General features: G+C 39.4%; 9 protein-coding genes across 18 annotated transcripts in view; 6 read left to right on the forward strand and 3 right to left on the reverse strand.

Annotated features, from left to right (window-relative positions):
* Positions 1-2,708, forward strand: part of osbpl3b (oxysterol binding protein-like 3b) — an 18,134-nt gene extending 15,426 nt beyond the window's left edge. Inside the window, 4 exon segments of the mRNA XM_074684292.1 lie at positions 555-699; positions 793-919; positions 1,148-1,270; positions 1,435-2,708. Coding sequence (XP_074540393.1) covers positions 555-699; positions 793-919; positions 1,148-1,270; positions 1,435-1,531 — 492 coding nt within the window. The 3' untranslated portion in view covers positions 1,532-2,708.
* Positions 2,709-11,955: 9,247 nt separating this feature from the next.
* Positions 11,956-57,553, forward strand: sntb1 (syntrophin, basic 1). The gene is made up of 8 exons (XM_074684182.1): positions 11,956-12,794; positions 25,189-25,444; positions 33,609-33,726; positions 33,896-33,985; positions 36,909-37,045; positions 39,093-39,289; positions 51,598-51,827; positions 55,225-57,553. The coding sequence occupies exons 1-8, from the start codon at positions 12,248-12,250 to the stop codon at positions 55,315-55,317; spliced, it is 1,668 nt and encodes a 555-aa protein (XP_074540283.1). The 5' UTR covers positions 11,956-12,247; the 3' UTR covers positions 55,318-57,553.
* An 11,439-nt stretch (positions 57,554-68,992) lies between these two features.
* Positions 68,993-78,488, forward strand: LOC141800600 (homeodomain-interacting protein kinase 2-like). The gene is made up of 11 exons (XM_074683262.1): positions 68,993-69,154; positions 69,758-69,939; positions 70,063-70,186; positions 70,446-70,556; positions 70,689-70,769; positions 70,868-71,031; positions 71,195-71,266; positions 71,455-71,535; positions 71,651-71,880; positions 76,885-76,904; positions 78,363-78,488. The coding sequence occupies exons 1-11, from the start codon at positions 68,993-68,995 to the stop codon at positions 78,486-78,488; spliced, it is 1,353 nt and encodes a 450-aa protein (XP_074539363.1).
* Positions 78,489-85,473: 6,985 nt separating this feature from the next.
* mtbp (MDM2 binding protein) lies at positions 85,474-121,907 on the reverse strand. Its single transcript, XM_074683541.1, has 23 exons — positions 121,675-121,907; positions 121,174-121,257; positions 120,809-120,882; positions 120,175-120,311; positions 118,734-118,792; positions 117,378-117,522; positions 116,714-116,828; positions 113,015-113,131; positions 104,147-104,241; positions 103,820-103,886; positions 103,492-103,609; positions 102,997-103,191; positions 99,311-99,424; positions 94,224-94,388; positions 92,107-92,200; positions 91,675-91,833; positions 91,123-91,218; positions 90,749-91,012; positions 90,471-90,631; positions 89,883-89,998; positions 88,510-88,623; positions 85,966-86,031; positions 85,474-85,882 (listed from the first exon to the last, which is right to left on the reverse strand). The coding sequence occupies exons 1-23, from the start codon at positions 121,739-121,741 to the stop codon at positions 85,844-85,846; spliced, it is 2,661 nt and encodes an 886-aa protein (XP_074539642.1). The 5' UTR covers positions 121,742-121,907; the 3' UTR covers positions 85,474-85,843.
* A 517-nt stretch (positions 121,908-122,424) lies between these two features.
* zfat (zinc finger and AT hook domain containing) lies at positions 122,425-133,117 on the reverse strand. Of its 3 annotated transcripts, XM_074684159.1 has the most exons (24): positions 132,781-132,885; positions 132,045-132,203; positions 131,731-131,901; positions 131,496-131,627; positions 131,262-131,369; positions 130,972-131,094; positions 130,795-130,868; positions 130,473-130,561; positions 130,092-130,172; positions 129,728-129,876; positions 129,428-129,519; positions 129,065-129,213; positions 128,095-128,971; positions 127,433-127,559; positions 127,065-127,297; positions 126,817-126,898; positions 126,589-126,708; positions 125,532-125,705; positions 125,289-125,377; positions 124,668-124,806; positions 124,301-124,407; positions 123,097-123,184; positions 122,886-122,983; positions 122,425-122,816 (listed from the first exon to the last, which is right to left on the reverse strand). In XM_074684159.1, the coding sequence occupies exons 1-24, from the start codon at positions 132,803-132,805 to the stop codon at positions 122,616-122,618; spliced, it is 3,687 nt and encodes a 1,228-aa protein (XP_074540260.1). In that variant the 5' UTR covers positions 132,806-132,885; the 3' UTR covers positions 122,425-122,615. The 3 variants fall into 3 exon arrangements, with proteins under 3 accessions (XP_074540260.1, XP_074540259.1, XP_074540258.1); XM_074684158.1 differs by lacking the exon at positions 132,781-132,885 and adding an exon at positions 132,942-133,117 and having other exon boundaries at positions 126,589-126,898; XM_074684157.1 differs by having other exon boundaries at positions 126,589-126,898.
* Positions 133,118-134,445: 1,328 nt separating this feature from the next.
* On the reverse strand, positions 134,446-143,017 carry LOC141800791 (protein tyrosine phosphatase type IVA 3). Of its 3 annotated transcripts, none has more exons than XM_074683578.1 (7): positions 142,481-143,017; positions 139,598-140,091; positions 137,492-137,631; positions 137,296-137,388; positions 137,079-137,209; positions 136,809-136,883; positions 134,447-136,181 (listed from the first exon to the last, which is right to left on the reverse strand). In XM_074683578.1, the coding sequence occupies exons 3-7, from the start codon at positions 137,585-137,587 to the stop codon at positions 136,064-136,066; spliced, it is 513 nt and encodes a 170-aa protein (XP_074539679.1). In that variant the 5' UTR covers positions 137,588-137,631; positions 139,598-140,091; positions 142,481-143,017; the 3' UTR covers positions 134,447-136,063. The 3 variants fall into 3 exon arrangements, with proteins under 3 accessions (XP_074539682.1, XP_074539679.1, XP_074539680.1); XM_074683579.1 differs by lacking the exon at positions 142,481-143,017 and adding an exon at positions 142,149-142,221; XM_074683581.1 differs by lacking the exons at positions 139,598-140,091; positions 142,481-143,017 and having other exon boundaries at positions 134,446-136,181; positions 137,492-137,630.
* Positions 143,018-153,364: 10,347 nt separating this feature from the next.
* Positions 153,365-157,024, forward strand: LOC141800698 (protein NDRG1-like). The gene is made up of 12 exons (XM_074683407.1): positions 153,365-153,528; positions 153,771-153,876; positions 154,075-154,195; positions 154,316-154,378; positions 154,498-154,558; positions 154,936-155,022; positions 155,136-155,192; positions 155,350-155,516; positions 155,842-155,941; positions 156,102-156,137; positions 156,252-156,303; positions 156,421-157,024. Exons 1-12 carry the CDS (start codon positions 153,481-153,483, stop codon positions 156,648-156,650), a joined length of 1,128 nt encoding a protein of 375 aa, XP_074539508.1. The 5' UTR covers positions 153,365-153,480; the 3' UTR covers positions 156,651-157,024.
* A 2,996-nt stretch (positions 157,025-160,020) lies between these two features.
* On the forward strand, positions 160,021-233,930 carry LOC141800843 (focal adhesion kinase 1-like). 6 transcript variants are annotated; one of them, XM_074683665.1, is made up of 35 exons: positions 160,021-160,303; positions 168,794-168,820; positions 185,373-185,659; positions 185,746-185,912; positions 188,003-188,090; positions 188,353-188,432; positions 188,540-188,602; positions 188,714-188,768; positions 189,091-189,231; positions 194,780-194,857; positions 195,544-195,651; positions 196,745-196,862; positions 197,217-197,247; positions 197,686-197,756; positions 198,153-198,170; positions 198,792-198,848; positions 200,531-200,551; positions 202,029-202,126; positions 208,293-208,377; positions 208,505-208,605; positions 208,918-209,033; positions 209,206-209,306; positions 209,450-209,539; positions 209,740-209,944; positions 216,991-217,102; positions 222,608-222,685; positions 222,853-223,041; positions 223,363-223,488; positions 226,317-226,379; positions 228,388-228,427; positions 229,036-229,139; positions 230,688-230,843; positions 231,324-231,404; positions 231,541-231,626; positions 232,325-233,930. In XM_074683665.1, exons 3-35 carry the CDS (start codon positions 185,417-185,419, stop codon positions 232,449-232,451), a joined length of 3,297 nt encoding a protein of 1,098 aa, XP_074539766.1. In that variant the 5' UTR covers positions 160,021-160,303; positions 168,794-168,820; positions 185,373-185,416; the 3' UTR covers positions 232,452-233,930. The 6 variants fall into 6 exon arrangements, with proteins under 6 accessions (XP_074539766.1, XP_074539762.1, XP_074539764.1 ...); XM_074683661.1 differs by lacking the exons at positions 160,021-160,303; positions 168,794-168,820 and adding an exon at positions 172,410-174,280; XM_074683663.1 differs by lacking the exons at positions 160,021-160,303; positions 168,794-168,820; positions 200,531-200,551 and adding an exon at positions 172,410-174,280.
* On the forward strand, positions 217,159-222,601 carry LOC141800845 (uncharacterized). Its single transcript, XM_074683667.1, has one exon. It carries the CDS (start codon positions 218,117-218,119, stop codon positions 219,272-219,274), a length of 1,158 nt encoding a protein of 385 aa, XP_074539768.1. The 5' UTR covers positions 217,159-218,116; the 3' UTR covers positions 219,275-222,601.
* Positions 233,931-246,566: the final 12,636 nt, after the last annotated feature.

The raw sequence follows: 246,566 nt of genomic DNA on the forward strand, positions 1-246,566 counted from the left end.
GGTGAGCTGGTTAGACTGGTGTATAGGACAGAGTCCATTTTCTGGATGGAACAAAAGTGTCAATAGTGGGGTCTTTACGCTCAGTATTACAGTATTTGTTTGTGTGAGTTGAGCTCACTCTGAGCCCCCAGAGTTTGACTTTTCACGCTCCATAATGGAGTCAGAGGTAACCATGTAGTACCTTTGTTAGCACTTAAACCTAGGGCAGATGATGCCTCAGGTTTGCCAACAAGTACTCCTCAGTGCTTTAAATGTTTGATGAATAGAAACCTTAAATAGGAGGAGAAGCATAATTGCTTTAGTGTGTTCCCATTTGTAAGACCTCCTGAGGCTGTGTTGGATGGCGTGTCCTGACATGTCAGAGGCCATTATACAGCCTTTCCTTTCATTAAAGACAACAAGCCAGCAAACCTGCCTCATAGTTTATGGAACAGCTACACCTGCTGGCCACTGGAGGGAACTAAAACGATCTCTGCATATAATGGTGTACTGTACTGTGTCTCACCTTTAATTTTTCATTTCTTTGTATTCTCATCATATTATTCTTTACTCAGGCCAGATATTGGAATTCAAGTGTGAATGAGGTGGAGGGAACAATAACCAATAATAAAGGGAAGGTCATTCGTCGACTCTTTGGAAAATGGCATGAAGCAGTTTTCTGTGGAGACCCACCCTCGGCCACATGCATTTGGAGAGCAAGTATGTCAAGTTTCTTTCATATAAATGCAATGATACTGGCATACATTGCACAGAAATATCTTAGATTTTGGATGTTACTTTTATGTCGTCTAGATGCAATGCCAGTCCACCATGAACAGTACTTTGGTTTCACCAAGTTTGCTATCGAATTGAACGAGCTTCAACCAGCCCTGAAACACCTGCTCCCACCCACAGACACCAGGATGCGTGTGGACCAAAGGTGAGAGAAAAATCAGACAAAATACAAATGCACTGAAGTTGTTATGGATGGTATTTGACGATTTTTTCAAGAATAAGTAACAAGTTAAAAAAAGACTTGGAGAAAACCTGATTGACTGACTGCCAACATGTCAGGATCTATAACAAAAGAAGGATAGGATCATGTCTTAAAATGAAGAGGAACGTAAATGTTTTGTTTACATTAAAGTGTGCTTGTGTACGGCTGTAGACTGCTGGAGGAGGGGGACCTGGAGGCTGCAGAGGAGCAGAAACAGAGGATTGAACAGCTGCAAAGAGAGAGACAAAGAGTCCTGGAGGAGAGCAACACTGCACATCAACCTTTGTTCTTCAGGTAGCTACAACATCCAGATTTACCAGTGCTTCTTACAGAGAGACAACCATCTATGAAGAATGTCTGCTTCTATGAGTACTGACATTTTAAGACTAACCTTTGTCCAACACATCCTGCCATTTTTCCTCTAATGACTGATTCTTTATTTTTCTTCTCCCCCACAGGAAGTCAAAGGATGACACCTGGGTGAGCAACAACACATACTGGGAGTTGAGGAAGGACTCTAACTTCAGCCATATAGCTTTTCCTATACTGTGGTGACTCCTGAACTTCCGATCATACACATAATTACACCCGCACAGCCTTTACTGTGATCAAGGCCAGTTCTGGAAAAATCTGTATCCTGGTCTTACCATTTACATTCAGTCCTGGTCTTTTTTATTGCAACTAAAAAAAACTTTGCCTTAATAGTAAGTGCTTATATAAATTGTGTAAACATGTTTATGCAACCATATTATGGGAATGTTGATGCATTTTTTGGCATTTTGCTCATGTTTTCACTTGATCACACTAAAACTGAGAAGAGAAACTACATGGTTTGAAGGATAACAAATCTTTATCATAACTGGCATTCACTGGCTTCAAATGTAAAGCGCAACTTGTCACTTTAGCTGCCATTTATCATGGACATTTTCTACCTCCTGGGATCAATTAGCCTTGATATGCCATGGATTAAGTGTACACATCCAATCATTCAGTATTTAGTCTGCATCTGCCTAATGCCTTACTCGTTGTTCTCCCATCTCTGGTGTTGTTATAAATTGTGTTTTGCAAGGACTCATCATTGAAATCAATGGTTTATTTTGCAAAGACTGTGAGTGATTGTGAAACTATGAGCAGCAGTAGCAGATATGAAATCAGACATTTTTTTCACTCTGTCCATCGCTCCATTGTGTGCATGGACCCTGGGCTTTGGGACCAAATATGTCCACACATGTTACAACAGCTGAAATAAAATCTGATGCTTTTTTTGTGGCGACTTGTTCATTTTTTTCCACTTTGAGCAGCTTGGACTTTGATCATTTTCCTTGTAAATGTATGTTCAAAGGTACAAACATGATGGCACCAGTTTGACTCCGCGGTTACAATTCACATCCCATGTACAGAGGATATAATCCCCCTTACAACTGCCTTGACATTTTGTTACAGGTTGTAAAGAAATGTTTCTTGTTGTGCTCCATCTCTCCAGATGTGTTGAAAAACATTCCTCCTCTCAAATGCCCTCATAATTATATAAAAATTTTTGCACAGCCTGCCCCTGAATTTCTCAGGTGTCAAAACCTTGATGAAAACACCAAATGTTGGTGATTAACAGCCTGTCAAATTTATAGACCTTTCCTTTTTTTAAAAACAGGCACAGTGGCTTCATCTCAGACTTCCCGGACAAATCCTTCACCTAGTGTTGCTTTCTTCTAATAATACAGGTGATTAATTTTAAAGAGGTTGCCCAACATTATTTAGAGGTCATGAATGACTGCATGAATTAGCTAGTGTTTTCTGTGCTGAGAGTGAATCATATTGAGGCTGAGGTATTCATAGTCACTCTGTATCAACAAAGTAAGATTTGTTTTAGGAACGTGAAATAGATGTGACTTATCAGTAGATGAAGTTTTATATTTTTGATTTCTTTCATATTTAGGTAGCTGAAATACCATGCTTCAGGAAAATGACATTTTACAGTTAGAAATATGATGTAATTGCTTTATACCATAATATAACAATCAGAAGACAAATCTCACAAAAGATAAAAAACATGGGCAATAGTGACCAAGACAGTTATCCCCAGTGCTTCATATTGAAATGTGTTCTCACCAAGGTTATAATAGTTTTGGATTTGTCATTATAGTTTAGTATTAATTAGTTTTGACATTTTTTTCCCATTACAGTTTAGTTTTAATTAGTTTTAGAGCAGACATTCTAGTTTTTATTTAGTTTTGATTTTTGCAACAAGGCTTAGTTTTAGTTTAGTTTCAGTTTAGTTTTCGTTTTTTCATACCTTATTAACCAGGTGCAGGATTGAAAAAGGTCAGAGTAAATATTTTGTAATCCTGTTTATTTTCAGGTCCAACATAGTGCTCACTGCTCAGTCAATGCTGATACCGAAATGTTGGCTGCTGCCTTAAACACAAAAAATAATATAAAATTGATATAAAAATATAAACATAAATTATATAAAACAACATAATATGAGCTTTAATAATTAGAAACTTGGACTCTGTAACAATAAAGTCAAACTCATGAAATTAAACTATTACAGATGCTCTGATTCATTGCTCCACTATGTTTTGTCGCAGCACAGCGCACAGCCAGTCAGTGCAGTAAACAAGCACATCCCAGTACGTCACTGTGATGGTGCCGTATGGCGCTGACAACTGCCGAAAACTGTTGTGAAGTTGGTTGGGAAAATGTGTCGGATTAGTTTAAATCCTAAAGGCTATTAATATTGTCAGAAACGATAACTAAGGACATTTTGTCTACAGTTTTGGTTAGTTTCAGTGAGTTTTGTGAACACAAGATACAGTTTTAGTTTACTTTTGATTTTTGTTTTCTTTTCTAGTTTTTATTAGTTTGAGTTAACTGCGATGTATTTTAAATTTTAGTTTTCCTTTTTAGTTCCGTTTTAGTTAACTATTATAACCTTGGTTCTCACTGAATGAGTATTTTTACTATCAGTGAAAACTTAATGAGGTTGTACGGTGCAACCACAGTCTGCATCAACTCCATGTTGAATCCAGTCACTTATCAGTGCAGAGGTAAGGATTGTTTACAACTTGTGAATATTTCAGTCAGCCAAGGAGAGTGTGAGTTCAAGTTCACCACTAATGTGATGAAAAAGGTATCGATTGCTGTCATTGCCTATGATATAAAGTGATTGATTTTTGGAAAGAAAAATAAACCCTACTTTTATACAAGTATATAATGCAAAAAGTTGTTCACAAAGTATTTTAAAGCCAGCTGGTTCAGATTAACAAACCAAGCACATCATGTTTTTTTTTTCTTAAGACTAACAAACAACAGAATCTACGTTTAAGATACACCAAGCAACCCAAAACCTTGAGCCAGCAATCTGAAATAATCCCAATAAATCTGTGCTTTCACAAGAAGGATGAGCACTCGGTGGAAAAACCAATCCCATTACGCCCTCTACTGATAAGGTTTTTTAGCCTCCCACAAGGCTCTTTATGTCCCCCACAGCTTGAGATAGATAGAGTGGATGGCCAGCTACAGCCATTACATCACCGGGTTATCAGGCAGGTACACACTTTCTGTGACGTCAAGTTAGTCAGCAGTGAAACAAGTTAGCTGTGGCCACCCCCTCAATTAAAGCTCCCAATGACCATATCCACCGGCAACATCGCTCTAGATTTCAACACAGCCTGTTCAGCATGAACATGTTCAACAGGACCCCCACTTCCCCCCCAAACACTCAGAACACAACAAAGAAAGCAGAGTCTGTGGAGAAATGACTGAAAGAAGGCAGAGCTCATCCCCACTGGGTTAGACTGCACTCTGCCAGATGGACGCTGAATTGTTTTAAAGATCATTCCTTCATTTACAAATGTATACAAAATTAAAAGCTTTAATACTTTGTTCTTCAGGTAGCTACAACATCCATGCATTAAAACTGCACTTATGTATCTTTTTAATATGTAGTTTCATCCAAACATACAGTCACAATACAATCAATCACTTTTGCATGCGTTTCCCACCAAAATGAACTGTTTTGGGTATAATGAACCCAGAACATCCCTGATAGCCAGGCTTGTACAAACAACCCAACAGCATGTTTACAGTTCACCAAACCGCTCTGAATGATGACCCAACATGATGTATCTTCACAAACAGTTAAGCAGTATTCTGAGGGCCTTCTTTCTCATTAACTGTATAATTACTCATTCAGCGATCTGGGTTATCTAAATCACATATTTCCAACATAACATAAAATCACAACACTAAATGACACTGTTATGCCAAAACCAGAAGAACCAGAAGGGAATGACTGAGAGCAGAGGTTGACCCAGAAATAGCCCAAAAATATCATAAGTCAGCTCTATATTTTTGTGAAAATACCAACATGGAAAGAAAGTTCCCCAAGATAATTTACACATCTATCAACCTGCTCTGCTGTTTTGAAACCCTGTTTATGGAAATCTAAACTAGCTGTTATAGGAGAACCACAACAATGTGGAATAGTTGGGTCAGAGCTCAGCTTTTATCACTAAACCAAAAAAAAAAAAAAAGCGTCAGTCAACCAAAATTGCTGATACTCACTGTGAATGGAGACTGGAAGTCAAAGTGGCCCAGGTTTTAACAACAGGTTAAATACTTCCCGGTCAAACCATGTTCTAAAAGCAGGGGTAAAGTTTAACAGACTGTGGCACCGTTACAGCGAAATACGCAACACTGATTATGTCAAGATTTGCATTCAGGCTATAAAAGTAAAATAACTCAAAAACAGTCTTTCAGCTAAGGTTTCTTTTCATACAACAGGTAGAAAACAAACTACAAAGAAGACCTCACCACCCCTCTCAAAGTGCCCTTTGGTGCAGTCCACACAAAAAAACCCTATGAGTGAGGTGCACGCAAGAGCAGCTGATTACAGTTTTTGGCGGTTGCTCGATTTTGCGCGATTTTGAAAAACAGGGCTCGGAATTTCAAAACACTACACACACAATTAGCACAACCACACACACAATATGCAGAATACCTCAGATTCTGTGCAAAATGAAAAACTTTTGTAAAAACTATATACATATTTATAAAAATCAAATTATGTTACCATATAAGACACACACATTTCATAAGGCTTACTTTTAGCGATTTTTTCTCTCAGTGATTAGATTGTGTGGGCGAAGTACACAGAGAAAGTGCAAATATACAGCATGGTAAATTCACCAAACACAACACAAGATCAATGCTGCAGACTATTGAAAATATGTTTTATTTCTTTTCATATAACCAAAATCAGTCAATATAGACAATCATACTCTCACACTCATATTCTCCTCCTGTTTCAGATCTTCTTTTACCTCTAGCTCCTGCTCATCCTTCACGGATTCCCACTCACCCTCACTCTTCTTCCTCTGACTCCTTCTATTTTTTTTGAAAGCAGGTGAACTCACCTGCTGCATCTTTATGATGCTCAAACCTGATTGGTGTGTCTACAATCAAGCAATTATGTGTTTACTCATCTGATGCATGTGTTCAATCAACTGGATCATGGGTGTGCTGATTTGTCAATAAGTGCTTTGGAATTACAAGGATGTGACGACACAATATACTTCTATGTCTGATGTATACAAGTGTGTTTAGTGTTTCGCAAATCACTATGTGTATTGTTCTGCAAAAAGTGTGAGGCTGACCTTGTGTTTATAGAGTTGGAAATCTGGTCTCGTGTTTTTCTCCTTGAGTGTAAGGTGCTGATAATTTTTTAATTCTTTTGTTTTTCGTGTTTATGCAATCATTAAAACTGGATCAGACCACTGTTCCTTGATCAAGAATTGGACTCCATTACACATATAAATGAAAGCCAAAATATGTATATAAAGAAAATAAAACAGCATATACTTAATGAGGAAAGTCATTCAAGTCAACACATCTTGATTTTAAAAGACAATCAGAAGTTCAGTTGACCAAATCAGCAAAACTCACTATCCTTCCCTTCTTGAAGACCTCTGATAACTGCTTTAACTCCTGCTACTGATTCTGCATAGAGAAGAAAACTGAAATGGGGGTGAATGCTTTTTTCTTGATTTTATTTCTCAAGTTGCTTATGATTTCACATTTTTAATTTATGTGTTTGTCAAGCATTGCGACATTCAGTTTTTGTCTGCGTGTGTGTGTGTGTGTGTGTGTGTGTGTGTGTGTGTGTGTGTGTGTGTGTGTGTAATAGAGAGACATAAATAAGTCAACAACATTGCCTCATACCTGATACACAGAAAAAGATCAGGATTTGCGTAAGTGCTATGCACTGTGCTCAACTGACAGCAGGGATAGATACCAAAGAACAGAGAAGTAACACTCAATTCCATATTCATAAAATACAGCAGAAAAGGGTTTAAAAAGAACTGTTTAATGGCCCATTGTTTTCAACCACCATGATTTTTTATCTTTGTAATCTTAACACTTAGAGCTGACATTTTTGTACCAGATATAAATTTACAAGCCTTCATTACAATGATCAAATTCCAATGAATAGAAAAAAAGGAACTTTATTGTCATTGTAACAAGTACAACGAAACTGAAGTAACAGCAGCAATCAAGAAAACAAAAGTAAGAAAGTGTGCAGAAAGTGCAAAAAGGTCCATGAGAAAATAGATGATGACAGCTTGTTCATCATTGTCCAGTTCAGCCAGCCTCCACCTCCACAGGGTCCAGGACTGAGCTTCTTCAGTCATGCTCCATCTCTGTCTCCTGGATCCTGTCTGCTCACAGCAGGTAAAGCTCTTGTAATGTGGTGTTGGTGTCTGATGTTAGCTCCATTAGCCATGTTTATGAATAGCATGATGCTACTCTGCCCTCTGGTATTCCCTCTGTTGCTGGGTTAGCACAGCTAGCTCGTCCATCTTACTGGAGATGGATCTTATGTTCCCAATAACGATGGATGGAAGGACAGATCCATGTCGTCACTTCTTAGCTCACACCTGAGAACCAGCTCGTTGTCCTCACCTCCTTCTCCTCACCTTGTGGGAAGACATCAGGCCTTACACCAGTTAGCATTGACATGCTACAGGCTGCTAACAGCTGAGTTCACATGTTAACAATGCAGCCATGGTTACATGTAGGATCTCCAGACAAACACAGGAGAAAAAGTAGTAAAAATATCACTGAAGCCACAAAAAATTTGGTGTCCATGACCAACAAACGAGCCATACAAAGTAATGATCCACTCCAAATACAAAGATTATGAAAAGGAGACAAAAAAATTATCAGAAACGGACAAAGAAGAGAGAGCTGCTGCAAAAGGCAGCCATAGCCAACAGGGCAGAGCCTAGCACCTCTGTGACCACCTCTGTTTGTGTGCGCAATATTTGGGTATTTAGGTTATTGAGGGGAACTCCTGCACATGTGTCGCCAAAATGTGCAAACTGTTTCAGCTGAGGGTGTGTCAACATGGAAAGCTATGTTGAAAAAAAAAAGTTTTCAAGAAGTCCAGTGGGTGGTGCCAAGCCTCTCTAGACAGAGTGTCAGTCTAAGAAAGAAGAAACGAACCATGTGGACCAGAGAGAAGTGGAATGAGAGGAGTGGACAGAAAAAATTTAGTGAATACAGGTAAAGTTGAGATGATTTTTTTGTCGCTACAAACAGATGTGATCATTATTTACCTATTACTGTTCATTCAGCCTGGAAAAGATATGAGTACATTCAACTGACATTTAACCAATTTCATCAGAAATGATCATTATGCACCTATGCTCCATCAGAACTTTACCACAGTTTGAGTTTTTTATACACTCTGACCTTCTAAACTAATTAATTTAGCCTTTTTGACTTCCTGCAAATGTCTTTTGTCTGAATCCCTCTGACATTTTAAAAAGCCGTCACTAATATTATGTAACCAATTGTGCTGCTTTAGGGTAATGTCTTTATAAATGACTTTATGTTAGAGCATGTGCACATGGATAGCATGGATGTACAGGAGCACAAGTGATGCTACATTTCCTGCCTTTACAGGCTTTTCTTCACATTTAGGTCAAATTTCTACAACTTTTCTACATTTAAAGCCCAAGTGTCCTTTGAGCGTCAGAGTAACAATGCTTTTAAACATGGTAGGTCACCTTTTCATAGTGTGATACTGAACTTGTTCATCAATCTATGAAATTATCTCTTGTTGTGCGTGTGTGTAAACAATTAATTTAATCTCTTTAATCCCCAGTGCTGGTTTGAAGTCAACGTGCTACAACTAGTAGATAACATCACCTTTAATATGATACAGTCAGGGTTGTTTGTTTGTTTGTTTGAAGGTCATTACCACCACAAAGAATGTACATTTCATTGGATAGCTCATTTCCATATAAAAGTAAAAATCAATTGCAGCTCCTACACCTCATTAAGCCAAAATATTCTCAGTGTTTCTCTTTCAGTCTCATTCTCAAAATAAATAGCGAATCCACTCTCTGTGGCGCAGTTCAGTTGGAATGTAGGTTAGAGGGCGGGCTAGCACAGCATGCATGGACTATTTACCTATGTATGTACACACACACACACACACGCACACACACACACACACACACACACACACACACACACACACACACACACACACACACACACACACACACACACATGCTAGATTAATTATGGAAAAATGCTATAATAAAATTAATAATAATAATAATAATAATAATAATAATAATAATAATAATAATAATAATAATAATAATAATAAAATGAAGTTGTTTTGCGAATATTTATTCCGAAAGAGCAGAAGCAACATAATTTTGTTTTTTATCAATTCTGGTTCAAGTTATGATTTCTTTTCTTGTTTTTTTCCCCTCTTTTCTAAAGAACTGAATGAAAGAAAAGATTTGTTGCAAAGCAGTGATTAAATGTTTCTGCTACAGCAAAGCCCTGCAGGAAGCACACTTAAACATCTGTTTCCATCAGTAAAATTAGTCCTGACACTTTATAAAGGTTTTTTTTTTTTAATCCTGCATTTTAGGGTTAAAAAAAGCTCAAGAGGACATTGTCTGTTTTAAATCACCTTAATAATTAATCAGTCCTTCATAATATATGGCATAAAATCACTAGATAAAATGTGTATATTGTCAAGGGAAATAATAAGCCCTGAACTTTGGACAATGGACACTGGACAAAACTGGAAGATCCTGCTAATAACTGCTTAAAATATCAGCAACAAGCCTTTATCTCCAGTTTTCTAGAAGCAAAGCAAAATAAAGCAGTGAAATGTGCTGTCATACTTCACTGGTGACAGATTTTAGGGCCAAGACTTGTTGGGAAACAGTTGTTTTCTTGTCTGTGGAAGGTGCGATGGCTCTTGTGTTTGTGAATGTACAAAAAAAATCTGACTGTACCTTCTCTTTTCAGAGCACTGCAGGATTACATGTTTGACAGGGTTGTTCGTTTTTGAAGTCACATTCTCTCTTTCTAACATCAAAAACTCAGAAATAGTAAACATCTAAAAATATGAACCCATGTAATAATAATAAAAAAAATCAGCATGATAAGAACATAATGGCTTGTAGTTTGACCAGTAATCTATCTGTTTGTGGGTGCTGTATGAAATGGCAAACCTGATCATCTCTATCTTAAAATAGTTCCATTAATTTCAGGGACATTTTCTCATCAGACACTGAAAGTTGTTTGTAGAATAGAGCAGATTTTATTGTACACAAGGGTTAGGAGTTTGTCTATCACAAAAAGGAAGTACCCACATATGTAAAAGCACATTTTAATGTAAATGTCATTCATTTTTTTTTCAATATGCTCAATATGTCGTGTGACTCTCTCATTGTGAAGGTTTTCCCCTGTTTTACTACTATGAATCCTGATTCACATTAGTCTGCGTTATTTAACACGGTGAGGCTGCATTCCAGTTTTCTGCCCTTAAAATCTGGAACAGTCTTCCAGACAGGCCTGGATTCTGACAATGTTCAAATCATGGCTGGAAAGAGTTGTGTTTAGCTTAGCATACAACACCTGAAAGTATTTTATCTGCACTCCTCTCTTTTAGTTCAGCCATTTTATTGCTATGTGGTATGTTTTTATGCAATGATTTTATTTTGCCTGTGGTGATTTTATTTTATTTTTAGCTGTAAAACACTTTGAATTGCCTTGTGTGTGTATTGTGCTTTTCAAATAAACTTGCCTTACCTAATTATCACCAGTAGATGTCGCTGCTTCATCAATAATGTATCTGTGTGAGACAAGCTTCCATCCAGGCATTGGTTGCTGCATGAATGATGCTCTGCCTCGCTGAGACCACTGGCAGTTTTAGCCGCTCCAGTCTTCAAAGTGGTGACACTGGTTGCACCCTCACAGTCATGGCGGTCAAGTGTTTGAACCCGGATGAGCCTGTAGGACTGGCAGAGCGTGAGGATGTCTCTCAGGGAAATAATAATAGGGGCGCAAAGTAAAGCGTCGAAGTGGGGTCTCTCTGTGTCAGAGCCTCTCAGACACACACACACACACACACACACACACACACACACACACACACACACACACACACACACACACACACTTTCTCTTTCCCTTGCTCTTTCTTTCTCTTTGAAACATGAAAACAGGCACAGGCACATTCTTACACGCGCGTAACCGACCTCACGTCTGCCACGAGAGCGCGGCGTCAGCTATCGCAATGTTAGTTACTGAATATACGGAGAGTGGAATCACATTAAATTTGTGTAATAATAAATGAATAAGTTTTTTAAATAATCTTTATTTAAATACTACGTTTTAAAATGGATTTTGTTACAAAAAAAAAGTCTGCGTTTCTGTTTTTATCTGCTCCATGTGTCCAGAAAACGGACAAACTCCAGTTTATTCAGGAAATATACGTCAAGTAGATCCTAAAGCCAAAATGCACATCGCTGTCATTTATCTATTTTTTGATAACTGCGTTGATTTCATAACGTCAATGGTCAGTGGATGGACAAATGGATACTTGCATGAATTTTTTGCTGTTACACTCTGCTCTGGCTGTCACGCCTCAAATGTTCCGGGGTAATGATGAACACGTTCTGTGCAGGATACGATCTGGAGATGGGATCTGCTGACGGCGGGGCGAGCAAACTCCACCCAGCTGATAGGATCTGAGGCAGGCGTGGCGGAGGGCAGCGTGCTCCTGGAAGGCTGAGGCTGGCTGGATAAATGGTTGGGACGGCTTTACAAGTCCCACTGAAAACTTCAGAGGGGCAAAGTCCAGCCTGAGTGAGAGGCAGGCAGATTGGAAGTTCATATGCGGGAGCGTGCTGGGACCAAAATCACATGGCATTTTAAAGACATGCTCCAAAGATGGCGGTGGTATTAGCGACGGGAGTTTCAGGTGCCCCCGGAGTACAAAAAAGTGGATTTGTGGAGGTTTTGGTGCGGGAACGGTGGCACAAAGTTTTAGTCAACTTAAACGAGGAAGCGCTGACGCTGAGCTGCGAGGAGAGCAGCCTTACCGACAGCTTGAGCGACAATGTCAACTCCAACGGGGTTACCAACGGATCTTACCTTGATAACAACAACGCCAACTCCAACAACGGTCCCCAAACTGTGCGCACCGCGTTCACGGACCTCCCGGAGCGAGTGCCCGAGGCGATCGCTAACAGAAAGCGGTGCGTCAAGGTGACCAAGCAGGAGATAGGGGGACTTGGGATCAGCATCAAAGGAGGGAAGGAGAACAAAATGCCCATACTCATCAGTAAGATTTTCAAGGGGCTCGCAGCGGATCAGACCCAGGCTCTGTACGTGGGGGACGCTATCCTGTCCGTGAACGGCATGAACCTGCGGGACGCGACCCACGACGAGGCAGTGCAAGCGCTTAAACGGGCCGGGAAAGAGGTGACACTGGAAGGTAGGCAAGCAGGGAAGAAGATGGGTCACAACTTCCCATGTCTCTACTTTTGGAGACGGATTCCACAGCATTCCTGAGGATTTATCAGATTAGAAACAGCCAATCCCATCAAGAAATATACATGTTTCTTAATTTCATCCTAACTTACAATGAGACTTCATGCAAACTTAGTCTATGATTCATGAGAGATGATGTTGTGGTCTGGACATGCCATGCATGCGAATCTCCTCCTCCAGGGAAGGAAACACACGCAGGGCTCGTTGTTGGTCATGAAATCCTGCTTGGGTTTTCTTCTGGTCACAAAGTTCTGCTCTTTGTCTTCTCTGCAGGTTGATTTCAGTCACTTAGCATTCCAGGTGTACACCCCCTCTGATTAGACAGAGTAAAAAGCAGCAGGGCTTTAAGTGAAGAAAACCTCTGATGTAGTTTGTGATTTATTTTCTATTACAGGAAAGAGGTGCTGGTTCGAGCTGGGAGATTGTATTTTTAATGCAGCTGCCTATATTTTATTCATATCTCAGTTCATCAAATCTTTTATTATGAAGTCGGAATCTGTTGTCATCAGACAGCGTCTCTAGAGAGAGGCAAACATTTCTTTGATGTAAATTAAGTAAATTTACTGCAGCAGAGGAAAAGATGATTGAGCGTGTGTGTGGAGCAACTTTGTCACTGTTGGAGACTTGTGAAAAGGTGACTGACTGGCAGCACAAAAGACCAGTTCATACATTTGTAGAAAACAGTTATGCAACCAGAGGGGCCATGGGAGAATCATTTGAGGGTCAAACTCATCTCGTATCACTTTCCCTCATGTTCCTCTCTGAGCAGAATTGCTCCAAGTCCAGCTCTACTTTCCTGAAGCTTCTCAGACACACCAACATACCAACATATGGGCTCAAAAGAGAAAGCACACACACTTTCTTTCAATTTATTCCCACAAAGAGTGCAGCCAAGTTTGTGTTCTGCATATTTTAGCCAAAGGTGAAGCTAGAAAATTCATTTAATGGCTGGAAAATTCCTCTCTGATCATTTCACTTTCTTAACAGGCACACACACACATGTACACACACGTGCATGCACAGAGGGGCAAACACGTCTGCATTCACACACCGGAAAATGTTGCACACTAGTGCCCACTTTTGGGGTTTTGTATTCTTGTTCCTGTGAGGACTCTTGGACCCATGACAGTAAGAACAAAGTGCCTCTCCCTCTGTCTGTCTTTTGTACACTCTTACACACACACACACACACACACACACACACACACACACACACACACACACACACACACACACACACACACACACACACACACACACACACTCTTTTTATACACACTTTCAAACATAGAGATGATGATCCTCCCCGTGGGGACACAGAGGCTACATTGAAGAGGAAAAAGCAAGTCCCAGCTGAGGACTGTCTGAGATAAGAAATAGGGAGTGAGAGGAAGAAGAGGAGGGGGAGAGATGAGAGGGGTGAAGCAGAAATGAGTATTTAATGGGGGGAAAGCACTGCGAGGTAGAAAGATAGAAAGTGTGTGTGTGAACAGAAGGAGAGCTAACAGGAGAGGCTGATTTAAAGATGACAGCCAGGGTTAACTTTGGGTTAACAGAAAGACAGAAGCTCGCCACTACTGAACCAAGCTTTTCAGTGAAATGCTGTAAAAAGCAAAGCACATTTACTTTGAGTTTGTAGATCAGTGAGGGTTTAAAAGATGCTTAAGCACATAACCACATTTAAACGTTGGTTTCAAATTATAGGACCCGTGCTGTGATATTTCAAGCCTACACCAGTGATACATTTCCTTTTATTATTCTTGAGTGTAAGCCGTCTTTTTAGATGTGAGAGACTGTGAAGTGTGAGGAGAGACATCAAGAGGAAACATCTGATTCAACTAATAGGAGAGATGGAACATGTCTCATGGGGGTACCGTGTGCATCACTCTGTGTGTGTGTGTGTACATGTTCACAGTGCTGGATTTAGTGTGTGAGCGTATGTAAGTGGGCTTGCATGTTTGTAGTTTGTGTATTTTGCTGCCTAATAGAGAAGCTTTCATGGAAACTCATTAGCAGGCTGGAGAATAAAATTGAGCAAAGATAGGCAGCGATCACTCACTCCTGCGAGATTCAAGCTGTGAGTGATTGATGTGTTCAAAAACAAGGGGACCACAGTTCAAGTCCCGTCATGTCAGAGGGCATCTGCTTTGTTTAGGTGTCCTCTGAGCAAGATGATGAGTCTGTGATGGTTGGTTATATGGCTCAGCATGCAGTCTGACAAGCCTAAATAATCCCTGTATTGGGATCAATCCAAGCCCTTCAGATGTGTCACAGAGCTCCTAGCAACTAAAGGGAGTATTGCTGTGGAGTGCAGCTAAAGAACTGATCATTCACAAATCCTGAGTCCATGTATCAAACTTTGAATGAAAGAAGCATGCTTTACCAATTTTTTTCCCTGTGCTGCCTTAATATTCATACAAATCCAACAGTTTATATGGATTTCCATCTGACGTAGCTGCCATCACTGTAATGGCAACTCAGTGTCTGCTGCAGAGGAAGCTGTTACTTTATAAATGAGTTAGGGCAAAATCTTGATTATGTGTGAGGAAATAGAGAAAGAAACAACCATGTCAGTCACATTATTGTGATGAGGTTCCATGTAATGTAATACTACTCTGTATACCAGGGGTGGCCAACCAGTCAGAGACCAAGAGCCACAAAAACTACTGTGGTACTACGGAGAGCCACATCACACACGGGGTCTTACAAACGCACTTCCTCTCACATATAAACAAAATGACATAAAATGAAAATCAATACATTTCCAACTTTCAAAGCGTGGTTTATTGTGTTTGTGTGTTTAAATTCGTACTAGAGAAGAGAAACTGAAACTTAAGTATCAATCTCAATTGATCCCAATGTAGGCATCCATCTATCTATCTATCTATCTATCTATCTATCTATCTATCTATCTATCTATCTATCTATCTATCTATCTATCTATCTATATATATATATATATATATATATATATATATATATATATATATATATATATATATATATATATATATATATATATATATATATATATATAGATAGATAGATACATAGATAGATAGATAGATAGATAGATTGGTCACCCCTGCTGTATACTGTTCATTTAATCACCACAAACTGTTGGCTTCAGCTACTAATGATGTAATTTTTGGTTGTTTGTTGGATCTGTGGAAACAGAATTTTTTAAGTTTAAGTGAGCCCTTTAATATTTGGCCTCATATAATAGAAATGATTATTTCCTGTACTAATGAGAGCCTCCTGTCCCTGATCGTGTCACCATTAATTATCCACCTACAGCAGGTCAAAGGGATAAAAAGTGTTTGACAGTATGCTGATAGACAAAAGCTCTGCGGTAATTAGTGCAGTTATTAAGCTGTGAGGAATCATATAGTTTCAGAGTTTCATTTGCTGTGCATGCTGGCTTACTGGCAAGCTTGAATTTAATAGAAACTGTGCTTTAGGTGGGCTGAAACACTCCAGCAATCAGCATTGCCACCTCTGAACTGAACCCTATGTTATAGCAGTGTTCAGGGACATCTTAGTCATCATTTTATGCATTACATTATTCCTACTTGTTGACTTTTTTACTAAAGAATCTCGTCCAATTAACACAACCACAAGAGGCTCTGGAGTGAGACATAAAGGGATACAGAAATCTTGACCTGGCCCCAAACTTCACAATACATGTGCCAACCATAGACTGTAAAAAAAAATGGACGTCATCATGCTCGGCTCGAAACAAGGTCGCCACAAAAACTGCTCCCCCTGGTGACTGGCTGCAGTATAGATCAAAAATCCAACTCTCCAGCCATTCCAGATGGGCTGTGGTCAAACTTTAGAAAATTAATACACCTCGTAGAAATGTTTCTCACATCTGATTGTTGTGGTGATTTGAATATATCATTTGGTTGTTTTGTATTCAAGTCCTCCTTTTTTCTGAAAAGTTTCATTTCATTAGTTATCCAAGGTTAAAAACAACGTTTAACGATGATTGGCAGCTGCCGTTCTTGTGTATTTTTTTCGGGGATTGTAAAATATATCAGGAGGTAGAGTCAAGAAGTGATTAGACTCTCAAAAGAAAAAAAAATATATTATTTTTGTCACCCAGCTCCACTCAGATTCTCCCAGAATTCTTCATCGTCTCTACTGCGCAGGCTCTGGCTGCACAATGGCTACACTGGCTGCGCCTGTGACGGGGGTATTTTGGCTTCAAAACCGTACAGTGATAAATGGCGGAGCCATGCTGTCCACTCTATATACAGTCTATGATGCCAACATGAGAATATGGGGAGTGCTGGTGCTTATTTTTCTCCTTAAAACACTGAACAGATCCTTCGGTAATGTTATGCTTTTCTACTCCAGTAAGTCCAAATGTCTTTAGTGAAAACGCCCACAGGCCAGGTGTGTGGAGGAGAGAAAGTATGCAAGCCTCATACTGCTCAACTTTTTTTTTTTTTTTACTCCAAAAACAACTACCTGTTTCTGTTTCCTTTTGAGTTCAGCTGAGTTTGCACACCACAAATCCCCCAAAGCACACTTTCTAACTGTGTGTCTTGTTACTCTAAGATTCAGGTCAAAAAGTTAGATATCCTTTTACTACCTTTCTCTCCTGATGATGACACCTCAAGAAGTCTGTGCCATCGAACTGGGTTAACTGCTCTTTATATTCACAGCTGTCCCAGTTAAGTATCCTGTTACACTGTTTAGTTTTCCTCCCATTGTTTACACTACTGTATTGTACTTGGCTTCAATGATGACTGAAAAATTAGCTCAAGGATGGGCATACTGTTTTTTTAAGCACAGTTATTAGAAAATTCATGTGGAAAACTCTGGCTTCTGTTCTCCGTCTTTAAGAGAGAAAACCTGAAACTCTTTTAGTGAAATTGTTCTGCTGGCAGAAAAAAAAACTAAATGCAGTGCTCACAAGGTGTGATCAGATCATTGATTAGCCTCAGGTTCATGCTTATTGTACCCATGAGTTTGTCAAATTAAGTGTTGGCTGGGCAAAGCAACCCCAAGGTTTACTTTATGCTACCAGTTACATGAAAGCAGAACAGTCTGTCTTGTTACAAGAGCTGATAGAAATACTGATCTGTGTAGACCTTTTACTCATGTGACGATAGAAAGTGAGAATCGGAGTACTGAGTTTTATAAATTCACATTGTCGTGCAGCGATTCAAAGAATCCGTCTTTGATTGAACAAACAGGTGGATACAAATTCATTCCCAGTTTCCAACTTTTAGCACAAATTACAACTTTTTCTCAAGATCTAGCTAGCAGGCATCTCGTTATACAAAATTTTGCATCATTATTGCTTTATGTAACCAAAGTTACAATATCAACCACAGTTTTGTTGCCGTTTTGCAATGTCCTATATGTTTTTGTTGTGAGTCTTTGACAGAATACTTCAGGCTTGATCCAAAAAAAGGCAACTGAACTTGAGATCAAACTCAGAACTACCATGACCAGAATGACTGGGAACCTTTAGGCTCTTTGGCAAATAGCATTGTGCTAATACTTGTAAATATTTTGAATAAAAACTAAAAAGAAATGCAGTATGAGAATTTTATGTCACTTTCAAATATTTATTGTTCTTGAGAGGCTAAAAAAAAGATAATCTTCTTCTATTCTATAAATGCTGACTTTTACCCTGACTGCAAGCAGAAACACATCTCAAATAAAGAAATCCAAAGGTACAGTTGGTAAGCTATTATTAGACAGTCTCAGATCTGCTGAGAGAAAACAGTCTGGGTTAAAACAGGCAGCAGTTACAATCTTAAGGGAAACACACAAGGTTCATATCAGTACACACACACACACACACACACACAGACGGAAATAGCTTCATTAATTTGTAAGCATGAAGATAAGTCCAAAAGATCTAAAAATACAACAGAGGAACCTCTGAACTAAAAGTTTGAAACAGTAGAGAACATCTGTCACACTCCAGCAGACAGGAAGTGAGTCAGTGTCCTTTATGCGCTCCCGCTGATCCCTTAACAAGCAAAACCTGTCATCACCTGACATCTGGATGAGTTTGTGCATGACTGTGTGGATGTGCTGCTGTCAGCATAGTGATGAAGAGAAAGAGGGATGGTGTGTGTGTGTGTCTGAGTGGATTGACTGTGGGTTAGGACATTCACAGTGTATGCACGGGTGTAATCCAGTTTAGTCATCATTACTGTAGTCTAGACAGAGAGCGTGTGAGTGGGGGAGTGAAAGATTAAAAAGAGTGAGAGCCAATGTGTCTACCAGCTGACTGTCGATGTCATTGCAGGATCCATCATCCATCAGAGCAGATGATGATGATGATGATGATGATGATGATGATGATGATGATAATAGTAACACCTGAGCAGTTGCAGAGGTGATTGTTGTGGCAAAGATAAAAGGTTCATTCAGTCCCTCCACTGTGAATAAAAACCAAAACAAGCAGAGACAGTGAGGCAAAGCTCCTAAAGTTCTGCAGGTGTGACCAACAATTTTTTTTTGCATATTTATGGTTGATTAATCCCAACGCCTCTGACCCCTTAGAGCTGTTCCACTTTGAGTAAAGAAACCACCTTAACTCTAAGATTAGGAATTTAAAAAAGGGTTTGTGTCACTGACTAAGAACAGCCCATATTGAACGTTGTCAGACTAATATGCTGCTTTACAGACTTCTGCTGAAAGTGTGTCTCCAAAGATGAACTGCCATCTGTTCACTCTTCTCATGGTTGTGGTTTTTAAACAGTTTGTGTTGCTGTTTATGCAAACTAGGATACATATGCAGTCTGGTAGCAAAAAAAAAAGTCTGGCTATAAAAGGCTGATGTGTCATGTTTTTACATTATCCTGTTGTGTTTTTACATTATGTGAAAGCATTGAAGAAATACACGGATTGTAAAGATATGACTCTGAGGAACAGAAGACTACTTGTAAAACTTGAAAGTGGGGATGATGTGCTCAAAATGTGACAACATAGTCAGAGTTGATGTTGACTGCACAAGCTTACAGCTAACTTAACCCTGACCTCTTGGTCATTTTTGTTGTGCAGATAGAATAGAATAGAATAGAATAGAATAGAATAGAATAGAATAGAATAGAACTTTATTGTCATTGTAACGAGTACAACAAAATTGAAGTCACAGCAGCAATCAAGAAAACAAAAGTAAGAAAGAGTATAAAAAGTGCAAAAAGATCCATAAGAAAATAGATGATGACAGCTTGTCCATCATTCTCCAGTTCAGCCATCCTCCACCTCCACAGGGTCCAGGACTGAGCTTCTTCAGTCATGCTCCAGCTCTGTCTCCTAGATCCTGTCTGCTCACAGCAGGTGAAGTTCTTCTAATGTGACGTTGGTGTCTGATGTTAGCTCTGTTAGCCATGTCTGTGAATAGTAATGCTACTCTGCCCTCTGGTATTCCCTCTGTTGCTGGGTTAGCACAGCTAGCTCGTCCATCTTATTGGAGATAGATCTTGTGTTCCCAATAACGATGGATGGAAGTACAAGTCGATGTCATCACTTCTTAGCTCACACCTGAGAACCAGCTCGTTGTCCTCACCTCCTTCTCCTCACCTTGTGGGAAGACATCAGGCCTTACGCCAGTTAGCATTGACATGCTACAGGCTGCTAACAGCTAAGTTCACATGTTAACAATGCAGCCATGGTTACATGTAGGATCTCCAGACAAACACAGGCGAAAAAGTAGTAAAAATATCACTGAAGCCACAAAAAGTTTGGTGTCCATGACCAATAAATGAGCCATACAGAGTAATGATCCACTCCAAATACAAAGATTATGAAAAAGAGACGAAAAAAATTACAAGAATCAGACAAAGAAGAGAGAGCTGCTGCAAAAGGCAGCCATAGCCAACAGGGCGGTGCCTAGCAACAATGAGCAGATATCTGCTACTGAGAATAATCTAAATTTTTTTGTTTAAATGTGGACGTACAAAGGACTTTTATAAAAAAAAGTTTTTATTTTACAATTTAGGAGCACATGAATAAAATTGCATTTTGTAGTAATAGTATTAACAGCAAACCAATATGAGCACAGACTTGTTTACAAAGTCATTTGTAGTGTAATGCATATCCCCAGTTAACTTATTCAGCTATTTGCCTCCTGAGCCTTGCAAGTATCACTGGGTTATCACAGCCCTGTTTCCAACACATTCAACACATTATAAAGTTTCAGTCTTTAGATGTTTAACTCCTCATTTTTGTAGTATGACACAGAAAAGAAACACATTGTAGGTATAAATGATCCAGATTGTCTTGTTATATTCATCAAATAAGCTTCTGCTGTTTCTTAAGCTTATTTTACTTGTTTTCTTCACTTGAAGTTACAGGCTTGATGAACTCTGGTAGCTATGTGATCCGAAGTCAAAGTATTTGATTGACAAGTTATTTTAACCTTGTACGATTAGATTCAATACTAAAAAGACCCCTGTAGTATACTTTTCATTGTTCTGTGAAGGAAATAGTTTAGCTCTCAGAGATACTTATCCAAACTGTACAAGAAGATGCCCTGAGGCCAGATTTGTAAAGGCCTTTTGTGCTGCTGAAGTATCCAGCTACCTGCTCTTTGCTTACAAGGAGTAAAAGGCTTCATTCTGCAATCAAAGGAGCCTTTTATTCCTCTTTTATTACCTTTTTATCTTGGTCTTTTCTCTCCCCTCTACTTCTTATCCCAGAGGTTTCATGAGAGGAGTGTTCTCTTCTCCTATGGTTCATTTTCTCACCAAATAAAAATTTCCCCATTTCCGACATATAGTAGGAAGCCTGATGACTTAAGAGCTCATTAAGTGCTGCTAAGGACCATTGAGTGAAAAAGACACAGCGAGACGGCAGTAGTAATTACAGCTTATGTTATGGAGTGGAGAGTATGAGTGTGTGAAAGGGGGTCGGCTCTGCGGAAGTACATATGCTCAGAAATGCTACTGAACAAGTGAGTGTGTCTGTGTGTGTTGTCATTGTGATTGACTGGGTACACAAGTGAAATTTGTGGACTGTTTACTTCTCTGTCAACTCAACAAGCTCTAACACTTAGAATAGATAAAGTGTTCATGGAGGAACATGTGAGTAAATGGGCGTATAACAGTTTAAAATAACATCAATGGACGTGAATGGCTTTGTCACTGTGAGCCGAACAGCTGGTCCTTGGTGATACAAAGTCATCCAGACATCTGCATCATGACTAATGTTACCGTTTCTCCATTAAATTAAGTGAATGAGGCGCAATAAAAAAAGTGTGTTCACTCACTTTGTCCAAAGCAGGAGGCAGAAGATTGGAAAATATAACTGGATAGACGGGGGAGGGAATCTCCTCATTTTGATCATTTGGTTGAGTTATATAACCAGCTGCTTTCCAATGAATCTTCAAGAAGTAATAGTGCAATCCTCTCCAAGTTCTTGTTCTGTTATTGAGGTTATTGTGCAAAGTTGGCTGTGCAACAGAAAAAGAAAAACATGACCCTTGGGAATGTACACACATTTACACACTTTCACAGTAATGATCGCATCGACTCGACCACATTAATTTTCCTTTCTGCTGGAAACACTTACAGCTCTATTTCTGGGTGCTGTGACGCTGGTCAGTGAGTTTAGGTTTCCGCTCTTCGCACTGTCTCAGTGAATGTCAACTGCAAATAAATCACCAACTAAATGTGTGCAATAGCTGTTTTTTGATTTGCAAGGATGAATCTGGAAAATGAGCTGTTTAGTCATTTGATATCGTGTGGGGGTCATTTTTAATAGTTTAAAGTCAAAAGTGCATTTCTGCCTGACTTTGTGCACTTTAGGGCTGCAAACACAGTAAGATGAATTTCTTTTATAAAAGGATTTCAAAAACAGTGCAGGAGAAATGCAGGAGGAACAACGTTGTTTTTTCCCCTGTATGGAGGGATTAGACAACCAATCAGTTGTATAAAGTATTATAATTTAGTATTGTAGAGATATTTTTGAGTCTGTCTCTTTGATAACTGTGAACGAAGACCTGTAAGGTCCAAAGATTTATAGTTGATGCCAGAGGTCAGAGAAAGTCACAGAGAGTCATGGCAAGTAGTCTGTTTTGATTTATTGTTACATGTGCGAATTCTCTTTAGATTTCTACAGCTGCGCCTGCAACACCAGAAAGACAAATGATACAGATAAAAATGTCTTCATCATCATCTTCATCATCATTTCACACACTGAGTGTGCAGCACAGAGAAGGTGTGAAGAAGGCAGTTTTCTGGTGTGAACGGTCCGGTAGCTGCGGCTACTACTTCTTCATACTTCTTCTGTACATCGTCACTGAGATGACAACCCTGGTTTGCTTCTAGCACAAGCTTTATAAATTGTGTTCCAGTTATCTTTAAGGAACAAACAGCAATGATGCTATATTTACTCCTCTCAGTTTGATGGATCACAAGTGGCATCTACTGTGCTGGAATGTGTGTGGTTGCTTATACATACATACATATGTACATATTATATAGTGTGTTGATAGTTTTTGTTGATATCAGGAAACTTCTTCACATTTCTCCTGCTGGCATTGCCCTCCTCTCTCCAAATTTAAATACCTGAGTACATCCACCTTTGTGGCTCAGCAGTCTCATAAATGCATGTCTCCTCACAAATAGGACCAGACAAGGTTGTCACCATCCAACTGCAGCGGATTCAATCTTCTCACTCCACTGACTCCTCTTGGGTTGGACCTTGTTATGATGCCTTTTAACAAAGTCATGTTTCAGGTCTGTTAACACGATCAGAGTCTGTGCATTATTCTGCTGTGCGATTAGATTACATCATTTGAGGTCCATTGAGGACACTGTCGACCCCCCTCCCAGTCTCTACATTGTTATGTGTCAGGCTGTCAACTCTCATCCACAGGTTGGCGGTTAGGCTTGTTACCCAGTCTCACAGGAGTCTGTAGTGCTTCTCCCAAGAATAGTTCACATGCTGGATTACAAATGCCACCAGCCACATGCCAATTATACACCACTCATACTGTGGGATATGCCAATTAAATACCCAGTGTATACAGAGGATTTAGAACAATGAGGACAAAGAGAGCACACTGAGCACCCTCTTTATCTCTGCCTCTGTTTCTCTGTCAGTAACTGAAAAATGTGTCTGTCTTCTCTTCCCTCCTCCCTTTAAAACCAAAAAACATAAAGAATTTCAACCAGTAACCAAACCCCCAGTGAGTCTGGGTCTGACATTTACGAATAACTTTCATTTTAATGTTTGGGAATGGTGGTATCTGAGGAATATGTAGCTCCAGTAGGGACCGTCCTATCAGGAAGCATTGGAGGATGTGGGGATGTGTTCAGTGTTTTCAGGATGGTAACTCTCTTGATACTCTGTGCCCCTGGCAGTAGAAACAAGCTGTGAATCATTTAGAGCAGTTTACAGGATGAGCGCATACATTTAAATTGGTTGACTGGGAGATCAAATAAAAATAAAAACATCTGTGTATTCTTAAGGGGGAAAAAATGAAGGTACAACAAGGATGCTGATGTGTCAGGTCACTGTGATGGGGAGACTCAAGATGAACTTAGCGGCCTGATATCTATGTTAAGAGATCAACTGTTCACTGCAACATTTTTCTGTAACAGAAAAGAGGGTTTGATATGTAAAATGCCCAGCAACAATCATCTAATTTAACCTGAAACTAAAGGGCAAACTCAGTAATTGACAAAAATGACAATTTATCTTGGTACACATTACAGTACAAGCATCGGTCAAGCTTGTCTGTGTTGAAAATTTACTTTCAGTATCATGTCTGTTGGAAAATTACTGTATCACATTTTTGCAAATGTTTCCACTGTGTTGTGATTAGTTTCTTTTTCAGCTGTCTAACTGCGGCAGCCCCACATCCTTCCTCTGACCTGTTACTGTGAGAAGCTGCTGACAAAAGATTAAACCTGTTACCTACAGTTTTCACATCGCCCCCGAAGTTCTCCTTACATGAGCCTTTTAAGAAAAAATGGCTTATAGGCTGAACATACTGTAACTTAATTTATATTGCATTCAAGCCATCCTAATTTCAGTCGACTTCAAAATGTAATGCAGTCGACCTTGTTGCAGTTTGAATGTGACTGATTTTTGAATTTATATGCATTAAGCTAGCATACATTTTTACTGTTTATGAGCTTTATAACTTGATTACCACAAGTGTGAGTGTAAAGAGAGGAAAAAAAATCCTAGTAAATCTACTGACTGAAAGACTATAGGATGTTTGTGCCTGTTTACTTTTTGCATAGATATTAAAGATGTTAAGTTCTAAACAATTCTTGAATTAGCTAAATAAAAAGAGCTATAGCCATGTTTTTCAATTTTACTCAAAGTCTGTTTTTCTCTCTCCTGTCCAGTGAAGTACATGCGGGAGGCAACACCCTACGTCAAAAAAGGTTCCCCTGTGTCCGAGATCGGCTGGGAAACTCCGCCCCCAGAGTCTCCCCGCCTGGGTAGCCCCCCAATTACCTCCTCCTCCTCTTCCTCCTCCTCATCTGACCTCCCGGGCTCTCCCACCCAGCCCTCACTGTCACCACAGGGCGACAGGAGATGCATTCCACTAAAGATGTGTTATGTAACCCGAGCCATGACCACACCTGACCCTGAGAACAGGTATGGACTCTCCTCACACACACACACACACACACACACACACACACACACACACACACACACACACACACACACACACACACACACACACACACACACACACACACACACACACACACACACACAAAGAACACCACAAAATATGCTTTTCTCATCATTCCTCAGTTCTCAGAGAGTGCAGCTACCTTTAACTGCTCCTTAGCACTTTTTTTTATAACTGTTGAAGACCTTGTATTTAAATATCTTCATATATTTTTGTCAGCCAACTGATGTGTGATATATTCAAAAACTAAAACGTTTAGTGTAAATGTTCTTTTTCTGAGGAACAAAGATGAGATCAGGAAATTCAATCTATCAAGATGGTTAGTTTTCTGTGACTTAGAATGATTAAAGTTAAAATCTGTCAAAAACAGTGAATACTTCCTTTCTTATCCACTTAATATTCATTTTTTATTTCTTATTGTTAGAGTCATTTTTTTAATCTCACCATTGTCTTTATTTGTTTTAGTCTTTTAAAAGATTCAAACTTGAGGTTTCAAAATTGTGACTCAGATTTTATTTCATGTTGAGTTTTGATGGTCTTGTTTTAAGACAAAAGATAAGATAAGATAAAATAAGTCAAGATAAGATGCTCTTTTACATGCCCCATGACGAGGAAATTTACAGAGTTAAAGCCACAAGCGAGATAACTTTAACAAACTTCACGATGAGAATACACCAGATTTAATAATACTGTAACTGTGAACAAAGAACTTGTCATCTTTTCTTTAATACAAACCAATGATGAAACTGAGTAAAACACCAGGTGTGCAGGAACTGCCGCTGTCTGTTAGGTGTGGAAAGAAAAGTGATGTGTAACCAGGCAGACTAACTAGCCTCTCAAACTTCAGCAGACGCAGTGGGGAATCTAAAATGTTTTAAAGAATAGGTGACTGAAAGGTAGCGTAGACTATTTACAGCTTGAAGCCGGTCAGTTATGTTTCAAGTGTTTTATCATCTTTTAAGGATAGGACAGAAAGGAAGTTTGAATATCATTGTACTTCATATTTCTGTCTGCACCAAAGTGAGACTTTTAAGTTCACTGAGAGTTCAAATACGCTAGAACTGGGAAAAGGGTGCGTTATAGACGTGTTTCTCAGTTTGAAGAGTGTGCTATGTGATTGAAGTAGCAAACTTTGCTTCACTGCACAGACTTGCTTTGTTTCTGTGAATAAATGCTCCACAGTTCAACATTAAGATAACGAAAAGATGGTTAACCTAAGGTTAACAAGTTCTTCCCTGATCCTAAACTCAAGCCTGTGACGCAGACAGAAAGAGCTCCTCCACTGTCCTGATAGGATTACTCATTAGTGTTTCTACTTTTTGGGCAGTTTTGAGTTGTTCTTAAGACAAACGTTTGAAGCATAGCTCTGATAGCTTGCAGTCAGCAGGGGGTGGTCTGTTTGGATCTGCTGTCAAGTTAATTGGTTGGTAATATGACAAAAGCAAAATCAAACAGCATGGGGGCTAAAAGCGATTTAGTGTTTGGACTTTTCTGGTGTCACAGCCTGTGAGTGTGTGTTCTCTGCCCCACTTTCATTCCCTCTGTTTCTCTCTTACCAAGTCATTACCATTCCTGCTTGACTGTCATCACTCTCCTTTCCTGAAATTTTTAATCTTTCCCTATTGTTTGTGTTTTTCTGCCGCCTTTGTCATATTGACTGTGCTCTTCCTGTCTTTTCTTTGATATTCTTCTTGTGTTTGTCACTCTGTTATCTTCCTCTCCTGTCTGAGTCAATCCTCTCTTTCTATCTCCGTCTTCCGCTTATTATTGTCTCTTTTGATCTATTTTAAACTTTGAGTTTCTCTCTATCATCAATAAATGTTTCTTTCTGCTTATGTATAATATTTAAAGTGTGATATATTTGATCCTCACTAAACTTCAAAGCTTCAGACAAAGCGTAAAGTTGCTGTGAGCACTGACTTCAAAGTTCTCCCGTCTGTGTAGACTCTTTTGAACGGCTCATTGATGGGACTGTCAAATATAAATGGGAACGCTCAGAAACAATCAGTAACAACGAAAGAAAAACTAAGGTATTCATTAACTGATTGAGAAGATGGTCTTTAGTGACAGTGATGCAGATGTCCACTTTCCTTGCTGGGAATGTATGAAGCTATCGACGGTGAGTACAGAGCTGCTCCCTGCACTTTACTGTTGGCAGTATGAGCGCTAAAGTGACCCCTGAGGTTTGAGCTCAAAGCTATATATAACTTAATTCAATCCATTTTTATCTCTACAGAACATCTCATAAAACCTGTAACTCAATGTGCTTGACAGAACATAAAAATGATGCAGCAAATGATAACAAGAGTTATCTGAGGACACGTTACACTAAGAAGAGGTCCAGATGTTCGCTGTAGTCTTCAGAGAGACTCAACTTAAATCCAACAATGAGCTAGCACCTGAAACAGTAGCTGAAAAAACCTTCTTTTAACAGGCAGTAGCTTTAGCAAAACCAGACTCAACTGCCCAGACTCATCTACCTCAAAAGGCAGTGTGGTTCCCTCCACATGCCAAAAAAACTTGTTTCACGTTGAACTTTAAAACAAACAAACAGTGACAGTTAGCTTTCTGTTTGCATGTTATTGACTTGCTTTGTAGGAAAAACACTTTAACACTACACTAAGAAAGACTGCCATTGAGTGCACATGTTTGTATCTCTGTACAGGATGAGTTTTCAACATTTTTGGTGTTAAACAATAAAATGCTAACTTTTTCAGGAAGGGCAGCTGCACAAGTTTGTATCAGCTCAGCATTTGTAATAAAATTAACTTATTTTTAGTTTTCATTGTAAATTAAGGAACAGTAAGACACTAAATTCATGACATCAAATGAGGAAATGGCAAGTAAATACTTACTTGAAATAGATTTGAAACAAAGGGAGAGTTTAGACTGCTTTTCCAACTTTGGACAGTACAACAGAGGGCTAGAGAATAGACTGGTCCTGAATCCAGGCGCATTACCAACCATCCACCAACAAACCTTAGACCCTGGAAATGTGAGTATTTTAAATGCTGTGTGCTGTGGAGCAGATGTAAGAGCTTTTCCTCAGTGTCCCCCTGTCTCTGTGTTAGCTTCAGGATGCTAACTTTAGCTGCAGTCATCTTGTTGTTTTAGCCTGTAATGGTACGGTAAACGAGCTACGCTGTTTTCTAAACACTGTGCACTCAGAGCTCGTGGAAGAGCGGGGCGGTATCAGCGGTGGCTCATTTACATATGAAGGCCACGCCCACTATATCAGAGCGTTCTGAACAGAGGGGCTATGAGAGCCTGGAAACAATGCTGCTGTGCTTGATTTATTGGCTTTTTGGACCAAAACATGTTACTACCATTTCATGAAGACATCAATGATCCATATTAAACTGCAGAAAAGGAGCAGAATATGGGACCTTTAACCTTTTTTTTGTTTTTATAACCTCAATGTGAAACAAAAAGAACTATAAATTGACACTATATGTGGACTTTCTTTTGAAACTATTCAGCTGCTCTTTCACCAAACGTGGCCGAGCCTCTGAACTTTTCAAAGAGCACAAGAAGGTTGAACATTCACCTTGTTAACTGTAACTTTGACTTTATTGTGCAGCCAGTTATACACAGAACTGAAGTCAATAATTCATCCAGTGTCAAGCTGAGTTTTTGTTTCACACAGATAACACAGTGTTTTGTGGTTTGATGGAGCTGGAGGGCAGATTCACAAGCACAGATAAAGCTAAATTCACCTTGACCAGCTTGTTTTTTTATGAAGATCCTTCCTTATCCTTCGAGCCAGAGCAAATTCCCCTTTGGCTCTCGAGTAAATATTTAGTAAATGTTTAAATGAGAGGAAGCTCACATTGAATGTGCTGTACTTAATCCATGAAACTGTCCTGGGAAGTTAAATGTATCCGTTTAAAACTACAGGGTAAAACTACACCTACTTTGTTTCCATTATTATTGGCTGGAGAGTTTAAATGGTCCAATGGCTATTTGGACAGGGGAATATGTTCTTTTTTTTCTAAACTTAACAGGATTCAGTAAGTGTTATATACCCTTGAGGGTTTCTGTCTTCATTTCAGCAGATGTTGTTAAAACTGTTCAAAAGCCTGTGAGGGTAGACAGGAAGGAGGGAATAAGGAGAGGAGGGGCCCAACAGAGAAGAAGAGGAGACTTGATTTATATTTAAGTAAAATGCTCAAAGGACATTCTCCAGACCCAGCTGTACACAGTCTTTTAATGACAAATGGTGACAGATTAAATTAAACCCTTATCATGCACAGTGTAGCTCTAAAATGCTGAGAGAGGGCATGGCAGCAGGCTGAGGAGGGATATAGAAACCAGAGGAAGTGTAGAGATGAGGAAATGTAGAAACATAGAGATGTATAAACTTAAAAAAAAATGTACTCATTTAATCTTAAGTTTTACTGATGCAGCATTCATACTTAAAAATAAATCTCAGGTGTGAATGTGTGCCTCGAGGATATCCAAAGAACACAAACTTTTTGATTGTGTAAAGGCAGAGTAGACTGCATCTCTTCTACTCACGGTTTGATTGATTTTTAAAGTTCAAGAGTTTAACCATGATAAATGTATGAAAGCATGAAAGGAAATGTACTCTCTGGCACCTGTTTCTCAATTTGCACTCTCTAGCTGAGGTGCATGCCTGTAGAGGATGGCAGAATAATGCAAACCCTAGTGTTCTGAACTGGCCTCATAACTATTGATACAGTCTTGTTATTTAGTTGAGTTGGATGAAAGCTGCAAACATGCATTATTAATTTTAATCAATTTTCAATTGCAGAACAAGTTGGTAAGCTTCACCTTTACTAAACACTGTAATGTATGCCACATCTTTCATTCATTACATATATTATTCAACTTTTTGGGCAGCATTTGCAGCGTCAGCTTATTGAGAATGCAGCTGCACACCACAATATTGTCAGAAATTACTTTATAAGGTTTTCATGTATTTCATTTAAACAAAAGTGTGTTTTCATGTCTTCAGCATTGCTGTAGAGGACATCTCATCTTTAACTTAAAAACCTCAAGACCCCCTCCCACCAAAACCCACATCTAAATATCTGACAAAGCTCTGCAGATGCTTTAATTTTCACCATTTGGTGAGTTGCTTCAGGCGTTTTTACCTCTTCTGTGCATTTTTGATGTAAATGAGTATTACCAGTTTGTTTTAATGGGAATAAGTAAAAAACAAATTCCTCTCAGCAATGTTTTATGAAACATATACCCAATCAGTTTGAAGCAGGATACTGCACAGATGGACGACCAAGGGCAGGTTATCATTACCCTGTTATCAATCCCTGTCACCAAACACGCTAATACACTTGAGTCAGACCTGGAATAAAAACTGGTGGTTTTAAATATTTCCTTGATAAATCTTAAGGCCCATGAACTGACTTTGAGGTTTCAGCTCAGAACTTTAAATTTAACTTCCGGTTTGTTGTGCAAAGTCTTGAGATTTGCTTTTGTCAAATCACAAAAGCAGCTCTGGTTGAATCCTATCTGTATTTTTTGCTCAAACGTGTCTGTAATGAAGCTGTTGTTTGCTCAGGGTTAAACTATGTGATACAATGACATGAAGCACATCTGTATGCTGGGACAGACCTTCCAAAGTCGAATGTAGTTCAGTCACGTTGTTTAATCAAAACTTTATTTCAGTGGCATAACATTGTCTTTAGCGTCTAGACTCTGAATGTCATCACACCTTGCATACCAACTATGTACCCTGAAATTAAGAAGTGATGACATAATATCTTAAACCACATACAATCAATCAAACAATCCTTTTATAGCCGCAATAGACAACAAGTGTTGTTAAAGATGTTTTCCAGACTGTACTGGTCCTGTGTTAACAAAGAGCCAACATTAAGATTAGGGATGGGTACCTTTCACATTTGAAACAATACGGTACCAATGCCCGGTACCTGGGAATCGGTATCGGTACTCAACGGTACCAATTTTCTGTACTTTTTTGTGTTTATTTGGTAAAAAATATCAATTTCTTTAATAATAGAATATATTTTTTTTCCAATTAACATCTTCAATATATAACCTTGCAATGCTGTGTTCATGTCCAGCATGGAAAATCACCTACTCTTCCACTCCCTCACAGTCACAAGGATGCATTTAGGTACCTAAACATGGTAACTTTTGGTTTTGTGTGAATCGGTACCTGGTACTTTTGACAGAATTCAGTCGGTACCTATAAAAGTACCTAATTTGGTACCCATCCCTAATTACTATTGGATAAGATGCAGTCCCATCTCACGGGTTAAACTCAGTCTTAACTCATCTCAATCTACTATGAGTAGAGCACTTTGCAGAGTTTAGCAAAGCACAGTGGTGAGGAAACACTTCCAGTAGAAAACTTGAGCAGAAACAGGAGTGCAAAAAGCACATTCAGACCCAGGAATACAGTCTCAAATCTGTCAGTGGGAGTGTTGGTACTATTAGCAAGAACTTAAAATCAGTGACAGTGAAGTAGTTTCAATAATAAAGGCATTTACTGTAATGAAATTTGAATTATAGGATTAAACAAGAAAGAAGTTGTGACTTACAGGGGGATGCTGGGGAGGAGGTAGGGCTGAAAGTTTGAGTGGAGGAGGAAACCCTGCTGAATTGGGAGGATACTCTGTCAGGTGATGGTGAGACAAATGTGAAAGTAGTTCATCTAGAGTTGCCTCTCTGAACTAGCTTGCTGGCGTCACTCCATATCTGCTGTACATATATAATGTACAGCATTATTCTCATGAGAACAACTAGCCTTGGATCAAGTCAGAAACTGATCATCATTCAAGCAGGATCAGACATTGATCATTTCTTCCACGGTATCCAGGTCCTTTAAGTACTCGTCATCCCTTCCTTGTGATTTCCCTTGTAAATGCATCGTGTTACACTTGCAGCAGAAGGTTCATTATAACCCAGCCTCTCGTTATCTTTGCCCAGAAAAGGCCATACTGTTCCCCCTGTGTCAGGTATAACTTATGAGAGTCAAATAGTTAGTATTACACACATCGTCTTTGGAGCACAGACACATCTGGCCTTGTGTTCCCGAGTCCCACCTCTTTCCTCTCCCTCTAGTCTACCCTGGGCTGCCCTCAATCAACTCTACTTTTAAAGGCAGCTGTTGTATTTTTAACCCCTGACCAGCGAAACACCTGGAGCGGATCTAAATGGTCTTTCCTTCCTCTAGAGTTTTTTCAAACACATTCACCAGGGGTTTTCCAGGTCCCAGCAGTGCACTGTCTGAATAAAAGAAGCTGCAAAGAAAGCATATTTGCAATTTTTAAATCGCCCTGGATTTAGAGTAGTTTATATTTTAAATCCCTGGGAGCTCCTGGACGGGGGTGCTGTTAACAGAGGCACTAGATTGTTTCAAAGTTTGCAAATAAAGAATATATTTTTATTTGTGTCATCAGGCACTGAGCCTTGACTTCCTCAAATTTGCCTCAGTGCTTTCAAATGTTACTACTTGTGCTTTTCTTTGCATCTTTGCTCTTGAATTCTTGTTTCCTCTTTTGAAAAAGGACAACAGACAGCTTACCTTCAAGTTCTTCACCCACAGGTTTTCCTCTGAAGGGATGAACTGCTACAGCATTGATGCTACATTATGTCGCTTAGCTTTATACGCTGTAAAGGCTGCTTTGTGTACCTTTTTAAAATTCATGTTCACCGAACACACCATCAAAGAGCCGTTCAGTGAGACAGAGGAGCATCCTACAGATGCATTTCTCTGGAGACCAGAAATACTCCCATATGATGTGAGGAGATTAGTTATGGAAATTTAGTGGGAGACTAACATTGTGTCATGTGGCCCACAGAGGATGCATGAGCAATTGACCTGAATAAATACACATTTCAATGCACCTCATGTCATTGTGCGAGCGGGTACCCATTTTCAAGTGGATGAGGAAACAGAGCATCTCCTGGAGCTGAAACCTACATGGACAGAATTTGGTTTCTGAAAAAGCTCAGACCCAAACTGGGTCTGGTCTGATAACGTTAGCAACATATTTCTGATATTCAGAATTGAATTTATTCATTGAAGGTTGTGAACTGTAAAAGTTTAAGAACCTGGGCTGATAACTGAGAGGTTAAAGCTGTTTTAACTTTTCTTATCTCCTCCTCCAGACAACTGGAGCTGCACTCCCCCGACGCCAGGCACACCGTGGTGCTGCGCTGCCCAGACCAACCATCTGCCCTGTCCTGGTTCTCTGCCATGCACACCATCACATCCACTCTGGCACAGGTCTGTCTTTGCTTTTCTTGGTTTTACAGGTATTATTCATCAGTGTGACCATTAGAATGAAATATTGTAATGATCACACTCTGGAGCTGTGATTCAGCCCTTCAGAGATGCTTTGAATTTTATATTTCCTGAATGATCATCTCTCCTAAAACTTGCTCTCCCCACACAGCGGGCGCTGGCAGAGGTCATCCAGAACACCGCCAGGATGGAGGTGGCAGGCAGCAAAGAGATACGACACCTGGGATGGCTGGCAGCTAAGGTGCGTGTGTGTGGATGTGTGTGTGTGTGTATGTGCTTTTGTGTGTGTGTAGGTGCATGTAAAAGAGATAAGCGGTGTAAAATGCTTTATAAATCCCAACTGTACCAGTTTTGTGTGACTGTGAGAGTGAGAGACTGTGAGGATATGTGTGTGTGTGTGTGTGTGTGTGTGTGTGTGTGTGTGTGTGTGTGTGTGTGGGTGTGTGTGTCTGTGTGTGTGTGTGTGTGTGTGTGTGTGTGTGTGTGTGTGTGTGTGTGTGTGTGTGTAAGAGTGTGAGACCCATGCCTCCACATTTCTCACATTTTTAATGGGGTACCTTCACTGTTGTTACCTTTTTGTGACTGGTGTGTAGCTGTGTGCGTGCGTGTGTGTGTGTGCTCTGCTCTTTTTAAAAGAGCCTTTTTGAGTTTTACAAACCAAATGTGTGGGCTTTTTTCTGGAACAGGAGAAGGTTTTAGTTGGCCCTCTGATTATTGAACAGCAGTTAAAAGATTACGATTTTTTTACCTGCTGCTATTTAAGAGATGCCACCTTGTGGGACTGAAAGAGTCTGCCAGTGGACGAAGTGAAACGTCTGCTAGAATTTCTTTGCTTTTTCAAATCGAGCTTTGATTTATCATGACCCAATGTCTGGGAACCTTCACAGACATTTATATAGTGTGCATTGCTGTAAAAGTATTTAAACTAGGGTATTGGCCTGTTTTGAAGCTGTATTATAGTTGTGGTAAAGTTTTTGTGCTTCTACCGACACATCATTTGCCCATGAAGTGTCATTCCTTTGACCACTAATATTTCAGATTTTACTTTTAATTATTTCATTCTTCTCTTATAGTTGTGACTTTGTTAACTGCTTGTGCTGTCCATGCCTTCATGAAACATGTCCGACCACTGCCTTAACAGTGGTTCACAAATTTATTAGACCACCTGTCATAAATAAACCTCCTGGCATCATGAAGCGCTTTAACTCTGACTCTTTGTCTTTGAGAGATTTTCTTTCTCTACACCATTTTTATTAGGACTGAGGTGTTTTTAACTGAATTCAGGTTTTTATTTGCAAATTTGAGCCAGAAAAATGAAATTCTCTAATAAGTAATAAATTTATCTATTAAATTATAAAATATTTTTTCTGTTCAGGGGCTAAATAATGTGGCAATGAAATGCTTTACTGTTTTTCTACTTTGCTGTAAAAGAGTGCATTTGAATATAATGGATAACAACCATAATTCTGTTTTAGCATTTGAGATGTTTTGATTAAAGAGCTTGCACATTCTTGTGGATAAACCATTACAGAAACATTGAAAAATCATTTTGATAATCAGAAATAAGAAGTGAATTCAAGGCAGCACAGGTAAACGCCTTACACCAGCGGGTGGTTTAATAAGTTTGATAAACATCTGAAACTAGCTTCTTTGTTTTTAATGTGATGAACATGGTGTTTAAGACTGTTTCAGAAAGCCATTGTAGAAAGGGTGAAAAAAAATTCAATACTTTAAACAATCCAAAAGGTTCATGGTGTCAGACATGCTTCAACCTACCACAAAGTCTCTCTACATTATGTTTGGGTCATTTTATTGATGTTTGTCGTGGTTGTGACTGTTTTTCAGGTCTCACCAGTGTCAGAAAAAGGTTAAAATTAGACCATGCTGGTAAAAAGCAGCAGTCAGGGTACGGGGTAACAAATATGTGTTAATGCATATGTACCAAGTAGCTTTGTTTTGCATGAATAGATTTGTATCGTGCATATGTTAAGTGCACACCTGTGAAGTCATCTTTAAAACCCTCTCAAGGATAACACACAGAGAGACTCAGCAGCACTCTCTTGTTTACGCAGAGACAAACCTGTGCAAACACACATACGCACATTTGTACCTGTCTAATTTAGTCCTCATGAATTTTCCAGCGTTTGATCCTTCAAATGCAGTACAATGCTGTTACTTAGCAACATATTCTCATTATGTTAAAAAGCTGACCTTTGACCCTTTAAATCCTACGATGCAGTTGGCTGAGGCAGAACTTCAAAGAGCAGCTTAGGATTCCTTTGCTGGGCTGCAGATAAGCTCTCATAATGAGAATAGTTATGGAGCACTGTAGAATAAAATACCAGGATGTGTGAGCATGTGTGTGTGTGTGGGTGCATACTCTCAAAGTTAAAAGATTAAATGTGTGTTCGAAAGGTAAATCACAGAAAGTGTATCTGCACTGACACGCAAGCCACCTCAGCCATTGGATAGTCATTACTTAGTATAGAATATGTTATAGAGACCTTATAGATTTACAGGAGAGGACTAGAAGATAATATTGAAGTTGAATATGACTCAGACACAGATGAAGGCTGTACACAGTTGATAAGAGGGAAAGAAAACAGTTCAGTAGTTGGTCTTGGATTATATTGAGAGGTAGCACAGGGTTATTAATGGTATTTATGAAATCCCTGCTTTCACCTCAAAAACTGTGCACAGTTACACTCATTTTTGGCAGATATTAAAGATTGTGGTTGTAATTATTTCCACAGCATCACATTTGTCAAGAAAAGGCTTGATTTCAATTTCAAATGAGCAACCTTCTGAGCTTGATAAATTGCTTTGTTTATCTGTTAAAATAAATAAGAATCTTAATCACTATTGGAAAATTATTTTTATGGCTTTGTTTTTTTAAATTACAAGTTTCCAGCTCGATTGAAACCAGCAAAACAAAATATATTTGGCTGCTGGTCAGTCACTGTGATGGATTTAAAGTATTTATTTCCGTCTCTTTGGTAATTTGCGAGCATCATGTAACCCTGAAATAACCCTTAAAAAGTTTCTGGGTTGTGTAGATGTTTTTAATTTTAATATTGAATTACCCCTCAGCCCTGCGCAGAATGAAGGGTCATTAATAATAGAGCAAACTTTTCAGTCTCTTTGTCTCCCTGTTTGTGCTGCAGACGGAGAGCGAGAAGCAGAGCTGGAAGCCAGTGTTGGTGGTGGTGACGGAGAAAGACCTGTTGCTGTATGACAGTCTACCACGAGGCAAAGAGGCCTGGCAGAGCCCTGCACACACATATCCACTTTTAGCAACACGGTAGGTGTGCTTAAATATAAATATAAAACACTGGGATGTGTTTACACCGTGAAAATAGGACATGTTCCGTGGGAAATCTTTTTCGGTCCCAGTAAAGTGGTTCAGATTTGAAAACCAACACTAAACCTAGTCCAAGAACATCATGTCATACGATAGAAGAAACAAGCTGTACATGTCCATGCTGTTTAGACACTTGAAGCTACTTCGTCATGGTTGCTTATTTAGATGCTGAAAAGTATCTTATCCAGTTATACTGTGTTATGACCTCAAACACTGTAAACATGTGCCGCCATATTTTTTTAAAAGGTACTAAATGGTGCAATTTGGTACAGATGAGAAATCTGCATTCTCAAATACCTGTTCATGAAGTGTGCCATGCTAAAGTTAGGTTTGGAGTTTGAAACGCTTAGTCCTGCAGATATTTAGTCCAGTAGTTTTCAAAGTGGAGGCCACCAGGAGGCACCAGGGGGGCCTCAGTAAATTAGAAAAAAAAGAAAAAAAAAATAGAGCCTTTTTCTACATAATAGTTTATCCTAAATATTATATTCATGTCATTTTTGTTGGATTCTCAAGTTTCCAATCGTACCTAGCGGCACCTCGTGACAGCTGCATCTTCGGCATGACGATGTCATGATCCATGTCAGCCTGGTGGTTTGAGCCTGTTAATAAGCCATCTAAAAATCTGAACTCACTTTGAGGTTCTTCCCCTGTCTTCTGGCCACATGTAAGAAAGAAATATCCCACTCTAGCTGACAGATCCCTAAAATGCCTTCTATTCTGTGAAACAGCCTACTTCTGTAAGTCAGGCTTTTGTTTATTGATGATTTCCTATTATAAACAAATTTAATGATTATTAAAAAGTTAATAGAAGTTAAAAAATCCTAAATTAGACAATGCTTTGCATATTTTGTAGCATAGTCTGTTGGTTTCCAAAGGGGGTCCCTAGCCAGAAGCTAATACTGTTTGGGGAGGCCTTGAAATAGAAAAGCTTGGGAACCACTGATTTAGTCAACATTGAAAGGCTCCAACTGTGTGTTGTAGCTTAACCAGTCTTGAAACCTATCTGTGGCTAGTGTCAGTTATCATCAGATGATGATCCAGCTGTCAGCGTTAAATGACTTCCATGACAGAGACTTAACACTAGCTTACTCCAGCAGTTTGAGGCAGAAAAGAAACATTTTTTAACTAACTTATCTTGAGTTTACTGATAAAAACAATGTTTCAGAATAAAGAATAAAAAATAAAAAGCATTGTCAGGTCACTTCTCAAGGAAAAGGGAATAACGTCTAAAAAGCCTGTTTGTTGAATGGTGGTCAGACTGATGTCTAATTCATTTCTTGAGGTTGGAAAATCAAAGCCTGTTCAGGGACAGGAAGCTGATTGGGTTTTTTTTATAACACAGCGCCAAGCAGAGTTTATCCCTTGATTTGAGATTAAGGATCTAAAACTGCTTATTAGCTGCAATTAAATGAAAGAGCCTTATGGGACGTCACCAGGCACCCTGTTCTATGATTGGTCAATTAGACTTGAACCACAGAAGGACCAGAACACACATAAGAATGGCAGTCCCGACCCATGAATACAGATCCTGCATTTCATGTAGAACCTGAACTTAGAAAAGGAAGGGTCCATTAGGGATGGTTACCTTTGACATTTGAAAAAGTAGGGTACTGATGCCCAGTACCTGGCAATTAATAGCGGTACTCGACGGTACCAGTTTTTGATACTTTTGTGTGTATACTATCTATATGGTAATAAGTATATATATTTTTAATAATAAAATCTGAAAGTTTTTCAATTAACACATTAAATTCTCATTTAAATTTAAAATTCTGTGTTCATGTCTCGTATGGGAAACTGTGTACTCTTCCACTCTCTCACAGTCACAAGGATGCGTTCAGGTACTGAAACATGGTACCTTTGATTTTATGTGAATTCATACCTGATACTACAGACAGAATTCTGTCGGTACCTAAAAAAGTACCTAAAGCTTTGTTATGACACAACTCTTACCATCCCTATGCTCTATGTGAAAATGTCTATCTAGTTTAGTCCACTCTGGCCCTGACCGGGGTTCACCTCACTCTGGCACGGAACTTTTCTTTGCCACACGGACTGGCACCCGGCTCGGCATCGAGACTCACCTGTTCCGGGCAGAGACCACCAAGGATCTGTCCATGTGGACCAGACGTATAGTGAATGGATGTCATGCCTCAGCAGAGATGATCAAAGAGGTCACCACAAGTAAGTGCTGAGATATTGAGCACCAACATTCACATTTTACTGCAAGTTTTTAAAATTGATAAAGACGGAAAAACATACAAACCTTGACTGTATGGAACACACAAACATGCAGCTTTGGCTGGATGGAGTGAGCTTCACAGGTCACTGTGTTAGATTTTGAAATGCTGCTTCAGACCTGCTCAGGCATGCTGCAGCGAAACACATCCTGAGAGATTTAAGGGGCTGCAAGGGGAACTGCTGCCTGAGGTGTTGCAAGCCTAAAATAAAGTCTGAACCCAGTGCATGATGCAAAATGTTACACACACACACACACACACACACACACACACACACACACACACACACACACACACACACACACACACACACACACACGCACACACACTCACAGACTCCTGTTGAACTCATACGCTGAGATAGAAGAAGGTTTGTGATAATTTGACAGCCATATGGAAGATGTAGACAAAGCACTTGCTATTTATAGAAAGGAATGCTATTCTGGTGCGTGTGTGTGTATGTGTGTGCGTGTGCTTGTGTGCTGTTTGGCATTGGGTTTCGGCTGTCCAGGGAATTCCACCAGATATCCCCTCCCTCTCCTTCTCTCTCTTTCTCTTTTTCCTTCCTTTTTCTCCCAGCACAAAATGTCCTGGGAACCTCATCCATCCCCTGGGACCCCTCCTCTCTCTATCTGAGATAACACCGTGCCAAATTAAGTTTCACTTCAGACTTCACTGGTATATGAAACAGCATGTATTTAAGCTACAGATGATACACGACCCCACCAGAACATTCAGCGTCTTGGTGATGTTTTTTGCCTCATTTACCGCCTCCAAGCTCTTGTTAAAACTCATAAATGCTGCCTGCACCCACTGTTCCAGCTGTGAATGTTGTTCTATGATTAGCATTGCGAGACCTCATCTCTGTCTGCTGTGCAAATGATTTAACTGATTTGCAGTGCAAATGATTGAGCACTCAGAGATGTTTGATACATATCTGATTCTGCATATCATGGTACTTAGGAAATGTAAGTGCCAGAAGGGCATCTTATTTTATCCCAGGACAAAAGATGTCTAGACTGAAACAAGCTATTCAGTGTGCTGGAGCCTAAATGAAGCAGCAACCAAGTTAAAAGCCTTGTGCTCCCATGGTACCCACACACACTGTTTGGGTGATTAGAGATCTCTACAGCTAAGTGTGGGGGTGTCCAGACTGTGTTTGTTGAGCATCTCTTTCACTCGTGTGTTGGTTTTAGTGCTGGCTTCTCATATCATCCCTACTAGAATACTTTCCTCTGTTCACCCTCAGCCTGAGTGTGAGTCTAACTGGTGTGTGTACAGACTATAACAGCAATGCAAGGGAACAGTGCTTTTTAAATCTGTATTTACATTGATTTATCAAAGCATTTCTCTGAGCTTCATTGTGTCTGAATTTATTCTTAACTGAAAAAAACAACCATCCACAGTAGTTCTGTAAACATGATTAAACTTGCATAACATTTCTTGATTTATGCATCTATGAAACATGGAGCAACATTTGCTCAGTTATTTTCTTGAAGAGAACAGTGTTTGTGCAGAATTAGCTGCTTCACAGCTTATCTAACTCCTAATGACTTAGGGACAATGAATAGTTAGTGAATAGTTAGCAAGTAGTTCTGCTAAATGGAATCCTGACAGGGTGAGATGAGAGCAGAGGTCGTTGCTCACCACTGATTATTGATTTGAAGATGGTTTAACTGCTTAAAAGAAGATTTATTTTTCAACTACAGAAAAAGTTCCGAAGTTTTGACAAATGCTTAAAACTACTTGGTAATGGTATTCCTATCAGCCAATTTGGAATTAGAATAGAACTTTATTGTTATTGTAATAAGTACAACGAAATTGAAGTCACAGCAGCATTTAAGAAAACAAAAGTAAGAAAGTGTACAGAAAGTGCAAAAAGGTCCTTCAGAAAATAGATGATGACAGCTTCTCCATCATTGTCCAGTTCAGCCAGCCTTCAACCTTCACAGGGTCCAGGACTGAGCTTCTTCAGTCATGCTCCATCTCGGTCTCCTAGATCCTGTCTGTTCATAGCAGGTGAAGCTCTTCCAATGTGGCGTTGGTGTCTGATGTTAGCTCCGTTAGCCATGTCTGTGAATAGCATGATGCTGCTCTGCCCTCTGGTATTCCCTCTGTTGCTGGGTTAGCACAGCTAGCTCTTATTGGAGATAGATCTTACATTCCCAATAACAATGGATGGGAGGACAGGTCCATGTCATCACTTCTCAGCTCACACCTGAGAACCAGCACGTCATCCTCACCTCCTTCTCCTCACCTTGTGGGAAGACATCAGGCCTTACACCAGTTAGCATTGACATGCTACAGACTGCTAACAGCTGAGTTCACATGTAAAAAATGCAGCCGTGGTTACATGTTGGATCTCCAGAAAAACACAGGAGAAAAAGTAGTAAAAAATCACTGAAACCACAAAAAGTTTGGTGTCCATGACCAACAAATGAGCCACATAAAGTAATGATCCACTCCAAATACAAAGATTATGAAAAAGAGATGAAAAAATTACAAGAAACGGGCAAAGAAGAGAGAGCTGCTGCAAAAGGCAGCCATAGCCAACAGGGCAGCGCCTAGCAACAGACTTACAGGTGTTGACTTACAGGTGAAACTAACATGAAACTTGGCATTTTTAGTCATAAAGTTCGCATTTTTCTTGTGACATTTTAACAGATGCAGAAAATACCAACCGCACCTGTTTAAGGTCCTGTGCTGTGTAACTTTTCTGCTGGCATTTTCTTTTCACTCAGCCTTGAAACACTGCCAAAACACAAACTGTGCTGCTCATTCAGCTCCTTATGCGTTTAAACAGCTCTCTCTGTTTCTGGCTGCCTCTTGTTCTCTTGTCTTTGCTTTTGATTGGACAGCCATGAAACATCGATTGAAAAACGTGTGCTCTCACAATAAACTGAGAATACTGGTTAAAAAAAACCAGTCATATTGTCTATGTGTGCAGAAGGTAACATGTCTGTCAGATTTTCAGTGAGAAGAGATTAAATCAGAATAAAAGACAATTTGTGCCGTAACCCCTTCTTGCAGAATGACTTGATGTGAGTGAGGTGTGTGATCAGGATGTTACTCTTGCTATTCTTTCTACTCTATCAAAGGAGGTTTGACCAATCAGAATCAAGCATTGATCAAAAATGCCAATTGGTAATAAATTCTGGTCATTTCTGTTTCTAACTTAAAGTATGTTGTGTCTGTCTGGGCAGGCAGCATCCATCCATTTATATATCCATCCATCCATACGTCCATCCAAATATTCATCTATTTTATATCATTCCAAATAGCCATACATCAATCCATTGATCCTGTCATTCTTCAAAACAGCTCTGGTTCGGAAAACAGCAGTCATAGACTGAAAAATTAAATAATTAAAGGTTTGATATTTCTTTTAGCGGATTGACTTGATCTGAGCGAATCGCCTGAACTGACGGTCGTGTGTTTTGTCTGAACTCAGGTGTTGCCATTGCCTGGCTGTAGCTCTGTTTTAACTCACTACTAACAAGACGTAACAAGCACAGATAACAGATGAGATCTCATCGCGTGATGCAGTCTGAGAGTATTTTGATGGAGGACATGATGTTAATGTTGTTTTTAGGCTGTGACTGGTTAAACTGGCTAATAACCATTCCACTGAAGCGATGCATAACCAGTACAAGCATGTGGGCTGTGTGGATTGTTTTCTGTATGTTTTGCTAGCGTTAGACTTCACTTTCACTTTGGTATTTGTCGCTTGGACCAAAGTGATGGACTGACATCACCATCTGAAAATTAAGAATTAAAATTTTAAAAGAAAAGGATGCTTCATAGTCAGAGTGTTTTTGTACTGATGTCCTGGTTTAGGGCAGAGGTCAGTGAGGTCAGTGAGGAAAATGAGAATCGAATGAAATTTTAATCCCCCTTTCTTATTATGTGAAAGGAATCAAATAACTTTCCCCAAACAGATGGCTGTTCGAGCCAAGCCCTCCGTTTCTTATTTTGGACTTGGAGAAGTAATTTACACTTCCTCAAGAAGGATTGTGATACTGCATACAAAGTGCATTCAGTCATTTATCAGCAGTTGCCACTTGAGGAGTTGTTCTCTGACCTTGTCAGCTTTTCATCTGTGAAATATTCTGATAAATCATTGTGAGGTTTTATTCACTGTCAAGGCTGGTGATAAAGATTTGCAGTGAAGAGGGACCAGCTCTCAATCACTCACTGGGCAGCAGGCCATTCTGTGAGGGATTTTAAAGGGGAAAGTCATTTGTTTGGTTCTGAAATCAAATTTCACAGGCACTTGGCCTGCTGTCATTTCAGTTATTATCATGTCCAAGGTGACTTGAATGCTTTTCCAGAGGTTAGAATGATACTTGAGCAATTAGCAGAAGACACTTATTGTCATGTTGTTTTGTCAGCGGATTTAAAAACAGATCACGCCTTCCACAGATCTACTTCCACTGGACCCTTTCACTGTTCCTACTCTGTGTGTTTACAACAATGTAAATCATAGAGGTGTGATAGTTGATAAAACTGTTCCTCAACTGGCTGTCTGCGGTGGTAACAGAGCTGTAACAGAGGTGCATCGCTGATCAAAACACGTCTCAACCGTGTGTGTGTGAGGCATGCCTGCATTTTGTCCCCTTGCAATACAGTGAGGTCAAATAAAATCACACTATTGGACATTAGTATGTCATATGACTGTGAGGTCCTGTGTTACAGTACAGAGACATGGTGATGGGGAAAATGTTCTCATATGGCCCTGTGGCTACCTGTGAATGTAAAAGGGGCTTCTGTATTTTTTTCTCAATTCATGGCTAATTAAAGGTCCCATATTCTGCTCCTTTTCTGCAGTTTAATATGGATCATTGATGTCTTCATGAAATGGTATTAACATTTTTTGGTCCAAAAAGCCAATAAATCAAGCACAGCAGCATTGTTTCCAGGCTCTCATAGCCCCTCTGTTCAGAACGCTCTGATTTAGTGGGCGTGGCCTTCATATGTAAATGAGCCACCGCTGATACTGCCCCACTCTACAGCGTCACTGAGAGCGGCGCCACAAGCTCAGAATGCACAATGTTTAGAAAACAGAGAAGCTCGTTTACCGTAACATTACAGGCTAATACAATGCGCTAACCGCAGCTAAAGTTAGCATCCTGAAGCTAACACAGAGACAGGGGGAACACTGAGGAAAAGCTCTTACATCTGCTCCACAGCACACAGCATTTAAAATACTCACATTTTCAGGGTCTGAGGTTTGTTGGCGGATGGTTGGTAATGCGCCTGGATTCAGGACCAGTCTATTCACTAGTCCTCTGTTGTACTGTCCAAAGTTGGAAAAGCAGTCGGCCGTGAAGTGACTAGCACACACATGTACAGTTTTACTGTGTGTAGCTGGCATGCTGGAGAGATTTCTCTCCAGCAGCGGGGAGGGGAGTGGGTGGGGAGGGGGTTCGGGGGTATCTGCTCCGGTGGACCAATCAGGTCAGACTTGCTCCTGATTGGTCAAAAAAGGGAACTGCTGACATCGGCAAATCCCCAAAATCCAAACAGCTAGTTTTAGGTCAGGATTTTACATTCACATGCACTACTAAGTACAGGTTTTGTCATTAAATATCACATTTTGTGGGCTGGGAGGAAAGCCAAAGACCCCAAAAGACTTAATAAAGTGATTTCTGCATAATATAGGACCTTTAAAATATGTAAGGTAGAACTGTGTTTGGCTTTTTGACAATTTCAAATGCAGAAACCTGTTGTTAAAAAAAAATTCCATCGCAGGGATGTTGTTCTGAAACTGTTGATCACATACAATGTTTTTCCAACCACACATATTATGTTTTTGCTTATTTTTATTTATTTATTTATTAATACTTTAGCTACCTTGACAAAATTTTCCCTACAGACTGAAACTGAATCTTTTTCTGGGCTGTTAACTGTCCCTTTACTACCTCTGTAGTAGCTTTACATGACATACAGCCAAAAATAAATCTTAGTTTCTCTCACTCAGATGTTTCAGAAAACCCCTGCTCCTGCCTCTGTCTGAAACATTTTGTTTCTGCTACTGTCTCTTTAAGCCTTCCTGCTCCTCAAACCTCCTTCCCTCTTGTTGGCCAGCCCCCTAGAAGCCTGCCAGGGCAGAGCCATTTTTTCAACATATGTAGCATTTTGAAAAACTGTAACAGTCCGGTTTTTTTTCATTTGTACAAAAGATCAAGTGTAAAAACTGGAGCAACATTTTTCAGCAGTTAGAATACTTATTACACTTATTAAATAAAATCTGTTCTAAATTTTGTTTTCATGTTTTTTAGTCTGGGGAACAACTTAATTTTGATGATAGAAAGAGCAGCTGTGGATTCATATATTTCTTTCCATAATACCACTGTTAAAGGTTTCAGCTGCAGATTTGCACAAACCTGTCTTAGAGGTCGATTGAGTCCGTCCAAATGATTGTAAACAACTTAATGGCTTCGAAACATGAATCTACCTCCATGGTTTTAGGAATGAACTTTGTAACCTGCTGTGACACTTTAAGTTTAGTGCCGTGGGATTCATTTTAAGAAGTGAAGTGCTTCACCTGCTGGTTGTGCCATTTATTCGTCAAAAACAAGAGGAAGAAATGTCTGAGTTTGTCCCTTAATGACCCTTTGGCATTTCCACCTGTTGTGATGGTAACAGCGTCAGTGTTTCCCTCCTCCCTTATCATCGCCCCCCCTTCACTGTCCTCTCTGTCTTTCAGTTATCACTCTCCACCCCTTCTCATTCCTTTTACACACACCGTCAGGCAAAGAGAAGGGCTTTTTTGTCTGTTTGAAAAGACCCTTTCTCTGTGTCATTTGGCCTGTGTGTGTGTGTGTGTGTGTGTGTGTGTGTGTGTGTGTGTGTGTGTGTGTGTGTGTGTGTGTGTGTGTGTGTGTGTGTGTGTGTGTGTGTGTGTGTGTGTGTGTGTGTGTGTGTGTGTGTGGTGTTCTGGTGGGAAACCCTGCTTGCCCCAAAGATCAAGGCTCTCAGGTAGTAGAGTAGAGTTTCAGGTCTAATATCCTCTCCGGGACAGAAGAAAGACCCAGCACATTTGCCTCATTTACAACTGTTATTAGAGAGACGTTTGCCCTGTCAGGTTGTTTATACATCATTATAAAGATATTAAACATTATGAGACTCATTCCTCATCATAAATGGGCTGTCAGCAGGGTGCCAGATATATAACACTGTTTCTCTGACTGAGTGTGTGGGCCTCCTTTCTCCCCATAGACTCACTGTATCTTTCTTATCAACATGACTCCATAAAGGTTGATTCAAAGCACCTCCTGGTGTTTTAGTGTTTCACTGTTTATAAGCAGGGGAGACAGTTTGTCACTGCTCTGTGACTTTCATGAACAATGAGTCTAATCTTAGACTAGTCCCTAGACTTCATCTGATCAATATAATCTGAAGCCAGCCTTGTCTCACTGCTGAAAAGCATTGTATGTGTAAAAGTGGCTTCAACACAGTACTATTAACACTTTAAGAAATATAAAGAATCACCTTCACCTTTAAGAATACTGAACAAGACCTGCAAGCACATTTGTCAATCTGTGATATTCTGGTTCATCTGAGTTTGCACAGATCAGTCAGAGACACTTCAAGAAGTTGACCTTTTATATAAAACAGTTAAAGCTTAAGATTTGGTTTGAGTGGCTCTGCTGTTTGTGAGAGATCTCAGAGAAGAAAAGCAACACAATTCTACCTCTTGGCTCCAGATTAGGGTAGCTTTGTCCAGCATTACCCGTATCTCTCTGAACTGGTCTGGTCTCTGATAGGTCTTTAGGGCAACCATAATTCTGCCCATTAATAAGGAAAATGTGGAAGTGGCGCCTTACTTTAAGTGTCAGACTGGATTACGTTTCTGCCTGTTGTTTGATTTATTCCTCAGAGCCTTCGTTGTTCCAGGAAAATATTTCATTTTAAAGGCATAAGAGCATAAAGCATCCACCATAGTGTCATTCCTGCTCCAGTCTGCAGTCACCTGATAACAGTTTAGCTTTTTATTTATCTCTAAAAGACAGACATCTGCATACAGCCAACAACCTGGTCGCAGACATTATCTTTCCACTCTACCTGACTTCTCACATCTTTAGGTATTAGTCAGACCACAAACAAAGATGAGGGCACGGTTAAGGCAGACTGGCTTCATCTCTTATTTGATTCACTGCTTAAAGCCCAAAATTTGGCCATAATTCCAAGAGGGTGCTTTACAATGAGACAAGGATAAACACTTTTAGAGTCAAATTTCAGTAATAAAGCACATTATGGGGGAGGACATGATGGCAGGGAGAGGTTCAACAGCAACAACATTTCCATGCTGTATCAGAATAGACTAATACTGTGAAGTTTTTATCATAAAAGTTGCACTGTTCCCTGTGCTCTGTTATAAAAAGCAATAAGGCAAATTATTATCAAAGAGTCATTGATGCACATGCTACAGGATAAATGCTTAAGGTCACGTGATTGAAATATTAGAATAGAATAGAATAGAATAGAATAGAATAGAATAGAATAGAATAGAACTTTATTGTCATTGTAACAAGTCCAACGAAATTGAAGTCACAGCAGCAATCAAGAAAACTAAAGTAAGAAAGTGTATAGAAAGTGCAAAAAGGTCCATAAGAAAATATCTGTCCATCATTGTCCAGTCCAGCCAGCCTCCACCTCCAAGGGGGTCCAGGACTGAGCTTCTTCAGTCATGCTCCATCTCTGTCTCCTAGATCCTGTCTGCTCACAGCAGGTGAAGCTCTTCCAACATGGCGTTGGTGTCTGATGTTAGCTCCGTTAGCCATGTCAGTGAATAGCATGATGCTACTTTGCCTTCTGGTATTCCCTCTGTTGCTGGGTTAGCATGGCTAGCTCTTATTGGAGATAGATCTTACATTCCCAATAACGATGGATGGAAGGACAGGTCCATGTCATCACTTCTTGGCTCACACCTGAGAACCAACACGTTGTCCTCACCTCCTTCTCCTCACCTTGTGGGAAGACATCAGGCCTTGCACCAGTTAGCACTGACATGCTACAGGCTGCAAACAGCTGAGTTCACATTTAAACAATGCCGCCATGATTACATGTAGGATCTCCAGACAAACACAGGAGAGTAGTAAAAATATCACTGAAGACACAAAAAGTTTGGTGTCCATGACCAACAAATGAGCCATACAAAGTAATGATCCACTCCAAATACACAGATTATGAAAAGAGGACATCATGTTTGGTGAAGTGCTAAACCAAGTCAACAGCTGGCAAGTAGAAACCAAACCTGTATGTCAAAGTGAAATACTGCAGCAACAAGTCAAAGCTCCACCTACACGTCAATGTATAGGGCCTGTGAGCCGTGCTACGTGTTGGTTCATTACAGAACTACAGTATATGTGTTTGATGCAGATTGAAAGGAAAAAACACTGAACGCTTTTGCATCAAAAAGGCTCAAAGTGGATTGAAAGTGAAACAAGAATGTTATCATTCCAACACTTAAACAGAAGTAATAAAGACAAGTGAAAGGACTGTTTTGTGCTGAAAAATAATATGTATTTGAGCCTTTTTTTTTAAATCATGTGATCCTTAAAAATGTTAGCAGCTTAAAGAAAATGTAGGTCCTTTGTAGAAAATGTTCAACATCCAGCCATATTGATGATAACAGGTATCTGTGTCATGACAACAACAGGGCTGTCTGAAATAACCAGTTCTAGTGTTGTTTTGGTCTTTACTCAGGGACAAAATGTGTTTTCATACATGGCATGGTGGGCCATGCACACATTACTTTTGCATGGCTTCATTTTTTAATGACCTTGTTGCATTGCTGCACTCAAAATTCCACAGTTACTGCTCTGTGCTGGATGGATTAGACCCGAGTGATAATTTTCTGATTATGTTTTCGTCCTCTTATAAATTGTAACTCATCAACCTTAGTTTAATAACAGCTTCTAGGTAGAGAGCAGGAGGAGGAGAAGTAGATTTAGGAAAGAATAGATAAATGGAGGTTTTTGATTGACGTCACAGTATAAAAGACACAGGATAGATAGACCCCCAGAGACGTAATGATGCCATAGAAGATGAGAACATATACAAACATATATGCAAACACACATTCATGGGTATTAGAAGACATACACTCATATATGCATCCCCATGTCTCTTACATTTACACACAAATACATGCCTATTCCTCGCTAGCATGGAGGCATTTTTCATACCCTCGCTGTTTGTGTTCATGCTATACACACACTCCCACACACACAAACATACACACACCCTCCACAGGCTGTCAGCAAACAATGGAAAGATAACAACTCTCCTCCCGTTCATTGTGTCACGCAAACACACTGCTCTGCTCTGCAGATCAGCTGTCAGCATGAGAGAGGAGCTTATGCTGTAAATGAAGTTTTCAAAATGCAGCCCTCATGTCTGTGTAGGGGAGCTGGAGAGAGGAGGGGTGGGGGTTGGAGGGATCTCGTGCTGTCAAGAAACTGAAAAATAGGACTAAATGCAGTGAGATCACACTGCGTGGGGACAAGATAGGTTTGTCATTAAAGCAATGGAAAGTGATGTGTAAATTGGGGGGTAGATAAAGACAGTGTGCTAGGCTTTCAGCAAGACATGCTGAGAGGGAGACGGAGCACAGGAAGCAGGAGAAGTGATGCAGTAAAGGTAAAATACACCCAGGTTTCAGTCTTCAGGAGAGCAGAGGAGTCTTCTCTGAGTGTGGTGAATGTGAAATAGATATGGGATGCACACAGTGCAGAGTATCTGTGTGGGACTGCTGCTTGTTTTTTCTTGAATTGGCGGTGCATTTCATTTTTTGAAGATCCGTCAGGACGTTGCAGATCATCTTCCCTCCTCAGACAGCGTGCATACAGGAGTTCGAACAGATCCATACAGAGCCAGCCTCCCTTTGATAGATAACAGATGATTGGAAAATCAATCCTCTCAGCTGAAAGATGCAGCTTAACTATGCAAAACATGTCTGTAGGAGAACACAATCCATACATCCTGTTTCCCCAAATGTGTCTTGATTTTTATTTGAACCCTAAAGAAATAAATTGGACCAAATCTGACAAATTCCTCTCAGTACATCACAACAGACTTATCCAAACATGTCTAACATTTTAATCATGAAAATAAGAATTATTTATTTATTATTAGAGATTGTTTGTAGCCATCTGTTTCTGATAATCTGGAAACAGAAAGACCAAACGGCTAATGATTATCAAGAGACAAGAAGTGTAAGAAAATAATTACAGTATAACCAGAAATAAGAAGACATGTCTGTTAATTATGCCTTCTAAAATTTCTCATACGTTAGGGTAAATATCAGCTTTACCTAATGTTCAAAAAGTGTTCAGTGGCTTTTATTAAATTATTGAAAAAATAAAAATATTGTTATCAATATGATTTTTATATTGTTTTTTTACTAAAATTATTTAGTAAAAAATGAATGCTAGTGATGATATTTAATTTTGACAAATGTTTTTGATTGGACAGAGGAACAAGTCTGTTTGGTATCATTTTAATTTCCTTTTTATGATTATCAGTTGCTGTAATATGATACAAGAAGCCAACGATAAATGTCATTTTTCAGTTTTATACTTGGGGCAATAAATTTTAGAAGCTCCCTGTACAACACATCCAACACTACAAACTGGATTAATCAAACTGGATGACCATGACGATACAAGTCACACTTTGCCATTAAGTTATTAGAGAATTAAAATCATACTTAAAAAGTAAACAAAAGAGATGAGTGAACAATCAGAGGACAGATAGTTGGTTCGATTTTAAAATCCTTTTTTATTTAAAAGTTTGAAGTTTTAATAAAGTGAGCTTAGCCACTTTTTTGTATCTAGTTTTGATATCCCTGGTTTGGCACATGACTGTGTTTGTAACCATATTTGGAGGAAAGGTTGAGGTTTCCTGAGCTAACAGAGCTAAATCGTTGTTCTGCTTATGTTGAATTTATAGACTGATAAATTTGTATCATCTCCATTTTCCATACATAAGCTCCACCTCTTTTCAGATGTCTAGATTGAGTGAAGTTCGGGTTGTGTAATGGCTTACAATGTGGGACTTAGTATCATCTGGCTTTAAAAGTGCTTCATGAGAAACCAGTGGATAACGTCTCTGAGAATGTTTCCATGTTTACATTTACTCATCCACACATTGTGAATACAGGAACTCAAATGAAGTGAAAATGAGGAATTCATTATCTGTTATTGTCTAACAATCTAATGCTCAAATACCCTGTTTCTTTTGCAGGTTGTTTATACTTGGGTCAGGAGTGTCGGCTGGTGATCCACTACGAGCAGGGCTTCTCTGTGCAGGCTGACCCCACGCTGCTGGATGCAGGGAACGGAGAAGAGAGGGGAGCACACACACCGAGCAGGCACAGAGTGCTTCTCTCTTACCCCTATGAAAAACTGAAGATGTCATCAGACGATGGAGTTCGCATGCTCTTCCTGGACTTCGGAGGAAAGGAGGGAGAGATTGTGAGTGTTAGTGGTTATTTAAACCACAGAATGACGTAATACAGTGTAGATTCACCAGTGTTTAACTAGCACACAGTTAGAAATCTTTATAAGAGAAATAATTGCTCAGGACTTATAACATTTTTAAAATGAAATCTGTTCAAATCAGGATTTGAGGTAAGTTTCTTAAATTTTTGTTGACCTAAGAAGACTAAGAAGGCTAACTAAAAAAAAGGTTATAGCTCTAAACAAAACATAATTTAACAGCAGAGAAATACTGGTTGTGATTTTTAACTTTTCATTTGAAATCACACTCGTGGGTGAAAAAAACAGTATCAGTATCAAGCTCATACTTTACTGCGGTCTTGTTCAACTCAGTAAATGTACCATGTTCATACCAATCTCTGAGGATCACAGAAGGCCTTTTGGGAAATGAAACAAACACCATTGCAGGTATTGAGACAAGCAATATAAAAGTGCTACGGCCGAAAGTTAATTACAGCACTCCATCACAAAATACCACCTTAAATAAAAGCAGCCCCACACAAACACAGGTCTTACCACACAAAGCACCTGAGAGTGAGTTCTCTTTAAAAATAGCCTGTCACTTACTGTAAAGGCTTTCATCACTTTACATGACTTCATGAAAGTCCATGTGGCCTTCATTTTTAGAGGACACAACCAAGTGCGACCTCTTACTTGACTGTATGTTTGTCTGAATATTTATCTCTTGAATCATACATCATTTCAGTGGTATACACATCAGTATTGGTGCTGGGAAGATGAGCTCCAGCTCTTTTATTACCTTCCCTTGGCACATATACAAACAGTTTTTACCCCACTAAAACAGCATTGATGTTTCATCATTCATAAAGCCAGAGCACTGTGATTTACTGAATGCTGAAAATAAACTCAGAGAGAAAACTAAAACATTCACTCACCAGGCCTATGGGATTTAAAATTTAGGTATTTTAAAAGTAGAGCATGCTTCACACTGTCCATCCACATACAGCTCTGTTTAACATGGCTGTCAGATGCACCAATGTTTGTCTGCTTGGATTAAACTAGAGGCAAATAAGCAAAGACTTTGGAGCTTTGATTCAGAATCCTCTGTTGGCTACCTTAGCGAAACAGATTTTGGTGTCTCGTATTTTTGAATCCCAACACAGTGCTAGTCGAGGCTTTATAAAAATCCCAAAGGCACTTGTGGAAACGGCTAATGGCTCATTAGCTCAACATTTGAAAGTGGAATCAGCTGGGTTTGTTTTCAAAGTGTTGACTATACGGTCATTAATTGGCAAGGGCTGTGAATGTTTGATTTTGACACAGCAATTGACAGAGTATCTCCCTGTGGATAAAGTATATTATGAAAGAAGGACTAAGCCAAAAACAGTGACTGTAGCCAGAAGAACTAAATGATACACAAACGTCAGCTCTCTGCAGGGGGAAACAAAATCAACAGAGCTAGGAGTGATGCTTGCAGCTCCTGACACTGCAGCCGGGCATAATGCTTCTCGTTCAGTCATCATGGCAGCGTGCTCACATTGTCAGTAACAATTTATCTATGTTCATCCTGCACAGTGGTAAACATTTTCATATCAAATTTGTAGCATGTCTGCATGCTATTATTTACCAATTATATCAAATGTATGGTACACAGGGGCTTGTTGATATTTGCTAAATATACAACAATACAGAGATCAAAACAACTGTGGTGGACCCAAATCTAAATTTTGCAGGAAGTAAATCCCAATTTCAAAACCAGCAAATTAAAACTTGAATGTGATGTTACCCCCCCACCCCACCTTAATTGATGTCCAAATATTCTTTGTTAAAAGTCAAGTCATTAGCTACACTTGTTGTTAGTTAAGGCATCTGTTAGACATATATATATATATATATATATATATATATATATATATATATATATATATATATATATATATATATATATATATATATATATATATATATTTACACATATGTGTGTGTGTGTGTGTGTGTGTGTGTGTGTGTGAAAACCTCCTTTATTCATTTGCCTTGTGAAAAAGACTTGGGAAGTGTGTAGGCTTTCAGTATGGTGTTAAAGTTTATGTGAGGAATTTTTAATCTGTTTGGTGGAAGAAGCAGTCTTCTAGATGTTTTTATGTCCATGAAAAAAAAAATAACAAAAAAATTTTATTCTGTCTTTCTTTAAGAGACCTATGTATCAGTCTTTAAGAAAACTTACCATGGAAAATATGCAGCAAAGCTCTCTTGGGCTGTGTGTGTGTCTGTAGGTCAAACAGAAGCAACAGTAGATGTTTCAGTTTGTGTTATGATGAGCTAAAAAAAATTACAGGAATTTGAAGTCTCAGTGGTCCAGACAAGCACAGGCTGAAGTATAGCTCTTGTGCAGACCAAGGTGAATGTAATAACTCCAGTAAACAAATGTCCAGTTTCTTAACATAACTGAAACGCCTCACAGATATTCTCCACCGCGCACTTTACATCCAGAAGCTCTGCGCTGGGCTAAGGAAAACTGAATGTTGAATGAGCTTTTATCAAACAAGGTTTCAAACTTCTCTTCAGATGATTGAATCATAAGAGACAAGGTGAAATAAATTAAAACATTTTAATCCACCTTGAAAGCTTTTCCAACTTATTAAGAACCATTCTATCACAAGAGCTTGGAATTAGGAGTCAGTAATTTTGTGCAATTAGTTTTAACCACATTTCTTATAAGATTTTCGGATGTGGAATAACAATTATTATGAAGTATGAATGTATATTTACAAAAAAGATGTTAAGCTATTACATTGAGTAAAAATTTCTGCTGTGATGGTGGAGCAGGGAATAAAGTGAAGGCATACCCAAAGTCTTTAGGAATCAAACAAACTGATCAGTGGACCTGCTGAGGGACTGTCACTAAAGTCACATCACGATTAGAGCTACAAGAGCCACTCATTTCATTTTTATATTGTATTGCACTAAGTTAACAGGACATGATGCTGCCTCTAAACCTCCTCTGGACCACTTTAAGTGTGGATTTGTAGGTTAAAACCTCCCTGTGGACTTTGGAAACAGGATATGAGTCATAGTGTTGGTGAAATCGCCGTCTGTTGATTCAGAGTATGAAAAGAGCTTTCTTCTCACTGATCTGGTGTTCGTGTGCGGTGCTTGGCTGTAGCTAGCACTCTCTAATCTTTGCCTCATGTGGAACTGTGTTGACTGTGTATTTCATGTTTGGTTACATTTCATGATTTTGTGCTTGAAAAACTGATTTTCTTTTTGCTTCTTTCCCTGCCATCTTAAATATGTTTCTGACTGCTTCTCTTTATTCTTTCACCATTTTCTCTTCTCTTGTTTTCTGCCATGTTTTAAAACATTTTCGCCTTGTTCTACTTTTTAACTCAGCTGTTTTCTCTTCTTCTTTCAGCAACTGGACCTTCACTCGTGTCCGAAGCCGATCGTCTTCATCCTCCACTCCTTCCTCTCTGCCAAGATCTCCCGTCTGGGTCTGGTGGCTTGATTTTTAAAAGGAAACTTCATCTACTGAGATCAAAAATCAACCTTGTTTAGGCACCTCGCTGCAGCCTGCATGCAGTACTCCTTTGTCAAACTTTCAGATGACGACCCAAGCTGAGTGAATGTAGCCTTTATCTTGAAAATGACCTTTCCTGGGTCTTAAACTCCAAGTTAAAGAAACACTGGAGAAACCAAACTGCAGTGGTTTTACTTTGTATGACAAGGACATATTTCTTAGGGGAAATCCCTGCTTTTTAAGGCCGAAAGGACTGAACTGTTGACTGAAGAACTGCAGAAGTAAAAACAGGCTGAGCCAGAAACTGAAAGGTGGTGTATACAGGCAGAAAGTAGCCAATTGGGCATTACTGTCACGTCCGGGATTGGAAGGACTGGACTTGTGCAGCACAGTTGAGATGAATTCACTTTTAATTCAATCAGAATGAAATGGCAAACTGCCTTCCATTTACTGATTATATCATTTATCCATCATTAGTCCTGAAAACACACTCTGTCAATTTTCTTCACCAAACATTTGACACACTGTGGAAAAACTTTATGCATTTGTCTTTGTTAACGTCCCCTGAAATGTCTCGTTGGCTGCGTCAGCATTCATCATTGAAAACTGGGCGGCACAGTGGTCTGGAGAGTTTCCCGTAATGTGACAGCTGACTCCAAATCAAAATGTCATGGCTTTCTTGTTACAGATTGCATACAGTGACCATCTGGTGTTTCAGATATCTCATTTTTTGACCGGTTAGACAGTGATCTAAAGTACGTGTAACAATGTACCATTCAGTTAACATGAATCCATGGATGATATGATGACATGGTTTAATTTCTTTATTAGTTATCACTTAAAACAGAAGAATGAAAAATCTGATCCGATCCCAACAAACTGATGAGGAATTAAAACTTAATATAGGATTCAAAGTTTGGGATCAGAATTAAGTGGTTAAATGAAAAAGGTACAACATTCAAAATATAAAGATCATAGTTAAATCCACTATTGAGGATTCTCAGCAAATTTACCTTTTGCTGAGACTTAGATGAAATTCTGTGATATCTAAAACAGTAAGCAACAAGGTCACTAATTGATACTTGAGTTATTAACAAACAATACAATACAACTAATTAATCAGCTTAAAAAACATGTCAAAGTGTGACCTGCAGATTAAATAAATTAGCTTCAACATGCTAATTAGTGAGAATTCAAGGTGTTTGTAGATACAGTGACCATGCTGGAAGCTTGTTTGGAATAATTAAGCGAACCAGCCACTGGCTATGTTTGAGGATAATATAACTCAAACTTAATTTTTCCTTCACAGGTCACCTGTCAAATCTGACTTGACACAGATATAACATTCCTCATTGAAGTCATGCTTGGACACTATAAGATTTTGTTTTGAAGATGCGTAGCAAACTAAGCCTTTGTTTATCTTAAAAAACAGTAATTTATAGACTCATATTCAACCCTTAAAAGCAAACAACTGCCATGCTTGCTTCTAATCTTAAATGTTAATCTAAATTAAATTCAAAAAATACCACAACCACCAAATATTTTTTCTCTCTAATTAGCAAATCCATCTCAGGAGCGTTCAGTGTTTATTTTGACCTGCAGAAGCCAGTGCAGGATGTGATGTTTGAACATTATGCCGAAGATGACATCTGACTTCTGAGCTGTCTCTTGCATGGCTGGCTGCCAGGTCCATTCCTTGTGCCTTCAGATGACTGAGAAGAAAACGTGTACTTTGAAATAAACATGCACAAATATGACAGACTGAGCGTGGACCAACAATGTGCTTTTCATGATGGCTCTTTTTCTCTTGGTTTGGAGCACAGAAATACTCCACCAGCAGTTATTTTGTGATTGCTCTATCATGTTATGGCACTCATGTACACATTTCCAATGATCATCTGCAGTGAAAAGCGATCCACACATTTTATCCTCACCACATGATAGGAGAGCTGTCACATGTTTCGTTTTCATTCGAAGATAGTGGAAGCATTTTAACACTTTTGTTAGCCATGAATCCAGCACTTACTGCTACCCTCAAGTAGAGTGAAGCTCTTTGAGCAGAGGCTGCTTGGATGTGTAGAATACTCTGATGCCTTTGGCAGCTAATATACTGTCACTCAGAATGATGAAGTTTAGTTTTTAACTCAAATGGTGCACATAAATCATGTATTTAACAAAAGTGACGTGATGAGTTTGTCTTTTTTCGTGTTCACTTGTCATTTACTTATTACTCATCAACAGAAAAATACAAATCAGATGAGGCAGCTCTGAAAACAGCCTTGGGAGAATTTAATTTTCACTTCATTCATATTAAAATGCAAATTACTTCTTCTTCAAGTTCATTGCTAATGATGCTTGTTCTTAATTATTTTTGATATGACTTTATTAGGAGGATATTAGACTACTCTGCACTTCCACCTTAGAATGGAATGAACTCAGCCCAGCTGTAAACACACACGTTTTCCCTGCAGGCTGTATTTTATATCACAGACTGATTTAATGTCTGTCAGTGGCAGTTCAGCTTGGTTAAGAGTGTGTTTTACTGACCAGATCAGCAGAAAGGATTCATGTGTCTTTGTGCAAATAGCTTGAGATTAATTGCGTTGTAGGCAGCCTTTAACACAACCGTAACTCTTTGACATTGTTTACTTGGCTGCTGGGTAATGAGCTGGCATCCTTTGTGTCTCCCTCGCTCACACAAACAGATGGATGGACACATTAGTGTTACTGATGCTAAGGAGTTTGGCCCTCAAACAAAGTCATAACTCTTGACATCGTATACTCGTTGACATTGTTTACCCGCAGATTTTCCCACCTCTTTGTGTTTATCACCGTTCCCCTTCTGTTCAGGTCATTATTGGATAAAGTCGAACTCTCTGTGGGACACTAAACGTCTGCAGGTAGCAATTGTTGCATCCAGTGAGAGGAAAACACAAAGGATTCTCTCTAGGTCAATCCTCCCGCTGAGACAGACACAAAACCTGGGCTCATGCCACTTTTTGGACCCACAGACTCCTTCATGGACATTTGCTGAAATTTGAACCTCATGTATGCTATGCAATAACTTCAAAAATAAATATGAATTGTTTTTCATTAAAGGGAACAGACAAAAGTCAGATTAGTTAGTAATCAGACATAATCATGGGATGTATGAGTGTATGTGTGTGTGCTAATAGTTGTTAGGAGCTGTTTATCTGAAACTCTCGCTCACTAACATACAAACACATTCCTCTGTTTTTTTTTTTTTTTGTCTAAAAATGGGCTGTGAATGAAGCTTTTGTCTTGGCTCAGTCTCTTGTGGCATTCCTCAGCTGTGACAGGTTCTCACAGGTCTAGCTCAGCGTTATCTGTGTGTGTGGGTGTGTGTGTGTGTGTGTGTGCGTGCGTGCGTGCGTGCGTGCGTGTGTGTTTGGTTATAGGGACATGTCCAAAGGGGCAACCTGGGGTTGCTTAGTATCAATCAATCAATCAAACTCTATTTGTGTAGCACTTTTCATACAGGACTTTCTAATATAAAGTGCTTTACATTGGAAAAAAATAAAATGAGATAACAAGAAGTGGAATAAAATGAGATAACAAGAAGTGGAATAAAAAGCAGAACTTTGCTTAATTGCATAAAATGAAAACACAAGACCCCCACTATCCCTCTCCCCCAATCATTATACACAATCACTTACTTAAACACAAAAACATAACAAGGAAATTCTGACAGAAAACAGAATTAGAGGACTGAAGGAGAGGCTATCTTGAATTAAAATGAGGAAACACAGGAGCTAAAACTAACATAATAATTAATAAAAAACTACTCACAAATACTAGAGGACAAGATAAGAAAATGTGTAAATATATAAATAAATAAAATAATATAAAATAAAACTTGGATTTATAATATGGTACAATGAGAAAGTGTAACATTAGGTGTATAATAAAATCAGCTAAAATATGATGATAAAAAGGAAAAGCATCTAACAAAGCTGAAAATTCAAATTAAAAAATATCTGACCTGTTGAAATAAAGCAAAATAAAAGGATTAAAATGAGTTAAAATATAATAAAATAATAATAAATACAAACAGCTAAAAGCCAGGTAGGTCTGGAGCTTGAAGTATCATCCCCCACCTTAACCTTATTTGGTTAAATTTTGTGCTGACATTATGCAGTGTGTTCCTAATTTTTTCTAATTTCATAAAAGTTAAAACATCCTTAATCCATTTTGTGTGACAGGGTAGATGGGGGCTTTTCCCCCTGCATTAAAATAGCACGCCTTGCTATCAAAGAGAGAAAGGCTATAGATCAGCAAAGTGGGTAGGCAATGTCTAGTTAGACGACAGGACACCAAACAGGCCAACCAATGGTGGAAGGATGGTGACAGATGTGATGACAGACAGTGAGACAAATACGGATTTCCAATACTGAAATAATGCTGGACAGGTCCAAGACATGTGCGCAAGACTAGCTGGTCCTGTATGACATTTATTACAGTTAGGATCAATACCAGGATAAATGTGAGCTAATTGGCTTTTAGACCAATAAGCTCTATGACTTACTTTGCATTGTAAAACTCTGTGACGGGCACAATTGGAGGAAGTATGAACACATCTTTGAGCTGACTGCCAAACCTCAGTGCTTATCTCTATGTTGAGATCCTCAGACCAAGTTATTTGCAGTTTGTTGGAGACTGGTTTGCAATCAAAAAAGATATTATACAACTTAGAGTTTGTACCCTTGAGGGCAGGATTGATAGTCAAAATAGTGTCAATCAAAGTATTTGGGGGGATAGCAGGGAAACCAGGGAAGTTGTTACGTACAAAGTGTCGGGCTTGCAAATGTTTAAAGAAGAGGGTTCTTGGCAGGTTAAATATACCAGCTAACTGATCAAATGAAGCAAGGGTTCCATTAATGTAAAGATGCTTAACAGAGACAACCCCATAGTCTTCCCAAGTTGTGAACGATTGGTCCGAAAAAGAGGGAGAGAACAAAGGTAGAGATGTTGTTTGAAGGCCAAAGTGACGCCTTAGCTGAGTCCAGATCCTGAGACTGTTTTTTACTATAATGTTGTTGGTAAAGGGACAATAGTGAAGATGAACCACATGAGGATCTTTCGATCTGAAACCATGATGGGGGTTGGTTACTATCATTAGACCAGTACAGTAATGTTCGGATATTTGCAGCCCAATAATATAGTAGAAAGTTTGGCAAGGCAAAACCACCAACACCTTTGTTTAGTTGTAAAATATGTTTTTTAATTCTAGGAGTTTGTTTACTCCATATAAACTCAAATCAGGCTACCTAATGATTGAAAAAAACAAGAAAAATACTTACAATCTTTCCATCATACATTGTTCAGGAACATTGGCTTACAGGCGTGACAAAGTGTCAGCCAGAACATTATCCCTGCCACAGGTGTGTCTGATTTCTATACTGAAGGCCTGCATCAGAAAACTGAAGTTCAACAAGCGTCTGTTCTTGTTTCACATCCTATGCAGAAACATGAGAACATACATACATACATACACACAGAACATGTAGTATGAGTGGATTGAGATCTGTGTGGACAAATATAGGAGCGACAGCAGAACCAAAGTAAACCTCAAAGTGTTCCAGAGCCATAATTAGTGCCAAGGCTTCCTTTTCAATCCACGTAATTCCTGACTTTGAGACTTTACCCATGGTTCATAGCGGTCGTCGGTTATGCATTTCCAGTTGGACTCTTTGTTTACGTTTGCGTAGCTGTCATACTCACTGTTGTAACCGGCTTTTAATAGCAAGAAAACGACAAAATGAACATAAACCGTAGTTGGATTCACGGTACGGATGTTTTAAAGAGTTGTGAGGACATTTCTGTAGCAGTGCCTCATCCATCAGTTCTCACGTATGGAATTAGATTTGTGTCAAAAAGAATCAAACAAAGAAATTTAAATTGCAAAAAATATTTACAAATTTCAGAGATATAATCTAACTCAAGCAAAAAAAATGTATTAATTGCAATCAAGATATTCAAGTAATTGTGTAAATTATTAGACTTTTACTTTTCTTATCATTAGTTATTTTGTTAAAATTTCTGTCTTTTTTTTTTACTGATCAGACTTTTGTTCTCAATGTCAGCTTTTTCATTTGCGCTCCCTGACTTTTTGATTGCGATTTTTGGCACAAACCTCTCGAGAGGGTGGCCTTTGTGTGGAATGCGTTCTCCTTGGCTGGATAGTTTTTGGGTGACACCCCTTGCCTCAGATGTTGTTCTGTGCGGCGGATGAGACCCTTAGGATAGTTTGTGCGGAGGGAAAACCAACGGTTCACGATAAAGAAGTTCAGCATTCTTTGAATAAAGTGTAAGCATCTATCATATGTGATGTCTGTTCTGAATAAACGTTTTATATGACATATGTCCAACAGAAAAAGAAAACAGGGTATTCATCCAACCTCCTGCTTGGGCTAGTTAAGCCGCTAAATGCTAGATGAAATCCGCTAGGGGAACGCTACAAATAAGTTAGGACAATCCTGGTGTTGTGCCAAGGTAGCTACCCCCGCCAGGATTCCTACCCCCTCCGCGGAGACGCGCCTGCACTGGGTAACGACTGCGGCAAATACAACAATGAATTGGGACCAGTCTACGCTCACAAACCATGGTGACAGACACGTATGGAATTAATGCATTTAATGGATTTAATAGGGCTCTCCAGCACTCCCACAGAAGCGCGTCTGCACCACAAAAGTAACTTTGGAGCACGCTTACACTCACTAGCTTCGACAGACACATATAAAATAAGGATTTAATGATTTCTCACATGAATAATGGCTAGGCCTGCCATGATTTCTCCCCCCCCTCATATAAGCCCAGTCTGTGTCCTACACCCAAGTGTTTTAATCCTCAGAAACTCCACATCATGCCTAATAACTCAGGAGGAGAGTAAAATCTTTCCTCTTTTCTTTCAAGAGTTAGCTGAGGGGTAGGTTTCCTAGCAGGCTCGGCCTGCCAGAATTTCTACCCCCTTATATTAAGCCCAGTCTGTGTCCTACACCCAAGTGTTTTTCTCCTCACATACTCCATATTAATGCTATAATTCCAAACGCGTCTGTCACGTCTGCCTGTGGTTTGTGAGCATAGACGGTTCCCAATTTGTTGTATTCGCCACAGCTGTCACCCAGCGCAGGCAAGTCTCCACGAAGGGGGTAGAAATCCTGGTGGGGGTAGCTACCTTGGCACAACACCTGTTCCAGAGCTTCACTCCGGTGGATTTAATCTAGCATTCAGATTCAGTGTCATTCTGAGCAGCGCAGGCCACAAATCTCTCTGCACGGAAAGCGGTAACCTATTAGCGTATAAGCGGGACATCGGATAACATACAATAGGCATTTGTTTTCGGCTACTTGGTAACAATAGTTACTGTTGTGGCCACCCCATCTTCCTACGATGCAGTTCATCATTCCAATTGAATAGAATTAATCAAGAATTCAGAATTAAGCCACACAGAACAACATCCGAGGCAAGGGGTGTCGCTCGAAAACTATCCAGCCAATGAGAACACATTCCACACAAAGGCCACCCACTTGGGAGGTTTGTGCCAAAAATCGCAATGAAAAAGTCAGGCAGCGCAAACGAAAAAGCTGACATTGAGAACAAAAGTCTGATCAGTGAAAAAAAAAGACAGAACTGTTAACAAAATAACTAATGATAAGAAAAGTAAAAGTCCAGTTATTTACACAATTACACGAATATCTTGATTGCAATTAATACTTTTTTTTTTTTTTTGCTTGAGTTAGATTATATCTCTCAAATTTGTATATATATTTTTTGCAATTTAAATTTTTTTGTTCAAATATAATTCCATATGAGTCCACCAAACAGTCTGACAAACACAAAAGTATGTCCAAAGCTACCCAGGAGATTAGACACTGTAGACACGAACAGATAATGTACATCTGAATCACCTCCATGTATGTAAATCAGTAAAGAAAATAAACTGTTATCTCATTCTATGCCAAGGTGCATAGCATGTAGCATGTATTATGACTACAAATACAAGCTTTAATTGGTACCCTTGTATAAGGGTCAATGACGTGACAGATTTTTTTTGTGTTCCAATGGTTTTGTTAAATTCAAAAGGTTAAAATTTGAAAAATATATTCACAATTGCCTTGAACACACTTTATTCTTTCAAGATCTAGTCTAAAATTTCTGCATTCTGTCAATTCTGAGAGAATTTTCAGGTAATGTCAAAAATTTCTAAAGCCGCGTTTCCACCAAGCAGTCCGGGTCGGTTCGTCTCGGTACGGTGCGCTTTTAGCGGCGTTTCCACAGACTCATCCCAGGACGGATCCCTAAAAACCGAGACGAGCCGTCCCACTTTTTTGGGACCCTTTCATATGGGTGCCAGACTGAACCAATCCGCTCTCGGGAGGTGAAGCAACACACTGCAGACTGTTGATTGGTCAAAAGAATCGTCACTTACCCCAACAGCGGCTGCATTTCTCCTGGCGGCACACAGACTTCTCTGAAACGAAGCTTGATTGCACTTTGTAACAGAGAGTTACATTAAAATCACAGAGAGGACGAAATGCTGCATGTCTTCCATCCATGCTCTTTGTTTATTGTGTCGCGTTTTCTTCTTTGTTGGAAATAATAGCTAAAGCTATTTGAAAACACATGACACCAGCTGGAAAACATACATTTTTGCAACCCTGATGCAAACTTTTCAAACATTTTTTTCATGCTTTATTTAAATTCAGTCATGTAAACAGAAATAGTGCAAACCAATGTAAATGCACAAATAAATGGGTAAAACTTTTCAAACATTTTTTGAGCTGCTCATCGTGCAAACTCTTGTCACTGACCCATAGTTTTTCAATTTGTGACATGTATTTATGATTACGATACATACATCCATGAAAACGTTCTGTCTCAGACAGCGCTTGCATGCCCTTATCACAAAGACAGTATAGGATGTTATATGCAAATTGACACAAGGTAGAAATTTAAAATTTAATATCTAGCACCAAAACAAATACGACTCAAAAATAACAGAAATATTAATCCTGTTGCCAAACAGCTTACGCTAATCAGCAAATGCTAAAAGGAGGAAAACCAATGCATACACTAGGGAATAAATGCAATTAGAGTAAAACTTACGGGGTCCATCTTCTGCATCTCCGACAATGTTTAGGCTGCTACTGCTGGAAGTAGCCGTTTCAGTCACAGTCGCACGGAGCACCTTTGGCCTTCTCTTCTTTGGGGAAGGTCGGTCGTAGCCCATATAATAGAGTTCAGGATCAGGGTGCAGTTCCGCGGGCTTTTTATCCACGAAGTGGAAGGAGCAAACATACACTCTCTTCAGGGGATATTTCAGTCTTAAAGCTGCCAGCCACGCCAGTCTCCTTTCCTCCTGCCTCAGCATGGCGTGCAGAGCGTAGGGCACAGGGCACGGACATGTTTGGCGACTTTGTTGATGTTCAATACAATAAGTCTCAGTCTCTTGTGGCAACCAACAACTGCACATGTTGTACAGGAACTAATTTTACAAAAAATATCGCATTTATGACTAAAGGTAAGACTAGGGATGTCACGATATCACATTTTCACTTCCGATACGATACCGATACCGCAGCATTGAGTATTGGCCGATACCGATATTAATTCGATATGGTATCAGCATTAAACATGCATACTTTTATGACTTACTTTGTAGTATGTCTGTCATGTTAGAAAAGGCTTTATTAAGTGATATTATTCAAACAAAGAACAGTAGTCAGTAACAGTAGGTATGAGGAAAAATTGACCCATTTATTATTAACCATTGGGTAACAGAAATTTTAACATTAAACATAAAAAATACTAGTAATTGAATAAAATAAAGAATAAATTAGAAGACCCAGAAAATAACCTAAATAAATCAAATGAAAACAGCAGGAGCAGAGTCTGGAATGAACTACTTATATCTGAAATTTCGGATGCATTCCGATACGATACCGATAGGCCTATTTGTTTTTTGTTTTGTTTTTTGTGGGGTTTTTTTGTGTTTTTTTTTTTTTTTTTTTGCTGATATCGGACCAATATCCGATATTAATATTGGACTGGTACACCTCTAGGTAAGACGCTAGATGTTTTGAGCTATCCTGCCGGTAGTGGTCGTTCGCACATTTGCAGTGCAACCGGAAAAAGAAAACCACTGGTGGAAGTTGTCATCTTTAATGGCAACACCCGTAGGCTCCTGAGGAAAGGGGTGGATAGTTGAGTACCATTTCTGATGAACGTCAAGTTTCCTAGAAAAATAAGAAACTGGATGCTCAACGCCATCTGAACCTTCTTGGTAAATAACAGCATCGATACCAGTATTGCTTGCGTCCTCTGCCAACTTAAAGGCCTGACTAAACCGAGGTGCCACAAGATCAAAAGACTTTTTGTCTGCTTAAACGCCAGTCTTTTTCAAACTCCAGGCAGTATGTACGCAACATGGTCTTTAATGTCTGGTGAAAACACTCAAGAGCGCCCTGGTTCTCTGGATGGTATGCACTGGAATGACAGTGCTTAATGTTTAGCTGCTTCGACACCTGCGCAAACACACAACATGAAATTTAGACTGTTGTCTGCTAAACAGTGAAAAGAACTTTGTCAAAGCCTTTACAACAACGGGAGTTGTGATCTTACGGACAGGAAACACCTCCAGAAATCGAGTTGATGCACACGTCACTGTCACCAAAAACGTATTACCAGCCTTGATGCGGGTAAGTGGACCCACACAGTCAACCAAAACATGTTCAAAAGGCTCACACACTACTGGAATTGGATACAGTGGAGCAGGAGGAATGGTTTGGTTTTGCTTCCCAGCTACCTGACATATGTGACAAGACTTACATTAATTTGCCACATCCTCTTTCATTCCTGGCCAAAAGAAATCCCGTAAAATGCTGTCATATGTTTTTGTAACACCCAAATGACCAGCGAGGAGATTATCATGAGCCAGGTTCAAAATTGTCGTATGGTATAGAACAGGAACTACAATCTGAGTAACAATACTTCAATCATCTACAAGTGAAGACATCAGTGGTGTTCATTAACGCATTAGCAACGCATCCCTGGTGAAGTAACCATTTGACACAGAATCTACTCTAACCCCAGCTACCACAGCTTCGAACAAGGGAGACACAGTAGCATCCTTCTTCTGCTCAGCAATCAACTGGTCACGAGTCAAGGACAAATGCTCAACCTCAAAGAAAGGCCCTACATCCATACCCTTAAGCCTGGCTCACACTACAGGATTTTAAAAATCTTACAAGATTCTGAAATCGGGCTGTATCTCACACATAAGGAGAATCTTCACAGATCATCTTCTCTTAAATCTTAAGCACGCACTAACTACAAGATTTGAAAATACTGACCACCACACACTACAGGATTTCACCAAGATTATTCGACCAGAGAGAGTGATGGACCACATGTGCTCAGTTGTTTGATCTGGGGTTTTTAGTGTACTGGTGGGACAGGAGGAGAGAAAAAAGCGGAGCCGAAAGATTCATCTGTCAACCGCTCACACTAGAAGAAAATCTTGCCCGAACGTCAGGGATGATTTAAGTCCCCGACCAGATTTCTTCCCCAATTGTCGGGAGGACCGAATTGGAGTTAAATTGGGGCGAGAATCCTGTAGTGTGAGCCAGGCTTTACCCCAGGCTCACACTGAAAACGGTGCGGGTCCGGTGCAGCTTCCGCATGTACTCCGTATCATTAAAATCACTGTTGTAGGCTCACATTAGCCCCGCGCGGTGCGACTCCAGTTGTGGGAGCCATATGGCACAATGGAAAGAATCCGGACGCCGGAGAGGGTCTGCGTCAAGCTGAACGAAATATGACGAGCTATACAGGAAGTGAATTGCCGGATGGCATGGAGATCAGTTGTTTTTTAAAATAAAATCAGTGTACAAACAAATGTAACTTGACTCTTCTTTGACGGCACAGTCGCGCCAGTAGACAATGCAAACATAACATCAAACCCGGTGACACGAGGTCGCATTTTGACAACACGGGACTGCGAGAGACTCATCCTTGAAGAGGAAAGTCATTCCATTTTATATGACATATCCCATACTATTATAAGGATAATTCAAGAAAAGAATAAAGTAACGTTATAAAAAATAATAATCGTTAAAAGGAATAAAGCTCTTGTGCAAGTCCAGAAGAGAACGTGCTTCTACTCTCGCGAGTGTCCTTTCCGTACCCGGCACCGGAGCCAGCCGCAGCTTCTAGCTGGAGCTGATGTGAGTGGCAGTTTGCGGAAAATCTGCACGGTACCTGGACTGCAACCGTTCCTGAGCCAATGTGAGTTTTGCGTTACTCTCAATCTGTGAATTAACACCAGGATCACAAATAAAGCTGTCACTCAAATCAACTTCAACTTCATCCTTTTCAGAACAAGCTTGAGTAACAGCACAAGCTGTTACAGGAGACTGTCTGACAGGAACTGGCGTCACTTCAGGGGTAACGAGCACCTTTCCTGCAGCCAAATTATTCCCCATCAAAAAAGAAACCCCTGAGTTCCCCCTGGGAAACCAGGACACAAGCCCACATTCACTTCACCTGTAACAAGGTCAGACTCCACCCAGACCCTATGCAAAGGCACACCTAGGTCCTTCAAGCCAAAACCCATGAAGGACATAGGGGGTGGGGGGGCATGTAACAGTTATAAAATAAAAGGTCAAAGAAAAGAAAATTTATTTTAAATAAAACATGCTTCATAGTATTTGGATTTGCATGTGAATGTTTATTTTTAAATATTTAAACAGAAACTTAGAATTCCGCATCACAGTGCAGTGTTTGGCTGGGGATTCTAGAACTTACCCCTAACCCTAGCCCTCTTGTCTCTCAGTCATAGAGTTCAGTTGGAATGAACAGTTAATCTGCTCTGGACAAAGATCACATTCACAGACAGATCTACCAACAGAGATTTAAACTTGGAAATTCAAGAGTTAAAGAAAGGTAAGTGCTTTCTCTGTTTTTCTGACTTTTAAAACTATTAGGCTTCTAAAATCCACCGAAGTAGAAAGCTGAGGGGGAAAAAGCAGGGCTTTCTAAATGGATTCAATCCTTTAGATTTATCTGGTCATTTTTTTGCTTCACCAAAAAATGATGTCTTTGTCAAATATTGTTTTATAATTTTCTTGTTGATGTTGAAATTAACCTTTGATTTGGCACGAAAGAAACCTTTTTGTTTCAAATACAATTTAAATACTTGTCGTAAACACTGTACAAGATCGTAGAGGCTTCAGTGGGAAATATTTCATGGTCCTCCTTCCCAGATTTTTAAAGAAAAAGGTGTTTGTGATACAGTTAACCCAAAAATGGAGCTTTCATTTAGAAACTTGCTTATATGAAGTCTTAACAAGCGGCGAAATATATTTTTACTGAGAGTAGTCATGATTTCAGCAGTGCCTTACTGTAATATTATCTGTCTCAAAGTGTTTCTGTTTATTATTTTATTACTATTATTATTATTATATGTATTATTATTTATTTATTTTCCTTTTTCATAAGACCACAAGTCTCAGGTCTTTTAAAAGAGGATTGTGTAATTATACCATTTTCAACTGGAACAAACAGAATGACGTATTTTTTTCTTTTTGTGTCCGATTGTACTTTTAGCCAGCCATTATACTTGGTGTCTTCATTGGCTTCCAACATGGCAGACAATGAAAAAGAGCCAAAACTCCCAGAAAGGTACCTGATCTTGGAAACTCTGGGTGAAGGTGCCTTTGGAAAAGTTGTCAAGTGTTTTGACACATGCACTTCGAAGACTGTTGCTATAAAGACCAACAAAGAGAAAGACTCTTATGAAAGAGAGGTAAGCTACTGTCACTACATGAGGTCTTATGAATGAGGTGGGGTTGAATTTGTGTTAAGGCCATATGATAATGGTCCAAACAATTTTGCCCCACATCCATAAACATGTATCTGATCCAGACTGTGAAGCCTCATATCATTTACTGGAGACCCTGTTTTCTGAACAGCTATATAAAGATCTACTCATAAAAATGTCTTGATTTTGTTGCTTTAGAGTGATTGAAAATGAACTTTTCTGAAATATATGTCTTGCCTTCTTAGGTGTCAATACTGCATCTCCTTGAGAAACAGAAATCGCACAGGTACAACATTGTCAGGTTTTACGGTTCGATCTCGAAAAGTAGAAGTCTGGTATTTGAGGCACTGGACACAAGCCTCCAGGATTACCTTAGCTCTAAAGAAAGCAGGTTCTCTTTGCAGCAAGTTGCAAATATCATCCATCAGGTAGGGCATTAAACTGAGCACTGAGCATTCCATTTTACCCTCAGTGTTTCTGAATATTGCTGAAGCTCCCCCAAACTGTATTAAGAAATGTGTTTTATGTAATATATATATATATATATTTGTCATTTTATCATAATTGATATAATAACTTTTGTTCCAGGTGGCCACAGCACTGAATCATCTGAGCGCTTTCGGTGTGATCCATACTGATCTGAAACCTGACAACATCATGATCGAGGATGTGTCAGCAAATCCATTAACAGTGAAAATCATTGACTTCGGCCTGGCAGTAAAAAAAAGTGAATTAGACGAGATCAAGCCTAATCCAGTACCAATGTACAGGTAAGCAAACAGATAAGCCCTTAAATTCAAAACAGTCAACTCATCTGGTTTAAAAACAACAGTTCTCACTTTTCATCCCTTTTGTCTTACATTCGACAATTTTGTGTCATTTAATTTCTTTAGGGCTCCAGAGCTTTTCTTAGGACTTCCATATGATGAGGCCATCGATGTCTGGGCCCTAGGCTGTGTGATGGCAACCATGTTCTTTGGTTCTGTGCCCTTTCCTTCGCAATGTAAACACAGAGTTGTAAGTAACTGTGACAGGAATGTGTTGCTTTTCACTCCTGTTTTGTTTCTCTTTGCTAAACTACATATTCTTTTCAGCACTTAAGCACTAGTGTTTCACTAGTTAGTCATAAGCTGAGTTAGTGGCCAGTCAGTTCTTCAAATCTTTTGTTTTAGTTTGGCTTGATTTTTGGTGTGATTTTAACTATAGTAAAGTCAGTATGCACAAGCTGGCAATAATAAATGTTCTAACATATTGTTGTGTTTTAATGTGATTTCAGCTTAAATTAATTCAAAACCTCCTTGGACCGCCACCCAAGCATTTACTCAACAAGGGAAGGAAGTCTACAACTTACTTCACTAAAACCAACTTTGGTGGATGGATACCGAAGGTATGCATTTGTTTGTTTTCACAGCTATCACACTGAAGAGGTTACATCATTTAATATGTAAAAATTATTACGTTTCTTGCAATATGTTTAAATTACAAAACACTTTTAACCACTTTCAACTTTCTCCTTCAGACACAGGATGACAATGAATCAGATATAAGCGCCTTCACCAACAAGTTCTACAAATTTGGTTCCCTGAAGGAAGTGAGGAAAGTAAGTATTCACAGTGTCCTGAAAAAAATAATTCAAGCAATGTATGTCAATTAGGAAAAATTGTAACTGTTTTTTTCATCTTCTTTTTTTTTAAATAGATAATCAAGGCTAATTACCATAAGAAAGAAGCTACCAGGTATCTGCAAGGCATTGACTTGTTGGAGGCCATGTTAAACTGGGATCCGGATAAGAGGATAACCCCACAAAAAATCCTCAGTCATCATTTCTTTACACCTGATAACCCGAACAGACCAGAGCCTTTGTAAGTGTGTTTGTGCTTGTTTGTTCCGTTTTGTTGTTCTGTTTTTGCTTTATCATGTGTGGTGAATTTTGGATCCTTGCAGCGTTCTTTTAAATTGTGTTTGTCAGAAAACAAGAGGTCTTATTTTCAAACAATTAACGGCAATAATTTCTTTTGTTTGCAGTCAACCTTTAAAGTTTGCAGCAATCAAAGTAGAAATCAGTGAGGCTGAAAGGGCAAAAATGGGGAAAAAAGGGTAAGTAGTAACAGGCACAGTTCAAATGAAACATTGATGGGCTTTGCACACATATAACTTCAGCTTTAATGAACAGAACAGAGAAACATTTACTTAGTTTGAAAACTTTTCTCAGGTGAATACATTAAAGCAGGGCTTTAGCCTTTGCTTTATGACTATGTGTTTAATTGTTTGTGTTGTTTCAATAGCCCAATAAGGATCATGGTAAAGCCTGCAGAACCACAGAACAGACTCAGCCTGGAAAAATCAATTAGAAACTGCACAACAAGGTGAGATCATCTTTTCTTAGATTGTCTGACAAATCAGAGAAAGTCAGCAGTGATGTTTACAAAATGTCACGGTTGAGAAGTGGTAGTGTACTAACTGTGACTGACATGTCTCCAGGATTCAACAAGATGCTGTCAGGATTCGACTTGAGGCCACCAAGATTCAACAAGATCTCATTACTAATGAGCAGTTAACCAGCAGGATTCAACAGGATCTCACTAATATTCAGGAGTTTGCCAACAGGATTCAACGGGATGCAAACCACATTAAAATGGACACCGCCAAGCTTCAACAGGGCTCCATGGGGGCTCAACTAGACAGCATAGATCACCCCTCCATGGACACTAGTAAGAAAAACACCTTCTTTCTTAAATATTTAGGTTTTAATTCTTATCAGGTCCATCCCTGATTAAAGTTTGAAATTCCTATTTTTCACTTGCAGCCAAAAAAAAGAAAAAGAAAAACTGTGTGCAACGCTTATGGTCTTGGATGAAGAAGTGCTGCCGCTGCAACAAAGTGGGCGTGTTGTGATGAAGATTCAATGAGGAGCATTGAGGACACAGCTCAGGATCTTCACTTTTCTGTGAAGGATTTGCATGGTCTCTCCATGCCTGTGTGGGTTTTCTCCGAGTGCTTTGGTTTCCCAACACTTTACAAAAACAGGCCTGATAGGTTGATTGAAAGCTCTAATCTGACCCTGGATTATGTGCCATCAGATCCCATTTGTACTGTAAATAATGTCATTATGTTTATATTTGTACCATAATTAAAAAAAAATTGAAATTGAATTAATCTGCTTTTTGCAGCTGTTTTAAAGGTATTTCTATCTGTAGCTCCCTACTATTGTTTGGGTTTCGTGGTTCTTTGATTGTTGAATGGTGTTTGATGTTCACTGTAATGTTGGTGCGCTAAAGACGCACGGTTGTGTGTGCACTGGAGGGAGAGAAAAGAGAGGGAGGGACGTGGCTTTCGTTGCGGTACTGTGCCTTGTATATGTGAATTAGAACTTTACATAACAGTTATGAATCCAGTAATGAACAAGAATTTGTGCCCCTTGTTTAATTTTATCTGACGCTGACTCTGGGTTAGCACACTGCTAAGCTGCAAAGCTAATGTAACCCTGACTCGTCAGACAACAGTAACCACAACTCGACTGCCATAATTGATAACATCACAACAACAGTTCATTTTGGCAGATTAGACAATAGGATAAATGCTCAACGGCTGTTACAGTTATGTGAAGCACCATAAAGCTAGTCTTGCTTACCTGTCCAGCAGAAAGACGGCGACATCTGCGTCTATTTTCAGCTCTGTTAAATCTCTGAGTTCCCTCCACTGTCGGAAAGCCACACCAATGTTGACCCGGGTCTTCCCGGGTCTTTTGATCATAGACCTTCTTTTTCATTTGATGCTCTTCTGTCCTTTTTCTTTTGGGCTGTTTTTCGGCCATAGCTACTGTTGGTATTGCACTGCTTTCTTACGCTAACTGCACACGCTACGCAACATATTACTCCCCCTCCCCCCTCTGCCTGATCTGTGCATGAGTATGATCCCCCATTTTCAGACATTTATTTGTTAGTGCTAACAGTAATACTGAATACAGATTTTTGTTTTACTGTTAATTCATTTTCTCCCATACCTCTTCCCTCAATATAGAGGGATTATTTGTTGATCAACAACGCCAGATGCGCGCGCAAATTGGGTGCAGAAGCACTGTGGAGTGTAGTGGTTTGTCAACTGACGTGGAAGAGTTAACCACCAAAAATGCATTTTTAAGCTAATTATCATCACTTTCATGGATGGTAAACAGCTCCCAGCTTTGTGAAATAGCAGTGAGTGGACAGAAGAGATCAGCAAGTGGACAGATATTAGATAGATAGATAGATGATAGATAGATAGATAGATAGATAGATAGATAGATAGATAGATAGATAGATAGATAGATAGATACTTTATTCATTTCCATAGGGAAATTATTGTATCCAGCAGCTCTTATGAAAAACATAAAAACACATAGGAACATCACATGTTAAAAAAAAACAACAACAAAAAAAAAACATAAAAACAGACCCAACTAAATTAATAAGTGCAAGTGTGTCTGTCCATGTTAGGTGGACAGACGTTTTTTTGCGAAGAAATCCACCAGAGCAAGTTGAACAAACAACTGTCACTCAATGCTCATGACTGCTTTATCCGTAAACACTTACCAGACTGTGGCATACCAGGACTTAAACATGTGTCAATAAAATCAGAAACCCTTCCAGACCAAAAAGAGAACACAGGCTGCTGAGTCTGAGAACTGGTTCATAATAAAAGAACCAAAAAAATCACGTCCAGAGTTAATTATTTACCCGCAGACGTCGCTGGTGTTTCAGTGTAAAGTGTGACCCTGTTAACTGGTGACTCTCTGCAGTTAATCAATAATACTGTCGGCTGAGAGTCACAATTTAGCATGGTCGCTATTAACTCCAAAACACCGGTTGCTCTGTGACAGTCAAAACTTGGTCAGACGTTGCCTCTGTTGTATAGTATCGTTTCTAAAAAGTGACCACAGAACAACCGGACATTTTAATGCTGATAACAGGTTGAATTTAGTGTTTAAAAATCACCACCTCTTTATGAATAGAGTTAAGTGCTGCTTCTGTGGCCAAGATGCGTGTGCGCATTTTTATGATGACTATGTATCAATTTAAATATTTAATCCTCAATTTACACACACTCACACACTGCTACTACATCCTTATGCTTAATTAAATTAATTTACAAATTGTTGGCTATTGAAAATGAGCTTGTTTGTGTTGACATCTTATTCTGTGGTTGACATGTGGTGGTTAGCTTAATTGCTGGTTGTGCATATTCAGTAGTCACCTCTCAGATTTGTTGAAGTTGTTGAAGTCGACAGAAACTTCGCCTTGGGTTGGCATAGGAGGCATCTAACCTCATAACTTTTCCTAGTACAAAAACTAATATATTTTCTTAGGTAGGGCCATGGTGATTCCTTCAGCTGCTCCTCTTCTCCTACCTCTTCTGCCATCTCTCAGTGAACTGAAGGGGGCCAGAGTCTGCGCAGTAGAGACGATGAGGGATTCTGGAAGAATCTGGGTGGAGCTGGGTGACAAAAATAATAATTATTTTTATTGTTTTTGAAAGTCTAATCACTTCTTGACTCTACCTACAATCCCCGAAAAAAATATATGAGAACGGCAGCCGTCAATCAACTTTAAACGTTATGTAAAGCCTCGTTTTTAACCTTGTTTAACTAATGAAAACGAAACATTTCAGAAAAAAGAGAACTTGAGTAAAACACAGCCAAATGATATCTACAAATCACCACAACAATCAGAAGTGAGAAACATTTTTACGAGGAGTATTAATTTTTTAAAGTTTGACCACAGCCCATCTGGAATGGCTGGAAAGCTGGATTTTTTAACCTATACTGCAGCCAGCCACCAGGGAGAGCAGTTTTTGTGGAGACCTCACTTCTAGCCGAGCAAGGGGACGTCCATTTTTTTACAGTCTATGGTGTTTACAAAGAAGTCACAGGCAGGAATCATTGAGTGACAACATCAACAGGTCCTCCGCTTCTATTGGTCGACACAGACACAGCAGCGTGTGGAGATGACGTCACAGTCTGATCCTCCTAAGTGTGAGAAGAGACTGCAGGATAAAGCTCCGCTTCAAGCAGTTCAACATGAATCATTTTAAAATGTTTAATGTAACTTTTTGCTTCCGCACTAAATGACCAAAAAGATTAGCAAAGCCATTGAAATGTTCTTTGATTTTGTAAACAACGACGCAACCACGTCGTCACTGAAAAATGTAGTGAAACGACTAACGACGCTCTTAGTAGTGACATTAATGCCCAACACTGCAAGGCAAGGTTTTAATCAGCAGTTACATAACGCTAAAGTTTGAAATGTGACAACAAGCAAACTTTGTAAGTTTGTACCGTAGTTTGATGGTTGTCCATACTTAGCACTACTGGCAGCCTGGTGCTCTAAGGTTTCCATGTCACGTTACTGAATCCTGGTTAGCTACCATCGCAGCACCAACTTAACTTCACTCTTCATTGTATTGATAGACTTTCTAGTTTTAACAGACCCATGCAGAATAACTGCTGCATGTGGGTTGGAAAGAACATTATCACAAATAGTTAAGCCCCTGTTGTAGCCTTTAGCCTGTGCACTATTACTCTCTTGTTTAGCTCCTGTGTTCAACATTACTACAAAATTAATCCAAGAACCTATTTTGGTGCTGATAATCTCATTTTAAACTGTGGATTGAGACCAGGCATATATTTAGAAGGGGGATTTTTTTCAAGATTACTTAGAAAATCCTCACAGACCCTTTGACCTTGTACTTGTTTGCTTTGATGGTTTCAGTTTTATACCAGGCAGGTATAAACCTTCAATATTTTTACACAAAACTTTGGCCTGCCTAGCTGTGTTGAAACCTCAGAAGTGAATTAACATGTCTTTCTCAACACTCAACTTCAGGTTAGTGTAATTAAAGACAGACATTTTGCAGAGGCCAAATATGAGAAAACTGATAACTAAGTGGTGAAGATCTTTACATTTTGAGAAGAGCCAGGCTACCAGTTACCTCCTACCTCCAGTTTTATATTTGAGTAATGAGAGGCCAATGGCAGTCCATCTGTGGATCTCAGTTTTAAGTCCCCAAAATAACAACTTCAGTCAGCGACCCAAAAAATAAAAATAAAAATAATTTCATTCTTGAGGAAGCATTGTGTTTAACTCTAATTAGACAAATAATGAATTACACTGTGCAACTTCAATGATGTTTTGCTCACCGTAAACATCACAACAGTGACTTCCACTCTTAAATGTGGCCTTCTTTGAAAATCAACATCTGGATTGCTATAAAAAATTTTTTTTAGGCATTTCAAAGCTGTTGGTCAACTAATAGTTGGAGCCTCTGTGGCTACATCCATTATCTCTTTACTTGATGTGAAAAGGTACATATCTGGGATAATTATTTTCTATAGAATAAATAACAATAGTCCTATGCAAAATTTTGCTGGCCTACACTTGACAAAGTCCCAGCTTTTTAAAACAAGACTGTAGAATCAAGAGAGCTAGTAATCTAGAGGTCTTACTTTTTTTTGTCTCGTGACAAAACTAGGTTAGAAACACTACTATGCAAGAAACAGATCTGAAGTCATCAGGCACCCAACCCAGGTGAGCTAGTCGGGGTTGAACGGGACTCGACTTTTGTTCCACCAAAAAACACACAAATTGGCCCTTTTAATCCAAAGCTACCTCGTGGCTTTCTCTGCGACTTCACTCACGGATTGAATGGTCCTCTTTTTTGCCCCCTCCTGTAACATCCAGCCTACAGAGGACTTTGCATGGTGAGTGTCCTGCAAAGCCACTGCAGCCCACTTCTACTGGCTCATAGAACATACTCCAGCATCTGTCCCTACACAACAGCTCCTGGTACTTGGCGTGTTTCCTCTTGTTGGCGCACATGCTCAGTGCGCTCTTCCCAAGGCACTGTCAGTTCCAGCACGATCTGGTGTTTTGAAGCCTTAGAGGTGATGATCATGTCTGAAGGGAAGTGGTGTTGCTGCAATTTACTGTCCAAACTTCAGCTGCACTGCAAAAAACTGAAATCTTATCAAGTGTTTTTGTCTTTTTTTAAGTAAAAATCGCCTTATTATACTTGATATGAGCCACTTTCAACTTATCAATCCAGAAAAATGTCTTGTTTCAAGTTATCAGAGTACAAAAATGAGGTTTGAATTGCTTGTAACCAGTAAAAAAAATCTGCCAATGGAACAAGAAAAAAATTGCTTGAAAATTTCCTTGAGACTAGAATAATGTCTTAATACAAGTAACTTTTCTCTTGTTCCATTGGCAGAGTTTTTTTTTTTTACTGGTTACAAGCAATTCAGACCTCATTTTTGTCTTTAAATAACTTGAAAGAAGACATTTTTCTGGACTGGTCAGGTGAATGTGGCTCGTATTGAGTCTAAAAGGGAATTTTCTACTGAAAATAAGACAAAAACACTTGATAAGATTTCAGTTTTTGCAGTGTACTTACCCAGGTCAACCTGCAGTTGCCAGTCAGAGGCTGTGTGAAGCAGACCTGTTGATGTTGTTGTTGATGACTGCACCCAAGGTGTTTCTCTAGCTCTGACAAAGGTTATTTCTTCTTTGGGGTGTGGTGCTGTTTGCCGGCACTTATGGCTGAGGCTATGCTCTCAGCAACAACCTCAAGCACCCGATCATGGCACCAACAACAGCATCTAACTGCTGGAGCTTTTGAGCATCTACTAAGTATATGTTTTAAAAAGCCTCTTCTAGAGGAAAGAAGGCAGGAAGGTGTCTCTTTCTTTCCCTAGACCAGACTATGTGTCTGAGGTGAAAAGTCAAACACAATTAGTCTTGTGTTTTGTAAAGAGTTATTAATGATGAATCTGCGAGACAAGAGCACACTATGTTAATCCTGCAAGACAAAGAAAACTGGGTCATCGCCCCAGTCTGTCACTTTTGCTATGAGCTCACAGACAAGAAGAGGATGAATAACCTTTTCAGCAACATACACATACTATACACAAGCACACACAGCATCAGAGCACACATATGGGCATGTTTGTAAGGTCAAGTCGCTGCCATGACACTCCCACTTAACAATCGCTGTACTTCAAGCACTGTTACTCTCAAAAACAACCTCCCACACAACCTACACACATGTGAAACCTCAAATCATGAAACCATGTACACCCACTGACTGCACACAACCTCCTCTTTCACTGAAGAGACACTGTGTCTCCCTCTTGTTCTTTTTTCTCCTTTCTCACACACAGAAAAACAAAGTAGCAGTCTCTGGGAACCTGATGATAAAAGAGATGAGGGGTGAGGAAGGGTTTGTGTGTGAGAGACAGAAAGGCATGCTGCAGGATGCCTCTGCCAAGTCCCTACAGTACCCCTGAATGCACCCCATCGCTCTTACACACCAACACATATTGAATGAGTGCTTTTTCTGTTACGCATCCCATGAACCTGTGTACATACACACAGAGAATGACAGTAAAATAATGTTTTTAAAACAACAACAACAAAATGTGTTAGCGTGCTGTAATGAAAAGAGCACCAGAGGGAATTTGAACCGTTGAAGTTCTGTTTAGTTCAAACACCCCACACAGGAAAAATATGACAACACAACATCATTTGATGACAAAAGAGCAGGCTCGCCATCTGACCATAAAAAGATGGAGGATGATAGATTCCTACTGACAAGCAAGGACAAGGTCCATGCCAAAGGTTTGTTCAAAATCCAGGAAATTCTTAAATTCTGTGGTTTTAAACTCTCTCATGTTCTGTTTCATAGCCGAAAATTTCTGTTCTAAAGAAAAATAGAGCAATATGATACTAAAGACAAGAAACCTCAGATGAAACCTCAGAGGGACACAAACAGACGAAGAACAGGTACACATGCAGCAGAGGCAAGAGGACAAGAACACAAAGAAAATCATGTGACAGCGTGAGGATGCAGTGTGGTAATGAGCCGGAAAAAAGAGCTATAGGAGTAAACTGAAAAGTCAGATTAAAAGAGCTTTGCTTTTTCTTAATATAAAACCAGAGTTATTAATTGTAACATTAAAGTTGTACTAATCAAGATATTTACCAACACAACAGATTGAATGACTGTGTGCAAGATTAAAAAGAATTATTTGAAGTGACAAATGGCTGGAGAATTACCCTAGGTTTTCCATTTCCCTTTAACTCCACAGAGAGGTGTAGCACTAATGAGTACTTTGTGTTGGTATTTACAGCTTACAACTCTGATGTTTCGGAGTATGAGAGTGTATATACATGTAGTTTAACAGGCAGCTGTTGTCAGTGAACAAATTATGAGAGACCAGCTTTTTGATACTTCTATAAAATGTTTTTATCATAGTCAGAAAAATCTACTTCCCAGGCTAAAATGTTCAAAAACAAGCTCAAATATAGAAGTCCTAAAAGTATGAAGGAGTTTAGCAACTGACATTTCATTGTGATAAAGTCTACTATCATTTGGCGCCTGAGTGAGTGACCTACCTGACAGATTATTGTCTTAGAAATCCAGGTGGAGCTAAACTAGCGACGATCTCCTCTGTTCTTTGGACGTATGTTTGCACTTCTCACCCTGATTTGCGACACTTTTTGGTAGTTGAAAGCATCCTGTACCCAGACTGGAGTATTATGGCCAAGCTATAGTCTCTGTTGGACTTTTTTTTCTAGCTGACACTTATTATATTATTGTATTTATTTATTCTGTAATTTTTGCACGGTATTGGTGATGTGACCCTGAATTTTCCTTTGGTGATGACTAAAGCACATTCTATTCTTTTCTTTTCTTTTCTATTCTGTTTACTCTATTCTAGCTAATCTAAAATCATTCAGAAAGTCTTTTGACGTTCCCATCCTCATGATTTGTGCTGGCAGACTCTTGTTTCAAACTATTGTGGCTGTGTTTGAAATGGTGAAGCACCTGCTTTGCCAAACAGCACAAGCAGGACTCTAAAGTCCTCTGTTTGAGGGTGGGTTTGGGCAGGTGGCAACCTCCAACCATGAGAAATGAAATGTGTTTTCTCAATGTTCCTTTAAGCTTCTTTGACCCTCAACCAGACATCAGAGTTACATGTTACGTCAGAGTTGCTTCGAAAGAAGAGGAGACAAAAAGGGTTTCATGTCTGCACCCAGCTGTTTTTCGACAAGAAACAGCATAACAAATCACCTCTCAAATGAACCAGTTTTTTGTTTAATTATCTTACTCTTTATTTGGATTGAAATGACACTGAAAATTGTAATCATCAATGTCTAGAGTGCCAATCACTACTTTGAATAAAGGCAAGCTAACTCAAGTCTTTGTGTCATGACTACTCCAGTGAATAATCTTAGGGAAAATAGATCATATTGACATCAGTCATCTGATTTGGAAAGCGAAAAAAAAAATGTAAACAAATAAATAATAAAAAAAACTCTTTTTTCCGCATAAAAAGCTTGAAAAACAAGTAAGGAAAGGAAACAAACTGAGATACCTTTCAGCTGTGCATCAGAGGCTGTTGACAGTGTCTGGTCACAGTCGGGTGGGTCCAAGATCATCTCTCATAAGGAAAATATTGGCACAGATGGCATCTGACTGTGAAAGCTCGATGACAATCATGACTGTAATTTAACGTAATGCTTCCTCATTTTCATTAAGTTCTATAAAATGTTTGTTGATGTGCACTCTTTGCTCCATCATTTCTGTCACCTAAATGAGCACTGTCACACACTGACGCACTCATACTAAATAAAGCTCCCACCCATAAACACAAACTCTCACATGCTGTCGATGCTGAGCTGGATCCTATAGTCTGTGCAGCACTAATTACTGTTCTATAAAATGTACAACCACAGCAGTCTGCCCGGCCCGTTTCTCCAGGGACTTGGGAGTCTTTTAGCTTCCAGCTCATTAATGTCCCGGTAAAGGTATAGAGAATCAATCATTACAACTCCAGAAGAGTTTCTCATATATGAGGTCAGGATTCAACATGGCTTCCTAATCATGAAGCTGATCTTTCTGGTAGGAACCGTCAGCGTCTGTCCAAATCTTCTGCAGCATCTCTCAGGCAAAGTGCTGACTAATGTGATGCAGGTTTGTATTCTTCCTTTTTGAAACTAAAATGTACTCCAACAACCTACACAAACCCATAACAATGAGATGCAGCAAACATAAAGGACACAGAGGTCTCGTGCCTGGGGGTTTTAGACATTCGAGAGGGAACAGCTGATTTATAAAAGGACTGTTTTTATACAGGACTTGAATTTAAATGAAGCAATTTAGTCTCCTGTAGATTTAAAGACTGAAAATGTGGAAGAGGCTTGAACTCAACAAATCATATTTAGACGGTTTAAAGGGACCATAACTGAGCATTTCTAAAATGGTTGCATTGTTGATATGTGCAGTCTGAAAACGAGTACATTCAAATGACATGCTGTTTGGACATACATGTTGCCAGGCGCCGCCCTGTTGGCTATGGCTGCCTTTTGCAGCAGCTCTCTCTTCTTTATCTGTTTCTTGTAATTTTTTTCGTCTCTTTTTGTAATCTTTGTATTGGGAGTGGATCATTACTTTGTATGGCTCATTTGTTGGTCATGGACACCAAACTTTTTGTGGCTTCAGTGATATTTTTTCTACTTTTTCTCCTGTGTTTTTCTGGAGATCCTACATGTAACCATGGCTGCATTGTTTACATGTGAACTCAGCTGTTAGCAGCCTGTAGAATGTCAATGCTAAATGGTGAATGGCCTGATGTCTTCCCACAAGGAGAGGAGAAGGAGGTGAGGACGACGTGCTGGTTCTCAGGTGTGAGCTAAGAAGTGACGACATGGACCTGTCCTTCCATCCATCATTATTGGGAATGTAAGATCTATCTCCAATAAGACGGACAAGCTAGCCATGCTAACCCAGCAACAGAGGGAATACCAGAGGGCAGAGTAGCATCATGCTATTCACAGACATGGCTAACGGAGCTAACATCAGACACCAACGCCATGTTGGAAGAGCTTCACCTGCTGTGAGCAGACAGGATCCAGGAGACAGAGATGGAGCATGACTGAAGAAGCTCAGTCCTGGACCCTGTGGAGGTGGAGGCTGGCTGAACTGGAGAATGATGGACAAGCTGTCATCAACTATTTTCTTATGGACCTTTTTGCACTTTCTATACACTTTCTTACTTTTTTTTTCTTGATTGCTGCTGTGACTTCAATTTCGTTTGACTTGTTACAGTGTCAATAAAGTTCTATTCTATTCTACTCTATTCTATTCTATTCTATATCATCGATGTATTTAACAATCCGATCCAAGTGCTCATCAAAGTCTTGGATATATCAATAGAAGTCAGAAAGTATGAATATAAACTGATTGTGCCGAGTTGTGCCTATTTTATTCAGAGTTATGTGTTACATGTAATATTAGTTTATTCAGCAGAATGTCTCCACAGCAGTAAAACCCAAGCCACCAGATGTTTGACTGATTAGATAAATAATCCACAAGGGATATCAAAATTCAGTGTGGCAGCACACATGTTGATTGGGATGACGCAAGCCATCCGCCTTTCAAGTTTCAGCAGTGGCAGCAAGTAGAGGCTCCTACTCCTAAAAGTTATTGGGTCACTTAAAAACACCTAATAACCCAGTTAGCGAACACATGAATTAGCTTTGATTTCACTATTTGTTCCCAAAACCGAGAATACTGGATGATAATTTCCTAAATAGTGTTACTGACTCATAAAACGGTGATTGTGCATCATGTGCAGTGTGTTTGAAATCTCTCTCACCGTTCAGCCTTCGCCTTCTCTCAGTGTCATTCAGATTTGGCTCCACCTTCCTGCAAACCTTGAAGGATGAAGCAGAAAAGCTGCGAGATGGAAGAAGAAAAAAAAAGAATGCTGATTTCATGGTTAAGAGGACACATGCTAAAAAATTTTCACTGTGGGGAAATTGGTTTGGCAATACCTCGCTGTATGATTCAGCTCTTCAGTGCTTCAGCACACTGACACAGTCTTATCTTTGTACACCTGTTGTCATGAAGACAGATGTTTTCCTCGCCACACTCTCAGACTAAATTGTTTCTCTGGCTAACGGGCAGCAGAGTGGTCGAGCTTAGCTGGGAGTACTTCACACATTGAGTTTGTCTAATGAAATGTTCAGGAATAAGATGGAAGACCATCTTTTTCTCTCTGACCTTTAATTCCCTCTTTCATCTCTTTTTCCTGTGTTTATCTGCTTTAGCCTTCAGCCTATTTCCCCCTCATTCTTCTTCATCTACTTTCATCTCTCTATCAGTTAAAAAGACAGACCTCGAGTGCTGGGAACAAGAGCCTCTCTTGGCTATTATCAACAATTATTTTATACGGTTCAACAAGCAGCAGAAACAACAGATGGCTGACTCATCTCATCGTTTGCTGTGTTCACTTAACGAGCACACAGAACATGTCCGTAAATTATTTTAGGTCTTGGCTTTAGAACCAAGAAACCAAAAGTACAGCGTGAGAGTTTGGATGTTGTGGTATTTGATTGTGGATACAAAAACCCTCCAGAGCTCTAGTTGTGCTGTTTTCTTATGCAACAAAATGTTGGAAACAAAAATTCAAATAGATAGATTCCCTCTTAAGTTGACTAATGTCCTCACTTAGATCCAAGGACAAGAGATAAGAAGTGCTGTTTGGCGTCTTGTCTTCTGCACAGACAGTGCTTTCCTTTTCTGGTCATTTTCTAAAGAGTCAGTTGTTTGTTGTCTCTGTATGGAGTACAATGTAAATACTTTATCTCGTGTTGTCTGCTTTGAAACAATCAGAACATTCAGATAGTAACATTTTTTTTGTGTGGATTCACACTCCATAAATGTCAGACTGAGCAGTTTACATGGGGATAAAAGTGTCAGTGGTCACAGTTGGAGTCAGACTGTTCTAAAATGAACTCTGATGTAGCAGAAATGATGATGGGAGGACTGCACACATAGAAAGTGGAGTCTGGCAGGTCCACAGTAACAGGCTGTCAGCAGCAACCAACGGAGGAACCTACGAAACAAGGGAGCTCAGGGACTCCCAGAAAGATCTATGGTCAGTAACTTGAATGGGACAGTATAATATCAAGTTAGGAACTGACAAACAGAAGAGGCAGAAAAAATGGGTCAGCGTGGCAGTTTTTCCAGCACTCTACAGCAGTGTAAGTACGAGCTGGTCAAGGCCTGAGCCAGCTCTAACTATATGCTATATCAAAACATGAATCCTGACTAGAAGTTTCCACGGGAGAGGAGCCTGATAACTAAAGGCTCAACCTCTCATACTTCAGGAAAAATTTGAGTGCCCCTTTTTTCTTCAGCCAAAGTTCAAATAGAATTATTATTTTATGATAAAGTACTAAAAGATTGATGTTTGTCTTGTTTGTTTATTTATACCTGAAAAGAGGAAAAGGGACATCCCTTAGTTCTCTTCACCAAAGTACATGTTTTATTCCCTAAGAAATTATAGAGCTAGTATCAGGGAGATTTATAAATGTTTTTTTTAAGCAGTTTTATTAATTTTTCACAGCTAAAAAAGCAAGTTATACTAATTTTCGGAAAGAAACAGCACACAGAAAATAATAACACAGCATTTATAATTCAATAATACCATTAATACCATCAAACAGAGTATGAGAAATCCCTCAGGTGAGCACCTGTACTCATTTATTTTGTTATTATTTTAAACCGTTTCCATATCACCCGCATTCATGATCATGATTATTCAAACTATATGTAACAGTTACATTATAGTAAAGTGTTTTATAAACCAAACTATTCACCAAAATGTGAACACGTTTTTCCCATTAATTCATAATGAAGCAGAATTGTGGTCGCCTAAAACAGCAAAGAAAATTTTTGGTAATCTTGTTGATCTAGTAAACACAGTGCCAAGACAGAAAAAAAACATCCACTGCTTTGAAGTTGAAGCTTTCTTTCTGTTTAAGTTTCACTTCACAAAAAAGAAGATAGTTTGATGTTGCCTTGGCATGGGAAATGAAGTTTTTAGCCAAAAACCTGTGGCCAGCTCCTCCTGGCTGCAATGGTCGTATCTCATCAGCTCCTCATCAGTTTGTTCTGACGACAAACAACAAATCTGACTTTCAGCGATAATCAGCGACGCATAATGTGTTGCAATGCTCACAGCTTTGTTTTCACTGTCTGGATAGCAGTTCCCATCCAGACTGGGCTGTAAGCTGTCTGATATGATAATTTTAGACATTTTTCTTATAGACAGAACACACTGCTCACATTCTGTCAGATCATTTTTAACGCACACACACACTTTTCCAGCGACTCGGGCTGTAATCAGGAAGCAACAACGTGCAAGAAAAAAGGTTCAAAAACACTTTATTGTGTCACAAACAAAAACATGTGAAACACAGAGATAAAATATGTACAATTATAAAGCCATAAAATTAATATTGTATTTAGGCGCAGAACAAAGAGATTTAAAGTGTGTTTGAAGACAGCTACAAAGACAGACGAATGTAACCTTCAGTGACTGCAGACAGAGCAGTGTACTGGTGTCTGTTTTCTGAGGCCACAGTTTTGAAGTGATTTGTATGAACAGAAATTAAATAAAGTGTTATCATATGATTGCCTTGTATCCAATAAAATCAACTAAAAATATTTAGTAAATTACTAAAAGGTTTATGAAACAATTTAAAAGACATTGGCTTTAAAGAAAGAAGTATGAAAATATGACTCAAATCAATCTTTTGTTTAAAGATCCTTCCATCCATAATACAGTCTTCACTTCTTTGAGGTCTTTTCCAGCACCCAGTCAATGACCTGCAATAGAGAAAATAAATTTAAAGTGGTTCTGGTTTGGAGGAGCCAAAGCCAGTCCAGCTGTTGGTGTTTAGCAGTGTTACCTGTTTAACGTTGCTGTTTGCTGCTTTCTTCATCTCATCATGCAGACCCCGAGATGTCTTCAGATCCTGAGAAAGAGCATAAAGGTGAAATGACTTTCAAACGACAAAGAAGAAAAAGATTTACCCATTGTTTTTTCCGCACTATCCAAAAATGCTTGCAGACCAACATGACAAACATTGAACACAGTTTCTATACTTTATTCTCTGTCACCAAAAAGATTTACATCTCAATATGGCCACCCTTTGCCTTTATCATAGCCTGGAGATGACCTGGCACTGCCTGCCATGAGCGCCGCACTGTCTCTGCATCAAGTTTTGACCATGACTTCATCAGAGCTGTCTTCAAAGCAGTGACACTGCTGTGAGATACTCTTGAGACCTCCCTCTCCAGGATAGATCAGATCGCAAAGTCCATTGGATTGATGATGTTCTTGTCCCAGAAGCCAGGAAAGTGCTGCTTGCACCAGGCCTGTGTGACATTGGATGTGTGAGCTGGTTCACCGTCTTGTGTGAAGATGTACTGGTCTCCAAACACATTGGTACAATAAGGCAACACTTTTTCTTCAAGCATTTGAAGGTAGACCTGGCTGTTCACTGTCACACCCTCCTGAATGAAGACCAAAGGAGACTTTGAGCCATCAGATGCAACAGCAGCCCACACCATGACTCCAGCTGGCTTCTGACGATGAAAATGAGCTCTGCATCCTTCAGGTAGCTGCTGTGCACTATGTGCATAAACCCTGTCATTCTGGGAATTGACCACTGCCTGAACGGTGAAGATCTTCTCATCAGACCAAACCAGGACTTTGTGGCACTCTGGATCTCCTGCAGCATCATTTTCCCCCTGTCAAGTCGTTTTTTCTTGGAAGCGGCTGAAATCAGTTGTCTGTGTTGCATTTTTAGTGATTTCAGACCAATATCCTGTTTGACGATTCTTCTCAGTGAAGTTCTTGAGATGTTCACTTCCTTTGCTGTTGCCCTCATGCTCCTGTGAGGATTCCTTTTGGATTCTCTTCCTCTCCATCTCAACAACCCTTTTGGTCCGGCCTGAACGTTTTCTTCCAGGGATTGGCTTGCTGGTGGTATAGCCAGTCTCCTCGTTTTATGACATTGTAGACACTCCTATGTCAAACACTCACCTTTTTCATGATCTGCATTGTCGTCAGTCCAGCATCCTTCAAGGCCACAATCTAGTCGCACTTACACTTCCATGCCATACTCGACAATCATGAGGAGTAAACAAATGAACTCGGGTACATCAAAAGCTCTGCCTTTTAGGAGAAACTATACAAAATTTTAAGTTTCTAGGTCAAAATAGAGATATATGATGGGTAAATCTTTCTGGCCCACCCTGTAAGTCAAAGCTGAACATATTTCAACTTCAGAGCTGTAAGGTAGGTAAAAAATGTTGTGTGTACTCAACAATATAAGAATTACTTGTACAAAGTCGTTGAAATTAACAAGCTCTCCAATAAGAGAGGTTTTGATGGGACTCAGAGTTAACCATGAGCTGCTTTGAGTCATGGGAATGAAAACACTTGAAACAATCAGAGGTCAGTTACACTTAGAAAAAGCATATGAACAACAAAATAATAATAATAAAAAACTTCTCTGGTCCATTGTGGTCAAGTATAACCCTAAGGTGCCTGCAGTGTTACATAATTGTTGTAATCATAGAATTAGCAAGGGGTAATTGCAAAAAGTAAAAAACATTTCTTATTAAAGTACATCAACCGAAAACTTTCGGACCAATCATGATGAAATTGTTTCGGCTAGGACTTGATTGTGTTGATTAAGATTACGTAATTACAGAAAAAAATTGCATTAAAAACATCGCTTCATTTCAATGCCATTAATAGTTGTACTCCAGACAACAAGTTTCTCAGTGCAAAAGTTCCCAGCATCCCAGTTACAGAGATGCACAAGGTGACACCTCTTAATGTGGAAAGTGCTAGAGTGTCTTCACTGATTAAGTCATCCACCAAAATCCTGAACTAAAAAATACAGTCAAATGTTGACATGCGCTTCATGTATGATTAATTTATTACAAAGCCTCTGAAAAAAAAATTTTAATCAATCCCACCACTAAAAATTATATTACTAGCTACAAACTGAAAAGTACTAACTGTCATATGTTGACCATTCTACATGTTACAACTCTTACATCTATTCTCCAGTTTGTTCACAGCTTATTTAGCTTTTGCTGAAAAAAAAAATGGATTACTTCTCTACTAATTTCTGGCAAGCAAAGCAGTTTTCATCACTCTTTATATCCAATCAGACAAAACACCTGATCCCAATATACAGGGACGCATGAGAAATAGATGAAAAGCGGGCATTGCCAAAAAAAACCTACAAAGACAAATTATGTCTTTAAACTGTTGCTGTGATCGAGCCAATTTGTTTAGAGGATCTTGAACAAACAAACAACATATGGTTGAAACTGAAGAAGCTATCCTGGATGTACAGCAGAACACAAACAAAAAAAGTCAAAGAGAGGACAGTGCTCAATATGTGTGGGCAGTAAAAAAAATAAAACCCAACCTTGAGATAAAATTTTGAGATATCAAACAGTCTTTTGCTGCAGGCCTCAAAGCACTTGTGCTCGCCAGTGATCCCGTGGTGTTTCAGGGTTTTAGCAACAACTTCCAGCAGCATCTGAGGACACACAAGACAAGACACACAGACACAATTTCACAGCAGCACAAATATGATAACAGGGAATCCAGTTGCATTTCGCCCCTCACCGCCTGACACTAACCTGGTTCAGAGAAACTAATTTTAGCACAGCTCCCGTTAAAAAGGGAGGGATGTTGAAATGTCTTGACTTTGGGGGATGTCCTTGCACAAATTGTCTTTGCGCTCACAAATATACAAATATGTTATGAGTGGGAAACACGTTCCTGGGATGGACAGATCTGCCTTTAATCTTGTCACAGTGGCTGTTCTCAGGAAACATCGTAAATTATTGTGAGGAATCATTGCTGCCGTTCAGTCTCACAAGGAGCAAAAAGGCAGCATTTAATCTCTGTCCTAAATAAACTGCTATCATTATTTCTCAACAGGACCAACTGTTCTCTTCTATGTTGAGCATACTTGGAGGATAAGCCTGTTTGCATAGAAATGAAATCAGAGTCAAGGTCAGGATGCAGATTGTTGGAAACCATTCACTAGAGTACATGTGTGTGTGTGTGTGTGTGTGTGTGTGTGTACTCTGCATGTGTTCACATATGTTTTTATCCGTGTTGATTGTGTAAATAGCGCAGATGAAAACATGATTAAGTGTGGGTCAGTGGAGGTAGCCAGCAGGTGATCCGATTGCAAAATTCTTAAATTAGGTTATTACATTACGATGCAGTCCACACATCCTGCTGAACATTAATGATTTATCTCAGCTGGAACTGCTGGGAAGGTACAGTGATCATTCATAACACCACTATAGATGAAGTAAAAAGCCTGAATTTTCTCTTTACAGTGGCACCTTTTAGTGGGTGAGAAATGTTAGGCAGCACGTGAAAATTTGGCCCTCAAAGTTGATGTGTGGGAGGCAGGGAAAAAATGGATAAGTGTTATGATGTGAGCGACTCTGACAAGCGCCAAATTGTGATGGCTAAATGTCTAGCTCAGATCATCTCTCAAAATGAAGCTCTTTGTGGGATGTTTGGGTCTACCTGCATGTGGCTGGCATGTGTGATGTGATCAACAGAAGGGCTTGGCCTATAACTTCACCAGATGACAACTCATAAAGCTTTAAGGATCTCCTACTGATGGCTTAGAGCCCAAGACAACATCATACATTCGGAGGTTAAATGGAATGCATCTTTTGCTTGGAGGAACCAAATCGCAAAACTCAGTCTGAGTATTTTAGAATAATTTTCATTGGCTGATACAGAACGGACACACAAACACACACTCACCCTGTTGTGCTTCTGGGAGCGTGACTCTTTGGAGCTTTTGTCTTCTGCTTGTTCAGGATTTTTCTTCTGCTGCTCAGTTTTAGGTTTATCAGCTGAGGATGGAACAGCCCCCAAACCTGTGGAGCAATATGTTCATCCGTTATGGTATGTAGCATGGCCAGAGTCCCTCTAACATGAGAGGGTGAGTGGAAGTTGGATAGCTTCATTAGAATCATCTTACTGTAATCACATTCAAGATGAAATTATGGGAATCTAATTTATACAATAAATACAGGATTTCAACATGTTAATGATATAGAATATAACTGAGTATAATGTAAATGAGTCATTAAACAAATTCTGAACTGGATTTTTCAAATCATTTATGTTCTTCGCCTCACTATAGTCTAAATCAGGCCATGTTTAATGCATGGATGTAGAGAAAGTACATTTTAAACAAGGACACGCTGCAGATTTATATTCTAGCAAATGACTACCAAAATGTTATGCTCTTGGATCATTTCATTAATATGATTAGGGAAAAAATGCAATAAATGTAAAGCAGAATCATTCATCTTTTTGAGTTTGAGTCAACTGATCTTGTTTTACCTGAAGTCCATCTTGTTGCTGAGGAAGAAGAGGGACTAATTGTTGAGGAGGTGGACTGTGACCTGCCTGGTTGTTGCCGCAAAGACCTTACAGCAGGGTGTGTCCCGCTGCTGCCGCTGCTCTGAGAGCAGAGAGAGTCACTGCTTTCAGACTTTACCAGCCTGGATAAAACAGATAAACACAGTTAGCCTCCAACCAGCCTTCTGTCCAACCAGGCTTACATCTTCTTACTGCAAACTGAGAGCAATATAAACTCAGAAACACACAGACTATCATACCTCTTGCGGGGGTGACCACCGATAACGTCTGTGTCCCAGGATCTGCGTTTGAGACGAGCTACATCAGCATTCTGCAGAGTTTCTCCATCAGGAACACTTCCTGGTTCTGACATCACAGCAGGGGAGGGGGCGGGACTCAGGGCAAACGGGAGGGCACAGGGCTCTTTGGAGCAGGTGGTTTGGGTCTCGTATCGAATCAAACGGGTCTGGAGTTTCACAAAGGCCTGGTCCCGGTCTAAAGAGCGCTGGTTGTCCAGGCAGAACCTGGATAGACAGTTAGGAAGTTGATCAAACGAAACAATAAAAACCAAGGGGAGACCAATGTGAACAGGTAAATACAACCAAATGGTGTTTTTTAGTGAGTAGAAACTTACTCTATGCCATGGTAATGAGAGGCTGAAGCTCTGTTAAAGGACATCTGGCTGACTCTTCCAGGAGAAAGGTCTGGTGACAGCTGAAACACATTGATACTGAAAAAAGAGATAAAGATCAGGAGGTGGGAGTTGGGAAAAATGGAGAGGCTGTAAGAAGAAATTAACATTTAGCCAAAGAAAATTAATTTAATTGCCTCTTGATCAAACCACAACACAAATTACAGCCATTAAAAAACACAGTTTGCCTGACTGAATCATTAGTATTGATTGATGTTTTTTCTGCCCTAGAACGGTTTTTCAACTGGAATCTAATACTTTTTAGAAAGCTCAATGTGGCGAGCTAATGATTATAATCAAATCCTTATTATGGTCTTATCAACAGTTGATTCATTAAAGCCATGACAACCAAGCACAGATAGTGTTTATCTGTGAGTGCAATGTGTGTAAATTTTGTTTTGTTACATCATCATCTCTGTGTCTGATGAACACGCAGGGATCCTGCTCGAGCCACACATTAAGGTGCTTCTGAGCCGTACGGACAAAACAACTAACCCTCTATTGATTGGCAGAGGCTGGAGCTCCCCAGTGGGCAAACCGTCACATGTGAAGTGCTTTAGAAGTTCTCGAGCATCCAGTAAAGCTGAGGAGGCCTTTTGGACATCTTTAGGGCCCAGAAGACTGTCACTGGAGCCTGGACCTAAAAGACCCAATCTATGATGCACAAAACACAAACAGCTGGTTAATACAGATGAGCAGGAGTCACAGCTGCCCTCCACTGATGAACAGCCTATTGCTCTTTAATTTTTATTTTTTTGGAATAAAATGTGTATTAAATTCTTTTGTCTCATTCCTAATTCTTTTTTTTTCCATTTAAAACTCTACTTTAAAGCTTTTTAAGATTCAACAGTGAAAAATCTAAATTCATACAATTTTTTAACTGGTCTTAAAGTTTTGATCAGGTGTGTATTTCGATCACAGACTTACCTCTTCTTCTGTCGTCTCCTTTGCAGGTTCTCTATGTTGTGAAGGACGCCCCTCTCTGGCCAGTCAGCCTGCATGTGGGAGAGGACCTGAAAAACTAAAACAAAACATAGTGGCTGAATAATTCTGCTGTATTACTGATGCTACTGGTTCAGGCATCAGCGTCTCCACGTTTGTATCATATGTATACGTGGTGGATTAGCCACTGAGCCAGGCCAACTCACGGAAGATAAAGACCTGAATAGATGAAATTTCATTATCTGAAGTATCATCACTGCACTTTTCTTGTGGTTGAACAGAAGCCGTGAACGTGATCTTCAGGAGAACAGAGATGTCATCAAACTCTGAACAGCAGGTTCACTAACATGAGAGGAGAGTTACACACACGCTAACGTCCTGGGGTTATAAATGTGTTACATGAAGAAAGTGAATCATGCTGTCAGTGGTTTGACAGCCCACACAAAGTCATTCCCACCTTCAGGCAGCGCAGACACAAATACAGAAGACACTGAACATGAGATTGCAGATGCTGTTTGTTGCTGTAAATGACATCAGAGCAGAGGGTGGACAAGGACTGCAAAAACACAACATGATTTGCATCTTAGACTTTATGTCTCTGTGTGTTTACACTCATCTGTCACCTTTTACATCAGTCGTTTACATCATTTATGTGAAGTCCTGGAAAGCTTTAGTGTATGTAAATAAGGAAGAGGACATGAAAACAGGATACACCACACGCCTGTTGTAAAGCACAAGACGAGTGCTACTGTCACTACTTACGGTGTTTGTTTATAAAACTAAAACTATCATCCTATGTGCGTGTAAAATAAATACTGATGCATAACTATTTAAAAATACACAGGCATGGGGCTCTGTTAGCCTAGCAGTTCAAGGGTAAATAAAGGGATAAATATAGAGCTCAGAGCAGCAGTCACTGGTTCGAGTCTGGGCCCTACTGCATGTCTTCCCCCACCTATTAAATTAAGACAAAAATCCTCAAAAATTCAAGATAAGAGTTTCTAAAGTTCAGCTCATGTACCATGACTTAGTCTGGATAAATACATGTAACTGACAAACACCTTATTTTGAGAAAATTAACTTTATGACAGAATGTGCATGACTGGAAAACTCGAGAAATCAAGCAGACAGAGCTCTCATTAATAGAGAAGTACAGATTTCTTTTACAGCGGGATCAGGTATGAAAGCTCTTCTCTTAAAGTGGTGGTGGAGGGAGGGTGTTCTGGTGATATTTTTACCCTGCACATAATGGCCAAATGCAAAAAAAGGTTCCAAAAAGATTTTTCTGCCCTTTTTGGTTCATAAAAATCTGATTTTGTAGTTTCTAAGTAATCAAGGTCTTTGTATTCTTACAAAATGTGAACTTATTTGAACTGGTCTACGTTCCTGTCTCAGCACTAATCAGCAGGTATTGATGTTTGTGCTTACAGCACCTGTAAAAATCACAACTATTCCTTGTGAGAGTGTTCAGTGGTTGTCATCCATTGATTTATTTGTTTCTCTAGTCTTAGATTCAGAATTGCTGTTGGCTTTTTCCTGCAGAGAAGCCTCACGGCCTTCCTGCTGACCTTCATGGTGTGAAGACAGAGCCAGCTTGTGTTGTTCTCCACTAGCTCTCTTGAGCTCTGGAGTATAAAAAACACAGTTAGCTACCCCAAAAAGATATCTGGTTCTGTGAAACAAATGATGTTTAATTAGCTCATTCAGCACATAAGTTATAACATTAGCCTATCAGACTGTGTCTTCAATAGGTCTGAGCATGCAAACCCTGCTCCTCTCCAATGCCACCCTCTTCGGAGCTTGCATTAGTTTTATTTCCTGCAGCCTGAGCTAAAGTATAATAAATGCTGAATGAGCTGGCACACTGTTTGATAGTGGTGCACACTTCAGAACAACTGGTGTTATAGCTCAGTAATCAAGTGTCTTTCCAATCAAGATGTTGTGAGCTATGCTTTTAGACCAATGAAATAAGATTTAAATCAAATCACACTGGTCAGTTTTTTCAGTCACCTCACAGATCTCATATCTATAAGTATGAACTGTGTCTTTTAATCTATGTGAAAATAAAATACAGTAGCTTTGGCCTTTATACAAGTCATTACCTGGGTTCTTGCTGTCAGCACTCTCCTGCTCATCTGTCAGACAAGTGGCAACAGACGGAAGTGTGGAGTCAATCATCTTCAGATATTGTTCCCTGGCCAGACGTAGAATGACCTTTAAGTCATTGATGGGTATTAAGGTTGAGGCCATAGCTTCTTCTCTCTGTCCTGCACACAAACAGAGGCAAACATTCATGTAGGCAGCACCTGAGGTCTTTGTAAACTGGAGAAATGATTGCAGACATTAACTCCTGTTATTGTGTCCCTTAAAACTTGTACAGGAAATCAGCAACATTAATGAATACATCAAGTATCCACCCCTAGAATAAAATATCTGTTATCTGTGGTTGAAGCAGACCAGTAAAAAGTCAGTCCTATCGGTTCATTTACACCAAATGTGATCAGGTTGGCCACTTTTCCTGTCTACCCACCTGTACTCTGACTCTGCACTTACAGCACATGAGGAGAATTTTCAACAAGCTCAAACTGAAAAGCCAGAGGTACAGGCTGGTAAAAAGGTAGTTTAACACTATAAACTGTGACTACAATATACTGCCCTCCTCACCTCGATGGGTTTCTATGAACAGGTCTCGCACACTGAGAGGGGTAGATCATTTTCATTTCTATGTGGCTGTGGTTTTGACTTCTTTTATTGGACTCTGTAAAAAATCTTGCTTACTCTCGCTGGTTTTTACAAAGCTGCCTACCCCTGCTTTAATGACTGGGTTGATGGTAAAATATTCTCCTACGCAGGAGTGTTTTTCTTTTGATTAGTTTTCTCTTACGCCATGTGAGAGTGAGGGGAGAAGGGTTTCCTCTCTAGAGGAGCCCTTGAGAGGAACTCTCACTTTGAAGAACAGTTGTGTTTTCATATAAAGATTAGTAAGGCTAGCTGTTAAAGTGAAACAGCAAACTTTTCTCTTTCTCTTTCATCAGAAGCGCATGAATGGTGTGGATCAGAAGTGACCAAACAGGCAACAAAGAGAAAGTCCAATCTGGCTCCAATAAATGAAATGTCTGTATGTTCAAATTCAAGGACAAGAAATACACTTCTTTTGAGAGTTAGAACGCCTCTGATTTCTGACTGATATTAATGACTGTGTCTCTGATACTCCTTAGTAGAATTTTACCTTAACAATGACGTTGCATGACCTATCTAATATGGTTGGATTACATACCAAAAATACAGCTGACATGATTCATGTTGCTAGAGCAGTCAGCTGTAAATATTCAAATGTAAGAATGACAGCTCTTACAACTTGAACAAAAGCCTCATGTTGGCTGTTATTGGTGTGTGTAGTGATGATGAACTGAAAAAAGGAGTAAATACATGAAGCTTTTTTTTGACCATCCAAATCTAATTCATCTAACAAAATTCTGAGTAGGACACAGCTCAACATTTCAACATAATCTGCAGAGTGTCTGGGGATTTGAACAGGCATTTAAACTTCCAATAGTACTTCTAACTTCTCACCAGATTTGATGCAGACTCAGAAAATTCTGCAAATTATTTTATTAAGGTCTGTATTCTTCCAGAGGTCTTCACTTTGCTTCAGGCGTTTCACAGTACAGTCTTATTGCTTTTCCTCAAGTCGGAGGAAATTCACTCCACTTCCTGCTATCAGGCTCCTCTCCACTGGTGTTTCACTATCTTTGTTTGCCAAGGGGACATTATGTGTGTCTGTACAATAATGATATTTCAGCAGTCTCTCTATGCACTAGCCTCAGCTGAGGGCTGGAGAGAGCTGAGGGTTCAGGATGATGACAGTTCAGGAAGCTCTGAGTAAACCTGACAGTGGATATTTGTCCTCTGTACATTTGGCTTTTCAAATTCAGCTGCACATCTTTCAGACTGACACTGATCTTACAAGCACTTGTTTTCAGAATAAGCTGCAGGGACAGATTTTTCTTTTACAAGCAGGTGACTGAATGAAGAGGCCATGTACAGTATAGTCAAGTATGCTGTCTGGATGTACTTATATCAAAGACCGTGTTTTTTTTATACCTCATTCTTTAAGTTTGTTCAGGTCACAATAAAAATCAAATTTACTGGTGGTTTAGCCACTGAATGAATTTATCAACTTAATTTTCCAAAAAGTGTAACATTCATTTAATTCCCCTTTTGCTCATTGCAAAAACAAACTCATTAAATTCAATTTATGTAAAAGACAGGAAGCAGCAATTTTAACGTTTTAACTGAACCAGTAAACATCAGCTTTTCTACACAAAAGTAAGAATATGAGGATAAATGATGTTCTTATTAAAGGCCTTTGACAAATTAATAGTTCTCAAATCCATCAGGCCCTAACAACGGCATCAGATGAAACAATAAAGCTTTAAAAAAAATTGTCATGTTTTACCAATAACAAAACGGATCAGCAGAAACCAAAATGACATATTTTATAGGAGCCTAAGTGGCTGTGTCAGTCAGACAATGAAGGAGACAAGATCGAGGGAAGGACTAATTAAAGGAGGAAGTGTGCCAGCAGCCATGTTCAGGGTCAGAGAGGGTTGAGTAACAAACGACCGACACACCCTTCCTGAATAATCTCCTTCATTCTGTATGATATACCGCTGTACAGTCCACAGTGTTTGGACTGTGGTTTTAGGCTAATGAGGAGCTTTTTTATTTTTCCAGTTCTCAAACAATCTTTACCATGAAGGAAAATACAGCTTTGAGTACAGTCAGTTTTTTTGTAATCACAATCTCTATATGGCACTGTGAGTTAAGTGATACCCATCTGGCTTGTGCATGGGCATGCGGTGTGCTAGTTTGGCCAAATGACATTCCAGAGCATGGGGCGCCAAGTGACTAACATGGATGCTGGGGAACAAGCTGACGCAGAGCTGGTGGTGTCATAAAAAGAAACCCTACATCTGCTTTACTGGATTATATCAGAATATTCTGGATTCAGTTACAGTGGCTTTAAACAGAAAGAAGTGCTGTGCTAAACTTGAAGATTAAAAGTCATTTTATCTACGAGCAACATGACCACAACAGTACTGGGAAAATTATGTTGAACACATGTAAGTGGAGACCCAAGTGAAGTCAAAAAGACATCCAAAGAAGCTCAGTGAATCCAGAGCATGGCGTTTTAGGGATCATTTACACCTGGTTTCAATAAGCCTGCAGGTGAACGAAGAGTACAAGAGCTTTGCATTAAAATGTATCCCTAGTGAATTCCAAGGGAGCACATGGTTTATATTCAGAAAATCTCCCATAAATCACCTCGTTTATCGTTTACTAAAACCGAAAATGTATTGACTCAGTATGTGCAGTTGTTAAATGAAGAGATTATAGATAAACGTTCCTCGACAAGCAGCAAATGTACTCATGATTCGATTTTTTATTCTACTTATTATTAGTTCTTGTCTTTCCTTCAATAATACTTAGGGCTGACTTGAGTGTAGGCCAGGGGCGATAGTCAATAAATGAAATTAATCGTACAATAAATGAAATTAATAAAATAATTTTGCTGGCCTCAATATATCCCCATGTACATGCGTGTTTGTTTTCCTCGTCTCTCGCCTCCAAACAGGCTGGATGATAATACATTTTAATTCAAGGCGCCTTTTAAGACACCCAAGGATGCTGTACAAAACATAGTTTAAAAATTAGGGCTGAACGATTTAGGAAAATGATCTGATGATTTTATTTTATTTTTATTTTTTTACCAATATTGCAATTGCAATTTAGCATGCAATTTTTTTAATTAATTATTATTATTATTATTTTATTTTATTTTATTTATTTATTTTATTTTTTATTTTATTTTATTTTTTATTTTTTTTTGGGGGGGGGGGGGGTTATCTTCTATATCATTCTAAAAACAAGCAATAAACCATTCCATGGTATGAAAAACACAGTAAGGCATACAATTCTTTGGCCTACATGTTATGATGAAATGAGATGAATTGATGCATGAATTGATACGAATAACATATCTTTAACTATTACAATCACCTTAGAATACTGACTGTCTGATTTAACTTCAGGCCTTGTAGACTTGCAATAATATTATCATTAATTTCCTTGAATAAAATCAGAGAAAGGAAAAAAGCACTGCAGAATGACAGGCCTGGTATGACCAATAATCTGAAAAATAAATATTAATCCTCTCTTCAATGAATCTCACACTAAATAAAGTGAAGAAATGTAAATAAGAGCAAATCTCTGGCTCAACCACTGAAATATGTCAACATGTGCACTGTGTACATTGTGTGTACAGACAAATCAAATGTATAATAAAATCTTACTGATCTCTCATCAGTAACAAAACACAAACTCAGGTGCAGAAATGTAAATAAAAATAAAAATAAAAATAAAGTTTTGGCTCAACCACTGAAATATGTAAACGTGCGGATTGCACTTTTCAAATACACTTTAGTTTTTTTTTTTTTTTTATTGCAGCCTTTGCGATTTGAAATTCTGTTACATTGCAATGTCGATTTAAATTTGATTAATTGTTCAGCCCTTTAAAAAAAACACTTCAACAAAAGTTTAAAAAAGTGGATGTATAAAAGTTAAAAAGAAATTGATTTAATAGATAAGATGTATGACAGCCAGATTTAGTAGGCCAGTTGGAATAGATGGTTTTGAGGCGATATTTAAAAATAGTCAATGAGTCAATGTCACAGATGTCCAGTGGGAGGGAAATCCAGAGACGGGGAGCAGGGGGACTGAAGACTCTGGACCCCAGAGTGACTAGAGGGTTCACTTTGTGCATTGCTCTCAGCACCTGGGCGTGTTTGCTCTACTAATACTCATGAGAAATAAAATTGTATTGCATTTTAAAGGGTGTAATGCATTATTATTATATGTTATTTCATATCAGCGGTTAATGTGGTCACAAAAATATCTTCAATAATATTGTTTATCAATAATAATTGTGGGACAATATATTGTCCAGCAAGAATTTGTTATATGTAGCTGGTAGCTGTGTAACAGGCTGTATAACATATAGTGAGTGGGTTGTAATGCGCTCATTATACAATTATACTGCAGGCTCTATCTTCTTTTATTCCCAGAACCACATGTGTCTTCTCAGATACTTTTTCATTCTCAGAAGCTGTTTAGGTGGAGCACTTACTGATGTATTCTTTGAGTAAGAGCGTCTGGGCTCGGGTCACCTTCTTCTCTCTCTTCAGCAGGCAGTCTCCTTGGAGACAAGGCAGGGGGGAGAGGATGCTGCTTACAGAGCCTCCTGGTCAAAGACAGAGTAGTAGTGGATGAAAAAGAGGGTAAGACTGATCATACTGAGCTAACAGAAGGAGAGGATCTAATTAAAAACACTTGCTGCAAAACAAGAGTCCGGCTTAAACCATAACAGCCTCTAAAAAGCAGTTTTTAAATTGTCTGTTGCTTTAATTTTGACATACTTTATATCCATCCATAAGGCCAAAAATTATGCTTTTAAAACTTACAATGAATCACTCAAAGGAATTAACACCATGGTTAATAAATAAAAGTTATAACCCATATCATAGCAATAGAGGCTTGAGACCTCCTTGAAAACCTTCCACTAACTGAGCACACAAAGATGCAGTGAGTATTTTATGTTTTTGTTCGGGTGAAAAGACCCTCAGGTGAGCATTTGCAGACTTTCATTTGATTGAAAACTGAGCTGTGTTCATGCTGTGAAAACTGAGCTGTGTTCATACTGTGTCATTTCAGCTGTTCAGGCACCTTTCACAGGCTTGCTTTGCATTTAAAAGTATTTCAAAAACGTCTCCTGAAGGTTGAATAAAATGTTAACAAGAGCAGGAACTCTCAGGAGGAAGCACCACAGCCTGTCTCTTCAATTTCATGCAAAGCATAAGAACAATGAAAGACTTTTATTAAGGAGGTAGATTTTATCTGGGAGAACAAAACAAGTTTGCTTTTCTTGTCAGCAACCGGAAGCCAAGTCTTTTTGATCAATCATTTGCCCAGCCATCCCTCCAATCACCTATATATTCACACTTTTCCTTCTCATCACCTTCCCTTCCTTTTGTCTCTCTCTGTTAGCCAGTCTGTCCCTTCAATACCCTCTCACTTTCTTCTTCTTTCATTGATTTTTCTCTTTTCAGAGACAAAGACGGGGAAATCCTGAACAGAGCAGATGCAACTCTCTGGAGCTGTGAGAGTGGAGACAGAAAGGGAAGAGTTGAAGAGGCAGAAAAGAGCGGTAAAACAATGACACATAGTCCCGTTTCTGTAAAACAGAAAACAGCAGAGCCAAAAAAAACTGACAAGCACTCAGCCTGAGCAAGTGATGCTGGAAGGGCTTGAACTTCAATCAAACTGAAAAGGGGAAAAGAAAAGGGGACCTTGAAGGGTTTTTTTCTATACTAAACAAAAGAAAACAAATATCAACTCTTTGTGCCCAAACTACCACGTAGTTCAATGACTGCTCCTTTATTGTTTATTGCAGCACAGACTGTGAAGGACACTTTTCCACAGGTGAGGCAGAGGGGGGAAGAGAGATACAGAGGTGTGATGAAAGGGTTGGATCCACATTAGAGTTGGCGTAGTGTGGATCAGCAGGGGAGCTGAAGCTGTGAGTGTGACACACAGCTCATGTGGCTTATAAAGCTACTTCAAGACCTCCAAGATCAAAACTCTTTGTCCTCCCCTCTGAGAAACAGTTCAGTTCAGCACAGTGAATGAGGAGAACACACTGTCCTGAGATTACTATTTTACCTTGTGTTTAGGTAAACTGATTTCTAAAAACCTTTTGGAATTTGTGGGGAAACAAAAAATCATAAAATAAAGGAGGTGATAAGGTGGCATGGAAAAAAGTGACAGATTTTATCAGGAAAAGGCCATAACTCTAAGTTTGATAAAATTACAGTTACAGCTATAAGTTCCTTTGCGTCTGCAAAAATAGTTCAGTGTTAGTATGTATTCACCAGTTTTTGTCCTGCAAATTAGTAGAAAAACTGTGGCATGTCTTTGTAAAGTGAGTATGTAACCATCACAATACCTCTTATTACCCCTCAGTCAAAACAACCACATAAGTAGGTTGACAGTAACCAGGGGAGGTCTCTCTACGCTTTAAGGAAAGATGTGACTGTCAGAAGAGTCTTCACATCACAACAGACAGAAATGGTACGAGAGGGTAACAGCAAGGAGACATCTTCTCAAAGTGATCAAGGTATAAAAGAAAATTGGGACTGACAAAGGATCACATAGGACCCAAATGTTTAAAGAAGAGGTATTCTGTTTTTTAAGCTACTACAGGCGTACCCTCTGGACCCTCACAGAATAGAAAGGCCAGTTACAAACAGATTCAGGGATTTAGACAATTTATTAGGAATGTTTGGTACCACTTTTTTCAGACCGATAACAGTATGAGTACTCCCTCTTGAGTACTCACCGATACGGAGTACAGATACAACTAGTACTTTTATACATAAAATTTCAATTAACAGTGACAGATTATTTTGATCAAAGACAGCGCAGTCACTCTGCCATTAAGTACAAATAAAACTCAACCAACTCTCTCTGAGTTTGGATTTTTTTTTTTGATAAATATTAAAAAATATATTTAAACTGCACAATAAAACTAACAACTGTCAGAGTTTAAGTATTGTTAAAGTAGTAGTAAAGTTTAACTGTTAACTCTCCCTGGTTCTTTCATGTTGTTTGAACAGGACCTGACACACATTTGCCGTAGCATTAAACCGCAGCAATTAGCAGCAACTAGTGGCCAGGAGGACTTGCTCAACGCAAGATTTTTTTGCCTAGATTATCTGCTGCTGGTATCTGCAGCCTTCACAAGTACCGATACCTTAATAAAAGGCTGGTATCAGGTTGATATCGATACCCGGTATCAGTACTTGTGCATCCCTACAATTTATGAACATGTAGTGATTTGCATAACACTCCCTCTTTAAACATTAGTTCATCTAAAAGAGCCAATTTAAAGTTTGTATTACAGACAGCATAAAACACTGGATTCACCACAGCCACTGATGCTGAAGCCAAAACTTTCTGGTGACGTAGGTCATGAGGTCCACCTCTTCCTTTACAATACAGGAAAAAACAGGTGAAAAAAAGGGTCACACATTTTTCTCAAATTTATGCTTCTGTCATTTCAGCGCAAGTGTTTCTTTTTTAGGGTTAGTCTATTTCTAACAAGCTATTTGATGATAAAAAAGAGGGAAAGTGGTGTCATATTTGACAGCTCTGTTCAGAATGCAATGTTCTTTAGTTGGTTAGAAGAGATAGGGAGAAAGATGCAAATACAATACGCATAAGACTCATTAAACTTTCCATAACTGTGTGTCAGCTTCAAGAATTTGTTCTGCCTCGCTCTGTAACCACCTGAGGAATCTTTGACGTGTCATTGGTACGTTAAATCTGTGCTTTGAATAGTGAAAAGACTTTTTGTGGCTCTATAAGCAAGTGTTGGGGATGGAGAAGGGCAGTCCACATGTATACAGAGTTAGCAGTGTTAATAAACTGTGACTTTAATGAGAAGGGAAGTAGTTAAATGGAACACAACCAAAATGCCTCTAGAAAATATCTGTCAACACAAATAAGAACAAAAAATGAAGAAGGAGGCCATAAAAAAAATCACATCATCAAGTTATTTTAAGGTCTTTGTCCTTTCTAGCTCTCTCACGCTGAGTGTAAGGTCTGAGGCCCTACAGTTAAAGGGTTTGGAAAATTATAGTGACACTAAAGCACTCAGCAGGGGCGATGACAGACACACACACAGACACACAGACGCACACAGACGCACACAGACGCACACAGACGCTCCTCTATGAGCATGAAAACACAACATACCTGATGATGATGGTGATGATGGTGATATAGACTTCTCCCTTAGCAACCTGGAGATGGTTGCCATGGCAGCTGCTCCATTGATTTGGCTGTCTGAGTGCAACATCCTGACCCTGCAGGCTCCACTTTCGATGTCATCTGAGCCCTGAACTAACAGGAAGTAGTGAGCACTTTCACCTTTCACTTCCACATCGGGGACTGCAGAGCATGGACATGAGAAAGGAGGTTAGATTCAGTGCACATTGAAGGAGGAATTTAACTCCTCATAACTTCCGTTTTGAGAAACATTTGTAATGTTTATAGTGCAGCAAATATTTCCCTGGGATTAAGTCCCATTTTCAAGTCGAAAATCTCAAACATAAGGCTTTGTTTTCTGTGTGAGTGTACTCCCAGAAGCCGGAGGTGATACAACTCCACTCTGTTTTTACCAAACAATCATAAATTAATGATGTAATTAAAGAGAATTTAAACCAAAGATGAGAGACAAATCAGTCTTACCGGGTAAGGACTTTGGTCTCCTGGCAATAGACTCTCTCCAGCGCTGAGCGCTGAGCTGGCTGGCTGCAGGCTGGGCAATGGGGGTGATTATACAGGGGAGGCTGAACAATGCTCCAACCTGGGGACACAAACAAAGCAGAGAAAGACATAAGTTTCCCATGAATCACACAAATGAGTTTTATATTCTTCTTCTTCTTCAGTATTTTCTCTGCAAAAAGTCGAGTACACAGGAAACTAAGTCTCAGTGAATTTAATAGGCACATTAACTTCAAATTTAATCTTTTCTGAAATATTTCTACAGGCATAAGCAACAATCAGAGGTCAATACCTTTCCACGCAGTGACCTCAGCTGCTCCAACAGAAGTTTGGATTTCACCGACTTCCCGCACTGGCTCCTGTTTTTTGGCTGAGAAGGAAAAATACACATCTGCCGAGAGGAGGAGGTGTAAGCAACCAGGTGTGGAGAATAAAGGTTACGATGTGTGGCACTGACCTTTATTCAGAATCTAACAAGAATTTTACTAAGTGGCCGATATCATATCAAAAGTATAAACCTTCAAGAGTGGATCAAGAGAATCAAGACTCATTTATTACTGTGAAATTATTGTGGGACCCGTGTTCTCATGAAGCACATAAGCCTCTGAAAAAAGGATACAGTTCAAAGTGGGTAGTGGAGAATAGAAAGCTGGGCAGGTCTGACAGATCGACCAAGTGGACCAGATCCAAGACAGGTGCATAATAATGGAAGACCTGCAAATGAAAAGACAGAGGCAGGGGTGGGGGTAGGGGGAGTGGAAGACAAGGAAATTGAAAAATCAATTGAAAGAAAAGAAGAAAAATACTTTCATAATATCTTCTATTTAAAAATGGTCTGCCACAGGGTCAGATTCCCTAATGTCATATCCCAACTACTAAAGAGAGTCATAGCAGGCACAATAGCTCAGTTCATTAACAGCAAATCAGTCAAAGTAGAACGAACCAAATCTTGAAGCTCAGAATTTGACTGCTTTAGAAAATGATATGCCTGTTTTGGATCACACACCAACAAATTTCAAGTTTTCAAGTCATGAAAACAGCAGCAAAAGAATGGAAATGTTTGGGAAGGAACAAAAAGGTGAAACATCTCAAATAAGTAATCCCACAACAAGTTAGTAACATGATAGGACATAGAAAGAGCATGCCAGAGAGGCAGAGTTTTTTCGGAGTTAAAACGAGGAAAAAGAACACACCAGCAAACAGTGCAACAATCAAGAAGAAATGATTCTCAACATGACACTGAGAAGAGTCTGTGATTTCCACTGTCTACAAGATCACGGGTCGTCACTGCATGGGCTTAGTAACACTATGAAAAACATCTGTGAACACAGTTTCTCATGCATCCCAGATTCCATGCTGGAACTCTAAACTCTGAAGAATAGAAAAGTATCCTGTGGTTTAAAGGGACTATTTTACTGAAAATGTCTGTCCCATTATAAAACATAACAAAGGAGACCCCCTTCCAACTGTTGAGGAGCTGCGAAAATATAAAGCAAGTATGGACAAATATATTACTTTGAAAATTACAGCAATTATCCTTATTTATTCAAACAAAGTCTAACAAGAAGAGGAGGTGATAAGTGGTAAACATGACCAATTGTTGCTTTGTCAGATTCAAAGAGAACATATTTTTCCAAACATAATGACATTACCTGATTTGATGATTGATATGCTGTCTTTGTTGCATTTTACGGTAAATATATGGCTCCAAAGTTTTTCACATTATCACACCTCATTTATATTTTGCACTGCCTCACAACTTTTTGAGGTTGAAATGGTCTGGGCATTTTTGTTATTATGGCTGTAAAATGGTGTGCTTTGTCTGAGTGCTTTGGCCCCTTTTTCCAGTGGTACATAAACTTGTGTTTTTGAATAAAAGTGAATGATAAATGCACATGGCATGGAAGTTATATCAGTGTAAAAGAAGAAAAACACAAAAATGAAATTCATTTTTTAGGAGCTCATTGAGACAGAAATTGTCAGAAAGCACAGCTTCCCAGCTTAGAGTCTGTGCTGCAAAACCTCACGGACTTGTAGGTTTTCATGGCACTGTTGTGATATGTCCATAATTTTGCTCTGCATGGCTATGTCACATACCTGTGAAGACTGTAATGGCAAATATATCACTCGAAAGTGCAAATTACTAGGTTTCCAATCCCATTGGAATTCTTCTAATGGAACAAACTGTGACAGAGTTACGGTTATAACACTCTGGCCGAGGTAATATATCATAATAGCTAAAGCGTTCAAGGAGGCTGAAACAGACAAAAGTAAGCCCTTTTTCTGCTGAAACACATCACTAAGGCAATGAAGTTTCAGAGGCTCAAACATAAAAATAAATAAATAAATAAATAAAAGCCAGGAGAACCACAAGCTAGAGGAGCTGGAACCAGCGTGAGCGTAAATCAGCTTGAAGCTACCTCTGGTACAATGCATCTAATAGTGACATTTTCTGTTCATTACCTTACATTGCCCCCTACAAAACAAAACAAAACAAATCTTATTTAGTTTGAGCTGCTTCTTTGAGAAAAAGGGTTTAATCAGTTATCAAATAATCTTACACCATTGAACTGATTAAAACAAACCACCTAAACACACAAAATACCCAAAGGACTCTATTGCATTCTCACACTTAAATTTAGTATTTAAGTCACAATTTTAAAAAGGCCTACACTACCCCAGTCTGTAGCTGTCCTACTTACCTAATGAGCTCATTCTGCTCCGAGAAAAAATCAATAATATATTAATAAAAAGTCACATCATGGAAATAGGTCATTTGCATATACAGAAAATTACAAGAATACCAAGGAGAGCCTGAAATCTCAACCTCATGCATTATTGATCTGGAACTAAGAATGACCTACTTCTGGTAAAGTATAGATAGAGTGGCTGAAGATTTAAATGATTTGGGATGGATTTCAACAGCATTTTTGACAGCTTGGTCCTCTCCCATCCATGCCACTACTAATGCAGGGGACAGAGGAGCTGATTCACACAGACCAGGACGTTCTTCAATATTGAACCATCTTGTTGGACCCCGGTAGTTTAAATGCTGTGGTTAAAATAGGTTGGGTGTGTTTTCACAGAATGTTCAACATGTGATTAATTGTTTTTTGACATTACAACTTGTAATCCCTACTCACGTCTTACACTGGGATTGCCATAATTCGTGTGTGTTCTTCCTCTCAATGGCTACACACTGCTCAGCAAAAAGTTGCAGCACATTAGCAGCTTATTGTAATGTTACAGAGTGAAACTGTCCTGCCGTGAAAGAACTTCACGCTGTTTCAAAGTATGAATACACAAAGCTTTTTCTTCCATGGAAACATTTATTCATTTATTAATTTTTTTATCTACACACTTAAATTCCAGCCAACATGACATTAGAGGACATTTCTGTGTTACCCTAAAGGTCACACATTAACAAGTACTACATTTTTGAAATTTTAGTGAAGAAAAACAAAACAGAGGATGTTCTCAGTGGGGAGAGATGGGTGGATGGTTGTTACTGCGGGATAAGGGAATGAGGAAAAAGCAGCAGCCTAATGCATATTTTTGGATTTTACAATCCCAGACGGAGAGTGTCATGAGAAGCCGATTCTCGACAGAGTTGAGGTGCTTTTTATTAAAAAAAAAAAAAAAAAAAACATCTTAAATGTCAACAAATGCTGCAGGGCAGCAGGAGGAACATGCACCACTAATAACAAACTGTTCACAGGCACAGCTCCCTGAGAATGAAAGTTTTAAGAACCATAAAGGTGACTGCTACAATACTATTCAGAGAAATGTCCTCCATTAACTTTAAAATTTGGTGGGTGAGTGCATAATAGACATGTGTCCATGCCACTTTTTGGGGGCATTGTGTGAACACCATTATGAATTTTTGACAATTTGAATTGCTTGAATAAAAATTGAACCCCAATTTTCGAAAGCTGACAGTGTGAATGCTTGAACTTTTATTATTTTATTGGGAATATTATTCACCCTAAAAAATGGTGTCACCAATTTCTGTGACTAAAAACTTTTTTTTTCTAAAATTTGATCCAGATTTAGCAAGTTGTACAGCTATAAAACAGGTTTATATGCTAATTAGATGATTATTTAAGCATTTATTGGTGAAATTGGTGCCACTGCAATCTTGACTTAAACATGGATAAAAATGGTGGATCCAAATCTGACTAATCTCTTATCCACCATGCACAAATCTTTCTTTTTCTTATGTGCACTGACCTAAAAAGGTGACTCTACCTATTACCTTTGCTTTTTAAGTTCATGCAACGGATCAAAGTTTAGACTGCAAATAATACTCCAGTGTAAGGTATCTATAGTCATTTACCCCAGTGGTGAGCCAATGTGATAGCTTTGTTGTCCTCAAGAGTTGTTTATTAAATATTCACCACGACAATCACTGCCAGTTGCTTCCTTATAGACAGTTCTCATAAGATTACACTCCAACACAACACCACATGACACAACACAAATAAAAAAACTTAGAGTCCATATCTCCAAAGGCGTATTAGGGCTTGTATCATCTCACACATATACACATACAATTTTACTATAGAACACACCTGAGAGAAATGAAAAACCAAAGCATCACAAACATATTATGAGCTGTAAGATATGTACACTCACTGGCCATTTCATTAGGTATACCTTGCTAGTACCAAGTTGGACCCTTTTACCTTCAAAACTGCCTTGATTCTTTGTGGCATAAATTCAACAAGGTGCTGGAAACATTCCTCAGAGAGTTTGGTCCATGCTGCAGATTTGTCTGTCATCTGCACATCTATGAAGAGAACCTCCCATTCCACCACATCCCAAAGGTGCTCTATTGGATTGAGATCTGGTGACTGTGGAGGCCATCTGAGTACAGTGAACTCATTGTCATGTTCAAGAAACCAATCTGAGATGATTTGAGCGTTGTGACACGGAGCCTTATCCTGCTGGAAGTAGCAATCAGAAGATGGGTACACTGAGGTCATGAAGGGATGGACATAGTCAGCAACAATACTCAGGTAGGCTGAATGTGGGAGCAGAAATCCAGACTCATCAGACCAGGCAACGTTTTCTAAACTTCTACTGAGCCTGTGTGAATTGTAGTTTCCTGTTAGCTGACAGGAGAGTCATCCCGAGTGGTCTTCTGCTGCTGTAGCTCATCTTGCTAAGCACCACCCTGTTGGTTATGGCTGCCTGTTGCAGCAGCTCCGTCTCCTTTGTCCCTTGTAATTTTTTTGTCTTTTTATCGTAATCTTTGTATTTGGAGTGGATCATTACTTTGTATGGCTCATTTGTTGGTCATAGACACCAAACTTTGAGTGTCTTCAGTGATATTATTACTAATTTTGCTCCTGTGTTTGTCTGTAGATCCTACATGTAACCATGTGAAAAGATGGTTACATGTGAAATCAGCTGTTAGCAGCCTGTAGCATGTCAATGCTAACTGGTGTAAGGCCTGATGTTTTTCCCACAAAGTGAAGAGAAGGAGGTGAAGATGACATGTTGGCACTCAGGTGTGAGCTAAGAAGTGACGATATCGACCTGTCTGTGGGGCTGGGCGATTATGGTAAAAATAAGAATCCCGATCATTTTAAGTGATATTGAAATCACAATTAAATAACACAATTATTCATTTATTCAAAAACTTCAGTACTGATTTAAACACAACTTTAAAGAACCAGCAAGTGGCACATAAAGTATTATTGATACACATAAGTCACACACACTGGCTGTGGCTGCACATGGAACACAGAAGAGCTATGAAGCACAGGAACTGGCATACATCTACACTGTGTGGCATATTAATTGTTTTTCTTCGATTATATTGTTTTTATGATTGTCAGATGGCAAAATTGAAATCACGATTAAAATCCAACTAATTGTCCAGCCCTACCTGTCTGTCCATCCATCGTTATTGGGAACGTAAGGTCTCTCTCCAATAAGATGGACACGCAACAGAGGGAATACCAGAGGGCAGAGTAGCATCATGCTATTCACAGACATAGCTAATGGAGCTAATACCAGACACCAACACAACATTGGAAGAACTTCACCTGCTGTGAGAGGACAGGATACAGGAGACAGAGACTGAACAGACTGCTTAAGAAGCTCAGTCCTGGACCCTGTGAAGGTGGAGGCTGGCTGAACTGGAGAATAATGGACAAGCTGTCATCATCTATTTTGTTAAGGACCTTTTTGCACTTTCTATACACTTTCTTACTTTTGTTTTCTTAATTGCTGCTGTGACTTCTCCTGAATTTCTCTTCTGGGATGTATAAAGTGTTTTCCATTCCATTCTATTCTATTCTATTCTATTCTATTCTATTCTATTCTATTCTATTCTATTCTATTCTATTCTATCTGCTTCAAGGTTGGACGTGTTGTCAGTTCCGAGATAATCCTCTGCATACATTGGTTGTAATGAGAGGTTATTTGAGTTACTGTTGCCTTTCTATCATCTCTGACCAGGCTGTGCATTCTCTTCTGACCTTTGGAATCAACAAGACATTTTGTCCCAGAAAACTGCTGCCCACTGAGTATTTTCTCTTTTTGGACCACACTCTGAAAATCCTAGATGTACTTGTGTGGAAATCCCAATAGATCAGCAGTTTGTGAAATACTTAGACCAGCCCAGCACTCACAACCATGCTACCTTCAAAATCATTTTACTCTTTTTCTTCTTCATTGTGATGTTTGATTTAAACATCAGCAGGTTGTTAACATGTCTTTGGCTGAATGGCTTAATTTTGGATTAAACAAATGTATCCAATAAAGTGGCCAGTAAGCATATGCTCCGAGTAGACAACAAACACAAATCAATCTTTTTTTTTTAATGCTGTAAGCTGAAAAACTTTTATTCTGGTTTTAATTAATTTGACTACAGATATTCTTCACATTGACTGCCTTTAACGTTAATGCTTAATTTCAGTGAAGAAAGTAAGGGTGCACGTGTGTAAAACTTTTTAATATTGATCTTCATACAGAAACTCATTAAAGAACTACACTACACAAAGTGTTACAAAAGAGCATGTCTCATTTTTAGACTGTTATACAAGAACACAGCTTGCTGCTGTAGCGTATAATAGCTCTAATGATTTCTCTGGCTTTAATGTTGTGTTCTCAAAGAGAAGTGTTCTCTAAATATAGGGTTCATATGAGTTGATGGCCTTTGCAGTGGCTATTCAATAGAGGACAGGAACCATTTAAATGCTTCTCAGAATTCTTCAACGAACAGAAATATCTGCAGTATTTAGTGCTGAAGCTGTAAGCTCAATGAATAATAGGTCAGTGAACAATACTCAAAACACTCAATCTTTGAAACACGTCTGATAGTGTTCAAGTTATTGTGAAGAGTTGAAGAGTTCATTACAAAAATGCCGTGAATGGGGCTAAAAGCCGTCAGTGTTTCAGCTTCAGTTATGCAAGGATTTTAAGCTGTTCTTTTTCATGTAACCCTGAGCTAAATCTTCTATCAAAGGCCTAAAATATCAGCAATTCATATCTATCGAAATGGTAAAACTGTCTGTGTTAAGACCAGCATATTCTGAGCCATCACTTCTGTCACTGAAATTTAAGAGTTTTGTTGTGAGATAAAAAAGAAGTGCAGACACATTTAAACGTACCAGAAAACTGACTAACATTGTTTCTGTAGATACAGGCCATTAAACCAAAGTCTAGTTGGGGTTAAATTAGTAAATTAGTGTGAATGGTGCTTATACATAGACCTCTGTTGTGGGTATTCATCTATGGATAACACATATAAAAAAGCTTAATGGCAAATAATCAAAATACTAGTTAAACACATAAGAAATCATTTACAGAATGAAATGCATGTGATTTTACTGACTGGTGGTCCTTCTGTCCCTGTGGTTCTTCAGCATGATCCAAAAGATAGTCTGGACCTCAGTCCTTTAAACTCATCTCCTTCCAGGCACCAGAAATCATTAGGAGATGGGAGTGCATGGAGTTACTTTGACTCTTCAGCTTGGAGGCCAGACGTAGGCTGAACTGGGATTAAAGGGAACAGCTCTACCCTAACCGAAAAAGCAGTCATTATGGACTCTACATCCTGTCAATCAAAACCCGCCCTCTAGTTTAAGAACATGGACACACACGAATGATTTCATCATTTTCTTCTTTTAGGCTGTAGGTAAAAACCAGCTCAAAAACACTGCAGTTTTTGAAATAAGACTTCCTTATTGACAACATTTGGATGGAGTGCAAGGCCTGGAGCTCTCTGGCAGAAGATTGTGTTGCTACTGTGGAGAAAATGCTGGCATGTTTGAGAAAAAATCTTTGCCAGAAAGGAAAAAATCAAGAGCTAATGAGGGGAACAGTTGGACTTTCTAAACAACAATGCAATTGTCTGCCAATAATACTCAAACATTCAGCCGCCTGAGGTATTAGGAAAAGTTAAACGAGTTGCAGTTATGACTTAGCCAGGTTACAGACCTCTGAATCTCTACTCACACCTTGAATATGTGATGGATTTTTTTTTCTGCCAACAAACTGACGTTTCCCCTTCAGGAGAAACATTAAATCAATGCAGGATTCTTTTGAGATGTTCAGAGCAGGAACATCTTCATACTGAGGCTGGCTAGCTTTTAGACCGCTTCTGAGCTTTAAGTGTAGATGCAAATTTATTGGTTGTTTTAAGTAGACTAAAAATAAATCTTTCAAGTAGGACAATTTGTTTTTGTTTTATAGTTGAACTTACTATCAGGTTCTGGGGAGTTTTCATGTAAACTACAATTAAATGATGTTCACAAAATAGTGTGACACTATAGATAGTGTGCATGATATAAATCCAACAGGGATCACCAGAGTTGGCTATTATCAAGAGGCCTTTTTGGAATCTAACTGTCCACCTCTTTTTACCCCAAGCTGTGTGTGATTGTTTTTTGGTCTTGTTAGAGATGCAACTTAATTTATAACAAGCGCCCAATCTGTGTTACAGACTGCTAGTAGCTTTCTTTGTCTTTTTAAGTATTTCATATATTTTTTTAAGTTTTGTATTTTGATTCTAAATTTCAACATACTCTTGATATGCGTCATCTTCCTACTGCTCAGCTTGTGACTACCATTTCTCTTTTCCGCATAATTGCCATCTGTCTGTCTAACTTCTGACACATGTCACAGATTTGAAATACTAAGAGAGCGTGTGTTTTGTGTTTAACAACCAGGAAGGAAATGTTCAGATATCTTAACTCTTCATCCCACATCGTGTGTTTGACTGTAAGTGAGTATCTCAGTCAGAGAGAACAGGGGGCGAGTTGAACAGACACGACGAAAAAGGGGTGACAAATAGTCACCTACTCTTTTTAGCAGGTTTACCTTAAAGCCACATTTGGGTCTACCCTCTAAAGATCAAGGAGCCAGCCCCCCTGAATCATCGCACCCTTGGAAGGCTAAATGGTCACCTCATGTTTGAGCTGACTTTATGAGGAGGGTTTGGGTTGTAATGTGATGTCAAAAGCCCAGGACTCACCTCAGACTGTAGTTTGTGGTCTGTCCTGGTGTGTGACACCTGCAGGAGGCTGGAGGGAGACATCTGATTCACTGGAGAGTGCAGAGAAAAGCCATCGAAACGGAGCTCTGACAAATACTGTAACAAAAAAAAAGAAATAAAAGACTAAATAAATAAATGCCACAAAGGGGAAAGTTACAAGCAGCAGGTGACTTTACTTTTCATATGAATTACAAACAATCTCTCTGTCTGTACAGGCCTAACGTCACCTGCTGTGCTATTACAGACAATTGTGCAGAGATTAAGTGTTTATTCTTAATCAAAATCTGACATGGTCTGCTTAGTCACATGGCTGTGAAGTTAAGGGTACACGTGCTGACATGCTGTATATGGAACCCAGTAAAGTGTTGGTTGTTCTCAGACATTTATTCCTTTAGGGGTTCTCCTTTGTTCTGACGCTCCCCACTGTGAAGCTTTTACTGGATGACTGCTGGAGCCAGCTCCCTTCAATAGAAAAAAATCCTGAAAAAAATCTAGGTCATTTTTGTCAAGAGCATGGCAGCTTCACAGGTTGACTTGGATAATCATATAAATGCTTCGATTGTAGTGCTGCTGAAACTTCAGTTCAGAGGCCAAAACTGAAAACCCCAATGAAAGTTTCAGGTTTGATTGTCTAGGTTTTTTGGTAAACATTGTGATGAAAACTTTACCATTCAACTAAATTTTTGTAACTGCAGAAGAGCGTCAAAATTCATCAAAGAGAGAAGGTTAATTTATGGGTAATGTATTATCCAGTTACTAAATGACAAGCACCTCTATGCCTTTCATTATATATAGGCAGCAAAGAGCTGATCCATTGGGCAGAGGTTAGGCTCATCCATTCAAGTCAAGTTTGAAAAAGCCTGAGAAGCATCATTCTCTACCTCATCTTCATATAAAAGAATAGAGATGATGGTTTAATACTGGTATTGGATCAGATTGGATCTGGTATTGGATCTGGTATCGGCATTAGGACTTATATCTGTATTGATGTGTCCTTACATCAAATGAATATCAGTATTATTCAAATGGCATTGGGACACATACACATCTACTAGGCCTCAAGTTAAGCCTGTGTAGTTCTAAAGAAAATCATATCCAAGAAAAAAAAACAGTGAAAAAAATCACAATATGATATTCTTCAGAAACTTTTTGTATTCTGAAGATGAAACTTATTTTTTGATACGGCCTGCTCAGTGTGTAGAAGGCAGTTGAAATCCTCAGCCAATTTAAAAATCCCAACAGTATGAGACATAAAGGGAAACTGCAGCGAAACAGATTGCTGGAGAAGAATAGCACAAAATTGGCCAATTCTATCCAGAGACAGAAAACTGCTGCTCCTGCCAGAGTTCCTGCTTAATGAGGAAGAAGTACAAGTGGGTGTGAAGTAATCTCCAGAGTGGCAACTGAAAAATGCTGTCAGCTCACCTCAGCCTACTCACACTGATACTGGAAGGTGTGAAAGCTGCAGGAAGCCAGGTAATAAAGTACACTGCTCGGCCAGTCGGACATAACAACTACATGTAATGTCAAACTTCCCTTTCAAAAAATAATGGATGAATATGTTTTGGCATGACTTCCATCAATTTTGTTTGAAAAAAAAAAGGAAACAAACAAACAAAAATAACAAAACAAATAAAAAACAGTTTTATGATCTGTTGTGCCTGAAACTATGTAAGTCAGAGAAAACCCCCACTGAAAAACACTCAGCGTAGAGATATGGGACAAGCATTTATCTGGAAGAGAATAAAACTTTTAAGAAAAATTAGTCCTTGAAACAGATGTTTAGAAGGGACCGATTATTTATAATAAAAATAAATTTTTCAATTCTAAACGTAAATCCAATTAAAAGACAACTTAAACATATGAACACAGAATTTGCAAGCAATTAATGGAAAATGTGTGGCTAATGTTTTCAGTCCTATGGGCAGGATAACCTCCAATACCTGTGCTAATACACAATGCCCCATTTAAATTGTTATATACCAGTTTAATCAGACACAGCCTTCATCAAGCTGTATCTTCATTTTGCTCGATCAAAATACTGCCAAACCATGCCACACTACAAGAAGCCACTGTTATCCTTGCTTGTTTACATCCAGCTTTATAGTATTATGGCCTTAAGAGTTAACCCGACTTATAGCCCCAGCCAGTGGCCATTGGGAGTGCAACAGCTTAGACACAACATGTGACGATATGACTCGGAGGTCTGGTGCTGACAAGTGATGGTGATGCTGTTTTTATCATAATGTCAAAAGCACACACATTCCTACTTTGGGTCATGGGGTGAATTGATGTGATGTCTCAGAGACTGTTCTTTCCTGGCTTGTCAGTCCCTCCACAAAAAAAAGGTTGACAAAGCCCTGATGGCTGGTTGAAGTTATCTCGTATTACATGTCATATTTTTTTAAAGGGTATAAGTGAGGGTTTTCTTTTTTCCCTTTCAAAGTAGGCCAGATGTGCTTCAAGTGTTATTACATTACATTAAAGGGTTCACAAGAAAATGTATAAATGCATATTGTAGACATCAAGTCAAATCAGTTTTGAAGAAAAAAAAAGAAATTATATTCATTTGTCTAAAGTATTATTCCTGTCTTGTTGTAATTAAAAATGTGAAATTCATAAAAGATCAAAGATTAACCATGGGTCTGGATTTCAGTAACAGCAGCATTATTCTTTAAATACTGACTGAACCTGCCCAGAGGCATTCTCTAACACTTGTCCTCCCTTAGATCCTGACCAAAAATCAATTTTTGTTGAGTCAGAGCAGGGCTGTGCCAAGGAGGTCCAACTTGACCTTTTCAGGGCAATGCCAGCAAGGCGGAGCTGTTTCCCATGACCTCTCTAAGACTTTTAGTGATACCCTTGATCTTAGCCACCAGCTCAGACTGAATCATTTTTTAAAAATTGAATCAATTTACAAGAAGTTATATGAAAATTACCCTTTGGTCTTGTGTTTTATACAGCGTAGCCTGGCCCATGATTAGCCTCTGTTTCTGAGGGTTATTCATGAACTGTGCTAGCTGTGTGCTACAGCCTACAACCTGCACTGCTCACAATAAAAGCCTGGGGCAAGTATGCAGGCAAGTTCAAAAGGAGGCAGCATTTTCTCATGCACTCTGCCTCACAAACAGAAACTGAGACACAGAAATAATAAGACACACAAAAAACCCTCAACAGCTCGTACCTTGCATAAACCCCTTTCTTTGTCACTTTTAAATGAGCAACTGCACCATCACTTTCAAAAGTACACCTTGATGCATGAAAGTACAAAAAAAAACTGCTGCAGACAAATCTATCTTTTCCAGAGAGCAAAATCCAGCTTTTATTCTGGTGCTCATTTTTCTGAACGCTTTTATGCTGAGGCAGAAATATTTTGTTTACACACATACCCACAAACTTTTCTACATTTTTTTCATCCTCTCCTCTTTAATAAGCTTTTCTGTTTGTTACCACAGAGTCCTGTATCACCAACACCCTCTCCCCTGGTGTTCTGAACACAAACCCACTCTGCCAGGATGCTCCTCTGCACTGCATTGTACCGGTACAGACAAGCTTAAGTTTTCTCAAACTCCTTTGACTGTCTGAACAGAGAACACAAACTTAAATAAATTATGCAAAAAGTACTGTTTCCAGAATGTTTTCTTCCGCACGCTTGCTCAGATTTTCTGCGGTCTTTACCTTCTTCTCTCTGACAACCAGGCCGCCCCTCCAGAGTTCTCTGGGATTGATACAAGCATCAAGGTTGGAAGGCTCAACCAGACCAGCACTGAGGTAAGACGCTGTTTTCTGCCACCTTGGTGAGAAAAAAAAATCGCATTTGACTTTTATCTTATTTTTTGACTATATGAATCAAAACTAAAGATTAATTGTGAACTTCATTCTTAGACAACCCCCACAGAAATGTAAAGTTCTGAATCTGATGCATCTGTTCAGTAAAGCTTCTGCTGTTAAGCTTTTCAGCCATTGACCTAAGCCTGTACATGCTCATATTCACTCTTTTAAGACCCCCTAGTGGAGAACTGGGAGTATGTCAAATCTTGGTCTGTCAAGTATCTCATACAATAATATACATTATCCAGATTTTTAAGATCCCTTTCATCTGATTTAATACTTTGGATAACACAATAAACTACCAAATCTGTGTTAGTATTCATGTACTTACTTCAAACCCTGTGACTGCACTAAGTCCTGAGAAAACAGTGATCATAACAGAGTCTCAGTGTAATTGTTAGTAGAGAGTTTCAGTACTGGATTGCAGATTGCATGTTTCATTGGATTCTGTTTGTGTTCATCATTTGTTTTGTCATTATGAAATGCATGTGTATTTTTTTTAACTCCTCACCCAGTGGAGTGCTGTGTGACGACAGTGATCTTTGCAGCATGCCAGCAGGACATGTGTTTCAGCGCTCCCATCAGAGGCAGCAGGTCTGTTATAGAGGGTGATTGCTCTGAAGAGCCCAGCACCAGCACATCCAGCAAAGCTTTACCTGAGGGGGGACAAAAATGGGACGAATCAGAGAAGAATTCATTAGAAAATTTCTTTCTTCCTCAATTTTCAAGTGCACATCCCTCATCTTCACCAGAGGCCGATGAGCTCAGCTGGTACTGCTCCACTGACACTGGCTCTTGTAAAATAGAGAAAGTATTGCCTGTGCCCGATAATAAAAACCAAGATCTTTGCAAGTGAAGTAGGAAGCTAGAACTGACTCTAGGTCCTCAGGGCAGCTACAGATGGAGGGTGACCGCTCCTGAACTCCTGTGGAGGAGGTGAGCAAAGAAATTCTCTTTAAGTGCAATATCGCTTCAGGAGGCTGACTTGCAGAGAAGCAGTTGGAGCAGGAGTATCCCATCTTCCCAGTGGTGAGTGCATATGTTTGAAGTACACCAGGCAACCTTTTAAACAAGGCTGCAGCAGCAGGCAGATTTTCGAAATGTAATTACATGAATCTGGACTGGCTCCTTGTCATACGGCTGAGAAGTTTGGCTTAGGTAAACAGGTTTTAATTCCTCATTACTGGCAGCTTTAGGCAAAGACGATCCTCAGACTTGAGACATTGTTTCTTGCAGTGAACGCACTTCTTGCTCTGTTGCCCTATCAGTAAACAAGACCTTTGTTTTTTTCCTCATTAAAACAAGATAGAGAAAACTGCTGAGCTTAAGCTGTCCTATAGAGACATTCATAACACCCCAAATCATCTGAGAAGAGCTACGTGAAGGGGCTTTGGATAAAACATCATGGATAGAATAACTGTGCTTTGAAACTAATTGGGTACATTTCCCTTTTTTTTTTAAATGAAAAGTTTCAAGATACTAACATTCTCAAGGGTATGCAGTCGATATTATAAGGAATGACAGCTAGAAAGTGACAAGATGAAGAAGTTGTAGGAAAAAGTTTTTCCTCAACTCCTGACCACTTGAAGCTCTTTTACAGAACTTGTCACATCATCCCATTCACATCCCATTTATACATCCATTCATACTGATGACAGAGGATGCTATTTAAAGGGCCCAGCAGTATCAGCTTATCCTGACTAAACATATACAAGTGCAGCTGGCTATGCAAATGAGAGCAGTTTTGGGATCAGTGTCTTGCCCCAGGACACTTAAGCATTTGGACCTTCTAAGCTGGAATTAAAATCCAAACTGCCTGATTGAGAGAAAACTGTTTCTTTCTCTAAAAAACTGCAGCTATGGTTACCTGGGGGTGGCAGCTTGTCTGTCAACATGTGAAGCCCTTCTGCAGCCTCCTCCAACAGCCTGTTGAGTAGAGACAGTAAGAACAGAACCAATCAACTAGGTAATTTATCACAACAGAGACTTTGATTCTCTTAGGACTATAATACTCCCCAGTCTGCAGTAGAGCTGCACGATTATCGCAATCGCAATCGCAATGTCAGCACACGCAATTACGTAATCGCAAAAGAGGATATCGCAATCGCAATCGCAATGTCAGCACATGCAATTCAGATTTTTCTCCATGATAACCAAGCAAGTCTGTAGACTCATCATGACACAACTTTTTTTATTAAATCGCAAGCACAATCGCAATCGCAATATTGTCCACCTAATCGCAAATCGCACCTTTTCCCCAAATCGTGCAGCACTAGTCTGCAGCAATGATTTTCATCCTTTCTCCACATCTAAATCTCTAGATTTCTGGCCTTACAGAACAGCTATTGGACAAAAGCTGACTCACCATAAATGTCTAATAGTCTACATTAAGGAGGAATAAAATGGATAAAAGCACTGCTTTTTTCCCCCAACAACATAATTTAAGTTTGATCATTAATATGATGTGCCCCGAACAGTCAGTGCTAACCTGTTGCATGCAGAGAGAGATTTTAAATCATATTTAAATAGAGGACCCATGTGTGTCTCGAAATATGGTAGGTGATTTGCCCTGGAGTTTTTACTTTACAAATGACAGACACAGATGATGTGCACAGGATTAAAAACAAAGATCTCTGCAATTATTAAACATTATCAGCGATCTCCAGGTGAAACTAACCTCATGCAAATAGGGCTTATGTTATATTCTTATCATTATCTTCTTCCATCCTTCTTCATTTTTTCCCTAACCGTACACTACCAAAAATATCTCAAAATCAATTCAAAAGGGATAGTATCACCAAAGAATAAGTTCCGAACCTTTGTTTTAATTTCACCTGTTTGGAGGGAAAAACTTGTTGATGACTGTTTGATATTAAACACCACATCAACTTTTTGGAAACTCACATTAGATACAAACTAGGGCTGAGGCAATATGCTATTCTCGCAATTCTATTTCAAATTTGGGGTGCCGATTTAATTTAAATTGTGATTCTTTGATATTTACAATTTTTGAGATTTTTAGTTTGCTTTTTTAATACCAGACTATGTGAAAAGATTAATTGATGATGATAATGTCTACGGGCTTTATCAGGAGCCATATTTTTCCCATAAAATGCATATTAAGTGAGTCAGAGAGGAAATACACTTTATAAACAAAGACTGAAATGAAGAATTTGAATTAAACAGAGTCAAACAAAAAACTGATTTATCATTTTTTTGTATTTTCTCCCACTTCTATAATATGCTGAAACACCATGCAGCAAGATTCTGTATTTGCCATATAAAAAAAAGAAAATATGATCACTCACTCTGTAAGTGCTGGCTGCTCTTGTGACTCCTGATTACTCAGAAAACTGAGACATGACTCCAAAGCAGATGGCAACTCCTCCTCACTGTCAGTTATATGTTGAGCTGTTCCCACTTCTTCCCAGTCCAGACAGCAAAACTAAAAAACAGGAAATTAGACTGTGAAGCATCAACTGCATCCCTCCTTTTAAATTTCACATTATCTCTCACTGACCTCAGTATTACTTTGCTTTGAGAGATCACACAAACAAGAGAAAATGCTAACACCTAAGGGTGGGGTACAGATATCATCTGCACATTATGACGATACTAAAGAGGTGTATATGTTTTGTACTTTTATTCATCTATTCAAAACATTGATAAAAGGACAAGGCTATCCGAAGATGACTGATCAGAATTACTTTTAGTTGGGAAAAGTGGAATAATTAAAGAAACATAAGGTGATTATCTGGGTCTGTTTTTCAATAACATTAGACTTTTATAACAGGAGCTGTCTGTATAGGTTAAACTGGTTCAGTTTTTCTGCATTTTATTTCATGGTTCACCTTTTTTTCATCCTTTTACAGACACTATTTTTCAGGTTTAGAAGACATTCATTACTACCACAAACTTTCTTGAAATTGACGAATGTCTCACCTGTGTTGCTCCATGACAGGCCTGTAGAGCAAAGTACCACTTCTGAGCTGATGGACTGCCACTCAGAGAACATGCTAGGACAGAGGAAGAATAATAAGGAACCACTATGTACATGTTTGTAATTGCTTTTAAACTGTGCTCCACTTATTCTTAAGTCTCTATATGTTGTTTTGTTTCTTTGTTTTTTTTTCTCCTTGCTTACTTATTGTCTTGCAATTGCTGTTTTATGAACTCTTGACATCACAGTAAATGAGAGCATGCTCTCAATTGCATCTCGTGATTAAATAAAGATTGAATTAATAAATAAATGAATGAATTCATTAATGAATGGGGCGATGGTGCCTTCAGTGACAAAGTAACTGTACCTGGAAACAGGGAGAGTCCTCTTTCTGATTCCTGTTTTGCGATGTCCACAAGTCTGTTATAAATCTGCTTTACTGGCTCCAGACCTGTGAACGACTACAGCTGTCAGGGCTTCATAACAATCAGGGTCATAGAAAAACACATTCATACACGTCCTGGATTAGCAACGGTCAGCCCGTTGTAAACTCATAAAGTCAGACTGAGATATAAATAAAACCGTGTCTTTCTCCAACTTTAAGCACACATTAACACGGCTCATGACTTTAAAATGACAAGGACAGTTGAGAAAGCCAATGGTTAACTTTGACAAAAGTTTAAATCTCTTAAAACAAACTAACAAGAAGAAAGACTGATAACTCATATAAGTTTATATCTATCAGCTTTCCCAGTAGACATACCTTAGGTTTGTGAACGTGTACCCTTACTTTACTAAAACTGGTTTAGCATAATCAATATTAGCCGAGTGACTCCCAAACCTGCAACAAACAGGAGCTAAAACTTACACTTGGGGTCTTCCGTGAGCTCTTCGTTTGTTTGGCACAAAGATGTGACCAGCACGTATCGGTCCATGTCTTCTTAACCTTTGAAAATGGTCATTTAATGTCTCTTTGGCATTTATGCAGTTTATCAGCGTGAACAAATGTTTCGCGCACTGTCAAATTTCCCACCGCTTCTTCTTCTTCTGTTTCAGCTTCACTCGGTGGTTGATACCGGGCTACTAACTACGCCAGCGCCCTCCTGTGTACAAAACACGGAACTGCTTGTCTCTTTGTGTGCAATATGCCTAAAGCCTCAGGTAGAAGTTAGCTTTTTATTTCTTTTGTTTTGATCTGATTTTGGTTTTATTTTGTTCGTTTTGTTCTTGCTTAATCTCTCATTCACAGTCCAGTCCAGTTGATGGCGGTAATGCACGTATAGTTGGTTTGCTAACCGCCAATAAACCTCAAAGAAGAAGAAGAAGAAGAAGAAGTTAGCTTTTGAGCTGTCTCTGGTTAAATGGAGATGGAAACATTTGTTTTATTCATTACATGGATGGATCAAATCACTGTCTGCATATTTAAACCTTTACTCCTTGTACAATTCCACAGAAGTTTAAAATACTCTTTCTGTTGATGAAAATGTATATTGATGCTTTTGTCTCTCAAACAATAGAAATAAAACAACACCCTCTGTGGTTGACTATTAGGAAATAAGACTGCATCAACTTTATATGACAGATATTTTATTTAGAAATGTTTTGTACAAATAAATCTCACACAATCACGTTTTTCATGCCTGGTTCTCCTTTGTTACAATGTAGCTGAAAAAAGGTCTGAAGTATACTTTGAATCATGATTTGTATACATTCACTTTATATCTACAATAAACTTAATCTACTTGTCTTGTGCAAAGTGGTGTCCTGTTATTCACTGATGACTTGATTCATAGCTAAACAAAAACATAATCAGTTGATTTCCACGGTATGTTCCTGGACGTAGACAATGTAGTGGTGTGTGCTGTCTCCCTGAGTGAGGACAGTCAGAGCTTCCAAGCCATGTGTGTCCTCCACCACCATCACTTGGTCTCCTGTTAGATCTCCGTCTGCATTCACCACCATCAGCTGGTTGCTGCACTCCCCCACTTCCTGTTCATCAGCCACCTGCAACTACAGACACAACCCATCATCAGTATATTGCCATTAACTTTCTTGACAACATGGGTAGCTGATGTTTACCTGTTGTACCACAGTAACAGTGCCAGGAGCCATGGCTACCATGGAGGTAACAGCTTCTTGAGTCTCTGAATTGAATTCAGTAATCTGCTGGATGTCAACTGAGAAAAACAAAAAATATTTGGTTTAAAGAGCAGCAGAGTGAATTCAAAAAAGTAAGAGGCAGTGACAGAAATATAAGTCTTCAACCGACTGTATTTAACACTTTAATTACCGTTTTCCTGGAGGGCTTCTACAGGTAGTTCTGTCAGCTGCTCTCCATCCTCCATAGTCACATACTCAGCCTCTACGGCCTCCCCCACCTAAATATTTAAACAAATGTTATGTATCAGCCCATATCATAGTGAAAATACTGGCTATGAAAAGTACAATCATTCAAATTCGTGTTGCATGCTAATGCTGCTGAAGTACTTTCTGTAAAAATTCTGTTACCACTTGAGGTGTTCTCAGAATGTGTTCATTTGCATGTTTTAGTAGTCTGGTTTTTAAAAACTTATCCTGCTCCCTTCACAGTCATAATTTTCTCTTTCTGTGGAAATGAAAAACAAAATCTGTCTCTGAAGTATGCAGTTTATAACTTCATTTGACTCTACACTCCAGCAGCAGTTTCAAGCCTTACTAATTATGGAGCAATAAATAAACATGCCCCTATGTTTTTTTTTCTACTTTTGTAGGTCATTTAGGGACAACGAATGATTGTTTTCAGTTTGTGTCATATCCAGAAATAAATCTCCTCATAAGGCTTTGATTTACAATAGTAACTCTATTTTGAAAAGTCTGACTGAATATTATTTGGGTATCATAAATATCCTAACAAAGCGATGACGAGGTTCTTCACTCTGGAAAAAAAGACTGATATAGCCCACTAAAAACTTAGAGGCTAGCATGACTTAAAGAGGGGGTATTCTGCCTTTCTCATATTTTAATCATGACTATAAAGAAACAATGCTGGGTCTCCAAACTTAACGTGTGTAGAAATTCAAACCATTACATTATACGTTAGAGAAATCCCTTCTCTTCACAAGATCAGTACGGGACTTCACATGGTCATTTTTTTAAGAATCTCATAACTGATCGAAACCCACTGGAGGGGCAGGCCCCAAACGCCAAGGTTTACTCATAGCCCTTCCTTAAACAGGGCAGGGAAATCAGACGGAAGGGTGTTTGTGGAGTGGGGATCCCTAAAGAGACAGAAGCTGAAGAATTTCAGACAGAGGTTGAAATTAAGGGTTTTTTCGAAACACCAGTGTTAAGTATATGGGGATTTATTCTACCTGTAAATCATGTCAAGGTACTATGGAGACACCTGTGGGACTTAAGTCCATTAAAAGAAGCACAACACCACCCCTTTAAGCAAAAATGAAAACTTTTTTTTTCAGCCTATGGTCAGCCTATACATATATATAATGTATACCTACCTCCCAGGTACCCTCAACCACTTTCAGACTGTGTTTGCTCTTCAGATGACGGTTCAGCTCCCATTTTGTTCCATAAACATATTCACATTCTGGACACTTTATTCCACCTAAACACAGATGAACAAAAAAAGCTGCATAAGGTTATCCTGAGCACACTCACTGTACAGATGCACAAGACAGAAACAGCAACAAGACAATTTATATAACACATTTCAATTAATGACAGAACATCTTCTGTTACTTAATACAGCACTGCTGCTTTCTGCCAAAATACTGAGCACTTACTGCTTCCAACATCTGTCATGTGCTATTCCTCCATACATCTTTTAAAGAACATGAACAAAATAAATGAGAGCAAAGATCAGACCTTGCTGCTTCAGGGCTTCAGAGTCAGGCAGTCCAGGTCCAATGTTTTGATATTTCTGATCTGGATGTTTTAACTTGTAGTGTCGCTTCAGGGGACCAGCAATGTTACATGAGTAGTGGCAGTGGGCACAGCGAAATGGCTGGATAAACACACAAAAACCCCAAAGTCATTGCCATTGAGATTAAACTTGGAGAATGTTGTTTGTTCTGAGGTACTAAACTATTTTGTTTGGCTTTGTTATTAACTATGGTTATGACTCAAGGGTAGCTTCACAAAATATTCTAATTTTAGTCAGACAAGAGCTCTACTAGTTTATTCTATTGTAAAATGTTTTATAGTATCCCTCTGTGAGACAGATGAATCATGCAAAAATAACTTGGAAAGTGAAAAAGTGCTGTGAGGTTTCACCTAGAGAACAGTGCTGACAAAAAAATAGGCAGTAAGAACGAAAACAAAAAATAAAATAATCTATCACAACAATGACAGGTATATCTAAAGTTTCAAAACAAATGAGACTAATGAAATTGTGATGGAATTTATTTCTACTGTTATTTCCACTGAAAATGTTTTTATTTATTTGTACATACTGAGAGTGTAAGCTGTGTGTGCGTGCCCTCTGACCTTAAACTCAGCATGTTGCTCCATGTGTCTGAGCAGGTAAGGTTTAAAGACCGAAGTGAAGTCACACTCTGAGCACTGAAACCTTTTTCCTGGAAAAACAAAACAGAGAACAGACGATGGTGTTGTCTGGCAGCACGCCTAATAGATATGATATTGATATATTGTGATACACATAAGAAATACAGACATTAATACACAACTAATGGCAGCAACATCATCAGTGTCAGACCAAAGAGCTCAAACCTTCATCAGTGTGACTCAGTCTGTGGCTTTTCAGTGAGACTTTAGATTTGAACTTCTTGCCACACAGATCACAAAGGTGGCCTCTCTCTGTGTTGTGTTGATTCATGTGAGCCTTCAAGTTGCTCCTGTTGCAGGTTGCATATTCACACACAGTGCAGTTGTAAGGCTTTATACCTGCACACATGGACATTGAAGGTTATAAAGCACAGATTCAAAAGATAACACAGCAAAAATAAAGAAAAAATATATCAACATGGGGCAGAAATTAAGTACCGGTACACTTTCATGAGTTTTCAGGGGCACAGAGAAATTAAAATTTAGGGGGTGAGATGTTCAATTTGTGATCTATGTAGTGATTTGCTCAGTCAGTTAATCAATGGGCATGGTTTTGCAGAAGGATCCACGATGAGGATGTGCATTGCAGGCTTTCTCTCAGTTAATTGGTTCTGGTCACTGAAAGTTTTAGAACACGAGTGCTGGATTCACATCTATGACAGAAGTAGCTTCAAATTTACAAGATTAGCATAGTTGGAAATGATGATATACGGACTGAGGGGAAGGAGCAAAAAGCTACTACTACTTTTATCAAGACAAAACAATTAACCTTACTGCCATTGTAAATAAGTCTTTAACATTACCAGCTGAACCACCAAGTTCAGCAAGCACTGCAATAATTTATAGAACACCCTTATAGTTCATGATAAGCATGTTTTGTAGGGAACAAAAACCCAAACCTGGTAAATTAGATTACAGGTTACTTCTGTTTATCATTACTCAAGCCTCATTGCTGTAGTATAACTATTTTCTTTTCGACCTAACATCATCAGCATCATTCTCATCATTTCAGCCTGAGCTTGACCACCATGCCAACTTTCTTTAACAACATCTGCAATGTGTTTTCAGTCGAGTCTATCCTGGAGGGCAGCCAGGAGGAGGAGGGACAGATGGAAGCTCATATTGCACATTAATCAGTGAAAATTGTTTGCTGACCTAAACATGTTTTTCCAAACTTGTACTGTGTGTGTGTGTGTATCTGTTAAAGCAAGTTAAATCGCACCTTGGTGAGCCCAGATGTGCCGCTGAAAGTCACTGCTGCTCTTCACAAAGTAGGAATCACAGTAGGGACACTTCTCTGGACCCCTCGCCATCAGGCCTGTACCCTGTGAAGGCTGTGCATCTGTCAAACACATACACGCAAATATAAGTAAGCACTGCAAGTCCCTGTTTGTGATCTGACCTAATGGGAATGTGGGGAAGTGTCTGTTGATACAGTTGTGTTCTTTACCAGGGTGAGATATTTTGATATGGTGTTTTAGTCTGTGCTCTGGGTAGCTCTGCTGGCAGACAGGACAAGTCACACTCTTCTTCTGTAAAGAGTACAAAAAAAATGGCACAAACTTAGAAAAAGAAAAATCAGTGCTCTTGTCATACAAGAAGCAATCACTTCTTAATCAGTCCTGGATGAAGGTTTTGTGAAATATAAATTGCCATTTCTTATCAGGAATAAATCCATCCAAAAGTTTTGTTAGTTACCTTTTCCACGTGTGTCTTCATGTGGACCTGTAGCCTGTATTTGTCAGGTGTGTTGTATTCACAGCCTGAGTGAGAACATGTCAGCAGCATGTCGCTGTGCTTCTGCATCTGGTGCCGCTTTAAAGAGCTTTTAGTGATGGTGGAGAAGCTGCACTTTGAACAGTAATGCGAGTGCTCCTTGGTGTGTGTGCGGACATGGATGTTATAATGGACTTTGTACATGAAAAGTTTACCTATGCAAAAGAAAAAAATGTAGATGTGGTAGAGATTTATAAATGTTTGAACCAAAGAAAGGAAAGCATTATTTAATATTTCTAACAGTGACTATATAAATATAAAAGAAAACAAAAGATTTGTCATTTTCTTACCACAGTATTGACATTCCAGTTCTCCATAAATTTTCCTGAGCTGTTGGAAAGACTCAACATTGAGCCGTGTCTTCTGAAGGGACGATAACACCTGCTGAAATGCACTCTCATGGGAAACTTCAGATGCCTACAAACAGAAGACAAAGGAGATGGACCACAATAAGCAGAACTGAGGAAATGTATTTCAAATGGAGACACAAAGACGAAATCAAACAAAAGCTTCAGTTCAATAAGAAAGTCTATAGAATTCTTTGACATGACAGCAGTAATATAAAGTCATTCAAAAAGTGAACACTCGTCATTTTTAGTATTCTGCTTGTCCTAACACTGAATAAGTGACGATCACAGATATGTTAGTTTTGATGGTTGCAAAAGGGAGAAACTTGAAGACTTCACTTTGATCTCTGGTTAAGTTTGTTTTGGTATCGGTTTGACTTTGGGCAGCTGACTTAAGCTTTAAAATGAAATAAAATGAAGAAAAAAATATCTGTAATAATAACAAAACACACACACACACACACACACACACACACACACACACACACATATATACAAAAAGGGACTAAACAGATTGATCAGACAAATAGTCAAAAGAGAAGGTAATTTGCAGCTAAATCAGTTGTAAAACTGAACTTTGCCACCACATTCAGTTGTTTTCTTACCTTGTCTGAATGTGAAGTCTGGGCGTCTTTTCCTTGAGGTGTTTGTAAACTTGAACCATTCAGGTGGGTATTTTCTGGTGAGGAGGATCTGCCTGTGTTGTCTTCAGCAGTGTGTGTGTTTTCTTGAGTCTTTCTCTCTGATGGTAAAACTTTGTCTGTGTTGTTTTCAAGTGCAGGAGTGCAAGAGTCTGCCATGTTTTCCTGCTCATCCTGTCTGGTAACTGAAGCTGTAGCTGCTACAGCGACCGCTGGATGGAGCATCTCTTGATGAACATCTCTGTTTTCCAATTCTCCTTTTCTCTCATTCTCCCTCTCTATCCCCTGCTCCTCTTGTACAGCATCATCCTGGAGTTTATTTCCCTCCTCTTCTCCTTGTTTCCTGTCTTCACTGGCTGTAACTTCCATCCCCTTCCCTTCTCCACCTGCTTCCTCTTCATCATTTCCTCCACACTCCTCATCTTCCCCCTCCTGTTCTATGCCCTGCTTATTCATCCTCCCTTCCTCTATATCTTCCCTCTCCCCCTCCTCCCACAAGTTTTGTGCAGCCTGTGTCAGACAGAAGCTGTTGTTGATGCTGTCTGTGAAGGCAGCTTCCTGGTCCAACTCAGGGTGAGTCTCCTCCAGGTGACTCTTCAGTCTGTGGGAGCTCACAAACTTTTCATCACACTCACAGCACACATACAGGAAGAGGTGCTTCCTAACATGGGCAGCAAGGGTGGACATTCTTGTTGCAGCATAGTCACAAAGGAGGCAGGAGAAGGGACGCTGTGGGCCGTGGACCAACAGGTGGCGCTCCCGCTCCAGCTGGTTCTTAAAACGACGTTTACAGGTGGGGCAGTGGTAGAGGAGTTGTCTGAGGCCCTGACGAGTCTTTAATCTGAGTAACATCAGATGGGCAAGTGTGTTAGAACTTTGTCAGGATTTTACAGTTCAAGAAGAGGGTGAAATAATTTACACATGTTGACTAAACCTGAGTTGTTGATAACTTTGTTGGACAGCAGGATCTTTTAAGTTATGCCATTTCTCCATGTGTTTCAATAAGTTCTTCACATCTGAATATTTGCTTTCACAGAAGCTGCAGTGCTGCTTTACTTTCATATGGACTCGCTCAATGTGGACCTGCAGTAACAAAAACACCAAAATGAAAATTACAACCACATAAACTGTAGCAAAAACTGGGTAAGAGCAAAAAAACCTCTTTAATAGTTTCAGTAAGTTAAAACACAAAATACAGCAAAAACTAAAACAAGCAAAATAGTTACCGACAATTGCTTTGAGCTTCAAAAGAGGCTTAAGAAATATACCAACAATAGTTATTAATTAACAACTGCACCTTGAGGTGTCCACGGCTGAGACAGGCAAAAGGACAGTGTGGACAGCTGAATTTCTCTCCTGTGTGTTTCCTCAGGTGAATATTCAGGTTGGCTTTGAAGGAAAATCAGTTAAGCAGAAGGACAAAAAGTAAAAGCTACGAATGTACACCCGCTTTCCACTGCACATATTTTCAATTGTAATTGGTTTTACACTTTATACCTAGCTATTATAAACTTGCTTGTTAAAAAAATGATGCTAGCCATAGCTTAAAATAGATGACTTGTAAGAAGAAACAAATGACCCCTTAGGTCAGATCTACCTTTGATGGCTGATGCGTAGTCACAGTGTGGACACTGGAATGGTTTCTCATGGGTGTGTGTCCTGAGGTGGGCGACCAGTGTGTGTTTGAATTTAAAGAGCTTATTGCAGAATTCACAGGCAAAGACTTTCAGCTGGCTCTGTTGTAAACTAAGAAAAAGGGAGACACAGTTTATCTGCTGGCTTCGCCTGAGGTAGTACTGTTCATATCACAAAAAAATACAGCAAAAACAACAATGAGAAAACAAACAAGACTTAAAAAAGAAAAAAAATACATTAATGTTTTCTGTCAGAATAGGTTAATTACAGCAATCACTTATTCATTTTTTGATTATCAAAAGCTACTAAACTGATTCATACAGTACCTGTGAGCATCTTGCTTTATCGAATATTCCTGGAAACCTCTGCTGGTTGTTGTTTTCTCTTTCGCAGGGGTCAGAACAACACTGGGGAAAAATGGGTCAGACTTCTGAGAGCAGAAACTAGAGGATATTCTTTTATTTACATGTAGACAAGGCAGTCATACATTTTATATTAAGCATAGTATTGTTTTGACTGGCTTATGACTAATCTTATTGCTTTGTATACAGCATACACTGTGTAAATCATTGCTTTTACTACTTCTTTCTACTAAACATGACATCTCTTTGTGACATTTGCTCTTCAAACACGATGTATTATTATACTTATTACTATTTGGATTAAAAATGATTTACGAGAACCATGGGCTCTTTTGACCATCTTACCTTCTCTCCTTATTTGTTTCTGGGGGGTTTTCACAGGCAGAGGGTTCACTTGTGAGGCTTGTTGACTGATCCTGGAGGACTGTAGACATCTGGAGTAATATAGTGAAAATAAATAATAATTGCAATAATTCCAAAGTGTTCAATACAATTCAATTTTTCTACAATGCTTATGGTAATTAGCGTCACTTAAATGTCTGAACAATATCTGTTTAGGATCTGAAATATGGTTACATGGTAATATGGTAACAGTTCCTACGCAGCACAAGAGAAAGATGCAAAAAGGGGTACGAGAGAAAACAATTTCTAATATTCCTATGCTTACCTGAGGCTGAGCTTGGGAGTTCGTAGACCCTGTTTCTGGTGAATTTTCCTCCACTGGAACCATTTTAGTAACACCTGCTCAGAGAGACACATTTCTGAAACATTGTTTTTGAATCTTGTAACTCTACTGTTATCCAGAATGATATAAATAGGATAAAACAGGCTTTTCTGGACAAACCTGGAAGTGTTTCATCTTCTGCCAGAAAAACACTGATAAGTGGCTTTGTTTTTCCTGTTGTCTGTCCTCCTTCTTTGGGTTTGTAGCTACGGTTGGTTCTCAGAGGCAGCGGGTTAGGTCTCTCTACATACAACAAACAAGAAAGTTCACTCAGACAGCTTATATCACAAATCGCTTTAACCTTACTTTCAAAACTCATCACAGTTTCATTTGGACAACTGGTAGTAATAAGATGTTTCCCTTGTTAAAAAAACAAACAAACAAAAAAAAAGACATATTCTTAAGCTTACCCTTTTCTCCTGCAGGTTTTATTGTGTTTCGTTGCTTTTGATTCGAATCAACTCCCCCTGGATCCAAACTCCCAGAACCTTCAGCTCCTGTTTGACCACCAACACTCTCTGAAATGAGTTTTAGCTTTTCAGTAGAATCCACTTCATCATCAAGTGAAAGGAATAGATGTTTTTCAACAACAAAGCATGCAACATATTTCTGGTACTTTGGGTTTCTTTTTATTTATTTCTTACCATCTTCTTCTACGTCCTCTTCTTCTTCCTCCTCTTTTTTCAGGCAGATGTGTTTGAGAATCTGTCGTCTATTTCCAAATGAGCGATGGCAGTTTCTACATTCCAGACCCAATGTCTCATCATGACTGTCACCTATAAGAATATAAAGAAGAGTCAGATTACAGAGGGCAGTTTGTATGATATATTAATAAAAATCAAATGACTTTAAAACATTTATAAATGGAAACACTATCACCTTCTTTTGAGTCACATTCTCTGACTGCCTCCTTCTTTTTCTCCACACCTTCTCTTTGAGCACCTTGAGTTTCTGGAGAACCAGTAGCATCAGCATTACCCTCGCTCAAACCTGAGTTATTCCTCTTTTTAGAGCCTTTTGGTCGTCCTCGTTTCCGCTTCACAGGACTCTCTGTAGGCCGAGAACAAAAAAGAAGTTTGAAAATGTTTTAAAAGGGGCTTCCTTTCCTTACCTATTGATTTTAACAATTAGTTGAACAGGGTTTTATTTTAAACATACTTCAGTGAAAGTAATCCCAGCAATATCAATCTTGCCTGTAAGCGTCTCCTGGGGCCCTCCTGAGAGGGGCTGCAATGCACTGATAATGTCATCTGGAGGCTCCTGCTCTGGGTGCAGCTGGGAGCAATGTGCCAGAAGCTGAGACCGAATAGGAGAGAAAAGGTTGCAGAGCCGGCACATAAACACAGAACCAGCTGTACAGGCATGGGGAGGGAGGTGGTAGGTAAAGAGGTAAGAGGTGGAAAAACAAAAAGAGAATCCTACAATGAGTAAGAGGGTTAACCATTTTCCTAATGTTATAATTTTGAGTCTTGCACATCTTCAAAATTTTATGTTAACTCAAATATGAAGTACCAGAAAGATACATACAATTGACAATGTGTGACTAAAGTGCAATTTCAATCAGACTAATCAACCTAACCAGGAATCCCACTGCATACACGGAAGATACGTGGTAAGTTGAAGTCTCTCTGTTATACAATACATGTATAATGTGTTTTATGTTTCTGTAGACTTAGAATAAAATGATTTCTTCCCAGTTTAATTTAACTGCATCCAGTCAAGAGATATTTATTTTGAACTAACTTAACTCAGACCCACAACTCGTAAAACATTTCATGTAACCTTTTCAGTTTTAAACGAGTTCATATGGGTGCGAATTAAAAACATATTTAGTGATTTGAGCTGATGTAACTTTTAACCAAACAGTTGATGTTCGTATTGTGTGAATATGACCCATTATTATGAAAAGAATCAATGAAGGTAAATCACATTTTGTCTTCCGAAGCAAACACATCTAGCTTACGAAAACAACGTGACAGTAAATTTGTGCAGTAAATATCTACAACCCGCGTCTAAACATTTTCCTAAATCATGTCCCTCCCAGCCAGTATGAGGACCCGAAAAACATATTCGAGTTAAAACCGTCTTACCTGCGTTTTGTTTACCCATCATTCTAGCGTCCAAACAATAAAATATTGGTCATTTCTAGATAAATATGGATTATGTTCCGTGGGAATACATTCCCTTTCCATGAATTTAGGTCTTATTTGACATTAAACCCGTCGAAATTTCTGACGAATCTGCTAAATTTAGTCCCTCCAGTTAGCGGAAGTAGTTAACCATTGACTGTATAGGGTTGCCGTCAGAGCAGCGCCCTCTACGGTCGGAGGACTGTACTGAAGCTAACAGGGGAATTAAAACGTGGAGTTTATTTCAAAGGTCCTTACAAACTGGTTGGATATTTTCCTTCCCGGGTCTTTTTTTTTTCTTTGTTTTGATTATTATCGGCTCTCTCTGGCGTTGAAATGAGTCGCCCATGTTATCCTGGTCTTATAATTCAAGCACTATTGTGAAGACTAGAGTAATACTTGTATAAAGTAACATTTTGAGGGGTTATGAGGTTTAGTAATACAGACTTAGATTGAATAGTGGACTAATAGAGACTCTAACAAGTGCAAAACGAAAATAATGAAGTTTTAAAAAGTTATGAACTAGTCAAGTTGACAAAATTTAATTCAGGGAATTTTGGAGAATAGTCCCTTTTTTACCCTTTGAATTTGGTGTTTATGCCCCATGTAAACAATGTCAGAAAACTATTAAGTGTTAAATGAATTAATGTTTGCATTAATTGTTTTGTAAACACCATGTGATTTTGAAAGGTTATTGAACTAGAAGTAAGGCACTGTATTTGAGAGTGTGGCAACACCCTGAGGCCTCTAGGTGGTGACCTAGGAACACTGAATTGTTCTCAAAGGCCTGAGTCTTTCTGGCTGACATTATTACAGTGTCAGGTCAGGAGCTTGAAAAGTCATAGTGTAGTGACCAGGGCAAGTGCAAAGCTGGTCAATAAAAACTTAAAACTTAGTCTGATTGGAATTCATACAGAACTTTGAGGAGAAGTTTAACAATCAAAATATGAGTTGACAAAGTTTGGCTTATATATTTATTCATTTATATATTTAATTTATGCAAATCACGTTCTATTCTTCTTCTTTTTTTTTGGTCGAAAAACTACAATAAATGGTAGTTTGAGAGTTTTCACTCCAGCACAGTGAATTTGTTTCAGATGGGTAACTGGTGAGACCTTTTATTGTATCTTCAAACTCATGAGTAGATCTCATTTCTCTTTCATTTGTCACCGTAGAGGGGTTTATATTCACAGGCTTACTTCCCAGCAGATTTGACCAGCCCATTAGCTAACAGTACAAAATTGATTCAATTGAATCTCTGATTCAAATGTATCTTTTCCAGATTAATGGAAAATAGTGATGAGTCTGTAATGATACTTTGAACTTGAAAGAACTCAAAAGACCTTTTAAAAATAGTGACAACAACAAAACCTTTATTTAACAATGCAAAAATGTACAGAAAGACATTTACAGCGTGTTTTTTTTTTAAATTATAAAGCATCAGCTCAGATCAGTCAGTGGTTAACACTATAGTTTAAGACACATCACACACACAGAGGCTGAAACGTACACTCACACCCGGGCACCCCCCCACCCCCAGACACACACACAAAAGACACGCGTGCATTAAATGAACAAGGGAGTTACTGCCAATTTAAAAAAAAACAACAACATAGAATTTCAAATTCAGATAGAAGATCATCTTTTCTGCTACAAAGTGACTCCCTGTACACTCATGTCACTTTTACCCCCTCAGCTCTCATTCCCACAAAGTGCTGTTGGGGACCTTAGTTCACACCTAAGTTTTTTTTTTCATCAAGTACATGAGGATACTGTCATGAGAAGCTGTTATACATTAGGGAAAAAAAACAACAAAACATAAAAAGTGCATGCTCTATCGTCAGCAAAAAAACAACAATAAAAACCCTTAAGCATTGATTACATGCAATGTTGAGGAACAAAAAGGGAAACAAACTCCAAAACAAAAAAAACAATAAGATGTTTTCTGTGACCATGGCTAAAAGATGCGCACAGTGGTGCTCAGTAGTAAATGCAGAAGGATCAAACCAATACATTGATCTACTTTTCTGTAAGCAGTGAAAAATGAAAGTTTTGTTGAAGAGATTTTTCTATCTAATATGTTGACTCTTCCCTGCAGAGGCTCATTTTCTCACCAATATCTTGGAAGAGTGGTCCATCCCAAACTCCAGGGGGGGAATAATAGAGATCCTTATTTCATATTATTTACAAATATTTTACATGTCTGGATTATTCTGATATTATAAATAAAGTCCTTTTTATCATACATATATTCACATGGCTTAAAATCAGCTGCTTCGATCAGTGAGGCTTCCTTCTGTGAGTGTCAGTAAACAGAGCATAATATAATGCACACATTGATATGTAAACACAATTTGAGCACAATATTAAAATGGTGACATAAAAAACCAGATAAAGGCTTGATTTTTATAAAATATGTTTTTAGAATCTAATTTCATGACTGATTGCAGATGAATGACATTGATGGCTGACATGGAAATGAGTCTTCATTTCATTAGTACTGATGTGAGTGATAAAGAAAGAGCACAGATAAGTATTCACAAAGTGAAACAGAAAAACTGTATTGTTTGATTTCAAAGAAAATGGTAAAGTTTCAACATAACAAAAATACATGTCATTTTCTTAAAAAAACTGGTTTGTTGAGAGGTTTGAAGGCCAACATGAAAGTAATGTTTTATTTTAAATCACTTCACAGATCTGTTCAGGTGCTCTTAAAGATACACGTAATGTGTTCATTGAAGAGTTAGACAAAATAAAGCCAATAAGCCTAAACAATATGCCACCAACATAGTATCAGTGTTACTTTCCTCCTTTCTGTCTTTCTTTACAGCAAATTCATATTATTAATATTATTATTATCAATATTATAAAGCAAACATGCCAATAAAATCATTCTTCCTAGCCAGGAAATAGTCAAAAACAGGGCAACAAAGATGAGTTCGGCTGAGATTGCTAGAAAAACATTCAAAGCTTCCCAGTGTAGATGTTGACTGCAGAAGCTGACATATTTCAATGATTGTGATTATAAAAGAAGGCCGAAACGGTTGGATTCCTGAGAGCATCTCCTGTGTTTGTGTGTGTGTTCACATGATACAACACTTGTTCTTGCGTGTGTTTGAGTCCTTGAAGCGTAGCCTCTGCTTGGATCGATATTTCTCCAGGTAGGTGAGCTGTTTACTGTTGATGGCTCCACGACGCTTTCTGAAACAAATCATCAATGCGTAACAGAAGTTAATTATACTATAACTTGTTTAAATGTTGAATATTCTGTCATACTCTTTCTGGTCATTGAGATCCCAAATAGTGCTTGTCCAACCAAGTTTGTAATTTTGCTTATCCATAGTTACAAAATCATCCAACAATTAGTTGCTATCACCCTCTGCAGGTACTTTTGAAAGGGCACAACACATGTGAACGCAATTTGTTACTAGGTGCTTACATACAAGTGCAGATCAGGACCACTGACAGTTTCTCTCTCTTGGGAGGTCAGGATAGTTTCCGGAAATTCTTAAGTCATAATTTTGAAATATCTCATGAGGAAAGTTAGACATCTGACATTCATTTTAGACTTTTAAATTTTATAAGGAAAAATAATAAATTCTGAAATGTGTGCCAGAGAATTCTGAGAAAAAGTCAGTATTCTTTTTTGAAGTAAAAAGTTTTTTTTTTTTTTTTCATAGCCTACTCTTCATGTTGTCCTTACACCCCCCCATCACAGATGAAATGTTTGTATTATGAAGTAGTACCTCCAGTATTAAGCACTTTTTGACAATACTCTCACATCATGTTACCTCTGTATGACTGGATTGTAAAAAATAATGCACTTACTGTCTGATAAGTTGAATAGCATCTTCATACTTCATCCCACTTTCTATAAGAGCCAAAGCAACCAACACAGGAGCCCTGCAGGATGTTTCAAAACACAAAAAACATTTTAGTTTAGTTTAGTAGACACCAAATGCTGTCAGTTCTACTTCACCTGTGTTGACCAGAAACCAGAAATGCAACTCCATCATTAATTGCGTGACCTACATATATGTTTTCCTGTCTGCTGTGCATACAAAGAAGGGATTTTGTTTCATTTTGTAAACCACTCACCTGCCAAGTCCAGCAACACAGTGAACAGCAACGCAGCTTCCAGGATCTTCTTGGAACTTCTTCTTCAGTAGATTCAACCAGTCATCAACAAGCTTACTGGGGGGTGGGGCTCCATCATCAAATGGCCAATCCTGAAAGAAGAACAGGGCATTTGTGGCACTTTGCAAAGGTTATGCGCACGTGTGGGTTTATACGTATGTATTCAGTTTTGGCTCACCACCACAGTAATGCCATCTTTCTCCAGCCGTGTTTTATCATAGGTGATATCACAGACACGAACAACCGTGGTGGCGCCATAATGCTTCAGATCCTAAAACAAGGAACAAGAATAAGGAAAGAATCTAAACATGGTGCCACACAAAGTGTTGCTCATGTATGTGACACTCTCATGTCTGTCAACACACATCTCTTACCTCCAAGAAGGAGCTGAGAGTGCTGTCTGTGGGGTTGTGTGTGATCAGAAATCGCATGTTCTTGTGGCACAGTTCCACCGGAGCTGGACGGTTCATGGTGGCTGGTGTGCTCTTCGTCAGCTTAAGACAACCTTTGACCCCTATGGGGAAGAAGTCAAGTTAGAATTAGTCTAATAAGCTAATTTAAAAATGTAACATACTACACAAAAGACATGTTTATTCGTTCATTCATTCATTTTCTGAACCGCTTATCCTGTTTGGGGTCACAGGTGGCTGGAGCCTATCCCAGCTGTTATTGGGCGAGAGGCAGGGTGCACCTTGGACTGGTTGCCAATTAATCACAGGATTGACACAAACAGACAGACAACCTTTCACGCACACACTCACATCTAGGGACAATTTATAGTGACCAATTAACCTGATGAGCATGTTTTTGGATTGTGGGAGGAAGCCTGAGTGCCTGAGAGAACCCACGCTTGCATGGGGAGAACATGCAAACTCCCCACAGAAAGGCCCACGGGCCAAGCTGGGAATTCAACCAGTGGCAGACAAGTCCGTATTTGAAATTTTTAACACTTTGTGGTTTAAGGTATATCCAATCAAATCAATAACGGCCCAAGATTAATTGGGAAGCAGTGTCACTGCACAGTTGTTGATCAAACCTGCTTCTCTACTTTGGGGAACTCAATCAAACCTGTTAAAATATCCCAGAAATCATTACAAAGTCACAAATGAACAAGGATGAATAAAGAGAAATGTGACTGGACAAGAAGGAAATCCTGTGACAAAATTATCCAGAGATTGTTCATCAAGACCTTATCTCAAAAGTCAGCGCTGGCTCTGAAATCCATGCTCCAGTGCTACAAAGATCATGTATTCTGATAAGTGAAAAGAGATTACACATGCCCTGTTACATTCCAAAAATGTACTCTGCAGATGAAGGATAGTCAGATGCTTTGGAAAACTAAAGCATCTAGACCATGGTGTAGTGCTATGGCATGGTACTAAATAGTAGTGGGTGCCAGGGTGCCAGGGTTTTTGTAACGGCACTTAATGAAAAGAAAAAAAGTGAAATTTTGAAAGTTTTTGACTGTTTAGAGTATGTTTGAGTTATACTTTTACAGACATCATCCAACAATTTAGATAACGTAAACCTGGTCTAATCTAGCCAGAATCCTTGCTGGGTATGCAAAATACAATAGGGTAACTTCAATAAATCTTTTTCAGAAATGAAAGGAACCAAGGGGGTTTAGCTCCAGTCTATATGAGAACAGATACTGAATTTTACTTATAACTCCTTTGAGGAACTGTCAGTAAATTACTGTAAATGTTGGTACCCCTTGTGGTAGACGAAGTAGTCTTACATCAATTATTAGACAGTGGTGAATTTAATGATATTTTCACATTAGAGTCTCATCCTGCTTTATCACTTGTTGTGAATCTTTGATGTAAAACAGGTACAAAACTATTCACAGAGCTTTTAACAGGAACACACATTAACCCTCCGTGGCTATAATTTAGTGTCCCGTGCTGATTGACATTGGTCTGCTTTCACATCTTCAACAAGACTGCACAGTTAGGAGTATTTTCGGATGAATTTAATTTCTGTAATCTTAATTCGGGATGCCACACACACTCCAGGTATAATTCCAGTTAGAGCTCTGGTAAGAAATTGTTGGTGCCACCGGAGTCCTCTGATGAAGAGGGCAAAATACGAGTCCAGGTCGGCTGGTTGACTGGAGATGGGTTTGAGCATTCTAACTGTCTGACTATCTGACTTCTTGACAACTTGTAAAATGCTTGTACGGCTCATTTATGACAGTTCAGCTTCAAGTGCATATGTGTGGCCGTATGGAATTTCCCCTGTGTTGTTATTGTCACAACATCTCTGTACAGAAGCAAAGAAGCACTGAGAAGTGAGCAGCAATGCAGCTTCCAGGATCATGCTTTTCTTTGCAATAAAAGTACACTTGTCATAAAATCTAGTTTTAAAAGGAAAGTACAAATTCAATTTTAGCTAATACTGATAGAATAAAAAAAAAATACACAGTATTTTTTCCCCAGCTATATTAGGATACTTATGTGTTGGTGCATAACCTTTCTTACCTTTGATGCAGTTGTAGCAGGTACCTGCTTGGACTTCACTTTATTCAAGTTCTTCAGATGACTCTGGATTTATTGTCTCTTGATAAATGTTCTATGTAGAGACTGTTTGAAGCTGTGACAAGTATTTTCCTGATTCTTGGGTTCAGTTCTCCTAAGGATTACCCCTTCAGGTGTCTGTATCCTTTAGTCCAGGAGGCTACAGAGTGTCAGCTCTTTCTCTGTTCAACTCTTTGGTTCCGTCTCTCTGATTATCCAGTTCTGTCTTTGTCTTCTGTCTCTTTCTTTCTCTTTCCCTCTCGCTTCAGTTAGCTTTCGGAGTCACGGCTCCACTTGTTACCCCATGAGCTGGCTGGCTCAGAGGGCAAAGGCCAACACTCCCTCAGGTCTCAGAGCTGCAGGTCTTCATGGCGTAGCTTCATCCCAGGTAGGGTTTAAATGTGTTGGGCATGGCAGTAATCCCCAGTCCGCCGCACAAACTCCATCAACCAGTGATTCTGTGGTAAAAATTGTAGGAAAAGTTTGAGAAATTAAAAAAGGAGCTCTGTGAGACACACAAACAGCTATTGCAGTAAATATACATCTAATTTAATTTAAGTAGTTGTAAGCAACACAATGGCTCTTGTATCTTGTATCCTATACATTCCTTTCAGGGATATATATTATTAAAATCATTTCCCACTCTTTAATCCAATCAGTATTGAGAACTTAACACTTTTTTTGCTAAATACCATTGCTAGATAAAAACATCTGGTTGGGCACATGCCCCTGAAACTATATTTCCAGGGTTGCTGGAAGGACATAATTCAGCACCTGAAAAGGCACTTAGGAAACCTGCGAGAGTAGAAGAGTCTTGAATAGAAAAGCATTAGTAAAGTCAAACAAATGCAGTCAACTTAGGAAATACACTTTAATTGACAAATATTGTTCTTGGAAAGGTTCTCATTGTAACTTTTAGTTTGCGTCACACAGTCCCTGGTTCACATTTTCTCAATGAACCAGGGGTTCTTCACAGATATATAGGCATGTAGCAAATTTCTGGAAGAAATTTCAGTCTTGTTTAGCATGAGTTTATCAGAGGTAACTTTGATGAGCTCTGAGATGAAAGATTATTTCAACATGAATATGTGTTACCAGCTCTTTTTCTTTGCCCTGATCTAAACTTCTGTGGGTACAAATCAATCAGTGTGCACTTTCCAGGTAAACACAAGTGAGTTAGTTTGAGGATAAAGCATGGATTTGTTCATGTTGTTTGAGTCAACACGTTTAATACTTTAGACACATTAACATTAGTTTCAAAAGGGTGTCAAAGGAACTTGTGGGATAAACCATTGACAGTCTTTTATTTTGGAGGGTTCATGAGGAGGACAGAATAGTGCTAAGCAGATATACAACGTAAACAACATTATTTTTTTCCTTTTGTAGTAAAAGATAATTCAGATCTATGTTTTGCAGATCAATCATAAAGGTGAGAAATGGCAAAGGAGGAAAACATTAAAGAGGTTTTCATCTCACTCACATGTTCAAACATTCAGAGAAACAACCAGAGAATGTCCTGAGGTACTCTGGGTAATCCGTCATCGCCTCTTCACCTCAGCTCTGACCACACATGCACTCACACAGACACACTCGAACACACAGGAACACACTCTTCATAATCACATGCTGACTTACTCACTAACTCTTCCAGAAGAGCGTAGTCTATTCCAGGTTGTTGACCATCTATAATTAGGAATTTATCCTGTGTTACCGCTAATCAGGCTAAAGGTCAATCATTTCCCATCCAGCCAATGCAAAGTGTTATCATTTACTGTCCTCAACTGGGGTTTAAGAAGAGCCCTGTTTATATGTTTACAGCCTCATACAACACAAGTACCAATAAATTACTAAAAACGAAAAAACCCAACTGAACTTGACCAAAACTGTATCAAACTATGTCAACATAAAACAAGAAAAGGAGGCAGTTACTTCTCTTACATTTATACATTCAAAATCTTAACACTTAAAATATCCACACAAAGAAAAGGTTTAGCTACAACCTCTTCAAGAATTGCTGACACTTTATACATGTAGCCACCACTGAGAGCAATAGACTTTATCTAAAAGCAACACACTGATGTATGGACTACAAGTGAGGGAGCTAGATGATTATTTCCTTTAAAACTGTAAAGCCAATATTCCTCTGTTACCTTAGAGCAAAGTCTAGTCTGCAAAGAAAAGTGTGTCTCCAACTGGTCATCAGCTGCCTGGCTGTTTCCCTTTCACAAGCTGGGTGAATACCCAAAGAAGTGAAAAAGGATCTGAACATCATCATAAAGCTGTGTTAGGCTGCCAAAGCCTTTTTAAAGAACCTGCAACATGAGGCTGAATGAGACACAGTAAGCCTCTATGTTAGTATTAGTCTTGAATCCTGTTGCATCCACCTCCATTGCCTTATAACTGGAGAGAAGTTTTACTGTAGCAGCTCCAATAAGTCCTTTTAGAAAAAAAAAAGGTGTGCTAAATGACTAAATCTGGACTGAAGGCTGCACTAATATACAGCCTTCCCTCTTACCTTAGTTGACAGCTTGGCTGCCCAACAAGGAAATCCCCAAACCACTGACCCGGAGTTACTCCAAAGTCCTGTAGAGACAGCAGCAGTGGAAGCCGTACAACTGTGGGCTGACTTACAACCAGCTGACTGCCTGATATAATAAACCCCTGAACTCCCTGCAGCTGTATTTATAGCTTTACAATAGCTACCTATGTGAAGCATCAAAACTGAGTGTCTCTGTTGCTTATATCTGTGATTACAAGCCAAAAGTTACAAGTCTGACAGCATCAGAATTTTCTCCAAGTATGGATAAATAACGATACATTTTATTTAATAAACAAATCAAATCTTACCTGCTCTGAAATGTCACCTCCAAGCACAGTCTCAACATCAGCCACCTGAATCCACCTGCTTTTTGTTCTTCCTGCAGCTAAATGATGAATTGTCTGACAGTCGCTGCAACAGAGAATAATTTCCCTGCAACAACCTGTAGCTTTGCCCCGCCGTAACACTGAACTGTGCACCTCCACCTGTCCCTCCTCCGGTGCGCTGTGAGTGCCAGATTGTGTCTCTGCCTGGCTGTGGTGGTGCAGTGTGCTGCGCTGAGGATCTGCTGTGAGCTGGTCTAATCAGGCTGAGCAGCCATCTGACCCTGACAGCCCTGTCACCAGCAGAACACTCTACAGTTAATGCTCTTAGAGAGAGAGAAGAGCCTCACTCTCTCCTCCTTCTCCTCCTCCTCTTCTTCATCCTCCTCTTCATCCACTTGGCTCCTTTTTCCCTACCCTCTTGCAGGGTACAAACGAGGTCCCCTCCTCCCCCTCATGTTTTCCTCTTCTCTTTTCTCTTCTTTCAGGTTGATGTGGTTCAGTTCAGAAGTCCTTGGGTGCATGAATGCAATAAAAGGTAAACAGAGCAGTTAGGAAATAAACGAATATCAAAGCTTTCAGTTGAAATATCTCAGAAATATTCTAACAAAATGTTCTAAATGAAAAGTCTAATGAGCTTTTTCTGCTCAGACACTTCTGCCTGGATCTTCTCTTGTTTTCCTTTCCTCAGTCTCTCCCCCCTTTTCCCTCCCTGAGCTGTCTAAAAATAAATGCTCCTTTGAGCTGGCAGACAGATTGGACGAGTCAAACCTTTGAGGCCTGTTTCATGGAATTAACTTTCTCCTTAACAGACAAAAGTACCTACGATATCATTGTTGTTGTTGAGGTTTACAGCCTAATTAATGTGTGAAGCCAATGTGCTGTGTCCAAAGCACATGAGATAAATTCAAATAAAAAGGGTAAAAGTTTATAGAGACCCCAGCTCAACTAACACCACTCTGTCAAATCTACGCAGTTTGTATTTTTTAGGTTATTCAGATTCCCAGTGAAGTCACCGTCTCATCCAAATGTATTTTTACAAGGTTATGGTGAGGATACGTGAGTGCATGGAGTCACAAGGCAGTCACACTGTTGCTGCAGCCTTTTTTTAAAGTGGAACAAGCTGGGGCCTCACTTCTCTATCAATCACTTTGAGTGGAGGTTAGCATGACTGTTCACCCGCACACATAGCCGGACCAGCTAAAATTAGCTGACGCACAACTTGAATGCTTTCCAGTTTGTCACATTAAGACCAGTTTGTAATCATGACTGTGGCGAATATCCCGAGTCCGCAGAGGCTATGAGTGTTTCCATCACATTTATTATTGTATTTGTGAAGTGTTACACCATATTAGTTTGTTATAACAGTGACCTTCAACCTTTTCAGATAAGCTGTGTAAATGAAACCATTACCCAACTCCGGAAGCTCCAAAATGCAAAGTGACAATAAAGACCATAAGATGAGGAAAAAGATTAAAGTGAAAATGGAAGAAGACCTTTTCTCATCCTTGGATAAGGATATTGACTGCAAACCAAATCTAAACATAGATCAGCAGTAAATGTGGCCTGGGCACATACTGTAAAGTACATATGCTGACAACTATAAGTGCGGATGTCCCCATCATGTGTGTTAACAGAGGAGAGTGGTGGGAACATGGGAGTGAGATTAGGACACGGCATGTAACAAAAAGTTCAGGGGGACATGGTTGTCAATGAGTGAAGTGAGATCACAAAGGCACTCTGTTGTCAGAATCAGAATCAATATCAGAATCAAGTTTTATTGCCAAGCATATCTGAACATACAAGGAATTTGTCTTGGTGTGTTGGTGCTAACACTTGACAAGAAAATAATGAAAATGCAGATAGAATATAGAAAAAGTTAAAATATAAGATATACAAATATGCAAAAATAAATATAGAAAAATAATAATAAAACAGAATAAAATGAAATAGAATAATGAAAAATATATAGGAATATTTACAGAAAAACTAAATAATAATAATTATAATGAGAAACAGAGGATACAAGGTGCAGCTGTGCAATTTAAAGTTCAGTAGGCATTAATGTAAAGCATAATCAGACTTAGAAACAGTCTCAACGGTAGAATCCGGGTTAGGTAGGGGCATTGTTTATCAGGTTGACAGCAGAGGGGAAGAAACCATTATTGTAGCGAGAGGTTCTGGTCCTGATGGACCGCAGCCTCTTACCAGTGGGGAGAGTCTCAAAAAGTCTGTGTGCAGGGTGAGAGGGGTCAGCTACAATCTTACCTGCACGCTTCAGAGTCCTGGAGGTGTACAGGTCAGGGAGAGATGGCAGGTTGCAGCCGATCACCTTTTGAGCGGATGATGCGTTGAAGCCTGTGTTTGTCTTTTGCTGTGGCTGCAGCGTACCAGACTCTCTCAGTTGTCTTGGTTTATATTAATTTTCGAAGCAATTTACAGAGTGTTATGTTAGAGAAACAGTCAGGGTAGCCTTAATAACCAGCTTCACAATGATATTTAGCATCGTACCAATGTTGAGGGTGTTGTACGGGAACTTAACTGGTTTCTGATGTTTTAAAATTTAAAAACATGAAATTAGAAAAAAAGTGTTCAGACTCAATTGGTAGCTGTAAAACAGCCAAGTTGAGACCACACACTACAGAATTATTTAAATAAATAAATAATGGGTGTCAACTAGCTAAATATCAGATCACACCTCCTACTATTTGGGATAGCAAAGTGTGAATGTAGAAAGCTCAATGTACTTGTGTTCTTCTCTCCATTTTTACCCTTTGTTATTTACAGCCTCTGCTGGATCATTGTGTAAACCAGGTTTTTGTTGTGTAGCAAAGTCAAGCTCAGGTCTGCCTTCAGTCTGCTCTAATTCTTATCTTATTGTTTTCCTGATAGCTAATGTGACTTAAGACCTCGATTTATGCCAACCTCCAAGGCTGCCAGCCTCTCGTTCCCCATACCCCGCAGGCGTGAAATAAATCCACCTTTTAAACACCTTTCTTGCATTATTCTGCATCAAATACCTCATTTGGTTTGATCAATCAGCTTTTACAAAAAACCTTCATCATTTCAACAGCCTTGGTTTTCCATAATATTCATGAAATGATTTACACTGTGTAATGCCAAAAGGAAGTATAAGCAGATCATTTTAAAGTCCTTAGAGCTATTGGGTTTGATAGTCGTGGTTGCTGAACATACAGCACACTGGAGAAGAGTTACCTCAGGATATGTTGCAAAAAGAGCTTTGTAGGACATACTGTGGATCTTAATGTGTTAAAAACTCATCACAAGGGTTTTTGATCAAGAGATTAACAATGACACAACTGGGTTATCCTCCTATCTACTGTAATTTATTATAATAACAATTACCCCCCATAATTCACATACTCTTCCTCTCAAGCCCTTTTCTATGTCATCCTCAAAGCAACAGTCTACTCCTGTCTGACCATCTGTTTTGGCGCTTCAAATAACGGTGGCACTGGCCTAAACATGGTTGCTGCAATGGACTTGGAAATGTGAGCTGACATCTTGTAGGTCAGCCCACAGCTGGCAGTCCTGTGCTTTATGAGGAGCCTAAAGGACACAGACTGTGGAGACCGGTTAAAGCCTGATGAGAGCAACATGCTGACCTGCAAAGACTTTAACCCCAGTTACACAAGGAGATGCCAAGAAGGTGGCAGAGCTTTTGTTTTTATCATCTTAGCATGGCTAAGGGTGACAATCTCAATGCATTCTTATATCAATACAATGCCACAGTTGCTCTGTGAAAATCTTGCCAGTCTCTCATTATTAAGGTACATATTAACAATATACCAAATAAACAACAATGCCAAAAATGATTTCTTATCTCTTGTTTGTTCTTGTCAAAGTTTACATTCACATGTACAGGTTTCAGAAAGATTTGTACTTGAGTTTTTTCAAGTTTTTTTTTATTTCATTGACAAAAGTGAGTTTAAAGTGAGCACCAGATCATGCTACAGCAAAAGTTCCTCAAATGTAGATTTACACCGTGTAAGTCATAATGGACATAAGAAGAGACAAACGTTGCTCCAAATGCTGCTAGCTCAATTTTTTTGGCAAGATGTGTGAGTAAAGTTTAATGTTATTCAACTCAATTAAGCTCCTCTCAGCCTTGTGTAATGTGCTATTTAAACCATCTATCACCGTTCGAGAAAAGACGTAATCTGTCTCAGTCTGCTCTATTTGTGTCTGATGGTTACAATCACGTAAACCAGTGAGAGAAGAACTCAATGGACGTGTAACAGCTAACTACTCCTGCTGCTCATACAAGAACAGGAACAGAAGTTTTAATAAATTGACTGATGATATATTAATCCCATTGAGAAATAAAAGTTATCAGTCTCTGTTAATAAAACATGTTTGCCTGAAAATGACTCAGAGAGGAGGGTTATCTTTGATAAACTCATCCCCTGAGTACTAGCATCTTCTTAAGGCTGTTACTGTGTCATTCACTCTTAATGAGAGGCAAGCTTAACATTTACACTGACTTACAATGTTGATATACACGATTTCAAAGTGTTTCCTTCCCTGGGTAGTTTGTAATGCTGCCTCACACACTCACACAGAAACTTCTCTCTCACACACACACTTCCCACACTCTTCATGCTGCAGTGTGAAATGCTGTGTAATTCCCAGAGCAATAAGAGGAAACTGGATATGAAAAGGGAGCCACATTTCTTTTATACTGAGCTGCCATTTCCTTTTTTCACACACAGACATGTGATAATGACATCTGATTGGCACACACTATGTCAGATTTTAGTTTTATATCTCAGATCAGAGGTTGTTATGCAGCAGCAGGTGCGTCGCTCTGCTGGGAAATGGATCTCCTGATTGGTCAGGGATGCATGGTGTAGAAGTGGCGGTATGCTCGGTGTTGGATCAGATGATATTTTAAGGACTTCCTCTTTTGAGCCATGCTAATATGTAAAAGTTCTGCAAGATTACTCGAGGTGACAAATGATTGAGTGGTTGTGAGTAGAACATGTGCTGAGGCAGAGGTGTGGTTCAAATATTTTACAGCAAATTCATCCTTGTAAAAGATAAATACAAAGGCCAATAATGTGTTTCACAAAAAAAAAAAACAAAAAAAAAAAACATTTGTTTGTCTGAACCAGAAAAAATTGTCATGAGTTTTGTTTCCTCTGATACAAGAGATTGTAAGCCAATGCATTGAGGAAGATTTGATTTCCTTTTTACTTTTAGGAAGCTGTTTTATGAATCATTTTTGTCTTATTCCTTTCCGAAACAGTGTGATAAGGTGTCCCTCTGAAGTTATAACCCTATGGCCCACCTTTGTGCCTCATAATACCACACATAGACCACTGTAAGGTCATGTGTGCTTTACTTTTAAACATAAACATGCACACACAGCACAGCTCACACATGCACAAACACATGCATGGAACATGGATCAGAGGAAAATCCTGAGCATAGATGTCAACACACACACACACACACACACACACACACACACACACACACACACACACACACACACACACACACACACACACACACACACACACACACACACACACACACACACACACACACACACAACAACAAACACGCTCATAGACACACAGTCAAGTATGTGGCAGGCGGCAGCAGCTGCTGTGGGTATAATTAGACTGTTTTGAAAGCTGAGAGTTTCAGCAGGACTTTCACCTGCAGACTGAAGAGTTTCCATGACAACCAGCAGTCAGCATGACAATACAACTTTGCCATGACAGTGACATTATACATATACAAATGCATAAGTAATAAATCAGCCAATACTGTCAAACCAAATTACAACTAATGTTAATCAAGACTAATGCTTTACAAAAACATTCGCAGGTCTAGACCCAACATCCAGACAAGATAAGGAGTCTTATCTCATCTTAACCCACTACATGTTGTGCACTTTGCTGCATTTAACAAGTTACTGTAACTAGAAGGACTTGTTTTTTTTTAAAGGCTGGATGTGGTGGGGTTAAATAGATAGATAGATAGATAGATAGATAGATAGATAGATAGATAGATAGATAGATAGATAGATAGATAGATAGATAGATAGATAGATAGATAGATAGATAGATAGATAGATAGATAGATAGCTATCAATTGATCAATCGTAATACAGTGTCTTCAACACATGTGCATCTGGTTGTGGATCACGTTATATATCACATACTTGTACTTCAGTGATCACTTAACCATGTGTTTAGTTTTCTGGCTTAAAAAAACTCACTTTCCATCTCAAGGTCTGGAAAAAACACACCCACAAAAGGACTTCAAGACAAAGAAGACCCAAATGACCCTCTATAAACGTCCCATTGAGGTGTAGAATGAGAAACTGTAGATATAAGCAGAGCTATTTTGGGTCACTGAACAAATTTACTAAACTTTACTGTGCATATGCAGCATTAACAAACCCATATGTACACACAGCAGAGTAACATGGTTACTGGAAAAAAAAAATCCAGATCAGACCACTATTTGACATCTGAGTCATGCATTTATCAGACATATTCACTCTTACTCTTACTTAAAGTTGGAATTAAATATTTTTTCCTTTTTTTATGAAATTATTGTGATTTGAAAAGGTTAACTGTGGAGTAAAGCTCACTGTGATATGTTTGGAGTAGACTGATCTGTAGCGACCGACTTCATTCTGTCAAAAGTACCGGGTCATAAGGTACAATGTGCAGGTGCCTAAATGCATCCTTTTGACTGTTGGGGAGTGGAAGAGTAGGTGATTTTCCATGCTGGACATAAACACAGAATTAAAAGTTTATATATTGAAGAATAAATCTGGTAAATGTTTTTTTTATACTTTATTGTTAATTTTTTTTTTTTTTTTACCACAAAAACACAAAAAGTACCAAAAATTGGTACTGTTGACCACCAGAACCGATTGCCAGGTACCGGGCATCAGCACTGTATCGTTTCAAATGTGAAGGGAACCCATAACTCGTTGAGATGTTATAAACTTTATCTATAAAGAATAAATCACCTGATCACCATTTCTTCATAAAGAGAAGTGGAAAAGACTTTTATTCCATCTTTATGGGGAAGAGTGTCTGATGGTTATTTTCAACAACCATACCTCATCCTAGCCAAAAAACGAAAAACCAATCATTTTAAGCAACAAAGGGAGCCATAAGACACATAGATGGTTTTTGCAAAAACAATCTGTTTACCCATTCGCTGTAACAATGCTTGGTAGTTTCTTACAATGATTGGACCCAATTTTATTCAGAATGGCTGAATTTTCTCACAGCAATTTATTGAGAAAAAAAAAAGATCCATTAGCCAATTTTTTATAAATTAAAAATCTATCTTGTTCTAAACCTACGGCAGGCAGTCTGGTGAAAGAAAACAATATATCGACACTCTCTTTCAATTCTAGTGGTGGAGCACTTGCATCTAGAAAGTTGACAACAAACTCCCTCTAGTGGGCACTAGGAGGAAATGACACAAAGGTGGAAAATGTGCAACTAAAGGTTTAGTGATAGCCCAACAAATCTATTCTTTCTCAATTAAAAATGTATGTTTGTTGAATACTATCTTCATAAACAAGAAATAAACAAACAAAAAATTCTGTAACATGCTTTTAACATAAATTGTGGCTTCACATGGAAAATTTGAAACTGTTTGGCTACATATGGTTTATATCTAGATCTTGGATTTAGATTTCAAGACTGAAGTTTCAATGGGAGATATTTTAAAGTTAAGCGACGGGGAGAGCACGTGTACTTTTCTTACTGGTCTAGTTCACTGACCTGACCTGACTTACCCCAAGTAGCTAAGTCAGACAGTCAGACAGACAGAAAGACAGACAGACAGACAGACAGAACTATGTCTCAGTTAATGTTAGAAAAGTCAGTGTCTTGCTTCACAGCGGAGCCTGAATTACACACTACAAAACAAAATACAGCTAAGAAAGACAGACTTTGTCTACATTGTCGTTTTTTAATAATGCTCTCAAAACCTGAGTCATTAGTCGTGTGTCCTGTCTCTCTTCAAAATATAGGACAGTAATGAATGGAGAAATAGGCTAGCAGGCCAAAGCTTAGTCAGGGTTAGTTCGATGTTCAGATGTCTCCAGGCTGACGTGGGGCTGAGTAAGACCCATCTGCTACCCTTTGCTCTGTAGCCACCACTAACTGGATTAAAGCTGCTGCCCACGCTCGTCATGTTAGTGTGTATGTGTTGAGACAGTGGTGGCATTATGTCCTAAAAAAAATACTCACAGTACAGTCTGCTGAGTTTCCGCTCAGTCAGCTGTTACTGCGTGACATGTGGTCTACCTGCTGCTGTGTGCACCTGCTGTGGGTTTTAATCTATAAGTCTATATTAATATTCTATATGACTGTAAAATACTTGCTCTATAATCAATATAAAGGATTTGGACAACCAAGATTGAAGAAGTCATTCATTTATCCAGCCTGATTTTCTGTATGTAATCCAAATCCTCCAATCCTTTGACCTCCTGCTATCATGAGGGAATACCCAATTCATTCAAGAAAAATGTCATCACCGTGCACAATGCAGTGCAGTTAGATCTTTGTCTGATGTACCAAAACCAGGTTTAAAGAACTCTTACCATTCGTTTACTCATTTGCCATTAAGTAAAACTCAAGGTTCAAAAATTTTACATGAATGAATCCATTTTCTCTGATTGTACAAAGTCAACAATTTAAAAAGCATTCAAAATCAAATCAAATACAGTGCATTATTAAACAATAAACTATCCAACTGTACAGTATTTTGCTAAAAAAGCAAAGCATAAAACAATCCTTGCAGCAAAATATGACATACAAATTAACTCTGTAAAGAATGTCTCATCAAAAAATATCAAGAAAGTTCTCATTTTTAGGAATTGAGATGTTTCCTAACCATTTTAACAAAATCCATGAAAAAAAGTTTTTCTATACCACTGTTATGGTTATGATGTATTTTTTTAAAAACACATTAAATAAGTTGGGTGCTTTTCGCAATATTTTAGTATAAGTAAAAAAAAAATTAGTATATATATATATATATATATATATATATATATATATATATATATATATATATATATATATATATATATATATATATATAGATAGATAGATAGATAGATAGATAGATAGATAGATAGATAGATAGATAGATAGATAGATAGATAGATAGATAGATAGATAAACAGGTTTTTCAAGAAACATTGACAGGACTGGTTTCACTAAAAAATGTAAGTGTACTCTGATACTTTGTGAAGTGAATTCACCTACATACCACAAGTTTTGGACGCTAGACTTAAGTGTGGAATATTTTCCAATTTTGGTGTTATAAAGTATCCGAGTTTCATTTTATACATTTAATAAAATATGAATCAAAACCAGTTAACAGCTTTTAAAAACAAATGTATAAAGGACATTTCATTAAATAACAATGTAAATTGTTAGTTTGCCATAATGATATAACTTAAAATCTAGTCATATTTTCTTGGTTCTGCAACTTTTGAGAAACTGCTTCACACTGACATTTACCATTTTATCTGTAACTCAAGGACATCATGTTGCCACTGTAGAAGCTTGTTACTTTGTTGGATTTCCTGGACATTAACTGTTGTGATTTTGCACATATTACATTTATATTTTGTACAATTTACATTTCTATTTGCCCTTTCACTCCCTTATATAGCCATATTTTTGTATTTTTTCTGTATATGTGTACATAATATTATTATTTCTATGTTTGTGGACACTTTTGATATTTTTGTTTTTGGCATTTATTGTGAAAAGCAAATAAAGAATTTAATTTACCAGAGAAACATGTTTCTTTACTGTACACATGACAATAAACACTTTGAATTTTGGATCTTGTTACAAAATGTAAAAAGTACAACAATAAAACAAAGTTAAAATAAGGTTGCCATTAATTAATATTCTCTCTGATTTATGAGTCCAGAAAACAAAAGCGCACTGAGGTAAATATTCCAATCAAGCCAAATGTATTATCTACATTTTATCTTGTTGCAAAGCTTAAAGATTTGTCACTTCAGTAATAACCTTTGTGCACATCCTTGGAAAGGAAATCAGAGCTTTTTCAAGGTTAAGTGAGTTTGTGCCAAAGGCCATGCCTTTGAATCATTGATCTCATACGGTGAGTTCAGTGGAGGTATGGAAATATAGTTGACATACTAAGTTAGCAGGAGGGCAAGGTTAGTGAACTGCAGGATGCCGAATGTTTTGCACTAAGGAACAGATGGCATGCTGGGATTAGACAGGTGACCTGCTCAGTAGTTGGCTGAAGATAGTGAGATTTTCCTGATGTCTCACTTCAAAATATAAAAAGCTTAACTTGATACTTCACAACCAGTTCCAACCAATTATGCTTGTAACAGGTCAAATACCTGAACATGGTTTGAATCTATTTCACTTTTTCTGTATATATACTTCAATGCCAAATTCAAGGAATTGTTCAGGTTTATTAAAAGTCTAGACACTATTTCAGAATCATGACTCAAAAATGTGCTGGGAAAACATTTGAACCTTGGTTCATTGCAGCAGCAGATTTTTGCTTAAAGTGTCATAAGATGCTTGAGAACTTCACAGAGATGTTGTGTTTTGTGGTCTTGATGCTCTGCCTAATTCCTCAAGGAAATCCTGGCCTGTCTCTGTGGGAACGCAGCAGCCTGAGGTCAGATTAAAACAGGAAGGGGCCAGTTGGCCACGTGTGAGCCAGGTTGGAGTTAAGGCTTAGAGACAGATCAGAGCTGGAGGGTATATAAACCAGCTCAAAGACACAGTCAGTCACTCACAAAAAGCACCGCTGCTTTCTGGTTGTTTCTAACGGCACAAATAAGGAGGAAAAAAAAATCTGCCTGAGCAAGCTAGGGACTAAGGATCTTCACTGCACACGGGACATCTGCCCCTGTATCTACCGCACATCTTTATTGCTTCACTCCTGTGATCTCATTTGCATCAGCAGCTATGGTTCTTGAGGACGAGTGCGACTCTGTCTTTGAGCCTCAAATCACTGTGAGTATCCGATCACACAGAGCTTAAACTAATCTTGGGACTAGATTTGCTGTTTACTAGTGTAATCCTTTTGCAAACTGTTAAATGTCTTTCATGTTTTGTGACTTTTGGGGAAAAAAACTGCATGATCACCAAGCCCATTTGGGTTTTGATTTATACTGAAAAAAATCCAGCAAATGCTGAAACGGCAGCATGCATCTTTGATCTAAACCTGATTGAATTTGTGTTTTTGTTTACTTTAGGAGGAGCATGTGGAGACTCAGTATGGAAATGTCCACTGCATCATGTCAGGGACCCCAAAGGCAAACCGCCCAGTCATCCTGACTTTTCATGATATTGGACTGAACCGTAAGTTGAAAATCAGCAGCACTGAATCTGTGCTGTTCTAAAATGTATCCAAACATGTTAGTAACATATGTGGTATAGATGATGAAGAAAGACTTATCAAAGAAAAGAAAACATTCTGTTTTGGTACTTTTTAAATCAGTTTTCATCTGTGAGGTAAAATGCGTTATCTCTGATACATTTTTTTCTTTTTTCTTCCAGATAAGTCTTGCTTTGATACCCTGTTCAACCACGAGGACATGCATGAAATCGCAAGACATTTGCCTGTTTGTCACGTCGAGGCACCTGGACAGCACGAGAGAGCCAAAACTCTGCCGACTGCGTCAGTACACTGTCCTTAATACTTTGACTTGACCCTTATTGTGTCTGTGTCCACGTCTCATCCATTTAAATTAAGTGGGGCAATTAGGAGTGACCTATTATTGGCTCTGTTGACCCCCAGGTATACCTACCCATCCATGGACCAGTTGTCTGAAGCTCTGCCTGCTGTCCTCAAACACTTTGGGTAAGGCAGACATTTACAAACACTTTTCAGTTGCCCTTTCATTAAATGTTAGGATGTAATATTCACACAGTGTACTGGAGTTTGTCTCAGCTTTGACCTTTTGTCTGTGTGCTTTGTAGGCTGCGCAGTGTGATTGGACTAGGAGTTGGAGCAGGAGCTTACATCTTGGCAAGATTCGCTGTGAGTTCCAATCTCTTCTCTAAACCCTATTTAAACTTCAGACACACGGAGTGAGGAGAAAAAAAAGTCAGAACCTTGAGTCTAAAATATGAGATGAGAGTCTTTTCTCCTTTCAGCACAGGTCATCAGGGTGAATGAGGATGTGTAAATTAGATATATCTGGAGATTAGTCTTTTATATATAAAGCTGCTGAGGAACTTTGCATGTCTCCTGATTCGAATAAGGGATAGGATGATGAAGTTGTAGTGAAGTTTTTCTTTAAGTATTTTTCAAAGAGCTAATGCTTAAATAAAGTTAAGAGATAAACACAGAGAGCTGTTTTTGATAACTAGCAGAAGTCACACTAACCTGGTAATCTGTCTAATCTGTCTGTGCAGCTGAATCATCCTGACCTGGTCGATGGATTAGTTTTGATCAACATCAACCCTAGCGCCGAAGGACTTATTGACAGTGTTGCATACAAGGTTGGCATTATTTCAGACCCTTTTTCACTTTCAATTGTGTAGTTAGACATTAGATTCATTTCCACAGGTTATCTGGATATGATCTGAATAAGTCCATATTTCATGTGTTACAGATTACTGAATGGACCCACACTCTTCCAGACCAAGTCATTGCACACTTGTTTGGAAAGGTATGCTATCAAAGATTCAGCTTCATTTACAGTTAAAAACAAACAAACAAAACAAAACAAAAAGAATCATGCATCTTAAACTGAGCTTCATCACATAAAAGTCTTGCACCTAGAATAAAAAGAACATCTTTTACTTACCTTCAAATGTTTTTTTCAGGAGGAGATCCAGATGAACCATGACCTCATAGCTACATACCGTCATCACATCACAACAACAATGAATCAGTCCAACGTGAGCCAGTTCTTTCGCTCATACAACCAGCGCAATGCACTGGAAGTGGAGAGGCCTGTTCCTGGAGGAAACATCAATGCCAGGACCCTTAAGTAAGAAAAACTGTTGACCTAAAACAGGAGAAAAATGCTAGTCTAATGTATTTTAACAACCTTCAATGCGTCTTGTTCAATGCAGAGAAGAAATCGTGTTGTTTTTCTTAGGATGAACTTTGAACCTAGACAAATGAATGTTGTTGGCATTTGTTCAAGTTGGTTGGCCTTACTTTGAGTCTTACCCTGAGTTCACTGACCTCATCCTGCTTACTACACATTACAGTTATTCAAAGTCTAATTTATATATCATCATAACTTCATTGGTTGTCGCTGGCTCTGCACTTCATACTAATCACTTTATCTACCTCTATCTACTCTCCAGGTGCTCCACTCTGCTGGTTGTCGGAGATGACTCTCCAGCTGTGGAGGCTGTTGTTGACTGCAACTCCAAACTCAACCCTACCAAGACCACGCTGCTCAAGGTATGGTCCTAAAAAAAGAAAGAAAAAGATTTTGCTTGAAAAATAACCATGACTTTTGTGTTACAACTTCAAGTCAATAGCTTTAACTTTTTAAAGTTCCTTATTAAACAAAGATACATTTTCAACACTGAAACTGAAATCTTGCTCTTTGCTCTTGTAGATGTCAGACTGCGGAGGACTCCCTCAAGTTTCTCAGGTAGGTCTATCTTAGTAATATCTTATTGTTCACTCTGCTGAAAACCTTCTGCAGAATATGCTTTCATCATTGATTGAGAAGATATATTAATCCTTTTTCATGTCTTTTTCACAGCCAGCAAAAGTGATCGAAGCCTTCAAATATTTCATCCAGGGCATGGGATACTGTAAGTTAGTTCACTCTTACAGAACTTTCTTTAATCAATCATAAAATACATGATGTAAAGTGAAAAGGCTGTTTAAGTATGAACTAAAATAGTTCAAACCTGATTTCCTCTCTCTAGTGTCCAGTGCTAGCATGACCAGACTTCGCTCACGGACAACCTCCAGCTCCAGCATCTCGTCCTTTGATAGCGCTCGTAGCCGGGCACACACCAATGAGCTGCGTGGCAGAACACACTCTCATGGCACTGAGGAGAAGCGCGGGCGCTCACACACTGATGTCTCCATGGAGAGTATTTCCAACAGCAATGTGGACCACATCATCTCAAAGTCCACTGAGCTGGCATGTTAGAGTGTCCCTTTGTGTTCCCAAATCCTATGCACTTAAACCGAATTATACCCCATCTTGTCTACACTCTTATTGTGTTTGTTATGCCCTTTCATCTGCACTATCTCTAGTTAAGAAGTCAGAGGTTATGTGACTTCATATAATATTGATCTAGGGTTTGTATCCTCTTTAACTCTTTCAGTTTCTTCCTTTACAACCATCCTGTCTTTTCTATCCTTCTCTTATTTTACCCTTTACTATCGCTGTATGTCTCTACCTCTGTTTCTTCTTTTATATGTAACATTGTTTTCCCACCTCTTTTTCTGTCCTTATCTTCTTCTTTTACACTATTTCTCATACTTCAGATTCTGCCTCGAGCTTGACATGTGGAAAATGATGGAAGCAGATATTTGAAGAAAAGAGTCCTTAAGCTAACACTTTGATGCAAAACTAAAATGTGAATTCATTTAACTTCAGTAAAATTAAGAAATACTCATAGTGTTAAAACTGGTTGTTTATAACTGGATGTTATGTATGTTGTTGACTATATGTGACTATGACAGCTGTGTGTTATTAAACAGCAAGAATGTACTCCACATATACTTCAGATTACAAACTGTATTAGCTTAAGTCATATCGTTGCAACATTAAGTTCAATAAAACAGATAAGAAATAATGTACACATCCTTGTGCTTTCATTGAATGAACACTTAACTGATAACCATCTAGCTCTTACCCTTGTTAAAGACAAAAAACAGCCTGACCAACCCCACATTTTTATGTTATTACTGAAATAATAGAAGTATTGTAGCTGCCACCTCACTTTAACCACAAAATGTTGCCTTTGAAGTTCTTGTGTAAGGTTAGTGGCACAGTTTGGAGCTCATTAAGTGTTGAAATCATACCAGGAGTTTCTTACAGGAGCTTTAATATTGTATATAAAAATGTTGATCTGTCAGCATAAACATTCATGATGATACTTGCTTACTTACTTGTATTTAAGAATTTCACATTTAAAGTGAGTGAACTAACTTTACACATCAAAGTGATTGATTTAATTTGGGATCCCTGTGCAAACTTGTATGAAGCTTTTTGAGGCTCAAATGTATGAGTTGGGCCTGTCAGACCTTTCATATTGCTTGCACTTATCTCAGTGTGAGGTTAACAGCTACGGGCAACATTCATGCATGCTGTCTTTTCCCTATCTCCACCTTTAACTAGAGTTTTCATCTTAATCACAGCAGATTTCATTGAATCAGAAATAAAATGATGATTTACATCTCAGTTCATCAGGAATGTTCTTCTGTTGGCCACTGTGTACCTTTACAATCTGTCCACTAGGTGGAGCTCTATCATCTTTCCAGCCTCTTTAGCAGTGCCTCTTGTTTGCAGTCATGCTCCACTGGGTCAGGCTGTGTAGCCAAAGACCATTCAAATCCCATATTCAAAACAGCGCAGATTGTTTTGAACACTAAATTTCAATCGCACGAAAGCAATCGCCCAAAAATGAGAAACCAATCATCTAGCACAGCATTACGGAGCTTTTTGATATCTCTTATGGTTCATATTACCCTTGGCCCCTCCCAAACAGCTGGATTAAAGTGCACTGTATAACAGTTTGCTTTTAATCCTGTTTTTTTTTTTTTCCAATCCCTGCACATGGTTTCTAACATGCACACTGTCAGAAAATGATAGTTTCCCAAGGGCTCTGTAATGTTTTTATTATTATAATTATTCAGTTTAAACCAGCTACTGTTCAACACATTGAACTACTATCTAGGAATGTGTGAAACAGATCAGTGAAACTAAGTATAACATGTTTTTGTGATATATAAAAATACTCACCATAATATCCAGATACAAGAAAGAAAAGATTTTACTGTTTTAAAAGGGAAATTATATAAACTCTTTGTGGTATAATCTTATGTTTAAGAAGTTTTGATAAAAACATTTTGTTTAATTTTATGCAGCACAGCAAAACATGATCCACCATTTGTAATTTTCTCTAAGTTAATGTAGCTTTTCCTTGCTCTCCAGTAAAGTTAATTACATAAGACTGACTCATTTTACATTTAACATAATTGGTTTCCCCCTTAAGCTGCCAAGTTTTTGACTGCCAAATGTATAAAACTAGAGTAGACCATTGGACCAGCAAAAACCATGTGACTATGATGTCATGATTTCTATCTACCCTTGGGTCCCCAACCCAAGTGCAACAATCTGCATCACTCTACTGTGAAGACAAAAACATGAACAAGATTTGTATCTGTATTTTCAAGTATGGAAATTGGTTTCATGCATGAATATACTAAATATGTGTAGGCCCATCAAAAGATGGATTGGATGGATTGTTTTGGGATATGACCGAGAGACAGTGGAGACACACAGATCATCATTATGGCTGCAACCATCAAAGACAGTTTTGTTGCATACATGTACATGTTTATTTGTGTGTGAAATGCATTTTCTCAAAGCTTCTTTTGTTTGGCTTACATTATGATGCTATGATGAATAATTTATATGAGAAGTCTCTGAAGATTCTATTTGAGCAGCAAACATCAATTTGCAGCATGAATGTTATCTCACTGTGCTTTAGTGTACTGTGCTGCATCATAAAACCACAGAATCCTGCACATTAATTTCCCATCCACTTCGGCACATCTTTGTAATGTGTCCGGTAAAGTTGATTTGATGGAGGCACTGCAAGTAAAGCAATGAATACACCAAAGTGGGTCTGACAAAGTGGAGAGCTATTTCATTTCAGCTTCACTCAGTAACAGTGTACCGTGAAATATTGATTTTACGATGTTTGTCAATCTCCAGAAAGTTTGCCTCCTCAGAGCAGGGGTGCTTTTCAATACAGGCAGTACCTACAACAATAAGTCCCCACAATTTTCAACAAGCTACAAACACAATATAATAACAGAATAGGGTTAGTTTGACAGTGCCAACTGTCATTAAATGCTAACCATTCGTTCTACACTATTTAGACTATAATCTGATATGAAGATTATGAATGTTTATTGTGCCTGTCTATATTATATTTCCTTCTGAAGAAAGCACTCTGAAAAATGGGTAAAGGGATGTTTGCCCATATATGTGTGCCCATGGTACAGAAAATAATGAGAGGAAAAATGATATTGGATTTGTTTCAAATATTACACATTAAATGTGCCTTTTTGGAAAGAGTAGCTACGTTATAATGAGCAATTTGTGCCCATTCTCATTCTTTTTTCCATGTAACTAAAAATTCATACTTAAAGAAAAACAATAACTCACAGTCCCAAACTACAATGTTTAGTTTGATCACATGAAAAGTGTAAGATATTAAATTGGGTGGATGAGTATTCTTACATAAGAACGGTTTGGGGGCCCTTGATTCAGTACCGGACACGTAGGACCCCTCTTCTCCTGTCAGTGAGCCCCTCCAGCTGCAGCCATGTTGGAAACGCTCAGGCAGCGGTTGTGCTAACAGCTAACGTCAGTGGACACCGACTACCGGGCACGGCGCTGTTGTGGACAAAAACAGACAGGGAGAGGGCTCATAACGGAGAGATACAGCCCTCCAAACCGGCTGTGATATTAGCGGGCACATATATATAATTACAACTCACTGTGTGGGAAAAAGGTGGCTGGTCACGAAGAGTAGCTGTGTTCAGGCTCCAGGGCGAAAGCGGGTGAGTATTGATCCCTCCGGTGGGCGGATTAAATGGGAATAGCCCACCGTTAGCTGAGTTAGCTTAGCATTAAAGGGGGTAACATGCAGACAATGGGGTAAACGGTACGGCAGCAGGTGTGGGATTGTTTTCAGTGGCTAATTTTAAGATTTAGTGTGAATTATCGCTGATTTAGTGATAAGAATTACTAGTCATTTGAACACTGTTAAGTCATTTGTATTCCTAACAGACAGTGGTGCAGTGGCCGAAACCACTCCTCTCTGTTTCTCCGCTTAGGTGCATAGATCCAAGCCAAGCAAGATTTCTGACATACAGGGCAACACGATGAGGGCAAAAATACACATGTGTTTTCATGAGTAGCAAGCTGCTCAGAACGAGGCGTATTGTTTCAAACAGAGGATTTCAAACAAAAGAAGGGCAGCCCTTTCCTAACCTGTGCGTCTCAAGTGTTTTGGCTTGCTTTCTGCCTTGTCAACCACAATAGTGCACACTTATCGTTGTTATAGGCCAATAGAAAAGGTTTAATATTTAAACCTAACCTGGATTTATGACTGCAAATAAATCCTCAAGCATGCATTGTGTGATTAGGTTTATGCTTTAGATTTTTATGTCTTCATTTACAAAGCAGGATAAGCTATATTTTGCAGTCTAGTGAACAGCAGCAGCAGCAGCAGCCCTGTGGATGTGATTTGACAGTTTTCCTTATGGGGATTAGGAGTCAAAGCTGCCCTGTCATGACTCACACAGATTTCTGCCTTTCTGTGCACTTCCCATCTTGTTTCCTGCCTTTATGTGACTGTTACCCCTCATCGCAACCTTGTATACATCCCCCTGCAGCCACACTCCAGGGTCAGGACCTTAAAGTATATCCTCTCAGATATTGTGGAGAAATCGTTATTCATCTACCAAATAAAAACTAGTTCAAAAGCATGTCAAGGATGGGGTCAGCTTGCTGTCCTGAAAATAAACTCAAACTGTTGTAATATTTAAAAAATGTCCCTGTAAAGGGTGATAGAAAGTGGCCTTTCAAAAATTCCACTTTACTCGAAGCCAGTTCCCTTCAGGTGGATGACCACAAGCTGACACCCAACAGTTCAGATGTCTGGAGTCTGGTTAATCTTTGATAGGCTGTGTGTTCACTCGATGCTGTGATTCATTGCCTTTTTGTTATTTACTCATTACTGTATACATTCTTTCTAAACGTATACTTGGAGGAATTTAAAAATAATAATTCATGTACACTTACTGCTCATTCAAGAGATCACTAGGAGAGCTTACAGTCCCCAGTGGCTTTCTTTCTCCTCTGCCTGTCTGTTCTCTTTGCCTCCTCTCCTGTTTCTTCCACTAATCTGAAGAGGCAGGGATGGGGAAAGCGGCATTGACGACGTTGGATCGATCTTTACACCTGTCTGTTTTCAGTCAGGAAAAGATAAAGAGGAAAGACAGACAGAGGGAGATAAGATGGGAAGCGAAAGTGGGAGGGTGATTAGAAACAGGAGATGAGGCAAAGGAGGGAGGGTTTTGGAAATGAAACTCAGCCCTCAGGTGTGTCAGTGCGATACAATCAGTGGGCGGGTGTTTCCCCTCCTATAAGTGACAGCATACTGTACAACAAGGAAGTGGAAACAGAACAGGAACACATCCAAACATCTATGATTTAGCAGAGGTTCAGTCCTCTGTGCGCCGACAGCCAACATGCAGTTCTGGGACTTCCTAGGCTGCACTAATGGAGGTATGAAGTCATTCTGATAGCTCTTAAGCATATTTAGCTGTGATTGGACTGCTGCGTGTCTGTGTGTGTGTGCTCTGTGCTGGTAGGCAGGTAGAGAGGGTCTGGCAAGCTGAGGACTGGAATGGAATTTGTGCTGCTTGCCGCTGTGCAAGCAGTTGCATGTGAAAGCCTCACAGACAGGTAGAGTGTGGAGCACAAACAAAGACGCTGAAGGCTCTGATACAGTGTCAGCCCGCTCTGAGTTCCTTTGATAAACGTGGTTGGCCGCCTCTTGCGACACAACAGATTTGTCTAATGACTAAACTGGCACTAATGCAGCGATTGTTCGAATCCTTTGCCCCAAATGTTTTGGGATTTTGCTCCCACAGTTGTCCTTATTGGATCAGAGTAGAGGTGTGTTGTCATGTCCATATGGAGTCGTCTTTTTTACCAACTTGTTTACTGCCATGTTGTTTTTGTATGTGACTGGTGGACAGATTTTAAGTCCAACAAATCCATGAAGACTTTACCAAGCACTCCAACAGTTACACGTGTCTGTGTATGGCTCTTACTTTGAGTATCAAAGCCCCTTCAGTATCCTCATGGTAAAAGTCACAGTCCAAAGGCACAGACAAAAAATCATCATCTGTGATTTCTAAACAGTCTTTCCTCAGGTACCTTATTAGCTAAATGTGATTTTCTTGACCGCGTTGGATCAAGCCATGTCCAGTCAGACCTGTACCTTAAGAGTTAAACAACAAATTTCTGTTGGCTTTTGTCACTTTTGCTGTCTAAGTGTTTTACATGTTAATGAGAAACCTCTCTCAAAAAAGACTAATAAATGATTAAAAAAGCAAAAAATAATTGCCACTGGTAATTGAAGGTTAAGGTTAAGAAACCTCCTGAATGTCTGAACTTGAGGTTCTTCTGCCTCATACTCAGTTATATTTGTAATACCCAAAAACTTGTATACTGTATGATCACACACAGACTTAACCCTCCTAATCTGTAAAGGATGTAAAGTCATATACTGCTAAGTTGTGCTGTGTCTTGTGGTTACTCTATTGTGCTGTATTGAATTCCAGGACAGTTCCACCTCCAACACCCATCCTGTGCCTCAGGCCGTGTTTTCTGCTGTTGCATCAATAGCTGAATTCTAAGATACCCGATCAGTTGTGTCATATTGGGACGTAAAGACAGAGTGCGTTGTTGTTTAACACATTTCCCAACTGAATGTTCTGGTGTTTTAATGCAGTTAAATAATTCTGCTTCTTCCCATGAACAAATTTACTGAAACAAAAAGTTGTTGCATATCTTTAATAGAGGGAATATAAGGCAAAATAGTACCTCAAGTTTGCCTGTAGTGTCCTCGTTTGTCTAAACTCTGGTTGTCATTTGTTTGGGATCGAACAACAGAAAACTATTGTTTTGCACACGTGAGCGTAAGACTAGAAACGCATGCACTTGTTTTGTCATCAACAGCCCTCCCCTATTTGCATTCATTGGTCCCTGGTTTGTTTAGCTTACTCCATGTGGTCAGCACTCCCTGACTTTTACTCCACCAAACTCTCTATCAGCTTTGAGGTGAACACATTGTAGTGGAGTTACTTTATATGGGGTAGGTTTGTATCACGTATTCGACACCAACTCACTTATTTGATGCTCCAAGCTGGAAATCAAAACGATCACAGAAATGAAATTAACTTCCTGAAATGCATACACAGCACTTGAGTGAGAAACTAAAATACAACTTACAGCTCAAAAGCGTTTCCATCACACTCGTGTTTTAAGGGCTCCTTTTTAGCTGCTGCCTCTTTAAGGTCCCCTGCTCTGGAAACCACGTCAAACTAATTGGCCAGTCCTCCTGAGGCTTTATACAGCCCTTGGTGTTTGAGGTCCCTCCAACTTGTCATGAACAAGTTACGGTCCTTATGCAGTGGCCTCATCATTGTCTCTTTAAGAATTTGGATCCAGTTTAGATCCAGTTTTTTCTCAGTTAAGAACAGCTGGTGAATATCTGTGTTTCTCATGTTTAAGAAAAACTTATTTAATTGTCATTTTTCATTTCATTTACAGCAGATTTGTCTCAAAATTCAAGAAAAGAGCAGTAGGCAGAAGTGATGAGACAACCCCCCTCAAAACAAAACCATTTTTTTGTTGCAAAGCAGATCTGGATATTATTCTTTGTGTTTTGGGAATAAAAAATGTTTGGGGTTGGACTTATATAGATAAGAGCAGGTATTCAGTATTTTAAGTATTCTCAAACAACAAATCCCTGACTGTCAACAGTTATCTTCTGTCTAAACAGCTTACCTGGAAAAAAACATAAAAATGTTGTGAAATACCAAAAGAAAGTGAGTGATATAGCCCAATCCTCTACTTTCCATTCATGAGAGGGTTCAGGGGTGTAAATCTTTTGTATGATCTTGGCTTTGTGGTTTGGGTCCACAAATTTGTGGCCTTATAAGCAATAACTGCACCACACTGCACTCTGGATTAGAGCTGTAATACTGCTTGTTTGATGGCTCTAAAGATGGCTCTAAAACCTGTGAATTTCTGAAAAGAAAGAGTGAAAGTGGAATGGCATAAAGGTAGATTTAACTGAGCATTGTGTTGTCCTAACTTGCACAACTGTTTACTGAAAATAGATTCCTTCCAAATAATGTCACTAGCAGTGAAACCGGTGTCTCATTCCACACATTATTAATTTAATTCTCTTAGGAAGTTGACCCAGGAAGGAATGAAATATAAAAATTTAGTTGGGGTCATGATTGATGGCTGAGTTGGGTAAAACTCTGGTTTTATATTGATTCTGTCTGTGTCAATATATGTTGATACTCTCAAAACACAGAAATATCAATTTAGAAATAACTATATTTTTAAAAAAAAAAAAAAGGTATTGGTTTTATGAAAATATTCGTTTTCAAGCGTAAAATAAATGTTAATGGTGAATTGAATTCCTAGCACAGGAACGAGCGGTAGTGCTCTGTGTTTAAGCATAATTCACACACTTGACAGCAAATTGAGCGTGTAACTCCAATTAATTGTGTGTACACAAGCAAATGACCCTGCAGGACGACCTCAGCACTGTGGCTGCCCAATGGAGATAAAGACAGATGAAAAGAAGGCAAATCAAAGTCTTCCCCGTCTGTACTACTTTACTGTCTCTGTAGTGGTCCCAATACTACCATTATGCTCCAAGAGCAGCTCCTGAAAACGATGGTCAACTCTTAAAAGCTGCTACTCTGGTGACTTTGGTCTGTAAGGTATCTCTGTGTGCAGCGAGGCTCTGCTTTGTTGTTCTCTCTTCTGACAGGCGCATCAGTGCCGAGGAGCTGCAAGAGGCTGTTGTTGTTTTCTTGATGAGAATGTAGTTGTGCAATGCCCTTAGCGTGGTGTCAACTGTAGCGTAGCCTCTGTGCTTTGCAGCCAGAGGCAATCGTTTTCTACTCTGAGTGGGAGAGAGAAAGAAAGAGGCTGTGAGAGCGAGCAAGCGAGTGAGAGGGGGAAATGTGATCGAGTAGGAGGGAGAAGCTCAGAAGAGTGTTTATGTGAGTGAAAAATGTCATAAGCAGTTCAGAGACAGATGTTCCAGCACTGTTTTAATAAAGACTTCTAGTTTTGAATTGTTATCCTTGGATGTGAAAGATTAAAGTTGACTTTAAAGTGAGGTCATTCCTGTTGGCACAGAGGGAATATCTATGCCTGGAGATTTGTTTAAAACCAGCAAATGCAGCTCTCTTTTACAACATATGTATGGATAGTGCTGTGCATATTGTTGTTTTCCAGTACACTTTAATAAAGCCTCCTGAATTAACTGTGCATGTAGGCACTAAAAACCTCTGAAAGACCGATTGTTTGTTTAATTTCTAGTAGTAATAGTGCTTCTGCCTTAAACTTAAAGACTCAAAAACAAGGCATCTGGACTGTATAGAGTTTGGGGAGACATTTCACCTCTTCATCAATTATATAACTGATGAAGCTTCTTGGGTGAGAGGTGAAACGTCTTCCCAAACCCTCCACAGTCTTGTTGCTTTATTTTGAGTCTTCAGAATAACCATAACCTGGATGAATGAGAAACTACATGGACTTCTGCCTTACAATGAGTCATATTTTTACTCCATATCAGTAAATGCTTTGAGTGTTCTTAAAAAAAATTGCCATTCCTGGCTTAAAACTGCTCAGCGTAGTAATTCCTCGAATGGTAAATTTACAACCTCCAACAGTTTAAGTCTAAGCAAGAGAGAGAGAAGAGATTGGCACAGCTGATCTAGTGTTGCTTTTGTTGATAACACACTACTTGAAGCTGAAGTTTTACGCACAACCCTGAAAGAAACACAATGAATTGTGTGACTAGAGTAAAAATGCACACAGATGTGAAACATTTGGGGACAGAGTGACCAAAATGTTACCGACAATTAACCCAAACAGCTTGATTGACCTAATAGTGTAATTTCCCAGTCATAAAATATGAATGCTTTCCTCTGCCTCTGTCGTGTTGTATCAATTCACACCAATATAGACTCAAGTGCAATGTCATCAACATCGATATGTCTGTGTTTATGCTGGGCTAAGTTAAAATAACATAAAGGGGGAGAAACAGTAGCTCAACAGTTTGAAAGTATTTCATGCTTGTTTCACCAATAACTCCATCAGCAACTTGCAATATGTGCAAGTTTAACTCCTCACATATGCACTGCTTAGGTTAACAGTTAAAATGTAAGTCCTTTTTACTCACCATAGATATGAAACATTTCTAATCCTGTTATATAAAAATGCAGTAATGTTAAATATATTTTACACAATTTGTTTTACAAAGTTAGAAAAAAATGAAGTTGGCAAAAGCTAATTCTCATAGTCTCATAGTCATATTGAGGAACAGAGAATGTTTATCATCACTGATATTGGATTGGCTCACTATCCTTATCTGCCAGTATCAAAACCAAGGTGCTGGAATTGATAAGGGGACTTAAAAATTAATATTAAATACCCCAAATATTGGGCTTAAAATAGACATAACAATATATTTTGTTTATATAAATAAGATGCAAAAATTGTAGTGATGCATCATGACAGGGGACGTGATGAATGAGTTTCCCTCTTTCCGGGCATTTTTTTTTCTTTATATGCATGCAGCTGGTGGTATGTTTCTGTATACCTGGAAAGTTTTTCTATCATTACATTGAACAAGTGGATTAATTTCTAGATTAAAATACCACTTTGGGTCACTAAATGGAAAAACGTGAGCCTTGTATTGGGATATGGATTTTGTTGCTGCACACAAGAACTGAATTACTGAATTAACTTGATTTTAGAACAAGGAAACAGAGTCTAATTTGTGTAAAGGCATGAGAAAATAATAAAGAATACTGACTCACAGTCAACATAGTATAGTCATACAGTTATGCATACTATAAAAATTTTGCATTGTGGCAAACTATGTTCAAGTGTGATATAGAAAACATACTCAATGAAAAGGGTATTTTTATTATACGGTTTACATTAATAGAAACACCAAGGAAAGTCGGTTTAATTTTTGTTGTGCCAGGAGCATCTTTTTTAATTCACTCTCTTCATTTAACAAAAATGAAAATCTCCCAAACTGCCTCCATTAATTTAGTCCATTGGCTTCTTTTCCAGTGTAAGCAGCACACTTCACGATTGTCGCTGTGACATTATCATATTGTTTCCTGTACGAAAATAAACAACTTCATCCTTCACTTGCTGTCTATAACAATAAAATGTTGCATATTTACTCGGAAGATTCAAGTCGTGTTGATGTGGTCTTTAGCTCTTATTTTACATGTAATGGTGTCCTCATTTGCACCAAAGTGTTGCTTTGTGTCTGTTGCTTGGTAACAGATGCAACAATGAAGCTCCAGAGTTGCACCTTTTTTTTTTTTATCAAAGTGCTCATTTTGGTCTTTTTTTACGTGATAATGAAGAGGCAGTGACGAGATGAGATTTAGAAGCAGCTTGGTCAGGAGACAGATCAGAGGGTTGAATGAGGCCAGTGGGTGACGTTATGAAGGCATGACATGGCAGATCTATTATCCTGCCAAGTCATGATTGTCGCCTCGCTCTAACTGTCTGGTATGTAGCTCAAATGAAATCCTCCTGATGCAGTGGGAGCTGCTGCGCTGTCAGTAAAGGGTCAGTGCTGACATGTGAACCAGCGGATGCTTAGCGTGATTAGAAATCGACTCCTGTCCGTCAAATGAACCACAAACTGCAATGAATCTGTTGGGTTAGACTGTTTGATGTGTGTGTTTGTTGTGAAGTTCAGTAGCATTAAACAGAAAACGAATTGAGTTGTATTAGTCTCTGTGGTGCAACTCTATCTCTTTCTACCTATATGTCTTCTTTATTATTTCTGACCAAAATGAACTTGCTTTCCATCATCATGCTTTTGTGTTCTGGAGCGATGTGTTAGAGTTGAAGTAGAGCATAGTAACTATGAAACAGCAGTGGTACAGCTCACATTATTTGTGCACGCATGCAAAACAAATCCATGCTTAATGAAGTAGTTGATGCTTGAAAAGAGCGTACATGATGCATGGACAATTTAATGCAAAAATGTGCTGAGGCCTGCCTGCAGGAAGGCATACATTGCGTTCTTATAGCAATACTACAGCTGCTATCATGTCATATCATGGACATAGTACTTAGAATCTAATTGGTACTGTGATTTCATACATTACTATGCACAATTCACTCCAACACCGTTTCATATATCAAAAATGTATCAAACTGATATCTTGTTTCTTTCTCTTTTGCAGATATTTCCAAGATATCTAACTACGCTGGTGAGAACCTTTCTGTCGACTTATGGTAGAAGCTCAACCCTCTCTTATTAAAGCATGCAACAATGTGACACAACACTCCTACAACATGACAGCTTCAGCACAATGCATTCTTGAAAGCTTTGTTTTAGAGCGTGCAACATGTAGGGTCCTACCACATCTTTGTTAGATATTTCTGCCCTTTATATAGTTTAGTAAATAAAAAATAACCCCAAAATTCAAACCACATAATGGAAAGTAAAACACTGTTTCAGTTTGACTTTCCTGTACAATATAGAGAGGCTCATTGTTCTCACAAGGCATACTGTTCTCGGTCTAGTTCAGACTTGAAGCTTGCTGGTGTTTCTGCTGAATAGCATAGACAGAGGTAGAGCTGAATAATCTCGTAGGTACAGATAGACATTTTTATAGCCTGTAGCTCCAGTCTCTCTCCATGGCTGTTGCTAGGAAACTGTTGATCCTATGTTTTCCAGGAGTGTGTTATATATTTGGAGCTGAGCTTGAACCTGTCATTCCTGAAAAGATCACAACTACCATGTACATTTCATGACCCTAAGAATAGAAAGTCTGCATTAGGAGACTGAGTTGAGGTTAAAATTGTGGGCAACTGAAAGTGATAATGAAATGATGACTTCTAATCTTAGTGAAAAAATCACAGCAGGATGCACACAGTGCACACAGAGGACAAGTGAAGTGAGCATGTGTATGCTGGAGAATGTTCTCATTCCTGCCTGTTGAGAAGGACTGCACTCTTATTGGTTGTGGATCACATGTAAAACAGCACGTTAAGCCTCTGTGTTTAGTTTTCCACAGTTCTGATAAGGCCAGATGCCATTTACATCATGATAAAAAAAAAACCTATTAACAGCAATTGGGAATATTTAAAAAGGTAGGGTTAAAAAATAAAAAACAAATATATACCTTTCATATCATCAGAAGAGTATTTGGACATTTGTCTTAGGTATTAAAACGCAAATCCACTGATACAACACCAAGCATGATTTAAACATGATATTGTTGATAAAGACAATGACTGAAATGTTTCAGCCCCAACTGTTAAAGTCACTGCTTTAAATTGAAAAAAAACCTTCCTGTTAATATTTTTCATCGTAGTACATATTGAACATGTGTCTTGTTAAAGCTACCCTTGGAAATAAAAACACTCAAGCATCACTGAAGTTTATACAGGGACAATAAAAAACCTTCAAGAGGCTTTAGTAGTTATGATCTCAGTAAGAAAGGACTTTAATAGTGAAAGATTTTCAATCTCACCATACCATTGTGACAATGTTTTTTAATTTCAAATACTTTGTTACCCTCCAATTGGCAAAAATGTATTTTATCTCAGAATAAAGTTTACAGTTTCATTTGGCAGACACTTTTGTCCAAAGCGACGTACAACACAAGCAAGAATTTAGATAGAAGGAAAACCTGGGGAGGTTGTTGGAATAATCAACAAGCCAACAAACCACAATTAATTGCTTAAACAGTTAACTTCAATCTTTGACAACATTCAGTAGTAGTGCTGAAAAATCACAAGAGCTGAGTCTCAGACCTACTGACTCATTCTACCCCTGGGGGAAAAGAGGAGAAGGGCAGCTTAGTGCACAAGTGTTCCCTGAACAGTTGAGTTTTCAGACATCTCTTAAAAATAGAAAGGGACTCTGTGGATCGTATAAAGTTTGGTAATTCATTCCACCATTTGGGCACAACAGAGGAGAAGAGTCTGGCTAGTGATTTGGAGCCGCGCTGAGCTGGGAGCACCAGGCGTCTTTCACAAGCAGAGCGTAGTGGGTGAGAAGGAGTGTAGACCTGGATGAGGGACCCCAGGTAGGCAGGAGCCATTCTTGTCAATGTTTTGTAAGCTAAAAGAAGAGCTTTGAATTTGCCGGTGAAATGAGATTAACAGCTGGGCGACGTGTACTGTTTTGGGCTGGTTAAAGACCAGAGGTGCGGGTGCATTCTGGATCATCTGCAGAGGTTTAAATGTACACGCAGGGAGGCCTGCGAGGAGGGAACTGCAGTAGTCGATGCGTGATATCACAAGGGCCTGTACCAGAAGCTGTGAGGCCTGTTGTGTCAGGTAGGGTCTGATCCTCCTGATGTTATAGAGGGCATATCAACAAGACCGTGAAACTGAGGCCACATGAACCTTAAAGGTCAGCTGGTCATCAATCCTAACATCCTTTTTCTGGGTTCTGGAGTTTGTGGGCACAAGTTGAATACACCCACATAATGCATACACAGTGGATTAATTGTATTTTTGATGCGAGATAGAGTTGCATATTGTAATGTCAATGTAAGCATTAACAGTAAAGACATAGCAATGGTCTGCATTTATCGCAATAAATAAAACTAGTTTCATGTAAACTAACAGCTCTTTTTCACTTTACAAAGTTACTTTTACCCATCTGATGGAAGCATTAGTTTATTGCTGATGTTTTATTTGGGATTCATATTGGATTCAGAAGAAATGGGAAGGGTCTTTTGCAGAATCTGTATCAACCAAAAAAAGTTTATGCTTTACATTAAAAAAATCTGTGAAATTGTTGCCAATGTTTTCGAGTTTGTAGCTCTTCTTCAAAGTTCTCAAGATCATCCTGTCCTTTGGCACATCAGAGAGATTGAATTTCTGGGTGCTTTATTGCCAATAGGATGCTGGCATGCTGCAGGAGCAGGTGAAATATGCTGTGAGAGGAGGAGAGACAGACGGCACAGAGTGAGGACAGAGGGCAGCAGAGACCTGCTGAGGGCAGTAGAGACAGAGGAAACGAAGATGTTGAAATGGGTCAAAGAGTGGAATATATGTTTTTCGCTGGCTAAACACTAATCCTGGTAATACATAATCTGCATGTGCAAGGTTTGTGTGTTCATGGGAGAACCTGTTTGTGAAGTCAGGGTGCTGTTTGAGACCGAGGTCCCATTGGCATACCTATCAGAGCTGTTCACGCTGCTTGCCTCTCTTTGCACTGCATCAAGTCTTACCTACAATTTTTCTACCCCTGTTTTCATCCTCCCTTACCTTCCTCATCTGCCTAACTTAACGCACACAGTCACATACACACTAAGCACACACCCCTACATATTCTCAGTTTGGATCTTTGCAGCTCTTTTGCAGCGTGGTCACAGCAAATGCACATAATACTAAAGCAATTGTTTTTTACAGTCACAAACTGTTTAGTGTTTTATTTTTCACTCAAGAACTCAATCTACTTTTGCGTAACTTGCACCCCCATGCACCTTCCTCACACATACACTCACACACACATGTAGTTTCTACCTACTACATCAGCTGTGTATAGTACAGCCCCTCACCACGCATACTCTTTCACGCTACAGCCTCTTTGGTGCACTCATTCCACCACTGCTGAAGGATTGCGCTCAATATACAGTGTGTGTGTGTGTGTGTGTGTGTGTGTGTGTGTGTGTGTGTGTGTGTGTGTGTGTGTGTGTATGTGCGGTGTGTGTGTGTGTGTGTGTGTGTGTGTGTGTGTGTGTGTGTGTGTGTGTGTGTGTGTGTGTGTGTGTTTGGCTGCAGCAGAGTGTGTAGGGGGTGATGTTGTGATCTAGCTGCTTTTTCCGCTGCTCTAGAAGAAAGCTTTGAGAAGTCAGACTGAACGACACGCAGCTGATCGACTTCTAAACAGATGAGCCTCCTTTTTTTCACATTACAGCCTTTTCTTGTCCCGGCTTGTCTTTTTCGGCACCCCTCCCTCTCTTTAGGTCTCTGTCACTTTATGTCGCTGGCTGACATCAGACACCTGCTCTGACCTGGTTAACTCCTGCAGGCTCAGAGCGTTGTGGGAAACCTTTGGAGGATGTGAGGCTCAGCCTCTTGCCGGGGGTTTTTCTTCTTCTTTCATCTACCTGCTGTTTTTCCTCTCTCCTCTTTTTGTCATTTACATTTTTATTTTAATTGTCTTTTTAATTCAACTCAAACTTCTTCTTTTATCTCTGTCCTCATCTCCCTCTCTTGCTCTCTTTTTTCCCTCCTGCGTCGGTCACTTTCATCTTCCTCTCCCTCACTATGTTCCGATTCTCGGTGTCCCTCTTTGCCCTACATTTTTGTCACTGATGCGAGGATTTTTCTTCCTTTCATCCGTCTTGCCTCCTCATTTGGACAGCATTGTGGATTTTCTGAACAGATCTACCACCTTTCTTGGAAAACAGGAATTTGATGTAATCATATGGAGCCTTTTAGTGCCAGGATGGGATGTCAGACTTATTTTGTAACCTGGATGTTTGACTGACACTACGTCTGAAGATTTACAGGAAAGCTGCCTTTTTCGAATCTCACATTACGGATTGATTAATTGGATTTGCCATTTTGCACTGAATCTAATATTTGGGGCTACAAAGTGGCCTGATGCAAAGAGAAATGGTCTACCAGCCGTAGGAGCCAAACGTGATGTATCTTTTTGGAAGCTTCTGGTCTCCTGAGGTGTCCTGGAGCAACTCTCTGAGCCTTCTCATCCCACAGCAAGCTTTTTCTTCCTAAAGTGAAGGAGAAAACTGAGCTTCCTTACACGGACCATACATACCATATCACATTGCACAGTGGTAAAGGTATTTTTTTCTGGGTTAAAGGTCACAACGTGTATTAGACGGATTGATTTCTAAGACTCGGACCCCAAGCCAGATCCTCAAGTCCTGAAGTAATGTGATGCAGTCTTGTGATCAGTAGCTTGGAAAACTGCACCAGCTACTGTTTTCCATTTTTTTGTCCGTCTTGAGACTTTTTCCTTTAACCGTTGAAGAAAGTTCGACTTCCTCATGAACTTTGACTTGAACCATTTCTGCTGGCTAGTCTACTGTAGATGTGAGAAGCTGAGTCAGACCTTTATCTCAGCGTTATTTAAAGGTGAAATCTTTCAGAGCGTTTGCATGAGCTGGACTTGGACCCTGATGATAGATGAGCATAGTGGCTGCTGGAGGATAAAGTAGCAGTCTGGTGTATTCTCTACCTCCTGTGGGGACACTTGCTGTGTCATCTGATTTTTACAGAACAAAGGATATTTGACATTCTCCTTTTCTTCTTGCTGGGCTCTTTGCTCTATCGGCGTTACTTACATCCCTGGGATACTGTCTCAGATTGATTTTTCTGTGTTATGTTTCCTGCAGCTGTCTTGTGAGGAGGATAAAAATCACACAATGGATACGATCACTGCTGTAACCAATAACATCTGCAGGAAAACTTAATTTAAACTTTCTATTGGAACATTTTCAGATACTTTTCCTGGGCTTTAAGGATTTTTATACCAGGAATTTTCCAGGTTTTTGAGGAGCCAAAATGGGCCACTGCTAGTTTTGGGCTCTATGCTGTTTTGGGCTTCCTGCAGTTTAGTCTGGGTGCAGTGGCCAGACCCTGAACAGCCCCTTCTACAAATAAAATGGAGAGCAGTGGCTGCATCCCCCTGTGCTGGAGCAAAGGGGCCTGCATCTACGCACAGCACCCCCTACCAAGTATGTACTTAGATTTAAATCAGTAATAACAAAGCAAGTAGCAACTGAATGGTGGCCTGTGTACCAACAAATAAACGGCTTGTTGTCTCATTCGGTTTCCCATGTCAGCTTAACATAAGTACAGGCTTTCAATTGGCTGGAAAATAGTTTTAAGTTTGTGTTTTTGTTTATAAAACACTTTGATTTACTTCATCATTATCACCCTTATCTGTTCTCATGCTTGTTTCTAGTCCTCACTTTCTTTAAATGATCTATATCTTCACAAACACTGTGTTCCCAGATATTTTTGAAGCGTTTGCAAGGTTGTAATAGTTAACTAGAAAAGCAATTTCTGAAGAAATTGCGCTGTGAATGCAGAATGCTGAAGCAGCTTGCGCTGAACTGCTAATGCAGAATGCTGAACATGGATGACTGAAGATATGTCTGAAAATGGCTGAATGAAGTCTTAAATAACTCGCGCTGAAATGCTACAGCAGAAGCTAAACATGAATGACAGAAGATGTGTCTGAAAATGGTTGAATGAAGTCATGCAAGGCTTGCACTGAAATGCTAATGCAGAATGCTGAACATGAATGACTGAAGATTTGTCTTAAAATGGTTGAATGAAGTCTTTAAAAGCTTGTGCTCAACTGCTGATGTAGAATGCTGATCATGAATGACTGAGGATATGTCTGAAAACTGTTTAAAGAACTCCTGTAAAAGCTTGCGCTCAACTGCTGATGCAGAATGCTGAATTAGCCTGCCATGAACTCTTGTATAGAAGGAAATGAATGGACGAATAAATGGAATGGATGAAGGAATTTAAAGTTGAAATGGTTGTGTCCATTCAAAAATTAAAGGAATGAATCAAATTTTAAAGAACATTGATGGAAATAATGACCTGACTGAGAGTAAATGTAAGTCGGCTATCTTAAACCCTGATAAAATGTAATCCTGTGTGTCCTGTGTGTGAGTTTTTTAACCATTTAAGCCTGTAGGCTGAGGCCCATCTGAAGCCAGATGTTGCCATGGTGATCATTGTTTATTAACTGCCATCAGAGAGCTGGTGGAGTCTGTTGATTCCCAACACATTCCCTTTGAAATCAGGGTGTAAAGGTGCTTGCAATTCTGACAAAAAGAATGATGATGAAGCATGAATCAGTGTAATCTAAAATTGGATTTAAAAGTTTGAATGGCTGAATCAATTCAGGAATTAAAGGAAGGGATTTAAATTTAAAGAAAAAAAAAAGGAAAATAAGGAGCTGACTCAGGGAAATGGAAGTCAAATGCTGTTAAAGTGTGATACTTTCTGCCCTGTGTGTGTGTGTGTGTGTGTGTGTGTGTGTGTGTGTGTGTGTGTGTGTGTGTGTGTGTGTGTGTGTGTGTGTGTGTGTGTGTGTGTGTGTGTGTGTGTGTGTTCAATCATGTAAACCTGTCTGCTGAGGCTTATCTGAAGCCAGATTTTACATTGGTGATCAATGATAAATTAACAGACACATGCTTGTCTTTGTTCCTGGATGTTTTGATGAGTTACTATAAACAGCTGCATGAGATGAAAGGTTTCCACGGTGACCAGCTCGATAAGGGCAGCAGGTGCAGGTGCACAACTTTGCCCTTGTTACTGTAATCTTCTGAAGATTTTGTGGCAAAGCAAGAGTCCGAATCTCCTGTCACCTTGCCGAAACCGTGAGGGCTAGAATAAAAATGAACACGCCGTAGGAATCCTGAGACCCGGAGGAAGCTGTCAATCTAAGTTTCATGCATGAAGGTCAAGAAACAAACCCATGAGAGCGATAGATAGATGAGGGAAATTTCACTGATCTCTGAGAAAACCCCTCAGGAATTAACATTGAGGTATATTTGTTTTTTTTCAACTTCTCATGACAGTTGGCCATTTTGTGAAAAAGTGCTTGATCCTTTAGCTTTAAAAACCACTTTGTAAGAAGCAGGACAAGCCTCCCTACATTTTGACATATAATATGCCTATGTGGGGCAAAAATTGTTACCAAAAGAGCAGTTTACCCAGAAGTTTCCCAGGTCTTGTTTCCCCCTCTCCATGCTCTGTCGTTTGAATCTCCCACTCTAGGCCAAAACATTCCGTCCAATACACACCAATGTTAAACGGCTCGAAGAGCTGAATTGCATCATGACCTTTAAAGGGTCATTGTGAATAAACTATGAATGCTAGGAAACATTTGAAACCCACTGAATGAAGCCAAAAGGTAGCTGAATATTTTAAAGTTTGAATGGAGTTTGTAGCTGAATGTATGACTGAATGAAAAGGGTTTGAAGCCAGCTGAAAAAATGTCCTGAAGGGAGAAAATTTTGAAAATTCCCCATTCATCTCTTTGAGACCAAAAAACGCACAAATTCTGAAATATCTCAGAAAGTATTTGTGAAAAGTTTCTGAAGAGTCATAGCCCCCTTGTCCCAACTTAAACACACGTTTTGAAGTTTGAACGGTGAAAATCGGTTGAAGTTTGTCTGAGTTTTAGCGGTCCAAAAAAGCGGGCAGAAGAATAATGAAGAAGAAGAAGAAGAAGAAATGTTTTTGTCACAGAAGAACATATGCTGTGAATGCATTGCTGCATTCACAGCAACTAAAAGAAAACTCAAAAAGAAAACTAAAACTTAAAATACATTGCAGTTAACTCAAACTAATACAAACTAGAAAAGAAAAAAAAAACGATAAGTAAACTCGCACTGTATCTTGTGTTCACAAAACTAACTTAAACCAACCAAAATGATAGACAAAATGTCCTTAGTTATCGTTTTTGACAATATTAACAGCCTTTAGGATTTAAATTAATCCAACACATTTTCCCAACCAACATTATGGCAGTTTTCAGCAGTTGTCAGCGTCACCATCATAGCGATGTACTGGGACATGCTTGTTTACTGCACTGACTGGCTGTGCACTGTGCTGTGACCAAACGTAGTGGAGCAATGAATCAGAGCATCTGTAATAGTTTAATTTCATGTGAGTCTGACTTTATTGTATTTGAGTCTGCCTTTATTGTTACAGAGTCCTAGTTTCTAATTATTAAAGCTCATTTTATATTGTTTCATATAATTTATGTTCATATTATTTTTATTTAATTTATATTCAAATTATTTTTATATCATTTATGTTTATATTTTTTATACTAAGTTTATATTATTTTCATGTGTTTAAGGCAGCAGCCAACAGTTCAGTATCAGCATTGACTGAGCAGTGAGCGCCATGTTGGACCTGAAAATAAACAGTATTACAAAATATTTACTCTGACCTTTTTGAATCCTGCACCTGGTTAATAAGGTATGAAAAAACTAAAACTAAACTGAAACTAAGCCTTGTTGCAAAAATCAAAACTAAGTAAAAAACTAGAATGTCCGCTCTAAAACTATTTAAAACTAAACTGTAATGGAAAAAAAATGACAAAACTAACTAAAACTAAACTATGATGACAAATCCAAAACTATTATAACCTTGAGCGTTTGTCAGTTTGGGTAAAATTGACCTGATCTTTGTTTGTTTTCTGCCTAACAAGGTCTAAATCATAGAGTGGCATCACACTGGGCTGTGGGGAGGGTACAATGTACACATTTACCTCTGTTTTGTCCTCTGCTTTGTTGTTTGTCAGTCATTGATAAAACTGAAGAAAAACTGGGGTCCCTAGTAGGGAAAGGAAAATGAGAATTTCTGAATAACCGGCTGTCGACTCAAGGAATAATACCTTGTTTTAACTTTGCCGGCAGGTTCATGTCACTATGCAACTTGTCAAGTTACAAAAATTTGCACACAAATTGGGTTGATCCCCAAAAAGCTTGATTCTTGTTTTGATTTTACAAGCCATTGCAAAATGAAATGTTTAACTTGGTTCAGGCCTTTCTGTGAAAAACAAAAGTGTAGTTGTGATTTTCTGTCAGTTTGTTTGCCAGGCTTAGAGTCATACTGTGCTGTAATTAGGTGTGTGTGTATAACACTGTGTGGGGGAGATGTCAGTAGGCAGTGTGGTTTATTTTGTCATTTTGTTTTATATGCAGAAAAATGTGTTGTTATAGAAGTGACATTTAGACACAGATTTGATACTGTATGTATATTAACAGTGAGAATTGAAGTGGTTAGACTTGAAGCCTATTCCCTCTCCCATGGTATAGATAATGCGCATCCTTGGCAAGGAGGAGAGAGCGTAGTAGTGTTGGCGGGGGGCGGAGGAAATTGTTTGAGGATGAGAGAAAGATGAGAAGAGGAAGGAAGGAAAGATGGTTCAATAGGACGGGAGGATCAAATGAAGATGTGAAGGCAGGAACTAAAAGGCCTGTGAGCATGTGAGCTGAGTGGCATGGGGAGATTAGGAAGAGAGGAGAAGAAAGGGGAAGCAGAGGAGGAGAAAAGGATGGAAAGAGACAGAAGGGTTTGAGAGATTTAGTGGCAAGTGGAAGGAAAATATAAAATGGCATAAAGACATGAGTAAATGTGCAGAATGAGTTGGAGAAAAGAGAGAGGGAGAGGGAAACACTCCCTAAGGATTGTCCTAACCCCAGTAACCCAGATACAAGTGAGAGAGGAAGATAAACCATCCTTGTGCTGGTACGATGGGACGGAGCTCCACTCATGCCCACTGTGGCTTTAACAGACTGAGTGTCACTCACTGGACCCCCACTGAGAGCGGGACTGGTTGGCCTGGCAGCCGCCTGCTCCCCTCCTGGCTGCCTGCGTGGCCTACTTGATTTGAGTCCCCTCTTTTTTTTTTTTTCTTTTTTTTTTCCTTCTCTTCGAGTGTGTGAAGACATGCATCATGTGGGGATTTAGTGCAGTTATGCTGCTGAGTAGAAACTGGTGCAGTGAGAAATGGTGTCATTTGCTCTGTGTTGTGTAGTGCAAGGTTTGGAGAGGAATTTATGTACTGCCAGGTCTGCAGTTTGTGTTGCCCAGAAATGTGTTTTTTGCAGGGGACTGAGTTGGTTAACTAATTCCTGCGTTTGTTTGTTTTTTTCAAGCTTGTATTCTTTATGTTTATACTTAATTCTGTATTGATTTTAATTTTACAACGCCAAAAAAAGAAGAGCTGTTTGGCAGCCTTTACAAAAGCCAAGAGTTTCAGATTACTGTTGATATTATGTTACTCATTTCTTTGTACAGTATGAATATTACAGCATAAAGATACTTAACTGGAAACTTCTGCAAAAGTGGATATCTGTTTTCTTTTCTTCATCTAAGAAGCAAAGGGAAGTAAAACAATCTTTGCATGTAAAGATTCTGCGGATAAGCATTTTATCTAGTCATGATGATGAATGTAATTTTACTGGCTGGAGCATACAGCCACATTTTCTCTTATCATAATTCCATTGAAAAGCAGGTGTTCATCCTGCAGTGCTGTGAGTGATATAACAGCATTTACTGCATGAAATAGTTTCACAAACACACACACACAGACACACACCATCTTTAATAGGATTTTTACAAGCTGTTGGTATGTAGGCTAAAGTTACATGGTTGTAATTATGTGTCACCACTATGTTATAGTGTCAGTGTATGCTGTTGTGTGTTACAACACTTCAGTGCTAAATATGTAATCTGATTAGTGACTGAGTGAAAGAGTGGTAGCAGCAGATGGCTGACTGTGACTCTATAGCTCCTCTGGTGCGACTGCATCTATTTTAAAAAACGAGCTGCAGTCGGAATAATGCCCCCAATACATTTTTTAGTGTGCCCCTCTGAGACGAGAAGGCATGGAGGCTGAATATGAACTAAAGAGAGGAGCTGGTAGAACAAGAGAGAGGAGGTGTTGTGCAACTGTATCGCTACGAATGCACACACGGAAGAGTTTTTTATAAAGTTTTGACTCACCTCCAAAAATACAGCACCTCATACACATCAAGTTGTACTAAGTTTTTAATGTGCAACAATTTTTTCAGACTGTTTACCTGAAAGATGAGAACTCCTAAATCAATTCACAACACTTGGTCAGTGTGTTTCATGAATTAACATCCTGTAAACTTGCACACATTAATTGGTGGAATAATTTCATGAACTGAAATGTTGATGGTAATTTTGTTTTTCTTTATTCAGTCAGTCATTAAAAGAGAGTAAAAATCAGCTGCAGTATGCTCTGCATCTCATTGTTCTGAGTTAATATGAATACAAATTGTGACTCAGGCATCATGCGTATTTTTCTCTGCATAGTAATAAGGAAGGAGAAGCACTCATCTTTTCAAGTGAAGCCACACGGAAGCTTTGATATCAGACAGTAAGAGTGTAGTGTGTAGAATATGAAATGGTGTGTTCTGAAGTGTTCCATCTTTCCACTTTGAATGTAAGGCCTATCCTTGTAAATATTGTTCAACAACCCAGACAAATGCACTGTGTGGTGTGAGATGTAGCAGTGGTGGTATCAGCACCAAACAGAAAGCCATTCTTTTCTGGCTGTGTGAAAAGCCTGACATCTCAGAAGTCTAAGGTAACAGAAATCTTTTTAGATAACTGAGTTCCAATTTTGATGCCAGTTTGTGAAAAAAAAAAAACATTTAGAACAAAATTACTAATTTTTCATTTTAAACTCATGTTACAATTTTTCACTGACATGGAGTCACAAAGTACATTATGAAGAATGTAGCTAGAACAGCTTCAGTGGTATTAGTGAAGGACTTAAAGCAGCAGTGTGCTCTTTAGGGATTGTAACAAGGCACCTGATAATCCAGGAGTATCATCGCTACAGTCTTAGCATTTTAAATGGATGATGATTATAGTGTTGTACAGAGGGGGGCATTTGTAACCTGATCATTACTAATCTTGTCGTATATTGAAACCCTGAGGAACGTGATTCACTTAACTCTCCATCAGATCTACAGATGTTGTGCTGCACCATTTCAGCTTCTGAGCTTGAAGCTAGATGAAGAGCAGTAGGGCTGTAGAGGTGTCTTTCACTGTCTGTCTTATTCTTCAAGTATGAAAAACAAAGTTTCGACCTGAGTAATCACTGATATGTGTGTGAAGTGTGTGGCATAATACACAAATATAAATATACATCTTTTATAACACAGTCACTAGGCCTGTCACGATAACAAATTTTGCTAGACGATAATTTTCCAAAATATTATTGCCAATAAATTATATTATTGTCAATATTATTTTGATTTTTTTCCATTTTTTCATTGATGTAATTATGATAAATGGGGTAATAAAGTGAGTACACCATATCAAAAGCAAGAAACTTAAATTTCTTAAGAGTATTTAACTGTAATTAAAAGGTCAGGATCTTTTAAATAAAATAAATTAAACAAAAAATATAATAAATTTAACAAACAAGATAGAGGAAAAAAAAATACAATGAAAATGAAATGGACTCTCTTTTACAAAAAAATTCATGTCAATTAAAATAATTAATACAAATCAAAAACAATACAAAACATAGACCCTGTCTCTAAAGAAAAAACGAAACTCCAAAAAAACAAAACAAAACACAACAATAAAAACTAAAGCCTAAATAAAAGGGAGTTTATACAGTTCATGTACTTTTTCCCAGTCAAACCGTACTTTCTGTCAAACATTTTTAACATTTCTGGCTTTCAACTGTATTGAAGGGCTGCATTTCTTTGGCAATGTAGCTGTCTTTGAGTGCCCACCATTTGACGCTTTTATTTCTATTTACTTTTCAGACCAAAAGCCTCAGTAAGAGCGGATTGTCAAAGAACAAGGCTCCACTGCCCCTCCCTCTTCTTCTTCTTCGTCGCCACTATTTTCAAACAAATGCGACATATCAGCTCGTTGGTGTTCATGAGCTCACACTTTGTTCATTCTGCTAAAAAACAAAATAGTCCCACACTGGGACTGTGGCAGGCGGCTTAAGAACCGTATCTTTCGTGCCATCACTCATATTAGCGTGTGTTTCCTCCTTACCCCTTAGGACGCTCCCTTCAGCTCTCTCCGTGTGTACGCGCAAGCAGCTCCGTATTCACCCCAAAGATCGCATTTTGGACAGATGCTCACTCTGCTATAAATCCGCAATAGAACCTATGCACCCCGACGTTAAAGATAGGAAAGATAGACGTAGTGAGCCATCTTCTCATTCAGCCTCTTTGGTGGAAAGAGAGGAAGAAAACAAACATGCATGCACGTGTCAGTTTATCAAGGCTGGCAAACTTACCGAGGTGAGGACGTTTTTATTTATCGTTCGGTTAATTGATTTATTGATTATCGTGACAGGCCTAACAGTCATATATAGCATTTTAATCATTTTTTTGTTTGTTTTTGTTTTGTAACCTTTTTTTACAGATGAGCAAAGAAAAACGATTTCTCATTCAACTCATGATATCGAACCAAACCAGGGGGTATTTGTAAGTGGCAGAAGTTAAACCAAGTAGTTAACAATGCTTTCTAACAATGCTAGCTAACGATGTATTAATATACTAAAAAAGTATTTTAATTTCATATTGAAGATGATTTCAGTACATATGAGAGAAAATAGGGAAATATATGGAAAAAGAAGGAGGAGAAGGAAGCCCCCATGGCATAACAACAATCCCAGCAGGAAAAAAAGGAACAGTGGCTCAAAGTTCCTCCATACAAACAGGGTAAAGTAGTATATCTCTGCGGTGTGCACACACATTTCACACATACATGCACACTCTTGATACAGCAACTCCTCAAGAATGCTGAGACAAGTCAGAGGATAAATCCTGTCTTCCTTTACAATTCTGCTGCAGTCATTGTACACACACACACACACACACACACACACACACACACACACACACACACACACACACACACACACACACACACACACACACACACACACACACACACACACACACACACACACACACACAGGCATGTATTTCTCCCACAGTCGTTGAAGAGGTAACTGTGGGTCAAGCTTCAGAAAGTGCTGAGCAAACTTTCCCTACATCAGTCTCCATATTTCCGTCTCTCTGTTTCTTCTCTCTTTATCGGTATGATGTTTTCCTACTGTGACCTGAATGCAACACAGAAAATGCTGAATGTAGTGATGTGACGTGAAGGGTATTGATTTTTTTCTTTTGAGCTTGTTACTGGCTGTGAATTTGCCATGACTGGCAGTTCCAGTGCTTGGAAACACAGCCTTCTAACTGGATTTATCTCCATATTAATTGGTTTCAAAAAGTCATTCAAAAAGGATTATTAGATCCCCTTTGAGCACTAAGTAATCCTTTAGAGGGTGGATCAGATCACTTTTTGTCAGGTCTTTTGGAGAACTATTTAGTCGTATATGAAATCCCCAATACTGGATATGAGCCATGAAGTTATTCAGCAAATTAGTATACTCGCATCTTTTTCTGTCACCACATGACAGCAGGATTTTACAGTCAGCTAAAATGACTTACTGAAGCAATGATGACTCAACAAAGCCTGCAGGGGTAACCGGGAAGTGGCAGCATGTCAGGAAGCAGTGGAGAGTCTTGCTCAGGGATCAAATGTGTGGAGATGAGCATACAGTATAATCAACCTGAAAGAGAGTTAACAGGTGAAAGAGATAACCTGTGGCAGAAATGTGAGGAACAGCATGGTTTGTGCTTGTTTTTGCTTGGATGTGGTCATAGAGGATTGCTCTGTGAAGCACTGCAGGAGAAATATCTCTATTCAAACCCTATCCTGTGAAAAGAAACAAATGTGAAGCAAACTGTTTCCCTGAGTTGAAACTTAAAGTGACTTATTTATTTCTTATGTTCCAAATAAGATATCTAGTGATTCTGTGCATTTGTTCGAAAGTTTGCTATAGTTAACCCTTAAGAAATCATTTGTTATTTGGGCTACCACTCAACCACAGCAGAAACAGTGAACATCAATATACCCAGGGCAATGTACCAATCCTTCAACACAGTGTAATTGTTCACTTCACAACAGTGTTTCAAAGTAAGCCAGCTTTAGGGACCACCAGATGTGGAGCTGCAGATAATACTGAGCACTGCAGGCATAAGTGAGTGACCAGGTAGGTTTGCTAACTGGTGTTAGATTGGTTTGATGTTTGTGTATCAGTGCTTTTTCAAACTGGCTGGGTGAGTAGCTGGCTGTCTAGTTTATCCACAGTGTTTCCCACCACCTGGGAATTTGTTTGTACCTTGCTTTGTTTGTACCCTGTGTCAGGACTCTACTGGTTTTCTTTGCTTGTTCATTAACTAAAACAGTGAGTGGATGAAATAGTTGTTAGCCTTCCTGATATTGTGAACTGGTAACTTTTGACATAAGCAAAATGAGTTATGGTAGGTTTGAATATCAAGTGGTTTGTTGTCTCAGTATTTGTTGTCACCGTTTTATTGCTTTGTGTATACCTTGCCTTTGCTTTGTATCAGGGATTTGTAAGGGTTAGACAGAGTTAAACAGCTTGGGTTTAAGAGCCAGGGTGTGTACAATATGACCCTGTGCCAGCCTCAGGGCGTTTTTTTTCTTGTTTTTGTTGTTATTCAGTATGCGACAGAAAAGGACAATCTCCTCTCTTCTGCACTCCCCTCTGCCATAAACACGTAATGCACTGACTTAATGCTGTTTCTGGCGTGTGCCATGTGACCAATCAAACACAGGAGGGGGGATATGGTAGATGTCTAGAGGACTGGTGGTTAATACTAGACGTGAATACCAAACATCATAAAATGATTCATTATTTTAGGAACGATAATGACTGTTCAAAACATGCACGCACACAAGCAGAGACCAAGGCATTAATACAAATGTCTTATTGAATCAAAACCAAAATAAAGAGTTGTTGGCAGCATAAAGAGTCTTCTCTTATTGCCATGGGACAAATAATCTTGATGAATAATACAAGCTAGAATACAAGTCATGTTTAAATGACTTTCGATGCAGATTCAGATTTTTCTTGATACATTGCATAAAAGCAGAATGAATCAATGACTTTTGGTGACTTAGATTTCTATAACTTGGTCTTAAACTCTCTTGCAACTTCCAAGCCATGAATTTGAAGAATAGGTTCAGTAGTTCTCTGTACCAACCCTTGTTCCGTGTAAAATAACTGTCAATTTTCACTGTCCTGCGCTGTGTAATCTGTCCCAATTTGTGATCACTGAACACATTTCCAGTTGAATACCCAAACCTCATTTTGATACATGGCCGTTTCCCCCCTCTCTTTTTCAGAATATGACAGCCAGTTAGCCCCAGCCGCAGGGTCTGAGTCAGGCATGGCGTCGTCTTCCTTCTTGGAGCCCAACCACAATCACTCTGCAACAGGTGGTTGTGGGGTTAAATCCCGGTCTGGGATGCCTGGTGGTACTGGTGTCGGTACCAGTGGCTCTGCAGGAGGCCTTGAGCGGCCCCCTGGCTCCATGGACCGGGTCCTGAAGATCTTCCATTATTTTGAGACAAACAGTGAACCATGCACCTGGGCGAGTAATATCAGGCATGGAGATGCCACAGATGTCAGGGTAAAGAACACAGACATGTTTCAACTTCCAGCCATCTCCAGTTAAAATTTCTATGATGTTCACATTCTCTATTGCTGTTTCCACAGGGTGTCATCCAGAAAATAGCAGAGATTCACAAACTGCGCTGCGTCTCTTCTTTGGGCCTCCGTCTGACCCACCTGCACTCTGATGCACTTCACTGGTTACACCCTGATTTGGGAGTTTCTCATGTCAGGGAGAAGTATGAGAAACAGCACCCCCAGGAGGAGTGGAGGTAGAGTTGCCTCAATATTCCATTCTACTCTGACTCATTAAAATGTGTTTCGTTTTGCTTCACAAAGTCTATCAGGGAGTGAGGGGCTTGTTTTTTTTGAGACAGCTTCTGGATGGTACCTACCCAATGGGCACTTCTTCCTCTATGAGTTATGCTAATCAAACTGAAGATCAGTTACAGGAAATCTCTACAGAGGGGGCATGAGACAGATGTGCTTTTTACAAATTTGCCACTAAACATAACCCTTTGACTGTTGCCTTGTTTTTAAGCTACGGCTTGTACAGATTCTAACATAATGTCCCAGTAAAACGAATTAATGCTGTGTTAAGTCACTGACCTGAAACATACTTAGAGTCAATGCTGCATGCAATCAGTATGCTTTGTTTGTATATTAAATGAGGTTGCACCTTTTTTTAAATAAATACTTCCTAAAAATACAAAGGAATCAACCCTAATGTAACAGCCATTATATATACAAGTTTGACAGGTTGGAGTTAATGTAGTTTGAATTGGTAGGCCATTACATCTATCACTCAGGTACTTGATTTGGCTTGTTCCTGCATCTAAAACTTTTTATACCACTTTAATTTAAAGAGCCTTATTCTTTGAATTTATTTGAGCCAGTTGCCTGATCTGCTCTGAGAGATGATTTGCTCTTTCGGGTGAAGACATTTATCTCATCCTTGTTATTTGAGAGAATTACCACCCCTTTTCAACCTATTTTTAAACCCTGCCGGCTCTTAGCCATCTGCAGCACATATTGTTAACAGCTCTTCTTTCATTTTAGCCCATTGTCCTTCTGTTGATACGTTACACCCAAAGTCATTAAAATTGAAATGAATTCAAAGAGAGAGACTTGTTCACACCGCTAACATGCAGCTGAGCAGCTCCAGTTGTTGCAGCTCTGCCTCGGAGGGCAGCAGAGCTGCAAGCCCACAGGAGCTTCTGCCGCTGCCAAGCTATTGTTAGAACAGCAGAAGTAGCCCAGGGGATGGACTGACTCTATCTCACTCCTCTCACGCTCCCTCGCGTGTTTTCTCTCATTCTGTCTCGTTCGCTCGCAGTCGCTCCTTTTCACTTTGATCTGCCTCTCCATCTTTCCCCCTCTTCATCTCTCACATCTGTTCTCTTTCTTACCCAGCTCCTTTTTCTCTCAAACATGCATCCTTTGCTCTCTTCTCACACTCTCTTTTTGCGTCATTCATTATAGAACGAGGATGTTTTATTCATTGTGTCTTTTGATTTTCCTCTGTTGTCTAACTACAGGCCTTTAGCATCATGGCAGTGTGATGCTCACTACTCTGCTGACCCATTTCTCCTGACTACAGTCACAGCAATATGTCAGTCATAAAGTAATATGTCACTATGAACAATAATGGCCCATCTGGGTACTGCTGTGACGCTGTTGACTGTAAATTCCAACAGCAGGAATCTCATTATACTTTGTGATAGGACAAGGGTATCACTTTCAGTAAGTTCACTGTCAGCAAAATACAAAATCACGTCTTACTGAGCCACCAGGCAGTAATATAATGAGGAGAAAAGGGCATCTTTCAGCCCCAAGACTTGGTTTCAATGCAGGAGGTGTTGGCAAACAGCCACCCTGCTGAGGTGACTTTGGGCAAGATATAAAGTCTAATGCTGTATGAGGACTATTATGAAGCCAGCATGTGTTGCACTGTGTTGTACAATAATTAATTTACATTGTGTTTATTATTATTTCAATAACAAATTATTCCAAAAAGGGTGTATAATATATTTCCTGATAATTCGGTTTTCCTCCAAAGTGACAAATTTTGGTGCAGCAGCTTCAATATTCAGTGGTCTTCACTGAAATAAGAACAACCATACACTGATTGTTTCCCTGATTGAACATTTTTAAGTAGAACCTTTCTCCAATCAGTTAATTGATTACTGCAAGATCTTTAAATCATGTTGTAAATTAGTAAATATAGCACATTTTTGTGAAAAATGAACAAATGATAGGGAAAGTCATTTGTGTATCTCTCCATTAAGCCTGTAAAATACACTTATGGTTGTTTAAAACAAACAAACCCCAAGTGAGCCAAACTGTCCTGTCTCATTTTCAGGTATGAGTTACGGATGCGGTACCTTCCCAAAGGTTACCTCAGTCATTTTTCTGAAGACAAACCTTCTCTCAACTACCTCTATCACCAGGTGAGAAAAAGTGTCCAAATTTCCCTTATAAATACTGTATTCTTCCAATTGATTTGTATAAAATCACATCAGCTATTCTCTTAAACCTCTTCTGATGTGCCTTATCTGCTCTATCAATGGGACTAAAAATGTATACACTGATTTGGTATTATCAACACAATTATTGCTGTTTAACCACACAACACATTTTTCAAGTTGTAAAGTTTAATGTTTTTACAGCGGTATTAGTATTTAAGTTTGTTGGCACACTGTGTTTCTCCAGGTAAAAAGTGACTACATGCACCATATAGCGGATCAGGTGGATCAAGAAGTTGCTTTGAAACTGGGCTGTTTGGAAATAAGGTAAGAACAATCCAGACACAAGTTTTCATCCCACAACCACATTAAAAATTGTTCATTTTCTCAAACATATTCTTGACTCTATCTTCATTTTTTTGTGAATTATAAAGGAGGTTCTTCAGAGAGATGCCAGGAAATGCCCTAGACAAGAAATCTAACTATGAACTACTAGAGTAAGGGTGATTCATTTGATCAAGATTATTTCACCTAGATTTATTTATCGAGTATTCACACAAATATTTTTAAGTTGCACAGAGATTCACCTTATGTTTTTGTGGTTTCAGAAAAGACGTTGGTTTGAGAAGGTTTTTTCCCAAAAGCCTGCTGGACTCCTTAAAGGTGAGACTAAACAAAACAAAAACTGTCATCACACTGACAAAAATACCCAAAGATGTGCTGATCCGCAACAGGATTGGTAGATGGTTTATTTATTTGTTTGTTTTATAGACCTTATTTTGTTTGATTCGATACATTTGACTCAGCAACTAGCCGACTGATGACAAAATTGATTTCTGTCTAAATGTCTGATAATCTCATTGTCTTAGATTAGATTAAACCTCCTGTTGGCACTTCATGTGCCTTATCAGTAGTCTTTGTGTGTTTTGGCCCTAAACCAACAAGACAGACTAAAGCCTTGTTAATGTCTTTTTGTCCCCATCAGGCAAAGACTCTCCGTAAGCAGATCCAGCAGACCTTTAAGCAGTTTGCTAACCTCAACGATGAGCAGAGCATCCACAAGTTCTTCGAGATTCTCTCACCTATCTACCGCTTTGACAAGGAGTGCTTCAAATGTGCTCTGGGGGTAGGTTAATGAAACAAAACATGAAGTATCAAAAATGAAAGGTGGAGTCCGCTCAGACCAAATGTCACTAAACCAGGAGGACTGAGCCTGTTAAAGGGATAGTTCGGGTTTTTTGACATGAACCTGTATGGCATCCTCATCTATGGTTATGTACATCAGCGCTGTCTTACCCCTGTCTGTGACCCGAGTTCTGGTGCAGTTTCGGTCCGGACGAAAGTAGTCCGGCAACATGGCTGGGGTCAAGAAAATAAAGCGTTTTTCCTCTCAAAACAAATTGTGTTCAAGAGAGTTATAAATTTGCATAACAAAACTGCAAACCGGAAAAAAGTCAGACTCCGTTATCGATTGGCGCTACTTTCTGGTGCGTAGTAGTGCGCTGCTCGGTGCATCCAGCTGACCGGCGCGCGTTGTCACTGTCATTACAACTTTAAAAAGTTAACAATAACATGTCTGACTACGACACTGATGAAGATGACATTTCATTTAGCACAGAGCCAAGGGGATTTATTTATGAACCCGAATATACTGATGCTGAAATTCGTCAGATGGAGTTAGAACGGGTGGAGAGAGAGACGTTTTTTCACGTTTAATGCTTTTAAACTTTTAATCTCTTAAAGGACCTTTACATGTGTAATAGTAGACTTACTTTTTGCAGGGTTCGTACAGGTCCTTGAAATCCTTGAAAATGCTTATTTTTTTCATGTTGTTTCATCTTGGTTTAAAAAGTACTTGATTTTCTATTCAAGTGCTTGAGAATGCTTGAATTTATAATCGTATATAACTTAACACTCAGCTTCCTAACACAACAGATCGATCAAATAGAGAGAAATAATATAGCTGCATGCAGCAATGACGGGCCCTCGCCCCGCGGAAAATGGTCCGTATTGGGGTAATTCCCAAGCGGGCTAGGTCCAGCAAAATGTGCCTGAAGCAAGAGCTCTGTGTATGGATAAGGTTGTTTCCCCGCAAGCAAGCATACATGGTACATTGAAAGCATAGTTGATATGATTAGTGTACCATAGGGGGAGCAGCATTATCACTGTAATTCATGTCAACAGCAGTCAGGAGTGGGAGGGACTTCATGTGTGTAAAATTTGGAGCAAACATTAAAATGAATGTAATAATATTATCAAGCATTTCCAGTGGGTGGCGCTATTGCAGTAGCAGAGATTTGAGGTTATAGAAGAGTTGGGGGACGGACTTCCATGGTGTGTGTGCAGTTTGGAGGAAATTAGACCTTAAATGACTGAGTTAGTACTACTTCCTGCTGTCTTTTGACATTAGCGAGGTGAAGCTAGTGCCATAGACACACCCTTGACCTTGAGGACATGAGCTGATTTGTAATGCTTTATGAAAGTGTGCCAGACATTTGCAAGTTAAATGAAAAAGAAAATGGCAAAAAATGAAGAGGCTATGAATCAGAGAGTAAAAGACATGAGTTCCTGTTAACAGTAAGGGGCGCTGTAGTGTTAGATGAAAAGAAGTATATGGATGTGTTGGAGATGGGAGAGTTAACATATGTGTGCATTTTGGGCCTGATCCAACATTGAACAAGAGAGCTATTAAGATTTTCATGAAGTAGCAAAATGGTGAACTTTGGCGGCCATTTGTGGCCGAGCCATACAAGATGATAAGAATTGTATTGTAAGTGTTCATCTTCAATGTGTGTAGTTTCCACAAGGCAAGTTTGGAGTTCATCTTAGTCCAAACCTGGGAGTAGTTCATTGAAATACATAGCCTATAAACGTAATTTTGGCAATTTCAGGCCATTGCCATCAGGAGGCGTTGTAATTTCTGGGAGATATAGGGACATGGCTGTGTCCAGGGCTTAACACTGAACATGTGTGTAAATTTTGGTGCAGATTAGACAAAGTTGAAAAATGCCGAACTTTGAGCCCGTGTCCTAGCCAAACGGAAAAATATTCCGAAAATTTAGCTATGATTATTAATGTTCAATGTGTGTAGTATACACATGCCAAGTTTGGAGTTGCTGTGACAAAAGCCCTAGGACTAGTTCGTTCAAATGCGTAGGCTACAAATCGTGAAAATCCCATGTTTACGTGCTAATAGCGAAGTTCGTGTTGAGAATTCACGATAGTCATAAGAGACTTTTTTGTTCATCTAGGCATGCTTGTTATACCCACCAAATTTCAAGGCTGTAGCTCAAAGCAGACCAAGGGGCTGAAGTTTTAAGCCCCTAGGGGGCGCAAGGGGGTATGAATTTTTGCAGAGACAGTGGAATCATAAATTTTTCGCCGAGTTTGAATTTTGTGGCTAGGTCATTTCGCCTTTTTTTCAAGCCAAAGGCACGCAAAATGGCATTGTATTGGCAGAAACAAAGAAGAAGAAGAAGAAGAAGAAGAATCCTAACAGTTACAATAGGGCTTCGCCCCCCGAATCTCGGGGGCTCGGGCCCTAAAAATAAAATTGTTGGGGAAAAAAACGTTCCATCTGATGGGCTCGCGGGTGTAACATAACTGGTCTGTTTATATGTGCGTTGTGACGTCTCCCCCATGAGGATTGTTCCTTAAACAGCATGCCGGGAGGCTGCCGCTTCAATGTCCGTTGGCTGGAGAAAGAGAAATACAAATTTTGGATTAAACGTAGCGTAAATCCCCGTGCAGCATACTGCAATGTATATAAAAAGGAGATTGCAGTGGAAGCTATGGGCGAGTCGGCACTCGCCAGCCACATGAGAGGTACCCTTTTAGCCCTACACGTTAATTAGCCAATTAGCCTGCTACCTGTTGAAGCTAGCCACCTTTTTATGCTAAATGCTAGGCATCAGTAATGAAGGCAGTGTCCCATTTAACATAAAGGTAGTGTTGCCCGCGGGTGTTTGTTGGGGCAGGTTATAAAATAACTGCGGTCGGGCGGTGACAAGTTTTGTCTACAAATACCGGGTCGTGCCTGGTCTGAGCATACGGCCGCGGCGGAGTGGGAGGCTCGCCCTGTACATACGAAGGAACGAAACGGCGTTTCTCATTGAGACCCGGCACAGACGAACAACGGTCATGTGATAACCTGCCCCGAGCATCAAACCATGAAGGTTAGATGGCTCGTTCGTGCTAAAGCCGCGCTACCGGCTTGGTCTATTATAAGCGTCTGAGATGTGGCTATCTAACTCATTGATTGAGAAAAATAAAAACCATAGAATTCGATACAAAAAAAGAAGGGCTGGGTTAAAAAAAAAAATCGATTCTCAAAAATTAAAACGATCCTCATTTTCAAAATTTGACATCGATTCATAAAGTCCAAGGATCGATCTTTTAATCAAAAGAAAATATTCCCTTTCTTGGCCGGATTTCAGTTTCGGACTGCAGGTGCTCCACACAAAATATTCCGTTCCTGCAAATCAGTGTGGGATATATAGTCATACCCTATCTGTGTATAACTCACAGTGAGTTTTTGTAAGGTTATATGAAGTAGATATCAGCCCAAGATGCATCTGGATCAGCGCGTCTCCTCACGCACTCCTTCATTAGGAGATTATAACTTTGGCATGCAGTCTTAGCATAACAGATTTTACTTAGCGTTCGTTATGTTTGATCATAACTGCAGAGAGACAGCGTCAAACCACCTGTTTCAGTTATTTTGTCCTGCTGCAACATGACGTCTGTGTCAGATGAGAAAACGCTGTCAATCATCCTCCTCATCAGCTGACGCTTGCGCGAGCTACTGCTAATGTGCTCGCGCGAAATGATAAGCTCCATGTGTTAAATGCTGGTGTTTTTAACGTGTGGTCGTTTGTTACAAGGTGTTCAGATTAATTCTGAGGGTCTGAACTGGAGATATGACTTCACTGTTTGTCTTCAGACTGATCCACTGAGAGCTGTCAGCTGCTTCATTAACATACACGGTGTTGGGAAGGGTGCGTTTAATTTGTTCTCCCAGTCTGCCCTGTTTGTGGACCATCTACTGTGGAGGGATGTCGTTTTCACAAAGGAGGGAGCTGCATTAAAAAATTTGTTGTGATATAATTAATATGATATAAATCCTCATAATGCTCCTATTACTCTTAGTTTCAAAGATAATGATACCAGTTTCGTCAGCAAGTGGTGAGAATCAGTTCTTTGAGAAGTAGTAAAAAGAAAAGAATCAGGAAAAAAAAAATGTTTTTTGTAAATGCGAGTCTTCTCTGTGAAATTGTGAACAAATGTGCTGTTAAACACAAAACAACAAAATTGCCATTTTGTGTGTGCATCAATTTCTTAACATTATGAAATTAACAACCGCTCACAGTACTTGAAAAGTTTGAAAATTGATCTTGAAGTTCCTTGAAAAGTACTTGAATTTGACCATGAAAAACCTGTATGAACCCTGTTTCTGTCCAGACTTAAGTGACGCTTAGCAGGTACGAGCCGTGATCATGTCACAACCATGGATGTATTATAAGAACTGGATAGCGTGGCTCAGCCTTCCACCATGTTACGGATTTGAAGCCAGAATCTATATGGTCACAGCCCTACAACCAGCTTACAACTTATGTTTTTATTTTCTTGTATTTATTATTATTTTATATTAATTTTTATGTGTCAAACTTAAACCCATGACCCGACCCGCATGTTATTTTTTTCACCCAGATCCGAACCCGGAGAAAAGAAGGTTTTATAAACCACTCGCAAATCAGCTGTTTTTGCGGGTACCCGTCCCAGTGCAGGACTCTGCTGCACACTTCTGACAGCATTTGTCTGTCACACTATGTTTCACGGCTCCAGCTGTGGCTCCAGGAGCGACATAACTGTGCCTCGTCTCTCTCTCCTCTCGTTTTAACTCCATCTGAAGAATTTCAGCAGCAGTTTATCTGGGTTCATAAATAAATCCCCTTGGCTCTGTGCTAAATGTAATGTCATCTTCATCAGTGTCGTAGTCAGACATGTTATCGTTAATTTTTTTAAGTTGTAATGACAGTGACAACGCGCGCCGGTCAGCTGGATGCACCGAGCGGCGCAGTGATACGCACCAGAAAGTAGTGCCAATCGATAACGGAGTCTGACTTTTTTCCGGTTTGCAGTTTTGTTATGCAAATTTATAACTCTCTTGAACGCAATTTGTTTTGAGAGGAAAAACGCTTTATTTTCGTGACCCCAGCCATGTTGCCGGACTACTTTCGTCCGGACCGAAACTGCACCAGATCTCGGGTCACAGGACGCTGACAGGGGTAAGACAGCGCTGATGTACATAACTATAGATGAGGATGCCATACAGGCTCATGTAAAAAAAAAACCGAACTGTCCCTTTAAGCATTTTCATAACGAGTTGATTGTGGTCTTAAATTTATTTGGCTGAACACAACTGGACAAGGCATTTAAAGCATTTTGCATTTTATTTGCTTTCATATTAAATGTTGTATTTCATAAAGTTCTGTCTCATAGCTGTCAATCACTAAATGCAAACCGCCCTCTGTCCCAGAAGGCATTTCATGTCAAAAGAAGTGAAAGCAAACGAGAGCAGTTCTGCTAGTATAATGTATAGTTACTAACACAGATGATGTGATGAAATGTGACACCTTTTTTTCTGCTGTTTCTCTTGCTCTGTCCCTCCTCAGTCTAGCTGGGTAATATCAGTGGAGTTAGCTATTGGTCCAGAGGAAGGAATCAGCTACCTCACAGATAAAGGCTCAACGGTGAGTATACAAACAACTAAACTCCTGCATGAGGTTAAACTTTGCACTGATGAAAAGTAAAGCTGTTTCAGACTTATAAACCAACAGGTATCAGGTGATTTGGTTGTTTACCTCAGGCTATTGATTTAAAGGGCACAGTGTCAACCCACTCTACTGCCATCTACTGGTTGACATGTTGACAGTTGTACAAATTAAAATGAGTGCTAAAATTACAGTTTTTTTCCTTTGTTATGACTCAGATAATGTGCCATATGAAGCGGTATGTTCTAGGAGATATGACCAGAGAAGAGCAGCTACAGTGTTTAAAAGAAGTTACCATATTTTGACTTAATGTAACAGACTGCCCAACAAAATGGCAACAGTTAATTGATCAGTGCATGAAAATGATTCAGGCCTTGCTCTGTTTGAGCTTCACAAACTTAAAGACTTTGTTTATGGTGCTTGGTATTCCAAATGTAAGCCTACTGTTATTGTGGGTGTTTAAAAAAAAAAAGAAATACTTGATGATCTGGTTATGGGAAATTATGATTTAACTATGTATTACTGCATAACTTACAGCACTCACTGTATATGAGCACACAGTTTCTGGAAAAGATAATTAACTTTGAGCAGAGTAAAGACACCATTGTTGAAAAATGTTTTGGATAAGATTTCTGAACTCTATGTGTCTGTCTTTCTTTCTGCAGCCTACACACTTAGCTAACTTTAACCAGGTTCAGTCGATCCAGTATTCTCCGCTGGAGGAGAAGGACAGGAAAGGCATGCTGCAGCTCAACGTAGCAGGAGCTCCAGAGGTGAAAACAGACCTACTCGAAACTTGCAACTATTAATTTTTCAATTGAAGGAATGTGCTTTGTGAACCCATTGCCTGTTGCTTGAATATCAAAAATCCCTATTTGGATTTTCCATGCAAATCAATTCACAATTTAAAGACCAGTCCTTTTTTCCTCCTATGTGCCAAAACCAAGCAGCAATCTCCAGTCTAAGAATATGAGACAATGGGGAAGTGCTAAAATCTGCTGTTTCTCAAGTGTTCACTTGACTCCAGAAATACTATTTTAAAGCAGAAATTAACCTATTTACAGCCTGGTTCAAAAAACGTCTCCTGTCTGACTCGCTAATTTCACTATCTGCACACACTGTTCAGGGGTGACATTTTTTCTATATTTTGTTCAGAGGATATTAGGATCGCAAGCTCACCCAATCAGAGGCACAGCTCAGGTCATGTGACTGGCGGGCACCTTATAGCTGTAAGCTAAGCCCTTGCCACTTCCAATATGGCCGCAATTCCAATTTGCCTTATTTTCCGTTTCAGAAACAGACGGGTGACGTTCGCGATACTACATCCATGTCTTTTTCAGTGTATGCGCCAAAACTAAACTCATTTGTAGGCCACATGTTTGCTGTATTTTAACTGAACCGATAACAAATGCATTACATTTTTAGCATCAATACAAAACATGTAGGAGAAAGAGGGTATGATGTCAAGGAGAAGAGGAAGTGAAAAAAAGCGGGTGTTGCCATCTGCATTTGAGTGTCAGTGAGAGAAAGTGTGTGTGTGTGTGTGTGTGTGTGTGTGTGTGTGTGTGTGTGTGTGTGTGTGTGTGTGTGTGTGTGTGTGTGTGTGTGTGTGTGTGTGCGTGTGTGTGTGTGTGTGTGTGTGAGTGTGAGTGTGAGTGTGTGTTGAGAGTGGGTGTGTATGCTTGCAACAGGCCGTACTTCTGGAAAAGCATGTGTGCATCAGTGCTGCTGGAGTGTGCGTGTGTGTGTGCTCTGGTAGAAGACGTTACCTCTAATAAAGCTGTCATTGTGTCACTGTGAAGCAACTCTCTGTCCTACTCTTACACTCATCCTTGTGTGTGTGTGTGTGTGTGTGTGTGTGTGCAGCCCCTCACAGTCACCACTGCATCGCTGACAACAGCAGAAAACATGGCTGACTTGATTGATGGTTACTGTCGACTCGTCTCTTCAGCTACTCGCTCTTTCATTGTTAGAGTCCACAAAGGTAAAAATGTGGATATTTCCTGTTCATTTATTTGGCATTAACATGTAATGCTTCTGTGTAATTTAAAGTTGTTTCAGTCTTGAGCTTACTTATTACTTAAAGAACTTTATCTTACAGTAAAAATATGCTCTTGCTTGTAATTGCTGTCATTTTCTGTCAGACGGCAGTCAAGTCTCATCATGACCGTTGAAGCTTTAAGCCTGTCATTATGATTTACCAGCCTGTCAGAATAAAACTGGTCTTTTCTAAAAATAACAATAGCCATGAAGAAATGGTTTACAGTGATGTGGAGCTAACATGATGTGGCGACAGTCTGTTCAGTGTCTGATTCATGTGTTCATTTTGTCTCTGCAGAGGGTGACAGAGCTTTGCCTTCCATCCCCAAGTAAGTCATCAGACTTATTTTTTATTTGTTTATCAAGTCACAAAAAAGGTAGTGCTTAACTGTAAGACACAAAAGAAGTGAAGACATGCTTGTGAAGATGCATTAAGAACATTTCTTGTTGAACTGAAATGTGAATGGAAGCTTCAGCTGACAGAATAGGTTGACTATCAGCCAGTGGCTTTAGTCAAATGAATATTTCTAGTCTGAGAGTCTTTGAATAGCACATATTGTGAATACTTAAATCCATGCAAGCTTTGGACTCTGTTTTGTGTGTTTATTTTTACAACGATTAACACTGTAAGATGGCACATGACAGGATGTGTGTCCTCCATTCCTCTGGCTGCTCTGCTATCTCTGGAGCTGATATTGGAGGATCATTCAGAACATGCTGGTTTAGCTTATTGTGAGCCAAGAGTGATTTTCTCATTTCTTGTCCAGAGTCTCAAATCATGAGAGGCGGATGGAAAAACGGATGGACGGAGTACGAACCCGAGCTGTCTGTGTCTCAGGTATTAATCTCCTGTCACTTTTCTGTTTTTCCGCCTCTCAATAAATCTGCCTCCCGGTCTGCTGCTGTGAATGTCATGAATGATAGTGTCTGACATGAGATAGATAAAGGGTGCATAGATATGTGTGTGTGCACCCTGTTTCCCCTATAAAGCCTCATCTGTGTGCGCAGTGAAGAGTCCTTGTCTCGCCAGATGTCCCCATGGAGAGCTTTAGTCACTCTGTCCTGACTGTCTACTGACCTCTGACTAACACACGGCTCGGCAGGATTGAATGAAAATCACACTGAATATAGTAATCATTAAAAAATATCCGTGGTCTTATTTATTTAACAACTTAAACTAACTCTCCTTTTCTCCCTCTGTGTGTTTGTATTATGCTGCATGTGGCTCCTGCAGGTCACACGAGTGGCGATGGTAAACAACATTCTTTCTGTCAACCATCCTAAATTAGTAACTTAGTGGTATTCTTGCTCTGTGTGTCTACATTTAGAACCAGTACTGTATGCGTGCACACTATCGCCATTTCAGCCTGATCCATGACTCAACCTGTTTTTCTGCAGCTTGTTTCTGTGGAAAGAACAAACCTTTCCATCCCTCCCCTTCCTCTCTCCTCTGTCTGTCTCTCTTTCTTTCTTCCTCTCTCTCTATTGTACTCTTCTGCCCTACATTTCTCATGTGCGGCTGTTTTATTGTACATGAAAATTTTAACTGGTGTGCATGTGTTTGGAATGGGTATGGTGACGGGCTTTTGGACAGGTACTTCTGTTTGAGGATTTTATTTTTCTATTTTTGATGTCCTTGTTGCTGTTTCTATTAGTATTGGTAGTTTAATTTTAAAGTGTTAAAAGTAGATATTAGTATTTGTACCAATTTCAGATAGCACTGTTACTATTTTTATCAACTACTGGGCTGTGGGTAACTGACTTTTTTATAGGGGTACTTCATTCTGAGCTTTACTTTGTCTGTCACCAACATGGCTTTGAATTGATGTTTCTTTGCTCTCTGTCTCTCCCTACTCTGCCTTTCGCTCTGAAGAAACAGACGACTACGCTGAGATCATAGATGAGGAGGACACCTACACCATGCCATCAAGTAGGTAGAACACGTGCTTGAAAACATTTGCAGACAGCTGATATGAAACGTGGACAGATGGATTTGTTCGTGCGTTTTGTGCATCTGCCCAAGAGACTTGTGTAGTACACCACCTGAGGGATTGTTCATATAGGCTCAGGCAGGAAGGTTTGTGGGCTGATGGAGTTAGGATCAACAGACAGTATGAGTATTTGTGTGATGCTGTGGATGATGTTTGTGTTTGCGTGAGTGTAATGAAGCTCGATTCAGATGAGGAGGGTCCTTAACTGTAAAATGTGATATTGTCTTGGTCCTGCCTTGTCATTACTTTGCCATAAGGAGGGGGATCCCAGTTCATCTCATATGATAGAATATGTTATTTGAGTTGAATTAAATTTCAATCCTTATCTGACATCATTCAACGATTAACAGGAGAACTTTTCTAAAACTTGGACAGAGCATTTAGTGTTAAATCTTAAAAATGTAAATACCATTGTGTTATTACTAACAATATCATGTTATCAACCAGCAGGAAGGTCATTACGATGTAACAAAGCATGCTCTTTTTTTAGGATTTGCCAGGCTGAGTTAGAAATTAATTCAACTTTTAGCTTAAAACCTTTTTAACTTTTAGCGTTAAAAAAATCTTAATGTTTTTTTAAATGGCATGTTTTATGTTGTCACATGCAACAGCCTTATATAGAAGAGGGAACCACTAAAACCACATCACACTAACTGTTTATAAATAGAGCTGTGATCTATTTTTGTTTTAGCAAAATATCACAAGGTTAAATGGGAACAGGAGCTTCCCCAGTCTGTTTTGTTCCACTTATTTGCCTTGATGCCATCATAATAGGATACATTTGTGAAATGACTTTTTATCATGCTAACTACTCTTCTAAATACAAGTTCTCCTCTTAACTGTGACACTAAAGATGAGTTTCAAACAGCTGAGAGGCTCTGCTGCTACTCTTCATCAGGATTGAGACTGCTGGCCATATGAAGCTTATTGCAGTGCTTCTTAATGCTAATGTTACACAGGCAGCATTTAAAGGCAGTAGAGATGGGTAATTTCACCTTAACATACTGTAGTATGGGAAATAGAGTAAAGATTCAAAGAGGATTGTTTTACTGGCATCATTACCCATTGAAAGCACCTCAAAATGTTGCCTTGGTATTGTAAGCACAAACTGTTTCATGCAAATTATTTAAACATGGCTTTGCTGTTTAACCATTCATGAATAAAACAGTTTAGCCTACAGGTATAAACACACTTACAGTAGATATTTTTCTCATAACTTACTCTGCAAAACTGAAATCTAAGCAAGTGTTAATGTCTTATTTCTAGCAGAAAAAAAATGAAACTTCATATAAACCTAATTTACTGACAACACAGAAAAAAAATGTCTGATTCAAGATATTAAAAGACAGCTTCATTTTGGCTGTCAATATCTTGAAATAAAAGCTTTTTCTGGTCTTGTCAGGTGAATGTGGCTTCTTTCAAGTGGGATAAGACACTTGAAATTAGACAAAAACACTTGATTATTTTTTAGTTTTTGCAGTGTATCTGCATCAGAGTCCCAATGACTGCAAAGCAAGTAAAATAGATGTTCAGACATATAGATAAATACCAGCACAACTTTATGGATCTCTGTATTCACAGCTAGTTATTTCTGTCTCCCATCACTTACTCGTTTTCCCAGAATACTATGGACTAGATCAAGGTAATAACTGGAATGTAACATGAGTCTGGATGTATTGTTATGACACTTTGATTTGGTTGTTGTGACCCTTATTTTATGTTTGCCTGCAACTTTAAGGATAGTGTTTATTTCTGTTTTTGTACCCCAGTGATTTGCCCACCCTCCCTTCTCCTGATGTCTAATGTGTCAGTTTTAAGCAGATTTAATAGGAAATTTACAGTTATTAGTTGAGGGATACATCTTGATGTGCAGCAGAGTGTAAACTTTTAAAACCCTGTTTGCCCGACAGAGCTACAATCTAACTGTGTATTTTTACCAGCATATCCTATTTACAACTGTGGCCTGGACCAGGGAGTACATCTAGACCTGAGGGTTTAAATAGAAACATAGACAGTACACTGTTGCATTTCAAACCCAAACCACGAACAAACAGTGCAGTACCACTCTTATTGTTTAACCATAATGATGACTTCAGGTTACACAGGCAGCATTTATAGGCAGAACACACAGGCATTAATTATGGTCAGCTGTACTTCTAGTGACTGTATGTTGCCACCCATTTCTACACTGTAGTTTTCTCCAAAGATGGCCAATGTGTTATAAACATGTTTTATGGACATTTCACCAAGCGGATTTACGGTTCCTGTAATCCTTTAGTGCTATATCTGTATGCTGATTACATGGACAAAGTCAGGTCAACAGTTTGATGCCTGACAGGCAAAGCAAACCATCAGCTTCTCAACAGCCAACAACCTGAAGGGTTTTTAAATTCAAAACATTAAATTAAGATACACTATACTATACTATATACACTATATTTTTCCTAAAGATAATTTATAAAATTTCTGAATGAAACACAACCAATTTCTTCTCAACAAAGCCTTTGAGCTCTAAATTCTTATCAATTGTGTCACACCATATAAAATCCACCTGACTTTATCCATATAACCTTTAATGTAATGTGTAAATTCATGTTCATAGATACACTGTCATTGGCTGTTGTTTGTCTGTGTTACATGGCATGTCTGGCTGTGGTTTGCTGTTGCTGCATGCTGTTGACATTGAGCTATGCCGATTGCCACAAAACTAATCTTGTCTGAGTCTGGCGATGCATTAACTGTATTGATCTGGAAAATCAGGATAATCTAATCAGGACTTTGTTTAGTTTCAAGTTTCTTCCAGCAAATATGGCACCACATAATGTTTTGCTCACAAAGTTAATGAGCCTGTCCTGTGCCACTTAGTTGAAGCTGCACCACATTTGTTCAGGTTTTCTTGGATAACTTAATGCTTTCAAAATTGAAAATCCTGTGATTAGTTTAACAAATCCTACAAACCCCAAAGTGCTCTGACAAGTTTGGTTGATGCAAGGCCTGACGAAGGAGTTTTTGTGTTTGATATCAATTTCGTTCCCCTTTTTCTTGTTTGTGTGTCTATATCTGCGTGTGTGTGTGTGTGTGTGTCTGTGTGTTCATGTCTATGTTTATTGTGTATGTAGCCCGTGACTATGAGATTCAGCGGGATCGTATTGAGTTGGGACGCTGCATAGGTGAGGGTCAGTTTGGAGACGTCCATCAAGGAGTCTACATCAGCCCGGTAGGTGGACTTTTATTCTCAGACACAAGGTTTTATCATTTGTAGCCACTATTTTACTTTTTTTCTGACAGTTAGTACAGTTGACTGCAGACTATGGGTTTGTTGGTTACAATGATGCAAACTGATAGACGTTCTGCAGCTTCGAACCATGTCAGGCATATGAGGACATTTTTCAATACACCCTTCAAATTTTAAGTTGAATTAATCTTTAAATTTAAGAAATGCAATCCTTTGTCAAAACGTATTTGAGTGCATTTGTTCAAGTGCAGACAATTGGATGGTGTGACCATTGCTTTGCAAATGTTCCCAAACACAGTTAGCTTAATTAGAAATGTCTGCTAAGAGGTGCAGTGGTATGACATCAGCCAGGCCATGGGCGTTTTATTCAATCTGAGGCTTACATAACCAATTTAACGTCAGCTGTGCAATCTTAGCTCGAGATGTGTTTACATCACACTCTATTCACTTCCTTTTACTTCTCTCCAGTCACACATTATTGTGTCCTTGTTGGAACTTTTTAATAACTCACTAACACGCTGTGACCAAGACATGAGAGCACTCTGTATTAATGAAATTAAATTAATAATGAATAATAATTACTTATCCCTTACCATATTACATTTCAAATAGTTTCAGAGTGAGAGGGAAAGTGAAATGAAGAATGCCATGGACAAACTTTTAGAATTTAATTTGCACATAGGTGCAGACATGTCTATTATATTTTAATTTCCAGATTTTTGTAGGCAGGAACAGTGTTGAGGGTTCTCCTTTGGAGGCATAAAATGTCTCAATCTGAGTAGGAGAGACACAAAGCCAGACAAGATTTGAAATCATGGCTCCAGGATGTGCAAAGCATCAGTGGCAGAGTTGTCTGTTCAATATAAAAGAAATGTCAGCTTTTGTTTCCTTTATGAAAGAAACAGGGTTCGTACAAGTCCTTGAAATCCTTGAAAATGCTTATTTTTTCATGTTGTGTTTTCAAGGTTTGACAAGTACTTGATTTTCTATTCAAGTGCTTGAGAATGCTTGAATTTACAATCGGATATAACTCACTACTCACCTTCCTAACTCAACAGATCGATCAAATAGAGAGAAATAAAATAAAATTGTGGGGGAAAAAAACGTTCCATCTGATGGGCTCGCGGGTGTAACATAACTGGTCTGTTTATATGTGCGTTGTGACGTCTCCCCCATGAGGATTGTTCCTTAACCCTCCTATCGTCCTCAAATATTACTCACACATTTTACCCTTGGGGTCAATTTGACCCCAGGGATATTTGCCCCCAGAAAATGATTTACAGAAAATAGTTGACCAAGTTTTTTGGTCAAGGAACTTTGTTTATTTGTTGAATACATAAATAACCCCTTGATAATGACACCTTGACCTGTCCTGTAGCGCCACCATCAGGCCAAACTTTCAATCAGAAATAATGTATCTTGAAAAGTTTTTATCCAAATCTTCTCAAATTTACTGAAAACATTAATGACCACAAGAGTATGACCCCTATAGGTTTTGGTGATGATATGACCTTTCCCTGCAGCGCCACCATCAGGTCAAACTTATAGTTTTAGAGTTTGTGTATCTTTCAAATCTTTAATCCAAATCATTTCTGATTGGCGTGCACATTCATGACTCTCAGAGAATGGACCATATTGATTGATGTTGGTAACCCCCCCTTTACTCTCATAAACATTTTTATTTACTTATTTTATCTATTTTTTGTAACATATTTGTGGTCACTATAACGTCTCACTCACCCCTCCTCTTTTGTTATCCGGTCTTGGGACTGGCAGTAGCAGAGTTTGATCCCATGTCATATCCACACCGCAAAAAATATAAAAATTCAATTATGATTATTGATCTTCAATGGGAGTAGTATAGTCAAGCCAAGTTTTGAGTTGATAAGCGAAAAACCCAGTTTGTTCAAATATGTTTGCCAAAATCGCTAAATTACAATGTTTAGGCCCAAATTGCGAAGTCCGTGTTTGTAAAGCACAAAAATCTTAAGGGACTATTTTTGTAGGGCTGGGCATGCTTATTATACACACCAAATTTTAGGGCTGTGGCTCAAAGTCACCCAAGGGGTCGCAGTTTTAATCCCCTGGGGGCGCGTTCATTTTTGTGCAAGTTGCAAATTGATACATTTTTTCGGGCATGCGAATTTTGGGGCTAGGCGTGCTCACGTTTTTCCAAGCGAAGGGCACGCAATTTGGGGATGTTTTGGCAGAAACAAATAATAAAGAAGAAAAAAGGCGTATAATAATAATCACAAGGGTTTCAATAGGGCTCTCGCCCAACCTGTGGTTGTCGGGCTCGGGCCCTAATGATTTGGACAGAGAGCTGCAAGGCAAGCTTTTATGTTTGCTCCTCCCTTATTTTACATGAACTACCAATGTCCTTGCGGGAATATCCCACCTTCCACAGCGCGGGAAATATCAGTTCTGTGAGTAGTAGGTCACACACACATACATTCATTCCTCCCATTACCCCCCCCCCCCTTGACATGTATCAACTCAAAAGAATCAACTCTGCACCTGCAGGTGTGGGAATCTAAGGTCACACATGTGTCACACAGAGACAGACAAGTTTTACACAGCTAAAACAGCTTGGGGTCAAATTGACCCCAGAGGAACACCGATGCGTGCAATATGTGTACAGCAAAATGAAAAAATATCATCATAATAATTTTATGCTAAATCAATAGTTCCCATTAAATTAGGAAAAGTCATGAAATATGAAGCCAAAATAAAAAAGTTAACTGTTATTTTTTTGAAGGATAAACACTGAATGGGGTCAAATTGACCCCAAAGATAACAGGAGGGTTAAAGTGGAAATGAAACATGCAGTTTTCAGCACTAGGCTTTATCAAATAAACACGAAAAAACATCCAGCCTAAAATGTGTTTTTTTAAAGCTATTAAAACCATAGATATTCCCAAATTAGTCAGCGAGCGGCCATTTTGATGTGACGTCACTGTTGTGTAGCGGGGTTGGTTTGTTCTTTGGCTGCTAGTTATTAACAGCTGCTCGACACAACACCCAACGAGCTGCGATTGTATTGAAAGGGTTATTAAAATGGAAGATGAAGCCGAAAGACCTATCGAATACCCAAACCCGATTGCCAACGCTTTCGAGCCAATTCGCCGGGTCACTGGAGCAGCCATACGGAGAGAGGAGCACGGTGTGGAGCCGGTGCTTGTCTGGGGGGAGGAGCGTCTTGGTAACGCTACCTGGGCCCTGTTCTACGAAGCAAGTTCAGTCTAGCGAGATAGCCTTGGAGCTACCTCGCTGAATTTTTTAATTTAGTTCTTACATTAATTTATTCATTTGGTCATTCCTATCGTGTTAATATTTTTTGTGTGATATGTAGCCCACGTGAGCCCTACATAAATTCCTGTCACAATTTTAATACGGGCAATATTGTCATGGAACAGAAGTGTTGGCACTGAAGATCTTATTACGGCAATGAGAATTCTTCATTCCCTTTAACTACCTGTAGAAAGTGTCATGTACTACCAACCCCTCCCTGGAAAACCGGTAACTTTCATAAAGGTGGTCATCCGAAAAAGAGTGGGTCGGGCTCTGATGTCCACGGGATTCTCTAAGAACGGACAAGCCATTTTTTGGTGAGGGCTCATTGGTCAGTGGGCGGGGTTTTTAGAGTCCGCGAGTTCAATCTGGAACCTAACCTGCCCCGGAGCAGGTTAACCGTTCAGCGTACGTTGCCATGGAGACTCGCCTCGCTGAGGAGTGATCCCGTGTCGTAGAACAGGGAATCCGAAACCTATCCTCAAAGCTACCTCGCTAGGCAGTAATCCTGCTTCGTAGAACAGGGCCCTGGTGTCAGTGTGGATGCTGTACCGCGATGCCCTCGATCACCGAGTCCATCTGCTGTCAGGAGGCTGACTTGGACCATGTTATGCGTGGTGAATCATGCATAACACATGTTCGATCTTTTGGTTTACTGTGCCGGGAGGTGGACGTTTTAGAGGTGGCCATGCTATCCCTGAAGGATGTCCGAGTGGACATGAAGCAGTCAACCAAACTAACATTTTTTACTAGATTGAGTCCCATCCTTAGCAATGATTATATAACAAATGTGTCAAATACAGACAATTGAAAGAAAAACGCAGCGCCGTTTTATCTTTCCTGGCAAGACCGCAGCCATCTTGCTGTACTTTTAACTGTGACGTCATGCGGTTGTTTCGTTTCGCGGTCCTGATGTGAGTCCCCCTGTCCGCATCACGGTGAGAGAGACAACGGGTGAACAATGGAGACTGGCGAGCCAAAAGAGACGAAAAGACAAAAAGGGGGGGGGGGGGGGCACTACTGTATTGCTCCTGGGTGTAAGAACGAGTTCTCCAGACTTAAAGCCGAGGACAAAACAGTCAGTTTTTATAAACTGCCCCTGAAGCGGAGACCGGTACTGCTGCGATGGCTAGCAGCGCTGAAGAGGAAGAATCCCCCGATGGGCCCTGACTCCAGGGTCGGCAGTGATCATTTTCTGGAGGAGGATTACATAGAAGAGAAGACTTTTGAGTCTGACAGGCTAGTGGTCCGCAGGACCAACAGACTAAAACCTGAAGTTGCCCCAAGTATTTTAATTTAAGCGCCTACAACGTTAGCTCTACTGACCGGCCAACACATTCTAGAGGGTCGGAGGCATCAGTCCACCGTAATGACCGGGTGGCATGACCGTTGGCTGGAGAAAGAAAAATAAAAAGGTAGTGTTGCCCGCGGGTGTTTGTCGGGGCAGGTTATAAAATAACTGCGGTCGGGCGGTGACAAGTTTTGTCTACAAATACCAGGCCGTGCCTGGCCTGAGCATACGGCCGCGGCGGAGTGGGAGGCTCGCCCTGTACATACAAAGGAACGAAACGGCGTTTCTCATTGAGACCCGGCACAGACGAACAACGGTCATGTGATAACCTGCCCCGAGCATCAAACCATAAAGGTTAGATGGCTCGTTCGGGCTAAAGCCGCGCTACCGGCTTGGTCTATTATAAGCGTCTGAGATGTGGCTATCTAACTCATTGTTTGAGAAAAATGAAAACCATAGAATTCGATACAAAAAAGTAGGGCTTGGTTAAAAAAAATCGATTCTCAAAAATAAAAACGATCCTCATTTTCAAAATTTGACATCGATTCATAAATTCCAAGGATCGATCTTTTGATCAAAAGAAAATATTCCCTTCCTTGGCCGGATTTCAGTTTCGGACTGCAGGTGCTCCACACAGAATTTTCCGTTCCTGCAAGTCAGAGTGGGATATATAGTCATACCCTATCTGTGTTTAACTCACAGCGAGTTTTTGTAAGGTTATATGAAGTAGATATCAGCCCAAGATGCATCTGGATCAGCGCGTCTCCTCACGCTCTCCTTCATTAGGAGATTATAACTTTGGCATGCAGCAGTCTTAGTGTAACAGATTTTACTTAGCGTTAGTTATGTTTGATCAGAACTGCAGAGAGACAGCGTCAAACCACCTGTTTCAGTGTTTTTGTCCTGCTGCAACATGACGTCTGTGTCAGATGAGAAAACGCTGTCAATTATCCTCCTCATCAGCCGCTTGCTCGAGCTACTGCTAATGTGCTCGCGCGAAATGATAAGCTCCATGTGTTAAACGCTGGTGTATTTTTAACGGGTGGTTGTCTGTTACAAGGTGTTCAGATTAATTCTGAGGGTCTGAACTGGAGATATGACTTCACTGTTTGTCTTCAGACTGATCTACTGAGAGCTGTCAGCTGCTTCATTAACATACACGGTGTTGGGAAGGGTGCGTTTAATTTGTTTTCCCAGTCTGCCCTGTTTGTGGACCATCTACTGTGGAGGGATGTCGTTTTCACAAAGGAGGGAGCTGCATTAAAAAAAATGTTGTAATATAATGAATATAATATAAATCCTCATAATGCTCCTATTACTCTTAGTTTCAAAGATAATGATACCAGTTTCGTCAGCAAGTGATGAGAATCAGTTCTTTGAGAAGTAGTAAAAAGACAAGAATCAGAAAAAAAAATGCTGTTTTTTGAATTTGAACTCACATCACTATGACTGCCATATAGTGCAGCTGTTGCAAAATTAGGTTTTGGGTTCCTCAAGAAGGTGAACTTGCTGAATGAAGATACCACTGTTACGTTGCTGATTACTCTTTTGCATGTTTTTTTGCAGGAGAACCCAGCGCTGTCAGTGGCAGTGAAGACATGTAAGAACTCCACGTCAGATAGCGTCAGGGAAAAGTTTCTCCAAGAAGCATGTAAGTCTGTCTTCTGTACTACTGCTGAGAAAGATCTGTTTTATTTGCAGAGAACTCGTACAGCACAAGATATCTTCCTGTCTTTTCTCAAACTGGCCATTCCAAACACATTTCTCCCTCTTTGCAGTGACCATGCGTCAGTTTGACCACCCTCACATTGTTAAGCTGATGGGAGTCATCACTGAGAACCCGGTTTGGATCATCATGGAGCTTTGCACTCTTGGAGAGGTGAAACATGGATGATATGTCAAATTCCTTACAAATTACTCATAGCTAAACATTAAAGATATATTACATGCATTTTGTTGTACCTGCAAAGCTTATTCTATTGAATTACAAATGTCACACTTCCCTATGATTTCTTCTACACTCTATTTCGGTATCTTCCCTTTATTTCTAATAGTCTTGTTTAGTCTCTGGTTACATTCCCCCGGCCTTTTCCCCATTTTTGTTCTCACTGTTTTTCTTTATCATCTGTTACTTACAACCAAAATAACCGTCTCTCTCATGCCTCTTTCTCTGTTTGTTCCTTCTCTGTAGTTACGGTCATTTCTCCAGGTGAGAAAGTACAGTCTGGACTTGGCCTCTCTCATCTTGTACTCATATCAGCTCAGCACAGCTCTCGCATATCTGGAGAGCAAAAGATTCGTGCACAGGTATGTAACATGGTGTCACAAATACCAGATATGACAAGTTTTTGAAACAAAAATGCTTGGAACGTACATTTGGGCTCTAAATCATCTCTCTAAATGACAAGTGTCTAGTTAGTTAATAGATAAACATTAGAGTTTCTGGGATTTCCTCAGTTTAGTGTTTTGTCTTCTTCAGGGACATCGCGGCAAGGAATGTGTTAGTATCCACAGTCGACTGTGTGAAGCTTGGGGACTTTGGTTTGTCGCGCTACATGGAGGATAGTTCTTATTACAAAGGTAAATGTAACAAATGAACAACTTTCTTGTTAGTCAGTACTTCACAATTTCCTGATGAAGCTCATTACCTTACCTAAGAAAAGAAGAAAGCATCATTTTCATTCATGGGCCTCATTTGTGATTCTCTTAATTGGTTTTTACAGCCTCTAAAGGTAAACTTCCTATTAAATGGATGGCTCCAGAGTCCATAAACTTCAGACGATTCACCACAGCCAGTGATGTCTGGATGTTTGGTAGGTTTTAAGTCTAACTTGTGTGCCTACTTACTAATTTCTGTGTTTTTTCCCCATGTTTTTTGGTGTTTTTCTTTGTACAACTGAAAGTACTTCTTAGTGTTCTTTTATTTCAGCCTTGACTCTTTCTTTACAGACTTTAAGAGCCAGTATGTGGCTGTCCCATATTGATTGAGTGTCTGTTTTCAATTTTTCCAAAGGTGTCTGTATGTGGGAGATCCTAATGTTCGGTATCAAGCCCTTCCAAGGTGTGAAAAACAACGATGTCATCGGCAGGATAGAGAACGGGGAACGACTGGCCATGCCCCCTCAGTGCCCTCCTACTCTCTACAGCTTGATGACAAAGTGTTGGTCGTATGACCCCAGCAAAAGGCCTCGCTTCACTGAACTCAAAACACAACTAAGGTATGTAATGAAGTGTTGTTTGTTAGTGTGTGTAGGTGTGTGACATTCTGTAGGTGGGAGCCATTTGAGGTTCATTGTCTTGCTGGGGGACACTCATTCTATCAGTGATCAGTCAAACAGTGCTCTGTATACCTTACCTCAGGGACAGAAATTCTACAAGCTGAGATCTTCTGGTATTTTTTCTCTTATTGTTGACTATTAGTAGTCAGACGATTAGAGACTATCAAAAATTTAGGTTGCTAAAAGAATGGTACTGTGGAATATTTATTACTTTAAGTCCAGTAAAGTTGCCTTGAAAAATAAACTACGAATCACTCTGATACCTAGAATATAAATTACCCTGAAACACTGAATATACATTGTCATTGCAGAGGTTTATTGATTTAAAATAGTGATAGTTTCTGTTTTTAAAATATCTCCCTCAGGCAGTAAATATGCTCAGTGATTTTTACACTGTGATAACACCAGGTGTCACTGTCTGTCTGCTCTATTCATCTTGTGAGATTATTGAGAGTAAGGCACAGATCTAGAGCTTAGAGTTTGCTTTTAAGCTCAAGCAAATTCTGTGGCATGTCTGTGGCTACAAGTCACACAGTAGATAAGACCGAACCTTTCAGGATTAATGGATAAGACTAGATTGTGAAATCTGTGAATACCATCAAATACAAGCAGACAGGTAGGGAGACATAAATGTTACCCTGCTGATGTGACATTTACTGCCTTGTTACTGTTATTGAGAAGGAAGTATGGGTTATTACAGTGTCAGGAATGGTTTCCTATAACTGAGCTGGATGCAGTGGCAAAATCATTTCTAGTGTGGTGAGATGATACCTGCCATCTTTTGGCAAGATGTCAAAATGAATTCTGTGGGTAACACTGTGTTTTCACTTCACTAATGTAAAACTTTAAACATGCTGCAGATTTTTAACTATGACGAAAGCTGCTGAGAAGTCATTTTTCACATATCTCCTGTCCTGCAATGGGCTCTATGGTGCAAACCTGAGATGTTCTAACACTTGGGCTTTTCACGGAGCATCCTAGAACCTGACAATGATCCCCTTTATTTTATTTTATTTTTATTTTATTTTATTTTTATTTTTTTGCATTGTTTACATGTATATTGGATGATAGTAAGGTATATTTCAGATTATCAGCACATTTTTTACATTTGCAGATAGTCTACAAAGTCAGACAGTTTCATCATGGTTCAGTACCCTTAAATTAAATGAACTCAAAAACAAGCCAAAACAAAACCAGCTAAAAGCCTGACAGTCAGCACGTTTTCCTCATGTTTAGGCTAATGACTTGATGGTTGTCATGAAAACCACAATGTTAAGATGACGAAGGTAGATTAAATGAGATATCTAGGTCACACCTTAGTTTTCCATTTAATCATACGTCATTGCCTTGTTTCCAGCCTGGAACCATAGACAATAACCTGGGCATGCTGTGATCAGATATGACGGCTCGATGATACTGTATACTATTTCAAAACCATCTGAGTAAGTCCGTAGTGCATCACTTACTGATTTTTTTTCTTTAAACGGTAAGGGGCAAACCTAGTCATGAATCATGCTATGTCATACTAATTTCTGGGGAAAAAACAATACCAGTTTGTGAGAAGTTTTCTCAAAGCACTGAGAGATTCACTCCCAAGATCTATGAGAAAGCTTAATCTGGTGATCTTAGTCCTTAGGTTCTGGTTCGGAGAAGGCGCCAAGTAGAGAAAAAAACATCAGCACAAAACTGACATGTTTTATAGCTTATGTGAGAAAGTGTAGGGTTTCATTATGTGATTATGATAAATGCTGATTATAGGATCCTGACTGGAAAAGTGACATCACCAGCACATAGATAAAAAACGTTTCCTTAGAATGTCAACAAACTTAGCTTAAGTAGATTTTAAATTATGTTCATGGTTTTGAAATCCTTTTGATTGTGCCTTGTTTAAAAACTGGGAAAGCTCAATCTAACATCTTATTTCACCTACTGAAAAAAAAACAATTTGCGTATGAGCACTATTTGTTTTTATACGCTGGGGTTCAATAGAGGTAAGGTAGGAATCAAGTGTCTCCCAGGCCCCATGACTAAATAATAAAGACTCATTCAGACATGAACAGACCTGTGTTTTTTGGGAAGTAACCTTCCAGCGTCAAATCTGAGGGTGAGAGTCACAAGGAGCAGTGGTGTGAAATTTGCACGACTTTTTTAAAGTAACTAAAACTAGACTGCAGAATGCAGTGACACACAACTTTCCCACAAAGTTCTCAAAAAGAAGCTGACAACAACAGGAACTATTAAGAATAATGCTGTAAAGTTTTCTTTTACACATCACTGCAGTTGTTCTGATGTGGGCTGCTCTTAAAGAAAAAGAAGCATTTCACTTTTCGAGGTTAAATAGATCATGTGCTGTTTACAACAGAGAGTGAGTGGATATTAATCCAAAGGATAGTTTTTAAAGGCCTAATATTACATCTACTTCCTAAATCTTTATGTCATGGATATATTTGAAGTTTTTGTTTTTTTTATTTGCTCATTTTGCCAGTTGATCCCAAAAACACAAAAGCAATCACTTCACCTCAAGAAAGCGAGAAACATTCAGTTTGATGTGTTTCCCTCAAACAACATGTCAACAATGTCAAAGCATATGACATTTTGCTTAGCTCATGCAGGTTCCTGCAGCACAGCGAGATGCCATCATTGTTTCCTTCAACATGCACATTCTTCCCCGGCCTTTCTCTCTCTAACACACGAAAACAGGAAAATAAGAGTGCATTTTGAACTCCTGTGGTTTTATAGGTTTGCTTAAAACCAGCATGACTCACACCTTAAATTCCACCACTGTTACACTTTTAATCCTCTCAAGGTCAGCTTTCCATTCCCTGCTCCTCATTATTCTTCTGTATGTCTCTCTTTTCAGATTCTTCACTCTATTTCTCATCCTCTCTTCCTGACCTATGTCACCTCTTGAGTGTGTCCTAATCTTACTCTTCTGTTTTGGCTCCAAACCAGAACTTCCCCTCAAACATGCAGGTCCAGGCCTCATTCTGACATATGTATGCTGGTTTGTGGTTTTATGGTTTAATGGGCTGCAAAGCCTGTGTGGAAAAAAAAAGCATGTGAGCCATATTTGAGTGTTAATCTGACAAAATTAAGAACATACTTTTTAATTGACTGTTACATGACAAAACCCCTCAGTGTGCCTCAGCTGGTGTCTTGGAAACCGAGTCAATATTGACCGTGTTCGCAGTGGTCCCTGGCTATTAATAGGGGAAAGTTATACCATATAAGGTCATACATTTTGGTTTACGTTTGGGCTGGCTGGCTTTATATCATAATATCAATTATAGGTTTTTTCCTGCCAAGTCTGCAGCTCTCAGCTTCTACTACAGTTTTCTTTGAGAGTGGACTTGTGTGTGTGTGAGTGTGTGTGTGTGTGTGTGTGTGTGTGTGTGTGTGTGTGTGTGTGTGTGTGTGTGTGTGTGTGTGTGTGTGTGTGTGTGTGTGTGTGTGTGTGTGTGTGTGTGTGTGTGTAAGCTGCCAGGAGCTACACAGCTTTCCAAAGAACAGAAAGAGGGAGAGAGAGGGAGAGAGAAAATAGTGGGAAAGAATGGAAGAAAGGAAAAATGCTAGCTGTGCTGCTGCTGCTCTGCGCTCTCCTGTTCAAGCTCAGAGGCTCTGTACGCTCAGATCATGTTGTCTTCATCGTGAAGTCTATGTGCTGTGAAGGATTGTAGCCAGTAGCTTTAAAGTATTTTGTTCAGCTGCAGCAGAGCATATTTGTGTCATCCTGCCAACAGTCATCTGTTTTATTCTTAAAGCGATGCTGGAATCTTTCGCAGTTATTCATGTTGACCTTCGGTAGGGCATCATTGCCCAGTACCCGCTTAACGTCATCCGTTTAGGTGCTGCCTTATTCTCTAAGGAGCCTGGAATGGATATGTAGTTTGCTGTTGTCAGATTGGCCTGCACCTAAGGTAAAGTTGTTTCTCTTTAAGATTTCTCTGTTTTGTGTGTTAGTGTGCTAGACGCTATAGTCTCAGTGGGCAAAACCAGAGTGAGCATCCTCTAGAGGGATATGTTTTCTTTGCATGGCCTAGCTAAAATATGTATTCATACTATTTCTTATCTGTATGACAGTTACTCTCACATATGTATTCATGTAAACAAGCATTTCTTGCAACTTAGCAAGGCTTTATCATTTTAAGTCACGTTTTCCAAAGTTAGTCTCCTTGCTGCATTACTTCCATAAACATCTGAGAGTTCATGACACCAATACAGAGGGAATCAATGTGCTGCTGATGCAAAGCTAGTATTCTGCTCAGTTATCTGTAGTAATTATAATAAATAACATTAATTTGTTTTTTTTTTTGGGTTGTATCCTTAAGAGAATCTGTGACAGCACATTATGAGGATGTATCATCCAAGAGTGGAAGCGGTCTGTCTAGTTCACTCCTTAGTGCACTTAAACCCTGAAACCTGAATCATGCTCTTCAGTTTCAGTCTGTTGTGTCAGAAAGGGTTCAGGTAAAAAAATTCTAAGAGTAATCCTGGGTGTTGCTGAAAAGTCCAAGATTGAGCAGTCTGCCTCAGCCTGTGTAAATAAACACAACAGGCTCTGTTTTTCCAGGTGCTGATGTGGGGGAGGTGTGGGAGGAGACGGCAAATCAGACCGCTGATGCTTCCAGGTGCTGATGTGATCATCATCACATGTATTCATACATGATGCCATTTACAGTTACATTATTGGGCAAGGTTTGAATTATTTCATGGCTGTCTACAGTCAGAGTCTAACAGCTTGGCTTGTGTGAACATTGAATAAAAAGACCTGGGACTCAGTGCTAAAGTATGGTTTGTTTTTAAACATAAAGTGGAAGCATTTACGAGCGCTTGGAGACTATTTTCTTATTTGGCATGTACCACTCTGTGTTTTAATGCCGTCTACCGTCATTTTGTTGAGCTCATGGGATTAGTAAAGTCCAGCGCAAAACTAAAACTTCTCTCGCAAACCAAATCTTAGAGAAATGAGAAACACATTTTAGGGAGTTTTTCAAAAGTCTGAGAAAGACTGGAAAAACAACATTAAGTTAGCTGAAATAAAAATGGAACATACAGAAATTGTGAACCTAAACAGAAAGATTGGAATAACTTACCATGTGCAGTTTAAATGATAGTTTGGTCTGCTATTATATATTTACAGTATTTACTCAATCTCAACTGTGAGGATTGTTCATTCAGCAAATGATAGAAAATAAAACAATTAGAAATGTACTTAATAGCTTCATTTAATCATTTAATCAAAGCTGGTAGCTGTTTCTTTGCAAAATATTAATGTGAAGTTAAAATTAAGTATGATTTAGAAAAACACCTTTTTTATACTGCTCATACTGCTTAAAATGCATTTTTAAGGAAACAGATCTAAGTAAAGGTTATAGTAGTTTGAATAAATCTAAATGAATGATTATTGGTTGATGTTTAAGCTGCTACTCTGTGTTTTGTAGAGGTAATACACTGGATATAAGCTGTTACATTGATGTAACTGTATGAATGTGGGTGAATGTGTTGTGATGGAAAGAAGGACAAGACCTGACAACAGACTGACTTAGACAGGTGCAAGGATACACACACACACACACACACACACACACACACACACACACACACACACACACACACACACACACACACACACACACACACACACACACACGCATGAATACACAGCAGGAGACAACAGAACATGTGGGGGGGTAATCATGTTGCCTGAAATAGTTCTTCCCCTTGTTGAGGAAGGGAGAGCAGAAAAGTTGTGTGCCTGGTGTCAGAGTGTGTTGAGTGTTTGTTGTGTGTATTGGTCTCACCAGTTTGCAGTTTTTCTGGGAGCTGTCCACTCCTCAGCAACATTTTCTTCCTCCCTGGGATTCTTGATTTGGTTTAGAAGTTGTTTTTTTTAAAATCAAAAACGCAGTTCAGTAAGTACAAATGCAATGACGTTTCTTTGGCTACTACAGAAAATTTTGATGGACTTGGTGTGGAAGACTGACTTAAGTGTCATTGGGTTTGTTCTCAAGCTAAATTGATGAAGAAGAAAGCAGTGAGCCTTCTCTATCAGTTCAGATATATAAAGAGGGAAGGTTAGAGTTTTTATACAGTTGCATTGATTGAATGGACCTATTTTGATATCTGTCTCTCTGAGTATTGTCAGGAAACCAGAGAGCATCCTGGGATGAACCCTAACTGCAACAACATTTTTCACAACAAGACTTTCTGTTTTGATGATGTGAACTAACAGTGTGAGGAATGCTTTCTATGTTTGTGAGGCAGTAAAGTAATCAGTAGTGAAGTGATCATGTGTAGAAAATCAATCAAGCAGACAGTTTAAATCCTACTGCAAACTCTGCCAGCTCTCTGCCAACAGAAGACAGAGTAGGACAAATCAACTTGGGAAACAGGTTATCAAAGTTTTGTTACACCGAGTGTAGACAGAAGACAGGTGAAGACATTTTGAAAATGTTCACATTTAATAAACTTTTCTCAAGAAAAGTAATTGTGTGTGTGTGTGTGTGTGTGTGTGTGTGTGTGTGTGTGAGTGTGTGTGTGTGTGTGTGTGTGTGTGTGTGTGTGTGTGTGTGTGTGTGTGTGTGTGTGTGTGTGTGTGTGTGTGTGTGTGTGTGTTTGTGAAAACTTAAAGCACCCAATATGAAGCAAAGTTTTTTTTATTTAGAATGGCAAGGGTGTAAGAGATCTTGGTTTGCTCTATTTCATTCTGTGCATGTTAGACACTTTCTCAACTTTCACAAGTCTCCTGAGGTGTATGGTTCCCAAAATTGGAGTAAATCGTTTTATAAAATGTGTCTCACTGTTGGACATTTCAGGCTTAAACACATTTGTCTTGATCAGCTGGTTAGAACACATTTAAAGACACATCTGTGCATCTCCTGAAGTAAAGTATGGCAAAAAGTCTTGTAACAAACCCACCGAGATGCCATACCTGGATAAGATAATCCCTTTTCTTGAACTTTTGTCTCACTTTCTTCTTTTTTCAGCACTATACTAGAAGAGGAGAAACTCCAGCAGAAGGAAAGAAGCAGGATGGAGATGAGGAGACAGGTCACTGTTTCTTGGGACTCAGGCGGGTCTGATGAAGCACCACCCAAAGTAAGACCCTACCATAACACACGTGTGTTTACGTCTTTGTCTGTGTTTGTATGTGTACAGCAGGTGTTGTAGTAAAGAGCATCTGTTGTACTTTGGCTGTGAGACACACTGATGACTGCAAATCCAGTGCTCTCTTTAGTAAGAGATTATAGTGTCTCTCCTTTATGCCCTTGTTAGAAGTCAGTCACACATTCTTTACTATAATTTGGCATTGAATTGACTTGAACTTACAAGATAATAATAAGCCCATCATCAAGTGATGGTTTCTCACTGTGATAATTAAAATCTGAAGGCTTGGGGTGCGTAAATCAAGACTTAAAGTGTAAGACCCATTGTGTAGTGAAGACTTCTCTCAAGTGAGAAGTGGGAGAGTGACCTGATAAAGATGTGTCTGGTCACAGAAACAGTCACAGAAGAGTCTGACCATGGTCTTTTACTTTATTCCACACATACACATTTTTTTTTCAGCTTGATAATTTATTCATGTTTCTAAAAATTGCTTAATTTCACGCGAGTGTCCTGGGCACACTTGTCTTTGACAAGCAGTTGAGGTTATAACTGTAGTCAAAGACATTTCTAAATCTGTATTATTGCCAAGCAGCCGAACTTGATGGCACATGCTGTTGAAACTGCCCAGAAACAAAACCAGATACTACTGTGTTGTGTTTTTAACTATAAAACATTAAATAAAATATGTTTTAACTTTTCCTACCATTTTTTGTGACCAAAATCCTTACACCATCCCCACCCATCCCCCACTTATCCTACCTCACAGTTTTTTTGCCCACAGCTGCTACCTCACCCTCACCTATGCCCCCCCTTACCCCTGCTATTAGCATCTGTTAACTGCATCAATTTGTTGCAACTATAGCCATATGTCTTGAGCAGTAGTTCTTCCAAAACAGGATACTTCCATGAGCTTTTACCGCTTTTGCTTCCCCCATATTAAAGTTTGTGTTGAAGGTTTATTGAAAGCTACTTTTGTTTCATTTTATCAACCGGGGTTATGAGTTAATGTTGTTCCTGGGAGTTAAAATCTTTTTCCTGTTTGTGCTTCAGAGGCACACTCACCATATGGCTTTTTTTTGTGCTTTGCCTCATCCCTATCTCTCCAACTATCTCTTACATGACCCAGCCTTCTATGATACCTTTTTCTTCCCACGTGTGTTCCCTCTACCTTTGTCTTTTTGTTTGCAGCCCAGCCGTCGTCCCTCCCTGCAGCCCGCCATCAGTCTGGATTGTTTGTCTGCTCCTTCTCCTCTCCATCACTGCCATCCAAAACAGCGCTTTGCCTCCCAGCTTTCCCTCTGCCTAGGAAATCCTTATCCTACATCTCCCTGCTCCTCATCTCACCTTCCCTCTCCTCCGCTCTACTCATCCTCTCTGCAGTTTCCCCATCACTTTTACTCTCCCAGTCCACCTCCTCGCCCACTTCTTCCTCAAAACCATTCTTACTACAGTCACTCTTTATCTCAGGAGAACACCAGTTTTAATCCTGAATCAATAGCTCATCCCAGCTTAACACCGCAGTCCAACATTGACTTTTACCCTCCACCTCACACCACTTCAGACAGTGTGTCCAATTGCAGCTGCCCTCACAAGACAAATCCAGCATCATGCAGCTCAAACTCAGACCCTTGGCATTTCTCCCCTCTTCTCTCCCAGTCTAGTCCAATCCTTAACACTCTCCCATGCAGCAGGTCAGATGTTTGTTCCCACACCCTCCAAAACCTCCAGCCAAAGTCAGATTCCAACCTTCAAACTCTGCTGGCTCCCGGCTTTCACCCTGGCTGCCAAACTGATCTTAGTACCCCTCAACACCCTGACTCTGACCCCAAGCCTCAGCACCCTGCTGTGCAGACATGTAGGAGGCGCCCACTGGTCTCTCCTGCCTCCCTTTCACACACACAGAGGATCCCCCCAGCATGCTCTGCCTTCCCTCAGCCCTCCACCAACCCCCATCCACCCTTTCCAAGCCTCCCAGTTACCACTCATCCACCTTTTCCCACTCCCTGCTCTCAAAGACCCAGACCCTTAAAGGCAGGTGATGTGCTGTTGTACTGCAACCAGCGTCTTTTTGTTTTAGGAAATCTGTCTTCATCGAAAAATGCTGCAACTTTCAAATCACACATTCAAAAATGTATCACTGGCAGACTTCAGACTCTTTATTAAAATTTAAAAAATATTTATTTTCACTAAAAAATAATTTACAATGATCTTTTACGGCTATTTGTAGTTGCTATAGCTCTGCTCATTTATACCCATGAATAATTCAAATAAGCCTTTAAATGGGTGACTGATGATAATGTGGTTCCTAAAATCCCAGAACATTGTTTTTCCTCTTACTCAACATGGGACCTCAGCTATACTTGCTGTAACCAAAACAGCTGTTTTATTTCTTAGTATAAAACACAAGTTCAAGTTCCATAAGAGAAAAGATGTTGTCAACCATGCACTATGTGGGTCCTAAGAGTAGTACTTACACTTACACTACAGATTGACATTTTGTCTGATCCACGTGGCATTTTCTGTATCTTTTCAGGCTTTAGATTCAAATTTGTATTTATACCTTAAAACAATGTTGCAGTATTTTTTGATCTGCAGCTTTCATAACACAAAAACTTGACTGATTCTTTCCACCATGATATACTAATGGGTGTTTTCCAGTTCTAGTGACAGCAAATCTGCACGTTTATGCTTGGGCTTGTGGTATGCATTATCTAACCTAGAGATGTTGTTGAAAGTCGTCCGTGGTGATTGAATATACTCGCGTACATGTGTGTTTATGTTTGGCATTGTGTTGACGTGTCCTCGGATTATTGAGCCCTATTTCTAGACTGCACTGGATGCCTTTGACAAATCCCAAACCTACTGGCTAGCTCATGAACTCATGTCACTCAAGTATTAGCTTAAATATTATGATGGAGCACATTTTTATTGTATTAACAAAAAATATAGTATGGTCAGGTTTTGAATGTTGCCTGTATTTCCGTACACTGGACCTAACAGGAGGTGGATTTTCAAAACTTATTTTTTACACTGGATGAACGTCAGAGTGCTGAGCTTTAATCCTTGGCTTCACACATTCCTCCAAGCTTCAGTACAGTTACTATGAATACATAAAGACCTAGCTGAAAAGTCTATCTTAACTCAAGGCTGTTTATAGACAGAGCTGGTTCTCTCACCTTGACCTAGCTGTCAGTGCTACCACACATGAGCCTGTTTTTGTAGGTGACCATGTTTTAAGGTGTCAAAGCTTAGCTCTCTTTTTTTTCCATATGATCCCTCTTCAAATTGATAAATTTTTGAGACAGTCAGAACTTGCAGTAGTGCTTCCTATTGAACATCAAGTCAACAAAAACAAGTCACAGGTTAAACCCCTGTGGCAGAAAGACCTGAGTCTTGACCGAGAACCCTCCCTCAATGTCTTAGCTGTTAATGTGTCAGACCCACAGTTGTGTCCCACAGTGAAGTGGAAAAAGCAAAATCTTTATTGCATTGGGCTCCATTTAATCCCCAAATTCTCAGAGTATCTTGCCATGTTGACACGACTCTACCTACTCAAGACAAGGATACAAGTCTTGCATCAATTGGCTAAAGGAAATGGAAGATGAAGTATAGACTGTACAATACATGGACTCTCTGACTTGCGTCATTGTTTCTGAGGCTGAGATTTCAAGCCTATCATTGACAGTCACCACATTGGAAATGCTGACTCAACCTAAGTTTTAGATGACCTAACTATAGGCAAAGAGGTGAACATTAGGCAGGGCATTGAGCCTCCTCGCTCAGATCGAATTTTTTCTTAAACATGGCTCTAAAAATATATTTTTTTTATTTTGACTTATTTCTTGATTGTTTGTGTTTGTGTTTTTTTGCTTCTGCACCCAGCCTCACAGGCATCCAAAGAACAGAACTTCTGCATCAGTGCCATTTCTCGAAACCATGGGTTGCTGCTCGATAAGAGATTGTTGGGCCATTTTGATAGGTTCACACAATTGCTTATACTTTTTTTTAGATCTATTGAACAAAAACGTTAGTCAGTGAGGTTGCATCCAACTGTCACTGAATCTGTTCACATAAGTTGCTAATGTTCTGAAATATGGACCAATAACCGAGTCATAAAAAGCTGAAACAGGTGCTTGTAGGTGGTACTGTTAAGAAATACTTTCTTGTTTTTTTTCATGCCAGTAGATGGCGCAACTTAACATAGCTGCCTCTAAATAATGAGCTAAATCTGACACTTAAAGTTGGGTCTTTATTTGTGTGGTTGATCAGTCCTAGATCCAAATGTTCATCAAAAACTCATACATTTTGAACACTTTGTTCTCTTATTGCACACACACTCACCAGCCTCACCCTACAGTCTGTCTGCTGTGTGTCCTTTCTGTGTTTATCTTGCTATTTTTGAGCTGAAGATTCCTGAGAAACCTCCAGCTAAGTTGATTGACCACCCTTGTGTGGGGGATCTTTTTGGAGATTATTTTAACCTTTAAGATGCCTTTTTATTATTTTGTCCTCCATATGCCATCACCTCACACCATGCTGTGTTTTTTCCTTGTTTTTCTGTCATGAGATTTTGAAGCTGTTTGTCTTGTCCTCAGTTTCTTTGTCTTGTCTGCTTCTCTTTTCTCCTTCCTCCTTTTTTATCCCTCTTTTTCTTTTGCTGTCTGTTTCCCTCCTCGTGTGTCTCTGTGCCTGTCTTGCTGTCGAAGGTGTGGTCCAGACAAAGCTACTATGAGAGGCTGTGGAAGGTAGTGGTTGCAACAATGTTGTGTTAGAAATTAGCTCTATGTTGAAGAAATGACATTTCCCAAGTAAACCGTCTGTAGTTATTCAAAGAGGGGGAATTTTTTTTTACGGCTTCATCTCTACAAAACACCAGAAACCATGAAATGAAACATGGCTGTGGGTTCACTAAGCCCTTTTCTTTTTAGCTACTAGAGCTGTGCAGTGAAAGAGAAAAGAATAAATTATGTTTCTTCAGTAGTTTGGATTAACATTCTCATTCCTCAGGAGAACTTCCTTTGTTATGCAGAATTTACACTACGCTCTTTTCTTTCAACCTTTTTAGCAGCTGTTGGTCTCATTTTTACTGAATCATAAAACTCAGATCTTTAAAGGGGGGTATTTGGTGAACTTGCAGCCATTATAGAGTATTTACACACCTGCATCACATTTAACCAGAGATTCTAACTGTCCCCGACTATTACTAAGTTAATAGAGGTAATACATAGATAATGATGTTTGTATTGGAACTAACAGCTTGCTGGACTTGCAGCCCAGTGGGGTGTCCCCTGTTTTGATTGATGGCTAACCCAGCCACACAAACAGCTCCTCTGGGTTTGTGTGTCGATTGCCTGGATGACTCACTGTATTCTGTTGTTCCGTTTTAGGGAAAAATGTATGAACAAGCATCTAACTTTGTCTTCATTATCTTGCCCTGTCTCCCTCTTTCTTTGTCTTTCTGTCTCTCCTTTTCAATCTCTCTCTTTCTGTCTAAAGCCCAGTAGACCAGGTTATCCCAGTCCTCGCTCAAGTGAAGGATTTTATCCCGGTTCCCAACATCCTGGACACTATCAGGTAGGCACACAGACTTGACAAATATTTTGTATACTGAATATAGAGTTGTTTTTTTAATAAAGTTTTTCGATAGACTGTATTGAACTATTGAGGAAAAAGCTCAAATCAAAGGGATAATGTAAAATTTAAAAGCTGTATATCTCCCTGTTCACTCTCTTTTGTTTCAGATGGCAGGATACCCTGGACCTCACACTCTTCCCTCGGTGCCCAGCGCCCTCTACCCCCCACAGGCTGCAATGCTGGAGACGCACCACGCACACACACACCCCCGCCACCATGTCCACACACACTCACATGCACAGCACCTTCCCCAGCCACATGGACATGACATGGCACTGTGGGGCTCTGGCGTTGAGGTAGGAGACAAATGCTTCACCCATAAACTTACACACTCTGGAAGTACACTGAGTTAAATACAATCCACAGATGTACTTCAGACTTCAGAGTTATGATAGAACTCAATAGCCCATTGCCCTTTGTACATTTTAAGTATATTTGTCATCTCAGTCCAGCTTCTCATCAGTCTGGTGTATGTGTCTGTCTGTTCTGTATGTGTGTGTTTGTGTACGCATGTTTCTCTTCATCATTGTCGTCATATTTTTGTGCTTCTCTGTTGCTATGCTTGTCTTTGTTGCATGTTTGTATTTTTGTTTGTGTGTGTACTTGTGTGTGTGTAGGACAGGGCAGTAGAAATGCAGCAGTGTGTAGGCCCGCAGTGCCTGTTAATGGAGGAACAGCTGATGATACAACAACAGCAGATGGAGGAGGACCAGAGGTGGCTGGAGCAGGAGGAGAGACTGCTGGTAACACACACAGAGTGCATACACTGGAAAACACACTTTCAGACCTGATGTACACACAACACTGATCTTACACAGTAAACTTAAAACCTATTTATGTTTTTGAAGCAAAAATATGTAGACATAATTCTGCTAGTTGAAAGCTACCTGTTAGATTTTTGATACTGCGTCATAAAATGCAAGAGCAGTTTCAAAGTTGAGAGCAGCTAGTAGATGTTTGTGTGCATTTACATCTGAACAATGAGAAAAGTTGCACAGCAAAGGAAATATTTTGTTTGATGTTGTTGTGCATGGTGAAGATTGTGAATTGTGTTGTTTTTATTTGTTATGCTGAAATTCTGTCGCGCTAAGTTTTATTTTTCAGTTTTGTTGTTGCCTTGATTTTACACCATCATGCATGTTGTGTTCCTGCAAAAGTGTTCTCTGACCATAATCACATCTGCTTTGGTACAAAGTTGACAAAATTACACAAAACATTTCCTAAAGTTGAAAATAATTATTAGGTGGCTGAGTTGGAGTATTTTTCTGTCAATACTTTTATCAAGCCTCTCCTGGAGTATTTATGAATCACAGTGGTAATAGATAAAGAGAAACTGATATTTGAAGCCTAGAATATGTACAAGCAGCTGTCATCAAAGCCCTGCTCTAAACTTGTGCAATTAGTGAGGTCAATGGAAGAATTTGGCTAAAGAATGTGAACATTTTTTCCTGAAGCTATTAAGTTTTAAAACTTTTTTAAATATTTGGCTTATTGAATAATGACCTGACTGTTATTAAGTATCGAGGGCAACAACCCGTTTTAGGCATCAAAATAAATGTCATCTATCAAAATCTTTTTTCATTGAAGCCAGAAGGGACCATATCAGAGTTGTTCAAACTTAGTAAATCATTACCTAGCTACATTTCTTCCATCTTTTCCTGATTAAAGAGTTTTTTTTAGCTGAGATGTAAATGATTCAAGTTGAATGCTTACTGATGTGACCTCTACTTCCTGGTTTTTTGTTTTAATTAAGTAACTGGCGGCTGCTTCCAGTGGGAAACCATCTGAGGGCTACTTATTTAACAGTAAATTTGTTTAAGACTCCTCTGTTATTTTTCTCAAAGTTATAAATACATTAAGTTGCTGCTGCCTGGTGTAAAAATAATAAATGAAGAGTTTCTCCTACATACTGGAAGAGAAAAGGAGGAACTTTTCATAGAATGCATATTTCTGTGAACCCTAGTTGAAGGAGCTGTCTGGAGTTTGAGCTTAAGGATTTTATTGTGCATGCTTGGGTGCCACTGTTATAGTACGTGTGTGTGTGTGTGTGTGTGTGTGTGTGTGTGTGTGTGTGTGTGTGTGTGTGTGTGTGTGTGTGTGTGTGTGTGTGTGTGTGTGTGTGTGTGTGTGTGTGTGTGTGTGTATCAGAGAGAGTTTGTAGGCAGGTGTGGCCTATGTGAATTCCAGGCTAATGATAGGCTTAGAGAATCTGACAGCCCAGTCAACAGTCTGTCTTTGACCCACAACCACTAACTGACAACACACCAGATTACTGAAAAGCTGGCGAGGTGAAATGTGTGTGTGAGTGTTAGAGGCTTGCCGGGTTTTTTTTATGACACTGTCACTTCAGGGAGGGGGTGAAAAAGGGAGGAGAAAGGAGTAATGGTTTGGGAAAGACGAGTAGACGTGCTCTCACATTGACGGCTCCTTGGCAGCATGCTCCATCCCTCCCTCCCTCCCTCCTCCTCCTCCTCTTCCCCGTCCCTCACTCAGTGCGTCAGAGTCAGATATAAATGAGCTGGAGGCAGGAAGCTGGAGCTGAATCCGAATTTTTGTCTTGATGAAACTGCTGGCACAGACAGGAACTGCACAGGAGGACATATAGTTTGAAAAACAAAGTTGGACAGAGAAAGAAAACAACAGCGGGAAAACAGCTTTAATATTTCTTGCACGAACTTTTTATTAGACCACTTTGATGAACTCTATGGCAATGCTGGTCTTCAAGTCCTGTCTTGGAAAACTGGTAGGCATGGATGTGCGTGTGTGTGTGTGCGCAAGTGTGTGTAAGAGTGAGAGCAGCTGCTGTGATTGTTCAAAAATGTGTAGTGTGTGTGTGCAGGTGTTTTTCTTGGCTTTTTCATGGGTTTTTTTCTGCCTTTGTTGGTAGATGTTTTGAAGCTAAGCACTGTTTTGGGATTGTAAATATCAACCTGAAAAGTTGTGATCAAGTTACAAAAAGTTTTAATAGTCTGACACAAGCTTTAGACTTTTGCATCCAACAGTTCTGTACAGTGTGTTCCTGTTTGATTAATACTTCAAGTCTCATGTTGACAGAAAGTTTTTTTTGTAAGCCTCACCGCTGATTCACTCATTCATTTTGCCGCTCACTCAGTCACTTTAAGTCTGGAGATTAAACTTTGAAGAGTGGAGGCTGTTTACTTTCACCTCGGTTGAATTGCAGCATAAACCATCCGTCATTTTCCTAATGCAGGTTGATTATGTTGTTAATTTTAGAGACAGATTTTTGTGGTTAGGGATAAAGTTTGAAGCTTAAAATCTGGCGCTAATCGGCGAGATCTACTGTTTAATGTTTATATCTTATCATACACTGGTCTGAAAGCAGTATTGGACACAGAGCCAGTGTAAAACCAAAAAAGGATTTTTTCCCAAAGATCTCTGGATTATCAGAAAGAGCCGAACAATGAGACGAAGTCTTCATTTTCTTTATAATAAGGTTGCAGAACTTTTCTTTTTTTTCTGGATAAATTTCCAGTTAGCAGGAAACTGTAAGCCTTATTTGAATATGTGCATTTACTATATGTAAACTTTTTATTAACTTTTGTGTGTTTAGAAACCAGACTCCAGGAGTTCCAGAGGAAGTCTTGACAGAGACGATGGTGGACTACAACCACCGGTGGGTTACATTTTTAATTCACTTAATCTGCTTTTCTGTCCTAGCCGGTCTAACTCTAAACGCATGCGACTGCAGCTGCAGGATATCTATGATGAAAAAGTTAAACTGTCCTCATGTACCTCATCCGTCCTTTCTTAATTTCACTCTTAACACAACCACCTCATAAGAAGTGGAAGTTATTTTTCCCCAACTGTTTGAGATATTACCATGGGAGAATGTTTGATGTATGATGCTGCTCAGTCTGCATTCTGCTTATTTTGGCTGTGGAGTGTGTGTTTGTGTGTGTTTGTTTTGATAACAACTGAGTAGATTGATCAAGCGACAGGAAGTGACCCATTTGGGGGTGGGGTCAGCAATGAGAGGTCAATGGATTCCCACAACATCAGAGGTTATTAATAGAAGCTTGTTGCATAAAATCAGAGAGCCATCTGTTTTTCTAAGTGTCAGTCTTAATGTTTCCTACTTTACTCAGCATGTTAGGGGTCATCACTGTGCTCTGCTTTTGTTTAACACCATAAAAAGAAAATATGGTCAAAAGAAAATCTAGGATATTATGTCCAATGCATTTACCAGCATTTGCTTCTATTTAGAGGGAATACCCTTAAGAATTAAATCAGAAGTTAGTCAAACAGTTAAATAATAAGACAAAAGACAGGTTAAAGAAGCAGACGCCATTGTTGGAAGTTTGATCAGTTAATCTTAGATATCTAAAACACAAGAACAAGATATTTTATTTCCTTAAGGTCAAAAAAACCTACAAGTATGCCTTATATCTTTTCATCCAGTGCTCCTCTTTGGGTTTTTGATTGTCGGCAGACAGAAATAACTTCACCCTAAGTTTAAAACACTTACTTGTTTCCCCATGAAACTTAACTTTTTAGTGTAATCTGTAATTGAAACACTAACTAGGAGGACAACTCCAATGAACTGAGACAATTTCAATGTCTGTATCAAAAGTTGTCTTGCCTTCATGTCTGTATTTAATCTAGAGAGCTGACCACATCATTTTTTACATTCAGTGGTTTGATGTAACCAGGAAGTTTGCACATTTTGCGCTCAGGGGGAAAAAAGCTGATAGTATTCAACACATGCAGTACAGAAAGGCAACTTCATCACTTTTAACCTCTTTGTATAGAAGTGTTTTGTTTCTGTGGATAGGAACCACATTTTTCATGCTTTTCATACATTTTTATAACCTCTTCTCAGAGCTGAGTTCTTTAAAGCTGGATGCACTTAAAAGGATCTGTTTGTAGTTCTGTTATTGATGCCAGCAGAAGTTAGTAGCTGAAGCAGTGAGAAGTTGCCTTGGGCCAGATATTTCTGACTCTGTAATTCATCTCTCTACTTGTCCTCCTCCTTCTCCAATTTGAATGTTTGTGGTTTGTGGTGGGAAAATCTCCCTCCTTTGACTATGTGTGTATGTGTATGTAAAACGCTGTAGTAGAGTATTTTCGGGTGTCAGTGGTTGTCAGACCACAACACTCTGATGGCACAGAGGCTTTTTTGGAAGCACGCTTAGCTGTTTTCTCACACAGAAAAAAACAACAAAGATTCAGTAATAATACAACAAAGTAAATATGAAACAAGCCTTGCACCACCGGAGAGTTTTGTGGCATAGTTTTATGCGCACAAACATCAAATCATGAAAACAAGCTGCAACATTTTGTCTGGTTTTGAAAGGGCAGCGCTAACAAAAGAAGAACACATTTCTTTTTTGGTATCCCTGTATATCCTGATGGAATATTTTGTTAACAAAAGACAGCGTTAGACCACACACCACAGAAAAACAGAGACGACTGAGCGCTTTCTGTTTTTTTACAACAGGAAAGTGGGACATGATGTTGTGTGACAACAAATTAAGTCGGATTCCATGAATGTTTTAGAGGCAGCTGCTGGTTTTGTGCCCATGAAGTTCTAATTTCCTGTGAAGCTTTTGATTACATGCATGACTGAACACTTCCTAACCAAATGTTTTGTTGTTTGTTTGTTTGTTTGTTTGTGCGTGCAGACGGGAAACCAGCACATATACCAACCCGTTGGCAAAACAGGTAATAGGCCTATCATTTTGTAAAATGATGGTCACCCGACCTCAGTTGTTTCATTCTCTCTTCTCCTTCTGTCTGTAAATCTCTAAAAGTATGAACTATATACCATTAGATAGCTCTGTTAGCTAACCCAGGCTCTGTATACACAAGCTTTATCTCCCTCTACAACTGTACACAGAGGCTGTATGTGTGTGCTTTAGAGTCTCAGCTCTGTTGTCACAACATGACAAATATGATTTTGAACTCTGCAGCCTTTTGGCTGACTAGAAAGCAAACCAACCTCTGTTTACATGGACTCAGACTGCATGTCAAGCTTAACATGCTGTGTGCACAGAGCATAAATATGCACACCCTTGAAGCAGTACCAAATGGAGCTTCAAGTAGTTTACATAAGGATGATTTAAGTGGTGGTTTGCTTGATTTAATCTATTCCTGTTCTTGTAGCGGAGACATTGTCATAAAATTTTTAGTAACTGATTCAGAAAGGGATTTTTATAACCAAATAACCAACACAATCAGAGTTGCCATTTAAAATGTGAATAATGGACCCAAAAGTTATGAAAATATGTGTGAAGGACTGTTTTTTTATTTTTTCATATTGTGTCTTGCAGAACATGCAGCACCCCCAAAGAAACCTCCTCGACCAGGAGCCCAGAGCCAAGTGGGCAGTCTGGCCTGTTTAAATACTGGAGATAGTTACAACGATGGAGTCAAGGTACACACTTGGATTCAAAACACACACACACAAACACACTGTGAGAATAAGTTCCTGCTCACAAGCATCCCTCGAGACAAACACTTTAAGAATACACTGGAACAACAAGAAACGTTTCATTCACGTTGCATGTTGTGTATTGCTTTGAGTGTTAACATTTTACTTTTATTTTCTTCTTCTTCTTTGGCTGCTCCCTCTCTACCTCCTCCTCCTCCTATGCACTCTGCCTCACTGTTGACCCCTAGCCCTGGCGGGTAAGCAGCACACTGTCTGTGTGTGTTTACTGTGCGTCTTGTCTGCTAGTTGAGCTTCATTATTTGCTCCCGCATCAATGTTTTTGATCAACTGTCCAAAAAAATCACATTGTGCAGGATTATTGCACACAGAAAAACTCACTTGTCATTATTCACAGTCATGTTTCATTTTTTTTCACTGATTTTTCCCTTAGAATATCTAATACCATAGTATCTGTATTAACTCACTTCTACAACTTCTACTTTAATCCTACCTAACAACATTTTTAACCATCACTGCAGTAATCATTAGGCTCTTAATTGATCTTCTTCATGTAGATTTTTTTGAGAGAATCCAATTTTTTCCCATGAACATGGAGTAAGTGATGGTGGAGAGGGGGAAAGAGACAAAAAAGGATCAGGTAAAATCAGCTACCTGGAGAAGGAAAAGGAAAATTCCTCTAATCACTCAAAGCACTGTGTCACATAAAACCAGTCATACTACAAATACAGTAATTAGAGACTGCTACCAGTATAAACTAAGCTCATTTCTACACACTACTGGCACAGCTACTGAGGACAATTTTTGGGTAAAGCCCAGGGACACTTCAGCAAATGGAGAGCAGGGCTGGGATTGAACACCCAACCTCTGGATTGAGTCACAACCACCCCTTTTTGAAATTATACTTTAGGATGAAAACGGATTGGATGCCCTTTTCGTTATTTTATGATCTGCAAGTCCAGCACGTTTCTTTTTTGGAGTAGTTGTGATACACTATCATTAAAGCTGATATGATGCTGCCACCATGTGGCACAAATTGAGAACTGCAGACAATATTTCACTGTTTCCTTTGAAATAATTTTGTGATCTGAAAAACAAAATCCTTCTTGTTTATTAACCCATGCTCTCACTCATTCATTCATTCATTCTGTCTTTAACTTAGTGATCTGTCTGAGTGACACCGTTTGATCTTTATAAAATCTCCTTTAGCTATTCAGAAAACAGGAACGTTAAAACTGTGAACCCAAGATATGCGGCAGTGTCACTGAACAGAGCTTGATTGACCAATGTTCCATTTGAAAGTCATAATAGACTGATTTAAAGGGTAGTTGTATTTGCTTGAATTTAACCCTCAAGTAAAGATCAGCTTCTTCAATTGAAAGTGAAGACATGATAAGCTCATTTTACCAGAGTTGTTTTACTCTATTTTTATGAGTCATTCTCACTGCTCAGTTCTTGATCCACTCCTGAAGCTCTCCATTCCTTTAGTCAACCTTTTCCTTACTTTGTTTTTTTTTTCCTTCCCTGGTTCAGCTGCAGCCACAAGAAATAAGCCCTCCTCCCACTGCTAACTTGGACCGCTCCAATGATAAAGTGTACGAAAATGTGACGGGATTGGTCAAAGCTGTAATCGAGATGTCGAGCAAGATTCAACCAGCTCCTCCAGAGGAATACGTCCCGATGGTGAAGGTAAAGGAGAAACTTTGACACACATTTTCATTCTGCACATGCTTTGGATTGATCTGAGCTCCACAGGGGCAGGCCTCTGAGGTGTGCAGCTCTGACCCTAAAACTTAGTTTTAACAAGTTAACAAAATCTATGACTTTGCTCCTGAGCACTGCAATGCCCTGTTTTTATTAAATATTGAAGCAGGAATCCACATAGGGCTGAGTTATATTACTCCTTCCAGATAATTGTCTGATTCATCTTTCACTCATCTGACATTGTGACCTCATCAGATGTCACCTCTTATGAGCACGTTTAATATTTAATGTCTTGAACCTCTTTGGCTCAAACTCTACAATTAGACATGGTGGCACTCTTAATCTTATTTTGGCATCATTTCTGATGTAAATTACAAACTTAATACAGTATTTTTGTAAGCTCCCAAAGTGTATCGTCTTTTCTCTTCTACTCTGAGTGATCCTGTCTATGTTTGTGTGCTCCAGGATGTGGGTCTGGCTTTGAGGACATTATTGGCCACAGTGGACGAGACTTTACCACAACTTCCAGCCAGTACACATAGAGAGGTAAGACACCCCCTCACTGACCACATGCACACACTTACTTTTCAGATTTTAATAATCCAACAAAAGGATCTTCTTTCTGTGTGTTTAACTGTTGGCTAACATCAGATTCGGACATAACTCTGGTTTTCTTTCACAGATCGAGATGGCACAGAAACTCCTCAACTCTGACTTGGCAGAGCTGATTGGGAAAATGAAGTTAGCCCAACAATATGTGATGACCAGGTTTGTTCAGATGTTATAAATTTCAGCACTAAGAGAAAAAGAAAGATTGATTTTAATATCCCATGTTTGACCTGCATTGCATGTAGGATAGTGGATATTAGGGATGGGTACCTTTCACATTTGAAATGATACGGTACTGATGCCCAGTACCCAACAGTCGGTACGGGTACTCAACGGTACCAAGTTACGGTACTTTTTTGTGTTTATGTCGTGAAAAATATCAATTTGTTTAATAATGAAATATAAAAAAAATTCAATTTAACAAATTTATTCTTCAATATATAACCTTGCAATGCTGTGCTCATGTCCAGCATGGAAAATCTCCTACTCTTCCACTTTCTCACAGTCACAAGGATGCATTTAGGTACCTAAACATGGTACCTTTTGGTTTAACATGAATCGATACCCGGTACTTTTGACAGAAATCGGTCGGTACCTGTAAAAGTACCTAATTCTGTACCTATCCCTAGTGGATATGCTAATAAAAATTATTTGAAGCTTTTCACTGTTCAGCTGTCAGAAACAAAGACACAGTGAAAGACATCTTTAGTGTGCAACAGTGGCTTTATGGTGCAGCCACTGGGAGGTTCCAAAGTCAAAATAACAACAGGAACCTTTAACTTGAAGATGCCTTGATATATGACAGCTCATCTCTTGAATAACAGATTATAACTAGCTTTATTTTTGCTTTGTTTCAGCCTCCAGCAGGACTATAAGAAGCAGATGTTGACTGCAGCTCATGCTCTAGCCGTCGATGCCAAGAACCTTCTGGATGTCATCGATCAATCACGACTCAAGATGATGTCTCAGTCCCGCCCACACTAGCCCCACGAAAGCCGAGCTGACCAACAGGAAGCGGTCTGCTCTGCAGCATTGTTGTGGTTCGTGTTGGCAGTGGAGGAGTAATAAGAAAGACTCCTGAGTGTCATCAGTAACAACACCTAACAAGGAGTGAGATGTTGGAGCTGACTTATTTATTTCAAAGGAGGAAACAGCAGCCCTTACATTTCCACAGCAGACCATGAAGAATCTTTAGATGTTGAAACTCTCCACCACTGTGACTTTCCCAATACAAGAACAGAGCAAAAACACTTCCTGAATCAGGTACTCGGCAGCTTCACTTTCTTTGAACTGGAATAAAAAGATGGACCCAAGATGGGCCTGATACCAGGGTTTTAAAAGGTTAAACAACCTCTGACAGCAACACTATCATGGGAGAGATTGTTGGGACTGTTGACATCGGGTGGATCTCCAGCAAAGTCAACAGTAACTGATCAGACTGTGTTTGATCTGCGACATATCTGCATGAAACTTCCCTGTGAGGACGGACTCAGACGTCAGCCAGCAGTCATGTCAGTACATTTGTGGATGTCGTGTGTTTATCCCCCTGGATGTGAACCTTCTCTTTGGTTGAATACCTCCACCTTACCATGGATTCCTGAACGAGCAGATATTTCCCAGGCAAAACAATTCTTGTTTTGGAGAAGCAGTTTCCCACCCTTCAGTGCTACTCCCCTTTCTCCCCTCTCTTCTGTTCATCCCCGTCTTCCCTCCGTCTCACCAGGTTTTATTTATAGACTCAGAAATTGCAGAGGAGGAAGGAAACGGAGGGAGAGAGTAGAAGAAGGAATAAAAACTTGAGGACAGACTAGCACGGGTCTACTGCCTGAAGAAACACTATCTTCTTTTTCTCTGTTTTTCACTAACTATTCTCGCACTTTGTCTTCTGTTGGTTCTTTTCCTGTCTTTTCTCAAGTCTTCCTCAGCTTGTTTCTGAGCAGGTTTTAAAGACTCCAAATGTGAAGAATCCAACTCTGTCTGGGTACACACCGCAGACCGGAAACTCCCTACAGCACTCAATTTAGCCCACCCGTTTTGTTGGCTGGCCCCATGCTTTTTTGTTTTTCTTTTCTTTTTTTGGTTTTGTTTTCAGCGATCACATTCTTCTTCCTCCACTGATAATCAATCCCATCATTGACTGATGAGCTAAAAGAAAAAAAAAGAAGAAGAAGAAGATGGATTCAAGGATTATGTTTGAGTAGATGGATATTTTCTCTTTGTCCAGGAGGAAAAACAGGACGTGTGTCTCAGACTGGCCACTGAGCCTGACCTGCAACTGATTTCTGTGAGAAGTGTTTCCTCATCTTCCTTCCTTCTCACCTAAGGTCAGATATTACTCAGATTTTTCTGAAACAGGAGTTACCTGTTACACCTTCAGCTGTCTCTTAACCACCGAGGAACACAAACAAACCTCACAACTGGAACCTTTGTGCTCTGAATCCCAGTTTCTGTCAGGTTCAACTCCTTAAATATCTCCCTTCTTACAACAGGGAAACAAACACATAAAAACGTGGAGCCATACAATCAGAAGAAGAAACTGAAAATACAGCAAATCACTTGTGTATTTGTTAATACTGACCCACATGGAGTTTGACATACTGCTATATAAAATATACTGGTGGCTGAACTGGTATAGCATGACTTACAGGTATGGAGAGAGCATATTTGCACAGCACCAAAATAAAAAATTAACAACCTTATTAAGCCCATACTGGTTCCCATGTTCAGCCAGCAATGATACTATCAATGATCTGGGTTCTACAGGGATTAAAAGAAATCTTCAAAAAACAAAAAAACAATCTATTTTATCATCTTGTTGTTGCGTAAATCTGCTCATGTTGGTATATTGTTAAGCTATACTGGTGTGTATCACTGGTGAATTGTACAGAACTCATACTAGTAAACACTGGTTTTTATTTTGTCTTCTGGGCTAAACCAGCCATCTTGTCAAATAGGAGGAAAAACAATAAAATAAAATACTGAAAAAAATGGAAATCAGACTGTATATATTTTTGTACGTGATAAATATTTATTAGTACTCACTTCATCTCTTACTTTATCATTAATTCACAGAGTAACATTCATATAGAAACATCTTTTCCCAGTACAGAAATTGTTGTGTAGGGAGGCTTTGAGCAGTAGTACTTTTTTGTATCACTTTGAAATTTCTCTTCTTTTTTTTTTTTATCCATGAAGCAGTAAGAAAAGTTCTCCAGAGTAACATTTTTACCTGTGAAATTAAGTGTTTTCATCAATCCATTGAAACTACAGAAGTAAAAGTTGAACTTTTTTGGTGTATTTTAATGCTTCATTTAAACCCTATAAAGATTTGTATTTCAGTGCCATTATTTTAAATGTTATTTTGTCTAAAGCAGTTTTAATATGCTGCGTGTTCAACAGAATGATGGAACTAAACACTTAAACTTTTACATAAGACACACAGATGTAATATAACACATTACATGATAATACAACACTCAAGGATTGACCTGGACACATTTATTCTAACATATTTACACAGCAGCAGTTCCTCATCTTTAGACAGCATTAGCTTTTTTTTTTCCTCTGACATCAGCGCCACAGCAGGAACAGCACACCTGCCGTCAGTAGCAGCAGTGCTGTGTGCATGTGAACGGCCTCTGCTCCACTGAAGTTACACAAATTAAAACTGTTACAGCAGTTGACGATGTTTCCATTTCCACTTGAGTCCACAGAGGCGGCGTCGGCAGCTCCTGTGCACGTGGCCTGGCTGGCACACTGCTTCACTATGGCTTTGGTAGAGCCTAGGGAACACACACACATATACACACAGAGCTGGATGTTGGAGTAAGTTTGGACAGGAGTTGTGTATTTTCACATTTTTAGTGGCTGCCGGGTGTATGATCCGAACAAACCCACTGCTCTGAAGACACTTGAGAGATCAAACTCAAACCTGCATCCTAACCCTGTGCTTGTCATATTTTCATTGTTACCTAGAATGTCGATGGTGGTCATGCATGTGTCCAGTGGCGCCTGACACTCCTGAGTGTTCTGGTTGCATATTTCATTCGTGGAAGAAGAACTGCAAACATAGCAGTCCAGTGACAGCACTGCAGCCCAATACAAAACAAATAAACACAGACATAAATGGCTGAACCTTTGTGGTTCAAGAAGCTAATTGAAAGTTGAAAACACAAATTATACTAATTAACAGGTTAAATTAAAAATGTAGAAATACAAAAGATCCATTTGGATATAAATTATAAAATAAAAGTCATCTAAGCCACAACACCCAAACAAATCTATTTAGAGCCGGTTGAAACCCCATTAGACTGAGATTTATGATTTATGATATTTTTAAAACAACTACAAAGGAGTAAAATCACAGAACTCAAGTATTGTTTGTGAAGATACTATAAATTCATAGAGCCAAGGCAGCTCCTCCCAAAGATGGCATGTCCAAACTAGTTAGGCTTGCTTCTTTAATTACAAAGACTGATGGGTGTTATTAGGAGGCTGAATGCTGCTCCTCCCTTTCAGTTTATTATCCTGTCAACCAGTGAATCTCAAACACACACACACTCACATACACATTTGATATGTAGATTAAAGAGGATAGGAATAATTTAGGAAGAACAAAAACAAATGCAGTTATAAACCAAGTCATGACGGTCATTAAACATCTCCCACTTCTCCTGGCAGCACTCCCTAATCATCCTTAGTCTTTACAATACTGCAACATTGACTCAAACACACAAAACAAAAATAACAGATATTAGTAACTTGTCTATGCATGTGAAACTACTTGACAATCGGATCTAAGACAGTTGTTACAGTATACACTAAAAAAGATGATGACACAGTCTTCACTTTCAACATGACATGTTCCTTTGATCTTTTCTGTTTAAACTAAAGCAGGTTTGAAATTAGCCTCCACACGCTAAACCTGATTGTTAAGTTTATTTCAAAGAGAGTAGATTTCAATTCTTCTTGTCTTTTTCAAGTATCCTGTGATAGACTTTTTTAGGAAGAAGCAGTGACTCTGACCCCATGTCACTCCTTCCAGACTTAAACCCCAGCCTTCCCCTGGTGTCCTTTTAAAAGCCAAACAGCCTCTCCTCCTGACTGAACCCCTCTGACCTTTGACCCTTGGCTCTAATGTCTATGAAATTTATAGTTTTCTTACCAGGTGAGACGAGCAGGGAGAGGAGCGCGAGGCCGAGCAGCATCTCTGTAACAGGTGCCATCGTGTGTTCACCACCTAAACCTAAAGTGTCTGCTGTCAAACCAGGCGTGTCTCCTGTGTATGTGTTATTTCTGTATCTGTGGTTTCTCGTGTTTGTTTTACAGAAGCACTTGATTGGATCAGTCCCACCCACATCATGCTCCACCATCACTGTGCGGCACTAAAAGCATCTCACAAATGTCACCCTCTGTGTGTGCCTTTGTGAGTGCAGGACATTCCTTTGGTTTCACAGATACTTTCCCTGTATTTATCTTTTGTCAATCACACAGGCAGACACACACACACACACACACACACACACACACACACACACACACACACACAATGTGACTCACTGATTTGAAGCTGGGGTAAGCCTCAACACAGTCTGTCTGCAGACTAAGGAAACACATTATGTCATCACTTACAGTATATTTGGCTTAACCTGTGCTTCACTGTTAGGGTAAGGGTAAGGGTTAGGGTTACTGTTAGGATAAGGGTTACAGTTAGGGTAAGGGTTAGGGATAGGGTAACTGTTAGGGTTAGGGTTAGAGTTAGGGTTAGGGTTAGGGTTACATTTAGGGTTAGGGTTACTGTTAGGGTTAGGGTTCCTGTTAGGGTTAGGGTTAGGGTTAGGGTTACTGTTAGGGTTAGGGTTACTTTTAGGGTTAGGGTTACTTTTAGGGTTAGGGTAACTGTTAGGGTTAGGGTTAGGGTTACTGTTAGGGTTAGGGTTAGGGTTACATTTAGGGTTAGGGTTACTGTTAGGGTTCGGGTTACTGTTAGGGTAAGGGTTAGGGTTAGGGTTACTGTTAGGGTTAGGGTTACTGTTAGGGTTAGGGTTACTATTAGGGTAAGGGTGAGGGTTACTGTTAGGGTTAGGGTTAGGGTTAGGGTTAGGGTTAGGGTAACTGTTAGGGTTAGGGTTAGGGTTACTGTTAATGTTAGGGTTAGGGTTAGGGTTACTGTAAGGGTTAGGATAAGGGTTACTATTAGGGTTAGGGTTACTGTTAGGGTTATGGTTAGGGTAAGGGTTACTGTTAGGGTTAGGGTTACTGTTAGGGTTAGGGTTGGGGTAAGAGTTACTGTTAGGGTTAGGGTTAGGGTGAGGGTTAGGGTTACTGTTAGGGTTAGGGTTAGGGTTGGGGTAAGAGTTACTGTTAGGGTTAGGGTTAGGGTGAGGGTTAGGGTTACTGTTAGGGTTAGGGTAAGGGTAACTGTTAGGGTTAGGGTTAGGGTTACTGTTAGGGTTAGGGTTAGGGTTACTGTTAGGGTTACTGTTAGGGTTGGGGTTACTGTAAGGGTTAGGGTTACTGTTAGGGTTATGGTTAGGGTCAGGGTTACTGTTAAGGTTAGGGTTAGGGAACTGTTAGGGTTAGGGTTAGGGTTACTGTTAGGGTTACTGTTAGGGTCACTGTTAGGGTTACTGTTAGGGTTACTGTTAGGGTTACTGTTAGGGTTGGGGTTACTGTTAGGGTAAGGGTTAGGGTTATTGTTAGGGTAAGGGTTACTGTTAGGGTTAGGGTTACTGTAAGGGTTAGGGTTAGGGTTACTGTTAGGGTTACTGTTAGGGTTGGGGTTGCTGTAAGGGTAAGGGTTAGGGGTACTGTTAGGGTTAGGGTTACTGTTAGGGTTAGGGTTACTGTTAGGGATAGGGATAGGGTTAGGGTTAGGGTAAGGGTTACTGTTAGGGTTAGGGTTACTGTTATGGTTACTGTTAGGGTTACTGTAATGGTTAGGGTTAGGGTTAGGGTTAGGGTTTCTGTTAGGGTTGGGGTTACTGTTAGGGTTAGGGTTAGGGTTAGGGTTAGGGTTACTGTTAGGGTTAGGGTTAGGGTTGGGGTAAGAGTTACTGTTAGGGTTAGGGTTAGGGTGAGGGTTAGGGTTACTGTTAGGGTTAGGGTTATTGTAAGTGTTAGGGTTAGGGTTAGGGTTAGGGTTAAGGTTACTGTTAGGGTTAGGGTTATTGTAAGTGTAAGGGTTAAGGTTAGGGTTACTGTTAGGGATAGGGTTAGGGTGAGGGTTACTGTTAGGGTTAGGGTTACTGTTATGGTTACTGTTAGGGTAACTGTAAGGGTTAGGGTTAGGGTTACTGTTAGGGTTGGGGTTACTGTAAGGGTTAGGGTTAGGGTTCCTGTTACTGTTAGGGTTACTGTTAGGGTTACTGTTAGGGTAAGGGTTAGGGTTAGGGTTAGGGTTACTGTTAGGGTTACTGTTAGGGTTACTGTTAGGGTTGGGGTTGCTGTAAGGGTAAGGGTTAGGGGTACTGTTAGGGTTAGGGTTACTGTTAGGGTTAGGGTTACTGTTAGGGTTAGGGTTAGGGTGAGGGTTAGGGTTAGGGTTAGGGTTAAGGTTACTGTTAGGGTTAGGGTTATTGTAAGTGTTAGGGTTAGGGTTAGGGTTAGGGTTAGGGTTAGGGTTACTGTTAGGGATAGGGATAGGGTTAGGGTTAGGGTTAGGGTTACTGTTAGGGTTAGGGTTACTGTTATGGTTACTGTTAGGGTTACTGTAATGGTTAGGGTTAGGGTTAGGGTTAGGGTTTCTGTTAGGGTTGGGGTTACTGTTAGGGTTAGGGTTAGGGTTAGGGTTAGGGTTAGGGTTACTGTTAGGGTTAGGGTTAGGGTTGGGGTAAGAGTTACTGTTAGGGTTAGGGTTAGGGTGAGGGTTAGGGTTACTGTTAGGGTTAGGGTTATTGTAAGTGTTAGGGTTAGGGTTAGGGTTAGGGTTAGGGTTAAGGTTACTGTTAGGGTTAGGGTTATTGTAAGTGTAAGGGTTAAGGTTAGGGTTACTGTTAGGGATAGGGTTAGGGTGAGGGTTACTGTTAGGGTTAGGGTTACTGTTATGGTTACTGTTAGGGTAACTGTAAGGGTTAGGGTTAGGGTTACTGTTAGGGTTGGGGTTACTGTAAGGGTTAGGGTTAGGGTTCCTGTTACTGTTAGGGTTACTGTTAGGGTTACTGTTAGGGTAAGGGTTAGGGTTAGGGTTAGGGTTACTGTTAGGGTTACTGTTAGGGTTACTGTTAGGGTTGGGGTTGCTGTAAGGGTAAGGGTTAGGGGTACTGTTAGGGTTAGGGTTACTGTTAGGGTTAGGGTTACTGTTAGGGTTAGGGTTAGGGTGAGGGTTAGGGTTAGGGTTAGGGTTAAGGTTACTGTTAGGGTTAGGGTTATTGTAAGTGTTAGGGTTAGGGTTAGGGTTAGGGTTAGGGTTACTGTTAGGGATAGGGTTAGGTTTAGGGTTAGGGTTACTGTTAGGGTTAGGGTTACTGTTATGGTTACTGTTAGGGTTACTGTAAGGGTTAGGGTTAGGGTTAGGGTTAGGGTTACTGTTAGGGTTGGGGTTACTGTTAGGGTTAGGGTTAGGGTTAGGGTTCCTGTTACTGTTAGGGTTACTGTAAGGGTTACTGTTGGGGTTACTGTTAGGGTTAGGGTTAGGGTTACTGTTAGGGTTACTGTTAGGGTTACTGTTAGGGTTGGGGATGCTGTAAGGGTAAGGGTTAGGGGTACTGTTAGGGTTAGGGTTACTGTTAGGGTTAGGGTTACTGTTAGGGTTAGGGTTAGGGTTACTGTTAGGGTTAGGGTTACTGTAAGGGTTAGGGTTAGGGTTACTGTTAGGGTTACTGTTAGGGTTGGGGTTACTGTTAGGGTTAGGGTTACTATTAGGGTAAGGGTGAGGGTTACTGTTAGGGTTAGGGTTAGGGTTAGGGTTAGGGTTAGGGTAACTGTTAGGGTTAGGGTTATTGTAAGTGTTAGGGTTAGGGTTACTGTTAGGGTTAGGGTTAGGGTGAGGGTTAGGGATAGGGATAGGGTTAGGGTTAGGGTAAGAGTTACTGTTAGGGTGAGGGTTACTGTTAGTGTTAGGGTTAGGGTTAGGGTTACTGTAAGGGTTAGGATAAGGGTTACTATTAGGGTTAGGGTTACTGTTAGGGTTATGGTTAGGGTAAGGGTTACTGTTAGGGTTAGGGTTACTGTTAGGGTTAGGGTTGGGGTAAGAGTTACTGTTAGGGTTAGGGTTAGGGTGAGGGTTAGGGTTACTGTTAGGGTTAGGGTTAGGGTTGGGGTAAGAGTTACTGTTAGGGTTAGGGTTAGGGTGAGGGTTAGGGTTACTGTTAGGGTTAGGGTAATGGTAACTGTTAGGGTTAGGGTTAGGGTTACTGTTAGGGTTAGGGTTAGGGTTACTGTTAGGGTTACTGTTAGGGTTGGGGTTACTGTAAGGGTTAGGGTTACTGTTAGGGTTATGGTTAGGGTCAGGGTTACTGTTAAGGTTAGGGTTAGGGAACTGTTAGGGTTAGGGTTAGGGTTACTGTTAGGGTTACTGTTAGGGTCACTGTTAGGGTTACTGTTAGGGTTACTGTTAGGGTTACTGTTAGGGTTGGGGTTACTGTTAGGGTAAGGGTTAGGGTTATTGTTAGGGTTAGGGTTACTGTAAGGGTTAGGGTTAGGGTTAGGGTTAAGGTTACTGTTAGGGTTAGGGTTATTGTAAGTGTAAGGGTTAGGGTTAGGGTTACTGTTAGGGATAGGGTTAGGGTGAGGGTTACTGTAAGGGTTAGGGTTACTGTTATGGTTACTGTTAGGGTTACTGTAAGGGTTAGGGTTAGGGTTACTGTTAGGGTTGGGGTTACTGTAAGGGTTAGGGTTAGGGTTCCTGTTACTGTTAGGGTTACTGTTAGGGTTACTGTTAGGGTTAGGGTTAGGGTTAGGGTTAGGGTTAGGGTTACTGTTAGGGTTACTGTTAGGGTTGGGGTTGCTGTAAGGGTAAGGGTTAGGGGTACTGTTAGGGTTAGGGTTACTGTTAGGGTTAGGGTTACTGTTAGGGTTAGGGTTAGGGTGAGGGTTAGGGTTAGGGTTAGGGTTAAGGTTTCTGTTAGGGTTAGGGTTATTGTAAGTGTTAGGGTTAGGGTTAGGGTTAGGGTTAGGGTTAGGGTTACTGTTAGGGATAGGGATAGGGTTAGGGTTAGGGTAAGGGTTACTGTTAGGGTTAGGGTTACTGTTATGGTTACTGTTAGGGTTACTGTAATGGTTAGGGTTAGGGTTAGGGTTAGGGTTTCTGTTAGGGTTGGGGTTACTGTTAGGGTTAGGGTTAGGGTTAGGGTTAGGGTTACTGTTAGGGTTAGGGTTAGGGTTGGGGTAAGAGTTACTGTTAGGGTTAGGGTTAGGGTGAGGGTTAGGGTTACTGTTAGGGTTAGGGTTATTGTAAGTGTTAGGGTTAGGGTTAGGGTTAGGGTTAGGGTTAAGGTTACTGTTAGGGTTAGGGTTATTGTAAGTGTAAGGGTTAAGGTTAGGGTTACTGTTAGGGATAGGGTTAGGGTGAGGGTTACTGTTAGGGTTAGGGTTACTGTTATGGTTACTGTTAGGGTAACTGTAAGGGTTAGGGTTAGGGTTACTGTTAGGGTTGGGGTTACTGTAAGGGTTAGGGTTAGGGTTCCTGTTACTGTTAGGGTTACTGTTAGGGTTACTGTTAGGGTAAGGGTTAGGGTTAGGGTTAGGGTTACTGTTAGGGTTACTGTTAGGGTTACTGTTAGGGTTGGGGTTGCTGTAAGGGTAAGGGTTAGGGGTACTGTTAGGGTTAGGGTTACTTTTAGGGTTAGGGTTACTGTTAGGGTTAGGGTTAGGGTGAGGGTTAGGGTTAGGGTTAGGGTTAAGGTTACTGTTAGGGTTAGGGTTATTGTAAGTGTTAGGGTTAGGGTTAGGGTTAGGGTTAGGGTTACTGTTAGGGATAGGGTTAGGTTTAGGGTTAGGGTTACTGTTAGGGTTAGGGTTACTGTTATGGTTACTGTTAGGGTTACTGTAAGGGTTAGGGTTAGGGTTAGGGTTAGGGTTACTGTTAGGGTTGGGGTTACTGTTAGGGTTAGGGTTAGGGTTAGGGTTCCTGTTACTGTTAGGGTTACTGTAAGGGTTACTGTTAGGGTTACTGTTAGGGTTAGGGTTAGGGTTACTGTTAGGGTTACTGTTAGGGTTACTGTTAGGGTTGGGGATGCTGTAAGGGTAAGGGTTAGGGGTACTGTTAGGGTTAGGGTTACTGTTAGGGTTAGGGTTACTGTTAGGGTTAGGGTTAGGGTTACTGTTAGGGTTAGGGTTACTGTAAGGGTTAGGGTTAGGGTTACTGTTAGGGTTACTGTTAGGGTTGGGGTTACTGTTAGGGTTACTGTTAGGGTTCCTGTTACTGTTAGGGTTACTGTGAGGGTTACTGTTAGGGTTAGGGTAAGGGTTAGGGTTAGGGTTAGGGTTAGGGTTACTGTTAGGGTTGGGGTTACTGTTAGGGTTAGGGTTACTGTTAAGGTTAGGGTTAGGGTTACTGTTAGGGTTACTGTTAGGGTTAGGGTTGCTGTAAGGGTAAGGGTTAGGGGTACTGATAGGGTTAGGGTTACTGTTAGGGTTAGAGTTAGGGTTAGGGTTACTGTTAGGGTTAAGGTTACTGTTAGGGTTAGGGTAAGGGTTAGGGTTACTGTTAGGGTTGGGTTAGGGTAATGGTTACCGTTACGGTTAGGGTTGGGTAAGGGTTACTGTTCGGGTAAGGGTTAGGTTTACTGTTAGGGTTAGGGTTAGGGTAATGGTTACCGTTACGGTTAGGGTTGGGGTAAGGGTTAGGGTTACTGTTAGGGCAGGGGTTAGGGTTAGGGTTACTGTTAGGGTTAGGGTTACTGTAGGGGTTAGGGTTACTGTTAGGGTTATGGTTGCTGTTAGGGTTAGGGTTAGGGTAAGTGTTAGGGTTAGGGTTAGGGATAGGGTTACTGTTTGGGTTTAGGGTTATGGTAACTGTGAGGGTTAGGGTTACTGTAAGGGTTAGGGTTACTGTTAGGGTTAGGGTAACTGTTAGGGTTAGGGTTACTATTAGGGTTATGGTTACTGTTAGGGTTAGGGTTAGGGTTACTGTTAGGGTTATGGTTACTGTTAGGGTTAGGGTTAGGGTTAGTGTTAGGGTTAGGGTTAGGGATAGGGTTACTGTTAGGGTTTAGGGTTAGGGTAACTGTGAGGGTTAGGGTTACTGTTAGGGTTAGGGTTACTGTTAGGGTTAGGGTAACTGTTAGGGTTAGGGTTACTGTTAGGGTTATGGTTACTGTTAGGGTTAGGGTCAGGGTAAGTATTAGGGTTAGGTTTAGGGATAGGGTTACTGTTAGGGTTAGGGTTAGATTAACTTTGAGGGTTAGGATTAGGGTTAGGGTTAGGATTAGGGTTAGGGTTACTGTTAGGACTAGGGTTAGGGTTAGGGTTACTGTTAGGGTTAGGGTTACTGTCAGGGTTAGGGTTAGGGTAACTGTTAAGGTTAGGGTAAGGGTTACTGTCAGGGTTAGGGTTACTGTTAGGGTTAGGGTTAAATAAGGGTTGTGGTTAGGGTTAGGGTTAGGGTAAGCGTTAGGGTTTTTGTTAGGGTTAGGGTTAGAGTTACTATTAGGGTTAGGGTTACTGTTAGGGTTAGGGTTAGGGTTAGGGTTAAATAAGGGTTGTGGTTAGGGTTAGGGTAAGCGTTAGGGTTTTTGTTAGGGTTTGGGTTAGAGTTACTTTTAGGGTTAGGGTTACTGTTAGGGTAATAGTTAGGGTTAGGGTTACTGTTAGGGTTAGGCTTACTGTTAGGGTTAGGGTAAGTGTTGGGTTAGGGTAAGGGTTAAATAACGGTCAGGGTTAGGATTAGGGTCAGGGTTACGGTAAGGTTAGGGTCAGGGTTAGGGTTAGGGGTTAGGTTAGGGTTAGGGTCAGGGTTAGGGTAAGGGTTTGTGTTCAATTGTTAGGGTTAGGGTTTGTGTGTTTCATGGTTAGGGTTAGGGTTTGTGTGTTTCATGTTTATTGTTAGGGTTAGTGTGTTCTAGGGTTAGGGTTAGGGTTAGGGTTAGGGTTAGTGTGTTTTTGGGTTAGGATTAGGGTTTGGGTTAGTGTGTTTCATGGTTAGGATGAGGGTTAGGGATTGTGTTTTCAGTGCTAGGGTAAGGGTTAGGGTTAGGGTTTGTGTGCTCTAGGGTTAGGGTTATTTTTACTTACCATCTCTGTTTAAATATATTTGGATAGAAATATACCTGATTTTTCACTAAATTTGATATACATCTTATAATGTTTCATTTTTTTTTGCAGTCTGTTGTACTAAATTCTGCAAAATGCCATTGAAAACTATGCACTGCAACTGTAATTACTTTTAAACTAATGAGTAATGCAATTATGAAATATGAAAATACTAATTCTGTGAAACCACACTAGCAGTTTTATTAAATATCATTTTCAGATCTGTAGTCAATCTTCAGGATTTTTGGGGGGGAGGGGGGCATTTGCATTTGCAGAACAACTGACAGCCCTCACGTCATTTGGATACTTCTCATATCATATCTTAAGATTGAAAAATGTAGTGACACACACCATACACTCACAGCACACATCTATCCCACGCTGAGAAAAAAGGCTTTTATTAAATAAAATAAAACTCACCTTTTTATGCTGCACTGACTCACAGTGAAGATTTCTATACAGTCTTGCAGACAGTGAGACCTCACATACACCCTGACTCAGACAGACAGAATATAAACACACACACCAGCGCACACACACCATGAAGCAGCATGTAAGTGAGTTATGATCTTTACCAGACAGAAACCTGTTGGGCAGTTTTAACAATAACTCGCCTGCTGACTGATCACAAATGTGGATCTACAAAGTCGTTTCTGGCAAAGACAATGATCAGAAGATTTAGAGTGAAAACATTAAGGGCTTTGTAGAAAACTTAAATCAAATATTTGACCCTTTTTTTTTTTAATTTCCAAAAATTGTATCTTTGTCATTGACACTGCTTTTTATGCCACACCTCCCTGGTTTACATGACACATAGAGTTTAAAGGCACAGCAATCCCTGAAAAAAGACTAGGTGCTCATCTACAGAGACATCTTCACATTCGCTGAAGGCAACACACCCACTTGACCAAAACATCTGAGGTGGCATCAGGTTTTTCCTGTTCATGGTATTTGTGGTCATCAAATCTAATCCCTTTCAAAATGATACAAAGCATCGTAAGTGCAGAAATTAGCCCTTTAATTCTGAACTCGCTGTACACTGGACATTGCTTCTTTAACTGATCTGTACACACCAGCATGACTCAGCAGACTCAGAAAAACACATCCATCTCTTTTTATCTTTTTATTTTGTGCTTATCTTGTTTCACTTTTTGCCACACACACTGTGCTCATTTCCAGCACGATCCATTTAACTGACAACAGCTCTCACTGGACTTAAAGTCAACAGACACAACATATTCTCCTGGACCTGGGGACTCCTTGTCTCTCTTCTGTCAACCTGCTGGTCTGTAACCTGGAGAGTCATCACCCTTTGACAAGAACCATTGCACACCTCAGTATAATTTTCTTCCCCATCAGCTAAAGAATGAAATATCTAAACAGAACTTAGTCTGGAGGGGAAATGTTATTGTTTTTTTTAGGTCCTTTCCTCTCACACTTAAACACTGTACAAATTGAAGAAGGAGAAAAAACCTTAGTTAACAAGTTGAAGCAGTTCATGTGCTGTAAGGGGTAGTATGGTGGTACAGTAGATAGTGCTGTTACCCCAGAGAAAAAGAACCCTTGTTCAAATCCCATTTAAACGTGGTCATCAGGTTAATTGGTCATTCTGAATTACCTACATGGGTTTTGTGTGTGAATGGTTGTCTGTTCCTGTGATAGAGGGGTGAAAAAAGTGTTGAAGAAAATGGATGTATTATCCTGTGTAAGTAAAAATTTTAGGACCATATTGTAATGGCAGCTCTCTGCCAGCAGAGGACAGAGTAGGACAAATCAATTTGGGACAGTAAACAGGTTATTGAAGTTCCATTGGACTGAGTGTAGACAGAAGACAGATGAAGACATTTTGAAAATGTTCATGTTTAATAAACTTTCTCAAGAAAGTTTGTGTGTGTGTGTGTGTGTGTG

The sequence above is a fragment of the Halichoeres trimaculatus genome, unplaced genomic scaffold (assembly GCF_033239565.1).
Source record: "Halichoeres trimaculatus isolate MK-OKI-2021-1 unplaced genomic scaffold, fHalTri1.1 fHalTri1_scaffold_12, whole genome shotgun sequence".
In the NCBI taxonomy this organism is placed as follows: Eukaryota; Metazoa; Chordata; class Actinopteri; order Labriformes; family Labridae; genus Halichoeres; species Halichoeres trimaculatus.

Coding starts and splice junctions, on each gene's coding strand:
- sntb1 (XM_074684182.1), top strand. CDS start 12,248: ATGGCGGTGGTATTAGCGACGGGAGTTTCAGGTGCCCCCGGAGTACAA. Junction 12,795..25,188: donor GAAAGAGGTGACACTGGAAG/GTAGGCAAGCAG, acceptor TCTCCTGTCCAG/TGAAGTACATGCGGGAGGCA. Junction 39,290..51,597: donor GATCAAAGAGGTCACCACAA/GTAAGTGCTGAG, acceptor TTTCTTTTGCAG/GTTGTTTATACTTGGGTCAG.
- LOC141800600 (XM_074683262.1), top strand. CDS start 68,993: ATGGCAGACAATGAAAAAGAGCCAAAACTCCCAGAAAGGTACCTGATC. Junction 70,187..70,445: donor CGCAATGTAAACACAGAGTT/GTAAGTAACTGT, acceptor ATGTGATTTCAG/CTTAAATTAATTCAAAACCT. Junction 76,905..78,362: donor CCTACAGAGGACTTTGCATG/GTGAGTGTCCTG, acceptor TCTCACACACAG/AAAAACAAAGTAGCAGTCTC.
- mtbp (XM_074683541.1), bottom strand. CDS start 121,741: ATGGACCGATACGTGCTGGTCACATCTTTGTGCCAAACAAACGAAGAG. Junction 117,523..118,733: donor AGACAAGCTGCCACCCCCAG/GTAACCATAGCT, acceptor GTCCCCCCTCAG/GTAAAGCTTTGCTGGATGTG. Junction 103,887..104,146: donor TCCACTACCCACTTTGAACT/GTATCCTTTTTT, acceptor GCCAAAAAACAG/GAGCCAGTGCGGGAAGTCGG.
- zfat (XM_074684157.1), bottom strand. CDS start 132,805: ATGTGTTTGCTTCGGAAGACAAAAT. Junction 132,204..132,780: donor TTTGCTTCGGAAGACAAAAT/GTGATTTACCTT, acceptor ATGCCTGTACAG/CTGGTTCTGTGTTTATGTGC. Junction 131,370..131,495: donor AGAGGACGTAGAAGAAGATG/GTAAGAAATAAA, acceptor AACTCATTTCAG/AGAGTGTTGGTGGTCAAACA.
- LOC141800791 (XM_074683581.1), bottom strand. CDS start 137,587: ATGAACCGTCCAGCTCCGGTGGAACTGTGCCACAAGAACATGCGATTT. Junction 137,389..137,491: donor CTCTCAGCTCCTTCTTGGAG/GTAAGAGATGTG, acceptor TCCTTGTTTTAG/GATCTGAAGCATTATGGCGC. Junction 136,884..137,078: donor TGTGTTGCTGGACTTGGCAG/GTGAGTGGTTTA, acceptor AACATCCTGCAG/GGCTCCTGTGTTGGTTGCTT.
- LOC141800698 (XM_074683407.1), top strand. CDS start 153,481: ATGGTTCTTGAGGACGAGTGCGACTCTGTCTTTGAGCCTCAAATCACT. Junction 153,529..153,770: donor TCTTTGAGCCTCAAATCACT/GTGAGTATCCGA, acceptor TGTTTACTTTAG/GAGGAGCATGTGGAGACTCA. Junction 154,379..154,497: donor GCTGTCCTCAAACACTTTGG/GTAAGGCAGACA, acceptor TGTGCTTTGTAG/GCTGCGCAGTGTGATTGGAC.
- LOC141800843 (XM_074683661.1), top strand. CDS start 174,208: ATGGAGAGCAGTGGCTGCATCCCCCTGTGCTGGAGCAAAGGGGCCTGC. Junction 197,248..197,685: donor GCTTTGCCTTCCATCCCCAA/GTAAGTCATCAG, acceptor TTTCTTGTCCAG/AGTCTCAAATCATGAGAGGC. Junction 202,127..208,292: donor AAGGAGTCTACATCAGCCCG/GTAGGTGGACTT, acceptor GTTTTTTTGCAG/GAGAACCCAGCGCTGTCAGT.
- LOC141800845 (XM_074683667.1), top strand. CDS start 218,117: ATGTTGTTCCTGGGAGTTAAAATCTTTTTCCTGTTTGTGCTTCAGAGG.